Raw genomic sequence first — 251,890 nt, forward strand, 5'->3', positions numbered from 1 at the left:
TCATCATGCCCTTGTACTTCTCAGTCTCCCAAATCATGAGCTAGCTAGATTTCTTTATAAATCAATCCATTCATGGTATTCTGTCAGAGCAATAGACAATGGACAAATGCAAACATAAATGCACACAAAAAGTAAGAAAAATTTGGTGTCAATGTAAGAAAATGAAGAGAAAGAGAATTACGAAGTTGTCTATAGGTCAAAGAAGAGAGGAGAAAAGATAAGCTTTAACTTTCTATAAAATGAAGTCAGGGTCACAGCCATTTGCAACACCCACATCCCATATCCATTGATGAGGACTGCCCATTCATATCCCCTGTCTTCCAGTTCAGATCTGGCTTCCTGTTAATCCATCCTGGGAAAGTGGCAGAAGATAGCTCAATTACTTCAGTTCCTGCCACCCACATGGAAGACAGGAATTCCCAGCTCCTGGCTTTAGCACGGCCCAGCCCATGTGTTTGGGGAATAAACCAGCAGATGGAGGATCTCAGGGCTGGCATTGTGGCATAGCAGATAAAGGCGCCTGAGACACCAGCATCCCATATGGGCCCTGGTTCAAATTCCGGCTGCTCCACTTCTGATCCAGCACCCTGCTAATACACCTGGAAAAGCAGCAGAAGATAGACCAGGTGGTTGGACCCCTGAACCTATGTTGGAGACTCGGAAGTAGCTCATATTTCCTGGCTTCAGCCTTGTCCAGCCCTAGCTGTTGCAGCCATTTAGGAAGTGAACCAGCAGATCAAAGATTCATTCTCTCTCTCTCTCTCTCTCTCTCTCTCTCTCTCCCCCACCCCCTCCCTCTCCCCCTTTCTCTCTCTGTAAGTATGCCTTTCAAATAAATAAATAAATCTTTATATTTTAAAAAAACAGGAAGTCAAAAAATAATATGTAAATTAAGGTGGAAAAACTCAAACAGCAACTTAGGTATGTTGTTTAGAAATAAAGGAAAATAACAAAAAATTTAAAAAACAGGCTAATCCTCCACCTTGCGGCACCGGCACACTGGGTTCTAGTCCGGGCGGGGGTGCCGGATTCTGTCCTGGTTGCCTCTCTTCCTGTCCAACTCTCTGCTGTGGCCCAGGAGTGCAGTGGAGGATGGTCCAAGTGCTAGGGCCCTGCACCCACATGGGAGATCAGGAGAAGCACCTGGCTCCTGGCTTTGGATCAGCGTGGTATGCCAGCCGCAGCGCGCCGGTCGCGGTGGCCATTGGAGGGTGAACCAACAGCAAAGGGAGACCTTTCTCTCTGTCTCTCTCTCTCTCTCACTGTCCACTCTGCCTGTCAAAAAAAAAATTTTTTTTTAAATATATATAAGGAGTATGAACTTGGGATGTGGAAAAACACCTACAGGTAATTACTATTTTTGTCCTATAAGCCTAGTAAAAACATTGACATTTCAAGTCTTGTATATGTGTGTAGAATTAATAAAAATAAGTGGAAATTCAATTTTAAAATAACAAAATAAAGCCCAGAAGTAACTGAGCAGGCCAAAATATAAATCTAGTTGATTTTCCTTCCACTAACTTGGACAGAATTCCTAATAAGTGTGAAGTATGTTTCTGGAAATAAGGGGAAATATTTACATTTGCATTTTTTTAACATTTAGTACTATATTAGGATTTAGTTGAAGACACAGAATCACGCCAGCTTATCTATCAGAAAGATAGATGCTACAGGGATACAGGCACTTACAGAGCAGTGGGTGGGCCGGAGGAGCAAGACACAGTCTCAGCTTCCAAAAATGATTCTCAGATACAACAACGGACGTCTGTGGGAGCTGCTACTTCTGTCACCATCAGCCATCTGAAGAACAGGGAAAACCGAATTTATTGTTCACTCAGGAGCACACTAACCTAGCCAAAATCCACACCTGCAAAATGACGCTGTACGTGCCACCCCTCAACACCTAAGATGTTCACAATGGTCAGGCTCACTGCAGAAAGTCAAATGCTCTGATCAAACATGCCCATAGTAACAGCAGAAGCACAGCCTCCACCTCTGGTTTGAACTCCAGATCTTGCACACAGGCACATCAGTGAACCCTGGCTGCAAGGGAGCCTGGGCAACGTCAGCTTTGACCTTTCAGCCTCTTTTCTTCATAAGGAATGGCCTAAAGGTTGGAACCAAGTTAGGTGAGCCAAAGGGCAGTATTTTTACAAGGAGTATATAATGCCACAGCTGCTCATTAACTAACAGGCCCCAGATGGTGTTGGCCACCCATTGGGTCTGGACCAAGGCTGGTGCAGTTATTAATTCCTTAATGTGGAATTGTTGAGAAGATTCCTAAAACTGATCCTCTGAGAAGAGTCAGAATTTGATGATCAGTAATAGTTAATAATAGATATTTATGTGAGTATAAATACAAGTCACACTGTGACTATTATTCTGGAGACTAAAGGACAGAATAATTAGGGGTTTAGGGATGAAAGATCATCAAACAGGGACCAGACTGTGGCATAGCAAGTTAAGCCACCGCCTGCAATGCCGGCATCCCTTATGTGCACCAGTTCATGTCCCACCTGCTCCACCTCCTATCCAACTCCCTGTTGATGTGCCTGAGAAAGCAGTGGAAGATGACTGAAGCGCATAGGGATCTTCCACCCACATGGGAAACCTAGAAGAAGCTTAGGGCTCCTGGCTTCAGCCTGGCCCAACCCTGGCAGTTGTGGCCATTTGGGGAGTAAATCCATGGATGGAAGATCTGTGTGTGTGTGTCTCCTTCTAAGTCTTTCAAAAAAAATTAAAAATTTTTAAACAAAAAATAAATAAATAAAAGAGGGGCCAGTGTTGTGGCATTGCAAGTAAAGCTGCCATCTGCAATGTGGGATCCCATATGAGTGTCAGCTCATATCCCAGCTGCTCCACTTCTCAACCAGCTCCCTGCTAATGGTCTAGAAAAAGCGGAGAAGATGACTGAAGTACTTGGGACACTGCTACCCCCAGGGGAGATCTGGAAGAAGCTCCTGGCTCCTAGCTTCAGCCTGGCCCAACCCTGGTCATTGTGGACATCTGGGGAGTGAACCAGTGGAGGGAAGATCTCCTTCTGTCTCTCCCTTTCTCTTTCAAATAAATACATAAATCTTTAAAAAGAAAAAAAGATCACCAGATGATTAACCTGGACAGGAAATATCCCAAGAGATGAGGTTATGGATATGAGGCAGAAAGGTAAATTATATTGAAAATCTAAGCCTCTATACCATTCAAATGATGGATTCAAGCCAACTCAGAATGGTTTCACTCAGGAAGTTCAAAAGGAATTCAAGAAATTTCCTTGAATTGGATCTTAGCACACTTGAGTCTTACACAATGTCAAAGTCTAAGAAATCAAAAGTGAAGTAAGGGGGCTAGTGCTGTGGCACAGTGGGTTAACGCCCTGGCCTGAAGCACTAGCATCCCATATGGGCGACTGTTTGAGTCCCAGCTGCTCCACTTTCTATCCAGCTCTCTGCTATGGCCTGGGAAAGCAGTGGAAGGTGTCCCAAGTCCTTGGGCCCCTGCACCTGTGTGGGAGACCCAGAGGATCCTAGCTCCTAGCTTTGGATCGGCGCAGCTCCTGCCATTGTGGCCAATTGAGGAGTGAACCATTGGATGGAGGACCTCTCTCTCTCTCTCTCTCTCTCTCTCTCTGCTTCTCCTCTCTCTGTATGACTCTGACTTTCAAATAAATAAATAAAAATCTTTTAAAAAGAAAAAAGTGAAGTAAGAGTCCTATTTGTTCAAGTTTGAAGGTTAAGCCTTGGCAGGAAGGGAAACATATGATATAAACATGTATTTACAAATATCAAACAACTACCACCTATGACCTTACAGCCACGGTAGGGATCACCCCAATCCTAAACAAGACTTACTTTTCAAAAAAAAGGCTAGAATGTTAGAAAAACTGGTGCTCCGAGGCAGGCATTTGGTGCAATAGTTCCCACTCCTTGGGCAGCCTGCAGCCCACCTCAGAGTGCCTGAATTTGAATCATTGTTGCGGGGTTCGAGAATTGGAGGTGAAATTAGGAGTCTATTAGCCAGCTGGCTACTGCCTTTCTCACAGAGCAAGTCCAGAGAAGACAGCAGTGAGTTGCAGTAGCGGGCCCTTGTCTGGCCCAAACTCTGGGGTTCCTTTCTAGTTCTTCAAAGCGTCCCGCCATACTCTTGGCCATCTTTTTTGTCTGGGTGGTTAACAGGGTCATCTCTTATTATAGACGCGTTGAGCCACCTCTACCGATTGAGAAAGAAGCTTTCCTCCCAACCCTTCCAATCTTTGTAACTTAACGTCTAATATCTGGAGCCAACTGGGATACAAACGTCACATGAATGGCGCTGCTATTCTCGGGGGCTTCTGAGTCTATGGGGGTGTACACGCGGTCGGCCTCAAAGAGGCGCTCAGGAAAAGCTGCCGGGGACTCATCCAGCTTTGGACGGTCTCGCATGCTTTAGATAAATTAGATGGCTTCTTGGCTGCCACATGCACCTCCCTTATGAGAATCTGGTGATACCAATCGAGAGCCTCCTTACCACTGTCGTCATTTGGGTCCCAGTCGGGGTGGCTAAGAGGAAATATTCTCTCCAGTCTGCTTGGCCCTCTCGCCGGTGAGGCCAAAGCAACTTCAGCTGGCTGACAAGGGCACAGCAGAAGGTCTGTCTCAGCAAGGCGTGAGAAGGACAGCTGTGGTCCTCTTGTGCTTTTAGGTTTGTTGGGAACTACACTCTGCATAAGAAAGCCGGAGCTTCCTGGTGGCCCCACTAATGACTGCTGATAGTCTCATGATCCCCAAAATGTCCATTGCTTTGTAAAATTTTAATCAAGCAGAATGTTAGTGTAGGAGAAAGGGTTAATGCTATACGCCAGGTTAAGCTGTTTGTGGAAGAGTTAAAAGGCAACAGGCTCCCTGGTATATCCGTCCCACTAAACAAAGATAAATGTTATTAAAGCTTTAATTCAATATATGCTAGAAACACAACAATGGTTAGGATATCAAAACGGTAGAGTAGATCTAAGTGAACCTTTAAATAAGTACAATAAAAAAAAATTAAAGAGTTTCAGAAAGAACTGCAGAAGAAGGGGTACATTTAAAAAAGGGCCTGCTTTGAACACCGGGGCTTCTAGTAAAGATTAGATTAGGAAGGTGCTATTCTAGCTTTGTGTAGCCAATTTCTGCATAGCTCAGCAGCACTCTAGGCCTTGGCTTGTGTGGGCAACCGTTATCTCACACCTGTCTATGATTGTAACCCATGCTCTGCATATGCCCTTGAAAGTCAAAGAAATTGTAACTAGATGTAGACATAGAGTCTAGAGGCAACATAAAATACAAGGTCAGTGGTTCTGAGAAAATGGACAACAGACTAATGAGCTAATGCTAATGCTAATGAGCCGGTCTTCTCCTGACCCTGATCAGTCACTGGGGATGCTCTGAGGGTCTCAGAGTTACAGGTGCTGCAGGGGTGTTAGAGTGCAAGAGTCAGGGGCAGCCAGGGCCCTGGGCGCAATCCTATACAGTGGAGAGTCTGGGATATATAAATCCTCTGGCAGATGTGGAATAACTGGAGGGGGTGGATTATCCTTTCCTTGGGCCACCAAAATACTCTCCTTTTGATGATTTTACCTGTTTCTCTAGGCTGGCTTTCAGCCACGTTGCGGGGTTGAAGAGAAAGTCCATCCAGATCTCAGGGCCGGCGCCGCGGCTCAATAGGCTAATCCTCCGCCCACGGCACCGGCACCCTGGGTTCTAGTCCCTGTCAGGGAGCCAGATTCTGTCCCGGCTGCTCCTCTTCCAGTCCAGCTCTCTGCTGTGGCCCGGGAAGCCAGTGGAAGATGGCCCAAGTCCTTGGGCCCTGCACCTACATGGGAGACCAGGAGAAGCACCTGGCTCCTGGCTTCGGATCAGCATGGTGCGCCGGCCGCAGCGTGCCAGCCGCAGCGTGCCAGCCCAGCCGCAGCGGCCATTGGGGGGTGAAACAACAGAAAAGGAAGACCTTTCTCTCTGTCTCTCCCTCTCTCACTGTCCACTCTGCCTGTCCAAAAAAAAAAAAAAAAAAAAGTCCATCCAGATCTCAATATACAGGGCCTGGTCAGGATAACCTGGTTTCCCAAAAATCACCGTTTGAGCCTGTAAGGCTATAGATTAGTAGTTCCTTCCAGTAGCCACCAAACATTAAATGTTGGCCACTCCCACTCACAAAAAAAATTGGAAATCAAGAGCATTTATATCATATCCAAAAGATCCAAAAGCACACTTTTTTTTTTTTAAGATTGATCTATTTATTTGAAAGTCAGAGTTACACAGAGAGAGAAAGAGAGGCAGAGAGAGAGAGGTCTTCCATCCACTGGTTCACTCCCCAGTTAGCCGCAACTGCCGCAGCTGAGCTGATCCGGAGCCAGGAGCTTCTTCCGGGTCTCCCATGTGACTGCAGGGGCCCAAGGACTTGGGCCGTCTTCTACTGCTTTCCCAGGCCATAGCAGAGAGCTGGACTGGAAGTGGAGCAGCTGGAACTTGAACCCACACCCATATGGGATGCCAGCGCTGCAGGCTGTGGCTTTAACCCTCTGCACCACAGTGCCGGCCCCTCAAATAAATTTTTTAAAGCTAAAATGAAAAAGAGAAAGGAAGAGAATAAGGAGAGGGAGTGAAATTCCTACATCAGATACTAGGAAATTTCTTTTGAAGTTTTACTTTAAAAAGGTCATTGTGGTGTTCGGACTAGGTTGTAAGTTGGCCAAACTACAGATATCCAACAAGCATACATGTCACATGCACACACATTTTTTACGTTTAGACTAAAATTCCAATACAATTAGCTAGAGAGCCTAAATGTTGTTAAGAGTAACGTGCATGCATGGATGGTCATTCTCTGATTTCACTGAAAAAGAGACCGAATGGTGTCAGAAATAGGAATAGTGTGCTGGTTCTTGGCGTGGACATTCTCAGATTCGTTGTCACCTTTCTTCTCTTCTGCTCTGTTCTGTGTGCCAGAGGGGCTATCTTTCAGCTCTTGCATGGGCTCCTGTGTCAGCCGCTGTTCCGGTGGCGTTAGCGGATTAGAAGTGCTGATTGGAAACACAGACGGAAGAGAGAGGCTTTGGAGACAATCCCTGGCAGGAGCTGTAGCTCCTCCTCCTTGGCTCCAGCTACCCCTGGAAAAGTCGGTCCTGGTGCCAGCTTCCTTCAGGTAACCCAGGCCCCTGTGCCCTGATAACATCACCTCCTCTTTCCATCCCTCGGGCACTTGTTAATCCCCTTCATAACCCATGGAAGTAATTCCCCTCATTAAACTATTGCTGTTTTGCTGGTTGGACCCTGACGGATAAGCCCTCACAGAGATTCTTTTGAATTGATCGATACTTCCTCTTGGGGCGGGAGATAGTTGGTAGTTGGCCTTGCTCTATGATTCTCCTGAGAAATAACTTCAGTCTTTTCCTTTTTTAAATGTAAGTTTTATTGATCTTTCTAATGAAACAGAGTGTGTGGGTCAAGGTGTTCCTTTGAAATGTAAGAGCGAGTTTTCTGGAGTTTTGTTTGTTTGGGTTTATTTTTATTTTTATTTATTTGTTTGTTTCTTTGTTTATGTATTTTGAGATCATAAAAAGTCTTCCATAAGAACTCAGCAGGAAATAAAAGCCAGCCATGCGCCTCTGTTTAGGACAATATTTCTCAGCCTGGCTCTCTAGCACAATTGCCTGGGAAGCTTTAAAAATGATCCCAGCCCAGAAGATTCTGATTTATGTAATCAAGGATGGCTATATTTGTAAAGCAGTTGTCTCTAGGCTAGCAACATCAGTACCACCTGGAACAAGTTAGAAACGCAACATTTGGGGCCCCATCCTAGAACTACTGAACCAGAAACTTGAGGCTGGCCTAGAAATCTTTTAACAAGCCCACTCTGCTTTAAGAACTATCATGTTAAAACTACCCAGGTGATTCTAATGTGCAGCCAAATTAGAAAATGACTCTTTTAAGATCCCTAAAATCAAAACCTCATCCCAACATAATTTATTAAATATCTAGTATGTTTTACAATTTCCTGTTGCCCCCCTCAATGAGATCATTAATAGAATTTGAAACTATGCAGAAAGATGATACATTGAATGAAAAATAAAAATGTAGAAAGCACAAAGATTAAGTATCACAGGAGATGAAAAGAAAAATAATCAAACAATTTCCTCTTAATTAAAATAGCTAACAAGATGGAAAATGTACTTCAACAAGAAGAATAATTGCAGAATGTATGTGCAATCATGCATTTCTCCAACTTATCTGCAGTTTCACCCTCTTATCAGATTAATCTCAGAAAATATTTATTGTTAGAGATAACTTTCAATATCATGGACTCCAGCATTTTGCAACTAGTAATTCATGAACTCTAAGGTTCATAAAGCTTTTATGCAGTGTAGCGTTTAGAAGGCTTCAGCAAAAATAACAGTCACCCCAATTTAAACTAGCATAACTGATCAAATACATTTTGGCTCATTTAAGGTTCTGAAATTGTTATGGCTTTGAGTATAGTTTGAGCCAGTGGTCTCTGATCCCATTTCAGTTCTGTTTGACTTACTCTCCTCCTTGTATCAACTTTGACTTCAAGCTTGACATTTCTCACTTTAACAAAATGGCTACAGCAGTATCAGCCATCACATCTCTATCCTCTACTATGCAGAGAAATAAAAAAAAAGTCTCTCCAGAAAAATTCTGAGGAAAAATAATTATTCTTTCCCAGAAGTCCCAAAAAAGAGAACTGATCTTTCTCAGATGCAGTTTGTTCTCTGGGACTTAATCCTCATGCTCAGGAGAATAAACTATGCTTTAGACAAACATCAGGGCCCAACAGTAGAGCTAGGGATAAAGTTGTTTTTTCCTGAGGTAAATGGAAAATTGGCCTACTGCTGTGATGGGAAAGTGCAATAAATACCAAAAAGCCTCTGTCTACTGGAGCAAGGGAAGAGAGCATGTTAAGTTGATAGGTAAAATAACTGCTATTCTTTAATTAGAAGCATCTTAGAGTCTGCAATAGCTTATCAAGTGAACATTCATGGCAGCCAATATGGCAATCAGATGAACATTCTTGTGATTCATTCAATTTATTAACCAGTTAATACTACAGTGGAATGTTTTACTGTTTCTTTAGTTTTAAATAAATTTTATTCTTAATTATGCGTTGTATAACTTAACCTATAATGAACGATTGGAGACAGAAGACACAGCTGTTAACACATATCGTTCACATTCACCCAGAACCTTCTGATGAAAGCACATTAGTTTCCCTATTGGACAGTACGTCTTCCCTAGTGAGTGCGGTTTAAGTGAGGTTGTCAATCACAGCGTTCCTCTCTTCCACAATCAGGCAGTTAGCATGTGACTCAGAATAGGTCACTGTATTTCCCTTTCCTAGGACTTTGAATCTTAATGAAGTGGCCAAAAATAGGAAAAAAAAATTATAGAATCTGACTGATCTCTGTGATGACACTCTCAAAGCTATGAATTAGCTATGAAAGTAGCTATGAATTAGCTCCTGCTCACAAGATCCCGAGAGTTTCCACATTCTTGTTCTGTCCCATGCTTCCTTTGGTGTTGTGAATCACCCCAGAGCCTTCCATTCAGTTCTCTTCTTGCTTCAGTTTTTAAGAATGGCTTTCTATTGTTTGCAACACATAATCTTGATAAGAAGCATAAAAATGGTAATTATGAAAATTATTCATGATGATCAACAGTGAATTTATATATTACATGCATCTGATCAAAAACATTAGCTGGAATATAAATGCACCTCAAGTCAAAGAGAAAATATAATAACCTTTTATCCAATTTTACTTACATTTGTTAAGAATAAAGACTTTCTAAGCCCTCAATATGTTATTTGTGGATAAGTACTTGGAAATAGCAGCTTAAAACCTTCTCTGTTACCCTACCATTTAGAATCAAAGGGCAAAAATCATAAAAATAAGCTAGCTTTTAAAAGTAAAATATAAGAATACTAAATATAGGAATCAAAGCAATTTTGTGTCAAGGTTTGATGCACAATAATTGGTAGTTAAATTTTAGTTTATTTTTAAAGATCTATTTGATCTCAAGTGAAACATGATGTCATATTATTTTTAGTTGATTCATCAACAAATGCTGCATTTTCTCATGAAATTCAGGAAAATTAAGTACTTTTCCAAGGCCAGAACTGTGTATTTAAATATACAATGACTAGTGCACAATACATATCAAAACAATATTAAGAAAAGGAATAGAAATGTCTATAGTAACCTTTACCAGACATACTGATGTGAAAATATTGCTTGTCTTTGAAATCATTTATTTATCATATATAATATAAATAACTTTTTTTTAAAGAGACTTCGATAGATTACATGTTTCATTGAAAGGTATTTGAGTCAAAAAGAAAAAAAAAATCTGGGAAACACTGATCCACCTCCTTGCTTGGCAAGAACCAAGGAGGTTATACAGATAACTCTTGAGGTGAAATGCAGAAGAGTTCCTTTAACTCAACACCCAGCAGACATTCTTGTTTCCTGGTACCACAATGTACTTCTGTCTAGACCATGTTGCTTATTGTGCCTCCAGATGAGGCACTTATTTTGGGGCTAAAATCCTGAGCAGTCAATTGAGAACTACTACCCTTAGATTGATTTTAGACATCCTCACTATTGACTGATATCATTTAATTAATCTTGCATAGATCTGAGTTTATAGAAGTTAAAATTCTAATTTGCGGCTGGCGCTGTGGCTTAACAGGCTAATCCTCCACCTTGCGGCGCTTGCACACCGGGTTCTAGTCCCGGTCGGGGCGCCGGATTCTGTCCCGGTGGCCCCTCTTCCAGGCCAGCTCTCTGCTATGGCCCGGGAGTGCAGTGGAGGATGGCCCAAGTGCTTGGGCCCTGCACCCGCATGGGAGACCAGGAGGAAGCACCTGGCTCCTGGCTTCGGATCAGCGAGATGCACCGGCCACAGCGGCCATTGGAAGGCGAACCAACGGCAAAAAGGAAGACCTTTCTCTCTGTCTCTCTCTCACTATCCCCTCTGCCTGTCAACAACAACAAAAAAAAATTTTTTTTTAAAATTCTAATATGCAAAACAAGTGGAGAACTGATTCCCTTCCACCATTTTTCTGCTGGGAGTTTGGTAACACCAAGACAGAGAGCCAGGAATGGCCAGATAGTGACTTTCACTGGGCCCCTTTGATTGGCTGCTTGTTGCCCTGATTAATTACTTTTGAACATTTCTGCTCTCTCCAGCTGACACTGACAAGAGTGATATGTAAACTTCAGATGATAAATCAAGAAGAGTTCAAAGTCTGTGGACAAGATTCTCTGTGCTTAAATGGGCTTCCCAGATAACTGGGAGAGGAATAGAATTAGAAGGATAAAGAACATTGTAAAATTAGAATTTTAAAATTCTTTGTCAGACTTTATGATAGATTGAAGTAGGGCTTTATCTTCTTTCAATGACATGATTTAGTTAAGAAAAAGTTTCCATATCTTTTTTAAGTAACCCTAGAATCTTAAGACCAGCAGCTACAAAAATTAAATAAACAAGCAAATAAATGGGGGGAAAATTTTGATCACCATAATATCTGCCAGTGTGCCTCACTCAATTGATTGGAATTCCTGATGTGTGCTATTTCTGAAATTATGACCAAAAGAAACATATTTCTTAGACACTCTGCTGCAGAGTCTAGAATATGAGTGAGTTTCTCCAGCCTTTGTCTCACTGTGAAATTTGGGATTCAGGCCTAGTAACGTTCACATCTTCCCCTTTGCCCTCTGATCAATGGGTCTTCTGTTTAAATTCTAGAGGACTGCATGATAGCTTTTCATTCCCTAAGGGGCTTAGTCTTTGGGCTTCTGTCAGTATACAGGCCATAAGAAAACTGCCTACATTCTCCTTTTGTAACCTATTGGTGTTTTACCTGACAGTTAAGTCCTTGCAGCATCCTATAAAAATCTACTTAACTGATAATATCCCTGAACACTCCAACTAATACCACATCTTAACATACAGTATTCTTCCTGGAAGTGCCAATCGTACATCTTCTTTTGCTACATAGGAAGCATAAACTCAAAATCTTGGTAAACATCTGCCTTATGATCAGGCTCAATTTAGGTTATTGTCTGACTTTGTATCAAACACCAAGTGATAAGTAAAATTTTCCAAGATTCTTCCTATTATCTGTGCTTCTTTGTTAACCAAGAACCCCGAAGAGCCATACCCAGTAAAAAATGTGTGTGTGTGTGTGTGTGTAGGATGAGTACCTGTCACTATAACAATTTGCCATCCTTAGAGTAACTATTCTGCAAAATCCATATGTTGGTGACTTGGGCATGAAAGTGTATTAACTGACCCACCTTAATCTTATTTTTTATTAAAGATTTCTTTATTTTACTTGAAAGAGTTACACAGAGAGAGGAGAGGCAGAGAGAGAGAGAGAGAGAGAGAGAGAGAGAGAAAGGTCTTCCATCTGCTGGTTCACTCCCCAATTGGCTGCAATGGCTGGAGCTGCACCGATCTGAAGCCAGGAGCCAGGAGCCAGGAGCTTCTTCCAGTTCTCCCATGTGGATGAGGGGCCCAAGGACTTGGGCCATCTTTCACTGCTTTCCCAGGCTATAGCAGAGAGCTGGATTGGAAGTGGAGCAGCCAGGTCTCGAACCAGCACCCATATGGGATGTTGGTGCTGCAGGCAGTGGCTTTACCTGCTATGCCACAGCACAGGCCCCTTACTTTTTGAATTCTAAAACTCAACTCTCTAATCTTTGAAATTAGAGTCTTTGTCAGAGGAAGCAATAGGATACAGTTTAAACTATTCATACACATTGTGGCACATCTGGTATGCTGAGTAGAGCATAGGTAATACAAATGCAATGACAGATGTGAAACTACAATTAAATGAAGGAAGGGGAATGTTTTCGGAGAGCAAAAACTCACCAAAATGCAGAAAAACAGAGCTTTAATATGGCCGTGATAGCAAAGTTAATGTCTTCATATTAGCAGATATGTGAAATTACGAAATAAGCACATAACACAACTCTTGATTTTTTACTTCCATGGTTTGTCCAGTTTTCATTTCCTTCCTTCCTTTTTTCTCCTCTTCTATTAATAACATAGGATTGATTAGATAATACTTTAATTGTTCTAGATATGTTCAGGTTTCCCTTTGACTCTATGGATACCAAAATACATTGCCTTTCTCATCACCAAATGGAATTTCTTATATAAATGCAGAAATATTGACCATACAACACTCAGTATGTATGTTGATACTCATGGGTTTTTCAGAGTCCACTGTAAATGTGTTACTTCATTCATCCAGAATCAATTAAAATAATAACACAGGAGCGGGCATTTGGCCTCACAGTTGAGATACTGGTTAGGACATCTGCTTCCCACACCAGAGTACCTGGTTTCAGTCCCCAGTTCCAGCTCCTAATTCTAGCTTCCTGGTAATGTGGGCCCTGGTGAGGGGCACTGTTGATGGCTCAAGTAGTTGAGTTGCTACTACCCACATGGAAAACCTGGATTGAGTTCACAGCTGCTGGCTTTGGCACCCTGGAGACTGCAGGCATTTGGGCAGTGAACCAGCAGATGGGAAATCTCTCTGTGTCTCTGTCTGTCTGTCTGTCTCTCTCTCTCTCTTAAATTAGTAAATACAATAAGCTAACGAAAATCCTAACAAAGATTTTTAAATTATAATAAACCTCTACCTCATATGGAATGCAATTTTTTACTAAAAATTTTCAGGATAAGTTGTTTGTGCACTTGCTGTATCTCATACCAGTTAATCAACATGATTACTAAACAAATAAAGTCATTTGCTTAGTCATTTTAGACTTACAAAGAGAAGAACAATATATACCTTGGCTACAATACCAGCACCTTGCTCTAGATAACCTGTGTGTACAACCCAAGGAGCTGACAGGTTGGCTGGCTGCTGATGTCAGGTCTGTGTCAGCCAGCGGAGCACTGCATTAGAAACCAGGCGATCTGATATCAGCCCTCTAAGTCACCCTGGGAAAACCCCTCAGCTTTTGTAACTCTCAGTTTTTCATCTTTTGTAAAATAGGACAAGCATTTCTTCTGGCTTGCCCTATTGAATTATCAGGGGGATCAGTGGAGATAATTCATACAAACGTATTTTATAAATGCAAGGCATTAGTAGTATAATTTTACTTGAATAAATAGTTTACTATTATATACTATAATAGTATATTATATAATATATATTATAATAATATATATTATATACTACTAATAGTTTACTTGAATAATAGTTGGTATTGTGTTGCTTTTTAAAAATTCATTTAAGAGCCAGAAAGAGAGAGATACAAACAGAGAGCTCCCATCTCCTGGTTCATTCCCCCAAATGCCTGCAACAGCTGGGGCTGGGCTGGGCCAAAGCTGGGAGTCAAAAAGTCAGTCCATGACTCCCTATGTAGGTGGCAGGAACCCAGTTACTTGGGCAATCACCTCTACTCCCCAGGTTCTGCATTAATGGGAATGCTGGAGCTAGGTATCAAACCCAGATCTCTGATGAGGGACACAGACACCTTAACCATGAGGCTATACACCCACACCAATATTCTCCTGCTTTAAAGCCACATTTTTTCAGAAATGAAAGCAATTAGTTATGGCAGTTCACATATACCCAAAAGCTAAATTTGACATAAAAACATCAAGTTCAAAGGCTTAAACCATGTGTCTTGTCCTTAGGCCTGAAAATTATTCAATGTTTTCTAAAGCCAGGGTCAGTCAGTTGGTGCCTCAGGGTGGTAGCAGCAGCATGCTAATGATATTCAGCTCTAGCCCTGGACCAGTTTTTGTCTGACCTCAATATTACAGTGTTTCAGCTGTCACACAGTAAAAGCTTGGGAGGCTGGTTGATAAGAAAAATGAAGCAAGGTACAAACACCTGGGGCTCAACTGCTTTCGTTGGGTTAAGTTGCTGTTAGGAGTTTGGAGAAAATTTTAGCTGTGGCTCTTGCTATATTTATTTAAATTACTTCATCCCTAAAAGTAAGCTATAAACTTAAGGGTGTCAATGTGGTCTCTCAATTCAGCTGTCAAATGCCCATACCATGCATCTAGTCTGTGAATGCATATATTCTTTTTACTCTGTTACCTAGGTGTTCATTCCGGGGAGAAGTTATTCTTGAGAAGTCCATAGCCTAATCTTATAGCGGTTCCGTTTCTGATGGCAAAGGGGCACGGCTCTACTAGAACATGACCAATACAAAGAAACGTGTTTGAATGTTAGCACCACAACAGCACTCTCATTGTCAGTAATCAAAATTTTAGCTTTCAACTTTCAGGTACCAGAGTGGCAAGCCAGTTTTCTACAAATGACCTGATACTGTTTCCTGTCCCTTCCCCCTCTCAGCCACATTATATCTGGAAGCTAAGATATGGGAACAGGACCTTGAGTGTTTCCACTAACAAGTTGGCTTGTGCAACTAGATAAAGATGTGTGGGAGAGTGCAAATCTCATTTACCATGAGGCTCCTTTGTATTTTTCCACTTGCCTTCTATATTGTATAACATGGAAAACTTAAATAGCATAGACCAGCAACAAACTAGACAAAGTTTACAATATATCAAACAGTGGAGAGACAGAAAATTTTAATAAAGTTCAGGAAACAGACATAAGAAATCTTACAATTTAATTTGTTTTACCTCTTTCAGGTTCCTGTTATCTTGTAAAGTTATGCTCTACTTTGTTATCATAAGTTTGGTCAAGTAAAACAATAGCTAGTGAAATATTTGTCCCTCCTAGCAACCAAAAAAAAAAAAAATCTGCAAGCAGTATTGTTTAATCAAAGCCATTTTTTCAACAAATAAAATAATGTATATCAGCAAATTGAAGCCTGTTGGAGCTATGACTTTTCTAATAAAAGTCATTTTTTAATCCATAAACCAGAGTTGAACCAGTCAGTTATAGAGTTCCTCCAAGCCCTGATATTCTGTTTCCCTTTCAAATGCAGATAGCTTCTGAATTTACTGCGATGAGATTAGTATATCTAACATCATGTAACTGATGATACCAAAACCTAATTTTAACAATTTATTTTGAGCTGTTCCTGTCCTAAACATTTCCTCTTGTTCTTACTTATTCTTTGGCAACTACACTAACAGCAAATAAGAGTGAAATAGATGGTTGTGATGAAAGAATAGCAAAGTATCAAAGCATTGTCTATAATCAGGAATCCACATGATTGCTTGTGAAATCTCTTAAAAATTCCTCCAATGTCTATCCAACTAAACAGGTTGAGTCTCAGAACATTCTAAGTGAGGTCTTGGATGTTTCTAGTCTCTGTAAAAGAATTTATTTACATCTCTAACTAAATAGGTTGAAAATCCCTGCAATATACAGGACGGGGGTGGGGAGGGAAGCATTTAGTGATAATTCTTTTCTCCTACATGGTGTTACTACCTGGCCTCAATCCTGACCTAGAAGGAACATCTTCAAAGCTGGGAATTAATTTAGAGCCTATTCCAGGTCAATTCTTGGCATCTTTGTTTAGAAGACCTATTAATGCCAACTTCAACAGAAAGAAATACAAGCTCATTAAGAATTGGACAAGGACCATCAATCATTTATTTTCCCTTTTTAAAATTTTATTTAATTTATACAAGTTTCATGTATTTCATATATATAGATTTAGAAACATAGTGATACTTCTCTCCTACTCTCCCTCCCCCTCAAGCTCGAACCTTCTTCCTTCATCTGACAGTCACACTTAATTTTTACAAAGATCTATTTTCAGCTTACTAAATGATTGTATAGTTAACCCTACACTAAATAAAAGAGTTCAACAAATAGTATGAAGGAAAAAAGCACTCAATGGAAGAGTTAAGGGCTATAAGCAATCATAGAATCTCAAAATGTCCTTTTCACTCCTAAACATTACAGTTCAGCTACTCTATTAGTTACCTTGGATCAGGGAAAACATGTGATATCTGTCTTTTGGGGACTGGCTTATTTCACTAAGTAGAATGGTTTCCAGTTGCATCCATCTTGTTGCAAAAGACAGGATTTCATTTTTCTTTACAGCTAATATACATTTCTTTATTCAGTCAACAGTTGATGGACATCAGGGTTGATTCTATCTCTTAGCTATTGTGAATTGTGCTGAAATGAATATGGGGGTACAGATAACTCTTTCAGATGCTGATTTCTTTTGGTTTGGATAAATTCCCAGGAGTGGGAAGGTTGGATCACATGGTAGATCTATATTCATATTTCTGGGGTAACTCCCTACTGCCTTCCACGGTGGTTGCACCAGTTTACATTCCCACCAACAGTAGATTAAGGTACCTTTTCCCCCCACATACTTGCCAGCATTTGTTGTTCATTGATTTCTGTATGTGAGCCATTCAAACTGGGGTAAGGTGAAATCTCATTGTAGTTTTGATTTGTGTTTCCCTAATGGCTAGTAATCCTGAGCATTTTTCCAAGTGCTGTTATCCATATGAATTTCCTCTCTTGAAAAATACCTGTTCAAGTCCTTTGCCCATTTCTTAACTGGGTTATTTGTTTTGTTGTTGTTGAGTTTCTCGAGCTCTTCATAGATTCTGAATGTTAACCCATTATGAGTTGCAGAATTTGCAAACATTTTCTCCCATTCTGTTGGTTGCCTCTTCACTTTGCTGAGTGTTTCTTTTGCAGTACAGACACTTCTCTGCTTGATGTAATCCCATTTGTCAATTTTGGCTTTGACTGCCTGTGCTTCTGGGTCTTTTCCAAGGAGCCTTTGTCTATGCCAATATCTTGGAGAGTTTCCCCAATGTTCTCTGGTAAATTGATTGTATCAGGTCATAGATTTAGGTCTTTGATCCATTTAGAGTGGATTTTTGTGTGAGGTGTAAGGTAGGGGTCTAGTTTCATACTTCTGCATGTGCATGTCCAGCTTTCCCAGCACCATTTGTTGAAGAGGATGTCCTCACTCCAGGGATTGCTTTTAGCTACTTTGTCAAAGATAAGTTGGCTTTGGGTGTGTAGATTGATTTCTGAAATTTCTATTCTGTTCCATTGGTCTATGTGTCTGGTTTTTTGTTTGTTTTTTGCCAGTACCAGGTTGTTTTGATTATAACTGCCCTATAGTATTTCTCGAAATCAGGTATTGTGATGCCTCTGGATTTGTTTTGTTGTATAAGATTGCTTTAGCTATTTGAGGTCTCTTGTGTTTCCATATGAATTTTAGCATCATCTTTTCTAGATCTGAGAAGAATGTCAATGGTATTTTGATTGGGATTGCATTGAATCTGTAAATTGCTTTTGATAGTATAGACATTTTGATGATGTTGATTCTCCCAATCCATGAACATGAAGGATTTTTCCTTTTGTGTATGTGTGTATGTCTTCTAATCCTCTCTTTAGTGTTTTGTAATTTTCATTGTAGACATCTTTGACATCCTTGGTTAAATTTATTCCAAGGTATTTGAATCTTTTGGGAGTTGTTGTGAATGGAACTGATCTTAAAAGTTCTTTCTCAGCCATGGCATTGTCTGTGTATAAAAAGGCTATTGATTTTTCTGTGTTGATTTATATCCTGTCACTTTACCAAACTCTTTTATGAGTTCTGTTAGTTTCTTAGTGGAGCCTTTTGGATGCCCTATGTATAGAATCATGTCATCTGCAAATGGGGTAGTTTTATTTCCTCCTTTCCAATTTGTATCCCTTTGATTTCTTTTCTTGCTTATTGGCTCTGGCTAAAACTTCCAGGACTATAGTTAAAGAGCAATGGTGAGAGTGGGCATCCTTCTCTGGTTCTGGATCTTAGGGGGAATGCTTCCAGCTTTTCTGCATTCAACAGGATGCTGGCCATGGGTTTGTCATAAATTGCCTTGATTCTGTTGAGGGATGCTCTTTTTATACCCAATTTTCTTAAGATTTTCATCATGAAAAGTGTTGTATTTTATCAAATGCTTCCTCTGCATCTATTGAGATAACCATATGGTTTCTGTTCTTCAGCTTATTAATGTGATGTATCACATTGATTGATTTGTGAATGTTGAACTATCCCTGCATACCATGAATAAATCCCACCTGATCCATGTGAATCATCTTTCTGATGTGTTGTTGGGTTCAATAAGCTAATATTTTGTTAAGGATTTTTTTGCATGTATATTCACCAGGGATATTGGCCTATAATTCTTTCTGTGTTGTATCTTTTTCTGGCTTAGGAATTAAGGTAATACATGCTTAATAGAAGGAGTTTGGGAGGATTTCCTCCCTTTAAATTGTTTTCAATTCAATAGAGAAGAATTGAAATTAATCCTTTAAATGCCTGGTAGAATTTGGTAGTAAAGGTTTCCAGTCCTGAGCTTTTATTTGTTGGGAGGGTCTTTATTACTGATTCAATTTCCACTGTGGTTATTGGTTTGTTTAGATTCTCTATGTCTTCATGATTCAGTTTTGGTAGATTGTATATGTCTAGTAATCTATCCATTTCTTCAAGGTTTCCCATTTTGTTGGCATACAGCTCTTTGTAGTAATTCCTGATGATTCTTTTTATTTCTGTGGTATCTGTTGTTACATTTCCTTTTAATGGTGTATCAATTTTCTTCACTTTTTCAAAAAATCAACTCTTCATTTCACTGATCTTTTGTATTGTTTTTATGGTTTCAATTTTGCTTATTCTTTAATTTTAATTATTTCTTTCCTCATACTAATTTTATGTTTGATTTGTTGTTGTTTTTCTGGGTCCTTAAGATGCAATGATAGCTCATTTATTTGGTACCTTTCCAATTTCTTCATGTATATACCATGTGCTATAAACTTCCCTCTTAACACTGCTATTGCTGTATCCCAAAAGTTTTGATATGATGACTGTTGATTCCCAGCTTCATTCTACCGTGGTCAGAGAAGATGCATAGTATGATTTCTATTTTTTTTTTATTTGTTGAGACTTGCTCTATGGCCTAACATATGGTGGTCTAGCCTAGAGAAAGTTCTACATGCTGGTGAGAAGAATGTGTATTTTGCAACTGTGGGGTAAAATGTTCTGTAGATATCAGTTAGGTGTATTTGGTCTTTAGTGTTGATTACGTAAGTCTGTTATTTCTTTGCTAATTTTCTGTCTAGTTGATCTGTCCATTGATGAAAGTAGGGTGTTAAATTCCCCCATTATTCTTCTTTGGATTTTATATCTCTCTTTAGATCCACTAACATTTCTTTAAAATAACCAGGCACCTTGTAATTGGGTGCATATACATTTATTATAGTCATATATTCCTGTTGAATTGATCCCTTAATCATTACATAGTGCCCTTCTTCATCTCTTTTAATGATTTTTGTGTTAAAGTCAATTTTGGGTCGGCACTGCAGCTCACTAGGCTAATCTTCCACCTGCAGCGCTGGTACTCTGGGTTCTAGTCCCGGTTGAGGTGCCGGACTCTGCCCCGGTTGCTCCTCTTCCAGTCCAGCTCGCTGCTGTGGCCTGGGAGGGCAGTGGAGGATGGCCCAAGTGCTTGGGCCCTGCACCCGCATGGCAGACCAGGAGGGGGCACCTGGCTCCTGGCTTCAGATTGGCGCAGCGCACTGGCCGTGGCAGCCATTTGGGGAGTGAACCAACAGAAGGATGACCTTTCTCTCTGTCTCTCACTGTCTAACTCTGCCTGTCCAAAAAAAAAAAGTCAATTTTGTCTGATATTAGGATGGCAACAACTTCCCTTTTTTTTCTTTCTGTTACCATGGAATATATTTTTCCATCCTTTCATTTTCTATCTGTGTGTATCTTTGTTGGTAAGATATGTTTCTTGTATGCAGCAAATAGATGGTTCTTGTATTTTAATCCATCTTTTAACTTTTATCTTTTAACTGGACTATTGAGGCTATTTTCATTCAAGGTGACTATTGAGGACTAGGCCCTGACATTCTTCCATACATATTCCTGTTGTTTACTTTGGATTTCTTTTGTACTTTTACTGCAGGACTTTCTGCCTTCACATTCATTTTTAATGATGATCATCTTTCTGTGTTTCTGTGTGTAGCATATCATTAAGCATCTTAAGGCTGAGTGAGTGGTGACAAATTCTTTCAATTTCTGTTTTTTATAGAAGGTCTTTATTTCACTTTCATTCATAAATGAGAACTTTACAGGGTATAGTATTCTGCGTTGACATTTTTTTCTCTTAAGACTTGCAGTACATCTCATCATTCTCTTCTAGCCTGTGGGGTTTCTGATGAGAAATCAACTGTGAGTCTAATTGGTGATCCTCTGAAAGTAATCTGGCATTTTCTTGTGCATATTTTAGAATCTTTCCTTTATGTCTTATTGTGGAAAGTTTGACTACAGTGTGTTGTGGTAAAAATCTTTTCTGGTCATGTCTGCTAGGAGTTCTATGTGCTTCCTCTACTTAGATGTCCCTTTCTTTCTCCAAATTGGGAAAGTATTCTGTAATTATTTCACTAAATAGGCCTTTTAGTCCATTCTCTAATTCCATGCCTTCAGGAACTCCTAAGATGCATATGTTGGGTTGTTTGATAGTATCCCTTAAATCTCCAACACTGTTTTTAAATTTTCTTTCTTTTTTTTTTTTTTTTTTTTTTTTTTGTCTAACTGAAAGATTTCCAAAGATTTGTCTTCTAGCTTAGATATTCTTTTTTCCACCTCACCAAGTCTGCTATTAAGGCTTCACACCACATTTTTTATTTGATCTATTGAATTCTTCATTTCTAATATTTCATTTTGATTTCTCTTTAAAATCTCAATTTTATGGGAAAAATTTTCACTTGTGTCATGGTTTTATTTTCTTTAAATTTATTTATTTATTCAAAAGTCAGAGTTACCCAGATAGAGGAGAGGCAGAGAGCAAGAGTGAGAGAGAGAGAGAGAGAGAGAGAGAGAAAGAGGTCTTCCATTTTCTGATTCACCCCCCAATTGGCCGCAACAGCCAGAGCTGCACCAATCCAAAGCCTGGAGCCAGGACTATCCTTTGGGTCTCCCACGTGGGTGCAGGGCCCAAGGGCTTGAGCCATCTTCCACTGCTTTTCCAGGTCATAGCAGAAAGCTGCATCAGAAGTGGAGCAGCCAGGACTCGAACTGGTGCCCACATGGGATGCCAGCACCTCAGGCGGCAACTTTATCTGCTACGCCACAGCTCTGGCCTCATGGTTTTCTTTAGTTCATGGATTTGCTTATGAGTGATCCTGTGATTCATTTTTAAAATTCCATTTCTGACATTTCCTCAATCTCTTCAACTTCAAATTCTAATATTGAAATGTTATATTCTTTTTGGGGGGATGGGGTGGGGTCATAATGTCTTCCTGATTCTTTGTTCTTAAATTTCTACATTTGTTTTTAGATATTTGTGGAGTTGATTTTTGCTTTTTATTTTTTCTTCTCTGATGGCTTTTATCTTTGAGTTATTCCTCTGTGGCTTAGTGGAATGTCTGTACTTTCAGTGAATACCGAGATGTGTGTGGTGGGTGTTGCCAAGGAGCACTGGTCAGTGCTCCGGGGTGGGGCGAGTATCCAAGGTAACTCCCAAGTTGGGCATGGTAGGTATCATCTTGTTTACAGAAGTGGGGGGATGATCACCTCTGTTGGTGTGATCACCCCCTCACCTCTTTTCCAAGCTGAGTAATGCCTAGGTGTTAGCTTGCAGTGTGTTCTACCATCATCCACACTACTCTATGATCTGCACAATCAGTGTGAGTACAGTTCCACTGCAATTACCTGCCCTAAGCAACCAAATAGAGCTCCAAGTGTGATTGCCCAGGGACCCAGCTACACCTGCGCCTTCTCATGTAACCACCAAATCCCCATGGTCTCAGCACATGAGGCGCCCAGAGTGTCTGGGTGCAGAGATTTGTTTCTACCCTGCCAGTCAACAGAGAGGCAGAGATTCCCCAAGCCAGCTTCACCCAGGCATCTTGATCTTAGGAGGCTGGGGGCATCTTACTGTTCTACACGTGTGCCCATCTAGGCTCAAAGTCAGTGAGGACTGCAGGTTTTTCCCTCCACTACAATCTCTGGGTCACATGTGTACACAAGAGCTACTGGCTGAATGTTGCCCTCTCCCCACCACAGTCATCAGTACTGCTAAGAAGGCATCCTGTCTCAGGCAGTTGCTGTGCATGCACACAAAGGATTCTGAAGCTGCTACCCAAACCCCTTTCTCAGCTGGGCAGCAGGTGCCGTCAGGGTGAAGTTGGGGCAAGATAACCGTACCCCCTCTACTTTCACTTGGTTCACAGGAAACTGCTAGCAACTGCTAGCCCCTAGGGCTCCAGTCCGGACACATGCCACGCTCTCCCTCTGGCTATTTCACCATGAGTTGCTGTAGTCTGGTCTCACCTCTGTCTCCACTGTGCTACCAAACCGCCTCCTGCTCCAGCTCTTGGCTGCTGCAGTTGTTTTTCATGCTGCGTATCAGCACCCTCCACACAGGCCCACAGCGTTCCTCTTTATCTTGTAGGATTTCCAGCGTAGTTTTCTCTCCAATTCTCTGCCTGAGAGTGTACTTCCTACACTTTTTTTTTTCCCTTTCTTCACTACCCTAGTGTAGTATGTCATTCCCTAATCTGCCATCTTGGAATCAATACCCCATCAATCATTTAACATAGGACAAATTATAGCAAATCCTGTCAAATCATGAACCTACCAACTCAAAACTAAGCATAAATAGCAACCACAAAATGGCACAATAGATATTATCCCACCAAAAATATAGAATTAAACATTACCAATATACTTATGATATTACTAAAATAGTCTAGAAAACTCCAAATGTAATTATATTGCAGGCCAAATCAACCATGCTCAAAGTAAACAATTGCAGTTAGGACTGTTTCTATGAATTATACCTGTGCCTGGCACAATTTAAGAAGTTCACAAAGATACGTTTCTAAGTTCTATCAAAATGTTATTGTCCTGGGGGCTGCCATTGTAGTGTAGCAAGTCAAGCTGCTGTTGCAACACTGGCATCCCATATGGGTACCTGTTCATGTCCCAACTCTTCCACTTCCAATCCAGCTACCTGCTAATGTACCTGGGAAAGCAGCAGAAGATGACCCAAGTATTTGAGTCCTTGCCAACCTTGTAGGAGACCCAGATAAAGCTCCTGGCTACGGGCTTTGGCCTGGCCCAACCCCAGCCTTTGCAGCAATTTGGGGGGTGAATGAAATATTGGATAGAAGATCTCTCTCTCTCTTTCTCTTTCTATCTCTCTCTCTCTCTCTCTCTCTCTCTATCCCTGTGCCTCTCTCTGTAACTCTGCCTTTCAAACAAAATAAATAAATCTTTTTTGAAGAATTTATTATCCTAAAAACAACAGTAAGTTGAAAATATTTTAACATGAATAGTAATCTACTAACTCAATTTTAAAACACTTTCAAATCTCTCCATATATGGTGAGATTTAAGATTACCAAGTAGACACAGAATATTCTTGACAGTAAAACCTCACCCAATGAAATACATTTATACTTATTTTTCAATATCTAAAATAGTCATAAATTTAAATTTGCAAATCATATATCATATTCAAAAACATGTTCTTGGTGGTTTATGTGTGAATATATTGGACATATCTTTGCATCCATAGTGGAAGTGAATTCGAAGACTTTCTGGAATCTAACATCATAAGGGATAGGTCCAAACTGGCAGTCAGTTTCATATATCTTACAGACAGAGAGACAACTTGTGTTTTCATTTGGCCAAGTGTTACTTTTGCTACAAGGCATGCTGATACTGAATAGTGTAAGTGATAAGGGGAAGGAGGCCAGCACTGGACAGGAACAAAGCATGGAGAAATTGACCCAACTGTAAGACTGATGCCAAAGCAAGTAGTTTATAATCCCAAACCAGTCCAAATGAGCACTGTGATCCTCAGTGGTAGCTGTAGCAGTCATCTGTATCTGAGATCCAGGAGTCTGGCAAAATGTTGCTGTAGGCACTAGATCATCCATCAGGACAGAACAGGCTGTACACAGAACCTGTATTAGTCAGGCTCCCAGACTCTATCACATTCAGATTGGGATAATACAAGGGGTGTTGATAAAGGAACTAATTCTAAAAGTGCAGACTAGAGCTCAAGGGAGAATGAAATACCACTACCCAATGTTATGGGTTGAACAGGACTTGGCTCCAAACACTCAGGCAGACATTTAAACTCCAAAGTCTGAAGATATCAGTTAATGGGTTAATATGAATGGTTGATGGATGATGTGGAGACTTGATGGAATGATGGTGGCTGGGAGGTGCTGCCCATGGGAGGTCTTTAGATCGCTGGGGGCTTGCCCTCAGGAGGTCGTTCTCCTGAGAGGGATGACCATTAAAGCCACTTCAGCTCTTCTCTGCTGCCTGGCTTACCATGTGATCCTCCTCTGCACTCAAGCCTCCACAGACACCAGTCTAATGGGGCTGACTGATCCAGAACAATGAGCTTCCAAAACATAAGCCAAAATAAACCTTTTCCTTTCCCAAGAAGCTCCTCTCAGGTATTGTCGTTAAGGTTATGAGAAACTAATACACCCAGCTAAGCTGTAATCAACCCTAAGGCAGAAGCAGTGAAAAGTGGGAATGGTTCCTAGAATCTAGAAACAGGAGACTGCCCAGAGAGAAGCTCTGATTTTCAGTGGAAGGAGGTGGTCAGTGCAAGAGAACTCCAAAGGGAAGAGGCTGAGGGTGCAAATACCTGTATCTCAGTCACTCTGTTGAATCTCCTACCAGGATTCCCATTGGCCAAGCCTAACTGGAAGCCAGAAGCCAAGAACTGATAAGTCCACATGGATTAGCATGGAGGGGGGAAAGTGAAACAGGACAGAGAGGATACTGGAAGGGCAAGCAAAATAATCATAGCACATCTAGGAGAATATCCTATTCCAAACATGATCCCAGGAAAAAAGTAGGAATCTGAGCCCAGCATCTTGGAGAAAGGGGCTATCAAAGTAAAGCAAGATATTAGAGCCCTATTCAAAAAAAAAAAAAAATACTAGGTCAGAAGAGGACTCCGCCCCCATTGGAAGTCAGAATGCTAAGCAGAAAACCAAGGCAGCTGGCAGAAGTTGTGCCAGCAATGTGGGAGTAAGGGAAAGTCCCCAGGCATGCTGGAGGACTGGTTGCAGAGTAGAACAGCTCATCCTAGATCCAATTCCCTGATGCCTTTGGCATAGAATGTACTTTCTGCCTGGGTCAGGACTGACAGAAGAGCAAGTCAGGGATGAGACTGTTCTGAAGATCAGCTGTAATTGCAACTGAGAGAAAACAGGAAAGAAGGGAACTAGCAAAGCACTCGCAGACTATATCATCAGGACCCTAGCAGGATGACACATTCCAACTAGGAAATGTGAGGAGAGTGCGTAAGATACCAGAAGAATGTAGGGAAACTGCTAGAGATGTATGCTCTACCTCTAAGCCTGAAGCAACAGGAGAAGGGGATATTTTCAAAATCCAGAGCTTCAGCCTGAGAGAGGGCCTGCCTGATTTCCAGGAAGAACAGAGCACGTCCAAGGGGAAGAAACCTATGCAAAGGAAACTAAGGGAATAGATCCATGGGCTTTGCTCTCCACCCTCTTCTGATCACTTGCAGGAATCCCCATTGTCCATCCCAACCAGAAAGCATCAGAGCAAGTCAATTCATAGGCCCAAAGCAGAACCGAGAAGGGTAGGTAAAGGAAGTGGCAGGGTAGCAAAAGTATCCAGCAAAGGCTATCATGTAATCCTGATGAACAATGAAGATTCTCCCACAATACTTACAGGTTACAAAAGGAAAAACAGCAAATCCGCTTTATGAAACCTTGCTGACTCTGTCTTGGCTAGTGATGGGAGTTAACATTCCCAGTAATGGAGCAAATTGACATCATGTGCCTGTCTATACAATCCACTGCGAAGAAGACATCACGTTCTGAGTATTCCTGCCAAAAATGCACACCTCAATCTAAATCAAAAAGAATCACCAAGCAAACCCACATGCAGAAAATCTACAAAATAATTAGCCTACCTAGTGTCATAAAAGAATGCCAACCTCATATGTCAATGTCAATGTCATAAAATGCAAAAACTGGTGGAAGAAAGTAAAGAGACATGACTGAATGCAAGGCATGGTGTGGGATTTTCTTCTGCTTCAAGGACATTACAGGATACACTGGTAATGTGTGGATAAAGCCTGTAAATTAGATAATAGTATTATGTAAGTGTCAACTTCACGATGATTTTGCTTTTTGTGTTATGGTTATGAAATTGAAATTTTTTGTTTTAAAAGTACAAAAATACACCATGAAATATTTGGGAGGGAAGTGACATGATGCCTACTCTCAAACAATCTAGGAAAAAAAATACCAAGGAAAAGAAAATGGGAAAATAAATATCATGTTACCATTTGGGGAACTTGGGTTTTTACAACTTTTGCAACTTTCTCTGAGTCTGAAATTATGACAAAAGTAAAAATGAAAAGGAGAGAGCTAAATATAGCCATGAGGACAGAAAAAAAAAAGTAGATATATATCAAAAATATGTGAGAGGTCAAATGGATAAGACTTAAATGATGAAAATCTACAATAACCATAAGACTTATCACTTAGGCCATCATGTAGTACAGATGTCATTGGTATGCTCACACTTAGCATGAATTACTGTTTGGATTTTTTTTTTTAATTTGTTGTATTTATTTGAAAGGTAGAGTTACAGAGAGAAGGAGAGACAAGGAGAGAAAGGTCTTCTGGTTCACTCTCCAAATGGCTGCTATTGCTGGGCCAGGCCAAGCCAGAAGCCAGGGTCTCCCATGTGGATGACAGGGGCCCAAGCACTTGGGCCATCTCTGCTGCTTTCCCAGGCACATTAGCAGAGAGCTGGATCAGAAGAGAGCTGGAACAACCTGGATTCAAACCAGCGCCCATAAGGAATGCCAGTGCTACAGGCGGTGGCTTAACCTGCTACACCACAATGCCGACCCCAAGACATAATATTTTTAAAGTACCCTTGCTAGAGAATCCAAACATTAGGGCCAGCATTGTGGCATAGTAAGTAAAATCATCGCCTGTGATGCCAGCATCCCATATGGGACGGGTTCATGTCCAGCTGCTCAACTGTCAATGCAGCTCCCTGCTAATGGCCTGAGAAAAGCAGCAGCAGATGGCCCAAGTGTTTAAGTTCCTGCCACCTGCATGGGAGACCCTCATAAAGTTCCTGGTTCCTGACTTCAGTCTGGCCCAGTTCTGGCCATTGCAGCCATTTGGGGAATGAACCAGCAGATGGAAGGTTTTTCTCTTTCTCTCTTTCTCTTCCTTCTTCCCTCTCTCTCTCTGTAACTCTTTCAAATAAATAAATCTTAAAATCCAGATATCTATCTCTAAGAATTTCCTTGACTTATTTATTACATTTCTATTGAATTGACATTAGAATGACACAGTTGGTGAAATATTAGTTTATTCAAAACAGAATTCTAAATTTCAATTCATCAATAGTAATGGGAATTTAATTCTTCCCCGATGAAAAAGCAGGCAATTGTGAATTTACCCAGTATGGAAAGAAAGAATGTCCCTGGCAGATCAATCCCTCCTCTCCAGTCTTCCCTGAGGTGCTGACTTAGTTAGAGATCTTTGAAAGCAGCATGAGAACATCTAGGATACAAAAGTAACTCAGACCTAAGAGACCGTGATCTGGAACTGATGGGGGAATAGAGAACATTCTAAGCTCTTCTACCCTTGCATAAAACACTTTTTCTAACAGAGTTGAAAAATAAAATTATATGTCTCATTATATGTCTCATAGGCTTCTATCAATTGCTAATAGCTCTTGATATGAGAAATTAGTATTGTTTCCTGGATCCTCCCATTTGCCTTATCCCAGGGTACAGAACTAATGCATAACCTATTCAATGAACATATACTGAACACTAACCATTAGTACCAGCTTTATAATTAGTGTCAGGTTGATGGGTGGGTATAGTCCATACTTTGTAAGAAATAATAGCTTACAAGCCCTAGGACAGCATTTCTGCCATATTTCTTATAATAGTATCAGTTTTGTGGGTGTAATTTTGAATATGGATTCAGATGTTTAGCAAGTATGAGTTATATCTGTTTTCATCATTCACAGCCATAGCAAGATGTTGGTTATAACTGGAATGTTATAATGTTATAATGTTGGCGGATCCTACTGAACAATTAACAACTGGTGCCCAGGAAATTTTAGCTGTACTCAGACTCAGCTCCTTAACTGAGAGGAAGAGCATGAAGGTGCAGTAGGCAACCTTTGAGAGGCTCCAAGAATTTATAAATTTATAAATTCTGTGGTGTAGCCACTGGAAATCACTTCCTTTGAAATAACCATGCTGAGAGAATTCTCCATTAAAACACAAAAAGATCCTCAGATAATGTTGAGATTACAGAATGACCAATCAGTTCACTAAATATTGTGGAAGACAAGAGTAATATTAGAGGATTCTGTGTTTAGGGGTAGAGGAGTCTGAGATGGAGGAAGGGGCAGAGAATAGGGAAGTGCAAAGGCATAGAAAGCAAGAAAATCTGCCTACTGCACAGATTTGGCCGGGGCAGGTTCTGGAACTAAGATCAAGAGGGGTATGGTTGTGTTTTCTGTAGCTTTGCCTAGTCAAGTTTTCTTCCAAGGCATCCACCTTCATCCCCAATCTCAGATGAACTCGTTGTATTACAGAGAAGTAGAGACACAGGAGTGCAAGTGTATCAAAATTTTGGAGAATATAGCCCGTTGCCTTGGGTCTTTAAATGTGAAAAGTAGCATCAAAATCATTAAGTAATTCAGGATGGTTGTTGATTCCCTGTTTGCTTACCTTCCTGCAACCAGCCATAGCTAACATTCTGTCCCTGTCAAACACAAAGCGTGTTCTGATTATAGAGGTCAGCAGTTGTTTGGAAGAGTATCTCCAAGAGTGGAGCTGAACATCTTGTATTCATTTTCAAAGAACATTTTCATCTATGGATATATGTTTGGGATTTCAGGACTCAAAGCCTTATACCTGACGCCTCCTTTTCAAACTGAGCATTCTTCTTTAATTTCTCTTATCACACAGAATGTGCACACAGCAGACAGCTCACTGGGGCCCCTGTCAGATCACAGCTCACGGTTCAGCAGGAGGGATCTTCCAAGCCGAGATCTGAAGGTAAACTGTGCATATTTCCGTGAGCATCACTCTGGATAATAGCCTATATTTAATCACTTCAAATGCTGCATCTCTTTCTCTGATAACTTCTATTTTAGTTTTCTTCTGTTGTGATCAGGAAAGAGCAAAGAAAACACACTTATGTCAACTTTCTCCTACTACTTTGTCAATGGAACAACATTTCAAGATTTTTCCCATCCTGACTGTTTTTTCTGAAGGCAGATTACACCCTTGGAAATATAAATCTTATAAAATGCAGGAGCATCAAATCTCTTCTTAGGTTTCACATATGTAAACTGCCTTCATGCTTTCTATCTCATCTCATGCAGATGAAATTACATAGCACATGCTCAATATCTTGCACATAGTAGCTGAACAGTAAATAGCAACTATTCTTTTCTAATACTGGTGTGTTAAAAGGTGTCAATTCAAAAGCAGGGAAGAGCACAATGATTCTAAGGGCATCAACCATAGCAATTAGCTTGTGTATGGGTTTTTACAATTTGCAGTGCCTTTTTTTTTATTATTATTATTTGACAGGTAGAGTTATAGACAGTGAGAGAGAGAGACAGAGAGAAAGGTCTTCCTTCCATTGGTCCACTCCCCAAATGACCGCTGCGCCAATCCGAAGCCAGGAGACAGGTGCTTCTTCCTGGTCTCCCATGCGGGTGCAGCGACCCAAGCACTTGGGCCATCTTCCACTGCCCTCCTGGGCCACAGCAGAGAGCTGGACTGGAAGAGGAGCAACGGGGACTAGAACCCAGCGCCTATATGGGATGCCGGCACCGCAGGAGGAGGATTAACCAAGTGAGCCAGGGCACTGGCCCCCTACAGTGCCTTTTAATACACATTATCACACAACTCTGGCAAGTAAATGGAGTAGTATTGTTACATTCATTTTATATTGCTTCCAAAACAAGTGACCACTTATTACCTTAGTTTTGTAGGTCAGAAATCCAATAAGAATCCCATCAAGCTGAAGTCAAGGTGGCAAAGAGCTGTGTACCTTTCAGAGCTGTAGAGAATAGGTTTCCTTGCTCATTCAGTTTATTGGCAGCATGTAGTTTCTTGCAGTTTGGGGATCCAGGTGCATCTCCTAGCTGGCCATCAACCAAGAGTCCCTCCAGCTTCTGGAAGTTGTTGCGTCCTTAGGTTTCTGGCCTCCTCCCTCCATCAAAGCCAGGGACGAGGAATGAATCCTTCTCATGCCTCAAATCTCAGCTATTTCATCTGTCACTGAATTTTTCTGATTTCAGCTAAGAAAAGTACCCCATTTTTGAGTAGTCAGACAATGAGATTGGGCCCATTTGAAAACTCAAGAGAATCTCTCTGTCCCAAAAGTACGAATCTTTAATTGTGTTTTCAAAATTCCTTTCATCAGAGAACAAAACAAATTCCCAAATTCCAGGGAATATGGGGTAGAGATGCCTTGCTTTGCCTGACAGCTACCATTATCAGCATTTTACAAATGAGAAAAATAAAGGTCAAAGAAGATAAAAGGCTATGTAGAGGGCACACAGCAAGTAGCACAGAATGGACTCAAATCCCAAAATCCTTTCACACCAAGCCCAAGTCAACAGACCTTTCTTTTTTTTTCTGAAAGACAGCTTAGTATTTAGTCCCCTGAATCTTTATCTCTGTTTACTACCTGCATGTAAACCCATACTCCCATTAGACATGTTTGAGTCTGACATTTCTAGGGAGTTAATACATTTTCCAGAGCTTCTATGGAGAAGCCAAATTTAGCTGTATTTCCACTGATTTCTTATAATTTTTTCCAAGGTTTACCATGTTGAGAGTAAAATTATTTGCCTACAACTGAACATTTTCAGCTAGAACTATAAAGAAAATACATTACCTGATGAATTGAGTGCTAGCAAGTTTATACCATGGCACACATAAGTTGCTGCACTAAATGATTTTTCTCTAGAGATGTAGCTCCAAGTTCGATGTGGTATGATTAATATTCATTTGTGGAAAGACTGGTCACTTTGTATTTCCTAGAAAATACAATTTCTAGCCTCCTTTTGTGCCAGTAGAATTTAAAAGCAGAATTTAAATCTATTTTAGTGTGATTTTAGGAAACCAGTAGGTGTTTGGTAAGCCCATTACTAAATACAAAATGTCAGTTGGCAATTCAAGAGAATATGTTATTAAATGACAAATTGTGAAGTTCTGGCTGTACTCTGAAAATAATCACCTCCTAAAATGTAAGGAGACTGCTCTGATTAGAAGTAAAGGATTCTCCGGAGAGAAAGGTGGACAAGAAGTTCATGTTCAGAGTTCGGGTAGGACTGAAATCTCAGTCATGGTCAATCATATATATGAATAATAATAAATGTTTTTATAAAAGAAAATCCCAAAACATAAATGTTATTTATACATTTTAGAATCAATGGCAGACTTTTATGAGTTACCAAAAAAAGCAAAAAAAAAACTCCCTTTTAAAAATTCAGGAAGTTTTGTGTAGAAGCAAAATAAAATATAGATATTAAAATTTTTGAAGAGGAAAGTGAAAATAAAGGAAAATTAATCTGACAACAGTGCCCCATCTGAACTAAATATTGAAAAAATAATGATAGAAAAACAGCCAGATGTTTTCCAACCATCTAAGTATATAAAGGTGAAGGTAGTATAATCTTACAGTTAGCTGGCTCTGAGCTCAGAAAAATAAGGGTTTAAATCCTGGCATTGCCAGCGACCTACCTGCTGTTTGCTTTGGGCAACTCACTTGATTGTGCTAAGCCTCAATCTTTTCATTAATAAAATGGGGATGGTATCATTAATCACCCCATGGAATTGAGAGAAGTAAGATGATATATATGAAGCACATAGCATCTGGTACATAGAACACTCAGTTTTTTAAAAATTTTATTTTATTTATATAAAAGGAGCAAATTTCATGTACTTCATATATACAGGTTTAAGAACATAATGATCCTTCTCACACCACCCCCTCTCACGCCCTTCTTCCTCCTTCCTTTCTTATTTTACTTCTTTTTTTCTTTAAAGACTTATTTTTATTTATTTGAAAGACAGAGTTACAGAGAGAGGTAGAGACAGAGAGAGGTCTTTCATCCACTAGTTCACTCTCCAATTGGCCACAGTGGCAGGAGCTGTGCCCATCCGAAGCCAGGAGCCAGGAGCTTCCTCCAGGTTTCTCACGTGGGTGCAGGGACCCAAAGACTTGGGCCATCTTCTACTGCTTTCCCAGGCCATAACAGAGAGCTGGATTGGAAGTAGAGCAGCAGGGACTCGAATCAGCACCCATATGGGATGCCGGCACTGCAGGTGGAGGCTTTAACCCTCTCTGCCACAGCACCGGCCCCTTGATTTTACTTCTAATTTTTGCGATGACATGCTTTCTGGTTTCTTTATAATCACAAGCTTAACCCTCCACTAAATAAAGAATTCAATACATATTAAGTATAAAAATCACTGTTCCTTGAGAGTATAGATAAGGGCTATAAAAATAATCAAATTTCAAAATGTTAATTTCACTTATTCATTACGTTTTTTTTCCCTCTATATATAAGTTATCACAAATCAGAAAAAACATAATGTTTGTCTTTTGGGTACTGGCTTATTTCACTAAGCATAATGGTCTCCAGTTGCATCCATTTTGTTGTGAAAGATAGGATTTCATCCTTTTTTACAGCTGAGTAGTATTCCATAGTGTATATATACCACAATTTCTTTATCCAGTCATCAGTTGATGGACATCTGGGTTGATTCCATATCTTAGCTCTCATGAGTTGAAGTGCTATAAACACGGGAGCAGGGATAATTCTTTCATATGCCGGTTTCATTTCCTTGAGGTAAATTCCCAGGAGTAGAATGGCTGGGTCATACGATAGATCTATTTTCATATTTCTGAGAAATTTCCATACTGTCGTCAATAATGGTTGTACTAGTTCACATTCTACCAACAATGTATTAAAGTACCTTTTTCCCCACATCCTTGCCAGCATTTGTTATTTTTTGATTTTCGGATAATAGCCATTCTAAGTGGGATGAATGATACCTCATTGTGGTAAAAACCTCATTGTGGTTTTTACTTGCATTTCTCTAATGGCAAGTGAGCATCTTTTTATGTGTCTGTTGGCCATTTTTATTTAATCCTTTGAAAAATGCCTGTTCATGTACTTATCCCATTTCTTAGCTGGATTGCTTATTTTGTTGTTGTTGAGTGACTTGAGCTTCTTATAAATCACAAATATTAATCCTCATCAGATGTATAATTTACAAACATCTTCTCTCATTCTGTTGGTTGCTTGTTTACTATGTTGAGTGTTTCATTTGCTGTGCTGGACCTTCTTAATTTTATATAATCACATTTTTCTGTTTTTGTCTTTATTGCCTGTGTTTCTGGGGTCTTCTTCAAGAAGTCTTTGCCTATGCCAAAGTCTTACAGTGTTTCCCTTATGTTTTCCTCTAGTAATTGGATGGTTTCAGGTCTTAAGCTTAGATCCCTGATACACTGAGTTGATTTTTTGTATAGGATGTAATGTAGGGTTCTTATTTCATACTTCTGCACACATAGATCCAATTTTCCCAACACCATTTGTTGAAGAGACTGCCCTTTCTCCAGAAAGTGATTTTAGCTAATTTGTCAAAAATAAGTTGATTGTAGATGTGTGGTTTAGTTTCTGGGGTCTCTAGTCTATTCCATTGGTTGACATGTCTATTCATGTAGAACACTCAACTTTTAACTGTCATGATTATTATTATTAAGAACCGAGGCAACGGAACTAGAAAGAGAAGGGGCAGAGATGATTTTTGAATACAAAATGATGAGGACATTGTAAATAACTCCAGACTCTCTGATCATTGAAGCTGAATTATTTAGGAAGTTGATGGAGCCTAAAAGCTGGCTTGATCTATATCTTTGCTCCAAGTGTGTCACTCAAGTGTGTCCACATAGATTACAATTTCATCAAGCCAGTGCTCTGAAGACTTCAGATTTAACAGCATTGTCCAAAAAGAACTTTTTGCAGTGAAGGAAATGTTCTCTACTTAAGCTCTTGAATATGCTGGACACTACCCACATGTTGCTGTTGAGCATGTAAAGTATGGATAGTACAACAGGAGAAAAAAAATGTAATGTTACTTAAGTAATTTTTATTGATTTAATTAATTTAGATTTAATTGTGAGCAGGCTCAAATGGTAACATGTGGCTGGCTGGTGGTTAGCTCCCGGGAAAGCACAGCTGCTATTAAATCCAAGACAGTCAGGGTTCAGGATGTAGGAAACTCTGCAATGTATACACACTGGGTATTGCTGGTGACTGTTGGGGCAGAGATTCTGTCCAAAGCTGAGATCATGATCAACATAGAGCTGGAAGTCTGACTGTTTTATGATTCAAAGCTAATATTGAGCGTGCTCACGATGTCCGATAGCTTAGATAAATTTGGAGGGTGAGTAAAGGCAGTAAGTCAGGAAGTAAAAAAACATGGGAGACACTGCAACAAAAGGTCATCTCCCTTAGGAAGAAGTTTCAGCCCATCTACTCTTGTCAGTCTCTGTGTGCAGGTGAAACTTAAGATAAAGAAAAAGGAAGTAGTTTGACTTCACTTCCATTTTTGCCTGCTTCATCTATTTGCTTCTAGTTTTAACCCATTGACTAATTGCTTCCCTCCCCTAATCTTCTTGCACACTACAGAGGAGGGAAAGAAATGTGGGCATTCTGGAAACCTCTCTTTCTCTTTCTTTCCTAATCTGGTGTATGACTACTTTCTAGTCTTAATTTCTTGCCAAATTTCTCAGGCTGCCCTAAGCTCTGTTGAGAACATACACTTGCAGTTCCCCAAGAACTCTGTTTATATTGTTGTGTTCTCTGTAATGCCCTCAAATCTGACTCTGTCAGCCTATATGTTGTTAAGTCAGATGGTAGATAAGCTCTGGAGTTTCCTTTACATAAACTATTCATTGTGTAATTCTTTGTCTGGTAAACTAAACTATATATGTTTATTATACCATTAATGATTTTAGGTTACTAAATAATAAAAATGAAATACAATAAAATAATCAATTATTGCTTTATGGCATGTAACTCAACCCTCTAAAAATAAGAGATAATTTACTGATAGAAAAAATAAACTGGGGCCAACATTGTAGCACAGGGCTACCTCCTGTGACATCAGCATCCCAAATGGGCACTTTCAGCTGCTCTGTTTCTGATCCTGTTCCCTACTAGCATGCTTGGAAGGGCAGCAAGAGATGACCCAGGACTTTGGATCCCTGCCACCCACATGGGAGGATCAGATGGAGATGCAGCCATTTGGGAAGTGACACAGACATAGACATAAAGAGAGGGAGGGAGGGAGGGAGGGAGAGAGAGAGAGAGAGAGAGAGAGAGAGAGAGAGAGAGAGAGAATCTTCTGTCTGCTGCTTTACTCCCCAAATAACATAATGACCTTGGCTAGCACGGGCAGAAGCCAGAAGCCTGGAACTCCATCATGATTTCTCATGTGGTTGGCAGTGACCCAAGTACTTGAGCCATCTTACATTACTTTTCCAGGCACATTAGCAGGAAGCTGGATCAGAGCGGAGCATCTGGGACTCAAACTAGTGTTCAGATACAGGATGCTGGTATTGCAAGTAGCAGTTTAACCTGCTGTGAAACGTCAGCCCTAACTCAGGAGTTTTCAGCTTTATAACAGAGTGAAAGTGAGCCACATTCAGTAGAAACTATACTTCAAATTTTGAATTTTGGATTTTTTAAGACTAGGGATATATAGTATAATTCTCTTGCATTGCTGGGCAGTAGCAGCAGAAGGTACAGCTCCCAATCAGCCAGACTATCATGACAATGAACTACCAACATACTCTACAGCACACTGTTGCTAAGCTAGGATGTTTGGTGGGTTAGTTGTAATAAATGCATTTCATTACAATGCATTTCAACTTACAATGGGTTTATCAGGACATAACCCCTCATTCATAGAGGAACAGCTACATGAATAATTGGACCCCAATAAAGCATAGTTGAAGCATCAATACTCAACTTACTACCTACCAATGTTGAGATCCTCACTACCAGCTACCTAATGAAAGTTCCAAAACCCCATTGAGTCTTCTTCCTCAATCTACTTCTGAAACTGACTACCTTAAGTCCAGCTCCCTGTGAAACATATTCAGATGTAGACTGCATGCAAGAATTTTTTGGGGGGCCAGCATTGTGGCGCAGCAGGTTAACGCCCTGGCCTGAAGCGCCGGCATCACATATGGACACCGGTTCTAGTCCTGCTCCTCTTCTGATCCAGCTCTCTGCTATGGCCTGAGATAGCAGTAGAGGACGGCCCAAGTCCTTGGGCCCCTGCACCCGCGAGGGAGACCTGGAGGAGGCTCCTGGCTCCTGGCTTCGGATCAGCACAGCTCCGGCCATTGCGGCCATCTGGTGAGTGAACCAGCCAATGGAAGACCTTTCTCTCTGTCTCTACCTCTCTCTCTGTAACTCTGTCTTTCAAATAAATAAAATAAATCTAAAAAAAAAAAAAAAAAGAAAAGAATTTTTTGGAAAGTACTCACAGAACTAACATCTGCTGGTGAGAAAGTTAGGGAAACTAGACCGTGGACTGCAATGCAATTGAGACAAAGGTTTCAACTGATCCCCGGGAATCTCTGAAGCTGGAATGGCTATTCAGGGTTATCCTAAAAATAAAGGCAAACACACTGGATCTTTGAAATTTCCCCAGCCCAAACATCACTAAGTCACTGATGCAGAAATGCAGGCTAACCCTAGGGGGAATGCACAGACTTAGGCAGAATAATTCCTTTTGGCAGAGGATATGTCCTGGAAGAGGAAAATTCCTGGAGAGGTAATTGGCTGTTTGTCTCAGCAACCAACAGTCCCAGCTGTCGACAGATGGGATGAGTGTCTCAGGCACAGCAGTGCATCTCAGCAGCCACTACAGGTGCTGTTCCTTATCTGGATGCAAGGGCAGTGAAAAAGCTAAGCTCTTACTGATACACTTTGCACTCTGACTTCTGATTTTATATCATGTTTATTCAGAAATGTACAGTGTTTGAAATGCTATTTTTTAAGGTAGGGCAAAAGGAAGCGGATTTTTATCTGATTTTCACAAAAAACGATCATTCTACCAATGCAGTGCTTCCCCTACCCTCAAGATCAGTACTTAGTCTCCATAAACTAAGGATACTTCGCTTTCTTTTCCTATTCCACATCTTCACAACACGTTCAACTTTTACCATACCCCCCAGCTTTGTCAATGTGCTGTGGAAATCCATTGCTTTATTTTGTTATAATGAGTCACACTTTCTCAACTTGAAACACAAGTACAGAGACCAAATTTCACTGATAAATATTAAAAAGAGAGACTTCAGAATACAGTCTTATTAATGTCACTGTGATTGGGTACAATTGCTTTTAAACCATCTCTTGGGAAAAGTTTCTATTCTGTTTTTAAATATCTCTAAAGAGCTCTTTAAAAACTGATCAACAACCCTCACCTTTAGGAAGTTCTCTCTGATATCTAACCTAAATCTCTTCTACTGCAATTTCAAACCACTTCCTTTCCCATCCTTAATGAATTAGGAAAAGAACTGATAATCACTGTTACCTGTCTCTTATAGTCATTCATATATCTAACTATTAAAATTTATTCTAACATTCTTTCCTCCATTATAGTTTACCTCATTTATTATTGCTTGGTTTTTAACTCTTTAGTAATATTATTTAGTCTTATTAATGCACTTTCTGGCTTCTGTATATAATCCAGAAACTATGGAGATCAAATTTAATGTGTTTTTAAAACACAGGAAACATTTAAGTCTTTGTTATTTGGGGGTTGAGGGGTTGACATGTGACAACCTAACATGGGTTAACATTCAAACTGCATTAGATTATCCCTACATTAAAAATGTATATCAAATTGTTTAACCTCAAGGAAGAAACAATTTTCCCACAAGACTTATTTATAAAGTAGGATAGAATCTTCCCTTATGTGTCAAGCCAATGTAAACTATCAATGACATGTATCAGATGTGAAATGTTCTTAATGGTAACCACAAATAATTTTTAAAATAATGACACATTCTATTCATTAAAATTTGGTTTTGAAAGACAAACATTTTAAGTATTGTTACTTCAGTAATCAACACTTGTGTAGTTACTGTCTTCTGTAATTCTAGTCTCATGATATCATTGGCAATTGTGAATTTCTTAATATTGTTCCTTGAATGTGACAGTCTGTAATATGTAACATCTTTCCTGTGGTTTACAAAATTAGAAAGAAAAATGAATGTAGCTACTTAACAGATTTTACTTTTGGCATGTGAAGTTAAAAAGAATTACCTACACAAAGACAAATCAAGGCTCAAATTTTTACATCTTGAGAAACATATGAAGGAAGCATAACAAAATTATAATTTACTTTCTATCTGATAATGTCAAATATAAAGATAATTTGAAACATTTGCAATGAATTCTATCTTCTAGTTAAGCATAAACTTTACATAAAAATAAGTATGTCATGTAGACAGTACTTCCTTCTTTAATAAACTTTTGCTTAATAATGTTATCACCTCTTGAAAGTTGGCTACCAATAAATGGCTATCTACATGAGGGTCTCATGTACACTGTGTTTCAGGTATTCTCTAGTTTGTAGGCTGGTAACTGCCATCTCTGCCTCTTGGATTCATACTGCCATTCACCTTCTCCCAATTCTGACTGATGACACTGGGCTGACCTGTCTGGTGGGCTGTTACCAATGTTCCGTGTTGGCCTATCCTATTCTCAGGCTGAGACATGCAGCTGTGGAAAATCCCTTTGCACAGAAGTATCTTCCGCATTTCTACCCACTGATACATTCAAACATGTAAAGAATGCTTTATACTTTGAGGCTAGATATTTCATATGCATTTGTGTCTATACAATAAGCTTTTAAATCTAAGTAGTGTTGTCACTATTCTATATCTTAGAAAGTGAATTTCAGAGAAACTAAGTATCTTGCCCAAACCACATAGCCAATAAGGGCGGAGACAGCAAATGAATAGATATTTATGACTCCAATGCATCCCATTATACACTGTATATCCTCCATCCCCTGAATTAGACAGTGTAGCTTAGAGTAGGGACTCTGGAGTACTGTCTTGTTTCAAATCCCTGGTTCTTCTACTTCTTAGTTTATGACATACTTAGTATCTCTGTGTTTCAATACCATGTCCTATAAAATATATACAACATTAGCATATAACTCATAGAACTGATATCATGCTTAAATGTGTAACATACATAAAGTACTTAGAACAATGTCTGCTGTGTATGAAATGGCATTAAATTAAATATTATTAGTATTATTATTTTACTCTTATCATGCCATAAAATAAATCCCACCAAAAAGCAAATGATATGAAAGAAAGAGGAAGGACAGTAACATACTCATTCAGTAGCCCACTTTAGAGTTTGAAATTTGGTAACTGGTTACCTGTTGGACACCCCAGAGAAGTGGAGACACCGAGCAAGTCTGTTGGATAAAGAAGAAGTGCCTCAGTGGCAAGCGTTGGGTAGAAAGGGACTGAAAGCCTAGAAAGAGTTGGAATCAACAAGAGGAAAGTACACAGCTTCTGCTTTAAAAGTTTATATACATTCAACCCAGACTTCATTTTATACTGTGTTATTGTTACTGCTGGCCTTACAGCAGCATCTCGCTTCATCCTATTTTGGATGTAATAACTGTCTTCATGTGGACCCTTAACTCTTCCAGAATTCTTCTCCAATAAAACAAAATCTCTCTTTACCTCATTGATATTAATGAAATTTTGAAACATCATTATTCATTTTCTATTTAACATTAAGAATTCTAGGTGGGGAAGTAATTATAAAGCAACTTGCAGTTACAGATAGGACCTCTATGAAATCTAGGCTTTAAATTTTTCACTATTTCCTAATTTGGGTCAAGATCTGATGCCTAATAAAGTCGACAATATTTGACAGTGTTCCAAATGCGCCTTATTCCCCTTGATTTGAATTTCAACTTCTTTACCTAACATTCTACTTCTTTGTTGATCAGTGCCTCAAAGGATGGCTTTCTGGCTCAGTAGCAGAATTTCATGGCAGCTTTCAACTTTGTATTGTTGCCTAGTACCAAGATCTTAAAATGCTCTAATCATCTTGTCATACTTCTAAAATGAAAGCCTTGGTGGCATGATCAAAGACCGAGGTTCCATTGAGAGCTTCACCTAGGATTTAATCGGATCCAGTACTAATGCCAGTTGGAAAAATAAAGTTGATTGATCTACAGTGATCAGTTATAAAGAATTGGGTCATTCAGAGGAAAGAGGTGAGGGTAAGAAAAGTTAGAATCATCAGAGTGAAGATCAATCTATTTTTTACTTTCACTCTTGCCATTGTTGCCCAGGTAGACAGGGGAATTCAGATTTCCGACTACCAGTCCAAACAAGCAACTACTCTATTAGAGTAGCAAGAACCTAAGTGCCTACTATGCTATACAGAACAAGTAGATGTATACCATATTATTATGAATGCTTCAGTGAAATTTTAATAATGTCAAATAGTGATTCCTTTGTGTCCCTCCAATAAAGTATACCATAATACCGAGTGCTATCATTTCACATATGTTTATTAGTGTATCAATTTCTTGAATTCAATTATATGAGTTTACACTAAGTCTTCTTCAGTTAGCATTGTGCTATCACTATTTACAAGGGATTTTCAGTAATGGAGTTTCATCTGTCACACATAACAATCCTATGTGGTAGTCTGGATAGGGAGAATATGATCATCCTCATTTTAGAGATTAAAAATCAAAGCAAAGGCAGGCATTTGACCTAAAACACTAGTTGAGCCTCCTGCATCCCTTGTCAGAGCACCTGAATTCAGTTCCCACCTCTGGCTCCCAATTTCAGTTTCCTGCCAAAGCAGACCCCAGGAGGCACCAAGCGGTGGCTCAACAAGTTGGGTCCCTGCCACTCATGTGGGAGACCTGAATTATGTTCCCAGCTTCCGGCTTCAGCCCTGCTCAGCCCCAGCCAAGCCTCAGTCATTTGAGGGCATCTGGGGGGTGAGTCATTACATGGACTCTCACTCACTCTCTCTTTGTTTCTCTGTCTCTTCCTCCCCCACCCCATTTCCCTTCTGCTTCTTGAATAAATAAATTTTTAAAAATCAAAACAAACAAAAATATTTAAGTACCTTGCTAAAGGTCATAGCTAGTAAATTACAGATCTGAGACTCACCATATTTTCTACTCTGAAATAGCCTACAAATTCATTGCTGTAGCAAAAGTTTCCCAGAAATGTTATCTGAAAACCTCACAAAATAGAGAAAATAATTAATAACATACAACAGAATAGTAGTCCAAATGGAGGTATTCATCAAGTTACAAAGCAAGAAAACCCTTGGTGGCCTTTTTTGTTGAAGAGGAAAATCTTCCGAGAAGAATTAGAAATTAAACTGGACTGCCATGTGTTTCTAAAACCTGTTGCGGCAATGGAAAAGGTCTAGATTCCACATGTGACAAGAACAGATGTATAGTAGAGTCAGGCCTCTGCCTGGGGATAGTGAGATACTAAATAATCCAGTGTGGGGTGGGGTAGCCATTTTTCTCACACTGCACAGTTGCAGGTGATGGTGGTAGACAAAGCAGAAGAGATGAAATGCTAAAAGGGCTTTGTCAGGCAAGAAATTTGGCCTGGTTCAGCAGAGTTGAAGTCAAGAAAAAGAACCTCACAGAGTTGAAGTGAAAGAAAAGAACTAGATGGTAGGGGCCATCAACATAAGGTAGACATGGCGAACGCCTACTGCAATATTAGGGATGGTACTAAGACATTAAGAAAGAAACCAAGAGAACAGGCATTTAGTGTAGTGGTTAAGTCCCATACCAGAGTGCCAGATTCTTGTCCCAGCTACTCTGCTTCCCTAATCCAACTACTGCTAAAGCACTCCCTAGGAGGCAACAGATGATACTTTAAGTACTTGGATTCCTGCCACCCAGGGTGCAGATTCAGGTTGGATTCCAGGGTCCTATCTTTGGCCTAGTCCAGCCCTGGCTTTTGATAGCATTTGGGGAGTAGAATGGATGGAAGATATCTCTCTCTCTACCATATCTCTAGGTTACCAACCTGGGGCATATTCTGAGTGTTTTAAATGACAGTGGGTTGGAAGCTAGAGTAGAAATACCAATGCTCCAGTTTCCATAGAAAGAACTGCATTTCTATGGATGCATTGCAAGAAAAGAAGCAATAAAACTCATAGATATCAAAGATTCATTATGCTTCAGCCATTACAAATGTGGGGCCTCTGCAGTTCTGGTCAGCCCTTATTATAATCACCATCAGTGGGGATTGTGTGTAGAAATGGAGGCTCAAAGAGGCTGAGTAAGGCCACAGGTAGACGGTTCAAACTTCTGCTATACATTTAGCCACCTGCAAACAGGTATGATTCTTCTCTAAATGCACAAGGAAAAAGACAAAGCACCTGCTATAAATATTCCTTCCAAGAAATAGAAGAAGAAAAAGAACAAGATAAGAAAGGATCCTACTATCTTTAAAGAGTAAAAACAGATATAGAAAATAGAAATAATTTTTAAGATTTTTTAAATTTTAAAATATAGTTTGTAGATACAATTCTAAGACTATAATGATATTCCCTTCCTCCATCCCTCCCCATAGGAATAATTTTATGGTAACATACAGTTGTATATTGTTTAACAACAGGTATATATTCTGAAAAATATAGCTGATCTAATTGTAGGAACGTCATACTTATACAAACTAAGACAATAATGTTGTTACAGGTGAAATAGTGGTGGAGAAAATAGTATTACCTCAGTTCTTTGCTCACATGGAAGAATTTCCAAGAACAAGGCAAAGAGAAAAGGGAGATTTAAAGGTTTAAAAGCAAGAATTATTAGTCAGAGACCTCCAGCCAGAGTAGCATGGAGAGAGGCTCCAAGAGAGGCAAAACCTGAAGCGGCTGGTGGTGGTGGGTTTTGTTTTTTGTTTTTTTTTTAATTTTTGACAGGCAGAGTGGACAGTGAGAGAGAGAGAGACAGAGAGAAAGGTCTTCCTTTTTTGCCGTTGGTTCACCCTCCAATGGCCGCCGCGGTAGGCGCGCTGCGGCCGGCGCACCACGCTGATCCGATGGCAGGAGCCAGGTGCTTCTCCTGGTCTCCCATGGGGTGCAGGGCCCAAGCACTTGGGCCATCCTCCACTGCACTCCCTGGCCATAGCAGAGAGCTGGCCTGGAAGAGGGGCAACCGGGACAGGATCAGTGCCCCGCCCGGGACTAGAACCCGGTGTGCCGGTGCCGCAAGGCGGAGGATTAGCCTAGTGAGCCGCAGCGCCGGCTGGTGGTGGGGTTTTTAAGCACAATTTCGGGGAAGAATAACACTTGACTTTGAGTTACAAGGCGGAGACAAAACCCATCAAAAGACCTGATTTGCAGTCTTTTATCCTGTCTGACTTGCTCAGGATAAAACAAGAGCCATCACAAGGTGGGATACCTAATTTGTTTTACAGTAAACTGAGAGGTCAGAAGTGTGGAGTGACCCCTCCCTTGCTACTCTCATAAGATTGGAAACTTTCAAGGAGTGGGCAGGCAGTTTTGATCTTCCTGTAGATAGCTTTGGGAAGAAAAGCAAGCACTCTAAGCTCCAAATTTTCACTGGGGTGACCCTGACTGCCTATTAACCCATCTGACTCCTCACAAAGTCACCAGGCAACATAAACTTATAGGACTGGGACTGGCTCTGTGGAGTGGTGGGTAAAGCCAGTGCCGGCATCCCACATGGACGCCAGTTTGAGTCCTGGTTGCTCCACTTCCTCTCCAGCTCTCAGCTATGGTCTGGGAAAGCAGAAGATGGCCCAAGTCCGTGGGCCCCTGTACCTACCTGGGATACCCGGAAGAAGCTCCAGGTTCTTGGCCTTCGATTGGCACAGCTCCAGCCATTGTGGCCATCTGGGGAGTGAACTAGCAGATGGAAGACCTCTCTCTCTCTCTCTGCCTTTGCCTCTGTAACTCTGCCTTTCAAATAAAATAAATCTTAAAAAAAAATCTTATAGGACCAATATCATATGTGCAGTCTGTCTGCCATTGACCAATGCATGACAGTGTATGATTGTAATAAGTGTAACCTTGAGAAAAAAAATTTTATAAAAATATGAAGGAGACATACTCAGTGTTGCATTATCTTTTTATCTATTATCTAATTTATTTTTATCTATTCCTAATCCATTTTTTAATCTATTAACACAGAACCCAAATATCATCTTATATTCTCTTATAACCTTAGGAGTACTTGCTTAGTCTAAAAAGAGTTAAATAAATGCTAAAATGTTTTAATCTGAAAATTTAATAATTTCTGTTATTTAGACATTGGGTATTTTTTTCATGTAAGATTGTTAAATGCTGTGTTTTGCCTCTATCTCAGGAAGCATGCTATTCTTGAGCATTTACCTCAGGGCAAGGCCATCACTATCTCACAGCTTAGTCACGAAGTTCAAGAAATGAAACCCAGAGAATTGTCCATATGGATGAATGTTTAACCTGTACAACACCAGAACAAACAAAATGTTTCCATTTATTGGATGAATCATGCACCATAATGGGGACCTTCCTATAGGGCACTGAAGATTCCAGTGCTTTGGATTTTGGAGAATAAATAATTCACAGTAAAGAACTTCACTGGAATAAACAAGGGTAACTCTTTCAGTGGTCCTCATCCTCGGCTATGCATTCGAATTAACTGCAAAGCCTATAAAAGCACCTGCTGAATTAAAACCTCTGAAGGAACAGGCAAACTTCTCTGAAAATGCTCCACAAATGATTCTAGCACAGAAGCAAGATTAAGAATTCTGATATGACCGGCGCCGTGGCTTAACAGGCTAATCCTCCGCCTTGCGGCGCTGGCACACCGGGATCTAGTCCTGGTTGGGGCGCCGGATTCTATCCCGGTTGCCCCTCTTCCAGGCTAGCTCTCTGCTGTGGCCCGGGAGTACAGTGGAGGATGGCCCAAGTCCTTGGGCCCTGCACCTGCATGGGAGACCAGGAAAAGAACCTGGCTCCTGGCTTCGGATCAGCGAGATGCGCCGGCCGCAGCGGCCATTGGAGGGTGAACCAACGGCAAAAAGGAAGACCTTTCTCTCTGTCTCTCTCTCTCTCTCACTATCCACTCTGCCTGTCAAAAAAAAAGAGAAAAAAAAATTCTGATATAAGCAATACATAAGTAGTTCTTTGATGAACTTTCTCTAAGCAGAATTAGGATATGGCCACACAAACTTGAAGGAAAAGAAAATGTGCCATGATAAGGAGAACTTGACTACTAAGAAGAGCTACCCCAATTTCATTGCTCCACAAACCAGCTGTCGTTCCACAATGCAGACACCTCCAGGCTATCCCACTTGCAGCAGCTGTGATAAATTCCAAGCATATTTCCAATGCAAACTGACCCAACCTTTGCATCTAAATCTCCTCAACTCCCTCCTAAAGTTTAACTGTAAATGTTCACTCTGGTTCAACTTTCCATTTGCCTTTTATTAGTTAGCTGGTATGCTCAAAACATTTTTAGATAAAAAAAGCTCAGATATGATTAGGTTTTATTATAATCAAATGTTCACTGGGTTGCTCATCTACTAAGTTTTGATTACTACAAACTTTTGAAAATAATCATTGTTAATGAAGCTTGGCCTTTTTTTGGAACTTTTTCAATGATATTTACTGGGACCTTACCATTGTTGGACACTTTTCTATATACTGGGGATACAATCTTGTTCTTGATTTGCTCACATTCTAATAGGAGAGCACTTGTCACTTGACAGATGTGTATTGAATGGATGCAAAGATATGTAATGTGTTTTCTGGGACATTACAGTCTATGTAAAGAGGCTGATTTAGGAACAAAACATCCTCTGCAATTTGATGAGTCCCATGACAAGTAATTTTGAAGTACTGTAAGAAGCACAAAGGGCAAGCAGCCAACTTGGGCAAAGTCAATATAGGCCTTACAGAGAAAAGTGATGTCTAAACTGAAAGAATGAATGGGAAGAGAATTCCAACAGAAACAGTATGTGCGAATCTCAGGGAGGAAGAAATTCACAGCTCATTCAGGGGAACTCAGTGATGATTCCATGGCATATTAATCACCATGCTCACCAACTCTCTCTTTGTAGGATACCCTTGTTATCACTCTTCATAGTTTCAACAGACCTGCATATATACTCCTTTTTTAAAAAATATTTATTTATTTGAAAGTCAGAGTTACACAGAGAAGGAGAGGCAGAGAGAGAGAGAGAGAGAGAGAGAGAGAGAGAGAGAGGTCTCCCATCCGCTGGTGCACTCCCCAATTGGCTGCAATGGCCGGAACTAAGCCAATCCAAAGCCAGGAGCCAGGAGCTTCTTCCAGGTCTTTCATGTGGGTTCAGGGGCCCAAGGACTTGGGCCATCTTCCACTGCTTTCCCGGGCCACAGCAGAGAGCTGGATCGGAAGTGGTGCAGCTAGGACTCACACCAGCACCTGTATGGGATGCCAGCACTGCAGGCAGCAGCTTTACCTGCTACGCCTCAGCGCCGGCCCCCAGGTATACTCCTAATTGGTGGCCTCCAGGTTCTTCATTTCCCACATCTCTTTGTCATTATTCCAACTGCGTGCAGCTTTAAATCTAAAGTTTAAGATTTCAAGCATTCTGTTCTTTGGACACTATCTCATAGCATTCCAGTACAGTTGAATTGAAGTGGGATGACTTCTCCTACCTTTGGACTTAGGCAGATATTGAAACTTACATCACTGGTCTTCAGCTTGCCAACTAAAATCTTAGAACTTCATCTTCATAACCACATGATCAAATAATAATAAAGTTAGATGATAGATAGAATGAGGAATCTTCAAATGATTCATGGAAACAGTGTATTACCTTTTAATTCCATTTATCCATGAACTTTTTGAAGTACCTTCTCATACTCATGGGGGAGGGAGGGGAAGAGTTCTGTTCCTATTAACAATCCAGATTTTGATAATGAAAATGGTTCTAGAGGAAGAAAATTTCAAGGGTGAGCTCTGTGAATCAGTTCTGGGATTTCTAGAATGGTTGCCTAACCTGATTACACATAAAGATGCTAATAATGCTATTTCCAGTAATAAGAGAGTAGACTGATATATGAGGGCATGATCATGGCACAGGATACTTTCAAATATTTTTAGAAAACAAGTATAAAGAGGTTGACTGGTTGCTCCTGATGTCGATAGAGAAAATGGTGAGGGGAAAAAAAAAATTAGCTTAGAGATTTGAATTCCCAGCACAAACAATGCAGATATTTTCTGAAAAATTCTTAGTAGTGCCCCCTTATCTGATACATTCCAAGACCCAACCTCAGTAGATGCCTGAAACCATGCATAAAACCAAACTCTTGGGGTCAGTGCTGTGGCTTAGCAAATAAAGCCATTGCCTGTGATGCTGGTATCCCACATAGGTGCCAGTTGGAGTCCCAGCTACTCCTCTTCTGATCCAGCTCCCTGCTAATGTGCCTGGGAAAGCCACAGAAGATGGCTCAAGTTCTTGGGCTCCTGCACCCACATGGAGACCTAGAAGAAGCTCCTGGCTCCTGGCTTCAGCCTGGCCCAGCCTTGGCTGTTGGAACCAATGGGGGAGTGAACCAGTGCGTGGAAGATCTCTCTGTCTCTCCCTTTATCTCTCTGTAATTGTGCCTTTCAAATAAATAGATAAATTTTTCCAAAAAATTGCTTATTTATTTGGATGTCACAGTTAGAGACGAAGAGACATAGAGAGAGATCTTCCACCCACTGGTTCACTCCCCAGTTGTCTACAACAGCCAAGGCTGAGACAGGCTGAAGCCAGGAGCCAGGATTTTCTTCCATGGCTCCCATGTGTGTGGTAGGGAACCAAGGACTTGAGCCATCTTCTGCTGCTTTCTCAGATGCATTAGCAGGGATCTGGGTTGGAAGTGGGGCAGCCAGGACTCAACCAGCACACATGGTATGCCAGTGTAGCAGGTGGCAGCTTAGCCTGCTTTGCTGCAATGCCAGCCCCAGCATTTGGCTGCCATTGACTTTCTGACAATAGAAGAACCATGGTCTGCTTTGTGTGATTCTGCATCAGGGTTTAATGTCAGGAGCAGACAGTGTCAGTGGTTGGGAATCCTCAATAACTGCAGCGTTTTGTTTTTGCCAAAACTTTTGGGAAGAACATTGTAATCAGAAATGGTTGTTAAAAAAAAAAAAAAAAGAAACAAAGAAATGGTTGTGTCTTTCTTTTACCTCATCAAAGTGTTGCTGCAGACGTTATAATACTTGTTGTATACATGTGATACAACACTACATTATACCTGAGGATCATATTCCATAAATTTGTACTCTAATGTATATACAATTCAAAACACTTTGGAAAAATTTTGTAATGTTTAGATTGCTGGTTCTGCTTTAATTTCTTTTTTTTTCTTTTTTTTTTTTTCTTTTTTTGACAGGCAGAGTGGACAGTGAGACAGAGAGAAAGGTCTTCCTTTGCCATTGGTTCACCCTCCAATGGCCGCCGCAGCCGGCGTACCGTGCTGATCCAATGGCAAGAGCCAGGTGCTTCTCCTGGTCTCCCATGGGGTGCAGGGCCCAAGGACTTGGGCCATCCTCCACTGCACTCCCGGGCCACAGCAGAGAGCTGTCCTGGAAGAGGGGTAACCGGATCAGAATCTGGCGCCCCGACTGGGACTAGAACCTGGTGTGCCGGCGCCGCTAGGCGGAGGATTAGCCTAGTGAGCCGCGGCGCCAGCCTTAATTTCTTCATCTTTATCTTCCTCTTCCTCTGTGGATGACTCAACACATTCTTCCAATTCCTCATTTGTTAATATTTCTTTATGGCCTTCAATATGTTTTTCTGCTCCTTCATCAAACATGTCAACCAATCTTCTACCAACTTGTCTTGCTGGGCAAATGATTTCCCTAACTGTTCCATTCATCCCCAGAAAGCCTTTAAAATCATTCAGAATTTCACTCCATAAGTTCTTCCAGCAGGCACTTACAGTTTCTGTTTTTAATTCATCCACTGCAACTTTGATGAATGTTATTGTGTCAGTAATAGTGAATGATTTCCAGCACTGTATTTCCAGCCCAGCTTAAGCTTTTGCACCAACTGCTGATCAAATACCAGGTGGATGTTTGTGGCCTTGACAAATTGAGTAATGCTTTGGTTAAGAAGCTGAAAAATGAAGTTGTATTTGGAGGTAAAATTTCAGAGTGTCCAGGTGCATCGTCTATAAATAGGATTTAAATTCTATTTGTTCCTCTTCTAAATATTATTCCATTTTTGATAGGAAGCGTTAGTGGGACCATAAGCAAGATGGCTGCCACCCACACTTTCTGAGTAGGTAGCCAGAATTTGGGAAGAGAGTTTGTTTTTGTTTTTGAAAGGGCACATTCTTTTTTTTCCTTCTCTTTAGAATTATTTATTTATTTGAAATGCAGAGTTACAGAGAGCGAAGAAAAGACAGAGAGAGATCTTCCAGCCACTAGTTCACTCCCCCAAATGGCCCCATTTGAGCAGGGCTGGGCCAGGCTGAAGCCAGGAACCAAGAGCTTCATCTGGGTCTCCCATGTGAATATTTGGACCATCCTCCCCTGCTTTCCCAAGTGCATTAGCAGAGAGCTGGATCAGAAGTAGAGCATCTAGGATGTGAACTGGTACCAATATAGGGTGCCAGCATTACAGGAGGCAGCTTAACCCCTACACAAGAACACCAGCCCAACAGGGCACATTCTTTGTTCTGTACACTGTCTGGTGTCATATGCCCAGTAGCATTGACACATAGTACCAGAGGTATCTATCCTTCCATGTTTTGTGCCCTGGTGACACTTTAGCACTTAGAAGAATGTGGACTCTATTTGGAATCTTACTCCAGAAAAGCTTACAATTTAATCACAGTTTTAGACTTGCTTTGGATCATATCTTCTATGGTTTGGATGTTGAATCTCTCCCAAAATCACATGTGTTAAAGCTCTAATCACCAAAATCTTATGTTAATGGTATGGAAAATTTGGGAAATTAATGCAATTGTGGTGTTTTGTGGTAGAGTCTTCAGGGCATGATTGGATTGGATTGAATTGTTACAATAGAGATCCCATGATTAAATCTCAGTGGTTTTATAAGAAACCACACAGGAATAGACAGTTACATGCATTCCCTCCTGCCATGTGATGATGCTCTGCACAACCTTGGGACTCTGCCATAAACAATGCCAGCACCAAAAACTGACCCAGTGGAGTCCATGCATTCTTGGGTGGTGAACCTTCAAATTCATGAGCCGAAATCAATTTCTTTCATTTACAAGTAGTTTGTTTCAGGTATTTATTTTATTTTATTTATTTATAGTAAGCTTTTATTTAATAAATGTAAATTTCATTAGGTATAGCTTTTGGAATATAGCAATTCAGGTATTTTATTATAGAGACAAAAGATGACTAATAGAGTATCCTTTCTTCTTAGTCAACTTCTTCAACTGCTAGAAATGTAGTGGCAACTTTTTCTTTTTTTTAAGATTTATTTTTATTTATTTGAAAGTCAGAGTTACAGAGAGAGGTAGAGACAGAAAGAGAGGTCTTCCATCCACTGGTTCACTCCCCAATCGGCCGCAATGGCCGGAACTGCACCGATCTGAAGCCAGGAGCTTCTTCTGGGTCTCTGATATGGTTACAGGGGCCCAAGGACTTGGGCCATCTTCTACTGCTTTCCCAGGCCATAGCAGAGAGCAGGATCTGATGAAGAGCAGCTGGAACTCAAACCGGCGCCCATATGGGATGCTATCACTGCAGGCCAGGGCTTTAACCCACTGCACCACAGTGCCAGCCCCAGCAACTTTTTCATTAGTAGATGCAGCCTCTCCAGTAATTTTCATATTTTTCTGTGTAACCATCACTTCCTTGCAATAAGTGTCTTGGTGTCACATTTCAGGGGATCCCTTCCTAAAAATTTCATACAGACTCAATGCATTCTGGTATAGTATATTGCTGTCGACTGAAGCACATTTTCTATTGTTGTCTCCCACAAATGTAATGCTGTTTCCATCTTAACTGTGTAATTATGACCATGACTTTTGCAATTTGAGGTATGATAGCAAAGCCAGCTTGAGTTTCTTTTTCATTCTTCACAGTTTCATATAAGATTTGTTCTTACCATAGATCTTAGCAACCTCAGCATATTTTTCTTTTCTTTCTTTATTAAGTTAAGAATTTTTGCCTTTTCACTGAACAGAAGCATTTTATGGCTTCTTTTCCGAATGCCCAAATTGCCAGCATTACTGATATTGCACTTCGGGGTCACTATTAAGTCAATTAGGATCACTTGAACTTAAGTCATGCAAGATTCAATCTGGTAACTGAGACAACCACTAAATGACCAGGGTGTGGGTAACGTATGTAGTAGTATGGATATGCTGGACAAAGGAATGATTCACGTCCTGGCCAGGACACAGCAGAAGACATAAGATTTTATCATATTACTCAAAATGGCATGACATTTAAAACTTGTGGGTCTTTTATTTCTGGAATTTTCCATTTTGTCCTTTGAGTTGACTGCAGGTAACTGAAACCACAAAAAGGGAAATCATAGATAAAGTGGGACTATTGTATTTGTATCATGAAGGAGACCCTTATCTCCAGAAGTTGTAGAGCTGAGACTGCGGAAAATCAAACACAGAATCTCCTGGTATACCTGGCTGAATTACAGTGCAAGTTGAACTCCTGGCCTTGCGGGGTGTGTACTTTGGGGAGATAAAAGGCAATCCCTCACACTATAATGGCTACATGGGAGGAAACCCTGAGGAAGCAGTATACAGAGACATTGAGCCTCTACATTCTGATGAATCAGTAGAAGGGAAGAGGTCCCTTTACTTTTCATCTGGTGGAATTAACCCTGAATTCCCTGGGGAAACTCTGACCTCTATTGAGGCAGTTACCATCCAAGACACCTGCTGGTTTTCCTTTGCCCCCTACCCCTTCCATCTCTCTTTGCTTGTAGACCTATAACTAGACTCGAGCCACAGAAGGCCTTAAAGGTGAAGTATGAAGTGTGACCTATGGTGAGTTACCCTACACTGTAACAAACTGTTTGGCTGAGGTCAAGTGTTTACACTCAAAAGGCAACATGGTTACTATAATGGAGAACAGAGTCCAAACAGTTGTCAGAATAGTCTTGTAAGCTGTCAGGATAGTCTTGTAAGGCCGCCACAAAACACACCAAACACCATAGTAAGAGAGAGAAAACCCAGCAGACTGGAGGGAAGGAGCAAAGAAGGAAAAGAAGAAGGAGAGCATGAGAGACAGAGACAGAGGCCAGGAGATGGAGAGGAAGTGGCGGGGGGGGGGGGGGGGGAGAGCGGAGGAGCGAGAGAGGAGCAACACCTGTTCTGGAGCAAGTCCTTTAAAACATTGCCGGAGGGCGGGCAGGGAAGCAGGAGCAGCCAATCCCATTAGGATGAGGGTGAAGCTTGACACCAGTGTTGGGCCATGTGGCCATCTGGCTTCCAGCAATGGCAGTGGGGGCTAGAGCCAAGCATGGGGTCAGGGTGTAGATCACGCCATAGATAAAACTGTGCCATTTTCCTAACAAGTCTGACTCACATAGACCTATGGCATTGGTTAACGGGTCATGGTTTACCTGCAAGTGAAATAGATAGAAAACCTACTAAATTCTTGATCAGTTTAGACAGTTCAATGCAAAGCAAGTGGATTGCCAGATTTGAGCTAGTTTTCAGACCCAGAACTTTTGAAAGAAAGGATCACAAAACATTGTATAAAATTTATACTATTACTTCTCTCCCAGTTTTCCCCAAAGGAACCTTTTACCTTTTACCAAGGTAACTGTACACTGGAGAGAAAGAAAAAAAAGACCTATGACAGACTACTTAACATTGACTCTGAACTGACACTAATTCCAGGAGATCTAAAACATCACTGTGGTTCACTAATCTGGTATAAGGGTCAGGTGACCAATGCAATTTAGCTCAGGACCATAACACAATAAACTCAATGAGTCCTGAACCCATTTGTGGTTATTTCTCTGGTTCTAGAATTTATACTTGGAATAGATGTACTCGGCAGCCAGCAGAACCCCCACATGTTTTCCCTGAGCTGTGGAGTAAAGGATGTTATGGTGTGCAAGGCCAAGGAAAAGCCACTAGAAAATAGTATATCAAAACAATACCACGTTCCTGGAAGAATCACAGAGATTTGTGCCGTTATCAAGGTTGTACCATCATTCAAAAACGCCAGTGTGATAATTCCCCCACGTCCCCATTCAACTTTCCTATTTGGCCTGTGCATAAGACAGTTGGATCTTGGAAAATGACAGTATATTATTGTAAACTTAGCCAGATGGTGACTTCACTTTCAGCTGTTGTACCAGATGTGGTTTCATTGCTTGAGCAAATTAACACATCCCCTGGTACCTGCTATGCAGTTATTGATCTGGCAAATGCTTTGTTCTGGATACCTGATAGTAAAGACCACCAGAAGCAGTTTTACTCTCAGCTGTTAAAGCCAGCAATACACATCCCCTGTCCTAACTCACAGGTATATTAACTCTCCAGCACTGTGTCATAATTCATTTCACAAGGATCTTGACTGCCTTTCCCCTCTACAAACTTAATCAGTCCATTACCCTAATTGGCCCTAGTGAACAAGAAGTCACAACTGTTCTTGACATACCAGCAAGACATTTGTGTATCAGAGTAACAAATAATTTTTTTTAATTCAGAGACCTTCTAGCTCAATGAAATTTGTAGGGATCAGGGGTGAAGGGCACATCAAGATACCCTTTCTAAGGTAAAGGAAAGCTTATCTGGTTCTTTCTACTATCAGCAAAGAGGCACAACCCCTAGGGAACCTACATATTTCTCATTTAGGTGTGTTCTCAAAAAGTTCTAGTTTGGAACGTGAACCAGAGGAAGACAAGGTTCTACAACAGGATCACACTGTTGTGCAAGCTTCTCTGCCACGTGAGCCCCTTGATCCAGCAAATCTAATGGTGCCTGAGGTGTCCGTAGCAGAGAGGGATCTCTTTGGAACATTTGGCAGGTCTCTGCAGGTGAATTTCGATGCAGGCCCATAGAATTCTTAGCAAAGCCCTGTCATCCTCTTCAGGTAACTATTCTCTATTTGAAACCGTCCCTGGCCTGATGCTGAGCCTTTGTAGAGTCTAAGCAATCACGGGCCACCAAGCTCCCAAGTGATCTGAGCTGCCCACCATGGACCCACTAGGCCATAAAGTTAGGTGAGCACATCAGCATGTGGTCACCAAATGGAAGTGGTAAATATTGATATAGGTTAGGAAAAGAGGTTATTACAGAATAGAGAGGAGGCAGTGTACAAATTTATAGCCAGACCAAATTTAATCAGAGAAAATAAATTCGCAGAGGTGGGTGACCAACTGCTGGCGAGCACATGACGGAACACATGGCAGAAGGCCCCAAGCTCCAGAGGCCAGGCCTTTGTATATTTTAGGAAGGCTAGGGGTGGGTGTGGGGGTACGGGGTAGCAGGCAGAGGGGAATTCCTGGAACTGGGTGAGGCCTTGGGAAGCTGGAAAAGAATGCAGGGTAGGGTAGGAAGGCTATTGGATGTGAGACCCAATTGAGCTTCAAGGGCAAGGAATACATTCCAATGCTTATCTATCTTTTGGGCAAGGAGGGAGAATGGCTGAGGCTCATGTCCTTGTCCCATCCATATATGCCTGAGCAAGCCCTGAAAGCACAGGTAAGTCACATGGAGTGACTCATATGTCCTTGGTCCCTGCTCCTGCTATAGCACCTCCCCTCTCCCAGTTTGCACCTATGGCTTTGTGGAAAGTTCCCTGCAATCAACTGATACAAGGAAGGAACTCTTGAGTCTTCTGAAGCCTCAGTTACAGTATAGCTGGGTGGCAATACCTTACAGGGCCGGGACAGGTTCTCCAGAAGGATGTGTATGTTAAATTGTCATCTAATAATTCAAGGGCAGAAATAGGAATGGCACCATCTGCTACTATCCCAGTTGGTCCACTAGCAAAATGGTTGCTTCCCATTACCACAAACTTACGCTTTGCTGGCCTACAGGGCTTGGCTTCAAATGGACGAATATTTCCACAATTCGATTAAAGTGGAAGTTAAGACTGCTACACAGCCACTTTGGAGTCCTCATGGCTCTGAATCAGCAGTCAAAGAAGGAAGTGACTATGCTGGCTGGCTTGATTGATCCAAGGGGAGACTGGATCGTTATTTTACACCAGGGATAAAGGAAAGCATGTCTGGGAAACAGAAGACCCCTTAGAGTATCTCTTAGTATTACCATGCCTTGTAATTGAGTCAATGGAAAACTCTAACAATCAAATGCAGGCAGGACTACTCACGGCGCCAGGCCCTTCAGGAATGCAGGTTTGTGTCACTTTGTGACCTGACAATTACTCAGGCCCTTGCTGCTCCTTGCTGTTCACAGCTTGGGTAGCCAATTTACCAGAGATGAGTGTTGATCAAGAAGCTGGCAGTCTTGGGGAAAGAGAGATCTCTGGATTCAAAATGTGCTCTTTCAGCCCAACAAGCCAGTAAGAGAGGTTTTTAAAGGGTAAGGGTAGGGGCCAGCGCTGTGGCATAGCGGGTAAAGCAGCTGCCTGCAGTACCAACATCTCTTATGGGTGCCGGTTCAAGTCCTGGTTGCTCCACTTCCCATCCTGCTCTCTGCTATGGCCTGGGAAAGCAGTAGAAGATGGCCCAAATCCTTGAGGCCCTGCGCCTGCACCTGCACCTGTGTGGGAGACCCAGAAGAAGCTCTTGGCTTTGGATCAATGTAGCTCCAGCCATTGTGGCCATTTGGGGAATGAACCAGTGGATGGAAGACTTTCTTTCTCTCTTTCTCTGCCTCTGCTTCTCTGTAACTCTGTCTTTCAAATAAATAAATAAATCTAATAAAAAAGGGCAGGGTAGCTTCCAGGGGAGGTTAGAAAAGAACAATAAGTATTTTTTTTTTTTTTTGACAGGCAGAGTGGACAGTCAGAGAGAGGGAGAGACAGAGAGAAAGGTCTTCCTTTTCCGTTGGTTCACCCTCCAATGGCCGCTGCGGCCGGCACACCGCACTGATCCGAAGCCAGGAGCCAGGTGCCTCTCCTGGTCTCCCATGGGGTGCAGAGCCCAAACACTTGAGCCATCCTCCACTGCCCTCCTGGGCCACAGCAGAGAGCTGGACTGGAAGAGGAGCTACAGGGACAGAATCCGGTGCCCCAACCGGGACTAGAACCCGGGGTGCCATGCCAGCGCGGGAGGATTAGCCTAATGAGCCGCGGCAACGGCCTAGAACAATAAGTATTTAATTGAAGATTATGCAGATCTGATTTCAGGCTTTGTTCCACTGAGGCCCATGGAGGCCTCTAGACAAGGGGCTCAGCATCAGCTGGGTGGAGGCTCCTTTGTCAGCTGAGTCTAGGCTTCCATTCCATTCTGTAGGTTCCTGGAAGTCCCATGCAGATGTAACTGTGCCCTAGACCAGTCACAGGTAGTTCACATTGTCAGTAGTTGGGCTTTGTTATGTAAAATATAGAAAGAGGGGAAAGGAAGTTGGTTTATTGTGGTTACAACCTCACTGGGTCAAGAACTCTAGCCAGCTGTGTTTGCCAAAGGCAAAGGCAGTAGAAAATGGATCGTGGAAGACAGTAGTTATAAATACCAGCCACAACCATGTGACCAGACAAAAATGAGAACTGAAATTGTGGTGAATATTTCCTCCTTGTTTTTTCATATTTGTGTGTGCATGTTTATTTATGTTTATTAAGAAATACCTTTTTTCCCTCATTAATTTATGTAGGATACAATATATTGACTGTACATCATGGCATTTAAAAATTATTTAGTTTACATCATAGTATCTATGTTACAGGACACCAAGGAGAAGAGTAAATATCACCTCTTCTGGGAGAGGTTAGCCCATTTCCTATTGTAGGCAGGATAATTTTATTATGTTAGATGTAATTATTACCCTGGTATTGTTTTTATTGGGAGAGCAACTATGGCTTAAGGATGTATATGGATGTCAAGTTGACAAGGTGCAGACTTGGGATTAATTTTATGCATTAACTTAAGTAGGTTACGTGGTGCCTAGGTACTTGGTTAAACGTTATTCTGTGTGTGTCTATGAGGATCCTTTGGGATGAGATTAGGACTTGAACAAGCAGTCTGAGTAAAACCTCCCCAGTGTAGATGGGCGTCACTGAATCCATTAAAGGTTTGAATAGAACAATAAGGCAGGGTGAAGAAAGATTCATTCTTTCTGTGTACCTATTTTGAGCTGGGACATCTGTCTTCTCCTTCCTCAGAATTGAACTTGAACCTCAACTGCTCTTGTTCTCTGGACTCTGGACTTGGACTGGAAATTAGATTATCAGCTCTTCTGGTTCTGTTACCAGAGAGGGCTTCTCAGAGTTTCTTGTTTCATGCAAGAAAGCAATCAGACATGAGACACAGAGTAGCAGTAAGCTTGCTAGCCACCTTCAATGAAGAGACGCAATGAAGGGAGGATACCTGACAGACAGAGTGGGCATCTCAGTAAAGAATTGAGAGCCAGTCTGCATTCAGGCCGCAGTTCTTATGGATTTGTGTATTGTTAGAACCTTCTAGGCCACGGAAGCCTAAATCCACAAACCTGATGAAACTAGTCACAGACAGATAATCTAAAGGCTAGTGGAATGAGGAAGCCAATCACTTGGGACATTCAAACTGCTAAGACAATGCACTGTAAAGTTTACTAAGGAGACTTTCTAAACACTCCCCACCCACCTTGGCTCTCTGCACATCCCTCTGCACCTCAGGTCCACTTGGCTCTCTGCACATCCCTCTGCACCTCAGGTCCACTTGGCTCTCTGCACATCCCCCAGCAAGCTGCTTCAGAAGGGACTCTGCTGCATGAATGGAATGAAACCTTGCTTCAAACCCCCACTCTCTTCACCCTCCCCCTCTGTCCCAGCCTAAAATAAAGCCTTTCCTGCTTTAACCAGCCACCTCCTCGCCTTCTTCAAACCCTAAAATCCTAAAACCTATCAGATATGGACCATCTGTTTCTCCTCGCCTCAAACCCTGCCTGGAATGTCACGGGGTAGAGGACTTCCAGGGTGTAGAATTCCTAAAATTCCTCCCAGAACTTAAAAATGGACCTAAAAGCCCTTCCTGTAGGGTGGGGAAGAGTCCCCTAAGCTACACCCTGGGTAGGGGTGAGGAGCTGCCCGCCAAGGTTATCGAAGGAGAGCAATACTTTAGATAGGTGATGCTGGTCTGCTCCCAAGGCTTGCTTCTGTCCACACAAAAATTCCCATTTCCTTTGGCCCCCCTTACATATAAAGAGCCTAATGTCTACCTAGCTACCTTGGCAGTTCTCAGGCTTCTAAACCTGGACTGGAACTATATCATCTGGTTTACTGGTCTACAGGTTACTGTTACTGCCTTCAGGTCTTGGAACTTCTCAGTCTCCAGATAATCCTTTATAATAAATCTGTACAAACAAATGAAAAAAATATCCTATGAAGTCTTTTCTCTAGAATAGTTACCAACACATTGAGCAATCTACAAACATTTACTGAATAAATAGATGAATTAGTGTCCTGTATAGCTAAAATATAACAGGGGAATTAGGATATGAAGCTGAAGAAATAGCAATAATAATATCAAGGAATGAATGTATTCTGCTTTCATTATATGCAAGATACCCAATAAACACTTTAAATGGACCATCTCATTTAATCATCAGAGCTCCATACAGCAAGTGCTTTTATTATCTCTGTTTTACAGAGAAAGTCACTGCAACCCACAGAGATTAGGTAATGTTCTTTTTTCTTTTTTTTTTTTAAGATTTATTTTATTTATTTGAAAGACAGAGTTACAGAGAGAGAGAGAGACAGAGAAAGAGGTAGGTCTTCCATCCGCTGGTTCACTCCCCAGGTGGCCACAACAGCCAGAGTTGCGCCAATCCAAAGTCAGGAGCCAGGAGCTTCCTCCTGGTCTCCCACATGGGTGCAGGCGCCCAAGGACTTGAGCCATCTTCTACTATATTCCCAGGCCATAGCAGAGAGCTGGATCAGAAGAGGAGCAGCCAGGACTAGAACTGGCACCCATATGAGATGCCTGCACTTAAGGCCAGGGTGTTAACCTGCTTTGCCACAGCACAGGCCCCTCTTTTTTTTTTTTTTTAATTTCTTTATTTATATGAAAGTCAGAGTTACACAGAGAGAGAGGGAGAGGCAGAGAGAGAGAGGTCTTCTATCCGTTGGTTCACTCCCCAATTGACCTCAATGGCTGGAGCTATGACTATCCAAAGCCAGGAGCCAGGCACTTCTTCCCGGTCTCCCACATGGTTGCAGGGGCCCAAGGACTCTAACCATCCTCCACCTCTTTCCTAGGCCATAGCAGAGAGCTGGATTGGAAGTGGAGCAGCAGCGACTGGAACCAGCACCCATATGGGATACCGGCACCAGAGGTGGCGACTTTACCCACTATGCCACAGCGCCAGCCCCAAGATTAAGTAATATTCTAAAGTCACAGTGCTATATATATATATATACACATATATATATACTTTATTTACTTTAAAGGCAGAGTTACAGAGAGAGGGGGAGAGACAGAGAAGTCTACGTCCACTGGTTCACTCCCCAAATAGTTGTGATGGCCAGGACTATGACAATCCAAAGCCAGGAGCCTGGAGCTTCTTCACAGTCTCCCATGTGGATGTAAGGACCCAGGCACTCGGGCTATCCTCTATTGCATTCCCAGGTACATTAGCAGGAAGCTGGATCAAAGTGGAGTACCCAGGACTCAAACCGGTGCCCATATAGTATGCTGGCACTGTAGGTGGTGACTTAACCTGCTAAGCCACTACCCCTATAAGTGGTTTTTAAAAATTCATTCTTCAAATAAAAATATCTTCATTAATTCTGTTCTTTTTAAAAAAAAAAATATTTATTCATTTGAAAGTCAGAGAGGGGAGAGGCAGAGAGAGAGAGGTCTTCCATCCGATGATTCATTCCCCAATTGGCCACAATGGCCAGAGCTGTGCCGATCTGAAGCCAGGAGCCAGGAGCTTCTTCCCCATCTCCCACGCAGGTGCATGGGCCCAAGGATGTAGGCCATCTTCTACTGCTTTCCCAGGCCATAGCAGAGAGCTAGACTGTAAGTGGAGCAGCCGGGCCTCGAACCGTTGTCCATACGGGTTGCCGGCGCTTCAGGCCAGGGCATTAACCTGCTGTGCCACAGTGCTGGCCCCCATTTCTGTTCTTTCAAATCAATGAAGCAATAAGAATATATTGAACTTGTTAGCATTTGGCCCAGGTGATTTCCTTTAAGGAAATGAAGCCACTGATGATGAACATAAACATCTTCCTGACTTTAAGCAGCATGAGTGCAAAAACCCTAAAAACTACATGATGCCTTTTGACAGCCCTTGCATCTTAAAGTCTTGCAACTAGTTATTTGCGATAGAAAAAAGAATTGAAATAATTGAAGGAAGTAATTGCTAATTACAACTATAAGAAAAAATGAGCTCAAGAAAGCATTTTAAACCATTTAGTCCATTTCAAGGATGTGGAATCCATATTATTAATAACTTGGCTGTTACATTTTACTCTAAAAACCAAAATGACTGTCCTTAGTAGACTTAACTGAAACACACACACACACACACACACTTTTGCTTCCCCTTCACACAGTTATCTTGTTCAGGGGTTGGCAGACTTCCTGTAAAACTCCAAGTAGTACATATTTTAGGGTTTGTGGGCCTTATAGTCTCTGTCACAACTTCTCTACTCTGCTCTTGTAGCATAAAATGAGCCACGGTCAATAGAAATGAATGGACATGGCTGTGTTCCAACAAAACTGTATTTTGTTTTTTCTTTTTTAAAGATTTATTTTATTTATTTGAAAGACAGAGTTACAGAGAGAGGTAGAGACAGAAAGAGAGGTCTTCCATCCACTGGTTCACTCCCCAGATGGCCGCAACGACCGGAGCTGCGCCGATCCGAAGCCAGGAGCCAATAGCCAGGAGCCTCCTCTGGGTCTCCCACACAGGTGCAGGGGTCCAAGAACTTGGGCCATCTTCTACTGCTTTCCCAGGCCATAGCAGAGAGCTGGATCAGAAGATGAGCAGCTGAGACTCGAACCGTTGTCCATATGGGATGCCGGCACTTCAGGCCAGGGCATTACCCTGCTGCACCACAGCGTCGGCCCCCAAAACTATATTTCTAAAAACAGATGGCATGCTGAATGTGGTCTTGAGGTTGCAGTTGCCTAATCCCTAATTTACAGTCTTCCATACCATATTCCCAGATTAGAAAACACAGTAGAAAAAGGCAGTCTGTACTCTTTCTGATGCAATGACTTATTGATGCAGTCTAACCTGAATACTTATACTTACAAGGAATGACAAGTTGAGATAGACTATAAGTTAGCAATAGATACAAGATGGTGTCTCAAGTGGAGCCTATCATAAATAACCACTACAACAGAACTCAAGTCATTAAATAATCAGAGACATTACTATTTCAATACAGGAATCCAACATATTAATCAACATAATCTTTTATCAGCGGATTCTTAAATATTATTGGTTCCCTTGCACAAATTATATTTTTCTAAGGTATCAACCTACCATTGAGCAAACCAGACTTTTTACTTTTCCCATAATTATGGTATGCCAATTAAATTCTCTCTGAAAATTACTAATTTATTCCTAATTATCTACCCAATTCCTAGCCAAACTAATTCAGTCCCACAAAATATTTTTTAGTAAGATTTATTTATTTATTTATTTATTTGAAAGGCAGAGTTAGAGAGAAAGAAGAGACAGAGAGAGAGAGAGAGAGAGATTTTTTTTTTTTTATTTTTAATTTTTTTTTATTTTTGACAGGCAGAGTGGACAGTGAGAGAGAGAGACAGAGACAAAGGTCTTCCTTTTGCCGTTGGTTCACCCTCCAATGGCCGCCGCGGTAGCGCGCTGCGGCCGGCGCACCGCGCTGTTCCGATGGCAGGAGCCAGGGGCTTATCCTGGTCTCCCATGGGGTGCAGAGCCCAAACACTTGGGCTATCCTCCACTGCACTCCCTGGCCACAGCAGAGAGCTGGCCTGGAAGAGGGGCAACCGGGACAGGATCGGTGCCCCGACCGGGACTAGAACCCGGTGTGCCGGCGCCGCAAGGCGGAGGATTAGCCTGTTGAGCCACGGCGCCGGCCGAGAGAGAGAGAGAGATCTTTCATTCATTATTTCACTCCCCAAATGGCTGCAATGGCTGGGGCTGGGTCAGGCTGAAGCCAGGAGCCAGGATTTTCTTCCAGGTCTTCCACATAGGTGGCAGGGGCCCAAGGACCTGGGCCATCTTCCACTGCTTTCCCAGGCACATTACAGGGAACCAGATTGGAAGTGGGACTGCAGGTGGCAGATTAACCTACTGCATTATAGCGCCAGCCCTCTACAAAATATTTTCACAGCCTAACTTTTCAAGCTTATTGATTTGAATTGAATTTCAAATCATAATAAATTGCACTGGGAAATCAGTAGTGAAATCTATAACATTGTCTTCCTAGTACCAATTTTTGAGAAACAGCTTCCACCCCAACCCTTTTTAGGGTTCTCTTGGTATACATAAGCTCATCCATAAGCCATTATGGTCCTGTGTTTTTGTTTTCTAGGACAACTGTAGCAACATATCACAAACTGGATGGTTTAAACAATAGAAACGTACTGTCTCACAGTTCTAGAGGCTAGAAGTATGAGATACACATGTCAGCAAGGTTGATTCCTTCTGAGAGCTGTGAGGAAGAATCAGGTTCTACTGCTTTGATGGCAATCTTTGGCATTCCTTGGCTGTGGATGCATCACCACGTGTCTGCTTTCATGCTCACATGGTGTTCTTCCTGTGTACCTATCTGTCTCTGGGTCCAAATGTCCCTTTTTATAAAGACACTGGTGCTATTGGCTTAGGATCCACTGAAGTTGATAATCTGCAAAGATTCTATTTCCAAGTAAAATCACATCCATAGCTACTTGAGGTTAGGATTTTGACATCTTTCAGAGAAACACAATTCAGATATAAGGTCTTCCAGGTTAAGCCAATAAGGATCTTTCCAGGAAGTTTTAGAAATAGAACTGAGAGAGTCCAGGTAACTGATGTGTCATATGTAAAACTCAGGAACTATTGGCAAATGCAATTTCTAGTACACAAATAAATCCCAGAACAAGAGATGAAAAATGTGGAGTCACAGTAGCCTTTGAGCCCCAGGTCCAGATGTGTCTGTGGCCCTGCCTCAATCCCCCCTGTCCTCTCCAAGGATTCCTTCCATATCACATGCCTCAGTAAGTTTCAAATAAGAACGTAAGCCTCTTTCAACATTTCTTACAATGAACAACATGTTTTAACATTTCTTACAATGAACATCTGTTCTCTACTGTACTCACTAAGAGATGCTAAAGCAAGAGTGGATTGCAAAGAACTTTGCATAATGCTAAAATTATTGAAAATATATATTCCACCAAATGCAAATATAAGACACCCAACATATTGACTAAGTATTCTAGTCACCAGAAATGAAAGGTCATTAAGAGATTTTAGAAGAGCTGGCACTGTAGCGAGTAAGGCTGCTGCCTGCAGTGCCGGCATCCCATATGGGTGCCAGTTCGAGTCCTGGCTGCTCCACTTCCAATCCAGCTCTCTGCTATGGCCTGGGAAAGCAGTGGAAGATGGCCGAGTCCTTGGGCCCCTGCACCTGCGTGAGAGACCTGGAGGAAGCTCCTGACTCCTGACTTCAGATTGGCACATCTCTGGCTGTTGAGGCCAATTGGAGAGTGAACCAGCAGATGGAAGACATCTTCTCTCTCTGCCTCTGCCTCTCTATAACTCTCCCTTTCAAATAAATAAATAAATCTTTAGGAGCCGGCACCGTGGCTCACTTGGTTAATCCTCCGTCTGCGGCGCCAGCATCCCATATGGGCACCGGGTTCTAGTCCCGGTTGCTCCTCTTCCAGTCCAGCTCTCTGCTGTGGCCCAGGAAGGCAGTGGAGTATGGCCCAAGTGCTTGGGTGCCTGCACCTGCGTGGGAGACGAGAAAGAAGCACCTGGCTCCTGGCTTCGGATCAGCGCAGCTCTGGCCGTAGCGGCCATTTGGGGGGTGAACCAATGGAAGGAAGACCTTTCTCTCTGTCTCTCTCTCTCTCTCTCTCTCTCTCACTCTCACTGTCTTAACTCTATCAAAATATAAATAAATAAATAAATAATCTTTAAAAATTTTTTCAAAGGCAGATTTTTACTTTTTCTTGTCTTTTAATTTCAAAAAACTACAGCAAGAGAATGCTTTTAAAAATTGTAATAAAAAACATCTGAGTCTTAAACCTAATACATATTTAGATTATAATAAAATTTTGTTTTCAATTTAAAATGATGTCATTTGAGAAAATCTTTTATGTATTTTTATTTTATTTCAAAGGCAGAGACAGAAAAAGAGAAGTCTTCCATACCTGATTTAGTCTCCAAATGCCTCCAACAGCCAGGGCTGGGCCAGACCAAAACCAGGATGTGGGAACTCAGTTTGGGTCTCCCACATGGGTGGCAGGAAACCAAATACTTGTGTCATCATCTACTGCCTCCAATTTGTGATGATGTCATTTTTTAACCATTCAATTAAATGTCATGTAACTAAAATTCATTTTAATTTCCCTTATAGTTGCACTTGTGTTAATAAAATACATTTTTTTATCTTACAGCAGATATGTACCTGTAGTGTTTTACAATACTTAATGTTGAAACAAGATCTCACTAACACCTTGCCAGAATTTTACTGTTACAAGGATTAAAGGAGCCTTCAAAAGTTTTGTGACTTAGGCCTTAATTTCAAATATACAGTCATTAAATTTTAATTTTCAAAGGGAGTCCTACAGAACACAATTGTCACTGGTTTTCTTTTAAAATGTCTTTGATATCATTTTGCCTTATTCAGCCAGAAGTATAATTGCCAAGGCTAACTAAGTTTAGGATACTGTTGGCTAATATTAAACAGACTTCAAAGCTGATCTTCTTCAGGTAATGTTTCCTGAAATGTCATTTATCCTAGGTAAGTTCCCCAGATGTCTAGCCTCAGAAGGTTTACAGAGGGATTGAATTAGCATTTGGAGGGACTTGTCTAGAAAAATAGCATGGCAATAAAGGGTTAAAAATGTCCATAGGGAACTGGCATGTAGCCTAGCAGGTAAAGCCACAGCCTGCAGTGCCAGCATCCCATATGGGCACCGGTTCTAGTCCCGGCTGCTCCACTTCCAATCCAGCTCTCTGCTGTGGCCTGGAAAAGCAATAGAAGATGGCCCAAGTCCTTGGGAGGCTCCTGGTCTCGGATCATTTGTGGCCAAACTGGGGAGTGAACAAGTGAATGGAAGACCTCTCTCTATCTCTGCCTCTCCTACTCTCTCTGTGTAACTCTGACTTTCAAATAAATAAATAAATCTTAAAAATAAAAAAAAAAAAAAGGATTTCATAGGATGGAGCAAAAGTCTCCTTCAGCTCTTTGCTTCCAAACCCCTGCGACATTGATCAGCAGTCTCAGGTGTTGCGGATACCGAAGGCCTTCTCCAACCCTTGTGCATGAGCCTCACCCCTACCTGTAGTTCCGAGAATTGAATTTAAAGCTGTATCAGTTAGCAAGACTGCATCTTTCAGTTTATTTATTTATTTTTATTTTTATTTATTTATTTATTTTGACAGGCAGAGTGGATAGTGAGAGAGAGAGACAGAGAGAAAGGTCTTCCTTTTTGCCATTGGTTCACCCTCCAATGGCCGCTGCAGCCAGCGCATCTCGCTGATCCGAAGCCAGGAGCCAGGTGCTTCTCCTGGTCTCCCATGTGGGTGCAGGGCCCAAGGACTTGGGCCATCCTCCACTGCACTCCCGGGCCATAGCAGAGAGCTGGCCTGGAAGAGGGGCAACCGGGATAGAATCCGGCGCCCCAACCGGGACTAGAACCTGCTGTGCCGGCGCCACAAGGTGGAGGATTAACCTGTTAAGCCACGGCGCCGGCATCATCTTTCAGTTTAGAATTATGTCACAAGCTATAACATTGCCACTATTATTTTGAGGTATAAATTATTCAGGAGAGAATTGCTAGAGACTTGAGGGTTTTTTTTTTTTTAATAAATAAATTACATCGCGACCGAAGAAATTTTGAATCTTCATCTTTATTTTATTATATGATGAATTATTTTATTATATGATGATTTAGAATTAGCCAGCTGGTCTCAGTTTAGATGATTCCAATTTTGCTGGCAACATCCAAAGAATCGTAATCAGGAACCAGTCGAGCATATGCCTTCTTCTCTCCATCAGGGCTGATCAGTGTGTTGACCTTGGCTGCATCAAAGTCACAGTTTCTTCATAACCAGTTTGATCTGGTGCTTGTTGGCCTCGACATCCACAGTGAACAGAGATGTGTTGCTGTCTTCCATTTTCCTCCTGGCAGACTCAGAGGTCTGGGGAACTTGATGATGGCATGGTGGTCAAGCTTGTTTCTCCCAGGGGACTTGTTCTGGAGGTATTTCAGTTGTCTAGAGTCACAATGTCTTGGGCTATTGGAGGGTGAGTAGCCTGCAGGTCCATTTTATTCCCAGCTGTGCACACCTTCCAGCACTGTGTTCTTGGCCTTCAAAGTCTTTGACTTGACTTCAGCTTTGGGAGGGGCAGGAGCTCCCTTCTTCACCCTTGGGACCATCTTGGTGAAAAGGCTGCCCTGTTTTAAATTACAGAGTAGATCATGACAATAATCTTTGAGCAACCGAGGGGCTGTTTCTAGGACAGGTGAGAAAACTAGAGAAACTCTATTTGTTTTTGTTACCATAAGAACTTGATGGTTGCGAAGTTAAATGTACATTCTTTTCACTCATTTCTGTAGCTCACATGCATGCTTTCTGTACATAACAACAGTTATCAGTAGATTATCAACAACTGCTTATGTGAAACCACAGTGCAAAAATGTGGTTAGGAACTGCCAAGAAAAAAAATAGCTTCCTATTTTTCAGCTTTGTAGAAAAACAAAGGGTGTGGTTAACAAAATAATGTGGTTTAAAATAGACAGCGTACTGCTGAGACATCTAAATCCATCAGTGGTTGTTCAAGAGTATATTGTAATATCTTCTACAGTGAGTATTTTCTAAAACCGGGTATTTTATTATATTCACGGTCAAACCTAGGGCATCATATATTATAACTGAAAGTTGCCTTAACATTTCTGATGTCCTCATTCTACCTAGATGAGCAGGAGGGACAGACCAACCATAAGAAAGCAGTAAACTGGTGAATTAGAAGCGGTAAGTTGAGAAAACAGAAAATTCAGGTTTAGAAACATTTTGAGTAGATTTTTTAAATGCCTATTTGGGGCTGTGCATTTGACCTAGCAAGTAATATGTCAGGACAACCACAGGCCATTTGGGGAAGCTGGAGGTTAAGTTCCAGCTGCCTCCTGAGTCCAGCTTTCTGCTTCTCTATACCCTGAGATGCAGTGGTGATAACTCAAGTAGCTGGGGTCCTGTCACCCATGTAGGAGACCTGGATTGAGTTCTGAGCTCTGGCTTCAGCCTGACGCAGCCCTGCCTATTGTGAACATTTGGAAAGTAAACCAGTGGATACAAGTTTTCCATCTGTGTCTGTCTGTGTCAAGTCTCTCTTTGTCTCTGCCTCTCAAAGACAAAATAAAAAGAAAATTTCTAGATAGAGGAGAAAAAAAAATAAAGCAGAAAAAGCAGACCGAGGTAACAGAAAACAGTAGTCAAGGGATTAAAAATAGATTTACATCAAATATATGTTGCTTTAATTTTTTCCATTCAAAAATATCTTGAAGGAAATTTTAGCTATGTTATGGAAAACACAAATTGGGACCATTCAAAAATTGTAGAATTGAAACTTTGCTGTCACCATAGCAGCCCTTCTGTATCACAATAACATGTGCTGCCTAGCGTTTCTGAAACTCAGATCAGCTGATCTGCTACTTCGTTTGCTATGTGATCCCATGGCTCACATCTTGCTCCATCACCACTCCAGGACTGGTGTCCACAGGGGGATACACTAGACATAATGGTCTCTGAACACTCAAGTATAACTTTCGGAGGAGACAGTGCCTGGTCTATAGGCAGCCTACAGAAATAACGGGAATTTTGCAACCCCTAATGGAATAACTAATTCAGGCAAGGATCATCAATGGATGTTGAAATCTTGGTCTCAAAGTATTATTCCACAGGTATTTTATTAATTACAGTAAGGAAAGTTTAACCTTGTAATGGAGCAATCGGGCAGTCACTATCTCAATCAAGTGATCAGATTTAGTCCAACCATAGCTGCAGCAACCTGGCATTGATCTTGGTACTTTAACCTGAATCTAATTGTGAGGAAACAATCAAGCAAATATAGAATTTGGGTCACTCTTCATGGCAAGTGACCTGAACTTTTCTAAAAAGATAATGGCATGAAGAACAAAAAGTGGACAACTGGTTAAAAGGTATGAAAGATATCATACTCAAATGCTATATAGGATCCCCAGTTGGTTCCTACAAAGAAAAAAGCCACAGCAATAAAACACATTGCGAGACAGGCAAACCTAAATATAGATGCACTATTAGATATTATTGAATTAATAGTTTTATTAGGCTTAAAAAGACTTCTTCTGTAGGAAAATGTCCTTATTCTTAAGAGATGCATGTTAAATATACTTGGATGTGATAAGATACAGGAAACTTCTTTTTTTTTTTTTTTAAGAATTTATTCATTTGAAAGAGTTACACAGAGAGAAGGAGAGGCAGAGGCAGAGAGAGAGAGAGAGGTCATCCATTCGCTGGTTCACTCCCCAACTGGCCACAACAGCCGGAGCTGCACTGATCTAAAACTAGGAGCCAGGAGCTTCTTTTGGGTCTCCCATGTGAGTGCAGGGGCCCAAGGACTTGGGCCATCTTCTACTGCTTTCCCAGGCCATAGCAGAGAGCTGGATCAGAAGTGGAGCAGCTAGAACTCAAACTGGTACCCATATGGGATGCTGGCACTGCAGGCAGTGGCTTTAACCACTATGCCAGAGTGCCAGCCCCATAATAAATTTGTTTTTAAAGTGTTCTAAATAAAAATTTGGATGGCAGGGAAGTATCAGGCAATTGTTGGCCCTGAAGCCAGAGAATCTAGTGTTTTTATCTTGGACAATGAACTCCAGCCCTCTAAGCATCAAAAATTTAACCCTGGGACCAAAGCAGTGGAGTAGTGAGCTAAGCCTCCACTTGCGATGCTGGCATTCCACATGGAGACAAGTTCCAGACCCAGCTGCTCCTCTTCTGATCCAGCTGCTCCTCTTCTGATCCTGGCTGTGTGTTGCAGTGGTTTAACGCCCTGGCCTGCAGCACCAGCATTCAATACGGGCGCCAGTTGTTCCACTTCCAATCTAGCTCATTGCCATTGCACCTGGGAAAGCAGCAGAGGATAGCCCAAGTGCTTGGGCCTCTGCACCAATGTGGGAGACCCTTAAAAAGCCCCTGGTTCCTGGCTTTGGATCGGCCCAGCTCCAGTCATTGCAACCATTTGGGAGTGAACCAGGCCTCTCTCTTTCTCTTTGTCTCTACCTTCTGTATAACTCTTTCAAATAAATAAATCTTTTTTAAAAATTTCTTTTTAAAAAGATTTATTTTATTTATTTGAAAGGCAGAGTGATAGAGAGGGAGGGAGAGATCTTTCATCAGCTGGTTTACTCCCCACAATAATTACAACAGCCCAGGCTGGTCCAGGCTGGTCCAAGCTGAAGCCAGGAGCCAGAGCTTCATCCAGTCTCCCACTTGGTGGGCAGAAGATCAAGTACTTGAGTCATCATCTGCTACTTTACAGGTGCAGTAACAGGGACCTGGATCAGAAGCAGAGCAACCAGGACTCGAACCAGGACTTTGATATGGGATGTCAGCATCACAGCCTTCAGATTAACCCATTGTGCCACAATATCAACACCTAAAAACCAAATCTTTTTTTTAATTAATTTATTTGAAAGGCAGTGTTATGGAGACAGACAGATATCTCTGTCTGCTGATTTACTCCCCAGATGGTCTGAACAGCAGGGGCTGGGCCTCATCCAAACCAGGAGCCAGGAGTTTCATCTGGGTCTCCCACATGGGTGGAGGTGTAGGGGCCCAAGCACTTGGGCCATCCTCCCCTGCTTTCCCAGGCACAGCAGCAGGGAGCTGGATTAGAACTGGAGCAGCCAGGACTCAAACTGGAGCCCTTACAGGATGCTGTGTCACAACCCTGGCACCTGAAAACCAGATATCAACATGACACGTTCATGGTTTTATTTCAAGTGTGTTGAGGACCAGTGGATGAGAATTGAATGGGAAGAATGGAATAATCTAATCACCATACTCGCACTGGAAATCTGGGGGGAAATGACAGGCCTCCAGAGCTTCTAGCTGCCCAAGAACCTGCTTGTGCAATTGAAATACTGAGATGCAACGCCTGGAGAACACCAACGACGTCCTCCCATCCAGAAAGAGAAAGAAAAACGCACCGCCTCATCTGGTGTAGCAGAAGGTCAAGCTGTCCAGATCGCATGCTGAGGCACCCATTGCTAGCAGTGAGGAAGAAAACTTTTTAGGAAGACACGAGATTGTGTCACTCAAACTCATTTCCTCCCAAGCCCTAGGAAATGCTCCAGATATTTGGCAGAAGTGCCTACACACTAAGAGGCAGGCTGACACTGGGATCCGAAAACAGAGCTGTGAGTGTGGTGAGAAGGAAACGCTTCCACTCCCCTGTGAGAGCAGACAGGATGGCAGCTGCAGCAAGAGAGGTGGATGGCCCAGAGCCAACGGGACCGGGCTAGGGAGTGCAGAGCGACAGCTGCCACAGGAGCGGGTCTTCACCATCCCTATGGAGAGGGCAGGAACACGGGGATGTGGGAGGACTGAGAGGTCCAGGGGGCTTAAACAGGCAAATTTTGAAGTCAAATCCTGCAAGTTCCTTTTTCTCCACCCTCCTGCCCCACAGGGCTATTATGCTCAGGAAAGAGGAGGCACAATTAGATCAACTGAATTGCATTCTCTTTTTTGAATCGAAATTGCAGCCACAAAACAGGTCATAGAAGATCTGTCTGTCCTAGCTCATAGATCTCCTATATTCCAAAATTGCACACTGGCTGAATTTTTAAACAAATCGTGGGTTAGATCTCCCAATGAAGCTTAGATCTGAAGATGTTGAAACTAGCTTCTGATGGCTGATGAACAAATTGAGACATTCTCCTTCATGTCTCAGACCCTGCTTCTTCATGCAGTGCCTCTATTTTTAAACCCTTCTGTTGTGACACCTAGATAAAAAGCTGTACGATTTGGGGCAGGAAAAGAGTAGGAGATTTATGGTGATTGAAAAAAACCATGCCTACCCTCATAGATTCCTTCAACTGGCCGCAACCCAAACTCACAAAAGCAGCACCTCTAAGTTACAGAAATTGAACTCAGTGAACTCGGAAAATTCCTCCAGTATCTCTTTTCATTTGTTTCAAATTTTCTGAAAGATTGGCACACCTTGTTGACTAGCATTTGGTGGTACCAATTTCTCTGTGGGATAACATAGTTTTTTTCTCAAAGTTCTTCAGCTCTCAGGAATCAAGGGAAAAATCTAGCCAGGTCCACAGCACCTTGCCAAGAAAGAAAATCAGGAACCAGGGTAATGTGAAGCAAGGAGCCATCCTTATCATGTGTTTCAGGATGAAAAAATTTAAATTTAGTTTTACACAATAATGGAATCCCAAACTATATTTTCTGTAAAACTTTGGACCCCGAAGAACTCCTCTTATATCCCCAAGGGCTAAAAGGAGGTATTGAGAGAGAAGAGCCAAGTGATTAGGTGTTTTTTTGGGTTTTTGTTTTTGTTTTTGTTTTTTAGTAGACCAGAGGGAAGGGGCAAAGAGGGAAAAAGAGAGAAAGAGAGGAGACTGTAAGAGAGAGAGAGAGACAGAGAGGAGAGAGAAGAGAGACGAGAGGAGGAGAGGAGCCAAGAGAGAGGAGCCAAGAGAGAAGAACCAAGAGGTAGGGTTATTATTAAGGATGATGTAAATAGAAAAAAAAAAAAAACAAAAAAAAAAAACAAGAGAAAGAGAGGGGACAGCATTGTGGTGCACCCATTTAAGCCACAGTCTCTGATGCCAGCATCCCATATCACAGTGCCCATTCAAGTACCAGCTACTCTGCTTCCCAGCCAGCTTCCAGCTAATGCTCCTGGAAAGGCAGTGGATAATGGCCCAGATGGTTGGGCCTTTACCACCAATCTGCAAGAGCAGGATGGAGTTTGTGGCTCCTGGCTTCAACCTAGTCAAACCCTGACTGTTGTGGCCATTTGTGGAGTGAATAAGCAGATAGAAGATTCTTTCTCTCTGTGTCTCTCTTCCCCTTCTCCCCTTTCTCTCCCTATCTCAATGTTGCTCTGCCTTTCAAATAAATAAATCTTAAAAAAAAAAAAGATAAGAAACAAGAGGTCAAGTGTCTAAACTCAGAATTTGGAAGAGTTTTAAAAAGTGTATCTGTTGGCCACTTAGTGGAATTTGAATTAGCTTACTGATAAATGATGTTGTAAGTGAAGGTGGTGGTCTCACTATTAGTTGCTTTCCAAAGAGCCATTTCTTCTTCCTGTATAAAGAATCCTGATTTTATGGCCAGTCTTAGAGGATGAACCATAGTCTAAGCCAGAGGACAGCAAACTTTCATTATAAAGCTCAGGTAATAAATATGTTAGATTTTGCAGAGCAGACAATCAGTGTCACAGCTGGTCAACTTTGCTGTTGTAGTGTGAAGGCAGTCATAAATGGAGGATATAAACATGCATGGGAATGACTGCATTCCAATAAAACTTTATTTACAAAAACAGGCCCAGGTTGAATTTGTTCTACAAACTTCTGGTCTAAGGCAGTCATAGGAAACCACTCCCCTTTGCCAATGACTGATCTAAGCAGATGTCAGGGACCCAGTGCAGTAAGGGGAAATCTGTTAGCAGATTTCTCATGAATATTTTGCTTCACATTAAAACACAGAGAATGTAAGAAGGTCTCTTCATCCTTTCTGTTCCGCTGTGAATACTTGTGTTGGGACACGATGCTTGAAGCCGTGGTAGGCATCTTTTCCTCATCTTGTCTGTATGTTGGTAAATAGAGCTAACAAGCTGAGTGGTGCAATGGCAGAATGAAAAGATGGCCCAATCTTCACTTAGTCACTGAACTGCCACCTACCTCCAGAATTCCTGTTAGCGATAAGCATCTTGATAATTAAGTCTCTGCTTTTCTGTTACTTGTAGCTGTAAGAGTCCTTACCTGATAAATCAGCAGAATTTCAAAATGTGAATGAAGCAATTTTAATATTACCCTTAAAGTCTTCTGAAAAGGTTGGGTTATTTTCCACCATAGGATCAGGAGCTCCTATAAAAGGCAAGCAAGAATTGAAAGAAAAAAAGCACTTGATTTCTGCACTAGAAGCTATAGAAGTGGATGGAGACTGCATCCATGCCGTCTATAGCCACCAAAGAGGAAATGCCGTGCTTATAAAAAGAGGTCATTTTGACACATGAGATGACTTCACATTGTATAAGCCATCCCAGAGTGTGCATTAGCAGGAAACTGAAAGTGGATGTTGGACTTGAACACACACACTTCAATATGGGATTCTGGCATCTGAAGTGGCACCTTACTGCTATGCCAAATGTCTTCCCCTTCACTCCACTGTCATGTGTAAATAAAATTGTATTTGAAAACAGCAAAACCTGCTTTCAGCAGTTTCAGTTACTTATGGTCAAGCATGGTCCAAAAATATTACATAGAAAATTCCAGAAAAAAAAATCGTAGGTTTTAAATTAAATTACACAGAATACTCAGTAGTATGATGAAAACAAGCTGTCCTACTCTGTCTCACCAAACACATATGTAAATGAACCTTTTGTAAAGAGTACCCTCACTATAAATGTTACCCACTTAGTTGTCAGTTATCAGATTGGCTATCATGGGATCACAAAACTTGTGTTCAAATAATCCTTATTTTATTATTAGTTATGGTTGCTAATCTCTTACTGTTCCTATTTTTTTGAAGATTAATTTGTTTATTTGAAAGGCAAAGCTACAGAGAGGAGGAGGAGAGATCTTCTATCTGTGGGTTCACTGCCTACAATGGCCACAATGGCCAGGGCTTAGCCAAGCCAAATTCAGGAGTCTGGAACTCCACCCAGGTCTCCCACATTCTACAGGACCTCAAGTGCTTGGGCCATCTTCTACAGCTTTCCCAGGTGCTTTAACAGGGAGTTGGATTGGAAGTGCAGCATCTAGGACTTGAACCAGTGCCCACATGGGATGCCAGCACTGCAGGCAGCAGGATCACCCCTACACCACAACACCAACCCCAACTGTTCCTAATTTATGAATTGAACTTTATCATAGGTATGTATGTGTAGGAAAAACTATGATTCGGTATAATCACAATTTGGCAAGTTCACTGGAAGTCTTAGAATATATCCACCATTGATGAGGAGGAACTATCATATTGACTATGGCTGTTTTAAACCACAAATGCACAGCTGAGACATTGCAACAGGGAACATGCAGTTGGTCAAATCTAAAATATTTGCTCTGGCCCTTCACAGAAAGTTTGTGGACACTTGGTTTAGAAAATAATTATCGGGCCGGCGCCGCAGCTCACTAGGCTAATCTTCTGCCTTGCGGCGCCAGCACACCGGGTTCTAGTCCCGGTCAGGGCACTGATCCTGTCCCGGTTGCCCCTCTTCCAGGCCAGCTCTCTGCTGTGGCCAGGGAGTGCAGTGGAGGATGGCCCAAGTGCTTGGGCCCTGCACCCCATGGGAGACCAGGAGAAGCACCTGGCTCCTGCCATCAGATCAGCGCAGTGCGCCGGCCGCAGCACGCCTACCGCGGCGGCCATTGGAGGGTGAACCAATGGCAAAAGGAAGACCTTTCTCTCTGTCTCTCTCTCACTGTCCCCTCTGCCTGTCAAAAAAAAAAAAAAAAAAAAAAAAAAGAAAAGAAAATAATTATCATCACTGCTAGTCTGGTCTGCAAATTTAGCAATTATTCAGCCAATGTCTTCATGTGATAGATGAAGAAAAAAGGTTCTGAAAGTTTAAGTCATGTGAATAGACAGTGCACAACTGAGACTCATTACATACCTACCATGAACAATAATCATTAGGTACTAACAAATGAATATTCTTGATTGAATATGGCCATGTTTGCATGTTTCTTAAAATATGTTTTAATTTTGAGGATTTCAGAATTTTCCATAGCTTATATTTCTTGACAAAGGCTCATTCTGTACCAATAACTGGTGATCTACACATAAAATTTTATTTTAATTAGCAACTGCTTATTCTTTGAAACAGAGGTAAAAATACTTTATGCTACAGGTAGTCAGTGAATTCAGTCCTTATCATTTCAATTTTTATTCTCTACATTATTTTTTTAATTTATTTTTATTTGAAAGAGTTACACAGAGAGAAGAGAGGCAGAGAGAGAGAAACAGAGAGAGAGGTCTTCCATCCACTGGTTCACTCCCCAATTGGCCGCACATCCAAAGCTGTGCTGATCCAAAGCCAGGAGCCAGGAGCTTCTTCCAGGTCTCCCACGTGGGTGCAGGGGCTCAAAGACTTGGGCCATCTTCTATTGCTTTTCCAGGCCATAGCAAAGAGCTGGACTGGAAGTGGAGCAGCCGGGCCTCAAACCGTCATCCATATGGGATGCTGGTGCTTCAGGCCAGGGTGTTAACCTGCTGCGCCACAGCACCAGCCCCAACTCTACATTATTTTTTTAATAAAATATACTCTAACTGGAGCTCAGAGTCCAACTTATCTCTATAGAGCAGAGCCAGTATCTTGGAAAGAATGGGGAACAATGACTTCTAAGTATCATAAAATTGACATATTTGAATTCAATATTTTAATCAGAAGAGAATACCTAAAACCCTTAATAAGAGTCTACTTACTAATATTTTGGGCAAAGATATTTGGCTATAATTCAACAGAAGAGAAGCATGAAACTAGAGGGCAAGAAGGGAAAGGCTATAGAAAAGTCCACAGACACAAGTGAAAGCTTGATTCAGTGGAAATGATATTGCTCAAAAGGACAGAAACCAGGATCCAGAATGCAATCATATGGCTAAACAGCTTTTAGGTGGGACAAGTAAGGAAGCTTTTTGAAATTCAACATAGTGTCCGGCATCCCGGCTCAATAGGCTAATCCTCTGCCTGTGGCGCCGGCACCCCGGGTTCTAGTCCCAGTCAGGGCGCCGGATTCTGTCGCGGTTGCCCCTTTTCCAGGTCAGCTCTCTGCTGTGGCCCAGGAGGGCAGTGGAGGATGGCCCAAGTGCTTGGGCCCTGCACCCTATGAGAGACCAGGAGAAGCACCTTGCTCCTGCCTTCGGATCAATGCGGTGATCAGATCAGCGGCAGCCATTGGAGGGTGAACCAACGGCAAAAAGGAAGACCTTTCTCTGTCTCTCTCTCTCACTGTCCACTCTGCCTGTAAAAAAAAAAAAAAAAAAGAAATTCAACATAGTAATTTGTTAAGTGAGGAAGCTACACTGGGTCAATGGGTGCCGTATTTCGTTCTAGTGAAATGGTGATTTTATATGATGACTGACAGAGGTGTCTACAAATAAGATTTTAAAATTTATATTTATTAAATAAAAGTTGAAAAAAAAAAAAAAAAGAAAATCGGCCAGCGCCGTGGCTTAACAGACTGATCCTCCGCCTTGCGGCACCGGCACACCGGGTTCTAGTCCCGGTTGGGGCGCCAGATTCTATCCCGGTTGCCCCTCTTCCAGGCCAGCTCTCTGCTAGGGCCCGGGAGTGCAGTGGAGGATGACCCAAGTGCTTGGGCCCTGCACCCCATGGGAGACCAGGAGAAGCACCTGGCTCCTGGCTTCGGATCAGCGAGATGCGCCGGCCGCAGCGGCCATTGGAGGGTGAACCAACGGCAAAAAAGAAGACCTTTCTGTCTCTCTCTCACACTATCCACTCTGCCTGTCAAAAAAAAAAAAAAAAAAAAAAAAAAAGAAAGAAAGAAAATTACAGAAAAAAAAAGATTTTAAAATAACTGAAATACAAATATACTGCATAGTTGTACATACTGTTCTCAAATTAGAAATTTATAATCTAGTATAATAAAAGTTTAGAGAACTCAAAAGTTAAGTGTTTTTAAACCAATTTATTTCCCAAAGTTATTAAATGACAAGACTCACACCTTTGTATTTTTAGAACTACTTACTAAGATATGAAAAAAAAAAAAAACTGGCTTCATAGCACACAATTTGAGACCCACACACACAACTCTAGATGATTCCTGGAGAGTGTTAGCACTTTGAACATACATAAGGCATGACAGGACAATAGAGTATGAAAAGGGTGCGTGGTTATCTGTTAGAGTGTTCAAGGAAAGCTACCGTGAAGAAGTAACATTTGAACAGAGACAAGAATGTTGTGAGTTACTAAATCATGGGAAGATCTGGGGAAGAGCTTGGTAGACAGAGAATACCAACAGAAAAGCTTGGTATATTAATGGATAGCAAAAAGGCCAGGGTGCCTAGAACAAAGTGAGAGGGAGAATTGTAGCAATTGAGATCAAACAGGTAGGCTGGCCCATGAGTAGGAGGCCAGCTTCTGTGGGGTCTTGTTAGTCATAGAAAATAATTTGAATTCTGCTCTGAATAAGGTGGCACTCCATTTGAACAGAGAGTTTGAAAGCAAGGCCTGACTAAATGTGATTTTCATTACAAAACATCGCTCCAAACATTCAATGCTGACTACGATGGAAAAAATGGGTAGTGGTTTTATGCTCCAGTCATTAGCAACTATAAAACTGGATAAAATGTCATGCATTACTAACAATGTGGATACAATCTGAGAATTGCATCACTAGGTGACTTTGTCACTGTGCCAACATCATAGAGTGTACTCAATAGAACTAAGATAACTACAATGTTACTAGGCAATGCAACTTTATAGGATCACAGTAGTGTATGGTCCATCATTAACCTAACAACCTTATGTGCACATGTCTGTGTATGAAGCAAGAATTTTCAAGCATGCGACAACCAGGCCAGCAAGTCCATGATACTTTAACGTAAGAAAACACATAGTGAACCCCCATTTACCCCTTGTTTTCTCTTCAAGAGCACTTTCCCAATCTAGTAAAGGAAATGGGAGCCCAAACATTGAGCTTTTGCCAAATGCAGGAAAAAGAGATCAAACTTTGGTGCTACTAAAGCGACTGAAACTTATGAACTCATGAATTCTTTTTAACATTTATGGAAGAAATAATTTTGATTTTACACAAACTCTTTCAGAAAATAAAGAAGAAAAGAACACTTCTCAATACATTGTATGAAGCCAGAATAACCCTGACTTCAAAATCCAGACAAAGGCTTTACCAGAAAAGTACACATAATATCCTTCATGAATAAAGATAAAAACAGTTCTGTAAAAATATTAACAAACCAAATCTCACAATATGTCATGAAATATAAATCCAGCAACATGAACTTTCACCATACTTAATAAAAAAAAAAAAGATTGAAAACTTCCCTCTAGAAATGGAAATAAGACAATGATGTCTATTCTTGCCGCTCTATCCACTGTGAATTTTCATTAGTGTGATAAGTCAAGAAAAAAATAAGGGGCCGACGCCATGGCTCACTTGGTTAATCCTCCGCCTGCACCGCCAGCATCCCATATGGGCGCTGGGTTCTAGTCCCAGTTGCTCCTCTTCCAGTACAGCTCTCTGCTGTGGCCCAGGAAGGCAGTGGAGGATGGCCCAAGTGCCTGGGCCCTGCACCAGCATGGGAGACCATGAAGAAGCACCTGGCTCCTGGCTTCAGATCAGCGAGATGCGCTGGCCGTGATGGCCGTTTGGGGGGGTGAACCAATGGAAGGAAGACCTTTCACTGTCTAACTCTGCCTGTCAAAAAAAAAAAAAAAAAAAAAAGAACAGAGAAAATAAAATTGTATGCTTGACGTGCAATCACTACAAGTATAGATCACTACAAATCATAGTAAAAAATTTTTTAAATTAGTAAAAAAGTCACCTTAGCTGGTATTGGGGGAACACAGTGGAGGAGGTGAGAGTTAGGATCAGGGAAACTTGTTAAGCATCAATTCAGGCAGTCTCCAGGGCTGATGGTGGCTTAGCCCAGGTAGTACTGGCCTTAAATGTTGAGCTGGGATATATTTTTAAAGTTGGAATTACAGAAGAGCTAAATTGACTTCTAGTGAGGTGTGAAAGAAGAGAAACAAGGATTGTTCTGTTCTGTTAAAGTCAACACACCATTTCAAAGGAAGGGAGATAATAGAAAACTTACAAAAAGCAACAAATTACATTTTACTATTTACATATCAGTTATTTATTTTTTATGTATTTAGTTTTATATTTAAAAATATATGAAGTACCATAGATTAGGTTTGCTCTCTCACTGGAAACTACTCAAAAACCAGTCAAAATATGAGAGACAGGTTGGCACTATGGCGTAGCAGGTAAGGCCGCTGCCTGCAGTGCCAACATCCCATATGGGCGCCAGTTCGAGTTCAAGTTCAAGTCCCGGCTGCTCCAGTTCTGATCCAGCTCTCTGCTATGGCCTGGGAAAGCAGTAGAAGATGGCCCAGCTCCTTGGGCCTCTATACCCACATGGGAGACCCAGAAGAAGCTCCTGGCTCCTGGCTTCAGATCAGTTCAGCTCTGGCTGTTGTGGTCATTTGGGGAGTGAGCCAGTAGATGGAGGACCTCTCTCTCTCTCTTTCTGCCTCTCCTTCTCTCTGTGTGTAACTCTGACTTTCAAATAAAGAAATAAATGAATAAAATATGAGACACAATGGTTTTTCAATACAATGGACTTAAGCAATGCAGGGCAGTGATTTCTGAGTCAATAGATAAATGAAGAGAACCCTATTATCACCCTAGTATACTGGCTAGAGAAAATTTCTAGGTTGTAGCAAGGAGAGAGAAACAAGGAAAGTCTAATGGTCATACTAAATTGAAGAGATATAATCAACAAAAATGTTCAATTCATGAAATAATATTTAATATAAAAGAAAACAAAAAGAGCAAAAACAGATGAAGTAAATAGAAAACAGTAAATTTATAGACTTAAACTCAATCCTATTAATGATCCTGTTAAATGTTAATGCCCTAAACACCTCAAATTAACAAGCAAAATTGTCAAATTGAATAAGACAGTAAAACCCAAACACTTGTTGCTTATAAGAAACCCATTTTAAATATTAAGATAAAAATAGGTTAAAAATAAAATGATCTAGGAAACTATACATGTGAACATTAATAAAAAGAAAGTTGGAGTGGTTACATTAATATCAGACAAAGCAGATTTATAGAACAAAAACATTATCATAGATAAAGATCATTTCATAAAGGGTATTATTTAATCAGGAATTCATAATTATTCCAAATATTAATGTACTTAATAATAGAGTTTCAAATAACATAAAGCCAAAAACTAATAGACTTACAAGGAGAAACAGTTAAATCATGATCCTAGTTGGAGATTTCAACATCCCTCTCTCAATAGTTGATTAAAAACTGGGGAAAGTAGCAGAGTGGCTATGGAAGACTTGAACAGCACTGTTAATACTTTGATCTAACTGACATTTACAGAACACTTTACCCAACAATTTTTCCAATTACTTCTTTTTTTCTGGTTTTTATTTATTTATTTGAAAGGTAGAGTTGCAGAGGGTGACAGGCAGAGGCAGAAAGAAAGGGAGAGATCTTCCATCTACTGATTCACTCCCCAAATGGCCACAACAGCAAAGGCTGGGCCAGATATGAGACAGAAACCAGACTTTCATTCACATCTCCCATGTGGGTACAGAAGCCAAAGTACTTGGGCCATCTTCCACTGCTTTCCCACATGTAGTAGCAGAGAGCTAGATTGAAAGTGGAGTAGGCAAGACTCTAACTGGCACCCATATGGGATGCCAACCCTGCAGATGGCAGCTTTACCTGCTAAGCCACAGCTCCATCCCCCTCAATTACTTCTTAAAAAGTAGACATGAATAGTAAAAAGAAAAAAAGCAAACCTAAGTACATAGTAGTCAGAAGGTGCTAAGAACAGGTATAATTCATTCACCTGAAGGACAGCACTAGACACAATCATATCAGTTAATAATTCATCTGACTATAAGGAACAGCATCTGGAAACAGCAGTAATTTAAATGTATAAGATGGCATTTTCTTATACAGCACCAATGGATCAATGTTTTCAACAACAAAAATCTCTGATTCTGTTGACCTTTCTCTCACAAATATTGAGCCATTAAAAAAAGCAGTTTAAAAACATTTTAAATGACTACATTGTCTACAATTCAATGGAGAATAAGCTGGAAAGAAAAAGGGCAGTGAAGTTTCAGTCCTTTCTTACCACAAGTTAAAAAAAAAATCCCAGAAAACTCTTGGCAGAATTATGCTCAAATATTGCTGGCCAGAACTAGATTCCATGGTGATCTTTACCTTTAGAAGAGACTGGAAAAGAGAAAAGCAGAATGGTTATGATTCACCTTGATCAGTGCTTTCCAGTAGATGTAATGCAAGTATCATACATAATTTTCCAGTAGTCATTTTTAAGTAAAAAGGAACAAGTGAATTAATTTTAATGTTTACCCAATATATCCAAAATATTATTCCAACATGCAATCATAATTTAAATTATTGAATTATTTTACCTTTTTTGTACTTCTTCAAATCTGTCAGATAGGGGGAATTCCAAGATGGCTGACTAGGGAAAAGATGTGTTGATTATTTTTTTAGGTTTATTTTATTTATTTGAAAGACAGAGTTAGAGAAAGAGGTCTTCCATCTGCTGGTTCACTCCCCAGATGGCCACAATGGCTGGAGCTGAAGCCAGGAGCCAGGAGCTTCTTCTAGGTCCCCCACATGGGTGCAGGAGCCCAGGGGCTTGGGCCATCTTCTACTGCTTTCCCAGGCCATAGCAGAGAGCTGGATCAGAAATGGAGCAGCTGGGACTCAAACTGGCACCCATATGGGATGCTAGCACTTTAGGTGACAGCTTTACCCACTATGCCACAGCTCTAGCACCACAGGATATAATATTAACACACAAAAATCAGTAGACTTTGTATACACAAACAAGGCCATGGCTGAGAAAGAACTTGTAAGATCAGGCCCATTCACCAAACCTAAAAAAAAAAAAAATTTAAATACCTTGGGATAAATATAAACAAGGATGTGAGAGCTCTCTACAATGAAACTTCTAAAACATTAAAGAAAGAAATAGAATAAGACACACGGAGAATGAAAAAGGAAAAATCTTACATGTTCATGGATTGGAAGAATTAATATCAAAATGTCCATACTACTGAAAGCAATTTGCAGATTAAATGTGATTCCAATCAAAATACCAATGACATTCTTCTCAGATCTACAAAAAAATAAAAGAAGAAGAGGGGGAGGGAAGGGGGAGGAGGAGGGATAGAAAGAGGAGGAGGGGGAGGAAGAAAAAAGAAGCTAAGATTCATATGGAAACACAAAAGACCCAAATAGTTAAAGCAATCTAAAACAACAAAAACAAAGCTGGAGGCATCACAAAACCAGACTTCAAGACATACTACAGGCAGTTATAATCAAAATAGCACAAAAATAGACAGGTAGACCAATGGAACAGAATAGAAACCCCAGAAATGAATCCACACATCTACAACCAACTAATCTCTGACAAATGAGTTAAAATCAATCCCAAGAGAAAGGACAGTCTCTTCAACAAGTGGGGCTTGGAAAATTGGATCTCCATGTGCAGAAGCATGAAACAAGAACCCTACCTTATACCTTATACAAAACTCAACTCAAAATGGATCAAGGATCTAAATCTGTGACCTGGTACCAACAAATTACTAAAGGAAAACATTGGGAAAACTCTGCAAGATGTTGGCATTGGCAAAAACTGCTTGGAAAAATCCCCAGAAGCACAAGCAATCTAAAGATAAAAATAAATAAATGGGATTACATCAAGATAAGAGACTTCTACACTGCAAATGAAACATTCAACAAAGTGAAGAGGCAACCAACAGAATGGGAGAAAATATTCACAAACTATGCAACTGATAAAGGATTAATATCCAGGATCTATAAAGAGCTCAAGAAACTCAACAGGGGCCAGCACTCTGATGTGGCGGGTTAAAGCCCCAACCTGCAGCGTTGGCATCCCATTCGGGTGCCGGTTCGAGTCCCAGCTGTGCCTCTTCTGATCCAGCTCTCTGCTATGGCCTAGGAAAGCAGTAGAAGATGGCTCAACTCCTTGGACCCCTGCATGAGAGACCCAGAAGAAGCTCCTGGCTCCTGGCTTCATATCAGTTCAGCTCTAGCTGTTGTGGTCATTTGGGGAGTGAACCATTGGAATGGAAGAACTCTCTCTCTCTCTCTCTCTCTCTGGCTCTACCTCTCTCTGTAACTCTGTCTTTCAAATAAATAAAATAATTATTTTTTTAAAAAAAGAAAGAAACTCAACAACAATAAAACAAACAATCCAGTTGAGAACTAGGCATGGGGTCGGCATTATGGCTTTGCTAAGGTGAAGCCGTCACTTGTGACACTGGCATCCCATACAGATGCTGGTTTGTGTCCTGGCTGCTCTACTTCCTATCCAGCTCCCTGCTTATGTGCCTGGGAAAGCAGTGGAAAATGGATTCCTGCACCCATGTGGAATACCCAGAAGAAACTCCTTGTTCCTGGCTTCAGGCCGGCCCAACTTCAGCCATTGTGGCCATTTGGGGAGTGAACCAGCAGATGGAAGATCTTTCTCTGTGTCTTTCCCTCTCTCTTTCTGTAACTCTGCCTTTCAAATAAATAAAATAATTTTTTTAAAAAAAGAAAAATGGGCAAAAGACATAAACCAGCAATTTTCAATTTTCAAATCAGGATGAAATACAAATGGCCAACAGACATATGAAAAAATGTTCAGGATCCCCAGCCATCAGGGCAATGCAAATAAAAACCATAAATGATGTTTCACCTCACCACAATTAAAATGGCCATCATTCAAAAATCAAAAAACAAAAATGTTGGAGAATGTAAGGAAAAAGTTTCCCTAATCCACTGTTTGTAGGATTTTTTTTTTTTTTGACAGGCAGAGTGGACAGTGAGAGAGAGACAGAGAGAAAGGTCTTCCTTTGCTGTTGGTTCACCCTCCAATGGCCGCCGTGGCCTGCGCGCTGCGGCCGGCACACCACGCTGATCTGAAGCCAGGAGCCAGGTGCTTCTCCTGGTCTCCCATGGGGTGCAGGGTCCAAGGACTTGGGCCATCCTTCACTGCACTCCTGGGCCACAGCAGAGAGCTGGCCTGGAAAAGGAGAAACAGGGACAGAATCCGGCGCCCCGACTGGGACTAGAACCTGGTGTGCCGGCGCCGCAAGGTGGAGGATTAGCCTATTGAGTCGCAGCGCCGGCCTGTTTGTAGGAATTTAAACTAGTATAGCCATTATGGAAGACAGCATGGAGGTTCCTCAGTGATCTGAAAATAGATCTACCATGTGACCCAGCCATCCCACTCCTGGAAATTTACCCCAAAGAAATTAAATCAGCAAATGAAAGAGTTATCAGTAGTAGCCTAACATACAATAGCTAAGATATGGAACCAACCCAGATGTCCATGATCTGATGACTGGATAAAGAAAATGTGGTATATGTACACTATGGAATACTACTCAGCCATAAAAAAAGAATGAAATCCTGTCTTTCACAACAAAATGAATACAACTGGAAACCATTATACTTAACAAAATAAGCCAGTCCCCAAAAGACAAGTATATGTTTTCTCTGATTTGTAGAATTAATGTAAGGAGCACCAAAAAATGTGAAATTGACATTTTAAGATTTGACTATTGTTGACAGCCCTTGTCTAGACTCTTGAGGATCAGTGGTTTTCTTTTAGTTATTACTTGGTGAATTCCTTATTTGTTGTAGGGTTAAGCTTGTGATTCTAAAATAAACTGAAAGTATGTTATCATAAAAATTTAAGGAAAAAAATTTAAGGAAAATTTAAGAAAGGAAGGAGGACAGAGGGTGAGAGTGTGGGCGGAAGGGAGAATAGGGTGGGAAGAATCATTATGCTTTCCAATCTTTCTATAGTAAATACATGAAATCTATTCACCTTATATAAGTAAAAAATTTTAAAGAAATTCATTGTATATTTTATATTTATAGTATTGCCAATTCAGACTAGTCTTATTTCTTGTTTTTCTGTTTTTTTTTTTAAAGATTTATTTCACTTGAAAGGCAAAGTTACAGAGACAGAGAAGAGACAAGAGAAAGAGAGATCTTCTATGTGCTGATCCGCACCCTAAATGGCCACTGTAGCCAAGGCGGGGCCAGGCCAAAGTCAGGAGTCAGGAGTCAGGAGCTTCTTCTGAGTCTCTTATGTGGGTAGCAGGGACCCAAGGACTTAAGCCATCCTCCACTGCCATCCCAGGTGCATTAGCAGGGACCTGGATTGGAAGTAGGGCAGTGGAGATTTGAACGAGTGCCCATATGGGATGCCAGTGCTACATAAGCTATAGCATCACAGTGCCAGCCCCCTAGACTAGTCTCACTTCACGTGTTCAGTAGCCGCATGTGGTTAGTGGTTACAATATAGGATATTGGATCTCTAAAGCAGTCATAATTCATTGCCTGGAACAGAGCATTTGCAACTGCAATAAAATCAGGTTTTGTTAACAAGAGAGACATAAAATTGAAGTAGGTATGAATACAGGTGACTAACAATGACTATCACATCAATGCAATTGCGGAAATTAACATCAAATAGCTTGAATTGTCAAAAGTGAAAATAAATGGCTTTTCTTTAAATGTTCAAGGAAGTCTATGAACTATTTTAAAACTTTGTTTTAGTTTGACCAAAAATTCTTTTATGTTGTTCAGAAGACAGCAGTACATATAGACTCATTTTTTCCATACCTTATGCATTTAATAAGTCATTATTGATAGGCTGACAGTATTTTTTTTAATCTCTTCAATGGTTTCAGTCACTTCTCTGTGAACTTTGGGTCTTTGCACATTATAGTTCCTTCAAAAGGAATATTTTCCCTCCTCATTCACCTTCCCATTTCTTAATCTGGCTGACACTAACTCATCTTTTATGTCTCAGATCAAATGTTGCCACCTCAGGAAAACCATTTTCTAATCTCATATAATTACATTACACATTTTCATGCCTCCTGTCATCCACCTATCATTATGCTCACCACACTTTACTGTAATTATTTTATTATCCATTTCTCCACTATATTGTATGCCCAGGAGGTCTGAGATCTTGTCTATTTCCTACAGCAAAATCAGAGTGCCTGCCTGTGTTTAATATATATGTATTTGATGACTGAATAAATGAACAGGATGTCATGTACCATACCGACCTTTATTTTAAAAAGTTGAAGGAAGACCTCAACCTAATTGCATGTTTCTGCAATATGGTTAAGGCTATGATAGAAGAATGAACATGCTGCTAAGGAATACAAAAGGGCAGAGCTTAAACAGAGTTGTTTTTTGTTGTTGTTGTTTTTTTTTTTTTTTCAGAATTACTTTATTTATTTGAAAGATCAAGTTACAGAGACAGAGAGAGATGTCTTCCATCTACTGGTTCACTCCCCAAATGGCTGCAATGGCCAGAGCTGAGCCCATCTGAAGCCAGGAGCCAGGAACCAGGAGCTTCTTCTGGGTCTCCCATGTGGGTAGCAGGTACCCAAGCTCTTGGGCCATATTCTACAGCTTTCCCAGGTCATAGTAGAGAGCTGGATCAAAAGTGAAGCTAGCATGACAAGAGCCTCAGGTGATCACTGACATCATAAATAAGAGTGTCAATCAACAATAGGAGTCACTGTGCACTTGCTCCCCATGTAGGACCTCTGTCCTTAATGTGCTGTACTATGAGAATTAACAGTAAAGCTAGTCTTCAAACAGTACTTTATACTTTGTGTGTCTGTGTGGATGCAAACTATTGAAATATTTACTTAGTATAGAGTTGATCTTCTGTATATAAACATAATTTAAAAATGAATCTTAATGAAGAATAGGGGAGGAGAGGGATTAGAAGGTGGGATGGTTTGGGGGTGGGAAGGCAGGTAAGGGGAGAAGAACCGCTATAATCCAGAAGCTGTATTTATGAAAGTTATATTTATTAAATAAAAGCTTTCTACTAAAATAAAAAATAAAGAAGTGGAGCAACCAGGACTTGAACTGGCACCCATATGGGACGCTCACACTGCAGGCCAGGGCTTTAACCTGCTGCACCACAGTGCCAGCCTGTTAACTGAGTCTTGAAAATGTGTTCACCATGAAGTCATAGTGGAGAAAAGCATTCCAGGGACAATAGTCTAGCAATGACGTAGAATCCTGTATCAAAGTAATTATAACAGGGGAGGATGTTGGGAAATGCAAGACATAATTTGAAAGTCTAATGAACAAGATTTGATGAGAGGTTAATTGTGAGTGCTAAGGAAGTAGAAGGTGTCCAAGATCATTTCCACATTTTTACCATAGGCAACACACTGGTGGTAATGCTGATTGTTAGGTAGAGATTAAAGGAGAAGTAAATGGTTGGGAAGGGGAGAAAATTAGCAAATCTTAGAATAGACAGAATTTTAGGGGTTGGAGACACTTTCAGGTACAGATAATAAGGAAATAGAAATAGAACCATATGTGAAGGAATCACTGGAGACAGAAGAAAACCAAACACAGGTGCACCAACAAGCTCGAGCTCACTTCAGTGAGCACCTCAGAAACATGGCACGATTATAAAGTAATGTATTTTTTCTTCAAAAAAAAAAAAAAAGCACCACTTACGCATCCAAATAAGTGTCGCTTCTTTCAAACGAGTCACCTCAGGGGGCTCTGCACTCAGGCTGGCTCTGCTGCTACTACTGCTAAAAATATTTTAACACTCTTTTTTTAGGCCATTCTTTAAAGTGAATGAGTTTTTTTTTTTTAATATCTTCAATAATGTAAAGTCTTCATTGTTGAGGATGAATCTGATGGGGGGAATAGAAAAAAGTTGAGGGGCAAGTTCAATGAATAAAAAGAGTAAATGACCACATCATTTAAGATGAGTTTGACTTGAAAGAGAGGATCAGCAAGCAGAAAGATTTTATTTAACTTATAAATGCAATTTTTTTCAAGAAACATTTATTTATTTATTTGAAAAGCGGAGTTACAGAGAAAGAGGGAGACACAGAGAGAGAGAGAGAGAGAGAGAGAGAGAGAGAGATTTTCCATCTGCAGGTTCACTCCCCAAATAGCTACAATGGCCAGGGCTGGGCCAGGCAGAGGCCAGGAGTCAGGAACTTCATCTGGGTCTCCCATGTGGGTGGCAGGGGCCGAAACACTTGGGCCATCTTCCACTGCTTTTCCAAGGTGCATTAGCAGGGAATTCAAACAGAAGTGGAGCGGCTGAGACTAGAACCAGTGCCCATATGGGATGACAGCATTGCAAGCAGCACCTAACCTTATGCCAAAACACTAGCCCCAGAGCCGGCACTGTAGATTAATCCTCAACCTGCGGTGCCAGCATCCTATATGGTTCTAGTCCTGGCTGTTGCTCCTCTTCCAATCCAGTTTTCTGCTATGGCCTGGGAAAGCAGTGCAAGATGGCCCAAGTCTTTGGGCCCCTGCACCCAAGTGGGAGACCAGGAAGAAGCTCCTGGCTCCTGGTTTCAGATGGGCCCAGCTCCAGCCATTGCAGCCATTTGGGGAGTGAACCAGTGGATGACTTTTCTCTCTGTCTCTCCCTCTCTTTCTCTGTGACTCTACCTCTCAAATAAATCTAAAAAACAAACAAACAAACAAACAAACAAACAAAAACCTAGCTCCATAAATAGAATCTCAAAGCAATATTAATCCAACAAATATTCATGCAGTGTTTTGAGGCAGGTGCCATGTTCAGATGTGCATAATAGCAAAAAACAAAAAACAAAACTTCTGATATGTTTTCAGCTATTGCAGTATCCTTTTGAATAATTATTCAGTTTCCCAAGTTGGCCCCTTGGAAAACATATGACTTACAGAAGTTATGAACTCTTCCTGGTTTCCACATGGCTGGGCTAATACTGATTAAAGAGCTATAAAGCTATAGGTGCATATCTTTTTGATAGCATATTCATAGATGGTGTTATTATCCCTATATGACTGATTGCCTCACGGGACATGATTATCTTATTCCATGCTTAGTGCAGTGCCTCACACAGAGTAGTGGCGAATAAACGGTTGAATGAATGGGTGCACGGATTAATAAGGAGTGAATGACTGAGTAAATGTGTAGTTCTAAAATGTTCAGATTTGTTCTCAAATGAGCAATCCTCTCAAAGGACTTTCCTAACCAGACAATCCAAGTAGCCCTACATACTTATTCCTGTCGATCTCTTTATACATTGCTTCATTTTTCTACATGATATTTAGGAATATGTGAAACTAGTGGTATGTATGTATCTGTCTGTGTGTCTGTCTCTGTCAGAAGACTATAATGGTGATGGTTAATTTTATGTGTCAGCTTGAATGGACTGAGGACTGCCCAGATAGCTGGTAAGACTTTATTTCTGAGAACGTCTGTGCCGCTGTTCTGTAAGAGATTAGCATTTGAATTGGTGAACTGAGTAAAGCAGATGTCTCTCCTCAACATGGGTGGGCATCACCCAATTGATAGAGTGTCTGAACAGAACAAGAAAGACAAAGGAAAGGTAAATTTGCTGTCTCCACTTGAGCTGAACTATCCATTTTCTCCTACCCTTGGACACTGGAGTTTGTGGTCCTGGGACTTTGAGACATAGGCTAGGACTTAAACCATCAGTACACCCCACCCCGCGGTTCTCAGGCCTCAGGACTTGAATTGAATTATACCACTGACATTCTTGGTTCTCCAGCTGGCACACAGCAGACTGTGGAACTTCTTGGACTCCAGTACTGTGTGAGTCAGTTCCTATAATAAATCTCTTCATATATTTACACACCACACCCCACACACCACTCTCTCTCTCTCTCTCTTTCTCACACACACACACACACACACATGCACTCATCCTATTGGTTTTGTTTCTCTGGAGAATGCTGACGCATATGAGCAGTGGCCTTGCTTAGATTGCTTAGATGGGTTTATGGACCCATCCCTCAGTGCCTAGAACTGTTGCTGGCAGAAGAGTGTCTTTTAAAATAAATAAATGCACACTTCAGTTATCCATTGCTGTACAATAAACTGGCCCAAAACTTAGTGGCTTAAAATACCAACCATTTTATTATACCTTATGATTTTGTGGGTCAGGAAATAGGGCAGGACTCACTGAGAAAATTATTCTGTCAACGGAGGAATTCTGGTGATATTAAGCTGGTAGATGGGCTGGTCTGGATGGCCTAAGATAGCTTTATTTAAATTTCTGAACCTTAGCCAGAATAACAGAAGACTAGGCTTAACTGGCTCTGGTGACTGGAGCGCCTACACATGTACTCTGCAGCATGGAGGTCTCAAGGTAAGTAGACTGTGGCATGGCCTTTGAGAGCTCCCAGAGTGAGCATTCAAAGAGATATGAGCAGAAGATGCAAGACTGCTTATTACTTGGCCTCAAAAGCCCCATTTTGTCATCTACTATTCATCAAGTAAGTCACTAAGTCTGGCCTAAATCAAGGGAAGGAGAATCCTCTCAATGGGAGAATTAGCAAAGCATTTATGGGCATTTTCTAATCTTCTACATGCATGAATGGAAAACATGAATATGTAAAATTGGGCAAGGATGTAAAACAGAATACTAATTGCCAAATGAACCAGACATAAGTAGCCAAGAATAAAAGAATTTACAACCATACATTTTTTTCTCTACTCACAAAAACAGCATATTTTACAGGGAGATCAAAATCTTGGAGAAATGTCTATGAAATACTTACTAGGTATCAGGCATTCTATTGAGCACTCTATATGCATTCTTTCATTGAGTGCTTACAACCAAACTACTGAATTTGTATATAATCATCCCCTTTTTCCAGATGATGAAACTGAGACACAGAGGCATCAAGTAACTTTCAAAATTTCATAATTAGTGAGTGATAGAAATGAGCTCTGTCCCCAAGTAGTTCAATCGCAGAGCCCACACTGTGATCCACCAAACCACAGGGCTCTCAAAGCACACATTATAATATATGAGGGGACTTCAAGAAGTTTGTGAAAAAATGGAATTAAAATAAAAGTTTATTTTGGTCACAATTTTTTTAAATCCATGTGTAAATTTTTCATAACATGCACTTCCAGAAGCCTTTTTAATTCCCTTCGGATTGCAAGGCTGATTTTCTCCCTGAGAATGAACAGGGCAAGCCTTTTTTTTTTTTTTTTTTTTTTTTTTTTTTTTGGACAGGCAGAGTGGATAGTGAGAGAGAGAGAGACAGAGAGAAAGGTCTTCCTTTGCCATTGGTTCACCCTCCAATGGCCGCCGCGGCTGGCGCACCACATTGATCCGAAGCCAGGAGCCAGGTGCTTCTCCTGGTCTCCCATGGGGTGCAGGGCCCAAGCACTTGGGCCATCCTCCACTGCACTCCCGGGCCACAGCAGAGAGCTAGCCTGGAAGAGGGGCAACGGGGACAGAATCCCCAGGAGTGCTGGCGCCGCAGGCGGAGGATTAGCTTGTTGAGCCACAGCGCTGGCCAGAACAAGCCTATTTTAAAAGATGAGAAAAACAGGAGCTTTACAATCAGCCGTGTCATAATTCTAGTACTAATTGTGCAACCATACCCAAGTTGTTTAACTTATTTTTAAGATTTATTTATTTATATATTGGAAAGGCAGAGTGACAGAGAAAAAAGGAGAAAGACAGAGAAACAGAGATCTTCCTGGCCCAAGGCCTTGGGCCCCTGCACCCACATGGGAGGCCAGGAAGAGGCACCTGACTCCTGGCTTCGGATCGGCGCAACTCCCCCGGCCGTTGCGGCTACCTGGGGAGTGACCCAATGGATGGAAGACCCTCTTCTCTGTCTCTCCCTCACACTGTCTGTAACTCTCTCAAATAAATAAATAAAATATTTTTAAAAAGAAAAGAAACAGAGATCTTCCATCTGCTGGTTCACTCCCAAATGACCACAACAGTAACAGCTGGGGCAGGCTGAACCCAGGAGCCAGGAACTCCATCTGGATCTTCCACACAGGTGGGGGGGCAAAGTATTTGCATCATTTTCTGCTGCCTTCCCAGGTGCATTCGCAAGGAAGCTGGATTGACAGGGGAGCAGCTGGGACTCAAACTGGTGCTCTACTATGGGGTGCCAGCATCACAGGTGGTGACTTAACCCACTGCACACAAATCGGCCCCTATTTAAACTTGATTACTCATTATAAAATGGGGATGATAACACACAGTGTGTAAGGCACAGTGAAGATTAAAGAGAATATTTTAAAGCGTCGAGAATAGAGCCATCACCTAGAAAGACTTAAAAAGTGTCAGTTCCTTCCTCAGATACATAACTAGTGCCCTACTTTCAGGGAGAATCAATCCTATGGTGTGTCACAATTTTTCAGAAGAATTTCTCATGACATAATTAAATATTTATATTGAGAGGGGAAAAAAAGTGCTCCAGCAATTCAGATTTAGCTATCTCTTTCCTTACCCTATTCAGTTCCTGCCCTACCTAGTGTGAACAATGGAATCGGTTCTCTTAACAAAAGCAAGTTTACCATGGACAAATTAGTAGTACTGAGCTGTTAACACAATTTTTCATTGGTAATAGATATAGTTCTATGCAATGCTTACGTTTTACTTAGAATTAGATTGACCCACAAAATAATAATAGTAAGAAAATGCTCTAATTCATGTCCTACTAGATATCATAGGGGAAGAAATGGTGATATTATGATATCAGCATTTCTAACTCTCAGAATCTTCCCAACATGATTAGCATGAATATTTTATTACTATATCACCATTTCATATGAAAATTATTTCTTTTTCTACAGCTAAAAGAATAAGATTGGCATTAAGACACTTATAACTTATGTATTATAATTTATACTACTATTTTAAGTCTCAAATTACCTTCTTGCCTACCAAGTAACAAAGAATATCGATTGCATTTACCTTCCTCAAGTTTTGTACTTTGTGAAAAAGGATGAGAAATAAACCTGAAATCAAGCAGAAGCAGGACAGTTTGCAGCAACCCAAAGAAAAAGGAGAAAAAGGTAGCTGAAAGTTAAATGCAAAATAGTTGAATATAAAAGCCTAGTAGATGAACACGTGAAAACCACAAAACGTGGAAACATTCCTGACTTCTAATAATGCTGTACGTGTAAGTACCACATTTAAAGACCAGAATTGCTTACTAGTATTATTTTTTTTTTAAGATTTCTTTTTATTTATTTGAAAGACAGTTACAGAGAGAGGTAGAGACAGAGGTCTTCTATCTGCTGGTTCACTCCCCAGATGGCTGCAACGGCCAGAGCTGAGTTGAGATTTTTCTGGGTCTCCCACAAGGGTGCAGGGGCCCAAAGGTTTGGGGCCATCTTCTACTGCTTTCCCAGGCCATAGAAGAGAGCTGCATAAGAAGTGGAGCAGCCAGGACTAGAACCGGCACCCGTATGGGATGCCAGCGCTTCAAGCCAGGGCTTTAACCCGCTGCACCACAGCGCCGGCCCCATTATTATAGATTTTATAATGCTCTAAGTTACAAAATAAGGGTTTTGAATCTTAGAGAAGGAGGAGTCCTCTAAAGCAATAGGATATGAGAACTGCAGATGTTAAGAAAGAAATGGATGGGAGAATAAAGTCTAGTGATTCTAATGCTCTTGAAAATTATGAAGTTATGCTTTAATTTTACAATTGAGGAGAGCAGCAGAGACATGTGGGTCTTGAAGGGAAAAGATTTAAGAAGAATTTAAGCATGGAGGATCAAGGAGATTGCTTAGACTTTGAGAAGCAATCTCCCAGGGTGACACTGTACTGTTGCGACAGAGCAGTAGCAGAGGTAACAGCAATTATTAAACAAAGCCTTTTATGGCCAATGATTTAAAAGGAGTCACAAATCTCTGTTAATTATATAATAAGTGCATTTCTAAAAGCCTCCTATGAATTAACCAGTGGAGACCAATTACAGGGATAATAGTTTACTCTTTGCTCATTAAGTTACTATCAGAAAGTTTGGCAGCCAAACAAGGAAACAAAAACAAAAGAAAATGGACTTTTGTCCATGGAGGGCATAAAAACTCTTTACAGTCATGGAAAATTTTACAAATTATTGTGCTTGAGACTTTTGTGATTAGCACATACACTAAATGACGTACAGTGGAAAAGTGACATAGGGCAAAGTCTAAAAGTCACATGTCTATCAAGGCCCTGAGTCATTGTCCTTGAAATAATGTGAATGGTCGGTTGCTACATATCTTCTCTTTTTGTTTTTAAAGGCCAAGTATAGAGATAAACGTTTGCACAATGGAAAATAATTGCATGGTAACTCAGTATAATATTATACAGGGCCATTTTATAAGGAAGGTGTTATCATCGTAGGCAGCTCTTTTTATGTTCTATGACTTGAGACTCACCCAAAGGAATATCTGCTTTAGAATTTTAAAAAATGTCTTCCACTGATTGAAGTGTCTGAAATGCAGATGAACACTCATCACTTTAGGTTTGCACAGCATAGATAGAAGACCCCAGCAGTGTTGTGAAGGGAGAAAAGGAGCCCAGGGTGGGGCACCCGAACGAGGGAGCCTAGGCAGCAAGAAGGTGCTTGGTATTCACAAGATGACATACGAAAGGCAGCAAAGGGCAAATGAAAAGGCAAAAAATAGCCTTTCCTAATATTGTCCAAGATTTGGACCAAAGGGAAGGAGAGTTTGATATTGTGTGTCTTTTTATCATACTCACTGAATTGGCCATCTTTGGACTCAGTTATTTTTGCTTCTTACTAAGTAGTATTTTGTGTATTTATTAAGAAGTCTAGGCCGGCGCTGTGGCTTAACAGGCTAATCCTCCACCTTGCGGCGCCGGCACACCAGGTTCTAGTCCCGGTCGGGGCACCGGATTCTGTCCCAGTTGCTCCTCTTCCAGGCCAGCTCTCTGCTGTGGCCCGGGAGTGCAGTGGAGGATGACCCAAGTCCTTGGGCCCTGCACCCCATGGGAGACCAGGAGAAGCACCTGGCTCCTGCCTTCGGATCAGCGCGGTGCGCCAGCCACAGCACACCAGCCGTGGCGGCCATTGGAGGGTGAACCAACAGCAAAGGAAGACCTTTCTCTCTGTCTCTCTCACTGTCCACTCTGCCTGTTAAAAATAAAATTTAAAAAAAGTCTGTTGTTTTTATAGAAAGTGATTATTTTTCATTTTGCTCCTTCCAACTCAATTCCTTCCCAATCACAACTAATGGCTATTGATTGAATGTGACAATTTTTAGTTTCAAATGGAATAAATGACTTAATAGAAGTTTATATCAGGTCCAAGATATATTTTTACCTAAATATTTAGTTTGATTCAGATAGAGTGATTATAGGAACAATATGTATATACTAAAGAAATTTTGGGGGGCCGGTGCAGTGGTGCAATGGGTTAATCCTCCGCTTGTGACGCCAGCATCCCATATGGGCTCCAGTTCTAGTCCCAGATGCTCCACTTCCAGTCCAGCTCTCTGCTGTGGCCTGGGAAAGCAGTAGAGGATGGCCCAAGTGTTTGGGCCCCTGCACCCATGTGGGAGACCAGGAAGAAGCTTCTGGCTCCTGGCTTCGGATCGGTGCAGCTCCGGGCATTGCGGCCATTTGGGGAGTGAACCAATGGAAGGAAGACCTTTCTCTCTGTCTCTCCCTCTCACTGTCTATAACTCTACCTCTCAAATAAATAAATAAATAAAACTTTTAAAAAAAAGAAATTTTTGTATATACAGAACATTCACACACATGATATATGTGTGTGTGTGTGTGTATTGTATTATCCACATACAGGATGTGGACCAAAGAGAAGGAGAGTTATTTTTATCTTATTCACTGACTTGGTTTTTTATTACCTCAATTATTTTGTTGCTTGAATGCAGGCTACATATGTAACATATATGCAAATACATATCATTCCTGTCTCTACACATACATACGTGTCTATGTCCCAGCCTATATATATATATATATATATAAAATGGATGTATAAATATATATGTGTATATATTATATAAATGTGTATTTGTAGGTACTTAGGAGTTGTATGAGATATACATGTACTTTAAACTTTAACATTTTTTTTTTTTTGACAGGCAGAGTGGACAGTGAGAAAGAGAGACAGAGAGAAAAGTCTTCCTTTTGCCGTTGGTTCACCCTCCAATGGCCGCCGCGGCTGGCGCGCTGTGGCCAGCGCACCGCGCTGATCCGATGGCAGGAGCCAGGTGCTTCTCCTGGTCTCCCATGGGGTGCAGGGCCCAAGCACTTGGGCCATCCTCCACTGCACTCCCGGGCCACAGCAGAGAGCTGGCCTGGAAGAGGGGCAACTGGGACAGAATCCGGTGCCCCAACCGGGACTAGAACCTGGTGTGCCGGTGCCGCAGGCGGAGGATTAGCCTATTGAGCTGTGGTGCAGGCCAACTTTAACATCTTAAGATGTTATTATCTTTCTGGATGATTACTCATATCTGGATGATTTAATTTATATCAGAATCCTCTGAAGTCTTCCTCCTTCCTACATCACTTCCCTGGTCTATTTCTTCCTCTTGAGTTACTGAAATGGTCAGCCTTCCCAGACAGTTGTCCCTCTCCCCTGCCACCATTAATTCATAATGCTGTCAGAATAATTTTCTCATACAAATTGGATCCCATCCCCTAGTGCTTAAAACCCCGTAATGGCTTCACATTGCCCTTCAGGACAAAACTGAGACTTCTTGCCAGCCTGTTCAAAACACTGGTCCCAGCCATTCTCTCCAACTTCACTCTCATTTCCAACTTTCAGTTGTGTTCTGTATTCAACCATTGTGAATCATCTGTAATTTGTAAAGAGCTCGCTCTTTCCTCACACCCTCCCTATTGTTTTGTACGTGTTGTTTTTTTTCTACCTGTAAAGCCTTCTACTCCTAGTATTCCCAATGCCAAGCCGATTTTTCAAAAATTCACCAGGGGCGTCTTTTCCTCTGTAAAGCTCTCATTGTACCTATGCATACCTGGCACTTATTACACTGAAACATAAGGGCCTTCCTTGTATTTTTCTACTAGATTGTGAGCTTCTTACTCTTAGAACCCATCATACTACTATGGAGCCTGAACTAGGTACTCAATGTTGTATGCACATGAAAGATCACTTCTATTAGGCAAAAAATTATCTATTCATGGCTCTACTACCCTGTCCATATAATAGTCCTAATATTTGAAGGTGGTTATTGTGTCTAAATTTATTTTCTTGTACTTAACGTCTCTAATAACTCAACATTTTGATCAACTTCCTTGTGGTGATCACAAACTCCTTTTGAACAGATTTCCTACCTAATCTCATCTTGCTTTCTGAACCTCTACTTCCAAAACTCTTGAACATACTACCTAAAATGTATCCAATTTATTTTCCAAGAGTAACATTAGACTTCCAAATAACTCATTTCCTCTTTTATCTCTTACTCGTAATGCTGTCTGCTCTGAGAAAGGAACTGATGATAGCTCATTTTATGAAGTCATCTAATCTTGGCCTCAGAGCCTTCTTCCAGGCAATACCCTAAGTGTGGCCAGACAATCACTGATCAAGCAGTTACAACAATCATTGGGGCCAAGGGCAGCAGCTTTCCATAGCATCTTATTAAGGGAATGTCTGGCTTGAATGAGCTAGAGAGCATATTTGTAAAATTCTCATGTCCTGGTTCATAGTGTTAAGGCTGCTGGGAAAATCGACCAAGCTAATGAAGTTTCTTTGTTTTCATTTAATTAGCTTTAAAAGCCCAATCTTGAGAAAGTCTCTCATTTCTACTTAGAATAATTTTTTTAAAAGATATTTGGAGATTCCAGCAAGGAATAAATAATTTGGCTGGCCGGCGCCATGGCTCACTAGGTTAATCCTCCGTCTGCGGCGCCGGCACCCCAGGTTCTAGTACTGGTTGGAGTCCCAGGTACTAGTCCCGGTTGCTCTTCTTCAAGTCCAGCTCTCTGCAGTGGAGGATGGCCCAAGTGCTTGGGCCCTGCACCCGCATGGGAGACTAGGAGGAAGCACCTGGCTCCTGGCTTCGGATCGGCACAGCACCGGCCGTAGCAGCCATTTGGTTGGTGAACCAACAGAAGGAAGACCTTTCTCTCTGTCTCTCTTTCTCACTGTCTATAACTCTCTCTGTCTCCCTTTCTCACTGTCTGACTCTGCCTGTCAATAATAATAATTTGACCAAAGTATGGCATTCCTGTATTGGAAAAGGACTACACCATACATCTAAAGGCTAATCTAGGACCGGCATTGTGGCATGGTGGGTTAAACAAATGCTGTGACACCAGCACCCAAGATGGATGCCAGTTCAAGTCCAGCTTCTTCACTTCAATACAACTCCCTGCTAACACACTTGGGAAAGCAGTGGAAGATGGCCCAAGCACTAGAGGCCCTATCACCCATGCAGGAAACCCAGAGTAAGCTCCTGGATCCTGGCTTCAGCCTGGCCCAGCCCTGCTCATTATGGCCATTGGAGAATGAACCAGTGGGTGGAAGATTTGTGTGTGTGTGTGTGTGTCTCCCTCTCTCTCTCTCTCTTTAACTCCGCCTTTCAAATAAATAAGTAAGTAAACCTTTACTCTTCTAGTAGAACCTGTGTGTAATGATGAGAACATTTATGCAAATCTGCTTAAAAAAAGTTGGCTGAGTTAGTCCTGTTAAGTTCACCAGCAGATTTTCTTTGTCTCTCTCATTCAAAGTATGGTATATGTAATACGAATTTCTATATTTCTATATTTACGTTTTTCATATGTCAAAATGATAGCTAAGTATAGTGTATAAGAGACATGTAGGAAACTCCCCTCACATTACTCCATGACTTGACTTAATTCCTTTTACGTCAGTTAAATTTGTAAGCCGAAGCATATGTCATACGTGGTTTATTCATTTGTCTACAGGAAGTGTCTCTCTAGGCTCCCATTGGCTGTTCAAAATATTTTTTACCTGCAATGTTAAAATTTTTTAACTATTAAACTGTTCAAAACTGCTGCCTTCCTTTGTTACAGCACTGGAAGGAATGTAAAAACAAGTGCTGTCCTCATTTTAGAACTAAGTGAATAGGACTGATAGGAATTCACTGACTTGAGGGCAGCCGATCGGCGCAGTGGTTAAGTCACCACTTAGGAACTCCACATTCCATATCTCAGAGAGCCTGCTTTAGAGTCCCAGGCCTGCTTTCTATTCCAGCTTCCACTAACGCACACTCTGGAAGGCAGCAGGTGATGGCTGAAGTACTTGGACCCCTGCCACCTACATAAGAAACCTAGATTGAGTTCCCAGTTCCTGGCTTCAATTGGACCAACTCTGGCTCATGTGAGCATTCAAAGAGTGAACTAGCCCATGGGATATGTCTCTTTCTGTCTCTCTGGCTCTCAGATGATTTCGTTTACCACATTCTCTCTCTCTCTTTCTCTCTCTCTCTCTCTCTCTCTCTCTCACACACACACACACACACACACACCACATACATACTCTCTTTTAAATAAATAAATAAAAATTTTTAAAAGAATTCATTAATTTGGGGCTGGTGCTGTGGCGCAGTAGGTTAATCCTCCACCTGCGACGCCAGCATGCTATATGGGTGCTAGTTCTAGTCCTGGCTGTTCCTCTTCCCAAACAACTGTCTGCTATGGCCTGGGAAAGCAATAGAAGATGGCCCAAGTCCTTGGGCCCCTGCACCCACCTGAGAGACCTGGAAGAAGCTCCTGGCTCCTGACTTCAAATCGGTGCAGCTCTGGCCGTTGCGGCCATCAGGGGAGTGAACTAGCAGCTGGAAGACTTTTCTCTCTGTCTCTCCCTCTCACTGTCCATAACTCTGCCTCTTAAATAAATAAATAAATAAATAAATATCTTTCGGGGGCTGGCACCCGGTTGGTTGATCCTCCTGCAGCACCAGCATCCCATACGGGCACCGGTTCTAGTTCCGGTTGTTCCTCTTCCAGGCCAGCTCTCTGCTGTGTCCCCGGGGAGGGCAGTGGAGGATGGCCTAAGTGCTTTGTCCCCTGCACCCGCATGGGAGACCAGGAGGAGGCACCTGGCTCCTGGCTTCGGATCAGCGCAGCTCTGGCTGTTGTGGCCATTTGGGGAGTGAACCAATGGAAGGAAGACCTTTCTCTCTCTCTCTCTCTCTCACTGTCTATAACTCTACCTGTCCAAAAAAAAAAAAAAAAAAAAGGATGTACTAAAAAAAAAATTCATTAATTTACTCCTTGTCTTCTTGAATCCACTACATTAAGTTGCCTGAAAGAATGCAACCTACTCTATGGCCTTTAAAAAGTTTCCAGTCACTCTATGTCTCTATATCTTAATTCTATCCTACTACCCATATGTAATAACTTAAATGATGATAGCTGTCAGCATTCACTGCTAAAGTATGGTTTTTGTTTATTATTTAGGTTTCCAGATATAAATTTTGAAGCCCATTTATTAAGGTTAATTAAGAGAGGAAAATATTTATTTCACAATAGTTTAAAATAGTCTTGCCTTACATGTTCCAATTATTACTGATTTATTTATGTTAATTAAGTGTAGAACTGCCACATAATTCAGATATATATCTGAAATATTATATATAATATCAGTGATCATCAATATGTCATTTAGAATCTTCAAACTAAGCATTTAGAGCAAAAATTTATTTATAAAAATGCTCTCAAAATATCTAAAGTACTATTTTAGGAATGCAATAGCCTCATTATTTTGCTTAGAAATTCACTGCTGAGTTTTTGCATCTATATGAAGGATCTCAGAGGCTCCACCTATAGTAAGGAGCTTATCCAGTATGTTAATTTTTTGAATGTTTCTCAAAAAAAAAAAAAAACACACTGTCGCCTTCTGATAAACTGCAGACTTTAATAACACGTCCTCCAAATTAATCTGTGAATGTAGTACTCAGGTTCAGCACAGCAATCCAGGCTGTTTAATTAGCTCGCAGCTGCAAGGCTGGGATAGCATTTCTTGTCAAGGAGGTAGCTTCGTCTTCATTATTTGGGCTCCAGGTCAGAGTTCAGTGGTCATCTCAAGCTTTCATAAAGAACGGTTTGTCTTTGTTTTCAGCAAAGTACATACACTCTGTTCCTTAATCATTATTCAGAAACATGTGCTAATTTCTTGCTTTGTCTGTAAAGCCATGGAGCTGACCTTAACAAAACATTCATGAGAATCTTCTAGAAATAGAAGGCAACTAGATGGTACAAAAAATAATCTAAGTTACTAGTTTAACTAATATATCTCACACAGAGAGAGCCTATATCTCAACTTGTTTACTGTTTCAAAATGTTTTAAACTTATAAAATCTTTTTAATGATGAATATGCATAGTGAATTTTTAAATCCCTTTGGAGCTGTATAGATTTAACTGTACTTCCAGTTAATTATATTATTTTATATGCACTAGAGAATATGAATACAATATAAAATGTGGCAGATTATGTGGGAAAATGATGAATTTAAATATCAATTCATTGAGTACCACTGGAAAGTACATTAGCTAATATCAACCTCATCAGAACTCTAGAAAATTGTCCATATTTTACATAGGAGGAAACTAAAGTATCAGAGGAGCTAAGAAACTTGCCCAAGATCACACAGCTGGTAAATTTCAAAACTGGATAGGCATCCAGGCCTGCTTTACATCAAAGCTCAGGCTCTTTCTAAATGTCATCTTGCCTCCTCCTCAAAGCCAACTTTAAGACTCATCTTTCCCATAATAATCTTTCCTGTTATTTTGAATTTCCTCAGCATGAATGTTTACAGTATATACACATATACTGTAATATGTATAAATTACATAATATATGTATACACACACATATATATATAAAATACTGCCACATATTTATATCTTTCCTTATAATAGTTTTTCTTGCTGTTTCATGCCAATGCTGCTAGATGTATATACTCCCTAAGTTCAAATATTGTACTTTCCACTTCCTCTAACATCCCCACAACAAGAACCATTCTGGACAAATTGCAACAACTTTTTACCCTAATAATATCAATGTTAAAGGGACCTTTCACTTTTTACACTATACTTATATGCATTTTTTAACTAGAAAATATACCCATACATAAAACTATATAATGAAAAATATCTAATGTGGAAGATATCAGAAAAAATGCAAAATGTGTGTGTGTATGTGTGTTTTACAGTTTAAATTCTTGCAGATAAAAAAAGGAGTTAAGGGGGATATATCATAATTATAGTATTTTTAGAATTTGTAATAGTAATGGATACACTTTTAAAACTCTAAGGGAAAATGTCTAAGGCACAGAAATAAGAAGAATATGAGGCTAAGTACTCAATACTTAGTTTTTTCATTAAAGTATTTTATTAACAATAATTATACACATTTATGGGGTATAATGTGACATTTCTTTTTTTTTCTTTGTGCTCCTAGAAGCATTTTTAAAATTTTTTTAAGATTTGGGATGAGAAATTCAATGCTTAATTTTTAGAGATGTGAAGAGGAATTATAAATAGTGAGAATTAATATCACAGTCAGAGAGGGATGGCAGAATGTATACAAAACAAGCATTAAAATGATATCAGGAAAGAAAGATACACCATATTCAAGAAAATGGGGGCCGGCGCCACGGCTCACTAGGCTAATCCTCCGCCTGCGGCGCCAGCACCCCGGGTTCTAGTCCCGGTTGTGGTGCCGGATTCTGTCCCGGTTGCTCCTCTTCCAGGCCAGCTCTCTGCTGTGGCCCGGGGAGTACAATGGAGGATGGCCCAAGTGCTTGGGCCCTGCACCCCATGGGAGACCAGGAGAAGCATCTGGCTCCGGGCTTTGATCAGTGCCGTGCGCCGGCCGCGGTGGCCATTGGGGGGTGAACCAACGGAAAAGGAAGACCTTTCTTTCTGTCTCTCTCTCTCTCTCACTGTCCACTCTGCCTGTCAAAAAAGAAAAAGAAAAAGAAAATGGAAGGAAATAAATGGATGTCCCTTAGTTAGACTGCAACTATCCTCCCTCTTCAAAAAAATAAAAACATTTAACACAAATCCACAAGGTCATTTATGTATCAGTAGAATAATGGTAGCCCAAAGAGAATTTAACTTGAGCAAATCAAAATGACCAAATTTTCATTCTTTTTTTAACATATTATTAATGTAGCAGTGGTCTTGTATTAAAAACAAGGCACTATTACTTGGAAAATCCATTTTTCTTGGTGAACTTTGTGCTTGATAGTAGAGTGACTACATATAACATATCCAAAGAAAACATTTAAGGAACATATGTTTTTTTAAAAATTAGGTGTATAAAATAAGAAAATGAAATTAATGCGCAAACATTTAACTCTTAATGCTGGGATTGTGATTGATGATAGCAAAGCATTAAAACAGGCAAGAATCTGGAACTGGAAAGATAGAAGTACAAAGAAATATAGAATTTTGACAAGGCGAGAGAGTCAACCATCAGGACTTTTTTTTTCCAGAAACAGGCATAATTACAATTTAAGATGTGCCCTTGAGGTCGGAAACTAAACAATACACAAGCAAAGGGAATATAAATAGATGTGAGAAGTCAACCTATTCAGTGGGTCAGAAACTGGGCAGGTGTAAGGCAAACAGTGAGAACCTGGAGGACTCAGGTTCTAAAAGCGAAAAAGGAAGCAGAACTTGGCAGCTCTTCTGGAACCGGAAGATGCACAATGGCCAGGTGAGTAGAGTAAAACAATCTGCTTCTGTGGCAAGCTGACCCCAGAAGTTTCTCCATCACTACTACAGAAAAATCATCAAGAAATCAGCATTCCTAGATCTGGAGAGAAGAAATAAGAATATGTGCCTGGCCAGATACACCTACTGCCAGATTTTCAACATGAGAAGCATTCAGCAGTCTTATCTACAAAATGTCAAGGTCTGGGCACCCTGCCTGTCTCTACTACCAAGTAACTCCTTGCCTATCACCTCAGCACCCCCCTAGAAAACTGCCTAAGCCATTTTTATGTAATGATGATTTCCATTACTTTGTCTCTTCCAGGTCCTCATAGCAATTATTCTTATTATAATGTTTGCCTACCCATTAGTCTATGATCTCTAGCTCAACTCAGTGAGGTTCTTTTTCATAAACAACTGATTTCAAACATGATCTAATGAATGTCTCATACCTGCTCCTGAACAATATTTGAAACAGATCCTTGAACTTTCTGGGACTTTTCAATTTTGGAAATTTAATCCACTGTTGTTAAAAACTTGAATCTCCACTGAGTCAAGATTTTCTCTCCCTCACTGTCTGTGTACATTCGGGGAAGGCAATGCTCAGTCATTGTAGTTTTATTCCCCACTCCCTCCCTCTCTTCTGGTAGCGGTGGCCTTTCCAGTGTTGAGGACAGGGAAAATGGAGGAGAAAAGGGCAGTCTTTTTTCTTGGTTAGACTCCATTGTAATCCTGGCTGGCTGTAATGCCTTCAGTGTGGCAGGCATCCAAACACTTTTGTGGGTGCCTGTGGGAGTTTTCAGAAGAGCCCAGCAAGGCTTTCTACTGCAATTTCCAAATATGAGAAATAGGTTGCCTCAACTCCCTCGTCTGGAGCTGCAACCTTGTAGTCCCTGGACAGGTGTTCTCCTCTGATCAGTAGCTACCTTCCAAACTGCCCCCACGGTGATAGACATCTATGCTGAGCCACGCAATGGGCAAACAGACAAGGCCATTGGTACTCCTACCCTTACCCTGGCATCCTTCTCCATTTCTCTCTATTCTGCTAAGGTATCGGGTATTGATCAACACATCTGTGCCTAAGCAGACATCCAATTAGGGTATGCAGTATGCAGAAATCCCCAATGTTTAAGTGTATGAGTGAAATCCTGATGTAACCTTAGTGAAGTGATCTTCTCTCCCCTTCTTTTAACATTTTAAATAACAAAAACCATTTGCTAATATTGTGAGTTACCTGTGACTAGTCTTGTGAATACTAATGTTTGCATAAGAATTTCAGGAACCTACTGAAATAAGATGACTGGGATGGCAGATTTTACATCCAGTTAAGCTCCAAATCAACTGATTTCCTGGACGATCATCAGAATAAATCTTGAAAATCTGCTTAATTATCAATCGACTGGACTCATTTTTGATTTTTTTAACCTTCCCCTGCAGCCAACAGTTAATATTGAAAACTCCTTTTTACTGGCTTAGCAGTTGAAAGAGCACATTTTGGATCCAGAGAATGCTCTTTGCCCAATACTTCCAGCTTCTTGAAATAAACCCTTTCCTCTTACCACCTCTCATCTCTGGAGGAATGACTGTCCAGAACTGAATATCAAGGACCTGATTAAGTGTCTGGTAGCAAGAAGTATATTCTCTTAGTGTTATTCTGAAGGAAATTAAAAAAAAAAAAGATTTTATTTATTTGAAAGGCAGAGTTACAGAGAGAGGGAAAGACAGAGAGATCCTCCCATTTGCTAGTTCACTTCCCAAATGGCCGCAATAATGAACTGGACCAGGCCAAAGCCAGGAGCCTGGAACTCCACCAGGGTCTCCCACATAGGTGGCAAGGGCCCAAGCACTCAGGCCATCTTGCGCTGCTTTCTCAAACACATTAGCAGGGAGCTGGATTGAAGTGGGGGATCCAGGACATGAAGAACCGGTATTCACCTGGGATGTAGGTGTTGCAAGTGGTGGATAAATCTCCTGTGCCATGACACCACCCCCATGAAAATGTTAAATTCACCTTCACTCTCATGTCATATTTTGGAATTCTAGGCAAGTAGTTTTCCATAAGAACTTTGAAGATTCTTTCTTTACCCTTGGTCTGTGTTATTGCTAATACATTGTTAACTGTCGTGATACTTTTCCCCCTGTTTTATCCTCTCTGGTTACTGCTAGGATTTCTTCTTGTCTTTGTAGTCATGCGGTTTCTAAGTGATGTATCTTTGGTAGATTTCTTTTATGTATTTTATCATTGGTTCCTCTTTCTCAAAGTCCTGGGTGGAAGATAAGGCTGTCTGATGTTTTTACTGTTTCTGGGCAGGGTAAGTTGATAGGAACTATACCAATATACTATTAGCTAGAAAGCAGGGTTTTGGATTCACATGGTATCTTACTTACATTCTGGCTGCTATAACAAAATACTATAGACTGGATAGCTTGAAAACAATATAAACTTATTTTTCACAGTTCTGCAGGCTGGGAAATCCAAGCTCAAGGTGAAAGCAGTTTTGGTGCTTGGTGAGGGCCCATTTCCTGGTTCATAAATGGTGTGTCCTGACATGGCAGGAACATCAGAAAAGTTCCATTTGGCCTATTTTATAAGAACACCAATCTCATTTATGTGTGCTCTGCTCCCAAGACCCAGTCATTTCCTAAAATGCTGTACCTCCTAATATCATCATCTTGGGGGGTGGGATTTCAACATACAAATTTTGAAGGGGACATGAACATTCAGGATTCAATCTCATGAGGGTTCAATTTTAGCTCTCCACTTTCACTCAGATCCAGCTACATCTTCTATCACTGAGAGTCCATGCTGTAACAGTTGTTTAGCTGAGCAGTTAAGATGCCTGGGTCCTATATCCAAGTGTTTAGGTTCAATTCCAAACTCTTGCTCCTGACTCCAGTGTCCTGCTAATACAGACCCTGTGAGGCAGTGATGATGGCTTAAGTAACTGAGTTAATGCCACCCATGTGGATTCTGTTCCCAGTTTCCAGCCCCAGCAATTGTGGGCATTTGGGGACCAACTCAGTGGATGAGAGCTTTCTGTCTCTGTTTTAAACTCCATGCTCACATATTTCTGATTTCCATCTTCAATGATTTTCTGGGCTAATATTTGCTTACTGCATACTTGTTGCTCTACCTTTGAGTTCCCTATTTCAAGAATTACAGATTTCTTGTTTCTGCACTCAGTTGTATATTAACGTTGTTTCTTATATTTTTCCCAAGTATTTATATGCACCACATGCAAATATTTGAGGAGTGGCATTGCATAATGCAGGAAATCTATTCCAGCAGATCTAAAGAAGGACTCTCATATGTGAGTTCTGAAAAAATACTTCCAAATGAGTCTGTTTTGATCTAAATTGTGTCTCCTCAAAATTCGTATGATGAAGCCCTAACCTCCAATGTGACTGTGTTTGGATAAAAAGCATTTAGGGAGGTAATTAAGATTGAAGGAGGTTATGAGGCTTTGGTGTCTAGTTCAACAGGACTGGTGTCCTTATAAGAAGATGAAGAAGAAGAGAGAGAGATCTCTGGCTCTAAACATTCACACTGACAAAAGGGCATGTGAGGATACGGTAGGAAGGTAGCTGTCTACAAGCCAGATACAGAGACCTCCCCAGAAACCAACCCTGATGGCACCAGCCACAATCTTGTACTCCCAGCCCCTCAAATTGTGAAGAAGTAAGTATCTGTTGTTTTTGCCACCCAGTCTATGGTATTTTGTTACAGCAGTTTGAACAGACTAACAGGGTCTGATTATCAGTATCATGTCCATTCCTGCTGGGAAGCTCTGCACCACACTCTTTTGAACTCTTAACAACTATTATCATGATGGGAAAACCCAACTCTGAGCCATGAAACAAAACTGTGCAAGCCTGTATTGTTATAAAAATTGTATTCTAAGTTTACTGGAGTCTAGGGTAACTTTCTATATCCTTTGTTCATCCTTCAGTTTCTTCTTTCTTTTTTCTTAAAGATTTTCATTTATTTATTTGAAAGGCAGAGTTACAGAGAGAGAAGAGAGGGAGAAGGGGAGAGACAGAGATCTTTCATCTGCTGCTTCACTTCTCAGATGGCTGTAATGGCCAAGGCTGGGGCAGACTGAAGCCAGGAGCCAGGAGCTTTATCTAGGTCTCCTGTGTGGATGCAGGGGCCCAAGGACTTGGGCCATTTTCTACTGCTTTCCCAGGCACATTAGCAGGGAGCTGGATGGGAAGTGGAATAGCTGGGCTTTGAACAGGTGCCCATATTGGATACCAGTATTGCAGGCGGTGGGTTAACCCATTATGACACAACGTTGGCCCCATCCTTCAGTTTCTTTATTCTGCCCATTTCCAGTCTTTACTCAATTCTGGGTCTCTACAAGCACCTATTATATAAGTGATATTAAGACTGATATTTGTATGGGGTTGGCGCTGTGGCTTAGTGGGTAAAGTGGCTGCCTGCAGTGCCAGCATTCCATATAGGTGCCAGTTCGAGTCCCCGCTGCTCCACTCCTGATCCAGCTCTCTACTGTGGCTTGGAAAAGCAGTAGAAGATGGCCCAGGTCCTTGGGCCCCTGTACCCGCGTGGGAGACCCAGAGGAAGCTCCTGGCTCCTGACTTCGGGTAGGCGGCCACCTGGGGAGTGAACCAGCGGATGGAAGATCTCTCTCTTTGCCTCTGCCTCCGCCTCTCTGTGACTCTGCCTTTCAAATAAATAAATAAATCTTCAGAAAAAAAAGATTGACATTTGTATGCCTGTTTCATTCTTCCTCTAAATTTAAATTTATGCTCTTCCTTTTCCTTCACATTCCTTTTTTTTGAAACAATACTTTTTCTTCTACCTCAGATAAAGAGATACTAATTTTCATTTTCAGGTGAATCCACTCTATGAGTTCTAGATCCCACCTTCCTCTTGCTTCTCTACCCACTCCCCAATATTTTTCAGCTTTCCTTCCTGACCCCTTTTCCACTGTTATCAAAAATGCGTGGGTCAACAAATTGCCTTTCAGTGACTTGCTTTTGATGACTGGTGAATTGGCTTCTCTCCATCATTTGTTTTTGGAAGAAAAAAAAAAGACTGACTCTGAAAGAAGTTCCCTTGAATCATTAGCATACAAAAAGACTGTGGATATAAATTTAGAATTAATCATTGGAGAGGTGATAGTTCACTGGCTTGTTCATTCATTTGAGCCAAATTTTTATTTTAAACATCTATTATGTGCCAAATTCTGTTAGGCCTGGCATGTACTAAAAGTCCTTAATAAAAGTTTCTTTGTATAAATGAATAGATGAGCCATTATAGTCATCTTCCTCATTTTTGTACCTTAGTAACCTGAGAAGACATTTGTCAGATCAACAAATTCTTGACGAATAAACAAGTGAGTAACATTATCCTTGTCTTCAAGAGGCTAACATCATGAAACTGGTAAACACTGTAGACGTCAGGATAGAAAAATGCCCAAGTACAAGAGCCTATTACAGGAGACAGCCAAAGGAAGAAAAAGAACTAGTAAAGAACACAAGCAGAGAATGTTGTGACAGAGGAGGGAAACACACAGTGTTTGGAGATAAGACCTTTAGGGAGGTAATTAAGGTCAAATGAAATCTTAAAGATGGGTCCCTAATTCAATAGGACAGGTGCTATACGAGGAGAAAGAGATCTCTCTCCAACCTCTTGCACCAAAATACTGTTTAAAAAAAAAAATTTAAAGCAGATCTGCTGGCTCTACTCCAAAAACCCCAATTAAAAGCTCTGGAGCCCAGGATTCTGCATTGCAAAGTTCATTACAAAAGTTCTGTGTAAAAGAAAAGGTGGGTAACAATGAAAAAAAAAAGATAAAAATACAAGCGGCAACAATCTGAAAAATGTAGGATTCACTACAAATGTGAGAAAATCCTAATTTTCTTATTGATCACATATGCTACATATACTGAAAGCTTTGAGCCTGGATTATTTTCTCTCTCTTTTTAAAAGAGATTTTTAAAAAAATTTTATTTACGAGAGAGCACAAAAGAGAGAGATTGATTTAGATCTCCAATCTTGACTTCTGAACTAAACTGGAAACTGGGAATGCAATCTAGGTCTCCCATGTGGTGGCAGGAACCCAGTCATTTGAGCCATCACCACTGCCTCCCAGGGATAGTATTAGCAGGGAGCTGCAATCAGAAACTGGAGCTGGGAATGGAAGCAGGCACTCAGTTATGAGACACAGGCATGTTACCTGTGCTGTCTTTGACTACTAGGTCAAATGCACTTCCTGAGCCTGAATTTTTGATCGTTGTGTTTAGCTGCTCAGTTAAGCATATCATCACCTACTCTGAACTTCTGAGGTGAGTATAATAAATCCCAATTTATTAAAGCCACCATTAGTTCAGTTTTTAGTTACTTGCAGCCAAAAGTACATCTCACTGATTCAGTAAATTTAAGATTTTATTTGCTGGGAGGAGGTTTGAAAGATCTTAGTCAAATTGAACAACAATTAGTGATTAAACTTGGTGTAATTTTAACAGGATCACAGGTAGTGTCTATCTCACAGGAAATAATTCTGCTCTAATAATCTATTTGACTAGACAAGTAAAACTAGTCTTTGTAGTACATTTATGTGGTGATAAGGGGTAAGGAAAGTTTATGAATAAAAATGACAACATTTATTGAGCATTTGTTATACATCAAGCACTATGTTAAGAACTTTATATAGATATCTAACCCAAGCCTCATAATAGTCTCATGATACATCATAACTCACCACTGGTAATGGGAAAATTAATGAGCTTCCTCATGGGGGTGAAGGATATCAAAGGTGGAAATATATATTTCTTGGAAAATGAAAGGCTAGGAAAATAAGGGTGGCAAACTTATTAACTCTCAGGTAGTTTTCCTGACATTTCTATTTTGTATTTTCTTTTGCATTAACTTAAATCCCATATACCTTTGGTGGCACACGTCAAGTCAAATCTTCCTTAGGAAGCCCTCCTCAATGACACTTCCGTAGCAACTTTGCCTTTTTTGATCGTCTGGAGTTTGGATTTAGGACTACACTAAATGACCTAGATTATACAGTACCTGGGATAGGAAAAAAAAAAAAAAAGAGCCTACACCTAGAGGAGCACAAGACATTCAGGCAATAAATAATACCTGTCAGATGATGATATCTAGCCATTTTGCATTTTTCACATTCAAACACTTTTCATTACGTGACTTAAAAATTTTTATTTTAGGGTTATCTGCAATTATACTCCATTTAATTCACCAAATATAACGAATTTGTTACTAATAGATAACAGTTCTTTGTGGTTTTCAGCTAAATAATGTTTTTCTTGACATTTCTCTGTGGTGATCCAGGTGAACTGAAATTTGAGAAAATTTCAACTATGTGTTATGAAGTTCCTTCCTCCCCTGCCTCCCTACACCTGTCAGTCCTCTTTAGCATTCTGCAAGGATAAGGACTGACAGATTCACATATGTATAACTGTGTATTTGAGGAAAGGATAGGGTTTTAAAAATACACTACTGTTATGTCTTTGTCGTATTGCTAGATGCATGTGGCAGAATTGAAGGAATAAAGAACTTAATTGTAATTAATTGCACTGAAGATTTTAGAAAACTATCTGCTTTAGTTATACATCTTTAATTATCGGCTTACAGCAAAGACGTCAATAGTTCAATTTATGACACTAAAAGGAACATAAAAGTCTGCCAATTATTTTGGAAATACAGCTTATCTTCAAACAATGTTAACATTCCAAATAGTAACTTTTTATAAGGTTTAAATATTTTTAAAAATTTTTATGGGGTAACTGAAAATTGTATTAACCTTGTAAGATTATTTCAACAATAAATCATATTATTGTATTATTCCTTATTATGTAATTAGGTAGCTCTAGATCAATTAAATCTATGGGATAATTTGTGTCTAAAATTCAGAGGATATGGTCATATAGAGTGGCACCATTGAATTGAGGATAGTTCATTTTTTTAAGGCAACACCAATTGAGTCACCCTATAGTTTCTTTTTTTTTTTTTTTTACATTGTGAAGTATGCCATTAAGGGAGGTTTCACTACTAAGCTTCTAGGAGAAAAGAGCTGAATATCTTAATGAGATGTGCATGGTTATTTCTATACTGCTTGTAGCCTTTATTTTCCATTTGAAGAATGAAAATATAAAAAGAAAACTATACAGTACAATTATCTTGACTATGACAGTAAAGCTTTATCATTGTATGTGACTCATTTTTCATTAAAATGCATACAAATATGTTCAGAGATATATCTGTCTATATAGATCTATAAATTTTCATTCATGGACCTATACATAGATCCATGAATAAAAATTTTTTTGAAATCATTTTCTAAAAGGATACTCAGTAATTTTTTATGACCAGAACACTTTAAGAGCATATATTGTGTAATTTATAATTGTGACAAACGCACAAAATGAACAGATGCTAGTTTATTCTATTACCCATTTTGCTAGCGTACTATTGCAGTGATTCATATATTACTTTCACGTCAAATTCTTCATTAAGCAGAATGTATAAATCAATTTTCCACTGTGACTTCCTTGGAGGAAAAGTTGGAATAAAGCCAATGATTCTTAAATAACTCTCAGCCCTTTTGAGATGTATTTCAGGAGGAGAGGATACTGGATACTGGAATTTACCTAGGTGAAATTTAGTTAATTTGCTCTTCTGTTAAGCAGATTTGCGATAGTGTCAGCAAGAGCTATTTATTGCACCATACCAACAGATTCTCTAGCAATGATGAACTAGAAGAAAAATGTTATCACCCTTCCCAGGGTTATTTTTCTCGTGAAGGGCACAGCTCAGAACGTTGGTAATGTCTAACCTGGTGAGCACATAAACCGATGAAAAAATTATTTTCAATGGTAGTCCCTTGGAATTTTTTGTTTTTAAACTTCTTTTACGTATTTTGATTCTAAGCCTTTCTAAAGGTTTCAACATAGATGCAGTCAGGTAGTGAACATACATAGCACAGCACTTCCACTCGCTATGTACTCTTCAGAAGGCTACACAAATTTAAATGTGTCCAGCTTGGGAGTTAAGAACTGGAAAACTGCAGAATTTCTCTTTTGGTTCTGATTTAGTGATAGCGAAAATAACACCGGCCAGGTCTCGGAGCGAGAGGGGATATTTAGTTCAAACAGGCGATTAGATGAAAATGGAGCGCGCAGGAATTTAGGTGAGGTGCACATCTTTAGATACGTGTGAGCTCGGGAAGGAAAACCGTTTTATTTTAAAGTAAATGTCACGACGGGTGGTTTTCTTTTTCCTTTTGCCTTGCAAACATCTTGAAGGTGGGGACCGGGCGGGTTACCTTTTGGCACCTACACGGTGCAGGTTCTCCGAGTTTTTTTCATTTCCTCTTGCCCCTCCGGAAAGAAGGGTGCTGGATAAGATGCCACACGTGAAGTCAGAGAGCCACCAGCTCGGCCAGGGCTGGAAAAGCAACCCCACCCCCCCACCCCCAAACGAGACCCGGGGGATCTGAAGCGGCGATCCTGCGAGGCCTGTCCGCAGCGGCCGGACGCCGCGGTAACCCTTCGCGTGCCGCAGCGCCGATGCCCAGCCTCCGCGGACCCTGTCCGCAGGAGCGCGGCCTCCCCGAGCCCGCAGCGGGCACCACGCCGGCAGGCACCGTGGTCGCCCGGGGCGTGTGCCACGGCCCGGGACAGGCATCGAGTCCGGTGTGGAGCCAGGGCACAGACGCGGAGAGGAGAAGTCCGCCGGTGAGGGGGGGCTTCGTCTCAACCTGTCCTCGCCAGGCGCGCTCGCCCTAGCTCGCCCAGGTCCTGCGACCTGGAGGGACGCACGTCTGGGGACCCCAGGTGAAGGACGTGTCCGCACGCCTGCGGCACTCAGCGCTCGCCTGCCTCCACACGTCAGGCGCGGCCGGGCCGCGCGCCGAAACGGCAGCTGTGACTGACGGAGTCGCCGCCCCGAGAGCCCGAGCCTCCCCCTCCTCCCCCGCCGCCCCCTCGCTGCCCCCCCCCGCCCCGCACACTGACACGTCATGGAAACACGGACGTCAGAGCCTGCCAGCCAATCGCAGGCGTCGGCAGGAGGGAAAGGGCGAACTGGAGGGGGCGGAGGCAGCGGCGAGCCGAGGCGCTCGGGGAAGGAAGAGAGGGAGGGGCGCGGAGGCGCGAGTTCCCCCGCCCCTCACTCCCGCCACCCTTTCCCGACCGCGCGGCAAGTTCTAATCGCCGGGCGCGCGCGGGGCCGCCGGGGCCGCGCCCGCCGGGTCCTCCCCTTAAACGCCCTCTCGGTGCCGCTGGGCTCTCAGTCCCGGTCCCAGCCGCGCTTCCTCCGCGCGCGCGCGCGCGCTTGCCCGCCCCCAGGCTCCCCGCGGGCCGCGTCACGTGACCGCGCCCAGCCAAGGCGGCAGCGGCGGCGGCGAGAGCTTCGGCGGCGGCGGCGGCGGCGGCACTGGCAGCGGGAGCAGCTGGGCCGCCAGCGTGGAGCGGGAGGCGTGTGGGTGTGAAGAGAAGGGAGCGCCAGACCGGAACGGGTGAGCGTTCTCCTCTCCTCGCCTATCCCGGCGATTTTGCGGGTCACCCCGGTGCAGACGGGGGGCCCTGCCCGGCGCTGCGCGCAGCCCTCGCGTGCTCGGCCGTCTGCTCTCCGGTGCCTGGTGGGGGGCCCGCGCCCCGATCGGGCCGGGGCTGCGGTGCTCACTGAGGGGGTTGCACCCCGCCCGCAGCTGCCGTTGCGGACGGCGGCGTGGGGCTGGCGGAGCTGCCCGTGCCGAGCGCGGCGCACCCTGTGTGCGGCTCTGCGGAGCCCAGGAGGCGGGTCCTGCGGGGACGCGGGCGGCCACTCGGCGGCTGCCGGGCTCTGGGCGGGGGCCGGCCGGGCGCCGCCTCCTCCTCCTTCGCCGCTGCCGCCGCCTCCTCGAGGTGCAGCGTGAGTAGGGAGCCCCGGGTGGTGGACGCCGAGCCTCTCGGCTCCGAAGCCGCCTCCTCCCCGAGGTGCAGCCGCACCTCCGCGTGGTGCCCCGAGCCCTGCGAGCGGCTGCGGGCTGCGGACGCGGCGAGGACGAGCCCCCGTTCTCCGCGCTTCCCGTTTTCCCTCGCTGCTCCCTCCCCCGACCCTCCTGCAGCCTGCCTTTCCTTCCCCCCTCGGAAAATGGTTCCCGCTGCCGGGCGAGGTGAGTGGCGGCCGCCGCCCGCCCGCGGCGGGGGCGGTCACCTGCAGGGGAGGCCGGGCGGCCGCCAGAGGTCTGGGGGCGTCGCGGCGGGGGTCCCGACGGCCGGCCGCGGAGTGGGTTTGGGAGGAGTTGGCGGGGGGCGGGCGGGTGGCCCCTCGCAGGTTGTCCCCAGCCGGCAGCTTGTAAAGGTGAGCGGGCTCCTCGCCGTGCGCCTCAGCGCCGGGTCTGGCGGCGGAGTCGCTGCCCCGGGCCTGAGGTCGGGCTCCGCGGGGCTTCTCTGCTAACACCCACAGCCCCTGGACGACTTCTCGGAGTCGCCTGGCCCCCGCCACAGCCCATCCCGCCACCGGCGGCCCCCGCCCCGGCGCGTGGTGACCTTGAGGGCAGCAGTGGCCGTCACTCCCTTTTGGCGCCCCGGGAGGGTCACCCCTCTAATCCCCGGCTTTGGCCCCCCAAGACGCGCTGCGGGCGGGGAGCGGGGGGTCCCCTGGCTCGGGGTAGCGGATGGATGCGTGTCTGGCAGGACGGTGATTCCCTCAGAGTTGGAGAGCCGCCTCGCCCGCTCTCCCCACGCCTCCCGTGTGGCCCCCACAAGATGTTCACAGCTGCTTCCGATTCGTGTTTGTGGACTTAGTTGAAAAGGGGAAAAGGAGACAGAAAAAAAAAAAAAACCCACCCTGGCGCCCCCTCCCCGTTTTATGGACGGGTCGGGGTGGGGGAGGACGGTGTTCCAGGCGCGGGCGTGGGGGCGTACTCGGTGCCGGCGGGAAGGCGGTGGTGGCGTGAGCCAGTTGGCGACCCCTGGTTCGGCGCCGCGGCCGCCGGCCGGTGCGGTGTCTGTGCGCATCTTCATTCACCAGTTTTCTGCGGGACTCGCGGCGCGGGCGGTGCTCGCGCTCTGCGTGCTGAGGCCGCGCTGGGCGGGCAGGGTGGGCTGGCAGGGGGGTGGGGGGGATCTGCAAAGGCGCAGCGGGCTCGACCCTCCTCGGCAGGCTGCTTTTCCTCCTACCTTTCCCCTTGGGTTCGAGCGCTGCAGACAGCCACGTTCGGCTGCTGTGCGCGCTGCTTCTCTGGGTTATTAATAATCTAATGACTCCTGTTGGTATCGATTGCTGTTCTTGATAAATTAATTCTATGGATTTTTTTTTTCCTCCCATACGTGTGTAGGTATATGCGTTTCTCTGGACCGTCTGCCTTTCAACATGGAAGCCTTTGCTTTTGTGTTTAACCTCCCCCACCTGAGGACAGTCTTGTTTTAAAATAAGGCTCTTGTGCGGCGTGGGTGGTGTGTATTTTATAAGAAGTACTTGCAAGGGCCTGGTTTGTAGGAGGCTCTGACCAGGCAGCCCCCTTGGACGGTGGCCCACGTGAGGGAAGGGCCTTCACCACTTGCCCTGCTACCAGTCTTCGCCGTCCTTGTGTGTGGCACGGGCGGGCGGATTGGGGGAATTAAGAGGGATTGGAAGAGACTCTGCATTTTGTACTTGTGCCTTTCCTTTGGGTCCCCCGCCTCCTCCTCCTCTTCCTCCTCCTCCTCGTGAATTGAAATTTGAAGTAAATAGGAACATGTTTCCTATCGGAGCCTGTGAAAGCTGGTGTATGGTAGCGGCTTATTTAGCCCTGATTTCGGGGGGAGGGGGGGAGCAGTTTAGTTCCCACCTTCCTTTGCATACGACAGTTAAATTGCTGTAATTAAGGGTGGATCTATGTCCTGATTTTGGCTTGGGTGTAACTGCAAAGATCTTTGAAAAGTAACTGTTATTTCCTACCATATAGTCTGCAAAAGTGAGTCACTTTCGGGTGAGTTGAGGACAGAGCGCCACCTTTTAATTTAAAATTTAGTGATTTTTCTTGTATTAAAATGGTGAAAATTCAAAGGATGCCTTCTTGATTTTTCTATCATAGTGGTCATTACTGGCATCCCTGTTTTGACATATTAGGGAGGATTGTCTTCATTTTTCTGTAATTTTTCATTCTTCGGGAGGAATTTCTGTTAGACAAATAATTTTTTTTAAACGAGGCTTGGGATATAATATTCTGAGATGATAAACTAGTTTTTATTCCTGCTTATGATAAAATAGTAAGGATGGTCTGGATCAAGTTAGGAAAAGAAGGGAAGTCATAGCAGCATTGTAAATAGATGTTTTAAGTTAGCCCTTGCTTCCAGATAAGGTACCAACCAGCATAATAGTAGTTTTACAGGTTTTTGTTTTGTTTTGTTTTGTTTTTTTAGGTTACTAGGCTATTAACACTCAAAATTGGTAAAATTTTTAGCCTCACTTGAATAAGGTATAGTAACTTTGTCATCTTCGACAACTTGCCTTTTGTGGTTTTACTGAGGATTTTACAATTACTTGTTTTAAATAATACAAATGAGCACTTCCAGCAGGAGCACTTAACATTCAAAGTTTAATAAAGGCTCTGTTGGAAAAAGTGGTTTCTATATATGGCAAAAAGTGTCTCCTACAGAAATGGAGTTTTTAATGCTTAGAAGACAAACGCTGTAGGGACAGATGAATTGCTGAGATTTCCTTCTTCGCTCTCTTACTCTCTCGCTCCCTCTTTTCTCCCTCCTATATCAAAAAGTTAAGGTACACTGTCTCTTTAGGCACAGGGTATTTTTTTATCATTATACTACAGATGTAACAAGAAAAAGAAAAGATTTAGCTCTCAAGTGATGAATAAATTAACATATGAATGTCACTAAGCCTAGTTTTAATTGCAAAGTACAAGATACTGCCCTTGTATCTGCATTTAAGTTTTAATTGAACACTTGCCATTTCTACATAGACTTCTTTAGAGCATTAGCTATTGGGCTGTAGGTAAGTCTTTATTTAACTAAAGTTAAACAAAAAATCTGTTTGAGATGGAAGATGGTTTATGGCTGTGGATTACAGCCCCAGGTTAAAGGATAGTATTTGAGTTACTAGATTGTTGCATGCAGAATAATTTTACATTGTTAGGTATGCTTTGATAAGAGCCTTGATTTGGGGGGTAAATTTACTAATTTCTTTTGTTTGACAGAAATATCAGTCCTTAGCATGTGAAATAAGTTTTAGAAGGAATGGCCACTTAGATTAACTATTGGTGGTCTTCTGCTAACCTGAACAGAAAAAGAATATTTGCCTTTTTTCCCCCATTTTACGCATACATAATTTTAAAACTGATGTTTTCACTTTTAAATTCTGGAATCTTGTCATTAATGAGCAAAATACAAAAAAAAAAAAAAAGATTAAGAGGCAGAAACTTAAGATTTAAATTTTTGCACCTTGGGTAAGAGTATTTACTTCGCTAGTTGGAAAGAAATAGTAGTTTTCTGGTAGGTGTCAAAATTTATAGAAAGGTACTATTATTATTTGAGAATATATAGAATCTGATGTAACATAAGGAGAATTATAATAGTTATGGAAAATTTTAAGATTTATTTTTTAGCTTTTAGAAATGTTACCTGTACACATCAAATACCTTGTTTTGTTAAAAAAAATTAACTATAGAAATTGTCTATATGTGGAAGTAAGAGGAGGATACATTTACTCACCATTTTTGACAATTATCAAAACTTGTGGCTCATCTAATTTCATTTATGTCTTCACACAAGAAATGGATCAGTTGCAAATGGCTACAAAGGACAAGTAATTGAATAGAATTCTTGGGTTTTGTATTTAGCTTACAGAATATATTCAGTAGTGTCCAATATCTAACTGATTCTGAAAGGTTAGTTTTTATGTTATTCATTGTTTTATGGGATATACATTTTGATTTTTCAGCTGGTGTCGAAAGATAGCGTCTGTATCACAGCAGATACCTAAACTATCTCAAATTTTGCTACCTTTGATTTATGAAGTTCTTTGCAGCCTCCCAGGGTGTATTTTCGTACTGTCACATTTGATTCTCATAATAAATAATCCTATGTATTGAGTAAAGTAGACACAGTTGTATCCCTTTCTTTGGTAGGTAAAATGATTTCTAGGCCCTAAGGTCAGTTAGATAGAATGGCAAGAACTGGAGTCAGGGGAGCTTCTAGTTTTGTTCCTTGCTCATCCCATTATACATGTTTATGTGAATGTAGGAAAACTAAGGTCATGATCAGAATAAATTTAATAGTGGGATATAAATAGATTTCTTTGGGTTTACCTTTGTAAATTCAATCATTGCTTATATTTGGTATAGTGTGAACAGTTTGTACCCTGATTTATTTAAATGCTGAGTAAGTTAATTTGAACATATATCACATACTGTATTTTTAATATTGTGGATTTTTTTTTAAGTTAGGAATTTGTTTTCAAACCTGTTGGTCTTTGAAATGACTAGGAGTGTCTTAAATCTTGATTTAAGAATAAAATGTGCTATACTAAGTTTCTTTTAATTCCTTCTGTAATTTCTATGCACTTGTTTTTCTGCCACAACGCATTTATTCCATAAGTCTTTTTGAAATAATCAATTTATGTACTGAAATGTAAACATCTAAAATGGTCCTCGATGAGATTTTAGTTCCTGAAATGCAAAGTGTTATTGTAAATCTCACAAGGAGGTAGTGATTCTTAAACACGGTATGCAGTGTGCGTGGAGATCACTTGGGGGTGTTACTGGAAGTGCAGATTTCTTGGCTTTGCCCCTACAATTCTGATTCAGCACGTTTGGGGTAGGGCCCGGTAGTCTGCATTTTGAGATACACTGGCATTGGATTTATAAGTGAGTTAAAATTATGTGGTAGAGATAAGCAGGAGACCATCATTGATTTGATTCTGAACATAATTAAATTACTGTTTTTCAGTAGTTTGAATATTATAGGAAAGTTTGCATTGTGGACAGTGTTGTTTTGTTAGAAGTTTTAAAAATTTCTATAATCTACATGTGCACAGTCAGAAGATCCATTTTAGGTCACTTTTTTTTTTTTTTTAAAGACTTACTTATTGGAAAGTCAGACAGGGAAAAACATACATATATTTATATAGACAAAGAGATCTTTCATCTGCTGGTTCACTCCACAGTTGGCTGCAGTAGTCAGGGATGGGCCAGGCCAAAGCCAGGAGCTTCATCTGGGTCTCCCATGTGGAAGGCAGGTCCCTCAAACGTATGGGCCATTTTCTGCTGCTTTTCCCAGGTCGTTAGCAGGAAGCTGGATCAGAAGTGGAAGAGCCAGGACACGCCCATTTTGGATACTGATATTGGCCCCTATGGTGACTTAAGTTACTTACAAGCACTGTTCATTCTTAGAGAATGCTGTTTTTACTTTCAAGTCTTAATGTCTGCCATTTCCAAATGACTTGAACATGGGGGCTTATTCTGATAAAAATAACACATGCTGTGTCATTATAATATATAGGCTTTAGCCTAGTTCTTTTTGTTAGAAGGACTTTGTATACTCCTTCAAACTAAACCGATATAAATTGGTAGGTAATATTTTTCCTTACTAATTTCAGTTAACAAGCAGCTACTCCTGCAGGTTAATGCTGAATGGTCTTCCAAGCATGAATGAATGAATGAATGGTTTACCATTCTGTGCTATGTATGCAATAAAAAGTTACTGTGGTTTCACTTAAATGTTAAATAGTTTGTGCAGTTCTGTAATGTACCTCATGGTCCATTTGATCTGACTTTTGGAACTGCTTTATCTTAATACTGTATTTACCTGCATTTAATAATTTTCGTATTTACGATCAGTTTTTAAATGCAGTTGTTTTTGTTTCATTTATAACAGTATAGTGAATAGTATGTACTTGCATTTAAAATACATTTTATAATGAAATTGATTTTTAAGCAGGTCTATTTCAAGACTTGTGCTGACCATGTTTTTGCTTTGTTCCAAAAGCTTAGGCTTGTTGGCTACACCTAAGAGTGAATTTAGGAGTGACAGGTTATGATTTACTAATGATGTGGAAATCGAAATTAATAAAGATTTCTGGCAGAGAGGTTCAGATACACTATGGGCAAACTTTTCACCTTATTCTTTAAAAGCCACTTTCAATTACATTTTCAACTATTCTAATAATGTGATGTTTTTATTTACTACTTCGGTAGGAATATTATTTGGCAGTTTTAAACATAGTAACCTCCAACTATATAGTTCCTGAAAATCTGGGATACCTGCATTTGTGTTAATATTATTGTCACCTGGGCCTCTTTGGGGACGACCTAGGATAGGTTTGAATGGACCAGATGCTTGCTTACACTGTGAAATCTGAGACTACACTGCTTAACTGTAAACTGGTATGACTGCTGTACAGGCCTGATGGATTTAAGAGTGAAATTTATGTTTTCTGAAAACTAGATCTTTAAAAAAAAAACCAAACCTGGTTAATTTAAAAGATGCTTTTAAAATAATTTTATTAATAGTGATGTGGACCCATTGTTCATTTTCTCAACCTCATTGATTTCTCCCCAGGAGAATTTTTTAAAATAATCCTGTACTCTCAAGAGTAAAGTCTGCTACTTTTTTTTTTTTATGATTTATTTTATTATTTGTTTGAAAGGCAATGAAAGCGAGGGAGAGACAGAGAAAATTCTTCCATCTGTTGGGTCCCTTTTCAAATGGACACCACAGGGGCTCCTGCCTGGCTGAAGCCTGGAGCCAGGAACTCCATCCAGAGTCTCAGGTGGGTGGTAGGGTGGTAGGGTGGTAGGGACTCTCCTGCTTGGCTACCTTGTGCAGCCTTCCAGGCACTTGAGCAGGGAGGTGGATTGAAAGAGGAGCAGCTGCGACTGGAACCAGAGCTTTGCTAGGAGATGCTGGCAATACTGGCAGCTGTGTTTTTACCCACTGTGTCACAATGCCAGTCCCATTTATTATTTTTTTAAAAATGTACTTGAGAGGCAGAGAGAGAACAAAAGAAGGGAGACCAGAGAAGTCCCATCTGCTGATGTACTCCCTAAATGGCCTGATGTACTCCCTGTTATGGCCTGATCAGGGCCAGGAGCTGGGAACCAGGAACAGCATCCAAGGCAGGAACTCAATTACTTGAGGAGTCACTGCTGCCTCTGAGGGTCTGCACTAGCAGGAAGCTGGAGTCAGAAGCTGCAGCTGGAAATAACCCAGTGTGGAACATGGATGTTGTAACCATTAGGCTAAACTACTTGTTCTTGTGATCTGTTTCTTTAATCTACCATTTATTATTTTTGACACTTTTGTTTTTAAATCGTGTACCTGCTGTCATTTTTTCACTAGAACTTTCAGTGGTTCCTCATTTTTCTATTTTTCAAGAAGTAACCTGACTCTAAAGGCCTTTTATAAAGTTAGCTTCCTAAATAGTGTCCTAGAACACTGGTTCTAAGAAATATTGAGGCCGGCGCCGTGGCTCAACAGGCTAATCCTCCGCCTTGCGGCGCCGGCACACCGGGTTCTAGTCCCGGTCGGGGCACCGATCCTGTCCCGGTTGCCCCTCTTCCAGGCCAGCTCTCTGCTGTGGCCAGGGAGTGCAGTGGAGGATAGCCCATGTGTTTGGGCTCTGCACCCCATGGGAGACCAGGAGAAGCACCTGGCTCCTGCCATCGGATCAGCGCGGTGCGCCGGCCGCAGCGCGCTACCGCGGCGGCCATTGGAGGGTGAACCAACGGCAAAAGGAAGACCTTTCTCTCTGTCTCTCTCTCACTGTCCACTCTGCCTGTCAAAAAAAATAAATAAATAAAAAAATAAAAATAAAAAAAAGAAATATTGAGAGGACTTTTGGTCCAGGGGTGGGAGGGAAGGGGCAAAACTAAAATCCAGACTATACTGGTTTATGTAGTTTTCCCGTTTGAGACTTTCTATCTAAATGTATTTAGTATTTTGTCCCCCTTATTATACATACCACCCTTTAGTGAAGCATCTCACCCATTACTTTTCTATACCACCTAACCAGTGTTAGTGCTTTGCATACCTCCAGAGGTGGTATTCACATAGCACCCGGAATGAGTCACATTTCCAAGAGTCAGGAGCTGTAGAACTGTAGATTATACCCACAGTGTGACAGGTGCATGGTGTAGCAGTCTCCTCTTTCCCATTGCTGTGAGTTCATTTGTGTTTTTCTCCTGGTTAATAAACTCCTCCATCTTCTAGTGTGTTTAAATATGCCCACCCTTCAAAAACCTTCCTCCACCTTTTCCTGTCGTCCCTCATAATGTTCTTATTTGAATGCCTCTACATTTGTAGCCTGGGTGTTATGCTTCTCATCTATTATTACATGTCCGTTTTGTCTTGGTGGTTTCATTTGGTGATAATGTAAAGGCGATAAGACAGGGCTTCTTGAGGATATAAATAATTTTATCCATCCAGTATTATATATATAGCTGGAATTCAATGAGTATATTCTTGCATATTTAGAAGTTAGACATTGGGTAGGTTGGTGAATGTGTCAAGCCTTTTTAGCTTTGAAATGTTTAGTTTGTTCAGGATTCATTGGATAGTCTTTTACTTCTGGAGGATGATCACATTTCATAGACTATTATTAGTATAGAATTGCTTTTGAATAGGAAGCAACCTTTCCACTTCAGAATTTTTTGTTTTTTTAAGATTTATATATTTGAGAGGCAAAGTTACAGAGAGAGATCTTCCATCTACTGGTTCACTTCCCAGATTGCCCCAGCAGCTGGAGCTGGGGCTGATCCAAAGCCAGGAGCCAGGAGCTTCTTCCGTGTCTTCCATGTGGGTGCAGGGGCCCAGGGGTCCACTTGGGCCATCCTTCCCCACTTTCCCAGGCCATCAGCAGGGAGCTGGATCAGAAGTGGAGCAGCAGGAACTTGAACCAGCACCCATATGGGAAGCTGGTGCCGTAGGCAGAGGCTTAACCTACTATGATACAGCGCTGGCCTCCATTTCTAAATTTTAAATTGATAATTAATTTGGCCTCATGTTAGGATTTATTCTAACGGTAATATTAAAATTGTTAACATTTTTTTGGGAAGTTTTATTGATTTATTTATTTGAAAGGCAGAGTGGTTTAGGGGCAAGTAGAGAGATCTTCCATCCCCTGATCTTTCCCCCGAAATGGTCTCAGTAGCCAAACTGAAGCCAGGAACCAGGAGCTTCTTCCAGATCTCCCACATGGGTGCAGAGCCCCAAGGATTTGGGCCATCTTCTACTGCTTTCCCAGGCCATAGCAGAGAGCTGGATCAAAAGTGGAGTAGCCAGGACTCGAACCGGCAGCCACATGGGATGCCGGCACTACAGGTGGTGGCCTTACCCACTACGCCACAGCACGGGCCCCTCGTTTTTCATTTGCTTGTACCATCTTCCTTTCATCAGGATTGTTAAGATTTGCTGTTGAATCAGTAATTTGGTAGTATATTACATGATACAAAATGCCATAATTTGAAGCATATATATATTATGATTTAAAATACTATGTTCTGTAGTTACTGTTTCTTTTTTTTTTTTTTTTTTTTTGATAGGCAGAGTGGATAGTGAGAGAGAGAGACAGAGAGAAGGGTCTTCCTTTTTGCCGTTGGTTCACCCTCCAATGGCCACTGCGGCTGGCGCATCTTGCTGATCCGAAGCCAGGAGCCAGGTGCTTCTCCTGGTCTCCCATGCGGGTGCAGGGCCCAAGCACTTGGGCCATCCTCCACTGCCTTCCCGGGCCATAGCAGAGAGCTGGCCTGAAAGGGGCAACTGGGATAGAATCCGGCGCCCCAACCGAGACTAGAACCCAGTGTGCCGGTGCCACAAGGCGGAGGATTAGCCTGTTAAGCCACGGCGCCGGCGTTACTGTTTCTTCTAGCTAAGTCTTGAAAAATATATTTGCTACAAGCTCTATTTTTTTTTTTTCTCCTCATGAACTAAGAATGAACTGTTAGAAACATTGGTAGATAGACATCAGGGAGAAGTATAGGTATATGGTCTCCGTTAAAATTTAAAGCATAGTAATTTGGTTTGTCTTGCAACTTGCCTTCCCTAGCTCAAGATGAAAAGCCTGTACTTGACTTTATTATTTCTATTGAATGCCTGTGTGATACATAGAATAGCAATTTCAAACATTAGGTACTTAATGATTTATATACATTTAATGTGTAAACTGTTACATTAAAAAATTCTTAAAAATAAAAGCTGCTCTCCAGAAGTTACTCCTTTTCCAGTGAAGAGCACAGCTGACACTATACAGGTGCTTTGCTGTTGAGTATTATTTCAACCCTTTTTGATTTTGTAGATTTAATTGTTGGTAAGTTATTACCGAAGGAATTGTAGGGCTCACTCCTTCTTTAGCATTCTATTAATAATCATAGTAAAATTGTTGGTCAAAGGGAAGCATAGACGTGGTCTTGGTAGTGAAAATCTGAAGGCAGCAGTCAGTGGAACTTGGCAAAAGTAAAATGAGTTAGAGCAGTATGTCTTATCTTTAATACTGATGCTGATGTATATACTCCACATTGCTGTTCTGATACCTAAAGTTATGTTAGATTTTCAGTTCTTATCCTGAATCCTGGCCTCTACTTATCATCGGAATCAAGTGAGTGATGCTGTAATTGCTCAGTGAATTCAGGTATGCACATTTTCTGACAACTAATACCATGGTGTGGAGAACTATTGAGTTAGAAGGCACTGATGTAAATAGAGTGCTGAAAAGAAGGATAGCTGGTCGGCTAAATGGTACCAAGACTGCATAGCCCAGGAAAAGGATCTCCTTCGGCCATTGAATCCCCTATGCATGTCAGTTTTCAGAAAAACAAATATCAGTCAGCCAGGCTCTCTGTGCACAAGTAGTAGATTTAGGGTGAGATTCAAATTGACTTGCCTTTGAGCTTAAACACCACCACTGTTTTTCTGTGTGTAATTGAAATCTGGAGTCTCATTGCTGGCCTTTTTGCAGAAGCATATGCTACCTTTCTTAGAGCCTGTGTATCTATTCTTGAGCGTGACTGGACCTAAAACTTTTGAGTTTGGTATTTATCCTGTGGTGTCTTAAGGACTTTCCAGATTTAAATTTGAGTTTTGTTTGTGCTACTAAAAAGCCTAGTGGCCTAGAGCAAATCACTTTTGTTTCTTTGTTACCTGCCCGCAAAATATATATAATAAAGTCAGGAAGTTTTATTAATTTTCTCTCTTGAAATTTTTATTTTCAAAAAAATTTGAATACTGCCACAGCAGTATCCTCACCAGTTATTTTTTTAACCATTTAGTTTTTTATTCTGCTAGGTTTGCCTTTTGATTAGGTCTTTTAACTGCCTTGCCATCATTTAGTATTTCATTTGTAACATGCTATGTTTCATTTGTGAAAATCAATACTTACTGAAAAGGTAAATTCTCTAAGGTTTCCAGTTAAAGAAGTGGTTTATAACTGGCTTGCAACTCTGCTGCATGCTAAATGTACGCTGAAATGAGAGTAAGAGAATTCTTCACAGAGCTGAAAATACACAAGGGACGAGAGAAACCCACACCAAAATTTTGGAAGGAGATGACTTAGTAGACCCAAAAAGCTGAATTCTAAGCCAGTAATGGAAAAGTCCAGAAGCCACTCAGTTTACATTACAGATTTCCCCAAAGGCTCAGAGTTAGGAGAATGAGATTCTTCTGGGGGAGAGGTGACTGGACCACTGGCTGAAAATTTTAAGAATTTGATACCCAAGTATCTTTCTCTACTCTGTAGTGGGAGATTTCCCTTTCCCCTTTTCGAAGGCTAGAAGCTTGTCTGGGGAAGGATCAGTACTCAGGAATATAGTTGAAAACTAGGGTACCACACTCAGAACCAAGTAAGGATGTACATATTTATATTAAGATTCCCAGCCACCTTTTATCACTTAGCTCTCAGAATGCTGGCCAGAACAGAAGTATCTTTTTTTTTTTTTTTTTTTGACAGGCAGAGTGGACAGTGAGAGAGAGAGACAGAGAGAAAGGTCTTCCTTTGCCGTTGGTTCACCCTCCAATGGCTGCCACGGCTGGTGCACTGCGGCCAGCACACCGCACTGATCCGATGGCAGGAGCCAGGTGCTTCTCCTGGTCTCCCATGGGGTGCAGGGCCCAAGGACCTAGGCCATCTCCACTGCACTCCCGGGCCACAGCAGAGAGCTGGCCTGGAAGAGGGACAACCGGGACAGAATCCAGTGCCCCGACCAGGACTAGAACCTGGTGTGCTGGCGCTGCAAGGTGGAGGGTTAGCCTATTGAGCCATGGCGCCGGCCAGAAGTATCTTTAAGTAAATGATCAACTAGGGATAAAAGACCTAAAAATTTTGACTGTGTTTGTGCATGTGCGTGTGTGTGTGTCCCTTCATTGAAAATGTCCCCATCAGATCACCCTACCGTGATTTAGTTAGCCACATATTTGGGTCCAGAACTTCTGTTTCGCTTATTTGTGTCATGTTCTTTTATGTAATAATTTAAAAGTTTTGTTACAGCTGTGTCAAGGTACAATTGACACACAGTAAATTTTATGTATTTAAAGGGAAAAGCTGGCCGGCGCCGCGGCTCACTAGGCTAATCCTCCGCCTTGCGGCGCTGGCACACCGGGTTCTAGTCCCGGTCGGGGCACCGATCCTGTCCCAGTTGCCCCTCTTCCAGGCCAGCTCTCTGCTGTGGCCAGGGAGTGCAGTGGAGGATGGCCCAAGTGCTTGGGCCCTGCACCCCATGGGAGACCAGGAGAAGCACCTGGCTCCTGCCTTCGGATCAGCGCGGTGTGCCGGCCATAGCACGCCGGCCGCGGCGGCCATTGGAGGGTGAACCAACGGCAAAAGGAAGACCTTTCTCTCTGTCTCTCTCACTGTCCACTCTGCCTGTCAAAAATTAAAAAAAAAAAAAAAAAAAAAAAGGGGAAAAGCTTGAATTTGGACATGTCTATTCCAATGAAAAGGTGCCATTCGAGTTTGTAGGCACAATTATCCTTTAAAAATTTCCTGTGCTTTATTTTTTTCCTTCCCACTTCCTCACTGATCTGCTTTTTCTCATCATGGATTGATGTTTACAAAACTCTTACAAATATGGAATCAGTATGTGTTCATTTTTGGTGTAGTTTGATTCAGTATAATTATTTTGAGACTCATCCATGTTTCACGTATTAAGAAAGAGTCATTAGAAATTCACTCAGATATCAAGTTCTGCTGGTAATAATTTCACTGACCACAGTTTGTTTATTCATTCTCCCATTAATGGGCATTTTTGTTCCAAAAAGGTATACTCTCATTATTGTGTTGTAGAAGTACCTGGGAAAGCAGTTTTGTTTGTGCTGAGGATGGGAGGCAATAAATGATATCTGTGCAGCCTAAACTGAAAAAGCAAGACTGGAGCACTGTAAGCATTATTTGTAGAGATGGAATTAGGCACTAAAATGAATAGCAATTCAGTGATTTTTAAGTCCTATTCCTGGTTTTCTCTAGCTGGAAAATGGGGTAGGGTGGCTAAGAGGACTGTTATACAAACATATATGCATATATACATATATGTATATATATATATATACACATAAGTATGTAAAAAACCTTGTGATTCTGTAAGCAAACAATGTGTTTAAAAGTTTATCAAAACTAAAAATGAATACATGTATGGATAAGGAGTTTATGTGTGTAAATAATACAGGTATCATTCAGTTCCTGTCTGTATGAAGTCTTGTATGACTTAAACACTTCAGTATTACAGTATTAATTTGGATAAAACAGTTCATTTTTATAGAAGTAATGTAGCCTTGACTAAACTTTTTTTTTTTGGACGTGAAGATAGTCCTTGGACAATTTAAGGTCTCCTTTCCCTTGATTTCTTTAAGTCTTTTCCCACTTAAGAAATTCAGCTTCCTTGTTTATTATGTGGATTAGCTCCATTTGGAGTCTTGCAGGGATTTCCCTTTCTACCCCACTATTGCACTCACACTCCAAGTGGCTCATAAAGACATAAAACCATTCTTTTTCCAAATAATTACATATAGCTCTTCCTGATTAGAGTCTACTGTATAGGGGCCAGCGCTGTGGTGCAGCGGGTTAAAGCCCTGGCCTGAAGCACCGGCATCCCATATGACCAGTTCTAGTCCCTGCTGCTCCTTTTCTGATCCAACTCTCTGCTGTGGCCTGGGAAAGCAGTAGAAGATGGCCCAGGCCCTTGGGCCCCTGCACCCACGTGGGAGACCCGGAAGAAGTTCCTGGCTTTGGATCAGCGCGGCTCCAGCCATCTGGGGAGTGAACCAGCAGATGGAAGACCTCTGTCTGTCTCTACCTCTCTCTGTAACTCTGTCTTTCAAATAAAATAAATCTTTTTTTTTTTTTTTTAAAGAGTCTACTGTATGATTTCTCCATGTCCTCATCTGGTTAAGTATACACATGTAAATGTTATCTTTAGTGGGTAGAGTTTTCCCCAGTGAAATGTTGATGTTGACTGAGAGAGTTGTTAATAAATGATCAAGGAGTATGCTTTTAATAATTGATTATGTTTTTTTAAAAGATTTATTTATTTGAATGGCAGAGTTATGGAGGGTTGGTGGGGGGAGCGGAGAGACAAAGAGACCCAGCAATTGATCTTCCTTCTGGTTCACTCCCCAAATAACTGCAACGGCCAGGCCGAAGCCAGGAGCCTGGAAATCTGTCTGGCTCTCCCTCGTGGGTGTAGGGGCCCAAGGACTTTGGTCATCTTCCCCTGCTTTCCCAGGCACATTAGCAGGGAGCTGGACTGGAAGTGAAGCAGCTGGGACTCTACTGACACCCATAGGATATAGGATGCAGGCATTGCACACTGCATCTTAACCTGCTGCGCCAGAACGTGGCCCCAAGTTGATTTTTTTTTTTTTTAAGATTTGTTTTTATTTATTTGAAAAATAGAGTTACAGAGAGGGGGAAATCTATCTGCTGGTTCACTCACTCTCCAGATGGTCACAACAGCCTGGGCTGGGCCAGGCTGAAGCCAAGAGCCAGGAGCTTCTTCTGGATTCTCCTACATGGGTGCAGGGGCCCAAAGACTTGGGCCATTTTCTGCTGCTTTGCCAGGTGCATTTGCAGAAAGCAGAGCAATTAGCATTGCAGGCAGCTGCTTAATCTGCTGCTCCCTATGTTGACCCCCCCCCCCCCATTGATCTTATATTAAACTTCCATCCCCCCATTCTTGTCTTCTTTGAGGAACTAGATATTTGAATGAATTTCTACTGGCTCTTTCTTTAGAGGAAATAGAATCTCAGAGGGAGGAAGCAGTTACCTCTGTAGTGGTACCTCTGTTAGAATTCAGAAGGGGGGGAAAAACACTAATGTTCGTTTCTCCTGGAGCCATGGAAAATAGCCCAGCTTTAAAACACTCTAGTTAACTTTGACTAGCCAGAAGGAATTTAAAATTATTGAAACAATGGATACCTGTGCAGCTGCTTTCTGCCTGTTAGGTACAGTTCTAAAAAATTTACAAATATTAACGCCTTTAAATAAGTTTCTGTAGAATTTGTGGATGAGATATTATATATAGAAAAAGATGAAAGGTATTATTAATGATTTTAAAGGAATATCCTGTAATACAGTGGCTTATATAACTATTTTAACAATTAAAAATGTAACAATATTGTCTTATGTTTAGAAAATATAGAACATTGTATGTAAAACAAAATTACGCATAAACTTGGGAAATAGGTAGCTGTAACATTTTAATTTTTTATTTAAAAATTTATGCCTATTAATATGCTTGAGATAATGTAGGTATGATTATGTACTTTTAGTAAACTGTACCATTTTCTTGTTATTAAAGTTTTTCATTAGCATTGTAATGAGTATAGTATTCTATCCCAATGCTACTTCCTTGTTATTGGATGTTTTGGCTTTGAGTTTTTCCTCTGTTAAATAGTCCTCCAGTGAGCATCTTTATTCATAGATGTTTGTCTTCATTGATGATTACTTCTTTTGAAATTACTGTGTTTAAAGGATTTGGCTAGTTGTGATCTTTTGTTTATCATTTTTTCCACCACTCCTTCTTCCCTCACTTCTTTGGGTCTGGTCAGGGTGGTGGGATTCTTTGTCTTTTTTGGCCGTGTGTACAGTGTGTCACACTCACTCTTAGGTCTGTTCTCTGCTTTTTCAAATTCCCATAGCACTTCCAAAACCATGTACTGTGTGTGGTGTTTACACGTTTGACACCTCCATGAAATACTTGATTAGAAAACAATGCCCTATTTTTACCTGTGATCTCTTTAATGACTTTTGAATGAGCATCCTGTGTTCAAAACTTGAGCCCAGAGTGATGTGTCAGCTGAATGACATAATTGCTTTTTAGGACTGGGACAGACTACTAAGTAGAATAGAACACTAAAAAGAGGCCCATAGAAGTGAAAGCTGTTCTTTCAAGATGTTAATGAATAGATTAGGAGTTTTTCTAAAATACTTCTTACCAGAATAATGTACTGATCTTTTTTTTTTTTTCTTAAAAGCATCAAAACTTTCAAGTGTAATTCTGTGTTAAGAGTTCATCAAAAAAAGTTACCGTTTTTGGTTATTGTTAAAGTCAGACTTAAGGAAGTTCAGGGTATCCTGTCACACTTTTTCTGTGAGCTTTGAACTTTTGTTTAATGCTCAGATTTTCAGTGGAAAATGTAGGTTTTGAAAGAGTCCTTTAGAAATTATTCACATCACTATGCTGGACCGTAACTAATGTGATCTGCTGAGAAGAGAGGCCGGTGTGGCTTGCTCAGTGTGTCCAGCCGCTGCTCCTTGCCTTTCTTTTTTTGTGTCGTGATTCATCAGATGCTGTATGCTTCCAGGAACCAGAGTAGGTTTATGTACAAGTCCCCTTCCTGTTCTGGATTCCTTCCTATAACAAATGAGGATGTACTGTTTTCATCTATTACACACATACAGAAGAAAAGCATTCTGGAATTTGCTGTCAAACCTACAAACCTCAGTAGTTTTCTAACATTGTATCCTCTTCTTCCAGTTCTTTGTATGTATCTCTGTTCTCTACCTCTGTTATTTTTGAGAGATTTTCTGAGCTGTGTTGAACTCTGCTTATATCCACACACATCTAAAGTAGTGCAGCTAGGCTGTCAGTTTTGAGTTGCATCATGATATTGGACTACTGTCTCTCTGTATACCAGTAACACTGCATTCAAATTGAATGTTTCCTCAATATAACTGTTATCAATATCTTTGTCCTGAAAGGAGGGAAGAATTCCTCCTTTGAAGAGTTTTTTTGCCTATGCCCTTTCAATCTGTTTGTAGCCCCACTGACAGATGCTCCAGGCAGTTGAAGAAATTTTGATTGGTTTGGGGTCTTAGGAGTTCGTAGTTTAGACTTGCAAATGTACACAAGGAATTGAGATCATCGTTGAATGTTACAGGTTACAGTAGCATTGGGGGCTTTTAAATTAAGATGATAGCTGCAGAAGTGGGATGTAATTAATGGAGGAGAGGGAGTGGGATAGGTAATGTAGTTGACTGATAACTTTTACACTTAAAAGATACACATTTGTGGGGCCTCCACTGTGGCCTAGCGGGTAAACCCGCCACCTGCGGTGCTGGCATCCCGTATGGGCGGCTGTTCTAGTCCCGGCTGCTCCTCTTCCAATCTGGCTCTCTGCTGTGGCCTGGGAAGGCAATAGAGGATGGCTCGGGTCCTTGGGTCCCTGCACCCGCATGGGAGACCTGGATCGACGTAGCTCCAGCCGTTGCGGCCATTTGGGGAGTGAACTAATGGAGGGAAGACAGTTCTCTCTGTCTCACCCTCTCACTGTCTGTAACTCTACCTCTCAAATAAATAAATAAAAATCTTTTAAAAAATAGATACACATTTGTGTATGCATATTTGAATATTCAGAGCAGGTTTTTTTTCTCCTCAAGTAATGCCTCTTAATTACTTAGAAAAATTATAGGTGTAAAAAGGATCTATAGTAAATTAGCTGTACAGTTCATCTAATATTGAGATCCAGGAAAACCAATTTTCTTGTCCTTGAATGCAACTTTAGTGGACTAATTGCTATCTGCAATGCCTTTAGAATGGGAAAGAATCAAAGAAGGAGCATAAATAGAAAAAGAATGGGGAGAGATGTGGGGTAATTGTTCTCCTAGCCAGAGGCTATTATTTACCCAGCTTCCTGAAGCATGTAAAACAAAGTAGAGAACAAGGAAATTGGCAGAAAAGGCTTCTGAGAAACCAGAAGTCCGTAAATCAGAATCACTTACTACCTCACTCTGTCTTAGGTGTGTGCTTGTATGTTTACTCATAAATTTTGATTGTTTGTTTCCCAGCATACTAGAAATGAGAGATTAGAGAAACTGCGGATGTTTAGAGTCAAACACAGAGTACCACAAAAAAGAATTGGAAATTGACATTTTGACAGACTATAAGGAGTTCTAAATTTTTATTTTCTGGTGGTTGGCATTCTGATGCAGCAGGTTAAGCACTGGCTGCAGTGTAGGCACCCCATTTTGGCACTGCTCTGCTTCTGATTCAGCTCCCTGCTAGTGTGCCTGGGAAAGCGGCAGAAGATGGTGCCAGTGCTTGGGCCTCTGCACATACTTGGGAACAGATAGGGTTCCTGGCTTCTGGGCTTTAGCTTGACCTAGTCCCTGCCATTGCAGCCATTTGGAAAGTGTACCAGGAGATGGATAATAGCACGCGGAGCGCTCGTGTGCTCTTTCTCTTTCTCTAAATGCCTTTCAAATAAATAAATACATCTAAAAAAGTAAGAATTAATAACATGTAGTATTCATGGACAGTTTGGACATTAAAAACAGTGGCTGTGTCATTGTACCTGGAGTATCTTTGTCTGTACTGGCGTGTTTTAGGATTCATGAAACTCCTTCATGAGGCCCTCCTGTCCTCTTTAGAAGATAGGTACTTCTCAGATGGTCCTTACTGAATTGATGTGTGTCTTGTTAGAGACTGTGAGCCTATACTGACTCATCCCTACTATTACACAGTGATAAACTCCGTCATAAGAAGAATTAGCTGCCTGTATTACGGACATGGCACAGTCTGTTCGTTTGTATATCGTATTCTCCTTGCCTAAGTTCCTCAGGTTACAAAATACTGCTCTACATTTGAGATCCGCTTTAAAGGTCATTTCTTTGACGAGGCAGGCATGCCCCCAAGTCACCCTTAGCAGATTCATTTCCGTGTTTGTGTTCCAGATGCTTGATGTTGACAGTGTTTCTCTGATTTGTGAAACATCAGTTAAAAAATAAATTGCTGATTTGATAGTTGGGTAAAATGAAAATTAAATACACATACACGAGCAGATTCACTAATTGACAGAAGCATGTTCTACTTCAATGTAAGTTCCAATTCAAGTGTTTGTGAAAAATTTTTTTTTAATTTATTACTTATTTGAGGGGCCAGTGCCTTGGCTCACTTGGTTAATCCTCCACCTGTGGCGCCAGCATCCCATATGGGCGCCGAGTTCTAGTCCCGGTTGCTCCTCGTCCAGTCCAGCTCTCTGCTGTGGCCCAGGAAGGCAGTGGAGGATGGCCCAAGTGATTGGGCCCCTGTGCCCGCATGGGAGACTAGGAAGAGGTACCTGGCTCCTGGCTTCGGATTGTCGTAGCTCCAGCTGTAGTGGCCATTTGGGGAAGGAAGGAAGACCTTTCTCTGTCTCTCTCTCACTGCTATAACTCTACCTGTCAAAATTTTAAAAAAATTATTACTTATTTGAAAGGCAGAGTTAAAGAGGCAGAAGAAGGCAGCGCGGAGGGTAGAGAGGTTCATTTCCCAAATGGCCGAAACAGCTAGAGCTGGCCCAATTTGAAGCCAGGAGCTTTTTCCGGGTCTCCTATACAGGTGCAGTGTTTTCTCAGGCCTTAACAGAGAACTGGATTGGAAGTGGAGCAGCCAGGACTTGAACCGGCACCCATATGGGCTGCAGACACAGCAGGTGGTGGTTTTACCTGCTGTGCCAGAGCACCAGCACCTGTTCGTCAGTTTTTAAGTCAGCTAAATCATTTTTCTTTTTGAAGAATAATGTTGTAATGACATGTGCTTTTTTATAAGCTATGTTCTGTGATCTTAACTTCCTCTACAATTTACCAATAACTTTGAGACTTTACCAAGGGTTACAAATTATCTTTAGATTTCCTATTAGTTAATCTCAGTATTTGATATTGTCTTTGTGTTTTTGTTTCTGGCTATGTCCTTAATGTAATAGTGACTCTGAGTGCTAATGCGTAAAAAAGCTACACTGACATGTCTTACTTTGAAATTCTGAGAATTGGTAAATTCTTTTCTTTTTAATTGCTTTTCTTAACTTCTGACCATCTGGGTATAAACTTGCTTTTGGTTTCAGCATTACTTCTTAATTATAGACTTAAGAAAGTATTTTAAACAAAAATAAGGGATTCCAGGGACTCAACATGGAAAAAAAGGTGGAATTTCCTGTTTTATGGACTAAGAATGCTGGGAAGTGGAAACAATGATTGCTAAAGTCAGGGAAATACGGTATTTCTGAATATCTTTTTCTTTTGTAGTTGTCTGCTTGCGAGTCTGTCTCCCTAGATTGAATTCTTTAAAGGCTGATTGGTGATAGTTGTACTTAAGGAAATAGCACAGTACTTGGTGTATTAGGTCTTAAAGAAATGAGTCATTTTCTTGAATGATCATGTGTTGGTTTAACTATGCCTGATTTTTTTTTTTTTTTTTTTTTTTTTTTTTTTGACAGGCAGAGTGGACAGTGAGAGAGAGAGCAGAGAAAGGTCTTCCTTTTGTCGTTGGTTCACCCTCCAATGGCCGCCACGGCCGGTGCGCTGCAGCCGGCGCACCGCGCTGATCTGAAGCCAGGAGCCAGGTGCTTCTCCTGGTCTCCCATGGAGGTGCAGGGCCCAAGGACTTGGGCCATCCTCCACTGCCTTCCCGGGCCATAGCAGAGAGCTGGCCTGGAAGAGGGGCAACCGGGACAGAATCTGGCGCCCCGACCGGGACTAGAACCCCGTGTACCGGCGCTGCAAGGTGGAGGATTAGCCTATTGAGCCACAGCGCCGGCCACTATGCCTGATTTTTTAAAAATGCCTGATAATTTTGTGATATGATGTCAGAAGATTTTAATATGAAACATTAAAACAAGGTTTTTCTATCTTTTGAAGTTTTAGCTTATAGCAAAGATCTTATAACTAAATTTTACATAATGAATAAAGACTTTCAATATGGAGAAGAGTTTGAATATTGTAATAATAAAAAACACAGACCCAGATCATTGCTTTAGTGTAAGAAAATGGATTTGGCTTACCAGCTTTAATATTTGAGGTCATGAAGATAAAAGACTCTGATTCTTTTTTACAATTAAAGAAGAAGACTAGTTGGGTCAGAAGCATACTGCATCTAATGCTTGTTATTTAATTTGTATAACAGTCCCATAAATAAGATGATGGTTCCTTTCACTAATGACAGAGAAGTGAGTCAGGTTGCCTTCCCCGGGTGCAGATTGGTGGAAAAGCCACTTGGGCCCAGCGCTCTGTCTGTAGTCTACTGTTCTGCCTTCTGCACTTGTCCCTTTGGCTTGTTACTAGAAGTTTAAAGTCATATCAAGAGCCAGATTATTTTCCTCCTACTTTCTTTTTTTTTAAAGATTTATTTTATTGGGCCAGCGCCATGGCTCAATAGGCTAATCCTCCGCCTAGTGGTGCCGGCACACCAGGTTCTAGTCCCGGTCGGGGTGCCGGATTCTGTCCCGGTTGCCCCTCTTCCAGGCCAGCTCTCTGCTATGGCCAGGGAGTGCAGTGGAGGATGACCCAAGTGCTTGGGCCCTGCACCCCATGGGAGACCAGGAGAAGCACCTGGCTCCTGGCTTCGGATCAATGCAGTGCGGCGGCCATTGGAGGGTGAACCAACGGCAAAAAGGAAGACCTTTCTCTCTGTCTCTCTCTCTCACTGTCCACTCTGCCGGTTAAAAAAAAAAAAAAAAAAAGATTTATTTATTTGATAGAGTTACAGAGAGAGAGGTCTTCCATCCGCTGGTTCACTCCCCAGATGGCCGCAACAGCTGGGGCTGCGCTGATCCGAAGCCAGGAGCCAGGAGCTTCCTCTGGGTCTCCCACGTGGGTGCAGGGGCCCAAGGATTTGGGCTATCTTCTGCTTTCCCAGGCCATAGCAGAGAGCTGGATTGGAAGAGGAGCAGCCGGGACTAGAACCTGCATCCATATGGGATGCCAGTGCTTCAGGCCAGGGCATTAACCCACTGTACCACAGCGCTGGCCCCTACTACTTTCTTTTCTTGGAATGAAAATGTTCTTAGATAATTTTTGTAATGCTTGCCTAATTTCCCAAGTATTGAAGAGAAAGGTACCAGAGACTAGAGATTTGGTTTATTCATATTTACCCTAAATATTGGCTGCAAAAAGGCAGATTTAAATCTAGTTCAACTTTATTATGGGAAGAGTGTTCTGTACATTTGAAGTGACAAGCAATGAACACTTGATATCCTGATCTTAACTATCAGGGTTTAAGGGAAAAATTGTAATTGTTGTTGAAATGTAGCATTTCTGATAATACCAGGGGAAAAATTTAAGGTCCTTAGTAGAAAAACACTTGAGATTCTGGTAAGCAATCATGTCAGAATTAAGTGTAAGTAATAAATGGTAAAACACATGTGTATTCATTTTTTTTTTAAGTGCATAATTCTGTTGAATTCATCCCACAAGAAGGAACAACTCATTTGGGCTTAGGGCTTTGACATTCTGAGTTGATTCAGGAGGTTCTTTATTGCAAAATAATTGCCTTTCATAGGGACTTTATGTGATAAACACTGTTTCTATGATATAATTTTTCTACCAACCTCTCTAGTAATGGAATTTATTAGCAAAGTTACTCTTGATAATACATCTTTTGAAAAATAGAGATTTGCTATCATTTAAGATATTTTCTTTAAAAAGAATACCAGGCTCTACAGGAAATTTTAAAATAGTACAACTGTTTTGTTTCCTTTTCTTTTCTTTTCTTTTCTTGTTCTTTTTCTTATTTCTTTATTTGAAATGCAGAGCTAGAGGATGGAAGACATAGAGACATTTTCTGTCCAGGGGTTTACTCCTCAAATGTCCGTAAGGACTGAGGCTGGAACAGGCTGGAGCCAGGAGGAGCTGGGAACATCTCCCACATGGGGGACCAGGACCTGAGCACTTGCACAATGTTCTGCTGCTTTCACAGGCCATTAGCAGCGAGCCGGAACAGAAGTGGAGTAGCTGGGACTCAAACCAGCTCCCATGAGGGATGCCAGCATCGCAGGTGGTGGCTTAACCCACTGTGCCAAAACGCCAGGGCCAGTGCAGCTGTTTTAAGTAATGGCACACTTATTAGCATGATTTCAGGTTAATTCTTCATACAAAAATAACCATTTTTAGGCTATGTTATTTACTTATCCTGCATAGTAAGCATCTAGAACAGTCTTGGATATATTCTAGGTTCAGTAAATTCTTACTTGAAAGAATCTTAGAATCCGGAATGTTCACACTATAGAAAAGTAGAGTAGTTGATGTGAGATTTTTTTAATTTTTAAAATTTTTAAATATTTTTTTATTTTTATTTGAAAGGCAGAGTTAGAGAACAGAGCAGGAGATCTTCAAGTCACTGGTTGACTCCCCAAATGGCTGCAACAGCAAGGGCTGGGCCAGGATGAAGCCAGGAGCTTGGAGTTTCTTCTTGGTCCCACTCGGGTGTAGGGGCAGAAGCCCTTGGCCATCTTCCGCTGTTTTCCTAGGTGCATTAGCAGGGATTGGATTGGAAGTTAAGCATCTGGATCCCAAACCGGTGCACTTGTGGGATGGCAGTGTCACTGGTATTTGCCTCTGAGGTTAGGATGCCTTTCAGGATGTCTGCGTTACATATTGGAATGCCTGGTTTGAGACCCAGCTCCACTTCCAATTTTAGCTACCTGCTAATGTGCATCCTGGGAAGCAGCAAATGATTGCTTAAGTACTTGGTTCCCTGCTATCCATATGGGAGATCCAGGCTCTTGGCTTTGGCCTGGTCTGGCTTACCACCTGCTTTTGCAGGCATTTGGAGAGTGACCCAGCAGATAGAAGTTTTTCCTCTGTCCTTATGCCTTTCTTTCTTTTTTTTTTTTTTTAAAGATTTATTTATTTGAAAATCAGAGTTGCACAGAGAGTGGAGAGGTTGAGAGGTAGAGAGGTAGAGATAGAGAGAGAGAGAGGTCTTCCATCTGATGGTTCACTCCCCAGTTGGCCACAACAGCCAGAGCTGCACTGATCAGGAGCCAGGAGCCAGGAGCTTCCTCTGGGTCTCCCACATGGGTGCAGGGGCCCAAGGACTTGGGCCATCTTCTTCTGCTTTCCCAGGCCACAGCAGAGAACTGGAGTGGAAGTGGAGCAGCTGGGTCTCCAACTGGCGCCCATATGGGATGCCGGCACCTCAGGCCAGGGCGTTAACTCGCTGCGCCAGCACCAGCCCCCCTTCTGCCTTTCAAATGGAATGAAAATAAATACATAATTTTTAAAAATTAATTTCTTGTTTGTCATTGGGTCAGTGTAACTTCTGTGTCAGTACTGTTCTACATTGACATTTAGTATTTAGAAAGAATTAGGGAAAGAATGCACATTGGTGCTTCCTCACATGGGGCACCAAAAATGTTAGGAAAAGAGGCACAGAACAGAGGAGACAGAATACAGACTTGCAGCCAGACCGAATTCAGAGGAAATGAATCCGCAGAGGTTGATCAACTGCCATTTCACTCACAGACCAAACACATGGCAGAGGCCTTTACCCCAGCAAGCTGAGCCCTTTTATATCTTAGGTGGGCTAGGTGTGGGAGTGGGGGTGGTAGGCAGAGATGAGCTTCCCCATACTGGTTCTTCAGGTTTGGCCTACCGGCTTCCAGGGAGTAGGGTAGGGATCAGCACAGGGTGTCAGACTGGACTGATCTCTTGAAAGAAGTCAGGGGTAACAAGAAACCTAAAATAGCTAGGCTTGTGTCCTTGCTCCATCAGTCCAGACTCTGAGTATAGATAAGGACTTGGGGCACTTGTTTCTTTCTGGCTACTTCCTGCAGATACGGGGAGTTGACGTGTGGTGGGGTATCTATACTCTGGATTGGACTGATTGAAGAAGAGCAGTCTTGTGTTTGCTAAATTCTGATATAAACAAAAGTTTAGGGGAAAGTATAGGGATGAAGGTGATATGAGAGTTTCTTCTCTATCTAGTTTATGATACCTTAAGCGAGATACACACATGGAAATGCTAGTATAGCAAATTAAAGAATAGGGAATTATTAAATCATATTGAATTAGAGCTGCAAATTGGGAATTGGATGTTTTTAAGTTCCCTCTAGAGGTATGATGGTTATTATAATGTTTCTAGCCTGGGGCCAACAAGCCCACTGTAAAGGGCTGTTTTACAATTCATTTCCAATGTCTTCTATATGTGGTAGATTGAGACGAGAGTAAGATGAAGTTTGGCTACTGGAAGAATCAGTTTCCTTCTGAATAATAGAAAGGTTAAATTACATTTGGTGTCCAGCTCATTTTTTAAGAACTAATTCTTTGAGGTGTAATTTATAAAATAGAAAGTTAGAGCCAATTAGAAGCAAGTTGCTAGTAAATATATATTTTTTTTAGTATAAATGTCCCAAATGTTGCCTGTGATATAGCTGTTTGATTGTCTGAAATTTAAGGGGGTGTTCTGTATTTTGTTTGGCAGTCCCATTAGAATGTGACAAGATAGGTGTTATCAGGGAGTCTTTTGTCTAAGTTCTAAAACAAGAGCCTAAACAGACCATGCATATGCCAATATCGAAAATAGTTTGAAGAGGATTTATTCATTGCCAATCATGAAAGACAGGAGGTGTTTAAATTCAGATTGGAAACAACTGATATCAATACAGCGACCCAAAGTTCTGAACCCTTAAAGTGAACTTGATAATGAGTAAATTGTGACTGCTTGTGACTTCTTCACGTGTATTTTCTGGTGGAGAAGACTGTAAGCAAAAGATAGCTCCAACACCATGGTGGAAACACTAATGTTTTTGATGTAATGAAGGACAACATTTAAAAGGACACAGATTTTAAAACTAGAACCTGGTCCAGCCTCTCTCCTGTAGATCAGAAACTGAAACTCAGACACACTGCAACTTGCCCAAAATTGTACCGTGAGGATGAAAACCTAGATGTGATTCCTACCTTAGTGTCCATTCTACCATTCTGTGTTACGCTTTCCTGAACCTTGACAGAAATGGTATTCATTCAGTAAAATATATTTTCCAGCTGTAAATTGTGCCATCTTAGTTTCCGGTCCTATGTTGGATGCTGGGAATAATAATGGTTAAAGCAGGTAGTCTGTGTCTTATTTAAATGAAAATTCCTTTCTTTTTATCATAAATAGTTGATGCTTAAGCAAGAAAGGATAAAATAGTTTCATTAAAGTATGTACTCCAGAAGCCAGCATTGTGACATAGTAGGCCAAGCCTAGGCCTGCGGCTCTGACATCCCATATGGGGCACTGTTTGTGTTCTGGCTGTTCCTCTTCTGATCCAGCTCTCTGCTCATGGCCCAAGTGCTTGGGCCCCTGAACCCACATGGGAGACCTGGAGGAGGATCCTGGCTTCAGATCAGCCTAGCTCTGGCCATTGCAGCCATTTGGAGAGTGAACCAGCGTCTGTAACTCTGCATCTCAAATAAAAAAAAGTATTTAAAATCTTCTAAAAAATGTATTTCAAGCTAGAATTCTTGGCTGTTGATCCCTGGAGCTCTGTTGCACATTTTATAATAGTTGTGCAAAACTTTATGTGGGTCTCCAGATATAAGTTAAAACATTTGTGCAGTGATAGGTTTGAACTGCTCCTATACAGCTTTATTAGTTACCCTCTATGGTGGAGAGGAGCATTGATGAGCTGTTAGCAGTTACATGAAAGAAAGTGCTGTAAATTTATCACCTGGACAGACAAAAATCTCACTTTGCCTAAAGACCTCAAATTCTCCTTTGGTTAGATTCTTGCAAAGAGTCTTGATAGGGGAATATCTAATTTATAAAAAGGTGAGTGCGTTTGGGTACTTACACAGGAGCTCTGGATTGGTCAGCACTGCTCCTGGTTTTCTTCTCACATTGAAAATAAGTGTTCTATGTATCCTTGAGTTTTGTTTTATTTTGTTTTTATAACCACCTGCTTTAGCATTCCACATACAACTGAATCAAAGGGAAAGATGATACTATACATGCTTTTGAATGTTACTTCCTTATTTTGACAATCTAATGAATTCTAAGATATCTTTTAGTGATTCCGAAATAAATATATGTATGTATTTGCTTTAACACTGGAAAAGCAAACATTAATTTGTTAGTTGTAAAGTGATAACTAAAACTTGCTGTGTAAATAACATTTATTTTAATCCCATGTTGAACTTATTTCCAAAATATTAGTATTTTTCTATCTAAGCAAATATAGTGGAAGGAATAAAATCTAGTATTTATTTTATTCCAGTGCCCTAGTTTTTTAATTTTCAATAGCAGCTCTTTGGAAGAATGAACTAAGTTTGTATGTTTCCAGTAATTCAGGTTTAGAATTTTTTTTTTTTTTTTTTGGACAGGCAGAGTGGACAGTGAGAGAGAGAGACAGAGAGAAAGGTCTTCCTTTGCCGTTGGTTCACCCTCCAATGGCCGCCGCGGTTGGCGCGCTGCGACCGGCGCACCGCGCTGATCCAAAGCCAGGAGCCAGGTGCTTCTCCTGGTCTCCCATGGGGTGCAGGGCCCAAGCACTTGGGCCATCCTCCACTGCCTTCCCGGGCCACAGCAGAGAGCTGGCCTGGAAGAGGGGCAACTGAGACAGAATCCGGTGCCCTGACCGGGACTAGAACCCAGTGTGCCGGCACCGCAAGGCGGAGGATTAGCCTAGTGAGCCGCGGCGCCGGCTTAGAATATGTTTTTAAAACATCTTTTTAATAAATAGGCTACCTTTAAAATAGAGCAAAATTTTCTACTTGAAAATTAGAAGTTTTATACCATTTTTAAAAGCATTTTGTGTGGTAATAACTTTCTGAAAATGAAAGGGCCTTGATGATTAGATTGACCACTTTGTTGTCCTTACAGTTTAATAATTAGGAAGACAGTAATCATTTCTATTTATAGAAAATGAGCAAGCCCAGAATATCTTACATTAAATTAATTATGGGTATGTGGTAGAGACATGAGCATATATCTATCTGCAGTTATTTTCTCTTAGTGTAAATAAGCTACTGTATTAGCACTTATTGTCATTTTAATGTAATGTTATGTACATCTGTACATGCACCCACACCACGTAGATGAAACGGGAAATCCTTCCCAAATTATGTAACTTAACATTGAAATTGAGGGTAAATGTATCATGCACTGAAATAGGCATAGTAAAATATATGGAAGTGGCCTCTGTCCAGAAGTGCTCTGAGACCAATTAGGTTATGATTATGTCTGGTTGGCTAACATTCATTTTTTATACTGTATTCCTTAAAGAAAGAGTGTTATCAGTGTTAGCAATATTTTTGTCAACATTTCCTTGTTCTGTAATGTGTTCTGTTGCATTAGATAAAAGGAGAAATACAGTGTGGTTTAAAATCCTAATGACAAAGTAAGATAAAAGTTTGCTCAAAAATATATCAGTTATCTGGCATTCTTATAGGAAGGAAAAAAACAGGATAGGAATTCAAGAAAGGAGTCTAGTCTTTGCTTAGGGTAAAAGATAGTTCTAAATCAAATTAGCGTGGGTTGTAGCTATTGGAAGCAACACTGTATTGTCCTTGGAAATAGATTCCTAACAGCTTAAGCTGGATTTACTGGTTTATCTTCTCTGGGTAATAGATATAAAAGAATCCTTCTTTTAAAAAGAGTAAAAGATGAACTCGAAGAACAGATGCTGAAGGGAATTTCAGAATTTTTTTCTTTTTTAAAAATTTTTTATTTAGGGGTTGTGGCGTGGTGGGTAAAGCTGCCACCTGTAGTGCTGGCATCCCATATGGGCACCAGCTCAAGTCCTGGCTGCTCTACTTCCAATCCAGCTCTCTGCTATGGCTGGGAAAACAGTAGAAGATGGCCCAGCTCCTTGGGCCCCTGCATCCATGTGGGAGACCCAGAAGAGGCTCCTGGTTCCTGGCTTTGGATCGGCACAACTCCAGTTGTTGCGGCTAGGCCATCTGGGGAGTGAACCATTGGATGGAAGACCTTTCTCTCCCTCTCTCCCTCTCCCTCCCTCCCTCCCTCCCCCTCCTCCCCTGCCCCCTGTGTAACTCTGACTTTCAAATAAATAAATCCAGTCTGGGCTGGACCAGGCTGAAGACAGGAGCCTGGAACTCAATCTGGTCTCTGGCAGGGATCTGAATACTTGAGTCATCATCTGCTGCCTCCCAGGATGTGCATTAACAGGAAGCTAGATTAGAAGTAGATCAGGGATACAGACTAGCATCTGCATTATGTGATGCAGGTGTCCGAAGCAGTGTCTTTTTTTTTTTTTGACAGGCAGAGTGGACAGTGAGAGAGAGACAGGTCTTCCTTTGCCGTTGGTTCGTCCTCCAATGGCTGCCGCGGCAGGCGCGCTGAGCTGGTTGCTGATCTGAAGGCAGGAGCCAGGTGCTTCTCCTGGTCTCCCATGCGGGTGCAGGACCCAAGCACTTGGGCCATCCTCCACTGCACTCCCGGGCCACAGCGGAGAGCTAGCCTGGAAGAGGGGCAACCGGGACAGAATCCAGTGCCCCGAGCGGGGCTAGAACCTGGTGTGCCGGTGCCGCAGGCAGAGGATTAGCCTAGTGAGCCGCGGCATCGACCACAAGCGGTGTCTTAACTGCTAACTGCTGTGCCTAAGGCCTGCTCCAGAAAATTTTCTTCTAACAGTGTTGGGTGTTTTCATTCCACACACAGATAGAGAAGGTTATTAAAATTGTTGATGCACATAACAGAGGTTATAATAGTGTGCCAGGGTTGACTGTAAACATCAGAAATGTATATTCTCACAGTTCTCTAGGTTAGAAGTGCAAAATCAAGGTATCAGCAAGGGCTGGTTTTCTCCTTGGCCTTATTGCTGTGTGAACACACCACAAGTGTCTCTTGCTCTTAGAAAGGATACCAGTTCTACTGGATAGGGTCCTATGATTAAGGCCTTATTTAGTACTTTTTTTTTTTCATTTGAAGTCAACTAGAACGTGATTCTCAGACTTCTACAGGCATCAGAATCACCTGTAAGACATGATGAGTCCTCACCTGTGGAGTTTCTGATTTAATAGTTCTAGAATGAGTCTAAGCCTTTGCCTTTCTTACAAGTCCCAGGGTGATACTGATATTGCCAGTCGTAATGTGGGGGTCGTAATGTGGTAATCCCTGTTGGCAGATTGGTGGGGTGGATTAGGAAGGGTTCCTGGAGGCTCTAGCTAGTAAGGGAAACTCCTGAGGGGTGGGAGTGATGATGGACTGCAAGAGATATAGAAGACACAGCGCTGATGTTGAGCAGACATTGTTGCTTCAGTTCAACAGCTATGTCTGCTCTCGGTTCCCCAAGTATGAGATTTTGATTGGAGGTTGTAAGCAAGCACTTCTGTTATTTGCTATAGGAAAAAATGGACTCTCGACTTTGTTATTAAGGATCCTAATTACTGGAATTTATCACCTCATTGGAATCTTTGGTCAGGTCTGCCCTGTCTGTGAGGCGTTCACTGATAATCATATTAAGTTGCTTCTATGAATTTGGAGACCTATTTCCAGTAAAACTGGGCAAAGGCAGAGGCTACGGTGAAAAATATAAACTAGGAGGAGTAGTGCCTGAAGGCTCAGAATTTAGTTTACTTAAACAGTCCTTTTGGTTTTAAAGTATAGTCAGTGGGTGAAACTTTAATAGGCTCCAGAAGTTCTTTTTTGTTGATTTAGATCTTGAAAGATTTAGTTCCCTTAGAACTGCATCAGTAGGAAAGCTGCCACCTGGGATGGTTAAAGTCCCAGGTGCTCTGCTTCCCATCCAGCTCTCTGCTTGATGCGCCTGGGAAAGCAACTGAAGATGGCCCAAAGTGCCTGGGCTCCTGCACCTTCGTGGTGACCTGGAAGAAGCTCTTAGCTTCTACCTGGCCCACTGCAGGCCCAGCCCCAGCCATTATGGCCATTTGGGGAATGAACCAGTAGATTGAAGATCTATTTCTTGTCTCTCTCTCTCTCTCTCTCTCTCTCTGTAACTCTGCCTTTCCAATTAAAAAAAAAGTCAACAAAATCAAAAGGAAGACAAATCACTATAACTACTAGAAGGAGTTCTGGGAGTCCTGATCAGATTAATATAGATAATATAAATCTCAAATGGAGCTAAAGAGAAGAGTAATTTTTATAGAGTAAATGTAAAGCTATGCATCACATGCTCTAAAATGCTTTTTTCTTCTAAAAATTCCTCTTGGTGTGGCTAATTTTAGCTGAGGGTTGAAACATTCCTAATACATTTTATAGTCATATTTGAATGGCCAAATATTTCCCTAATCCTTAAAGGTTCTTGTATTTTAGTAAGTGTATAGACACGTACAATATATTTGCATATGTATGTAATCATTTACAAGTATATAGGAAATCAGGAATTCATACTGATCCCCCTAGTTCCATCTAGGTCCACAAGGTTTTTTCTTCTTTCCATTCTGTATCTCTGTTCTTCCACAGTGAAACCTATAGTTCAGAGCATTATTGCTTTCAATTCTTCACTTCAGGGTATATTGGTACACATGATATAGCTTGACAGCTTCTACAAGTGTGTCACCTGGAAAAACAAAGCTCTGACATAAGTTTAACATTTGTTTACACTGCTTCCCTTTCCATACTCCGGACCCCCTCTCCCCCAGCAAATAGTTAAAATTAGAGTCAAAAAGTTTCTTGTATTAAGGTTCTCTCCCTGGGGCTGGTGCTGTGGCATAGCAGGTAAAGCTGCTGCCTGCAGCACTGGCATCGCATGTGGGTTCGAGTCCTGGCTGCTCCACTTCTAATCCAGCTCTCTGCTATGGCCAAGGAAAGCAGTGGAAGATGGCTCAGGTCCTTGGGCTCCTGCACTCACCTGGGAGACCTGGAGGAAGCTCCTGGCTCCTAGCTTCGGATTGGTGCAGCTCTGGCTGTTTTGGCTAATTCAGGAATGAACCAGTGGATGGAAGACCTCTCTCTTTCCCCTCTCTCTGTAATTCTGACTTTCAAATAAATAATAAATCTCTCCTCTCTCTGTAATTCTGACTTTCAAGTAAATAAAAAAAAAAATTTATTAAGTCTCTCCTCTACCTCTCTTTCATTGTGTTCTTTTGTACACTTGAAATTATAGTTGATCATTTATTTATGCATTCAGTTTTTGTCTCCCCCCCACCAGCCCTTTTTGTTTAGTTTTATATTTTGAACATATAGAATAATAATGTGCTTTGGAAAGTGCACACAGAAAGTGTGCACTGAGAATTCTTTCCTTTTTACTTTCCCTTTCCTGTTGTTGGTTTTGGAGGTTCATGGTCTAGGAGTCTCATCTGGCACTGGCCTTGCTGGGAGAGTCCCTCCATACTATAGGACATCACATGGCAAGAGGTGGCGAGCCTTGGCTGTGTATCACTGTGTGGTCTCTCTGGCCCTGCTTACAAAGCCATCAGGATTGAATCACGAGAGTGCCACCTTAGTGACATAATTGCTTCCCAAAGACCCTACCTCTGTAAGTTCCCCTGCCCTTAGTACTATTAATTTATGTTTATGCAGTTTAAACTCCTGCCTTAGTTCAGGAAACAAATCATATTCAGACTACAACCATGATCTTTTATGATCTAACTTGAAGGCCTTCTGTGATACTCTTATTAGGTGAAGAAGTCGGAAGTCTGCCTAGATTCAAAATTAAGGATATATAGACTCCACCTCTGTATGCATGTAAAAAATTTGTAGTGGAGTTTTAAAATTGCCATATGACACTCTTACATATTTTGCTAGTCAATTGCCACTCCCAAAGTTGTGACAAATAGTTCATTTCTGAGCTCTTGATTTAACTTTAATATGCTTGTTGAGAGACGATATTTCAGCATAGTTTGGATTTGCATTTCTCTTATGATTGAAGTTGAACATTCTTCCCTATTTTTAAGTTCTCACTTTATATTTTCATTTATTATATGGGACTTTTGATAATTTTTCTTCAGGGTATTTCCCTTTTTTAGGAAAATTGAATTTTTCTGTGATATTACTAATAGTTTCTCCAAATTTATTCTTGTGCCTTGATTTTGCTTATGTTGGGTTTTGTTATGGAGAAGTTTAATTTTTGTGGCCAAATTTATGAATCTTAATGTGTCCGAATTTTTAAAAAATATTCTCTTTATCTTTTTCATTTTTTAAGCTTTTTATTTGTTTGAGAGTCAGAGTTACAGAGAGAAAGATCTTTCATCACTGGTTCACTTCCTCAGATGGCAGCAAAGGCCGGAGCTAGGCCCATCCTAAGCCAGGAGCTTCTTGCAGGTCTCCCAGGCGGCTTCAGGGGCCCAACCTTGACCATCTTCTACTGCTTTCCCAGGCCATAATAGAGAGCTTAATCAGAAGTGGAGTAGCAGGGACTCCAATGGGTGCTGAATGCAGCAGCTTAACCCATTGCACTACAGCGCCAGCCCCAGTGAGGAAACCTTTTTCTCTTCTCAGAAGGATTAGCCATGCTTTCTTCTAGCTCTATAGTTTTTGCTTTTAGTATTGTTCCATTTGGAATTTATTCTTATGGCATAAGAATTGTATAGATCGAATTGTCTGTTTGTTCTCTAGTCCCAGTAAAATTTATGGAAAAGTCCATCATCTTCTTCCTGATTTAAGTTGCTACCATCATAATACACTAATTTCTGTATGTTGTTTGGTCTGCTGTAGGCATTCTGTTTTATTCATTTAGTCTTCTCATGTATCTGTATCATTTTATTTTTAGGGGTTTTATAGTTTGTTTCAGTAGTTAGTGCTAATCCTTTAAGAAATTTATTTATTTGTTTATTTGAAAGAGTTACAGAGAGGCAGAGAGAGAGAGAGAGAGAGATCATCCATCCACTGGTTCACTTCCCAATTGGCTGCAACAGCTGGTGCTGGGCTGATCCAAAGCCAGGAGCCAAGAACTTCTTCCAGGTCGCCCACATAGGTGCAGGGGCCCAAGGACTTGGGCTTTGGGCTATCTTCTGCTTTCCCAGGCCATAGCAGAGAGCTGGATCAGAAGTAGAACAGCCTGGACTCAAACTGGTACCCATATAGGATGCCAGCACTGCAGGTGGCAGCTTTACCCACTATGCCACAGTGCTGACCCCAGAGCTAATCTTACAAATTGTTTCTTTGCTGTGGTTTTCTGGCTTTTCTTGTGTGTTTCTTTTTCCATATAAAAAGCTGTAGCATCAGTTTGTCTAATTTCAGGGAAAACCTTGTTCTCATTAAATTTAGAATTCTGACATATATTGGTAATGTTGAAGTCCTAATCATTAACAGACAGTGTTTCTGTATTCAAGTCTGTTGTTGTTGTTCTGCAGGTATGTTTCACTGTTTATATAGATTTCAAACATTTCTAAAGTTTGTCCCTGAGTATTTTTAATTTTATCTAGTTGTTGTGATGGAGTTCTCTACCCTTTCTACTCTTTGGTAATTGGTTTTATATATAAAGGATGATGATTATGCATATTAATTTAATCCTTATGTATTCCTCAATTGTTTTATTGTTGAGTTAGTTTTCATTGTCCCAGAGTCTATGGTTTTCCAGTTATAGTCTTATTATGCTATCTTTAGAGACAGTTTTATTTTTCTGTCCTAATTCTTAATGTCTGTAATTGTTTTCTTTTGTCTAATTCATTGGTTAATACATTCAGAATGATGTTAAACAGGAACTAGAGGGCATCCTTTGCTTTTGATTTTATATTGAATACCTCAATGATTGTCCATTTATTAAGATACTTTAGGATTGACGTTTATATAATTCATTATGTTAAGTATCCATTCTTTCCTATCCTCTAATAGATTTTCTAATATTGGACTATTCTTACATTCCTGACATAAAAGTATTTTTTTCTTTAATGTGATGTTAGAATGTATAAGACCTTTCTCCCTGTCTCTCTGACTTTCCACTCCGCCTGTAAAAAAAAGAATGTATTTGCAGAAATTCTAACTAAAACATTAGCATGATTTTTTTTTTTTTATTTGACAGAGTTAGACAGTGAGAGAGACAGACAGAAAGGTCTTCCTTCCGTTGGTTCACTCCCCAAATGGCTGCTACGGCCAGAACTACACCCATCCGAAGCCAGGAGCCAGAAGCTTCTTCCTGGTCTCCCATGTGGGTGCAGGGGCCCAAACAGCAGAGACCTGGAGTGGAAGAGGAGCAACCAGGACTAGAACCCAGCGCCCATATGGGATGCTGGCGCCACAGGCGGAGGATTAACCAAGTGAGCCACGGCACCACGCTAGCCCTGTTAGCATCGATTTTAATAGGTGATATTGGTCTATACTTTTCTTTCATTCTGTCTTGCTTGATTTAGATGCCATTGTTTTACTTGCTTCATGAGAAACTTGAAAGTTGTCCCTTTTTTTGTATTCCTTGAAAAAATTTTTTAAAAAGATTTATTTATTTTACTTGAAAGGTGGAGTTACAGAGAGGGAGAGGCAGAGAGAGAGAGAGATCTTCCATTCTCTGGTTGGAGAGAGATCTTTAATCCACTGGTTCACTCTCCAAATGGCTGTAAAAGCTGGAGCTGGGCCAGTCCAGAGCCAGGAGCCAGGACCTTTTTCCAGGCCTCTTACGCAGGTGCAGGGGTCCAGGGACTTGGGCCATCTTCCACTGCTTCCCCAGGCACATTAGCAGGAAGCTGGATTGGAAGTGGAGCAGCCAGGACTTAAACCGGTGTCCATATGGTATGCAGGTACTGCAATCATTGGTTTAACCTACTATACCACAGCACCCAGCCCCTCCTTGAAACAATTTATTTGGCATTAGGACTCTAAATTTCCAGAGATTTGGTAGAATTTCTTCCATGCAATTTTCCTGTGTGCTGTTACTTGCTTTTATCATTTTATTTATTGTACATGTGTTAATTTTTTCTACTTTGTCAGCATGTATAACGTGCACATTCTTTTCTTGTAAGGATGTTCCCACCTTTGATTCTGCTATTGAATGTTCACCATTAGTGCCCATTTAGTCTTCCCATTTAGTTCTTGGATGAGTGAAGTTCATTCTCTAGTAAGTTCTTCATGCAGAGCACATAGATGCATTCATTCTGAGTTCTTGTATGTTCAAACCTTTTTTCCTTCTGTAGACTTAATATTGGAAGGAAAGCTTGGCTCCCACATTCTTAAGATTCTTGGAAAATGCTGCTCCACAGTTGCCTTTGTTGTTTTTAAAGTCAAATTTTTGTACTTTTTAAAGTAATTGACTTATGCCTTGAGGAGGTTTTTTTCTATGTCTTAGCTCTAGTAGTTTCACAAGAATATATCTTGAATAGATTGGTGTAGGTCCCCCCTGTTTTGCCGGAATATAGCAGTGCTAGTTTAGATTATCTTTCTGGGAAGATATATTGAATTATACTTTTAAATATTCTGTTCCATTTTTTTTTTTTCTTAAAGGGCTTCAGTTATGTGTTAGATATCTTGCATGTCGTCTTCTATTTCAGCTGGTTCCTTATAGCTTTTTTTTTTCTTCTTTGTCTCATTTTCATTCTCTTGCCTTCCTTTCCCACATGTCCCATATTAGATTTTCACTCAAATCCATTCTTCCTCGGATAGTTTGCATTTCAGCTTTAAAAAAAAAAAAGTTATTTATTTGAAAGTCAGAGTTACAGAGAGGGAAAGACAGATCTTCTTTCTGCTGGTTCATTCCCCAAAAGGGGACCCAGGAGCCAGGAGCTTCTTCCACGTCTTCCATGTGGGTGCAGGGACCCAAGCACTGGACCATTTTCTGCTGCTTTGCCAGGGCATTAGCAGGGAACTGGATTGGAAGTGCAGCAGCTGGGATTGGAAACCGGCGCCATATGGAATGTCAGTGTTGCAGACAGCAGCCTTATGTGCTGTATCACAATGCTGTCCTCTTACCTATTAATGCATGTAAACATGTAAATGAGAAACCCTTGGAGAATAAGTAAGTTGCGGATATACCTCCAAATATTTTTTAAATTTTAAGAATTTATGCCTAATGATTTTGACTTCTGCATGGCTGAAGTTGAAATTGTTTTTGGCAGTATACAGGTTCACTTACTTCTGAGGGCAACTCTTGATGTGTTTTAATGAGACAGACGTAAAACATGTCCCTATTTTCCAAAGGAAGGGCACGTCCTTAGTCTTAAAGCTGTATGGTGTTGTCTAAATGTGTTGGAGGGTGTGCCTGAAATCTGTATGCATGGATGACTGTCTTTCTCACTTCTGGTTTTCCCCAGCAATAATGGTAAATGGGAGTCTTTTCATGCATGAGACTCACTTAAGGAGCAAAGCAGTCATTTGGGAGAGGGATAAATAACATGTGTTACAGTAGAGAGATGAGAACAAATGGAGCTTTAGTTAACATGTTCATTAATCATGGGGCATCACTGAATGTCTGTCATCTATTAGAAGAAAACGTGAAGTGTAGGCCAAATGACCACTTTTTAAAAACATAATTTAAGGTGCCAGTGTTGCGGGTTAAGCAACTGTATGTTTTGCCAGCATCCTATATGGGCGCCTGTCTGTGTTGTGGCTTCCATTCCAGCTCCCTGCTCCTGAGAAACAGTGGAAGATGGCCCAAGTGCTTGGGCCCCTGGACCCATGTGACCATTAGCAGGTTGGCGATTTCATTTTATGCAGTGTTCTTGAATCTTCTTCTTTGTTTTAGAGATTTTTTATTTTAATTTTCCTACCAAGCAGGAAAAATGGACAAAAGTAGCTACAGCGTCATTCTTTCAGTTCTTCCCCCACCTTCAAACACCTTGCTGTGGCTACAAGTTCCTCAATATCTGGCTATTTGCCCAAGTTGTTGCTTACTGGTCTCTACCTGTACACTGTTCAGAAGCTGCATTGGCCTTCTTTCTATCCCTTTTTGGATATTTGGATATTTGAAGCTTATTCCCACCTTGGGATCTGCTAGTGCCCTCCACCCAGGGTGCTTTCCTCACTTATTTTCTTGAGGCTGCTTTCTTGTCATAGTTTTTTTTTTTTTTTTTTTTTGGACAGGCAGAGTGGACAGAGAGAGAGAGACAGAGAGAAAGGTCTTCCTTTACTGTTGGTTCACTCTCTAATGGCCGCTGTGGCTGGTGCACTGAAGCCAGGAGCCAGGTGCTTCTCCTGGTCTCCCATGGGGGTGTAGGACCCAAGGATCTGGGCCATCCTCCACCGCACTCCCGGTCCACAGTAGAGAGCTGGACTGGAAGAGGAGCAACCAGGACAGAATCTGACACCTGGACCGGGACTAGAACCCGGTGTGCCGGCGCCGCAAGTGGAGGATTAGCCTAGTGAGCCGTGGCGCTGGCCCTTGTCAAAGTTTTAAGAAGACTCTCAAATACTTCTCTTCATGCTTAGTAAACTAGAGCTACTACCTTTCATACTATCCTTTCAGGTTTTGTCCCTCTTAAAACATAGATGTGAGCCGGCGCCACGGCTCAATAGGATAATCCTCCGCCTTGCGGCGCCGGCACAACCAGGTTCTAGTCCCGGTCGGGGCACCGATCCTGTCCCAGTTGCCCCTCTTCCAGGCCAGCTCTCTGCTGTGGCCAGGGAGTGCAGTGGAGGATGGCCCAAGTGCTTGGGCCCTGCACCCCATGGGAGACCAGGAGAAGCACCTGGCTCCTGCCATCGGATCAGCGCGGTGCGCCGGCCGCAGCGTTCCTACCGTGGCGGCCATTGGAGGGTGAACCAACGGCAAAAAGGAAGACCTTTCTCTCTCTCTCTCTCTCTCTCTCTCTCTCTCTCTCACTGTCCACTCTGCCTGTCAAAAACAAAAAAACAAAAAACAAAAAAAAACAAAACATAGATGTGGAAGACAGATAAATTAATTGAATTTAAGGTTCATTAGGGTAGAAACACAGCCGTATTTGCTGAGTTGTAGGGTCCTAAAATATTGCCTGGTACACAATAGACACTCATGTTGGGGAATGAATGGAGGTTTTGCCAGTCTGTATGATTTTTTTAAAATTTCAATTATAATCTTTTTCATTACTGATAAAATATGAACATCCCCCCTGCTCCTGCATTTCTCTGAGTGGAGGTTAAGGGTTAGTTTGGCTGAGCTTGGAAAGGGACCTGGTGATAACTCTTTGAATTCTTTGACTATCCCTGACTGTGGGAGTAAAGTGTTTGTTTTGTTTTAAAGGTGAAGGATTTCAAGTGTTTCGTGAAAATACGTAACAGTATATCAGAAACTGCTACTAGAAATGTTGTCATTAGTTGTCGTTTGGGGACTGAACCAGAGAACTGAAGTGTGCACTTGTTCTCTCTCCTTTCAATTAATTTTTTAAAAAGATAAGTTCAGTAGAAACATATAATTCTTAGTTCCATGAATTAGTGAACAAAGAGTTGAATTGACCTGTCATTCTGTTTTATTGCCAGGAACCATGAAGGTTGCTTTTTGTTTCTAAATAGGAGGATGGTTTGTGTGCTTTCCCTAGAAGCATCTGAATTTAGCTTTCTGTTGAAGTGACTTCCCCTGAAGTTGCCTTACACATTGATTCACAGTAAAATGGAAATCATCTTTTAGTGCATTCAAGTCTTAACATTTTTTAGAAAGATTTATTTATTTATTTGAAAGGCAGAATTTACAGAGAAGCAGAGTGGAGAGGTCTTCTATCCACTGGTTCACTCCCCAAATGGCCCCAACAGCCAGAGGTGGGCCAATCGAAAGCCAGGAGCCTCTTCAGGTCTTCCATGTGGGTGCAGGGGCCCAAGGACTTAGGCCATCTTTTACTACCGTCTCAGGCCATAAGAGAGCTGGCTAGGAAGTGGAGCAGCTGTGACTAGAACCGGCACCCATATGTATTGGGATGCCTGTAGTGCAGGCCACTGCTTTACCCACTATGCCATGGCACAAGGCCCAGAAATCTTGACATTTTAACCTCTTTCAAAACTGGTTGGGTTTTCTCAGTGTCAATTACTTACTTATTCAGGCAAATAATAGTTTCCTTAACTGTTTTCTTCAAAACTTTGAATATCTGTTGCCTTCCCTAATACTTAATGCTGTGGTGTGCAGACAGGCTTAGATTGAATTTATAGTAAACTAAAACCTATAGATACTTTTGAAGATTTCTCCATTGTATACATTCTGTGTATGCTTTACCTCCTTATTAGTATTTGTAGAATATCATCTTGTCCTTTTTGAACATGGTTTGCCGCCTGGTTGTGGTATTTCAAAATTCTCTGCCACCTGATTGTATTGGAAAATTGTCTTACATCTTCATTTGTGTTTTTGATTCAAATCAACGAAAAGGATGAGCATATTATTTAGTTAGTATTCTGTCGTTGGTGGAATTCTGATTTTCTAGTATTGTAGAGAAGACATGAACAGTGATGTGAGATTTGGTACCAAGAGAAATAAAACAAGAAAAAACTTGGAGGAACCAGTTCATGTATTTTCAAGGAAGTAAGTGTAGTATTACTTCCAGTAGAGCTTCTCTTTATAGATACAGGAGGATGCAGAGAGGGTGCGTTTGTTCTGTGCCATTTTCAGTCTTGAAATGAGCAAACCAAAAGTTTCAGTGTAAGCTTCTTGGTCTTGTGTTCTATTTAAAGTGTTGTGAATCAGATATTGCCATTAGTGAGTTAACAGGAGAATGTTTGAAGGACAAATTAATCTCAGTTGGAGACTATTCCTTAAAATATTCATTAATGTGCTAGAAAGATTTAGGGGAATGTATAATCACTACTTCCCACTTGCGGCACACAATTGAAATTAAACTCCTGTGGATAAATCACTCAAAACAGCTGGGCTCTGCATTGGACTATCTCAAAAGCTGGGTGCTCGGTCTGTATAAAATGCAAGGTGTTTAATATCCTTTAAGGGCTGTGTTCAATATCATTTGGCAGTGATAAAGGAAGCGTCTATCTGGTGATCCTTCTGTTACTCCACTATGTATTCTATTGGATATACAAAGTAATTAATCTTCAAAACAAATATTTTTCAGAGTAACACTTATTTTGTGTGTGGAGGGGTTGGTTTTGCTTTTAAGAGAGAATGAGCTGTGATTTTTTTTTTTTTTTGATCCATACTGAGTACTTGTTCTGCAGTTTCATTCTGAAAGAGTATGAATGTGATTTGCCACTTTTTTTAAGAGGCTCACTTTTTCTTATGTTTGTGTTCTGTAATAATTTTTTTGAAAGTCTGCATTGTAAATCTGGGAATTCTGTTTTTAAAATGAAAATTTAGAAGGATAATTAGGTTTTAGAAATGGTGGAGCCAGAAAGTGGCAATATCTATAAAATAAATAAGCTGCATCTGTTTGAGACTTTTATACCTTAGTTTAAATTAAAGCAGTATGAAGAGTTTTCAATAAATTTATGGAAAATGTGTATTATGAAAAAGCTGTGCGTAGATTCAGAAATCTTTTTGCACCAAAATAAATACGTAATTTCATTTTTCAAAAATTTTCTGAAGTATGCCTGTCTCCTCACATAGGGAAGACGATATCCCCAAATTTTGCTCACCAGTTTATTCTTGTTACTTTAAGGAGTGTCTGCGTAACCATCAATGATAGAAGTATTCTTTTTCATTTAGAAATTGAAACATAGTACATTCTTATTTCTCAGACCTTTTCTAAGAGGATTGTGATTTTTTGGAACATTATATTTTTAAAGTAAGTGTGATAGTTATGGCTCATATGACCACACAAACTCTAACAAAATTTATATCAACTAGTAATTCTAGCAACCATCCCTCCTATGTATTTTCTTTTGCAGTGCCTTAAATAATTGTGTGTATCCAAGATGAATCCAGGAACTGTTTATTGTTGAGTAAATAGAAAAATTTTGGTCTTAAATCATTTAATCCACACTTCCTAAGATCTCTCAGTAGCTCCTAAAATGGGAGATAACTTGTGAGGTTTCTTCCATTGAGTTACTTCTTACCTTTATGTATTAGATACAATTAGCTCCTTCCCCACAGAGAGGAAATTTTTTTTTTTTTTTTTTTAGAATTATCTTATTTATTTGAAAGACAATTACAGAGAGTGGTAGAGCCAGAGAGAAAGGTCTTCCTTTCTCTGGTTCACTCCCCCAAATGACCTCAACAGCTGGAGCTGAGCTGATCTGATCTGAAACCAGTAGCCAGGAGCTTCTTCAAGGTCTCCCATGCAGGCGCAGGGGCCCAAGGACTTGGGCCATCTTCTACTGCTTTCCCAGGCCACAGCAGAGAGCTGGATCAGAAGAGGAGCAGCCAGGACTTGAAACGGCATCCATGTTGGATGCCAGCACTGCAGGCTGGAGCTTTAACCCGCTGTGCCACAGCTCCGGCCCCAAGAGAAAACATTATGATGGCAGTAAAGTTCTGAGGTTGTTAAAAAAAAAAAAAAAAGAAAGAATTCTTTAATATTATTTTCCAAGAAACTTCTAACATTTTTAAAAAAATTTTTGACAGGCAGAGTGGACAGTGAGAGAGAGAAAGGTCTACCTTTTTCCATTGGTTCACCCCGCAATGGCCGCTGTAGCTGGCACACTGCGGCCAGTGCACCGTGCTGATGATCCGAAGCCAGGAGCCAGGTGCTTCTGGTCTCCCATACGGGTGCAGGGCTCAAGGACTTGGGCCATCCTCCACTGCACTCCTGGGCCATAGCAGAGAGCTGGACTGGAAGAGGGGCAACCGGGACAGAATCCGGCGCCCCGACCGGGACTTGAACCTGGGATGCTGGCGCCGCAGGCGGAGGATTAGCCTAGTGAGCCGCGGCGCCGGCTTATCATTTGTTTTTGAAATGATACCTAAAAATAAATGCTTCCTTAAAGTAAAAGCAGCATCTTCTCCCAGAAAGGAAATAGCATACCCATTGTTGGGATTGTAGTGGTGGCTAGGGTAGCCTGGAAAGGACTCCTTCCTTACCTGGTTTTATCATAGAGGTAACTAGTGATTGAATTATATGAAATGTTTTGATGGTTCTGTGATTGAGTTGTGGTGGCCACTTTTCTGGAACGTAGAAAAAACACTTCATAGCTTTTTATATATGTTATATATTGAGAAGGGTGTAAATTTTATATTTGCATGTTTTTTATTATACTAAAATCAAACTGTATTGTTTGTTCATATACTTAAGTGTTTGCTATATGAACCTGCCAGATGATATGTTCTACTGTGGGGATAAAAGATGAACGTATTGAGCTCGAAGTTGAAAAGAATGTTAAAAGAATGAAAAGTGGCCCCTGAAAATACTCCAGTTAGCTTTTTGAATATTTTGACTATGAAAGAGAAAAATTGACATGTAACAAGATTTCCTACATATGGTTACAAACTGTATGTCCTCACTGTGAAAAGCATGATCGTAACTTTATTGCTAGAACAAGCTGTGGTTTTCTAGTCCATTTTTAATGAAGAATTATCTTCTCAGTTTGTAATCTGAGCAAGACCTTTTCCATTTTTCAGCTTCATATTTCCCATAATGTAATACAGTGCTTTTCGCATGAGCTTCAGTAAATATAAATGATAATGAAAACCCCTGATCTCTAAAACATAGGGTACTTCAGTGTTAAAATTCCCAAGAATTTTAAAGACACAGCTTACTCAGTATAACGACCCTTCCCTTTTCCCAGAGTTTCTGGGATACCTTTAAGAATGTTTCAGATTTTGACTTATCTTAACAGCATGTGACAATCTTAAGTGTTCAGATATCTGATTCAAGTAAGTACACCTTGTATAATGGCCAGTGTTTCCAATAATGTGGAATGGTATTTCACATTTACTCAGTAGGATGTATTTTGTTTAATCATCTTTTAAATTGTATATGCTGGCCGGCGCCGTGGCTCAACAGGCTAATCCTCCGCCTTGCGGCGCCGGCACACCGGGTTCTAGTCCCGGTCGGGGCACCGATCCTGTCCTGGTTGCCCCTCTTCCAGGCCAGCTCTCTGCTGTGGCCAGGGAGTGCAGTGGAGGATGGCCCAAGTGCTTGGGCCCTGCACCCCATGGGAGACCAGGAGAAGCACCTGGCTCCTGCCATCGGAACAGCGCGGTGCGCCGGCCGCAGCGCGCTACCGCGGCGGCCATTGGAGGGTGAACCAACGGCAAAAGGAAGACCTTTCTCTCTGTCTCTCACTGTCCACTCTGCCTGTCAAAAATTAAAAAAAAAAAAAATTGTATATGCTGTCATATAGAGTTATGCACATATATATACATGTCATCTCAGAGACATAGGTGTTATGCTTCCGTGTGCATATGTGCAAAGGCAGGCAGAGCAGGCTGATGACATTGAATGTAGATCTGTCCTACCCCTTGATAGCTGTGTGACCTTGGATAAATTACTTAATCTGCCTTGCGTTAGTTTCCCTCTACTGTAAAATGGAAAGGAGTACATCTCATAGGACCATAGTAAACATTATATAAAGTTAGCTATCATCTTTATCATTCACATTGTAAAAAACTGACGATATAGTGCTCTCTATATAGTGAGCACTGAAAGTTGGATGGTTTTCCATTTACATTTGGTAACAAGCCAGAGGTCGTATTCTGAAGGTGTGTTTACCATCACGGGCACAATTTCAGAGAATTTGCTTCCAGTACTACTTTATGCCAAAGGTTACCTGTCTTCTTCCAAATCCTTTCCATTTTCTAGCCAGTGTCAAAAGATTTTCAAGCCTATATAAGCTTCATGCTCACTTTTTCTTTTTACTGAACTATGATAACTAAGATAAAGATTTTATCAACCAGTGTATTCTTAATTTCAGTTAAGTAATTGTATTAATTAGTAGCATATTTGCATTTAGATATCTTGTAGGTACCTAACTCTATATATTTAACTCCTCCAAAAGGTTGTAATTCTGTGGAAACAGGGATTATTCTGTTTTGATTCAGACTATATTCCCTCATCTGGAACTCACCTATGCCTTGGATGAGGAAATAGTATTTGAATACTTGCTTTTTTTATGCTAATGTAAATAAAGAATTAAAATAATATATATGAATGACAGTTTTCACCTCTTTAAAAACATAGAGGCTAGTTGAGGTACACAATACACAGGTATAAAAGTTAGAAAAACCCAACTTTCAATGCTTGAATAAATGAAAAATTTTCTATAGATTGTTACGCAGTCCATACTTCCCAGTTATATTTTCGAGAGAATGGTAACTAGTGCTAACTGTGACTGCCCCTGTACTGCTGTTGTTACTCATACCATATTTATGTTATCTTCATTTCCTTCTTTCTTCATTTAAAAGTTCCTAGTCATGCCTGAAATGTAGAGTCCCTCTGTTACCCTCATCAAGGAAATGGAAATCCTTAAACTTTGAGTGAAAGTTTGGTATAATAACAATTTCCAACTACCAGGAAGAAATGTTGGGTGCTTATGAAAGAGTGTATAAGATGTCATGTTCTTTTAGTCCTCATGACAGTCTCATGGTGTTGGTAACATATCTAATATTTATTTTAGAGGCAGAATCTGTAGTTTTTATGAATGATAGGATTTTCAACTCAGGTTTTAGGGGGAATATAAAGGATGAATGTAATAAGGTTGGGAAGAAGAAAGATTTTAGCTATTGGTTGGATATTTGGGGGAGGATGAGAAATTAGGGTGCTTTTTCATTTAAGTGTAGATACTTTGACTGAAATAGGAAAGACTAGAGCAGTATTTCCTAAAGTATTCTGTGAACACTGGTGCCAGGAGATATTTATAGGTGCCCCATGGAAAAAAGAGTAGTTAAAAATAAGTTCAGGAAATGCTACATATACTATTTCCCTCTTGTAGATGCACAGTTCTACAAGGTTATATTATAAAAAGTCTGCCTTACGACACCTGTTTAATTCAGCTGAACGAAAACACCTTTCTCAGAGCAAAGCTATTAACATTCTGTTAATTAACCTTCTCTAGGAAGCCAGTTTGGAAAAATCTGGTCTAGTGGAAATAGGGAATTGGTAATAGGAATTGAATTTGCAGATTTAAGGTTGAAGTTAGGACTGAAAATTAAGTTGCTGAAAAGGGTTTTGGAGTTTTTAGAGATGAGAAAGAAATGAGGCTTGGAAATACAGTTATGTCATTGACTAAGTGGAAACAAGAGGCAAATTTGAAAATAGTAATACCCAGTTGTAGTTCTGACTTTAAGGTTATTGAACTACATGTGGGTCTTTCAGTAAAGGCACAGGTTTTCAGTACCTCAGAAGAGTACAAATTTATACTGGACTCTGTGATTCACGGCAAGCAGGGACGTAATGGAGAGCCAGTCAGAGCAGCAAAGGATGAATGCTCAGATAAATATAAAATAGAAATTCTACTTGGAAGGTGAGAGAAGAATGTTTTCATGGACTAGGCAGTCACAGGTGTTAAGAAAGGCATATAAGATCATTTGGCCAAGACCTGGCCTGGTAGCGCAGTACATTAATATATACCATGTATTATTCCATAATATATACCATAATTACTGCCCATATACCATATCGGAGTGCTGGTTTGAGTCCCAACTCCTCCCTTCCAATCTAGCTCCCTGCTAATGCACTTGGGGAAGCAGTGGAAGATGGCTCACGTACATGGGCCCTGCAACTCACATGGGAAACCAGGATGGAGTTCCAGGCTCCTGGCTTCCATCTGGCCCAGCCCCAGCGATTGTGCTTGGGTCCCTGCACCCACGTGGGAGACCCAGAAAAAGCTCCTGGCCTCAGGTTGGCCCAGGTCTGGCCATTGCAGCCCTTTGGGGAATGAACCAGCAGATGGAAGATCTCTTTCTCTTTCTGTCTCTACCACTCTGTGTTTCAAATAAATAATAATAAAGAATTAACAACAAAAAGATCATTGGGCCCAGTCCCGATTCTTGTAAATTTTATATGTGGAGAAAGATGAGACCAAGTCAGGTAGTGATTTGCTTAGAATTAGGGGCTAGCACAGCAGAGTCAGAATCAGTTTTTTTCCCTGTGTTGTTGCTTTTGTGTACTCCAGAGGTTTTGAAAAGGAAGAGATTGCTTTGTTGAGGTATCTCCTGTCTTGGGAGAAAGGGGGGTGACTATCCCTAAAGGGACTTCACAGGATAGGGATTCTATCTCTTGGTAGATTTACCATGGCAAAGAATCAGATTTGCAAACACTGAAATCTAGTTTATCTATACTTACAGATATTTTGGTTTTGGCTACATTAGAAAAGTTCATGAGATTGATGTGAAAATCAGAATGTCAGATTATTAATTTACATCCAAAAAAATAAAACCATCTTGGGAAACAGACGCTCAAGTTCTGGCTAGCACATTCTCTTCCCCATAGATTTGCCACATGGGAAACCACGTTATAATTAGAAGGTTGCTTGGTGAGTATGTAGGCAGAACAAGTGGTATGTTTGGAATGTATAATGAAATCAAGCTTTTCTCAACCTTTCCAAGACCTCATCTGGCAGTTGGTGATAATAATATTACTTTGTTCTTAGTGTGTTAGGAGGATTAGGTAGAATAGTATGTGTATAGTATATTGTGAATTGCTTAGTATGGTACCTAGCACAGGTGTTCTCCTTTTACACAGAGAGGAGAGGCAGAGAAAGAGAGGTCTTCCATCTGATGGTTTCCTCCCCAGTTGGCTGCAACAGTCGGAGCTGCACCGATCTGAAGCCAGGAGCTTCTTCTGGGTCTCCCATGTGGGTGCAGGGGCCCAAGGACCTGTGCCATCTTCCACTGCTTTCCCATGCCATAGCAGAGAGCTGGATCGGAAGCAGAGTAGCCAGGTCTCGAACCGGCACCCATATGGGATGCCGGTGCTTCAGGCCAGGGCATTAACCCACTGCACCACAGCGCCGGCATCCTCCTTTTAACTCTTGACAACTCTGTCAATGTTCTAATTCTTCAAAGCTAGGATACAATTACAACTGGAACCTCATTTAAGCTTAGAGTTGTCTTCCAAACATTGCTTGAATGAGAAAGGCCTGACTGTTCTTGGCTTGGGCTTTCATGGTTGACTACCCCTCCTCCCCCCAACACACACCTTTGTTTGTCTTTAAAAAAAAGACAAAGTTCTCATATATATCATGGAGCCAACTCACTAGTCACAGCCCCAAACATTGTGTCCAACTGTCCAGATGATGGTGACATCCTCAGCTTGATATGGTTAAGGAGATAGTGACGTTGATACAGCATAAATGTGTGTGCTATCCATCTCAAGTACAGTTACTTATAGACTCAGCTTGGATCTTATATCTAATTGGAGTTATATCTGATTTTATTACCAGTTTAAATTCAAATGCATTCGGGAATGGGGCAGTTTTGTTTTTTGGCTAGGGATCTCTTGATTCTGAAGGTCTTGTGAAAAGACATGGCAAGGAAGAATCAGGTGCACTCAACCATGCTGCCTTAGTAAAGGCAAAAAAGCATCAGTCTATTTTGATTTAATTTTTTAGCATTGAATTAAATTGGCTTATTCTGTATACCTGATGTCAGATATCAAGTCCTAAGCTTTATTTTGTCCTTTTTAGGAGCTTATGTTGAATGATCTGCTTATTTCATTCATTATTTTAGGGTGAATTATACAAGATTGCTGATATTCTACAGATTTCACGTACAAAAATGGCAGTGTTGTTTTGCTTAATCTAATATAATTTCCAATTCTAATTCCTACCAGATGATTCCAAAAGTTTCTATTAAGAGAGACTGAGTCAGTTAATGAGGCAACACCCCCCACCACCTCCCCTTTTTTAAATGCAAAGACCAATACCATGGTGTGATCAGGTTCTAAGAAGACTCTGTTGTGTGTGTCTTCTGTATAGTTTATCACTTTTTTACTTCACATTTAGTCTCTTATTTGCCCATGTCAACTTAACATATGAATTATACTTTTAAAAAAAAATGATTTTAAGGAGTTACAGAGAGAGATCTGTTGGTTCACTCACCAGATGGCTGCAGTGGCTAGGGCTTGGCCAGGCCAGGAGCTTCATCTGGGTCTCCCATGTGGGTAGCAGGGGCCCAAACACTTGAGCCATCTTCTGCTTTTCCTATGCCATTAGCAGGGAGCTGTCCTTATGAGATGCTGACATTGCAGTGGCAGCTTTACCCGCTGTCTTTCCTGAATTATACTTCCTTAATGTATTTACACTGTGCAGTTAATAACAGTCCGTGCTACTCCAAATACGTTTTGTGTATGACATCTTGGATTTTGAGTATTAACTTTAAAATGTTTGTTTTGGTAAAGAGATTGAGGAATCAGTACTAGTGTAAGCAGATTGTTCCATTGCACTAGCAGTATACTGCTAATATACCAAACTCAGAATGCCTAAAAAGTGAATATCCTTTTAGTTTTATTTTACACATATAACATCCAGAGCATTTAGCAAATACTCTCTATTTGTTATTTTTTAGAAAATAGCGTTGCTACTCGGACAATTTACCTTATTTCCTTTCTCATTATGTTTTGGCTTTTAACTATTTTCAGTATGTAAATAGTACATGATTATAATATACAAGTATTCCTGTGTTTTCTGCACCACAGAGACTTTTCCAGATTGATACTTAATTTTCTAATCATTAAGTCTAACATAATCTTTAACCATCTAACTTTAATTGTGGAAAGAAAATTTTTTCTCCCTTTGAGGTGTCACCTGTGCTTTTTAAAGTTATACCAATGTAGTTTGGAGATCAGTTACACAATTCTAGATGTATGAGACAACCCTTGTGCTTTAATTCTTAAATACTGTTTAGTGTCATTTTATGTAAGGACAGCACATTGAAATACTGATTAAGTAAATGTCTTTGTCTATTGAACAAGTATGTATGAGTATTATATGCTTCCTATGAGTGTCATCAGGCCAACATAAGCCTTGTATAATGTATGCTAAATATGACAGTTTATTGGAAACTAATTAAAAAATGTGTTGCTGTTAGTTGTAATAGAATAGCTACAGTTTATTGAGTGCTTAGTAGTAAGTGCCAGGCACTGGTTCTAAAATGTCAGGATGAGTCTGAGGTATTTCATATATTCATTTAATCCTTTCAAAAAAGTAATAAGTATATGGTGCTATCACTTAACAAATGAGGAAGCTGAAACACTGGGCTAATTGCCCAAAGTCACTCAGGTAGTATGGGAAAATGCTGGGATTAAATCTGAAGTTTTGGACCTGCTGTCATTCAAGTTATCGTTTAGTGGTGGACCAGGTTCTGAATTCTTGGATCCTGAAATCATTTTTTGCTTCTTTTGGATTTACCTTCTCTTTTGCCGACACCTGAAATGGGACTACTATTTCTCTTCAGAGGCATTGCCACATCATCTGCAGTTCATTTCAGTTACCCTTTGTTTGAGCAATTGCTGTGGGCAAGGGCCGTTGGTGTGGTCACTAAGAGATAGAAAAATTAACAAGACTATCCTGCTCTAGATCTTACAGCTTGGTCAGGAAGAAAGCTGTGTACACAGATATTATAGTACATATTGAATGTTTTATTTAAGGCAGTGTGAAATGGATTTATTCCATGATGTGAGATCAGAGTAGAAGGGGCATTTTAATTGTTCCATGAAAGAGAATTTGATAGGCAAAAGGAATGGGCCAGTTTCGGGGTGGGGGTGGGGGGGGTGAGACTTAGTACTACAGTAAGAGACTGTTAATTAAAACTTTGCCAAAAAATTTTTTAAGGGAGTTAGGGAGTCCTAAGAGTGATGCTGGAACAAATGGAAAGAAGGAAATTATCTTGGTATTTAGCACACAAGTGGAAGCTGTTAGTCTCCACAGTGCCTCTGTTGATCTATTGTATGGGTGATGGGTGATTTGTTGAAGACTTCTGAAATGGTTAATGCTGACAAGCTAAACACTGCCTAGTTAGGATTACCTAGTTAGGATTACTCAAAAAGTTCATGGAAAAATGAATCAAAATATGTGCTTATTTTGGTGCAAAAAAACTGAAATTCATGCATTTTTTAAAATGTGTTTTCTGTGAACCTTTTTGAAGATCTTTGTATTCCTTCTTGTCATTGTGTGGTTCATTCATTTTATTTTTTGTAGTTGCTGAGAAAGCAAATTAAACGTGTTCTGATCTCAAAAGATGATGTAGATCTTAGTTTTAGAAAATGATAGCAAACAGGGACAGACATTATGGTGCAATGGTTAAGCCACAAATTGGGATGCCTGAATTCCATGTTGGAGTGTGTGGAATAAAGTTCCAGCTCTGCTTCCCATCTGGCTTCCTGCTGATGTGCACCCTGGAAAGCAGCAGATGACAGCTCAAATAGTTGAGTTCCTGACACCCACATCAGAGCTTTGGTTGGAGTTCCAGGCCTGGTATGAGTTTCCAAGTGAGGACATTGTAGAGAAGAGAGGCCTGTGGATGAATTCCTATGTGGTGATACCTTCATTTGGGATATGATCAAGATTTTAAAAGCCAGTGAATGTGGGCAGAGGAGGATTGATTAGACATGTGAGAACTAAGTAAGCTGTACAGTGAGTAGGAGGGAAGAATACTGTCAAGTGTCACAGAAGTATAGAGGAAAATGAGGGCTGAGAAAAAAAAAAACAGCTCTTTAATCACCATGGAGAGCCATCTCAGTAGTGTATGAACAGAAGGATGGATCCAGTTTGTCAGGGTTAGGGTGACTGTGGGTGATCAGGAAGAAACATTGAGCATAGGCCTTTTTATCCACACTTCGAGGTACAATGATAATTTTGAACAGCCTTGTCTCTATTGCTGAGGAACACTCTTCATACTATTTGTTGAACTCTTAGTACAGATAGGGTCAATCTTATGTGTATGAAGTTATAGTTGAAAATAATTTTAGTAAAAAACAAGAATGGGAATAGGAGAGAAGGAAGAAGGATGGAAGGTAGAGTACAGTGGGAAAAATCACTATGTTGCTGAATTTGTGTTTATGAAATGCATTGTTAACCTAAGACAAGGTTTCTGGGGAAAAATTAAAAATAAGAGAATAAAAATAACATTCAGTTAATTCAATTATGGGAAGAAACAGCAATAAAGATCTTTTTGGATTACTTTTAAAAAAAAAAGAGCTGGGATAAAAGGAAAGGAGGAGAAGATAAGTTGACAGGTTGATAAAAATCCAAAGAGGCACACATTGTTTTATGTGGTAAAGTGCATCTGAATATTGGCTAGGCTAACTGGGGGAACTGGTAAAAAGGCAATTGAAATTGAAATGGAAGTAATGGCTGTGGCTTGCAGTAGTAGTCCAAGAAGTAAGGTCTTGTAGCAGACTTAAGCAGCCTGGGTAGTGACAAGCACTAGAGTGATTTAACAAAGACTTGGAAATTGAAAGAGGAACATGCTATAAATTAGACATGTGTTAGTGGATCACATATGACTGAGAAAAATATGTTTTTAGTGGAACTAAGAACTCAGTTTTAACATTTTTATCAACATTGCTCAAGCAGATGGTATGTCTGTTCAAGGGTAGCTAATTACCAGATGGGTGTAGTAGGAGGATAAAGAGCAAGTAAGACTTAGAGTAAAATGGAAGCTGCTCACCTTTGGTAAGTTAGGGGGCAGATGCTGATTAGAAAGGATCTTGACTGACTTTGAAACTCACGCTCAGAATGTACACTCAAGATTCAGCAGATGTTGAGGAACAGATTTTTTTTTTTTTTCCCCGTGCAAATTGTTGAACTCTTTACCAACTAAGTAGAGAGTTGGTTCTGTGTATAAAGTTAATTGAAAATGGATCTTAGTGGAGAATTGAACTGGGAATGGGATGGGGAGGAGGAAAAGGGGTGGGAAGAATCACTGTACCTAAAATTGTACTTAGGAAATGCATGAAGTTTGTATTCCTTAAATAAAAGGTTTCTTTGGGAAACAGAAAAAAGAAAAGACAAAGACAAAAAGATTCAGTAGAAATAAAAGGAAATTGTTGTTTTGGAGAGGATATCTTGAAAATAGAACAATGCCAAGTGATGAAGAATCCAGTATGCAGCCCTACCTTGAGTAGCAGCTTGTAGAGTTCAAAGCAAAGTCTTGGAATGAAGGTCAAGGATGTATGAAACCAGAGAATTTGAAGGATTCTCGGTATGTTGTGATACAGTGGATTATGGTTCAGCATATCCCAAATACCTGTTTCAGTTTGTTGAATTAGCTGTAAATCAAGTTATTGGCTTTTTTTAATTTTTATTTTTTTAAGATTTACATTTATTTGAAAGAGTTATACGCAGAGAGAAGGAGAGACAGAAAGAGCGGTCTTCTATCTGCTGGTGATATGCTACAGCACCAGCCCCTGAAATCCTCTTAAAATATAGCTTACCTTATTTTCAGCCGAATTATTTGAATGTGTTGCAAAAGTGAGTATTGATTTACTGAGTTCTTTCATAACCACAGCTGGAAATTGCAAATGACCATCAGCTCTCAGACTACAAATATAAAGGTGATCAAGAAATGATAAGTGTCTTCTGCCCTTACATCTATTCAGTTTGTTCAAATACAGAAATAAATCATCCTTGAAGTCTAGAGTTCTTAATTAAGAAAATAGAAGGCTCGTGTTAAAATTTATAGATAAGAGTTATGCCTTTCTCAATATTGCCAACTTTATTTTTGTGAGCTTCTTCAGTGACATAATGAGCATCCTGTTTCCTTAAGCATTTAAGTGTAGGTTCTTGTGAATTGACAGGATAGAAGCTCTGAAGAACTGAGTAGGCCGGCAGAGCAGCTGGTGTGACATTCAAGTGTTCATATTGCCATCTAGCTACTGAACAGAAGGAAAAAAAAACAGTTTTAATTTAGAAATCTCTTCTTTGACTATAGCTGGAAATTTCAACACCATTGGGACTAGAAAATGAGGCTAGAACATTTGGTTCTCATATTTAACTGGAGATATAGTATATTCTTAAATGTGGTAAGATGCACAGGATTATATAAAAAATTAACTTTCCTTATTTTTGAGCTTTTTAAAAGCTTATCTTTTTTCTAAACTAGAAAATTGACTGTAAAGATCAAAGTTTCCTAAAATGCCTAAGTAGAACAGAATCAGAGAAAACAAAACATAGCTAGTTTGGGGCAATATTAAGCAAAGGTAAATATGTAAATTACAGTTCTTTGTTAAATTTGTTAAGGATTAATACTTTTAAATGTTTAAAATAATTGAACATAAGTTCACAATATAGCAGTATGAGTCTACATTTTTACTTTGAATGAAGGAAATTGTTTGCATTCTTTTTGTTGTATAATGTTTAAATAGAAAAGTATCAATATCTTTGTTATTAAATCAAAATAGAGTATCAGCTCCCAGAATAGTTTTGAAAAGCGGTGCACTTTCAGCATCCTTGCAAATTAAGAATAGCATAATAAAGAATGATGACTAATTTGGGTATATTTTTGTCAAGAAATCTTTAGATCAAGATGACAATCCAACGGTTTTTTCCTTTAGTCGTATTTCAAAGGCACACTTAACCTACTACAGTCGTGGCTCTCTCCAGACCACCATAACCATTGCCTGAAAAGTTGTTAGAAATGTAAATTCTCACACTGTGCTCCAGATCTACTGAATTGAAGCCATCTTCTGCTGCTTTCCCAGGCAAAATAGCAGGGAGCTGGATTGTAAATGGAGCAGCCTTTATGGGAAGCCAGGGCTTATACCTGCTGAGCCCAAAGTCTGTGTTTTAAGGCCCCCTTTTTGTGATTCTGATGCATGCTAAAGATTTTGAACCACTAATATGCATTATATAGAATTAGCATCTTTAAATTTAATTCCGTTGGTGTATTTTCTTTTTGGTTGAATATAACCTTGCAAAATTAGGCCAGCTTCCCAAAGGGATATAGTTATCATTAATGTTTGGGATAGGATGATACCAGTTGACTTGACCAGAAAGCAAAATTGTCTGTAGTTAACTTCAAGATATTTGTGTTTGAGATCATTTACATTTAAATATTATCATATACTCTGCTTAATTATTTTGGCATAACCAAATAAACTCTGGAAATGACAGTTGTCAAAAGCCAGAAAAATAGTCTTACAGCCCAGGGGTGAATCACTAGTTTATAGAACCTCATCTGCTTTGGATGGGCATATTTCTTTATCAATTAAAGACTCTAAGGAGTAGGAACTACTTTTGAGGTCCAGGATAGGAAAATTGGATTTTTTTTTTTACACACTTTGACTGAGCCAGGTTGCTGTAGTATGGTTTCATAATTGTAATTAAATTGTGAAATTCTGGGCCGGCACCATGGCTTAACAGGCTAATCCTCCGCCTTGCGGCGCCGGCACACCGGGTTCTAGTCCCGGTTGGGGTGCCGGATTCTATCCTGGTTGCCCCTCTTCCAGGCCAGCTCTCTGTTATGGCCCAAGTCCTTGGGCCCTGCACCCCATGGGAGACCAGAAGAAGCACCTGGCTCCTGGCTTCGGATCAGAGAGATGCGCCGGCCGCAGCGGCTATTGGAGGGTGAACCAAAGGCAAAAAGGAAGGCCTTTCTCTCTCTCTCACTATCTACTCTGCATGTCAAAAAAAAAAAAAAAAAAAGTGAAATTCGGAAATATGAGAGAAAAAAAAATTATAAGTATGCCTTGTAAATATGGGCAAATAAATTTTTACTATTATTTATAAACCAATATAATTTGGTTAACTATAACTATAACTATAACTATAACTATAACTATAACTATCTGTGGCACCTAATCCGTCTCCGCTGACTTCCTTGACAGTATTTGAGAAGTGGACCTAGTAATGGAAAGTGGTAACATGCAGCCAGAGCTGACAGTGGTGAGAGCCAGAGTGAAACAGTGGAGGAATTATGGTAGCAGAACATTTCTGGAGTGAGGGAGTAGGTAGCTTAGCAGCAACGAAGATTGCCGGTAGGTTCGGTAAGGCAGAGTAAATGTTTAGTCCATTAGATTGAAGAACAGGCGGAGTTAGTAGTCAACCAATAAGAGTAGTTTCAATGCAGCATTAGAGAAGTAGCTGGATTGTAATGAAATGATCTGTCAGTGGGAGGCAAGGTAAAGTAGAAGCAGCAATTAGAGAATGATGTAGGGCGGAGGGTAATTTCTCAGATGACCTTTGCTCGGTAAGATTTGTTTATTATTTAGACCTACTTGCTGACCTTATTTGCATATTGATTTTGCATATATTTTTAAGCATGAATAATCATAACTGATTATTTCTCATATCATTTCCTCCATGGTTTATGAAAAACTGAAATTCAGTTTTATTTTTATATACCCCAAGGGTTTAAGATTTAAAAAATCACTGCCATGGAGCAGTCATATAATAATTGTGAAAATCTGAAATACATTTTTACTTCTGTTGTTAAAAGGACTTAAGGGAAGTTAAATTGATATATCCTGCCTACCCAGGTGATTTGAAAACTCTTTAGTACTATGGTATCTCTCTCTCTCTCTCTCTTTTTTTTTTTTAAGATTTATTTTATTTATTTGAAAGAGTTACAGAGAGAGGTAGAGACAAGAGAAAGAGGTCTTCCATCCGCTGGTTCACCCTCTAGATGGCCGCAATGGCCAGGAGCCTCCTCCAGGTCTCCCACGTGAGTGCAGGGGCCCAAGGACTTGGGCTATTTTCTGCTTTCCCAGGCCATAGCAGAGAGCTGGATTGGAAGAGGAGCAGCCAGGACTAGAACTGACGCCATATGGGATGCTGGCGCATCAGGCCAGGGCTTTAACCTGCTATGCCAGAGCACTGATGCCAGTGCTATGGTATCTCTTAACTCCTGTAACAAACTTAGTATATTATTTTAAATATAATGTTATAAGGTTTTGTTTTTCTGCTGTTTGAATTGTCCTTGCTTAAGGACAAAGCCTGTTTTTCAAATTGATTTTAGCTTAATATTCCAACAATAGTATTTCTGTTTTGTAAACATTGAGCTCCTACTTTGTTACTGACAGTATTGAGGGTTAAAAACATGGCACAAATCCTACCTTGAATTTTAGTTCATTGGGGAAGCAAATCATCGCAACTCTGTGATAAAAGCTATCATATAATAGTGAATTAATGCCTCCTCCATTCTAATCTTTTTGTTTCCCATCGTGAGAGATTTGCTCAGGCAGTCATGCCAGATTTATAACTGACAACCACTGTAACTTGCCCCAAAAGGTACTGTATTTACTCTCTGCTTCTGGAATGGTTTACCAGATGATAAGTTACTTAGGGAAGTAGGACTAAGTTTAGTCAGCATAGCTGGTATTTGTGATTTTGTTGTGACTAATAGCTCAGGCATTATAGGCTGCTTATTTTCTGCTATATCAGTTCTATAAAACTGAAATATTGGCCGGCACTGTGGCTCACTAGGCTAATCCTCCGCCTGGTTGCGGCGCTGGATTCTGTCCCAGTTGCTCCTCTTTCAGGCCAGCTCTCTGCTGTGGCACTGGAAGGCAGTGGAGGATGGCCCAAGTGCTTGGGCCTTGAACCCGCATGGGAGACTAGGAGGAAGCACTTGGCTCCTGGCTTCAGATCCTCACAGTGCCAGCCATATTGGCCATTTGGGGAGCGAACCAACGGAAGGAAGACCTTTCTCTCTGTCTCTCTCTCTCTCTAACTCTGCCTGTCAAAAAAAAAAAAAAAAAAAAACCTGAAATATTGTTTGGTGAACTTATTCTTGCTTATAGGAATCATTCCTTACCTGTCTGATATAAACTGCATTTCTAATTAGACTGAATAAGCTTTATCCTCTTTTATATGAATTTTTCTTTAAGCCTCTTTAAAAAATAAGAAGTGTGGGTTCAGAGCGGTTTTTGAGTCAGTCCTTTGGTGTTTTTTGAGTGTTTCAGTGAAGTAATTTGAATATACCAAAACCTGGCTTAAAATAAAAATTCCCCACCACTTGAGATATTGAAGTATCTATGGTTTGATATGTGTAATACATCATTGGCTGTTTCTGCTGTTAGAGTGTGATGTTACATGCAAGTACTTACATATAGTAATTTACAATGAATTTTTATCATTTATGAGAAATAAATTACTGGAAGATTTCAAGTTTTTAGGATCTGAATGATTAAAAGGTTATATTTTTTTCTTTAAATACATAAGAAAGCTGGAAAATCATAGTACCTCTTGCTGAGAATAGGAAATTAAAGATGCAAAGATAGGGTTTTTGCCTTGAATAATTTTTTTCATTGTAACGGGCCTAGAGTTGAAACTGTCACATGATGTTTATACTGTCCAGTCCCTCGTGATGTTTATACTGTCCAATCCCTCGAAGGGCACATTTAGGGTGGTGAGCTTCAGGCTGTCCCATAATGAGAGTTGGGTGGAGTAGAGCCAGATTGCTTAATTTATTAGGTAGCTTTCACTGTCAGTAAAATGTCAGTAGCAATCACAGTGATTAACTGCAAAGACTAGTTATCCCTCTTCCCATAAACTACCTGTCTACGTGTAAAGGAAGTGGAATTAATTTTATGTTTAAAAAAATACTAAGAAAATGGAGATCACTTGCGTGTTCTTTTTTGAAGGACTGTAAACAAACTATTTTTGTACTGTTGTTGATCAAATGGTGCATCTAATGGCTAGGGAGCCAATACCTATTTTTTAGTACAGTGCCAATTATTTCCCTGATAGGAGTAGCCTCTTTAAAACTACATAATGTTGTGAGTTATCCTGTGACTTAAATTTTGGTCACTTAGTGTTTTTAATAATTTTGTGTTGAATGCTTTCTTTTATTAGACGCACGCACCTTCGTATGTTTTGGAAGAAGACCATTTTGAGTGGTGTCAGTGGCTGTAGAATTGTATTTGATCTCCAAGGTCTCTTTCAGTTGTTAAATTCTAGGATTCTTCCCTTTGCAGTCAGGCAGGTCATTTCACTTGGGTGGTAATTGCAGGTTAGCAGGCCAGGAGTTGTTAAGGAAAATTCCTCTTTATGGAAATCACAGGACAGACCACACACACACACACAGACACAAATCTTAATTATTTTACCTGTAAAATAACAATCTGTGTTAGGGTTAGTATTATTTTCAGGCCAAAAAATCTGGGGTATAGAAACTTGGGAAGGTTATCAAATAAATGCCCTCTCCAGTTTTTCAAGTTAGATTATCATAATAACTGATGTGTGAGTAGGAGGGAACCTACTTTGCTTAGGAGATGAGCAAAATTGTTGATAATTGGGCAAGCATGAATATCTGTGAAGTGGGAGGAAAGAAGCAATGAAAGAAAATGTCTTACCAGAATCCACAACTATCCTTGCAAATTAAGCTTGAAACAAGCAGACTTTAATCAACCAGTCATGTTCGATTTGCTGTTATTAAATTCAAGTTTTTAGCCCACTCTCAAGTTCATGATTCTCACCGTGTGCTCCTTGGACCACAGCATCAGCATCACCTAGAAACTTGTTAAAAATGCATATGGTGGAGCCCCACCTTCATCTTACTGAATCTAAAACTGTTGATTTGGGGCCCAGTGATCCATATTTTTACCAATCCTCCTGGTGATTTTGAATCATGTTGAGCTATAAAGACAACACACCATGATTTGCAAGCAGATTCATAACAATTTCATAAGAAAGGTTAGTTGTAATTGGCAGTATATTTTCTGGTTCTTCATCAGTAAACATTTTACTTAGTAAATATTCGGGCGGTCTAGTGAATTTCTTGGGAAGAGAGAGAAATTGAATCAGTGAAATGGAGCTTAGCTTCTGCCAAACAAGCATGATGAGCAGGAGGACTGAATTTCATCTTGTAGGCTTAGCTATAGTGGCATGCTGCCTATGTTTAACACCAATTGTAGCAGCACAATGCATAAGAGGTTAGCTGTGGGAGACACTAGAGGAAGAATCCAGGGGGTGGTGATTATTATAATTTGTGTAGAGGGAAGAGTTATATAGAGGAGACTATTCAAAGGAAGAAGTAACTTAATCCAGTTAACTGAGGCTGGAGAGGATGGATTCAAAGATGCTATACGGTTTTTTCTTTGTGTTGTTTTGTTTAAATCCATCCGTTTTTTGAAGTTACAGAGAGAAGTAAAGATAGATCTTCCATTTGCTAGTTTACCCTCCAAGTGGCTGTAGCACCTGTGGCTAGGCCAGGCTGAAGCTAGAAGCCAGAAGCCTCAAGCTTCCTTCAGATCTCCCACGTGAACAGTAGGGCCCTAAGCACCTGAGCCATCTTCTACTGCTTTTCCCAGGCCATTAGCAGGGAGCTGGATCAGAAGTGAGGCAGTCCTTTGGGGCTGGGAGTCTGTGGGCCCCTCAAACATAGGTAAAATGTCCTTCACAATCAGCCTACCAGCTGTGGCTGGAAAACTTGTGTCCAGACTGACTGGCATCTCCCCCACTCATAGCTTCTTGTGCTGCATGTATGACCTTGCGGCTTTAAATCACACCTTTCCCCTTGAACTGGCAAGGGAAGGGGCTGAGCCCTAGGGGAGGCTTCAGGAGATCCTGGCTATCTTGTGTGACCTTGTGGTTTTAAATCATGCCTTCAAGTTAGTTTCAGTCTTCCACCCAGGGCTAACAGAGGAGGGGACTGAGTCCCTAAGGAGACAAGCACTATGTAGACTCCCACTATATCCATGAGCCCTAAGCCAATCAACATATAGTATGTGAAACCTCCATCCAGTGGGCGGCACCCCACAGAATGACCCAATGAAAGAAAACAGTGATGCGGCTCAGGCATTCTGCCTGTTCTTCTCTCGGACCAGACAAGTTTTCTGATGTTTGCCAATCAAATAAAAGTTTCCTTTCTATCTAATAAAAGTTTCTCCCTCTTTGCAAATTGTTTCCGGATTTTTATTTCTTTTTTTTGAGATTTATTTATTCATATTTATTCATTTGAAAGTTAAAGTTACACAGAGAAAAGGAGAGGCAGAGAGAGAGAGAGAGAGAGGTCTTCCACCCGCTGGTTCATTCCCCAAATGGCTGAAATGGTCGGAATCAGGAGCTTTCTCTGGGTCATCCCACATGGGTGCAGGGGCCCAAGGTCTTGGGCCATCTTCCACTGCTTTCCCAGGCCATACCAGAGAGCTGGATCAGAAGTGGAGCAGCCAGGACTCGAACCGGTGCCAGATGGAATGACAGCACTGCAAGTGGTAGCTTTACCCGATATGCCTCGGCACCAGTCCCAGCTTTTCATTTCTATACTAAGCTGAGGAAAAGAACCCATGAGATTTGCTCCAGCCACCACCCTCCCCCGGGTGACCAATAACAAGAAGTGGAGCAGCTGGGACATGAACCTGCACTCATGGCAAGTTGATGTTGCAGATAGTGGCTTTATCCGCACACCAAAATGCTGGCCCTGTTTTAAGGTTTTAGACCAGTATGATTATTATAATGGTGATAGCTCTTTGGGGAGTAAGATGAATCCCATTTGGGATTTGCTGTGATTGTGTAAAGGATTTATATGGAGAAAGAAGAGCTGAGAGCTCATCTTTAGGGAGGTTAGGATAATAGGAGGACTTGAACATACGGTGAAGGAATTAAAGTAGTTCCTGATATAATTTACACTGAGTAACCACCATGGATCTGCACAATTCTAGGTTCTCAGGATATGGTAATAAACATTGTCCTTAGAACAATTATTCCAAATTGAAGGAGACAAAGTGGCAACATATAATTTCTGATACTATTAAGGGTCAGCAAAAGAAAAAGAATGACAGAAAAGACTAAGGTGTGGTAACATGACAGCAGTCATAATGGTAGGTAGTTTTAGGAAGCAAAGAAGATGGTAGATTGACCAAGGAGAATTGCAGGAAACCCCATTAAAGGGTTTGTCGTCCTCTTTTTCCTTTCAGGGGCTGTTCTGTACACAGGCTTGGAGATAGTCCAGTTCAGACTTTTTAGAAAACATGTTCAGAAGGCACAATTTCTCTGAGCTTTAACTCTTCTCAGTAGAGTAAGAAGTAGTAACACTCTATAGGGTTAAATTGTTTTGATTAAATAAGAGAATGAATTTAAAGCAGCTATCATAGTTGTAATGAGCACTCAAATAGTAACCATTAATGGTCATATTGAATGGAACATAACATTCAGTCCTGTTAAATGTGATTTCGTTTAATAAGATCTAATGTGTTTTGATACACAATTTTATTTAAAAGTTATAGTTGGATCATTTATCATGTAAAAAATTTTAAAGGCATAAGTATTTTTATAACTACATGGTATACATGGGTTAGCTACCTGATATAACTTTTAAAAACTATGCTTATAGCAGATAAAGCTGTCTGTAACGCCAGCATAAAATATAAGTGCCAGTTTGTTTCCTGGCCACTCCACCTCCAACCAACTCGCTGTAAATGGCCTGGGAAAAGCAGTGGAAGATGGCCTAAGTGCAAAATCTCCACGAGAGACCTGAATGAAGTTCCTCATTGTAGCCTTTTCTCTCTCTGTAACTCTGACTTTCGAATAAATAAATCTTTTTAAAAATATGTGTTTATGTCCATAATACTTGGATCTTGCTGACTTTTAAATATTTCTTCTTGCAGATGTGGACATCTCATGATTGAAATGAAGAAACAAGTTATGGGCCAAAGGTCAAGATACTTCTCTGGGAAATGTTGCTGATGCTGCTTTACAAAGTCATACAATGAGTGTTTGGATCAAGAAAGATTGTTGTATTTAAAAGATTTTCATCTTGGAAATATATCAAGTGAAAATTAGATTCTTTTGGGAAACATTTTCCTCTTGATAAATTATACCTGTAATGGGCGACATGGCAAACAACTCAGTTGTATATGGTGGTGTGAAAAACTCTTTGAAGGAAGCTAATCATGATGGAGACTTTGGAATTACGCTCGCAGAGCTGCGTGCTCTCATGGAGCTCAGGTCCACAGATGCATTACGGAAAATACAGGAAAGCTATGGAGACGTCTATGGAATTTGCACCAAGTTGAAAACGTCTCCCAATGAAGGTAAATTTTATTATGTGCATTATAGTCCTTTGTGCAGAGAGTGCTTTACATTTGGCTCATAAACATGCTTATATTGTCTTGGCTATTATGTATGATTGTGCCATAATCATGGTGATATTAAAAATGGATTAGTTATTAGATCAGTGCATATAAAGTATATTTATATCAGGAAATAATGTTATAAATTTATGTATATGTTTTAGAGTAGGAATTTGAATTTAGTGTTGGAATATTTTGTCCTAGATACGTATTATTACTGCTGTGTGTTTATGATCCTATGTTTGCTCTCAAGCTGCGGAGGATGGGATTCAGTGGCAATAAACCTTGCTCACTATGCTTCATTTTGTCATAGCAGACTTGGTTGTTTTTAGCTTATGGGGTTTAACCTAAACCTTCATACTTAGTTTGCAGAGTCCTTAAAGCAAAGGGAGTAGATTGGATAGCAGTTAAATTTTCCCCTCACAGATATTTTCTTTGATTGAAATGTTCAGTCTTTGAATTATCTAATTATCTGTCAATCTTTTGCATATCCCCATGTTTATAGAAGGAAAATTCATTGTAACTTTATCGTATTATGACCTTTGAAATGACTTAATAAAGATGACCTTTTAAGCATTGATGTTGAACATAAGGTTAGGAAGTTTCAGGAAAATCTTTCCAAATTGCAAAGGCAGGAGTAGTTTAAGGATACGTATTTGGTGATTACAACTTGTTTTAGTAAGGATGGCATGTTATTATTGTAAAATCTTAAATCTTACATATTATTAGATATTCCAAAACTGTTTCAAGAGAAACAATGCAAATTTTTTTCTAACTTTTTTCCTGAAATATGCCATACTACTGCTTTATAATATCATTTAAAGTAATAGCAAAAAGTCATTTCCAGTGATTAAATCACACCTAAATTATTTGAGATCTTTATGTGATTCTGTGTGAATTGCTAACTTAATCATAGTTACTTTGATTTCTCTGAGGTAGGCAGTCTTGAGGAAACCAGTGTCAATATTCATATTTATTCTAAAAGGGCTTATTTAGACTACTTTGAGATTTTTTTTGAGATGTTGTAAAGACTGAAGCAACCCACTGTAAGAATTATTTGTGTTTATAGTTGTCAGAAATAAAAGTGAAAACAGCAACAGCTTTCATAAAATACTATTTCCAAAGGAATTTTGTGAGTTCTAGTATTATTAATTCACTAATCATCTAGGCGAGTGATAGATGTAGCATGATCAGGAAATAAATAGGTAGATAGGAATTTTTATGCCCATGGAAATGATCAAGACAGTGAACACTCGTTTGTTTAAATTATCTGCTTACAGTCAGGGAAAGAGAATTAAAATGATTATTCAAAATACATGATGTTTGATTAGGCAAAACAGTTTTTTTCCTGTCTCTTTAGGTCTTTAATTTATTAATTCATTCTCTGACACAGTCTTTCATCAGTCCTAGGATTTGATTGTGATGTATTTTACAGACTCTCACTCTTCAAAAAGAAAAACAAAGTGTTGGTAATTACTAGAGGACAATTCTAAGTGTGTAATTAAACTACACCCCAAGTTCAGAGATTTTAATAAATTGTAAGAATATATACAGCCGGCGCCGTGGCTCAACAGGCTAATCCTCCACCTTGCGGCGCCGGCACACCGGGTTCTAGTCCCGGTCGGGGCGCCAGATTCTGTCCCGGTTGCCCCTCTTCCAGGCCAGCTCTCTGCTGTGGTCCGGGAAGGCAGTGGAGGATGGCCCAAGTGCTTGGGCCCTGCACCTGCATGGGAGACCAGGAGAAGCACCTGGCTCCTGGCTTCAGATCAGCGCGATGCGCCAGCCGCAGTACACCGGCCGCGGCGGCCATTGGAGGGTGAACCAACGGCAAAAAGGAAGACCTTTCTCTCTGTCTCTCTCTCTCACTATCCACTCTGCCTGTCCAAAAAAAAAAAAAAAAAATATATATATATATATATATACACACAAGCTAGAGTTGCTGGATCTATTTGGTGTTTGCTGTGTGACCAGGTACTTTTCTAGACCCTGGGCATACAGGGGTGAATAAAACAAACAAAAACATTCCTGCTTTATTTTCACATAAGGAAGAAAGTGATAGGACAACTAAATGAAATGTATAGCTATGTGTTAATAATATATGCTTAAGACAAAAATGGATGGAAAAGAAAATCAGAAATATCAGGGGTGGTGATATTAAATTGCTGTAAAGTCTGGAAACAACCAAAACATTTTGTAAGAATGGCAACAGCAGGGGCCGGCGCTGTGGCTCATTTGGTTAATCCTCTGCCTGCGGCGCTGGCATCCTATATGGGCGCCGGGTTCTAATCCCGGTTGTTCCTCTTCCAGTCCAGCTCTCTGCTGTGGCCCGGGAAGGCAGTGGAGGATGGCCCAAGTGTTTTGGCCCCTGCACCTGCATGGGAGACCAGGAGGAATCACCTGGCTCCTGGCTTCGGATCGGCATAGCTCCGACCATACTGGCCATTTGGGGGACGAACCAACGGAAGGAAGACCTTTCTCTGTTTATCACTGTGTAACTCTGTCAAAAAAAAAAAAGAAAGAGAAAGAATGGCAACAATGAAATGACAGATAATACTTTCTGAGTCCAGCTGACTGTTAGTACATGTATATTAACACATTATTCCAACAGTTTTATTCTGTTTTTTGGCATTCTTTATAGTAGCTTATAAATAAAAAATTATTATCCTGGGTTTGGGCTGATTTCATTTAAAGATATAAAAACGTAGTTTCATATGTGAATACTATGTTTTATTCTTTGATATCATTAAGACATGGTCAAAGTATACCAGTAGTAAGAGCTTTGCTTGCCTTGAATGAAAATATAAATTGCTGTCTGAAACAGCATGGAAGCCTGAATCAGCCAGAGACAGTCGCTGTTGACTTCACCCTGCTTCTGGCCACATACATTTTTTTTTTCCCTTTTACCACTGTCTTACTGTTTTGCTTTTTTCTCTTCTACCTCATTTTAGCCACCACAACTTATAAGCCTCAGCGTTTCATTTACTTTCTTGCCCTTTGCAAGTCCATGAAGCTATGCCTCTTAGAGAATACCACCTGGCACCTGCCTTTAATTTTTATGAATTTATTTTTATGCTTCGTTAATGTAGTACTATCAAATAAATAGTTGTAGGCCTGCATTCCAGAAATTGTAGCATAACAGAGTCTGCCATCCAATATAACATATAATACAGATAACAGAAGAACATGTTATAAAGTCTAGTGTAAAAATAAAAAGATCAAGAAATATGATTTAGATGTCATTAAGAAGGTCAGTATAGGAAAACAACAGATACCAGCGGTACCTCCAGAGTTTGTGGGGAAGTAGAAGAGATATTTATTTCTGTGCAAAACAACTACCTCATGAATTATTCTTTTCATAATTTGCATTTTTCATTAACTTTTTTTGTAGCAAAGAGAAAATTATAAAGGTAATTTTATGAAGTTAGGGTGTTATAATTAGGTTATTTTGATATAAAAGTACATTCTTAGATTATGAGTCCTACAAGACAGGTGCTCTAGCAGAGCAAAAATGTTGTTACAGGTCTGTTGGAGTTGACTTTGAAACTTACAGACCCAGTTCCTTTAAAAATGAAGTAGTTGGGGCCAGCGCTGTGACATGGTGGGTTAAGCATCCACCTGCAGTGCCAGCATCACATGGGTGCCACTTCTAGTCTCTAGCTGTTCCACTTCCAATATAGCTCCCCGTTGATGGCCTGGGAAAGCAGTAGAGGATGGCCCAAGTGCTTGGGTCCCTGAACCTATGTGGGAGACTTGGAAGAAGCTCCTGCCTCCTGGCTTTAGATTGGCCTAGCTCCGGCTGTTGCAGCCATTTAGGGAGTGAACCAGCAGATGGAAGACCTCTCCATTTGTCTCCCTCTCTCTGTCTGTAAGTCAGCCTCTAAAGTAAATAAATATATCTTTATTTTAAAAAAGTAATCAGAACCACTGGGAAGTTTTTTTATGTATGGCAGGGTAAATCTTATCACATTTTCTTTGTTTATTTTGATGCTTTCAATCAAATTATAAATCTTAATTTTATTTAAAAGATTTTATTTACTTGAAAGGCACAGTTGTAGAGAGAGAGGAAGAGACAGAGAGAGAGATCTTCCATTCGCTTATTCACTCCCCAAATGGTCCAAACAGTTAGGGCTGGGCCAGACTGAAGCCAGGAACTTCTGGGTCTCCCACAGGATGCAGGGGCCAAGGACTTGGGCCATCTTCCACTGCCTTTCCAGGTGCATTAGCAGGGAGCTGGATCAGAAGTGGAGCAGCTGGGACTCAAATCAGCGCCCATATGAGATGTTGTCACAGGCAGTGGCTTTACCTGCTACACCAAACATAGGTCCCTAAACATCTTAATTTTAATCTATTTGAATACAAAATGGATTTTTATCCAATTGAAAACACCAGCTCTATCAAGATTCTTGCCATAAGTTGAGGTATTCCTAAGAGGTACAAATTTCACATTTCGGTGTTTTATGTTTAAGCACTCATCATAGAATACATACTTTTTGATTTGTTAGTGATAATTTTCAATTTCTTCCTCTTTGTAGCCTCTGTTTCCATTAATTACAATACCTGAAAACTGTAAAGTTCATATACCTTAATTTTGCAGTTTCAGTGATTTTTTGTTTTTAAATGAAATGTTAAGACAGTTTGGAGGTCTCAGTTTTAGTCCTCTGATCTACCTAATATAGGTCACTCAGCTTTATTTACAAAGTAATACCAGAAGGAATTATCACTGGCAGTCATTCAGATTATGCCACAAATGTAAAGAACTCTGTTTACTGGACAAAAACATTCAGCTTACTGCTACATGCTCTCCTACAGGGACACTCAGTCTTTACAAGTATTGTGAGTCACATTTAATTTTCCACATTAACTACTAATTTTTAGAATTAGCAACCTGGTGGGTTCATGGCTGTGAACGGCAGTAGCCACAGACCAGGGCATATTGGACAAGCACACTGAGTGTCAAGCAGGATCAACGACTTTGAAAGTTTCTCTGATTACTACCTACCAGGCTCAGGAGTTGGTGTGTATGTGTACATGTTGTAGCCATTTGTGTTAAGCTGCATTTTATTTTTTTCAGCTAGCACCCTAAATGTTCTTGAAAGAACTAATTATTTTGAATCTAGAAAGATTGGGATATAGCTGATAGCCTTTCCAATTTGCTCACAAATTAAATCAGTTCATTTATATCTCATATATTATTAAACATGGCAGAAGTTAGAAATAAACAATGAAGGTCTACCAAATCCATCCCAGATTATTTTATTTATTTTTATTTATTTTAAATCTATTAATAACAGTACTGTTGACACAAGGATATAATAGCATGTTAGTTATGTTAATTGGACTTTATGGAGACCTAGACTATAGAAAGACTTTGATTGACATGGTAAGCATTATGATAGGAATGTTCAGCTGTGGCTGACCTCTCAGACACCCTTTTCAAATAACACTTTAAGCCTTTGATTTTAAAAGTACTTTTTACCAGCTGTATCCTTTCCTGTTCTTTAAGACAGCCTAAAATAGTTTGGCTTATAAAATGTGTAAGATATAAGCCTTTCCTGCAAAGAATTAAACAAATCCCCAAAATAAAATGTATTTTTATGGAATTGTCAGCCAAAGGGAAAGAAAACTCACTTGCTTTGGTTCTTAAGTAGCTCGTTATAATAGTTCACCTTATCCTACAGGTTCTTTAAATAGAGCCCAAACTCAGTAGATCCTAAAACTGTATCTACAGTACAGAAGATAGCATGAATCTGAAATTCATAGTCTTTTCCACCACTGCAAGAAATTTAAAGAAACAAATTAGTACTCTCTAACATATGAAGATACTTCAAAAATTTCATGGAAAAATGCAGCTAATTATAAGTTTGGGGGCAGGCATTTAACTTAGTCCACTGGGAAGTTTTAATATGAAAATCACACCTGATGCAAAATGCATACTGATTGGTATACTTGTTAACACTCTTCAAAACAAGCCAAAAAACGCTTCTCTTTTACAAAACAAGTGGTAATTGGTAAGCCATGAGGCACACAAATACTTTTTTTTTTTTAATTTATTTATTTGAAAGGCAGGGCTAGAAAGGAAGAGACAGACAGAGGTCTTCCATCTGCTGGTTCACTCCCCAGATGTCTGCAGCAGCTGGGTCTGTCCCAGGCCCACACCAGGAACCAGGAGCTTCATCTGGGTCTCCCACGCGGGTGTAGGGGCCCAAACACTTAGGCCATCCTCTACTGCTTTCTCAGGCACATTAGCAGGGAGCTGGATCAGAATTGGAGCAGCCAGAGTCTGAACCTGAACCCATTTGGGTTGCTAGCACTGCTGTAGGCAGCAGTTTAACTCACTACACCACAACGCCGGCCCCACAAATACATTTTGATATTATGATTGTTGATCTAACCATTTATGAGATCTCAAGGTTGGGATATACGAATTCTCTTATCTACTGCAATCCCCTACGTTTGAATTCCAGTTTCCTGTAATAATTCTACACAGTGGGTTGTGTTTAATTTGTTGCTTCTCATTCTCCCTCACCAAACTGTGAGTTCCTAGAGGCAAGTCCCAAGGAAAGGCATGCTGTCTCATTTCTGATTGCATAGTTAGTGCCAATCACAGTGTCTGGCACCTGGTAGGCATGTGGAAATCAATGCATAAATTTGATTTTTGCTCAGTTGTTCTTAAAGTTGAGGCCAGCTGAGGGATGACTTAACTCTTTTGAAAATCAGAATACAGTGAGGGATTGGCACTATGGGGAAACTGGTTAAGCCACCATCTGGCAATGGTGGCATCTCATATGGGCACCGATTTAAGTCCCTATTGCTTTGCTTCTGACTCACCTCCTTGCTAATGCGCCTGGGAAGGCATTGGAGGATGGCCCAAATACTTGAACCCCTTCATCCATGTGGGAGACCCAAATGGAATTCCAGGCTCCTGGTTTCTGACCAGCCCACCTCCGGCCATTACAGCCATTTGAGGAGTGAACCAACGGGTGGATGATCTTTCTCTCTGTCTCGAATTGTGTCTCTCAAATAAATAAATAAATAATTTTTTTTAAAAGAATATGATATGGGCCAGTGCTGTGGTACAGTGTGTTAAAGCCCTGGCCCAAAGGGCTGGCATCCCATACGGGCACTGGTTCTAGTCCCAGCCTCTCCTCTTCCGACCCAACTCTCTGCTATGGCCTGGGAAAGCAGCAGAAGATGGCCCCAAGTCCCTGGGCGCCTGCACCCATGTGGGAGACCTGGGAGAAGCTCCTGGCTATGTGCTGCATATTAGCTATAATTTTCAGTTAAATCCTCAGGCCTCCAGCATTCTAATGAACCCAGTGTCCCTGTTGATTTTGTAAATTAGTCCCAGAAGTTGAGTTACTACCTTCTGTTGAAAAACATCAAGCAAGGTCTTGATATAATATGCATTTTATTCAAAGAATGAATCTATACTACTACCCACAGTGGAAGAGCCAGACCCCAAAAGCATGTAATTCTGAGACTGCTTTTGATGGTTTTGGATATATAGGAGTGTGTGTGTGTGTGTGTGTGTCTTAACTACTTCATAAGGCGATGAATCTCATGCATGACCTTGGCATCCTTGCCACTGTGTTACGGTCAACTGAGCTGACAGGAGTAGGCAGAAGATTCCTTATTGTAGTTTTTCAAGCTTACTTCTGACAATTTGATATCATACTGGCTGTGCTTATAAAACTAGCTGCAGGCAGTTTCATTATCCTTCCACCGGCTTAGCCGAGCCTTTTCTCCATAAACCCTGTTTTCTCCCTCCATAGAACAGAAGCCGCTTTTGTCTTCTATTATCCTTTCCTTTCCTGTATCATCAGTAGCCTCTTTTACTTACTCATATCCATTGGTAAGTAACTTGCCTTAATATCTGTCACCCATCTTTAAGAACAAAATGCGAACAAATCCCATTTTTAGCTCACCTTTGCTGGTTTATTTTCCCCCACTACATCATACTCCTGGAAAAACTCATTACACTGACTCTTTCCGCTTACTCATTCCCCTTGTGTTTAACTCTTTCTAGGCAGACTTTCTTCCACACCACTCCACTGAAAGATTCCTTTTCTAGATCATCAGCTTCCGCCCAGCAACAGAACATGGTCCATTTTCTGTCTTCCACTTATACTACCTGTCACACTGTAGTCAGCTCCATCATTCTTTTACAAACATTTATATCTAGACTCCTGCGGTACTGCATGGACATGTTTTCTTTCCCTGTCTTTTCCTTCTCAGGTGTTTTGGCTTCCATCAAATGTTGGAGTTCTCTAAGGTTTTAGTCTCAGTAGTGTTGTCTTGTCTGCTTACTCTAACTTTCCTGAAGCTCCTATTGAATCCATGGCTCTAGAATCATCTCTATATTAGTGACCACACTGCTCCCTGATTTCTGAGTATGTGGATGAGGACTAGACATCTCTGCTTCTTTTGTTTAACTTGTTTCTAGCTTTCCTCACAATTCTGCAGTTCCCAAAGCCTGCCCTATCTATTATGGTAAATGACTATCATCCACCCACTCAAATGCTTCAAACCAAAAGAAAATAAAGTCTAGATATCATTCTCTCTTCTCCCTGCCTTTCATCCAGCATCCAGTTCTAAAGCAGGTTGTCTGATCTCCTTCCAAGATACCTGGCAAATCCAGTTACTCCTCTCTCTGCCTTTACTTCTAAAATCCAGAATCAAGCAACAGCCTCTCAGCAGGTCTTTTTTCCTCTCTTGCACTCACTTTATCCTTTACATAGCAATTTAGGTAATCTTTCTAGAAATGCAGGTTAGTTAGCACTGCCCTGCTTTAAAACTTCCTAGTGGTTTCTTTCACACTAAAAGTGGATGCCAGTCTCAAGGTCCCCCATGATCTGGCCTCTAGCTGCTTTTCCCATTTCAATCCTGTCTGCTTTTCTCCCGGGTCACTGGGCTCTACGTACAGTGACTCTGTTTCTGGCTTTTGAATTTTACAACCTTATTTTTGTCTTTGGGCTTTGTATTTGCTTTTGTACTGTTGGGAATGTTTCCATCTGAAATCGTCTCATGATTAACTCCTCATTGTTCAGATTAAATCAAACAGTAGCTCTCTGGAAAAACTAATGTAATCCACTAAGAGAATCTTCATTGCCCTGTATGTCTATAATTATTTTAATTGCCTATTTGTCTCTCTCCTGTGTAATGTAAGATTGTTGAGTGTAGGTTTTGTCTTGTTCACAGTAAGTTATCAGCACATAGAACAGTCCCTAGAAGTAGTAGATGTGCAGTACGTATTTGTTGGGGGGAACAAATTATTGTTAAAAAATTCTTAGCATTGTTATATTTAGTTTATGTAAATTTACTATTAGAACTTACCTCCCAAATGGAGTTCAATTCTCAGTTTGTAACTTTCCTTCCCTCTTGAGTATCTTGGTAACAGTTACTTACCCTTTAATTTGTGATTTGCACACTGTATAGTTTGTCTTAAGTGCCTTCAAAAACAGTATTGCAAATGACACCAATAAATATTAGTTCTCCCTTCAGCCCCCAAAATGTTAGGTAACTTGCACGATTTTTCGTTACTAGTCCAGGCAATTTTATTGTTGTACAGTCCTAAGTGTGTGCTTGTGTGTGTGGTGGGAGAAATATAATCTCTAGAACCTTTTTTTAATTTCCTCAAGTCTCTCCAAGGTAATACTTTTATGTTAATATCAAAAAACAGTTAATGATAGCTTAAACTATTGACCCCTGCTAAAACCATTACAAATTAAGATCTGACCAATCATTTTTGTACTTAGAATGATGATATTTAAAACTGCCAGGTTTTATATGGATGCAATTAATGGTAGTTTTTATTCGTTGTGAGTTAATTTCTTAGGAAAAAATTGGAGACCAATCAGGGAGAGGTAACAAAGCCTCTGTTTTGTTTGTTTTTGGCTAGTAAAGGCATTCAGTATGAGACAAGACAGGCTTACCTATTATCTAGTACTATTATTACTATAGTCCTTTTCTGCCTTTCCTTACATTCTACTCTGTCTCAGAAACCTAGAACTCTGTGGGAGCTCTTGTTTGTGACATCTGTCATCATAACCTAAATTGCTTTCTGAGCCACCCAATATGGACCTTGTTGTAGTTACTAGTGAGAACCATCTTGGGAAACTTTTTGGTACATTCATCAAAGTCATCACTTTGTATGTTTTTTTCTCATTAATTATTCTAATAATGTACTTGGTTGTCTCTTTTCACTTACACTCTGCCTGCCTCAGCATTGAGCTTAACAGCTAAAGCACTTAAAGCCAGCAGCCTTCCAGTAATCTCCTGTTATCCTGTCTTCTTCCTCTGATGTTCTCTTGGAGTAAGCTGTTGCCAAAAAGTTGAAGTTAAGTTTCATATGACAAATTAAAGGTAGTATTACAATGATATATCTGCCCCTCTGAACATTCTTAAACTGAGGAAAAATGTCATTTGTCACTGCTATCTCTGTTGTTATGCCCCACAGTAATATACACAAGTACACATTGCGTTAACTAATTGGGATATACCTGGGTTTGACAGGAGCAGCAGTGTAAATTAGAGGGGAGTTGGCTTGATAGGATGGAGTGAAGACAAGGAAGGTACAGAACCCAAGTTTGTTTACCTCCTCCCTTGTATTGTTCCAGTTCCACACTACAGGCAGTAAATGTTCTGCACCTTTTCCCTTAGCATGGCAGTAGCTGCAGTCAGTCAGCATTGCCTGTTTCTTGGGCGGGGGACACGACAGCCTGTTTAAAAAAAAAAAAAAAAAAAAGGATCATCCTAAGTTTTCTGTTTTGTGACTTGCAGTATCTTTAACAGTCTTGAATATGACAATCATTTTATTATGGAAGTTTCTAAGAACTTGTGATTAACTTTTTATTGTTCCTAAATAAACGTGAAAATCAACTAAATCAAATCTACACAAACTTACCCATATTAAGATGGAAAACATAAGTAAAGGTCAAGGATGTAAAAGCAGTTGATCAACTATATCAGTTCTGTTTTCCAGCAGTCTCCAAGATGCTATAAGCTAGTGTGTTCAAAAATTAGTAGCTGGGAAAGTGAAAGTTCTTAATCTAGTCCTGAGTCATCCACATAAAAATGTTCTGTTAGAGTGCTGCATATGTTTTTCAGTGATTTAAATTCTATACACTTAGTCTAAAGGAGAAAAGTAAACATTTTGATAGGGTCTTTTTTTTTTTTTTATAGAGTTGTTATCTAAGTGACATGTTTCAAATAAAATAGCTATTTTCATTTGTTAAGTAGTAAAGCTGTTCACTGAAATTTGTTTCTTTTTATTAGGCTTAAGTGGAAACCCTGCAGATTTAGAAAGAAGAGAAGCAGTGTTTGGAAAGAACTTTATACCTCCTAAAAAGCCAAAAACCTTTCTTCAATTAGTATGGGAAGCATTACAAGATGTCACTTTAATTATATTAGAAATTGCAGCCATAGTATCATTGGGCCTTTCTTTTTATCAACCTCCAGAAGGGGATAATGCACGTAAGTAAATGGGAAAAAAATACTTGTGCATGTGTTCAGCTCATTCATTCACTTAGACATAATAGTAGCCAGCCAACGTTTTTTGACTGTTTGCCATGTGCTAGGATAGATAATTTTTATAGCTTATATAGCTTAGATAATTTTTTACAATATCCCTATGAGTTAGATAATAAGTCCATTTTACAGTGAGGCACAAAGGTTAAGTCACCTGTCCATATCTGCATACTATGCATATGGCACAGACATGAGCAATGTATATCACATGGTCTGTTTTATGACAATTTTTCAGGTTTTTTTTTTTTTAGAACATTATACTGTAACATAATTCCAGTTTCTAATTTTGTATTTCTTCTGGAAAATATCATTATGAAAGCAAGTTCTCCTCCCAAATGTAGTACTTTTTAAATTCTCAAAATGTTTTCTTACATGCACCATTTAGGTAATTTGCATTTACCAAAATGCATAGAACTTTGAAGTACTTCAGAGTTTAGAGTTGGTTTTTTTTTTTTCCCCCCAGATTTTAGGATTTTTTTTTTTTTTTAAACAGGCAGAGTACACAGTGAAAGAGAGAGAGAAAGGTCTTCCTTTGCCGTTGGTTCACCCCCTAATGGCCGCCACAGCTGGCGCACCGCGCTGATCCGAAGCCAGGAGCCAGGTGCTTCTCCTGGTCTCCCGTGCGGGTGCAGGACCCAAGAACTTGGGCCATCCTCCACTTTACTCCCGGGCCACAGCAGAGAGCTGGCCTGGAAGAGGGGCAACCGGGGCAGAATCCGGCGCCCCGACCAGGACTAGAGCCCGGTGTGCCAGCGCCACAGGTGGAGGATTAGCCTAGTGAGCCGCGGATTTTAGGATTATTTACATATATAATGAGGTATCTTGGGGATGAGACACAGATGGAAACATGAAATTCATTTATTTCATATATACTTTGTAATACACCATTGACACAGTGTTGAAGGTAATTTTATACAATATATTTTTAAAGGTTTATTTTATGTATTTGAAAAACAGTAACAGAGAAAAGAGAGCGTCTTCCATCCACTGGTTCACTCTCTAAATGGCTGCAACAGCCAGAGCTGAGCCTCCGAAACCAGGAGCCAGGAGCTTCATTTGAGTCTCCCACAATAGGTTCAGGAGCCCAAGAACTTGGGGCATTTTCTGCTGCTTTCCCAGGTGCATTAGTAGGGAGCTGGATCAGAAGTGAAGCAGCAGGTACTCGAACCAATGCCTATATGGGATGCAGGAGCTGCAGACCAGGGCTTTAACACACTGTGCCACAACAGTGGTCCCTGTACAATATTTTTAATTTGTTCAACTACATGTAAGTTAGTTTTAGAGAAAAGAATAACCTCAGATCATTTAATTTTCAAAGTAAAACCGAGTACTATTCCTACGATTCTGGTTTACACTAGGTAGCAATATTTTTAGTGTAAAGGAATATAAAATAAATTATATTATCTGAAAATAAAAATCGTCATATAAAGATATCTTTTGTTCCATATGAAAATCATGAGATTTAGTTTCAGTCAGCAGCAGGTATGAGGAATGCAGAAAGATGGCTCAAATTACCACTAGGAAGATTAAGTACCCAAATTCATGTCTGTTTCTTTCCTTTGTGGCTCCTTTAAAACTTTTTTATTTTTTTATTTTTATTTTTATTTTTTTTGACAGGCAGAGTGGACAGTGAGAGAGAGAGAAAGGTCTTCCTTTTTGCCTTTGGTTCACCCTCCAATGGCTGCCGCGGGTGGCGCGCTGCGGCCGGCGCACCGCGCTGATCTGATGGCAGGAGCCAGGGGCTTCTCCTGGTCTCCCATGGGGTGCAGGACCCAAGCACTTGGGCCATCCTCCACTGCACTCCCTGGACACAGCAGAGAGCTGGCCTGGAAGAGGGGCAACCAGGACAGAATCCGGTGCCCGGACCGGGACTAGAACCCGGTGTGCCGGCGCCGCAAGGCAGAGGATTAGCCTAGTGAGCCGCGGCGCCGGCCTTCCTTTAAAACTTTGTAATGGTTATCAGTAGGGGAAGGATTCAGATTCTAGATTATATATCTATGTCTATATATAAAATTTCTTTTCTTTATTTGGAAGGTAGAATTAGAAGGAGAGACCGAGAGAGAGATCTTCTGGTTGCAGGTTCACTCCACAAATGGCCACAGCTGCTGGGGCTGGGCCAGGCCGAAGTCAGGAGCTTCTTTCAGGCCTCCCGCATTGGTGCAGGGGCCCAAGGATTTGGGCCATCTTCCACTGCTTTCCCAGGCATGCAGTGCTGGCCCCTCTAGAAGTGTTTTACTGGTGTCTATTTTAAGATCATTCTGTTCCTATTTATATAATATAGAATAGAAATTTATTAATGTGTCCTTGGTGTTTTTAAAGTTCTCTTGAAGTATTTAGTAGATTAATGGTAAATATGCATGAGGGTTTTAAGTCTTATTTTATGTATTTGAAAGTCAGAGTTACAAAGACAGAGTCAGAGAGTGAGATCTTCATCTGAGAGAGATCTTCCATCCACTGGTTCACTCCCCAAATGGCCATAATGGCCAGACCTGGGCCAGACTGAGCCAGGAGGCCAGAGCTTTTTCCAGGTCTTCCACATGGGTGGTAGGGGCCCAAGCTCTTGGGCCATCATCTCCTGTTTTCCCATGTGCATTAGCTGGGAGTATGATCAGAAGTGGAGCAGCTAGGACTTGAACCTTTGCCCCTTTGGGATGCCAGCATCACAAACAGCAGCTTATCTCACTACACCATGACACTGTCCCCTAATTACATATGTTTTTAACTGTGTCTACATAAAATGAATGTTTTTAAACATATTCAAAAATAGAAACTGGGGGCTGGCACTGTGGCACAGTAGGCTAACACTCTGCCTGTAGTATCAGCATCCCATATGGGTACCAGTTCATGTCCTAGCATTTCCAATCCAGTGCTCTTCTATGGCCTGGGAAAACAGTAGAAGATGGCCCAAGTGCTTGGGCACCTGTATCCACGTGGGAAACCCAAAGGAAGCTCCCTGCTCCTGGCTTCTGATCAACCCAGCTCCAGTTGTTACAGCCATTTGGGGAGTGAACCATGGCGTGAATGGAAGACCTTTCTCTATCTCTCCCTGTCTCTGTTTGTAACTCTGCCTCTCAAAGAAATAAATCTTTTTTTTTTTTTAATGGAAACTGAATAAAAAGGTGAAGCTTAAAATTTTCATTTTTTTAAGTAGCCATAAAACTTTACTGTTAACCTAATTTAGGTCTAGTTATGATTTATCTCATAACTTCGCTTCAGTGTCTGTACCAGCTGAAAAGCATGCAATATTATATAAACAGTTGTACTCAAATCAAAACTAATTTTCAGTTCCATTCATCAGTTAGGCAGAGGTTCTGTTGAAATATTTAGTGGTGTATTCCTTCTGATGGAAATCTATGTTTTTTAATGAATGACCTAAGAATCTAGCTGTGGTCTTCATGATATTTCAGCTTCATCTGTTCTTGAGTCCAGACTTGCTCTGATAAAGAGCTTAAGCTTTATTTTATGGGTAGGAGTACATTTAATTGATTAGTGTACACAATGATACATGATAAGCTTTATTTTATGGGTAGGAGTACATTTGATTACTGTACACAATGATACATGATCATTTCTTTAGCTTGAAAATAACTGAGTCTCCAAAATAAGTAAAATGCCTAAGGGCTGAGATTTGATCTCTCTCTTTACTCTGTCTTTACTCTCTTAATCAGTATCCTAGACTGCCTTCCTGTTCCTAGGTTCAGATTCTCAAAGGCAGGGAACTTGACATAGTAAGCATTCTTGTTGTGGAATGCAGTGAGTTCAGTAGAGTATTTAATCTGTAAGTAAAACTGATGAAGTAAAATCATAATTAATGAAAACATATAGTTTGGACTTAGTGTTTGATGTCATAAATACAGAAATTTTTTTTAATAACCATCTTCTTTCTTTCCAAATAGTTTGTGGAGAAGTTTCTGTTGGGGAGGAAGAAGGTGAAGGTGAAACTGGATGGATTGAAGGCGCTGCAATCCTCTTGTCAGTAGTGTGTGTGGTGTTAGTAACAGCTTTCAATGACTGGAGTAAGGAAAAGCAGTTCAGAGGCTTGCAGAGTCGAATTGAACAAGAACAGAAGTTCACTGTCATCAGGGGTGGTCAGGTCATTCAGATACCTGTAGCTGACATTACTGTTGGAGATATTGCTCAAGTGAAATATGGTAAGTAAAAAATAATAAATCTGAAACTAAATATGTGATTATTATAATCTTGTTTACAGGTTAGCATATCATTTCTTTTTTGTCTTAGGTGATCTTCTTCCTGCTGATGGTATACTTATTCAAGGCAATGATCTTAAAATTGATGAAAGCTCATTGACTGGTGAATCTGATCATGTTAAGAAGTCTTTAGATAAGGATCCTTTACTTCTATCAGGTAGGAATTTCTTTTGTAACTTTGAATTTTTCCTCTGCCACACCTATTTACCATTGTCAATAAACACAGTTTCCCTGAGAGCTGATAATGTGAAAAAGGATCAGATTTTATGCTACCTTCCACCCTCGTGATTTTTAGAAACTTTTTTTTTGGAAGCTGACATATATATCAAAGATCTTTGAATCCAGAGCTGTACTCATATATTTTTCCCATGAAGAACTTGAGTCTAAAAAAATCGAGAGATTGGAAAGTCTACATTAGTTCACATTAGTAGAATAATGAAGCTAAACTATAGGCCTACTGATACTATTTTTTTTTTTTAATCTTTTTTTTTCTGTTTGTTTTTACCATCTGGTAGGGTTTTTTCATATTAATGTGGTCTGTTTTTCTGTATTATGTTTATTTTTTTGTTAATTTATTTATTTGCATGTCAGAGTTACACAGAGAGAAGCAGCAGAGAGAGAGAGAGAGGTCTTCCATCTGCTGGTTCGCTCCCCAGTTGGCTGCAATGGCCAGAGCTGTGCTGATCCGGAGCCAGGAGCCAGGAGCTTCTTCTAGGTCTCTGACATGGTTACAGGGGCCCAAGGACTTGGGCCTTCTTTTGCTGATTCCCCAGGCCATAGCAGAGAGCTGGATTGGAAGTGGAGCAGCCGGGTCTTGAACCGGTGCCCATATTGGATGCCGGCGCTTCAGGCCAGGGCTTTAACCCACTGCGCCACAGTGCTGGCCCCTATGTTTATTCTTAAGACCAGCAGAAGTATGAAATTAAAGAATGTTTTTATGTTTAAAATAAGTTAATGAGTTATCCGTGATGGTCTACAAACTACAGATTTTGAAAAAATCATAAAATTCTTAAAATTTATCCAACTTCCTGATTTAAATTGCTGGATAACAAATGTGCGATATGCATAGGAGTAACCAATAAGTGCAAGAGTAGCTCCCACATGAACTATTCAGGATTGAATTTGTACATGGTTAAGGATGTTCTAGGAATGGAAAAAGGAAAGATAGTAGGTGAGAACACTATTTGAAAGGGAAAAGTTGGTGTCTACTTGCAGGGCTTACTGTGATAATTTGAGTTAAAGGTGATTGGAAACAAAGTACCAAGGATGATATGAAAAATTACAAGCTGCTTTTTAAACGCTGAACAGGACTATAAGAACTATATTGTTAGACTGAATTTATGCTAGTTTTAAGGAAACCAAATGTTATTTGTCTTCTGTCATTATCAGATAGTAGTGGAATGTTAAAGTTATATACGGTGCACAGGATTGCTGCCGATCTTAACTGCCAGCTGTAGTTTTCCAGAGCTCTGCGAGGTTCACATTTTAATTCAGAAGGCTTTTTCTGAAACTGAAGTCATACTTACTTTATCAACACATGTGAGTTAGATTTGAATCACAACTTCAAGGCAGAACCTGTGTTTAGTCAGTACCTCTTTGAAATGTAAATGTGCCCCCCAAAAGTATCAGAGTGATTGTTTATATGTACACATCTATCCAAACATTGTACTGTTAAAAGGATTACACGTTTGCATTTATATTATGTATATATATAAATTATAGAGATAGCTTAAGTTCTAATTATAACATAGATGGGTTTTGTCAAAAAAATCTTAATATTTCTTTACCTCTAGTAGCTGCTTAGAACACTTATATCCTATTTGGGTTTTTGTATTGATGTTCCTGTAATTTATATCAAATAGAAATATCTTAGACATATAAAAATATAATGTATTTAAGTAATGTGTACTCATTCTGCTTATTCATTGCCATGCTCCCAAGAAACTAGTTTACCAAGTAAAATCTTTAACCTTTCCAAAAGGAAGAGACCATAGCTAATTATCCCTCAGTACCACAGACTAACTGGGCCATGTTAGTTGGCTAACTGCCTTTTGCTATCTATACTTTGTGGACCTTTATGTACATCTGGCTTATTTACATAGTGCTTAGCTCTCCTCAGGTTGATTTCCTTTAACTGAACTTTGGTCTTTTTCTGTTTTAACAGAGATTACTGGTAAGCTTTGTGAGGACTTAGGCTCCTAATGCACCAAGTATATTGAGAAATCTATAAATTTTCCATGTTTAAGAAAAGACTGAAATAACTTTGTAGAGTTCCTTATCGCAGCATGGGTGGGAAAGTTTTTCTGCATTTATTTCCCTGTTCCAAAAATGTACTAAAAAACATGACATGCATTTATTTTTAAATTTACTCTCATGATGCCATCTCTCTCTGCTGTTCCTGGCTTCTTAAATTTAGATTTTCAAAAGCAGTTTTCAGTTAGCAGTAGGGATATGACCAGAACAAAAACCCTTTACTTAGCCTGAGCACATTAACTGCCAACAACTAATCAGACCTGTGGTAAGAAAAAACAGAACATAAAAAATTAAAGTCTTCAGAAAGCCTGAATTGTTAAAAGAAACAAATTGTCTTTTATATGTAGTACTTAGATAGTATTTCCTTTGCATTTTCACTTGCGAAGAGGCTAATAACTAGTGAAATATTCAGAATATAGATTTTATAAAAGCAAGAAAAGCAAAGACATAAAAGATTTATGTTGGCTAAGTTACTTGATAATTAATAGATATAAATTCTTAAATCCTGTAGTGAGTACATGATACTTTATGATCTTATTCAGCAAATAACTTTGAGCATTGGTTTATTACGTAGGATGGTGCTAATTGTTACAGACCCCAGCCTGGAAATAGGTTGTGAACTAGGAGATAAAATACAAATAAATGACAACATTAATAAAGAAGGCCTTATTGAAAATAAAAAGAAAATAGAGAGTGGGCTAAGTTTTGAAGGCTACTTAAAATTTCCAAAACAATTGGAATGGAGGGATGGGAAGCTTTTTAATAAGTAAAGGCTATTAGAGGTGTGGGTATGTAAGTTAGAGAACTGTAGGTAAACATCAGTATAAGAATACACCCTTTGTCCTCTGAAAGATGTGGAATAATTCTTTGCCTTGCACCTTAATACTTACTTAACTAAGGCAAGTTTATTGAAAATAAGAATAATAAAATCTGCCAGCTTGCAAGACTGTTGAGGGACAGAGTAAAAATGCAGTGTTCCTGTCTCTACTTGCTGGCTTTCTTTAGTGGCTCTTAACTTCCTGTGAATGCACTCCTTGATGGGTACCTCCCACCCTCATGGGAGACATGGATTGCATTCCTGGCTTCTTGCTTTGGTTGGCCCTGCCCTGGCTGGTGAGGGCATTTGGGAAGTAAGCTATGAGTGGAAGGTGTGTGTGTGTGTGTGTGTGTGTGTCTGTTTGTCTCAGTCTTTCAAGTAGAATGAAGAATTAAATAATTTAAGATAACCTGAAAAGCCTGAAACATTGGTCTCAAGCTAAGGATTTTGGATTTAATGCAGTAGTCAGTGTTGTCAGAAATTTTGTGCCATGGAAATCATGTTTTAGGAATATTAGAACAGATTTCAGGATAAACTGGAAAGGCAGAAAGACCAGGTAGGGAGATATTGTGGTAATCTAGGCAGTGAGACTGGTCGAGTGTGGGAAAATGTGACATTCGTTGATGAGAAATTTTTTGGGTTCTAAGTACAGCACTTTATAAAAATAATATACTTTTCAGATAAATGTTACTCATAGTTTAGATTGTAATTAATACTAATGAGCATTCATTGATCCTTTGCAAATTCCAGAAAGTCTGAATTCTTTACAGTTATAGATATGAGAAGTATAAATCACCTTACGTTTCTGTAAAGTGTAGGTTACTGCTGTTTCCATTTTACAAAGGATGAATTGAGATGCTATAATTTGTCTAATGTCACATGGCAGATTAGTGGTAGAGTGATCTTTGAACTCAAATATGACTGATTACAGAGTTAAAACCTTATACAGAAGAATTTAGGTTTTATTTAATGTCTTATTAAATGTATTTTATTAAGTATTAAGAATATTAAACACAGTAATACTGAAATTTGATGGTAGGAGTGAAATCTGTTATAATTTATGAGAAAAGTTTTCTGTTGTTGTAGGTACTCATGTAATGGAAGGCTCTGGAAGAATGGTAGTTACAGCTGTAGGTGTAAATTCTCAAACTGGAATTATCTTTACCTTACTTGGAGCTGGAGGTGAAGAGGAAGAGAAGAAAGATGAAAAGAAAAAGGAAAAGAAAAGTAAGAATAGCAAATTGCTTTAAAAACTGCTGTTTGAAGACATATCAAGTAGATTATAAGAACTGGTACAAAAAACAGACTTCTGTCATGAAATTTGAATATAAAAAATTCTGCCACAAGTGAATTAACCAGTATTGTATTTTCAAGTGGTGAAACTAAAGAAGAGAATCTTTTTTTTTTTTTTTTTTTTTAGATTTAATAGTCCATTAAAGGGCCTTCATTGATGTCATCAATACCGTTACCCCAGCCAAATACATCATCTACTTGTACACTTCCATTGGCTTTACTCTGTTCTTGAGTTTTAGAGTCTCACTTGTCACTTAATGAGTAAAAAGAACTTGAACATTCCCTATTTGGTTTGTTTGTTTGTTTTTCCTTCTGTTACTTCAATTGTAACCTTCTTTGTCAACCGTATCATATTTTGGTCTCATTGAGCTTTTTTACCCTTTTCAGATTTCTATTCACACTTCCAATTCTAATACTTGGACAGTTAATTTCTGATGCAAGCCCATGGCTTTATTTTAACACCTTATGTTTGCTGCGTTTTATGTATTCGGCCCATTATTTGATAGCAAGACCTTTCAAATTTTGATTCGTTGTATCTGCTATCCCTTTGAGTGTTCCTTCCTCTGCAAACTTGATAACCACAGCAGCAAGGATCTTACGTGGAGCGCTGTCAAGTGTGGGGCAGGAATGCCAGTTTTAAAAGCTCTCTTCACCCTCAGAATCTGCTGTACCTTTCTCTCACTCCCAGGATCATTCCTCTGAATCACTTCCCTTTAGGTTGATAGCAGTTTACTGTGGTTTGGCCAGTTAGATTTGTTTAATTTTACTCAGGATAGTAAACTCATATTTCTCTTTCTTATATGGATATTTTGAGATCTTCTAAATAAATGCCTTTCTAAATAGAATTTTGGCTTGCCCTAACTACAGCAGTGTCTTAATATTTAAGTGGTTTGTTCTTTGAGTTTTATCTTTAACTATGAAATCCATTTCAAGTGAAAATGTAGTTGGAAAGTGGTGGCTAAAGCTGAAGGTAGCAAGTTCGACATTCTAGGTTTTCCTCTCTCAGCTCTTGATGTTCCTCTATAGCTTTCTTCAGTAAGTAAGTAATGATTCTACTTATTGAGTGCTTTGCAAGAATTGTCCCATTAGTCCTCATAACCATACAAGGTAAAGACTTATTCTTTTTACTGATCAATAAACCAAGGCTTGTGGAGGTTCTGTAACTTGTTACAGGTCAAAGTATTTTTTTTTTAACTTTTATTTAATGAATATAAATTTCCAGTGTACACCTTAGGGATTACAGTGGCTTCCCCCTCCCATAACTTCCCTCCCACCTGCAACCCTCCCCTCTCCCGCTCCCTCTCCCCTTCCATTTGCATCAAGATTCATTTTCAATTCTCTTTATATACAGAAGATCAATTTAGTATAAAGATTTCAACAGTTTGCACCCACATAGAAACACCAAGTGAAACATACTGTTTGAGTACTAGTTATAGCATTAAATCAAAATGTATAGCACATTAAGGACAGAGATCCCACATGAGGAGCAAGTGCACAGTGGCTCTTGTTGTTGACCCAACAAATTGACACTCTAGTTTATGGCGCCAGTAACCACCCTAGGCTCTCGTCATGAGTTGCCAAGGCTATGGAAGCCTTCCAAGTTTGCTGATTCTGATCATATTTAGACAAGGTCAAAGTATTAATAAGTGGCAAATCAAACCCTCTTCTCTGGCTCAAGAATCTAAATGCCCCACCCTAATAATGGGAATTGAAAGTTAGCATCCTCCACTGATAAAGAAAGTTGTATCATGACTTTATTCTTCTTATTGACCAAAAAGTATATTTTTCTTTTTTAAGAATTTTTTTTTTTTGACAGGCAGAGTGGATAGTGAGAGAGAGAGAGACAGAGAGGAAGGTCTTCCTTTTTGCCGTTGGTTCACCCTCCAATGGCCACTGCGGCCAGCGCATCTCGCTGATCCGAAGCCAGGAGCCAGGTGCTTCTCCTGGTCTCCCATGAGGGTACAGGGCCCAAGGACTTGGGCCATCCTCCACTGCCTTCCCGGGCCATAGCAGAGAGCTGGCCTGGAAGAGGGGCAACTAGGATAGAGTCCGGCGCCCCAACCCGGACTAGAACCCGGTGTGCTGGCGCCGCAAGGTGGAGGATTAGCCTGTTAAGCCTTGGCGCCGGCCAAAAAGTATATTTTTCTAATAAGCGCCTTTTCTCCCCCATTTCTTTTTCTTAACACACACACACACAAACCTAAGGAATTAACATTAACTCATTGTCTACCTTTTTTTTTAAAATCTCTTAGACAACATCTTTTCATCTGTGGACTGCTGACCCTTTTCCCATTCCCTTTATTATGTTGGCAATTACTCAGCAGTCCAGGGCAATCTGTCTTAGTTCCTTTAGTAGCTTGTAATGTGGCTGATTGGTCTCTCCAAACTTGAGCTTATTGAAAATACCTAAGTATTTTCTTACTATCTCCTTGACTATCTTGAGCTTCTGTTTCTTCTTGACCAAGCTTTATTACCTTGCCTTTCCTGTCTTTTATCCATACCATTTTTGTTCTTATTCTCATCAAAGCTCTCCTGTGTGCCTGTTTTTCTTTTATTATATTATTCTCTCCCTCCCACCCTCCCTCTCTCTCTCCCTCTCCCTCTCCATCCTGCCTTTTTCTGCTTTCTTAGGGTTGAATCTATCTATATTTGGTTTTGAAAGCTTCTTATGCCATATTTTGGTTTATTACAGCTTATAAGAGTAAAGTTTTTTGGAAAAAGAAAGCAAGTAGAGATACCCTAAATTATTTTGGATTAAACAGGCCACATGGTACAGGCCACATGTTTGATAATCTCTAGAGACAAACTAAAACATACCCCCATTGTGTAACAATTCTATTACAGAAATGTGAACTACCTCTACATAATTTAGCATGACTGTTCAATTCTTTTGGAAACCCTTAATTCCTGTTTTGTTCCTACAGATAAGAAACAAGATGGAGCTATTGAGAATCGCAACAAAGGTAACTTCAGGAGGATAACAGTACCATTAGCTTGTTTTTATTATATCCAAAAGCAGTTCTATTGTATGTTACATTCATCTGAACATAGGATACATATAGCAGGGAAAATCAACAGTAAATGTTAACTGGGTTGATCTTGTCCTGCTACTACCTTAGTCATGTTTTCTCTGCAATGTTAATAAGATTTTTATGTGATTTCTGGTAAGCTCATGTAGGTAATTTTCAACCTAAGTGTTTCAAGTATTTTAATACTGATTATTATATAGTTAGCAAAAGTGATAAAGGAACAAAAATAGAACATAAATATCTTTGCATTTATTTGAGTGCACATATACGTGCATATTTATGCATGTACATATGCATATTTCTCTGGACATATGTGGTCATGTGTAATGTTCTATTTGTGGTGGTAAGTTGTATGGGAGGGATTTATGATGTTGAGGTACTACCTAACAATACCGAAGAAGAAAATAATTTAGTATTCTTTAGTTCTTAGTTTAAGGACCCTGTGTTTCTTCTTATACCTCATCCCCTTACCTAGCACAACATTCTCAAATCTGTTAGAAAGTTTCATGACCTAATGTTACTATTGTCTTATTTTCTCTGTAGACACTCCCCTACCCTCTCTGCATATATTCCAGAATACCTGTGTGTTTTCTAGTTTCTATAAAAAGCTGATTTGTTTTTACTTGTCTTCAAAATGTTAATAGTGATATGTGCCTTTAAAATGTAGTGAAGTTACGTTTGCTGTTGATATAGCAAAAGCTCAAGATGGTGCAGCCATGGAGATGCAGCCTTTGAAGAGTGAAGAAGGTGGAGATGGTGATGAAAAAGATAAGAAGAAAGCAAATTTGCCAAAAAAGGAAAAATCTGTTTTACAAGGGAAACTTACAAAGCTAGCTGTCCAGATTGGCAAAGCAGGTATAAAATATAGAAAAACATAAGGTGCTTTGTTTTAAAGTACACCAGTTTCCTGCTTAAGAATTGTCTTTTGATATAAGGCCAGAAATTACTTTTTTGTTAGTGGTAGGGTAATTAAGAAAGTATTTTCATTTTTATCTACAATCTGCCAGGCCCTTGGAGTTATTACGTTGAGTAAATTGTCTTCTGTCAACTTGCTTTTCCAGATGATAATTTAGGACTAGCAGCCATGTCTGTACATTTTATAAGCCTACACATTCATATCTGAATTTCTCTAAATTTCTGGAGATGGTAGAAGAAGGGCAAGCAATGAGGTCATTTTTCAGTACAGATTATCCAACTATATCATAGTAAAACAAATTATCACATATTGTGCTCCTCCTTTCACTATGAAAAAATTATTTTTAAAACATTATAGTTTAGTTCCGCTAAATGGAATTTTCATATCGAGTTTCAAGTTATTAAATAATTACCATCTCTAGAAAATTCTTATTAATAGAACCATTCTTTAGGATAAAACCAGAGCTGGTAGATAAAAAAGAGCATGCCTTACAACATTATCATCTTTTTGGTTAATCAGCATACATTATTAAAATTACTTAATTCTTAATCTACTTCCTTAGAAGTATGTTGGAAAAAGCAAAGTTTTTGTTTATGTCTGCAGAAAACTTACCTATTAGCAAACATCTGCTTTATTTATGAATCTAAATATCCCAGAAATTAGATAACTGTTTTCTAATACATGATTAACTCTTGATTTTATAAGAACATATCAGAAATAAGAAATAATAATTCACATAATTACGTAATATTTGTAAACATGGGGTTGAATATTTAATTCTAGCACTCTCCATTGCTCAGATTCTTACCAGCTTCTCTTTTGTCATTAGGCACGTTTCCTCTTGACAATGTAAATCACCGGCTTTTGATATTTTCTTTTCTTTTTTTTTTTTTTTAAGATTTATTTTATTTATTTGAAAGAGTTACAGAGAGAGGTAGAGAGAGAGGTCTTCCATCTGCTGATTCACTCCCCAAGATGGCCGTGATGGCCGGAGCTATGCCTATCTGAAGCCAGGAGCCAGGAGCTTCTTCCGGGTCTCCCACATGGGTGCAGGGGCCCAAGGACTTGGGCCATCTTCTACTGCTATCCCTGGCCATAGTAAAGAGCTGGATCCAAAGAGGAGCAGCAGGGGCTAGAACCAGCACCCATATGGGATGCCGGCACTTCAGTCCAGGGCTTTAACCTGCTGTGCCACAGTGCCGGCCCTTTAATAATTTTCTTATCAATGCCTGTTATCATTTTGTCTAAGCTTTAGTAGCAGACAGAAGATACAATTGATTCTAAGAAAATATTGTAAATGCTACTCTCCTAATTAGTTCTCTGGGGGACAGGGCTATATGCTGAAGCAAAAATTAAATCTGATAGTGTTCAGTGATGAGTTGGGACCAACATGTAACTGGCAGTGGTTACTGTCTGGAATGTTTAATTTGTTTCTTTCTTTACTTTTGAAAGGTCTATTGATGTCTGCCATCACAGTTATCATTCTTGTATTATATTTTGTAATTGATACCTTCTGGGTTCAGAAGAGACCATGGCTTGCTGAGTGCACACCAATTTACATTCAATATTTTGTGAAGTTCTTCATTATTGGAGTTACAGTTCTAGTGGTTGCAGTGCCAGAAGGTCTTCCACTTGCAGTCACTATCTCACTGGCTTATTCAGTCAAGGTAAGTGGATAACAGTAGTAGATGTGTTCTATATTCCACTCTTGTAGAAAAATATGTATCCTTTTCTGGTCCTGAAAGTGGAGAATTTCCATAAATGTACACTGTTTTCTTTAGAAATGTCATTGATAGTTCCATGCACCTCTCCCTTTGAATGTCTCAGTATATAAAGACGTGTGTTCCCTGGAGGGCAGCCATGACATCATGCTGGACACAACTCTGCTAGGCAGAGCTCTAGCCTGATTTTATTAAGTGGCAGTCATAAAGGCACATCTCTTCCTCCTTTCCATCTGTAAAGTATTAGACGTTTAGCTTTAGTATAAGAGTTTCCCTCAAATCTGACCTCCCAAGGCCTGCCTTTTTTCTATTTAGCCATCCCCACAGTTGACCCACAACCTGATTGTCACACTTGTAGGCAGACTCTATTTCCAAAATATGTAATTCAAATAATGTTATTTCCTCACAAAAAATCCTTCACTGCCTTCTCATCATCCCTGGAATGAAGTCCAAACACCTTACCATGGCCTGCAACGTGCTGCCCAGTCTGGCCCTTGCTTACATGCCTCTCACTTCTCACCGTTTGCCCTGTTATCCTCAGGCCTGGCCTTGCCAACCCGCCTGCTGGTTTTCAAAAATCCCAACTGTGTTCTCACTTAAGGACGCACTTGTTTCTTCTTTAAATAACCCACTCTCTTACTTTATTCAAGTCCTTTCAAATGTCATGTTCTCTGGCCACTGAACTTAAACTGGCTCAGTCTTTATTTTCCAAGTAGAATGCTAACAAATGAGCTTTGATGACTTCTGTAAACCTAAAGTAATAATCTGTTTGAAGGTTATTCACTTGTTTATTAAGTTTATAACTTATATGGAAAAGGTTTATTGGAGCTTTTAAAGGTTTCGCTTGGTCGGTGTTTACCTTTCTTTCAAAATGGTTTTTGAGGTAAAAAAGAGTACACTTAATGGAAGACTGCTGCTCTAGCAAATGTTCAAATGTTAATTAGCAGTTCTCCTTAAGCAATATTGCTGATTGTGAGCAATATAAAGTAATTATTCATAGTTTCTGCTCTCCCCTTTTATCTTCAGTATTCTAAAATGTTTTACAATGGACCTGTCATGATAAGCATGTTTTTTGCTTACTGCTGCAGTTTATTTTCTTTTCAGAGATTTTACACTTCTTCCCAGAAATAAAGCGATGAATGTATCAAATGATGAAATACAGTATGATCAGCTATTTGTCCTTTTTGGATGTTTTAAAAAAATTAAAACTAATTGGGGTAAATAAAATTGATCAGTCGTTTTACCAATCCTACCACTTCTTCAATTTTTTTTTTTTTTTTAAGAGATTTACTTTATTTATTTGAAAGACAGTTACAGAGAGAGGTAGAGACAGAGAGGTCTTCCATAAGACCTCACATAATCTGAAAGATATAGACAGGATTGATTTGAGTTCCTTAAATGAGAAATGAATAAGAGCATGTTAATTACTGTTCTTTAAGTATTTTATTAAATGCTCATTTGCCCATTATGATCTCAGTTACTGTTCTCTTCACTCAGGTGTAGTTTCTTGGATCCTCTGTGAGTGTTACACAAAATTAAACACATTTGCTTTACTACAGAACTTCATTCTTTTAATCTTTAATACACACATTACTAGTAATTTGGGTTGTTACATATCTCTCAAGTTGATTTCTTCAAGGAATCTTGTATATTCGTTACAGAAAACATCTTGTAAAGTAACAAACCTTTGTAGTTTTTAACTCATTTTACATGTATATTTTAAATGCCCTTTGGAACTACTTAAAAAAAACTCCAGTAATTTTTTTAAGAAATTATTTTTTCAGTTGCTCTAAATGAGAGACCTAAATGTAAGACACTTTTAAATCCTATGAGTGAAAATACCAAGCCTACCAGCATATGAGTAGATAAAAATGTTTCATTCTGATTTGAATGTATTGAATTATCAGAGTTTAAAAAATCAAGTAGCTGAATGCCCTTAAGCTCTTTACTGATAAGCTTAGAAATTCAGTTCATTGTAAAGCAGTTTATAATCATTTTTCTGTAATAAGGTGGTTGAATTTATATGTAGCTTAAGTAGATTTTATTTGTTGTCACTGTAGAAAATGATGAAAGATAATAATTTGGTAAGGCATCTGGATGCCTGTGAAACCATGGGAAATGCTACGGCTATTTGTTCAGACAAAACAGGAACATTGACAATGAACAGAATGACAGTTGTTCAAGCTTACATAAATGAGAAACATTATAAAAAGGTTCCTGAACCAGAAGCTATTCCACCAAATATTTTGTCATACCTTGTAACAGGAATTTCTGTGAATTGTGCTTATACATCAAAAATACTGGTAAGATTTCTTTAATAATTCACTTATATACATAACAAGTAGTATTTTCATATATAATTATTAGATCATGTGTAATTGTTAAAGCCTACCATTATATTAAATTGAATTGTCTTTCTATTTTAAAGGCATTTTTCTGTATAATATATATTCATTTCTTTTGATATGATTTGTAGTATGAGTAATGACTTGATCAGCATTAGAATTATTTGTTTTAATTTTTCTCTTGTGTTTTGAATTTAAGTTTAGAAATTCACAAGTCTTGTAATTGGAACATGTTCATAATCTAAAATTCTAATTAAGCTTATTTTGTGAAAGACCCAACCTTTTTTTATTTTTTTTTTGAAATTTTATACTTCTTAATGCTCTCTTTTTTGTAAGATTTTATTTATTTATTTGAAAGGCAAAGTTAGAGAGAAAGAAAACTTCCATCTGGTGGTTCATTCCCCAAATGACTGCAGCAGCAGGATCTGGGCAAATCCAAAGCCAGGAGGCTGGAGCTTCTTACAGATCTCTCACACGGCTGCAGGGGTCCAAGGACACTGGCCATCTTGTACTGTTTTCCCAGGCCATAGCAGGGAGCTGGATTGGAAGTAGAACAGTCAGGACTCATACCAGGGCCTATATGGGATGCGGCACTGCAGCCAGTAGCTTTACCTGTTACACCACAGCGACGGCTCCAAGACCCAGTCTTTCTTAACTGTAGACAGTCAGTTCATAACTTTGTTGGGAAAAATACAAAGCCAAATTTAAGCTTACAATATTTTAAATATGTTTACTTCTTCAGTCCATTTATGATTAATGCAATAATAAATTCTGGACTTATATCATCTTACAATAAAACATTTTCGGCTTGGCAAGGTTTAAAAATCTTAATTATAGCAGCATGCATGAAATCTTTGTTTGACTTGATAACTAGTGACTTATGAATTAAAATCATGAACAAAAATAATATTAAGTAGTTACTTAGTGCAAATATATATGAATTGAATGATTCGACTGGAAAGTTATGGGATCTTGGTTCTAGATCTGAGTTTGCTTTTTATTAGCTGAAAATCTGAGCTTTACTTTATTTAGTTGTTCAGTAAATATGGTCACTTCTGACCTAAACAGATCTTTGTGATGATTATATAAAGTAGTATTTGTGAAGAGACCATCAAGGAAGTAAAGCTTTTCAATATATTTAAAACAATAAAATTGGTAGATTTAATTTTGAATTACTAATATAAAAATATTCTATAAAATCAGGAAGAGAAAAGGGAAATTAGTTAAAATGTTAAGTCTCTCAGTATGTCAGGAAACACCAGTATGTTTTATATCATTTAATTCTTGGGTCATACAAGCTACTGTTTTGCTGATGCTGAAGCAAGGACCGCAGCAGTTGGGTAACTTGACAGATGTTCATATAACTAATATCTGGCAGGGCTGACATTGGAATCCATGTCATTCTCACCTCAAGCTCCTTTCTACCTGAATTTTCTTTGTCCTCCTTTGAAATGTTGATATCAGTAGATGTTTCCTATATAATTTTGTTTTATTGTGTCACATTCTGTTTTACATTACAAGTTAACTTTTTCCTGACAAAACAAGATGATTCTAGATTCTAAACTTTTTCTCTTATAGCCACCAGAAAAAGAGGGTGGATTACCGCGTCATGTTGGTAATAAAACTGAATGTGCCTTGCTGGGATTTCTTTTGGATTTAAAACGAGATTATCAGGATGTTAGAAATGAAATACCAGAAGAAGCACTGTACAAAGTCTACACCTTCAATTCTGTTAGGAAGTCCATGAGTACCGTCCTGAAAAATTCAGATGGAAGTTTTCGAATATTCAGCAAGGGAGCATCTGAGATAATTCTGAAAAAGTAAGAGTAAATTGCTTCTATGAATAAATTGCTGACTATAGTTGCTTTATGGAATACCTACCTTGTGGTTGATGTTGTTTTCTTTTTGTGAACATCAGATATTTGATAGGACCTCAGCTTTTTTGCATAATTTGTGGTATTCAGATTTCTGCCCATAGTATTCTGCCATTTTCACACTTGAATTTTTCTTGTTTCTTAGCATTTTGCTATAGGGAAAATAAGTCCATTACATTCAATCTGATAAATTCAATGAAGTAAGCTTTGTCGTTTTTTCTAGACATATTTATTTCATTGTTACATAGGATCATGAAGAATAAAAGCCTTCTGTGAAGAAAAATTGAGATTTATATCATCAACAATGCAGTGTAATTTGTAGACCCTGAATATGATCATTTTAGAATAGCAAAGCATTAAAGTTCTTAAAAATTCATCTTTTATATGACAATCAGTTTATCATGTTTATGCAGTTGCATTGTGATATTTAATATCTCCTGTCATTTTGAATAATATTTTTACTGTCCTTTTACAGATTATAGCTTTAATTTTGACATTAAATATCTACATATAATTTCCCTAGTATTTCTCTGTCATTACAGGTGTTAAAATTATTTTGGTTTCTTTAATTCCACTTAAGAAGTAGAAAAAAGTAGTTTTAGAAAAATTTTAATTATAATTTTAGAAATTGGAACTCATTTGAAATGTTAATGTTTAAAATATTTCTACTTTTTTACTTATGTTTAGAGTATAATTCATTGTTATCTTAATGGACACTTGATTGCTTGAATGCAGTGTTACAGGTTTAAGATACAATAAATGAAAAGACAGCATATGATAAACAGGTGGAGAATTTTAAGGAGAGATTGCACTATGGGAATGTGGCATTTAAGACAGTTTTTACTGCAAGGTGAGAACCTTAAGGTGAAGGAAGACGCAACAGAAGAAGGGAAATGGGATATGCAGGTTCTATTGGGATTATTCAGTTGTGAGTATCCATCAACTCAATAGTGATGGGCTTTTGTGGCACATGGGCCATTTAGAGCTTTCTTTGCTTCCTACTTCACTTGATTATTTGGTTAGAAATGTTTCAACCCTCGCTTGCTGGGTAGTAGATACATGCTATAGGAGAGATTCAAAATCGGAGCCATTCAAACTTTATCCCTGCAACTACCAAGCTTTGGAATCTGGGACAGAATTTCCCTATAGATTCCATTTTCTTTCACTGGGAAATAGGTGGTAGCCACTAACTCTGAGAAGGAAATAAAATAATGTATGTAAAGTGTCTAGTATAGATACTGATACATAGTAGTATAAATTATATATATAAATATATTATACTTTACCCTAATATAATATTCATATTTTATAATGAATATAAAAAATATAAACTACTAAGCAGTTAGAGCTTACATTGGCCAGATGGTGTAGCTGGAATGATTTTTATCATCAGGTAGTGCAGCCATACATATGATGACAAGATAATTCTTGCATCAGGGAATAAAGTAAGTTGGGGAAAGAAGGGATGAATTAGAGACAATTTCATTAAAAAGCTATTACTATTACAACAGTTTATCTTGAAGTGAGTGCCAAAAGAAGATAATAGCAAGGGGAATAGAAAGGAGCAGACATATTGAGGAGACTGATCAGAGAATTATGTAGGACTTAAGACCTCATATTATATAGGTGATAAGTGAAATTTCTTGTGATTATCACATAATTCAGATACAGGGGTTGCCAATAGATAGGCAGTAAGGAGGCCACTACCAGACTTTGAGGCAATAAAGTTAAGGTATGGGCTCAGCATTTGGATGGAATTTCTCAGCAGTGATGGAAAAATAGTCAAAACAGATTTGGATATGGGCGTCATCTCCATTAAAGCAGGAGGTAGTATCACCTAGAGATAGAAGTATAGAATTATTGTGAAAAACAAACTTTATGTAGGGAACTGTACAGCATGACTTTTATTTACTACATAATTTTTAAAAAGTTTGTTTTTTAGTTTCTCTGTAAATAGTGCTATCTTGGCATTATTTCTCTTTGATAGAAAGCTTTTTTAACAGTAAGGTTTTTTTGGTTTTCATTTTGTTTTTTTGTTTTTGTTTTCATGGTAAAAACAGTGATGAAATAACCTCTCAGGTAAGGAATTGATGGAAGTTGATTTTTTGTATTAATTAAAATCAATGTCTAATTCTGTACTAAAATGGCCAGGTGATAGTTTATTCTCATTTGACACTAGGGGTTCTTTGTGTAAGTTTTAAACATTGTGTTTCCAAAATGGGAGGTTTAGAGAGTGTCTAGAGTAACTGGAGTGGGAGAGAACTAGAACCCACAGGTCAGAACTGGAGAGTGAAAAGTGAATATGCATAATTCTTGAAATTTCCAGATTATCAGATCCCATGATTTCTAGCCCTTCCAGTTCACTTAATTGGCATTAACCATTATTTTTGTTATTTATTGATGTTTGGATTCAACATTTCCTTTTAGGTGTTTCAAAATCTTGAGTGCTAATGGTGAGGCAAAAGTATTCAGACCAAGGGACCGTGATGATATTGTAAAAACTGTGATTGAACCGATGGCATCAGAAGGCTTGAGAACCATATGTCTTGCATTCAGAGATTTTCCAGCAGGAGAACCAGAACCAGAGTGGGATAATGAAAATGATATTGTCACCGGCCTTACATGCATTGCTGTTGTGGGGATTGAAGATCCTGTGAGACCTGAGGTGGTGAAACATTCTGTGTTCTGCATGTGCAGAATCTCTTCATATAGAGGATCTAGGCATTAACTGTAACCAGTTTTCTAGTAAAATTCTTGGTGTTTGTGATTCTTATGTTGCATATGGTACCTTTTTGTGGGTTGTAATTAGCTTCTTTTTGAGATTTTTTGTGTGTGTGTTTCAAGCACTAAAACCCTTATAGAACAATGCCCTGAATTTGTTATGTTTTTCAATTTATATTTATCTTAAATTAAGTCATACATGATAGGAATTGAATTGTTTTCATAGTCTTGAGTGTAATACTGTCCAGCAGAGCTTTCTGTGATGATAGAAAGGTTCTACTTATTGTTTAGTATAGTAGCCACCAGCTATGCAAGTCTACAGTGTTCTTTATATGGCAAGTGAAATGCAAGACTGATCTGTTTTATTTAAACATCTGGCTAGTGGCTACCACATTAGACTTTATTTTTTGTCCTTTTAAGATTTTTCTTGGTTTGTTTGCTATGAACTTACTCATTTATTAAGGTTTTTTGAATAGTCTCTGTGTTCTAAATAGTATCCTAAGTACCAGGGATATTAATAGCTTTGAAAATCTGGTCCCTGGCCTTGAGGAAGTCATTGATTTGGGTGGATATGGGCAAACACCTAGGATGTTAGTGCATTGCTGGATAAGTATATGAAACATGGTATTATGAACAGAGAACACAAGCTTTCAATCTAAAGTAATAACATTTTTCTGTTGAATTCTCACTGTTTGCCAGATATTATGCCAAGTGTTTTACATGTATTAGATCATTTAATGTTCACCTCTATGATTAATGTTCTTACTGGATAGTTTAAAAACATACAGAAGGATAGAGCTCTGAACCATAGACCTAGTGTGTTCAAACTGTTTCAAACACACGTGTTTAAAGGCCCATTATGTTATATTAACCACAGGAGGAGGGATCAGGTTAGACTTCTTAGAGGTTAATTACCTTCTCTGAGTCCTAAAGGATGAAGGTGTTAGGTAGACAGAGAGAGGTAAGTACATTCTGAGCAAAGATGGAATATAAACAAAAAGAAAAGTTGCTTTTATTCTATAAATTTATCAATTGATTGAACACTTAATGTGCCAAGTATTTCTTCTAGAAATACTACAAGAAACAGAATATAGTTTAAAAATGTATATTCTAGAAGGCAAACAAGCAAGTAAAATGATACACCTAAAAGTGGTGTGCCAAGTGAAAATAAGACCTCTGAGGGATATAGCTTGGTTCAGATTCTGGATGGCATGGAGGGAGAGGGGACTGACTGGGAGGATGATACTAAATAAGACAGTTATTAGTGAGGTAGAGGCTATAATGGATCTACATGGGGTGATGAAGTCAGGTAACTGAATGGGAGCTCTTTTGATCTCAGCTCACAGCGATATAAACAGCGGCAAGAACTGCAGTCTGGGCCAGCACCAAAAAATGTAGAGGCCTAAAGGTACGCAATGTATTTAGCTGTTTTAAAGCCAGAGAGGAAACCAGTGTGGCTGTTAGGTGAATGGAAGAAAGGTGAGATGAGATGAGGTTTGGCCTTGCAAAGTTTACAGCCTGCAAATTTTATTCTAAAATTCAGGTTGGGAAAGTTGTGTGATTTATGTTTTAAAGTACTATTTTAGGTACTCTGTAAAAAAAATGGATTAGAGAGATTGATGCATAGAAGAGGGAAACCAGTTGTATTACTGCAGTAATCAGTTGCTGGCAAGAAATGTTGACAGCTTGCACAACACTTGTCAGGGAACATGGAAAGAAAGGAGCAATTTTAAAGTAAATGGAGATGGACCCTTAGAAATAATTGTGTTTAGTTTAAATATACTGGTTTTATTTTTGTTTTAAAGATTGATTTATTTGCTTGAAATTCAGAGTTACGGCCCCTCCCCCAATGGCTGCAACAGCTAGATCCTCGTCTCCCACGTGGGTTCCTGGGACCCAAGTACTTGCGCCATCTTCTGCTGCTTTCCCAGGCACATTAGCCGGGAGCTGTATCAGAAGTGGAGCACCAAGGACAAGAATTGGCACTCATATGGGATACTGGCCTAGTAAGTAGAGGCTTAACCTGCTGCACCACAATGCCAGCCCCAAGGTACACTAACTGTTTTTACATTATTGAAGTATCTAGCCATCCAAATGAGTGCCAGGTGGGCCTTAGGTCTCATGTTCTCAAAGTGACTAAAAGGTCTGGGGAAATTGTGAGATAGCATCACAGTTAAGTCTCTCACTTGGATATTTAATGGGTGTTAAGGGATATTGTCAGTGTATTAAGACAGTCAGAAGGAACAGCTTGTCAACAGACCAGGATAAATTCGTTTTTTGGGTTTTGGAGTTTCAGATGCTTATGAAATAACAGCCAGATGTTAGCCTATCTTTCATGATAGGAAAACCATTCAAAGTTTTATGCATTGATTTATATGTTGCCTAAAATCTAATCTGGATGTCTACAACCTATGTTTTCTGGAAAACAGTATTATGTTTTTGGCATTGAGGTTAATGGAGAGTTTTACCTCTTTAAAAAATTTGACTTTTTTTTTTTTAATATCACAAAATGAGTCAGGTACCTTCATACTAAAATATATATAATACACTATATATAAATGTATATACTGTACTAAAGTGTATATGAAAATACCCTAAGGGGTATTTGGAACAGTGCAGTTTTGAGGTGGGGAATGTTGATTTATGTATTTGAAAGGCAGAGTTACAGAGAGAGACAATCTTCTGTCCTTTGAGGGTTCACTTTCCCGATGGCCATAATGGCCAGGGCTGGGAAGCACTTGAACCATCTTTCTCCACTTTCCCAGGTAGTTAGTAGGAAGCTTAATTGCAAGTGGAACCGTCCATACGGGATGCAGGCATCGCAGGTGGCAGGTTAACCCACTGGCCCTGGTTAGTGATTTTTTTAAAATTAATTAATTAATTTGAAAAACACAGTTACAGAAAGAGAGAGAGGCAGAAGCAGAGAGAGAGAGAAAGATGTTCCATTCTTTGTTTCACTCCCCAAATGGCTCCAACAGCCAGAGCTCAGCTAGGCCAGATCCAGGAGCTTCATCCCGGTCTCTCATGTGGGTACAGGAGCCCAAGCACTTGGGCCATTCTCCACTGCTTTCTCAGGCACATTAGCAGGGAATTGGATCACAAGTGGAACAGCAAAGACTTGAACCAATGCCTATATGGCATACCAGCACTGCAGGCGATGGCTTTACCTGCTAGGTCAAGGCAGTACCACCCCCAGTTAGTGAATTTTTAGTTCAAATAAGTAGGCAGTAAATATTAGTTTGCCTTTGTTAAACATTGTTTGCAACATAGTTTTAACCCAGATCAGTTTCCCCCTCCTCATTGTTTCCTTATCCTAATAATCAGTATCAGGAGATGCACTGCATTTATGCCCCAGACTAATGTTTTCAAGTTGAACTGTAGATGTTTTTTCAGAATTTGAACTTGCTCAGTCATTGCTGGGACCTAGCACATTTAAGGAATGCCAGTTGAATGAATGCATGTGATGATCCCCTGTGATGATTTGAATGACTAAGAGTTGACTAGATAGAAACTAATCTTAAAATTTACAGATATGTGTTTATTTAATTTAACACACAGTATCCATGGTACCATGTCTGGAACATATCTCTCTTGAAAAACGTCCCTTGAGCTGGTGTAGTGGGTTGGGCTGCTGCCTGCAACACCAACATCCCATATGGGTGCTGGGTTGAAGGCTTGACTGACCCACTTACAGTCCAGCTCCCTGCCTGTGCTCTGGGGAAAGCAGCAGAAGTTAGCACAAGGACTTGGGCTCCTGTACCCACATGGGATTCTTGGATGAAGCTCCTGGCATTAGCCTGACCCAGCCCTAGCCGTTGTGACCATTGAGTAGTGAACCAGCAAATGGGAGATATTCTCTCTCTCTCTCTCTCTCTCTCTCTCTCTCCCTCTCCCTCTCCCTCTCCCTCTCCCTCTCCCTCTCCCTCTCCCTCTCCCTCTCCCTCTCTCCCCCTCCCTCCCTCCCTCCCTCCCTCCCTTCCTGTCTCTCTGCCCCCTACACCCCAAAGTCTTGTCTCTGTAACTCTGCCTTTCAAATAAATAATTTTTTTTTAAAAGAAAAATGTCCCTTGGTAACTCTTTCCCAAAGATACTTAATTCAGTACTTTAATAGTCCTTTCATAACACTGAACTCCCATTATATGCTGAGAACCTATTTGTTTAATGAAAGGAAGTATACTAGACATTGATGTTTCAATAATAAGTTAAGATTCTTACCTTGAAGAAGCTCATTGGGTTGCTCAGGACTCAGGTAAACCAATAGTGGTAATACCTCTCTGTTCTATAGGTATAATGTATAGTTTTTCAAGGGAGGTAGGCCAAGAAAGCTCCAGAGAAGTTAAATTTAAACTGGATTTACAATAGAAGTTACAGACGGCTTGCAGGCTGCCTTGAGACTTCAGTCAAGTTATCCTTGGCCGTGTGTGTGTGTGTGTGTGTAACACTGAGACTGTACACAAATCTGGTTTTCTGCTTTCTCTTGAAGTCATAGGTCTGTTAACAGTGAGCTCTCATTCCACCATGACAAAAATAGACTAGAGCTGAATATCTTTCATAGACATTTATCCTGGATTTGTCATTTTCTGTATGCTTTTTTCATTTTATGCTTCCTGCCATGGCCCTTTAGGCATTTGAATTTGCAACTTCTGCTACAATAAGATCAGTATGGATTTTCTGATTATAGAGAAGAGCAGGAAAGGAAAGGATCTTCTAAGCAAAGGAAACTGAGGTAGCAGAAGTACAGAGATAATATTTAGACTATTCACTGTCATCAGTGTGTGTAATAGAAAAAATTTAGCCTGAATTGTGAGAATATGTTATACTGAGAATTTTATCATATATTTTAAGAAAGTATATTGATATGTTAATAAAACATCTACCATTAAGTGGGTCTGATGTTTTAAAGGAGGAAGAACATAAAAACAGGGATGCCAATTAGAAAGCCCTTACGATAGCTTGGACAACAAGCATTGAAGACATGATGCTGGGAAACTTTGAGATGGAGTCCACAGGACTCATTCATTGGCCCTTAGGGTTTATAAAGAGAAGGGAGATGGTAAGGAGGTGCAGGTGCTCCTTAGGTTTTTCTAGATAAATTTAGAAAATATGTTCTTCCTTTTAGTAATATAAATCCTGATGATCCCTCTTTGAACTAGAATTGTGAATCCAGCTCTCAGTGACTTGTCGGGGAAGGATATAGATTTTAAAAGTCAGTAGCACATGGATGGTGTGGGAGTAGATGAGGTAACCCTTTGGGGGAAATAAGAGCCACCTATAGCCCTAATGAACTAACATTTTGCTATAGTGTAGTCTGGGCAATAAAGCCGGAGGCCATCCAGAAAAGACTTAGCTAACGGTTCTCAGGGAGCAAAGGCTTTTGAAAAGCTTTTGGTAAATAAGTAGTACAAAGAAAGTAGGATGACAACTAAAAATGAAGCCTAAACTAGTAAGACTGAATGCGGACTAGGAAAGAAGAGATTATTGGCAGTTATTCAAGAAATATTGAGTATTTTGAGATGAAATTAAAATGACCATTTTTTGGTGGGGCTGTGAAGTAATGCATATTTGTTCAGTGAGACTTCCTCGCCTTCCCCCTCTGGAAATTCTAATTTTCTTCCATCATATGATTTTTTTTCTTCATTGTAAATCAGGTGCCAGATGCAATAAAGAAATGTCAGCGGGCTGGAATTACTGTGCGGATGGTCACTGGTGATAATATTAATACTGCTCGGGCTATTGCTACAAAATGTGGTATTTTACATCCTGGGGAAGATTTCCTATGCCTAGAAGGTAAAGATTTTAACAGAAGAATACGAAATGAAAAAGGAGAGGTAAGGAATTTGTAAGAAGAAAAAAGAGTCGTATGTTTTTAGCTAATAGGATTTTAGTGTAATAGTCATTTTATTTAACAAATATATTTTGAGTATGCACTAAGCTCATATAGGCACTGTACATGAATAAATGTCATCTATTCCTTAAGAAGCAAAAAACTAGCATTCTAGGAGATAACAAAGGACACGTAAGTGATAAAGAAACTAGCCCTGAAGGAGTGAGCATTTCTTTCTTGCTGTGAGTCTAGGGCTAATTTCAGAAGAATAATTAATTGTTTTGTTTTGTGTTTTTTTTTTTTTAATTTTTGACAGACAGAGTGGATAGTGAGAGAGAGACAGAGAGAAAGGTCTTCCTTTTGCCGTTGGTTCACCCTCCAATGGCCGCCGCGGTAGGCGCGCGGCAGCCGGCGCACCACGCTGATCCGATGGCAGGAGCCAGGTGCTTCTCCTGGTCTCCCATGGGGTGCAGGGCCCAAGCACTTGGGCCACCCTCCACTGCACTCCCTGGCCACAGGAGAGAGCTGGCCTGGAAGAGGGGCAAGCGGGACAGGATTGGTGCCCGGACCGGGACTAGAACCTGGTGTGCCTGCGCCGCAAGGCGGAGGATTAGCCTGTTAAGCCACGCACCGGCCCGAATAATTAATATTTTAAAGGAGTAATTGTAGATGAGTTTGGAAAGGTAGATATATAGAGAGAATATTTTAAGGGATACTCAACTCTCTGAACTTTGTTAGGCTAAGTTAAAGTTCTATTTTTAGAGGAAATGGAGGGATTTCTAAAAACTGGTCTTATATGTAGTATGGTTCTCAAATGTGTGTGTATATCAGAATCACCTGAGGAGCTTGTTACAATACACATTTGCTGAGTCCCACCCCCATGGTATTTGATAAGATAGTCCTGGGTTCATGCCCACCAGTTTGCATTTCCAGGTTCCCAGGAGTTTCTCGTGAGTTGGTCTGTTTACCACACTTTGAGAACCACTGATGAGTAAAGTAGATAGGTAATTTGGAATTATGACACTATATTTGGGCACCTGTTAACTTTGATAAAAATTTGTAGATTGAGCAAGAGCGGATAGACAAGATTTGGCCAAAGCTGCGAGTACTTGCAAGATCATCCCCTACTGACAAACATACACTAGTTAAAGGTGAGTAGATACTACAGTTAGTTCAAGTTCACAATTTCTTGATAAAACAAGTATGTTTTGTCTCCTAGTAGATACTGAATTATTAGATTAAGTAATGGATACCATCTTTTCCAATAAAATCAAAACACACTTCCTTTTGATACCTTAGGTAAACTGTTTTTCTTGAGTGACTAAAACAGGATATTGCTCTAATGTAACCTTCGTTTCTGGAGTTTGTTCTTGGTCAACATATAAGCAGTTTCTATTTCTGTTTAACTGTTTATTTTTAACCTTGAGTCTATAAAACTAAGAAGGGTATTCTGTAAAGTCACCTTATTAATGAAAGAAAATGAGTTTTATGGCACAAATATTTACTTTTATTTAAGGTATAATTGACAGCACAGTCTCAGAACAGCGCCAGGTAGTAGCTGTCACTGGTGATGGTACAAATGATGGCCCAGCACTAAAGAAAGCGGATGTTGGATTTGCAATGGTAAGATCTTACTTATTTAGGTATTCAGATGTAATTTACTGGCTGGGTTGTGTATTTATTGAATAAGTTACTACTGATCTTAAACACTGTCCTTCAAGATTATTTTGAAGGATAATCAATACACCTATATTGTCTTATAAGTCTAATTTATGCAGTCTTAAGCAGCACATGGGTTTAGAATAGTTACATATTTTTAAATAATTTAGAATCTAGCACTCAACTGCAAATGTTTTCTAAAGGAGTAATTGAATGTCATCATTTTATATAGGTGTAACTTAAATATTTTATTTTCTTTTAATCTCATTCTACTTTTGGAAAATGCCAGGTCCACATTCAAAATTCTCAAATCCAAAATTATCAAAAAACTGAAGTTTCAAAATTGAATTTGTAGTAGATTTGTTTAGCTGCGGTACTTGTTATGAACTGATGTTTGGCTCTTTGTCCCCTTAAGTGTGAATGTTAACAGCCTTTAAAGAGCTATTAATGTATTTTTATGGTGTGCTAACTAGCCCCTTGGGGGAGAATTTGTGATATAAGGGATATCATTATCATTTTAAAATGGGAGAATTCTGACTTCTGAAGCACCATCTGGCCCTGAGGACTGCAGATGAAAGCTTATGTACCCACGGCTATTTGCATAAATTATCTGCACCATGATGTTTTGCTGTTGAAATCTGGATTTAGAAGAACCACCATTGTGGCAGACTTTAAACAAAAATGAGAGAGGAAGAGAAAATCATGTGGGTAAATTTCCCTCAGCCAAAAGCAGTGAGTTCAAAGATACCCTACCCCATCCCAGATTTTTTTGTTTGGCAGCTGCAACGGTATGAACTTTTAAGATTTGTGAAGGGTAGCCAGAGAGGGATGAGGAATAATTAAAAGCTTTTCCCATGGTCATTCACTGGGGACACAGGAACATTCATTGCTCCTTCTCTTGAACTTTTAGTGTGATTCTTTTGGTAAAGATTTATTTATTTATTTGAAAGTCAGTTACACAGAAGCAGAGGCAGAGAGAGAGAGAGACATCTTCTATCCAGTGGTTCACTCCCCAACGGGCTGCAATGGTCAGAGCTGCGCCAACCCAAAGCTAGGAGCTAGAAGCTCCTTCCAGGTCTCCCACGTGGATGCAGAGGCCCAAGGACTTGGGCCATCTTCTACTGCTTTCCTAGGCCACAGCAGAGAGCTGGATTGGAAGTGGAGCAGCTGAGACTTGAACTGGCACATAAGGGATGCTGGCGCTGCAGGCGGCAGCCTTGCCCACTACGCCACAGCGCCGGCTAGTTCGATTTTTATTGCTATTTTCATCTGGACAGCTAACCAGGAGGGCATTTATGTAGACTGCATTTTAAAATAAGCTTTCTTCCCCAAATTTGAGTTTAAGATGGATACTTTGGGTTTTAAATAAATGTGGTAAATATAGCAATGCAAAAAAAAAAAAAAAAGCTGCAGTAGGATGACTAGTTTGTGTATTTCTAAGCTCTGAAGGTTTTAGGCACAGTTATACCACTTTTTAAAAATGGTAACATCAAGAAATCTAAATTTATTTCAAAAACAGGAAATACACTTAGTAGCTTTGACTTGAAATCACTATTGCTCAAGCTTGAATTTTACTTTGGTTTGTGCATTTGTTCAGTTAAAACTTAAAAACAAAATTATTTATCTTAGGGATGTTTTTAGGTACCCAGGAAAAATTGCTTTGCTTTAGTGCTTTCTAAATATGTCAATTAGTTTTCAGGCAGAAGTAGTATTTTTGAGCATAATTTCAAGAGGAAGAGAGAAGAGTATATTCTTTTTTTTTTTAAAAGGTCCACTAAAACTTTATTATTTATTACCCATAAACATATATGTTATCTAACATAATGAAATGGCAATGTTGAAATGCATCAGGTTAGTAACATATTTCAACAGTTGACCCCTAAATATGTCTTGTAATAAAATGACTCCAGAAACCAAGTCTCTGCAGGCTGAAAGTCAGAGAAGGGTGGAGAAAAGGAATTGAAAAGAAAGTAGCATGGATGCAGAATTTCAGAAACATTAGGCCAGCTCCATGGCTTAACAGGCTAATCCTCCACCTTGCGGCGCCAGCACACCGGGTTCTAGTCCCTGTTGGGGCGCCAGATTCTGTCCCGGTGGCCCCTGTTCCAGGCCAGCTCTCTGCTATGGCCCAGGAAGGCAGTGGAGGATGGCCCAAGTCCTTGGGCCCTGCACCCGCATGGGAGACTAGGAGAAGCACCTGGCTCGTGGCTTCGGATCAGCGAGATGGCGCCGGCCACAGCGGCCATTGGAGGGTGAACCAACGGCAAAAAGGAAGACCTTTCTGTCTCTCTCTTTTACTATCCACTCTGCCTGCCCAAAAAAAAGAAAAAAAAAAAAAGTTTCAGAAACATTGTTGTGACCTTCACAGCCCATCAATTCTCCTTTAGAGAAGAGTTACTGTAGATGGATGGATCCATCTACATCCATCTGATCCAGCTTCCTGCTAATGTGCCTGGGAGGCAGCAGGTGAATGGCCCAAGTTATTTGGGTTCCTACCACCCATGTGGGAGACCTGGGTGGAGTACTGGCTTCCTAGCTTTGGTTTGGACCAAGTCTGCTGGTTGTGAATGTTTGAGGGGTGAACCAGTCTCTCTTTCTCTGTCATTCTGCCTTTCAAGTAAATAAAAGTTTATAACAGCAAAGTAAAACCTACAGAGGACTCTTTAAGTAAAATGCTTACAACATGGATCTGTAGTGTTTTCCATTTAATCATTTCTCATAGAATTACTTTAGATTTCAAACCTTCATGGTACATTTAAAGTTTTTTTTATTATATTCATTATTATAATTCATTTTTTATTATATCCATTAATGAAAATACCATATGTTAAAGATAGCAAGACAGGATATTCAGCAGGTGAAGGGATACATAATAGTAGGCGTAGAGATCTCTATATAAGTAGTCTTTGCAATGGGGAAGAGAGTTTGGGTTCTACTCCAACAAAGTCCTATCAGGATTTATAACCAAGAAGCAGGGGTGTGGGTCAGTGAGTAGAAAATTACTAAGAGGAAACAGCAAGAAAACAGGGCTCCAGGCTAAGTTAACTTGATAGAACCATTATGGATGGTGATAAGCTAAGATAGGAGTTCTTAGATGTGTTAAATATAATGTGTATTATAAGTAAAATACTCAGATTAAGAGCTGGAGAATAAAAGTGTAAGTTAGGATTGTTAATTGAATAAGAGAATTTTCATTTGAACTTTTTGTGTTTATCAAAACAATCTTTGCAAAGCATTTAAAGTAAAGTCGTTCTATAAAACCTAATACTAAAACCTCCTACCACATTGTTCCACCCCATTTTTGTCTCTTCAAAGGAAACCAGCTCTGTTAGCTCATTCTTTCCCTTAGTTGTATAATTCTTTACTTCTAAATTACATTATTTTAGTGCTCTTTTGTTTTTGCTTTTTTAATATACAGCATTAGCTATTTTTCATTAAAGATGACAACTTGATATTTTGGTTTTCAGAGGCACATTTGCTGCCTTCATTCCACGTACATAGTCATGCTCACTGCTTGGCCCATTATTCTACCAGTAGGGTGATATCATGGTTATATGATTCTGGTTACATCAATATTCAGTCCTTATTATGACTGTAAATGCCTAGCCATGTGTTCTATTGTAGTTTTCTCTCTTTACACAACTTTGTGTATCCCATGTAAATTGTCATTTTTTACTTGCTGCCTTTGTGTTACTTTTCTCTTGCTATTTTACTTTTTAAATTTTGTAGGTACTTAGTATTAATTCATTTCCCAAATTGTGAGTGAACACACTTGCATTATCATAAAACTTCAGAAATGCCAATCATAGTCCCTTCTAATTACTACCCCATCTCTCTACAAATATAACCAGTATCCTGAAGATACTACTTTTCTCATTTTTGAACTTTTGTAAAAGAATTATATGTTGAGTCCATCTTCTTTTATTTAGTATTTTGTTTATGAAATTCATATGTTGCATTTAGATGCCATTCAATGTTTCCATTAATCCATCCCAGTCTTCTGTTGGGACAAAGAACTTCATTGTTAGCTTCTGAGTGCTTCTTCTGTGCCTTTGGTAGGCTTTCAAGAGATCCTCCTCTTTTTATTCCCACCTCCTCACCCTTTCCAGTGCTTCCTGGTACTGCCAAGACCTGAACCTTCTGACAGTTCTGTAGGGCAACAAAGACTACTTTTCTGTTTCCCCTCCCAGTCCTTGACTTAGTATGAGCTTTCTTGGGTCTACTGAGTTACTCCCAGCCTCTAAGTTTTTCTTGCAGAATCTCGTTTCCCTTTGTGAGTAGCTAGTGCTAAATATATCTTCTTCTGTGACTTTTGGAAGGAACTCAGTACCTTTGTTCATTCCTCTTTTTTTTTTTTTTTAACCCAACATGAAGTTTATTTTCAATGTTTCATTCTTTGTATTTGATATCTATTGCCTCAGAATGTCCATGAGATCTTAAAATAACTATATTACTTTCTTTTAATATAAATTTGAGTCAATATTTATAAAATATAATGGGAAAGATTGTGTTTTGTGCATTTTCCTTTTGAAAAAATTTTTAAGCATGTAGTCTGATTCATGGAATTTCTTTTAACAGGGTATTGCTGGAACTGATGTAGCTAAAGAAGCATCTGATATTATTCTCACAGATGACAACTTTACAAGCATTGTGAAAGCAGTTATGTGGGGACGAAATGTCTATGACAGCATCTCAAAATTCCTTCAGTTCCAGCTTACTGTTAACGTAGTAGCAGTGATTGTTGCTTTCACAGGCGCTTGTATTACTCAAGTAGGTGACAATTTGCTTATTAAAAACTTGTTTATTTTATAGCAGAAATGTGTATATACTGCCCTGTAAATGAACTTAAATAAGCTGAAGTTTAATATTTTCAGTTAATTAGTGTAAAACTGTGGTCCTGTTCTGTTCCTTAAGTTTTTAAACCCTAAAGGCTTCCTGAGAATTGCTGAGTCCCTGAATAGCTGTGAATGTCTATTAGGAAACATATCTTTTCTAGGATTCACCACTTAAGGCTGTACAGATGCTCTGGGTAAATCTCATAATGGATACGCTCGCTTCCCTGGCTCTGGCAACGGAACCGCCCACCGAATCCCTCTTGCTTCGGAAACCTTATGGTAGAAATAAGCCTCTCATCTCACGCACGATGATGAAGAATATCTTGGGTCATGCATTCTATCAACTTGTAGTAGTCTTTACACTCTTGTTTGCTGGTAAGAATTCAGTGTCTAATAAAGCTTCAGTTATATGTTCTGAGCTATTATTATCCAAGGTGTGTTAATGTTAGCAAAACTTAAAGAACCTAAGTTCTGGTCCTGATTTTCATTTATCTTAACTTTCTCCTCTTTTTCAGTGGGTGATTAGTGAAGTTTGGGAGGCAGTATGACAGATTGTGGGGAGAAAATGAAAGAGTTGATTTCTTATACAGTCTCTGCCACTTAGATATGTAATCTTGTGCAAGCGCCATAGTTTGGGGGAGGGCTTTGTTTGCTCTTCTGTTAAGGAAGAGATTTATAATAGATAATCTCAAGTCCCTTCTACCTTTTTTATGCTGTCATTCCAGATCAAATGGAGAGTCTGGCCAAGTTTTATTATTAAATACTTCCTTGAAATGTTTTTTCTTAGTATGATAATTACAAAATAGTAATATTTTATTTTTTCAGGAGAAAAGTTTTTTGATATTGATAGTGGAAGAAATGCTCCTTTGCATGCTCCTCCTTCAGAACATTATACCATTGTTTTTAATACCTTTGTGCTGATGCAACTTTTCAATGAAATAAATGCCCGGAAAATTCATGGTGAAAGGAATGTGTTTGAAGGAATCTTTAATAATGCCATCTTCTGCACTATTGTTTTAGGCACTTTTGTGGTACAGGTGGGTAACTGGAAAAGGTAGTTTCAAATTTATTATATGGGAGATAGTACATGAAAAGGTAGACTTTTGAGAAATTACTTGATAGCTGGTGGCTGTGGCGGGGAGGAGGAGGCAGCTGGTTGGCTTCTCTGTATTGCTTTGATATCCCACAGTAGCATGTTCATCTAAGGTGCTGTTTAAAGAATATGGGAACTTTGGCTCTCTTGTTCTTAGATGCTAATGCCACATCTAAATAAATTTTTTTCTTTCAACTCTAAAAGTAAAGATTATTTCTTATGAAGCTAAATCAGGATATGATAATGCTGGGGAAATAAATTGATTGGTGATTGATATGACAGTTAAGTAGCCACCAAATATTGAAATTTTAAAAACTAAACATCCCTCACAATACCAAAAATGGATAAAATGTAAATTATAGAAAAAAATGTATAGATATTGAAGTTTTCATACTTTTCTTTTCTTGGTTTGCATACACAAGAACATTACTGCAGTTTTGTTTTTTTTTTTTTTTTTTGACAGGCAGAGTGGACAGTGAGAGACAGAGACAGAGAGAAAGGTCTTCCTTTTGCCGTTGGTTCACCCTCCAATGGCCGCCGCGGTAGTGCGCTGCGGCCGGCGCACCGCGCTGATCCGATGGCAGGAGCCAGGTGTTTATCCTGGTCTCCCATGGGGTGCAGGGCCCAAGGGCTTGGGCCATCCTCCACTGCACTCCCTGGCCACAGCAGAGAGCTGGCCTGGAAGAGGGGCAACCGGGACAGGATCGGTGCCCCGACCGGGACTAGAACCCGGTGTGCCGGCGCCGCTAGGCGGAGGATTAGCCTATTGAGCCGCGGCGCCGGCCATTACTGCAGTTTTATATCTGTTAAGTTCATACTTGGTTGTCAAATCAGTTTTTCTCTGATTGCATGTAGTATCGACAAACCAGTTAGCAATTTATATACAAGTGTACAATCAAGGGGCCAGCATTCTGGCACAGCAAGTTAAGCTATCTCTTGCAATCCTGCATCCCATATTGGAATGCTAGTTCAAGTATAGTTAGAGTGAAGAAATCTGGTATTCTGTTGCACAATGGGGTAAATATAAATAGCAATAATCTTAAATATTAAATATATAAAATAAATAATATATAAATAGCAGTATTTCAAAAAACATTAGAAACAGGGTTTTTAGCACAAAGAAACGATAAATGTTTAAGGAGATAAGATAGGGACAATATACAGTGGATATATGTATCAAATCACTTGGTATCCCCTAAGTATATATAGTTTTCAATGTGTCAGTTAAAAAAAAATACAGTGGGACTGACAAATACATGTTACTTGAACTGGAGTAAAGAATAAACTACAGGGCTTGTGCTGTGTCACAGCAGGTTCATCCTCCACCTGCCATGCCAGCTTCCCTTATGGGCGCTAGTTCTAGTCCCAGCTGCTCCTCTTCCAATCCAGCTCTTTGCTATGACCTGGGCAAGCAGTGGAAGATGGCCCAAGAGATTGGGCCCTTGCTTCCTGCATGGGAAGCCCAAAGAGGCTCCTCGCTCCTGGCTTCAAATCGGCTCAACTCCAGCCATTGAGGCCATTTGGGGAGTGAATCAGCAGACCTTTCTCTCTGTCTCTTCCTCTTTCTGTCCATAATTCTACCTCTCAAATAAGTAAACAAAAAATCTTTTTTAAAGAAATAGGGGAATAAACTACAAAGAATATAATTTGCAACTTTTTTTATAAAAAGTTTGAAAATGGTAACTAAAATTGGTTGAGTACTTTTTTTACAGAATTAATATTTGGCAACTACTTAACTGTCATATCAAAGAAAAGCTTGTCATACTCAGAACAGGGTGGTTATTGTTACTTAATTAATAGTTCAGTTTAAGGTCTTTTAGAATAAGGGAAGCATAAGCTGTATGTAATGGATGTTATTTATGCACATCATTGGACTTCATTCCTTACAAAGGAAAGTGAATTTCTGAGATCACACACCTGAGTTAGCCCATATATAGAACTTCGCAGGTTCCTTTCTTGCCTTTCAGTGTGCATTCGTAGCTATTGGCTAGGAGTAAACAGCTGTGTGGAAAGAAAATATTTTTGTTCACTTTTCTATAACCTATGTTCTTTTTGCAAAAATATACTATCTTTTGTGAAAGGCCTAAATGATTCAAGGAATTACACTAAATGCTAAATATGGAATGAAGTTACTTGGTATTATATTAGAAACAATATACAGATACTCTTTATTACAAGATTTTTAAAAATAATTTTTAGTAAGCATTATTGAGACATGAAGCGCATCATTTAAAATTGGGAGCAGATATTTCAGTTTATTTCTTATTTCAGTTATTTTCAGCTGTGTCTATTGTAGTTCATTGGAATGGTATTTACTCAACTTGAGTTTAAGGGACATAAATTTGGGTATTTTTTAAAGTGTATGAACTTTAAGGTTTTAAAGATTTAAATAAATGTACTCTTGATTATTCCTCTAGATAATAATTGTGCAGTTTGGTGGAAAACCTTTCAGTTGTTCAGAACTTTCAGTAGAACAGTGGCTATGGTCAATATTCCTAGGAATGGGAACGTTACTCTGGGGCCAGGTAAAACATCTCAGTTTTTGTTAAAACCTAAAGTGACTTTAAAAAAAATCTAGTGCGTGTTTTTTAAAATTAGTTCTTTAAATAGTTACCATTTAGATCAAGAAACAATCTGGGATATGTATTTATAATGTGTTAGGAAGTTAATGCCTGTATCTTTTATTCTGTGATATATTTTTACATTTTCAGGATAAAATCTTTACAGTAGTATAAAAATAACATTTCATCATTTTGCTATGTAATTTAATCCAAGATACAAGTATAACCAGACAAATCTTGCACTTCATTTAGCAAATGTTTGCATAAAAGTATTGGTATCTGGAAAAACAATCACATTTTAGATTAATTAATCTGAGTAGCTTTAATGGTGTATACCAAAATGCAATGCCTGAAAAATGAGATATACCTCTTTGCTATAGTCAGCTTATTTGCCAATATATGTCATTATTTTTTAAAGGTAAGTGGTAATAATGGCATGTGCATTGGAAGCCTGTTACCATTGCTTATAAAGCTACCTGATAATATATACTAACATTTTCATAAAGGAATGTTAACATGTTATGAAATAGAACCTGTGTGAACCAGTTTATTGTTTTTTGCAAAGCAATCAAACAAACCTTCCGTTTTACTTACATTTAGCTCAATCTTGTGCTTTTTCTCTCTCTTTTTTCTGAATTGTGTTTCTAGGTTGCGGGTTTCTCTTCCCACTCATTTGAAGACCTCATTAATAGAGATCTTTTTTTTTTTTTTTTTTTTTTTTTTTTTTGAGATCTTCTTTTAAATAGGATTCTACATTTGGTCCACATCCCTTTTTTGATTATCCTTCTACTTACAATGTCCCTGATAGAATACAACCTCCAAAAAAAATCTGGCTCATTTCAGGAAGAGGAAATGCAACACAGCACACAGATCCAATGTTGTGTGTTGATTGTAGGAAGAACACTGGCTTTGGTGGCCAGTACACCTACTTTTAGTCGCTCCATATGTCTGAGCTTACTTTGCCTCTATAAAATGAGGTGGTTGAACTAGAAGTTCTATATCAGTTCGATATCAGACTACATGCTTGTTTTCCCCTAATAAACCCAGTTTCCTTAGGGAACAGCTGCTAACACTAACATACAATTTATAGATTTTGCTTTGCACCCTTTACATTTTCTGGGACATGTGGTTGCTATTGGGTGTCATTATCAGTCAATGTTCATTCAGTTTTAAATAGTTATTTTTTATATTTTATTTTTAAAATATACTTTCTAAAACCATTCTCAGTGTAACCTTGATAATTTAATTTGCATGTTTTTCTCGTTGAATTCTTAATAGCACTAACAAAATATACACTTGTTTTGTGTTCCAGTAATACCACTTGCCATTTTCATTTTCTTTGAAATAGAGTTCAAGTAGATACATTTATAAGAGTATCGTTTACAATTTATTGTCTTGAGTGTTCTAATTAAAATGTGAAAATATAATCATATTAATTTCCATTTAGGAAAACTTTTTACCCTTCCGACTTGAATCTTGTAGCTCAGAGAAGAATTTTTTTTGTTGTTCTGGGAGAGAAAGATTGGTAAACATAGTTGGATGCCTTTTGTATAAAGTTGATCAGTTTAACTTCTTGATAGGATTCGTTTCTAAGTTCTTTCCCCTGTGTTGTAGCTTATTTCAACAATTCCTACTAGCCGTTTAAAATTCCTAAAAGAAGCTGGTCATGGAACACAGAAGGAAGAAATACCTGAGGAAGAATTAGCAGAGGATGTTGAAGAAATTGATCACGCTGAAAGGGAGTTGCGGCGTGGCCAGATCTTGTGGTTTAGAGGTCTGAACAGAATCCAAACACAGGTATGGGCCTGGTAGAGAGGTAGGAGAAACCATGGGAGCTTTTAAACCTGGGGAGGAGGTTTGTGTGTGCTCCTTAACTTCCTTTCTTGCCTTCCCAACCCTCAAAATTTATTGTTTTTAGAAAATAGTACTGGTGTCTGGAATGAGTGAAACTTTTAACTGATTATGAAAGAATGTGTCTATATGCCCCTAAGCTCTTTTTTTTCCTAGCTCCCACCCACCCCCAACCCCTTCATCTCAAAATGCTACCTTTGCCTATTTATCTGCTCTATTAAAAAGTGCCTTTTTCTTTACTTTTTATATGTTGATAGATGGAATGGTCCTTTCTCTTGTTCTCTCTCTCTCTTGCTGAGCAAGCTGTCACAATCTCTGATTCCTTGCAGATGGATGTAGTGAATGCTTTCCAGAGTGGAAGTTCCATTCAGGGGGCTCTAAGGCGGCAACCCTCCATCGCCAGCCAGCATCATGATGTAACAAATATTTCTACCCCTACACATGTAGTGTTTTCCTCTTCTACTGCTTCTACTACTGTGGGGTGTGAGTGTGTGTTCCTAAGTGCATGAAATTAACATTTCCTACTTCACACACCTAACGTTTCTCATTTTCTCCTTAATGTTTGAATTCATTGTTCAGGCTTTTCATAAAGCTTTCTTTTCGTAAAGTGGATTGAGACCTCAAAGTGTTGTCTTTGTTGTTTTATTTCTTAGAGGGCTAAATAACAGGTGGAGCAATTGCAACCAAAGATTAGATAGGAAATCTGTGAGCTTGTCTCTGTTAATTCTTAGTTATAATTTATATGGGGAATAAAATTGTAGCTTAGAATTTCTGAAACTACTATAAATTTTTGAGTATATGCCTTTAAACATGTTAATATTGCATGGTCCCAGAAGCATGTGATTTGAAACTGAGCTAACAGAATAAGGAAATTGCATTTTTAAAGCTAAAAATAAATTTAGCATTTTGACTCTTTATCCAGTTTGGAAAGCAAGTTGGTAACTTCAGGTACTCAGTACGGGTAGCCATTTTAACCTGAACTTTATTGACTTTATTTTCCTTCCTTTGGTTGGTTGGTTGGTTTTTGCTTTTGGTTGGTTGATTTCAGTGTAGGGAGGATTTCCATATAAACTTATATAATGTGGTATTTATGAAACTTTTTCAAAACATTTGTGTATAATTTAGTTTAAAATTGCATCATTTGTAAGAAATACTCTTAGTTTTAAAACAGGGAAAATCTAAAATGTACTATTGATTAACTATTCAACTGTACATATTGTAGTTTCCATTAATTAACTAGATTAAATTTTTTGTTTTGTTTTGTTTTGTTTTTAGGTTTTCAGTAAATGGCAAACTCCCTTAACTCCTTACCAAGAATTAGGGTCTTCTTATTTCATGGTACACTCTCAGAATGTCAGATGTCTAACCTATCCCCCAAATCTGCAGAAATACCTAAGGTTACCCTTGTGTTGGGCAGATACCTGTCTTTTCCAGCCATTTAAGATCCTTGTGAAAGCTGGGAAGAAGGCGAATTAAGGGAGAAAACTGCATTCTATTTTTTTCAGTGCCTGTTTGTTCACTGTTCGTTTAATTCATTTTTATTCATAAACAGGCATAACAGAAACTCTATCCTCATTTGATAGGCATGAAACTGGCTTGGAATCTGAAAGACTTGCCCATGGCTGATAAACAGAGGCAGCATGATATAAAATGAAGAGCAGACAAGTGCTCTAAGGACAGACTGATCCTGCAACATTAGGATACTAAATTTACATGCATGCACAGATAAGAATCTTCCTTTTAAAAATTACCTACCTGAGTGAAATGGTATATGTTAAATCATGTAGCCTTATGGTACAAAATATCCAATCCATCCATTACCATGGTGTGTATGTATGCCTGGCTCTCTAAAGCTTACCATCCACCGATGGGCAATAAATATTCCACAAACATTTATAGAAAGCAAGCAATATGTAGGGCAGTGCTAGAGCCTTCAGAACCTGAAAGCTACTAAGGGAAACAAACAAGTAATGGGAAATTTCTACATTGTAATAAAGCACAAAATATTGTAACACAGTCCTTATTCACCCTTGGGAAGTCAGGACAAATCACCTGAAGCAAATTATTCCCAAGCTGATCCTTAGAATTGACCAGTTGGGAGAGCTAGCATCTGAGATCATAGTTTGGTACTAAGTATGGTAAAGTATAAGAAGCTGAGGTAGCTGGAATGCAAACTCAGCATCTGTTCAGTACCCCACAAGGATCCAGACTAAGAAAAAGTCCTTCCTCTTAAGATTTTTAGTTTGAAAATTTTCAAACCTACAGACAAGTTGGAAGGTTAATAACATGAATACCTTGATTTACCACTTCTTAATATTTTATGACAGCTGCTTTTTTATATTATCTGCATTTTCCTGAGCTATTTGAAGTTGGCAAATGGACATTTTATCCCTAAATAATTTAGCATATATTCCCAAGAACAAGAAATCTCATATAATCACACTATATTATTATTATTTTTAAAGATTTGTTTATTTGAGATGTAGTGTTACAGAGAGAGGAGAGAAAGAGAGAGGTCTTCCATCTTCCGGTTCACTCCCCAAATGGCTGCAATGACTGGGGCTAGTCCAGGCCAAAGCCAGGAGCTTCATCCAGGTCTCCCATATGGTTGCTGGGGCTCAAGGATCTTCTGCTTTCCCAGGCACATTAGCAGGGGGCTGGATTGAAAGTGGAGTAGATAGGACTCAAACTGGTGCCCATATAGGTTGCCAGCACTGAATGTCACGTAACCTTAGGGATACTTTATTTACTTTATTTCTCAGTCTAATTTTCCAGGTTTTATATCACAGAGTCTGTTTTAAGGCATACTCTTGTCCCAAGCAAAGCTACATATGAAACCTCTTGAGTTACTGGGCTCATGTGGGCAGAGAACTAGTTTAAACTTCAGAGGTAAATAATACTTCAGAGAGTGGCAAAGCCACGTGTGTGGTTATTGCTTTATCAAGGTTTGAGATGTTTACTGTAAATATATTTCTGTTACTTTAAGTTTCATTCAACCTTGCTGATAGAGAATTGTCTTGGATAGGACAAGACCTCAGCCAGTACACAGAATTAAGAGTGTTAATGTGTTCAATGAAAGGTTTAATTTTCTTGTATCATTTCTGACCTAATATAGGCTTAGAAATATCTGTGAATATTCAGTTTCTTTTACTCAGAATCTTTGCTTTGCTAAATAAAAGAAACAATAACCCAGCTCAACTTTGTCAAACACTAAACTGGAAATATCTCTGAAGAGAATATCTTTTTCCTTAGTCAGCTCTTTACTCCTTCTTAAGATCACTAGGGAAAACATTCTGTAGTTTTTCCTTCTTATAAATTATACTATTCTAATATGTCTTCACTATTAGTAGATTATCTTACTAAGTAAGTAGCTAAGCCTTCCTAAAAAGCAGAAAGAGAAAATTTGCTGTTCTAGGCAAACTATAGCTTATGCTCCAAATCTGTCCTTTTGCCTAATTTTTATTAGAATACAGCTGTGTTCATTCACAGTTTTTGCACTGTAAAGGTAGAGTTGAGTTATGGTAGAAATTGTGTGATCCTTTATAGAAAAAGTTTGTCAAACTCTGTTCCAAATAATGAAAATGTTGCACATTAAAATGGGTGAGAATTTGAAAAAATTTAATATGTAAGCACCCGACTTTGGAAAAAAGCCATCAATTTTCTTTAGTGTTGCAGAGTATCTTTCACCTTACCATTGTAGTTAATCAAACTAAACACATAGTAGAAGTAATAATGAATATAAATTTCAAAAATAGGCAATCCTTTGTAGACACTTATGAGCTAATAATTAATTATCTTACACTTTTAGAGCTACCAACTTGTATACCATGTTTTGGGCAATAATCTTGTTAATTCTTCGTTGTCAAAAAAGATGGTACAGTGTTTAGGAAAATGTGTGGTTTTGAAGGACTTATGCTCTTGAAGTCATTTGGTACCTTAGTGTATTTTTCTGAAACCATATTTCCTCTATTCTCAACCTACAACAATTAACACAGAAGACTTCTGTGATCCCTATATGAAGAATTCTCATCACCAAGAATCTAGCAATAAATTCTACAGTGAACACCAACTGGATGTCCTTGAATTCAACTTGCTTCTGACACTACCTGGAAATAGTGTCAGGTCCCACTGACTGAGGGCTCCGTCCCTAAGCCTGTCCCCATTCCCACATCAGTTACTTGTCACAAGGCCTAGGTAACTGTGCTTCTGACTGGTTATAAACTGAGCTTCTCACAGTCTCCTCCTCAAGCTCAATCCATTGCTCCAGTGATTCACACAACTCACTGTTCCCTTCTGTACCTGGGCTGACGGGTTTTTTGTTATTGTTTTTAAAGTTTATTTAAGGTATACAAATTTCATGTATTTACTATATACAGATTAAAGAACACAATGATACTTCCCACCTACCCTCAGCCCATACTCCCACCCTTCTTCCTTCTCCCTCCTCTATTCCCATTCTTCTTTTTTTTATAAAGATCTGTTTTCAATTAGCTTTATCCTCGTAAGATAAATTCTGCACTAAATAGTATGAAAATAAAAATGCTATTCCTCAACAGTTGAGACAGGGCTGTTAAAAATCATTGAATCTCAAAGTGTCAACTTCACCTCTATAAATTATCTTTTATGTACTTTTTTTTTTTTTTTTAAAGATTTGTTTGTTTATTTGAAAGTCAGAGTTACACAGAGAAAGGAGAGGCAGAGGGAGTCTTCACCCTCTGGTTCACTCCTCAATTGGCTGCAACAGCCAGAGCTGCACAGATCCAAAGCCAGGAGCCAGGAGCATCTTCTGGGTCTCCCTCTTGGGTGTAGGGGCTCAAGGACTTGAGCCATCTTCTACTTTCTCATGCCATAGCAGAGAGCTGGATAGGAAGTGAAGCAGCTGGGACTCTAACTGGTGCCCATTTGGGATGCCAGCACTGCAGGCAGCAGCTTTACCCACTACGCCACAGCTCCAGTCCCTAGGTAGTCTACTAATTACCACAGATCAGGGAAAACATTCGATGTTTGTCTTTTTGGGGCTGGCTTATTTCACTAAGTATAATGGTTTCCAGTTGGATCCATTTTATTGCAAGCAACAGGATTTTATATTTTTTTAACCACCATAGTTTTATATATACCATAATTTCTTTATTCAGTCTTTAGTTGATGGACATCTGGGTTGATTCCATATCTTAGCTGTTGTGAATTGAGCTGTAATAAACATGGGTGTACATATAACTCTTTCAATGCTGATTTCTTTTCCTTTTGGTGAATTCCCAGGAGTGGGATGGCTGAGTCATATGATAGGTCAATATTCAGATTTTGAAAGTATTGTCTTCCACATTGGCTATACCAGTTTACATTCCCACCAATAGCGGTTAGAGTACCTTTTTCCCCACATCCTCCCAGCATTTGTTGATTTCTATATGAGAGCCTTTCTGACTGGAGTAAGGTAAAACCTCATTGTGGTTTTGATTTACATTTCCCTGATGGCTAGTGATCCTGAGCATTTTATTTCAAGTGTCTGCCATTTGAATTTCCTCTTAAAAAATGCCTGTTAAAGTACTTTACCCAGGACTGGATTGTTTGTTTTGTTGTTGTTGAATTTCTTGAGCTGTTTACAGGTTCCAGATATTAACCCTATATCAGTTGCATAGTTTACAAGTAGTTTCTCCCATTCTGTCAGTTGTCTCTTCACTTTCCTGAGTAATTTTGCAGTGCAGAAGCTTCTCAGTTTGATATAATCCCAATTGTCAATTTTGGCTTTGCTTGCCTGTGCTTCTGGGGTCCTTTCCAAAGTTTTTGCCTATGCTAATATCTTTCAGAGATTCCCCAGTGTTCTGTAGTAATTTGATGGTATCAGGCCATAGATTTAGGTTTTTCATCCATTTTGAGTGGATTTTTGTGTGAAGTGTACCGTAGGTATCTGGTTTCATACTTCTGCATGCAAAGATCAAGTTTTCCCAGTACCATTTGTTGAAGAGACTGTCCTTGCTCCAGGGATTGATTTTAGCCCCTTTGTCAATGATAAGTTGGTTGTTGAAAATATATTTGCTGCTCTTTGTCAAATTAAGGAACAAAGGTCCAAACATATGGAGAACATAGAATAATAAAATATTGTGTAAAGGTGTCAAGACAAAATGAATAGATGCTGCTGTTCCTAGTACGCGTTGTGGACCATCAGCATCCACTTAGAGTTTGTTAGAAATGCAGTGTCCAGGGACAGGTGTTTGGCACCCCTGCCCATATTGACATGCCTGGGTCTATGATCTAATTACCAATTTGTTTGCCTTCAGTGTAACCTCTCGTTGGCAGTAGGAAATGGCTGAAGTATTTGGATTCTTGGCACCACACAGGGAACCAGAATTGAATTTCCAGCACCTGGCATCAGCCTAGCATAGGCCTGGCTGTTGCATGCATTTTGGGAGAGTCAACCAGTGGGTGGACTTTGTCTATCCATCTATCTATATATCTGCCTCTCATTAATTTAATAAAAAAAAGTTGGCCTTTGGGCCCCTGGTGAATTAAAATCTGCATTTTCACAACATCTCAATTTAACTTATTTGCTCATTAAAGTTTGGGAAGCATTAGTTATTGATCTGATCGCCCAAAACAACACAATAAGGGAGATAATATTGTTTCCCATTTTATATTGAGAACATTTTTTTTGTTTGACCAGGATTCCTCAGTTTGTAAGGGGCAGAGCCAGAGTTCACTCCGGTATTTTGCCTCTCTCACACTGTGACACTGCTGTGCTTTCACACTTTATGCATAGGGCTTAGTAAATCAGAGCTGATACCTTTGAGGAGGAGAGGTAAGGTTATAAGCAAAAGTCAGCACATAGCCCTATACTCTACATTATGTTTGAGAAATATGCTTTCAGATATCCATTTGAATAAATCCCACTGATTTATTCAGTATTGTCTTATGTGGTGATTTTAGTTAACACACCGTTTTTTCTAGAATGTGAAAATGGCAGTTACTTCCCTAAACATGAGTAAATGATGTCTTTATTATTAAACAGGATTCATTAGAATCAAAGCAAAAGCAAATACCATGTTTGAGTTGACACGAAGTAAATGATCACCTATGTTGATCCTTTTTTTTTGAGAATCTGAGTGTCACTGGGTTAGTGAAACTTAATGCCTGTTGGCAGCTATGTGTTCAAGTCTGACTACTCATTATCCTTTCATTCTTGTAGCAGATTTCCAAGAAGGTGGATTGTTAGGCGATATCTATCTTTAAGAGTAAAAATACAAGAAATCTTTAGAGGCTGGCACTGTGGCATTGTAGGTTAATCCTCCATCTGTAGTGCTGACACCAGTTCTAGTCCTGGCTGCTCCTCTTATGACTCAGCTCTCAGCTATGGCCTGGGAAAGCAGTAGAAGATGGCCCAACTCCTTGGACCCCTACACCCACGTGGGGCACCCTAAAGAAGCTCCTGGCTCCCGGCTTCACATCAGCTCAGCTCCAGCTGTTTTGGGACCATTTGGGGAGTGAACTAGTGGATGTAAAATCTTTCTCTCAGCCTCTCACTCTCTCTGTCTGTAGCTCTAACTCTCAAATAAATAAATAAAATCTTAAAAAAAAGAAAGCAATCTTTAAAACATTCTTCTCTTGGAGAAATTTTTCACAAAAGAATCCTCAAGGAGTTGTTTGATATTGTTTTTATCTGATCTTCCCTCAAGAACTATAGTAACTAATTTGTTTTAATTTATTATAGAGAAAAAACACTAACACTTCATAGATAAATGGCATATACTCAAATATTTATAGCTGTTTAATGGCACCTAATAGATATTTATTTGGGTTTTGTCTTTATTTTTTAATTAAGGGAATGGGGGTAGATGTGAGTTCATTGTGGCATTCAGCTTATATTTGCTTGGCTTTTTCATAGTCGGTGACACCCTAATTCCTAGCATGATAAATAGTAACCCTTTGTGCTTGGTTTTGTTTACCTTATTTGAAGTGTTTTCAAAAATACATTTTGTTTTTAATTTTTAAAAAAATCAGCTAAGCTTGTGTATGGTTAAGTTTTTATTTTGTTTGCTTTTGTTTTGTCGTGTTTTCTTAGGGAAAAAAATCCTATAAAATGGCTATTAAATATTTAGCCAGTGATGCTAAATGAGATGCTCTAGTATTACTTTGAATTCTGTACCTCTTAATTCATGGAGTATGTGATTTTGTTGTTCTGTAGTGTCCTACTAAAATATTCATTTTTTTTACAGTGTATTGCAAGTTCCACTGCATTACATGCAAATATGATTCACTCATACCTAGCTGTTTGTGGATTCAGACTCATAAATGAACCATTTTTATGTTAAGTGAATGGTGTACTGACATCCTTCTGTGTTTTCTGATATTACAGATTCGAGTGGTGAATGCATTTCGTAGTTCTTTATATGAAGGGTTAGAAAAACCAGAATCAAGAAGTTCGATTCACAACTTTATGACACATCCTGAGTTTAGGATAGAAGATTCAGAGCCTCATATCCCCCTTATTGATGACACTGATGCTGAAGATGATGCTCCTACAAAACGTAACTCCAGTCCTCCACCCTCTCCCAACAAAAATAACAATGCTGTTGACAGCGGAATTCACCTTACAATAGAAATGAACAAGTCTGCTACCTCTTCATCCCCAGGAAGCCCACTACATAGTTTGGAAACATCACTCTGATTGTAAGCTGAATGTTAACACACTAGCTGCATTGTAAAGAATCAAATTGAAACTGGGTCTTTTCACATATTGTGACAGACAAGATGATATTCTTGTCTTTGGACTTCAACAGAAGACACACTTGTACGAATGTAGATTTATTTTTTTAAAAAAATAAGCAAAGCTTTCTGCCAGACTGAGGGTGCTTTTTGGGGGGTGGGAGAAACGAACTGACAGATAAACAGTAACTCAGTGTAAGTGACCCGTGGATCACCAGTAGTACCCAAGAATGGTCCTGAACAGTGTATTAGCAGAGCTTTAGTTTATCTCAGTCCTTGATGGGAGAGAGGGAGGAGTAAAGGTGGGCAAGACAAAGAGCCCTGGATCATTGAATTGATATTTTAATTTCTGCTGTTGGCTGTTAATAATTTGGATTATTTATGTTTATAAATGATACAGATCTGTTTACAAGGTTTGTAGATACTTTTTTTTGTTCCTGTTCATAGATGGGAAGCTTCCTTATAACTGATGCAGAGAAAAATTAGTCCTTCAAATACTGCTGTATTTTCAGGAAAAGGGGGGGGGGGGGGTGTTTCTATTGAAACTGTACTAAATTTTTGCCTACAATTTACCTTGTTAAATATTGTAGATAAATTGCTAATACTAATAGCCAAATAGATAACACTAATGCTTTGTTTAAAAAAACAAACAAAAAAACAAAACAAAACAAAAAAAAAAAACATGAGCAGTGGTGTTCTAATGAAGTTATGGCATCTGTCCTAATTAGTTTCTTAAATACATTTACTACTTAATGGTTTTGAAACAACTGTTTAATTTTTAAAATTTTTGAAAACTTGCTAATAACCTTTTGTTCAGAATTTAGTAGATTGTTTAATGCAGGACATCAACTACATAATGAAAGATGCTTGAAATGCTTTTGTTATTTCAGGCAAATCAAATTAAATCAAACTATCAAACTACAAGAGAACCTTAGTCCTTTTTGTTTTTGTCTAAACTTGTGTTAGTTCAGTGATGTCTTGGTGAACTGTGAGTGAACTGTATTGATTTTTCTAATAAATCCTTAGAGACCTTCACACAGCATGAGGGCTGTTGGCATTTTGAAAAAGGTTAATAAATGGAAGCATACATGTTTTCCTTTTGTTTTTGAAACTTGTTTGTAAGCATAAATAAATATGCCCTTTTATTAAATAAATTCATGGCAATCTTTTTTTAAAAGATATTTCAGCTTCTTTATTCAGTTCTGCATTTATAGTGCATCTGTCTGTTCTGTCTAACCACAATTGAAATAAATTTCAAGATGGTAACAGCCCCATGACATAACACTTTAATTCTTTGGTGGAAATCTGATAGAATCAAATTAAGAAAATTATCCCAATTTTGCCATTGACATATTCTTCATAGAATTTTGTTTATCTAAAATAGCCTCAGTTTCAAAAATTAATGATCATCAATGTCTTTGAAGCATTTGTTTGATTCTTAAGTGGCCAAATTACAGATTAGATAAAATGAGATTTTATTTTAAAAAAAGGTGAAAAAGCTTCTACAAACATGCATTCAGTGGTAGTAATTAACCATATGCTGCAATGCCCATTACTAAGCCAATTGGATTCTTTAGCTCTCCATTTCTTTCATTTGTCTACCTTCTTCTCTTTTTTGCCTCTTGTCTTTACCCTTCAGAAAGTGGCATTGTGTTAGGGTCCAGATTCCACCACATACACAATCCTCAGGCTGACATAAAGTTTACAAGGACTGCTACATCTGAGATTGCTGACCCAGCAAAGAAACATTTAGATGATGGTGCTTGATATTTTTGGTGGGTGGGGGAAGTCTTTTCTCCATCAATTCTTTGCAGTAATCCTCTGCAAGTCTTAGAAACACATTGGCTCTGTCAGCGTTTGTAACTGTACATTATTAATTCATCAGGTATTTATAGCAAATCATACTGTAAAAAGAGGTAGCATGATATGCTGGAAAGCAAATTAGACTAAGAGTCTAGACCTGCTTTCTAGTCTTAAAGGTTTTGCCATTACGTGCTGCATGATCTTGGGGAAAATCATTTACCCTGAATAAGGGTGGTGGACTAGACTCTATTTTGAAGAACCTTTCAACTCTAAAAATTGACCCTATCAACTGGAGAGCCTACAAGGCATAGGGAATAGAGAAAAGGGAAATGTTTAAACAATTTTTTTTTAATTTTGGTTATGCTTAAATATGAATGTAATTACCAAAAGATTTAGAAGTGCATGTGCTTTGGAGGATTTGTATTAAGCTTTTACAGTATTCATTTTTCAACTCAAGGCAATGGCTTTTTACACCAACTCTAATCCATAAACAGGTCTTAGGACATCCATGAAAGTTAGTAGCAAGACATGCTTAGTGTGTATTCCTCTCTTTGAGACACTGTAATTTCTACCAGAAATTTCCAGAGCATTATGTAAGTAGGAAAAAAAAAATGCAAGCAAGCTGTTAAAGATCTTGGATCCCATTATATAGTATGTACAGCTGAAATCAGCATCTGTAATTCAATCACTTTTTCTCTTTTATCCTCTAACCAAAAAAATTGTTTAATTTTGCATCCCAAATGTTTTTAATCTTTGTATATTTTTTAAAAATCCTTTTCTCCTCATCATTGCCTTTTTTGTGGTTGTAAATAGACTTACTTGCACTTTGAAGATGAGTTATTCCTTGTCATCTTACAAATATGTGATATGGTAATTTTCATAACAGATGTCAGTTTTGAACCAAGAAATGGTGATTTGTTTATAAGAAAAAAAACTGGCTTCATTTCTGTGAAATTGCTCTTTGAAAATTTCTTTTTACACATGTAAGCCAACTGAGATAACCGTGATGGTGTTGATTTCTTTCAATGATGCTTACCATCTATTTTAGCCACTGAGCCTTTTATTATTTGTCTATTTGTAAAGTTTATTTGTCTTAACTCATTTAATAAATATACTGTTTATCTGTTTCTGAATGGGGACTGAACTTTTTGAATAATGAAATTGATTTGAACATATTTTGGAATTTTTTCTACTTGAAATTTTTAAAAGCTAATTGATGAAAATCCTATAATGTACTTGAAATGTTATGGTTGTATTGCAGTGAATCCGTGTTCTGATATGCATGATCTTGCCTCTAAAATGAAAGTGGGTACATTGTCCCTACTCTCCTACCCACATCTTCAATCCTTGTAGCATAATAGATCATTTCTGCAATCCATGGGAGTGTACTGTTTTTGTGTTAAAACAGACTAGCTTAACTGTTAGCGCTTATTTTTTAAGTAAATAATTCAAATTTGTCAATAGCAATTATCTGAATTCTATGGAACAAAATAAACTTACCCTTAGTTGGGTTTTATAATAAGTTACTAACATAAATTAGCCATTTTTTTGAAATACTGTGTAAACTTTAGCTATGAATACCATAGTTTTGATTGGTATAAATTTTTGGTAAATTATTGAGTATATATAAGTATCATATTTATGACATGAAAAATATTTTCCACTTTATCAAATTGGGTTCTATCTATGTATTATGTATTAGAATTGAATTTTGAATTAACTTCTTTCCAAAATGAGAATGAGAAAAGGGAGTTTCTTGGAGCCTTTCCGTGTTGATGATTTCCTTACCCTGCCGTTGGAGAACTCATGTCTTGTCTTATTGAAACTGCCTTCTTTCTTTCTGGGTTTTTTTTTTGTTTGTTTGTTTGTTTTTTTTGTTTTTGTTTTTGTTTTTTTTTTTTGATATATGTTTACTTTCATCTACTTGAAAGGCAGAGCAAGAGAAAGAGAGAGATCTTCCATCCGCTGGTTCACTTCCCCAAATGTCAGCAATAGCTAGTGCTGGGCCAGGCCAAAAAGCCAGGAGCCTGAAACTTCATCTGGGTCTCCCACAAGGGTGGCAGAGGCCCAAGCATTTGTGCCGCCATCTTTTCCCTTCCAGAATCCATAAACAGGAAACTGGATGGGAGGCAAAGTTAGCCAGGACTCGGTCCAGTACTCCCACGACGTGGGCATCGGGCTTAACCAGATGTACCACCATACCCTTCCTTCTTTTTGTACTTCAATGAGACCCTTCTGTCCAAATCCCATATTAGTCCTTATCTTTTTAAATTACTATATTATACTCCTGTAGATACCCTCCCCAAAAGAAGGGATTCTTTTATTAGCATGGTTATGCTGCCTTGCTGCAAATAATTTTAAACTTTTCAAATAATTGTTCATGGTGTTTCCTGTGATAAAGAAGCCAGTCGTGTTTCGGTACTTTTGTCATCAGTATGTGTCGAGAAGGAAATTGTTTCTCCAAATGATTTTCTTTTCAACAGATTAATGATTTTGTCCCCTTAAACTCTCAAATGCTTTTATACTTTATGTCTTAAAACTATTTTTTGACATTTTGCCTATTTGCTTATAAAAAGTTTCCATTTATACATGGATATACTAAATGTAGGCATATGTAATCTGTTTTCTGATTTTAAGATGTCATTATTTAACACATAATGTTACTGACTCAAAAATAGTAAAGGTTAAAAAAAAAAAAAAAGCAGGCATATGTGCTTACACAGTCTCATCTCTGGCCCAACTTTCAAAGCTTATACCATATCCCACAAAAACAGTTCCCAAGTCAGTAACACACATTCGGGTTTGGGTTCAATGCCTTGCTAGGGTTCTCTTAGTTTTAATCAGGGTTTCAAGAACCACATTTTTTCCTAGTCACTTTTAGACCACTAGCTATTAAAGGGAAAATTGTCAAACATAAATTTGTATGTGATGTATGCTGAGCTCTTTACATAGATTATGTAAGCAGTAACAACCCTGTGACCTACTTTATATATTGGAGAAACTGAGGCTTAGGTCATTAAAGTCACTTCCTGTTGGTTACAGGCCTTGATAACAGAGCCTTGCAAGACCCCAGGCTGGTGGCCAGTGCTGTCCTAGCATCCTGTTAACCCAGGTCACAGCTTAGTGCACAAAGTTCTGTGTGAAACTTAGTGCTCTCTTTAGGTTGCTTCTCTATTTGTAATAGCAAGTGTTTCAGAGACACTCTTAAGAATCTTCATACCCTTCCCAGAAGAGGATTCGAAAGGCAGTCACCAGTTCATAGGTATAATCCACCTTTCCCCCTCTAGCTGCAAAGTCAAAGATAAATCCGTAAAATGGTTTTTAATAGCAAGTCTCATAAGAGGATTTTGTGGTTCAGTACTTTGAAGATGAGCATGTGTGCTCAAAGTTTCGTGACTAACCTATTTAACAGGGCATTGTTTTGTTTCCTACATAATTTGGAGCGAAAAACCTACTGTATTAATGAAATCATCTGTACCTTTCTCTGTTTTTGCAATTGGTGAAATTTGCTTTGAAATTTTTTAAGTATCTTGACAAGGAACACCTAAAGAATAGAATGTTTTGCTTTCAAACTTTTTTTTTTTTCAATGAAGAATTTTGTTCTTCCTGCAGTGTTTTCCTTGATGAAGTTTCTTAATGCTGTAATATTAGTCCAAGGGGGTGATTCTGATGCACATTGGACTTTAAGTAGTCAGTGTTTTAAAATGAGAAAAATTGCAGCCATTTTTTCACTACCATGTTTATGGTTTGTGAACAGTGAATTGGTTCCCCTTGGTCTGTAAAAATTATGCTGATTTTTAAACATTGTTCGAATCTCTTAGTGGTGATAAAGGTGTTTAGAACTTTTTCAGTAAGAGTGCTTTTGCAATCATACGTATTTAATGCATATTTTAATGAATAGCCTGAGCATGAAAGTAGAGAAAAGAAAAGCTCAGGAAGGGAGACCTGCGGTGTCTGAAGTTAGGATACTTTTTATTTTTCATCAAGCTTTTCTTTTGATTAGCTTCTGTTTAGAAGGGTAAGTTTGTAGTGTATCCTTAGCCTTATTTTCTACTATAGATTTGTGATAAGTAGTAGGTCGCAACCTCTGAAAAGAGGTCAGGTAGAAGCATGATTGTAACATGATTATAACAGCGAGGCCAGACCAGATCCTGGAGCCCCTGATCCTTTCAACATCTAATGCCAGTGTCCATCGCCGTTTTTCCTGTGCCCCAATTTTGATCTAATTACCGGTTACTTCTATGTCTTTCATCCTTAACTTCTCTCCATTCATTTGTTCAACAAATACTTGTACCTGTCAGAGGTATTCATACTATTCTGGACTCCAAGAAGACGAAACAAGGTTTGATTCCATCCTCTTCGGGAGTTTATGTTCTGTTGGGTGACAGAGACCTTTGTCAGGTAGTAGGGGATGAATTTTTAATGTAGTGTGGTTAGAGAAGCCCTCACAGGTAAGGTGAGGTTTTAGCAGAAACCACAAGAAAGTGAGAGTCAGCTGTGTGGCTGTCTGGAAAAGCCTCTAGGCAGAAGTTTCAATGGGTGGTACTAGGCAGGATTGAGGAACAGCAAGGAGGCCAGGGTAGCTGCAGTTGGGGGAGCCAGCCGGAGTGACAAGAGACACATTTAGGGGGACTGCAGTAACAACCATGGCAAGAACTTCAGCTCTCAATGCTGACTGCGATGGGAAGCCAACGGATGATTTTGAGCAGATGCGCCAGCAGCATCACCGGCTGCTTGGTCAAGAGGGTAGACTGGAAGGTAGGAAACCAGTTAGCAACAGCCGCCTTTTTCAGACACTCCATCCTGGCTGAGCTGTTTCTGCTTTGTAGCCTCCTAACGAATCTTCTGGACTTAATGTGTTGAATGTCATTTGTCCTCACCCAAATGACACAGGCTGGCACCTTTTTGTAGTCACCTCATAAGAAGCTATATGTTTTTCTCATATGTTTTAACCTCTTTGCAGTTTTCCACATAATTCAAAATACCTTTGATTTTTCCGGTTATTCAGCAATATGTTCACAAATAGAAAATGGCCATTTCTCAGCTGTTCACGATAGGGTATCTTCCACCCTGCTTCTTAAAAGTTATATACACCTGCTCATCTTCCCTTTTCACGGAGCATGACAGCCACCTCTTGGTTTGCCCATTCTTACTGACCTGCACTGACTCCATCCTGACCAGGACATTGAATTGGTGACCTTTTTCTGCTCTGTCATTGAACCAGATGGCTTTGCCTCCTTGATGTTCTACCATGCTGGTGCCTACACCTGAGCCACCATTGGCTTCATTCCTGTCCTCAATATTAGAGTAGGCTCACATTCTTCCCAGTGACCAAAATTCATTCTGTCCTGGTTTTCCTCACCGATGCTCAGCCACCTTTTACGTGCCTTTTATTCTCTTCAAGGCCATTCCTCGTTGGATTTATTCCAAATCTTCACAACTCCCCTCAGCACCAAATTCATGACCTGGTGGCTCCGCCTCTAAAATACGCCTCGTCCATTCTGCTGTTAACCAGACTTAGAGATTTTTGTTTGTTTCAAGTTTTGGCAGGCATTTGTCTCTCCTTATTTTGTTTCTGGTCTTGGATTCCCAAAAAGCAGAATTTCCTATCTGTTAAACTATTGTTGCAACTTACCTTGACGCCCGATCTTGACACGTAGTTTGTCCTCAACCCTTCTCAGCTTAGCACTGTCTGTGACAGCTTTTCTTCTACTTTGTTGGAACAACTTGTTCATGGCAAACCTTGAAAGACAAGACAGATCTGCCAACAACCCTTTGCCTCACTTTTCAGAAGCAGTACCAGGATAATATTTAATGCAATCATTCAACCAATTATAGGTCATCTAATTAAGTGTTCCATCACTCCCCACATAAATACCTATCAAGTCGAAAGTAGATGATGCCTTGTTGAAATGCTGTCAACTATGTTTTCTGTTTGCTGCGATATTTCTCCCTTGGTTTCAAGTACTCTTGTCTCTTATTTTCACTTACTGCTATGGTCTGTTTCCTCTTTATCTCGGGCCTGTATACTTAGCTTTCTTTAGTCTTCCACTTCCCTACCCCCTCATCCATCCATCCAACTCATTCGAAATCTTCCTAAATCACATTCTATCCATATCATCACTCCTTTCTTCAAAAATTAGGTAAGCAAATACCCACGGAAAAGCGTTGAGTGGCTTTCTATCGTCTCCTTGACTCTTTAACCTCACCTGGTTAACATTTGCCCCTTTCTCCACTGCTGGGAGCACCTTGTATGCTCCTGTGTTCTTCCTTCCTGCAAGGCCCTCCTTGACTCTCCGTGTTCCCACCCCTTTTGTGCTTTGCAGCACACTACCCCTGCTCTGCAGAACACACCTGTAAGGGAAACAGTGAGAGTGCTTTTTCCCCCAGAGGAAAGTCATCTTCTGGGAGAGTGCTGAGGCACAAGGAGTGGATCTTAGAGATCTAGGAAGAGCAGCATTCTCTAAGAAGAGCATTTACCTAGTCGTCAGCAGACCTGAGTTCTAATCCCAGTTCTACCCGGAACTGACTTGTAACACCTTGAACTCTCAGTTTCTTTCTAGCAATTTTTTCAATTCCTGCTCTGCTTTAGGTCTTCAGGTGAACTTGGAAGAGCAAAAGCACTTCATTGATTAGAGGACAGTGCAAGATGGCACTGTTGACTCAAATACTTCTACCTCTGATGGATTTGGTATAAATAGCTGCAGTTTTGAAAGGAGACCTTGAGTCATCTCATTAGAAATAATAGTGTTTCCAATTTTTTCTGTTTTTAAGCCAATAATAGAAATGTCACTTTTCCCCTTTTAAAAGAAGCAGCTTTCTGAACCTCTTGCACATCTGAAGGTGGAGATCAGATGAATGGGCTAGTGACCCAGTCATCCTGGTTTTCACTACTTAAAATTTAACTGAATGCCACTAAGATGCTTTGATGGTTTGGGACTATTACCCAGTTATAATTGCTCTCATTGTTCCTGGTCTTGTCTTTATGCCCACAATGAGCAATGGGATTCATCAGTGTTTCCCAAACTCCTCTGCACACTCTATCACTCAGGGGACCTTTGAAGCGTATGGATGCCAGGCCGCCATCCCCAGGCATTGTGGTCTGTGGACTGAGTATTGGCATTTTTGAAAAGTTCCCAGATTCTAATAGGCGGCAAAGTTTGGAGACTACTGAATTTAGCAGAAGCATTGAAAACCACAATGCTGAAATGCAAGACATTACTGAAGAACATAAAATAATGATTCAGTAAAATTTCCCCTCACAATCTTGCATTCCAGGAATTCTATTTACTTGATCAAAGTGCTGTTTGAAAACCAGGTTGTGTCTGGTCCTACAGAAATGAGTGTTGGCAGGCATTTGCCCTAGTGGTTAAGCTGATGCTGGGGACATCTGCACCCCATGTTGGAGTGCTTTGGTTCTAGTCCTAGCTCCGTTCTTGATTCCAGCTTCCTACTTGGGGAAGTAACAGGTGATGATCAGTTGAGTTCCTGGTTCCCAGCTTCAACTCCCCACTGAGCGTTGTTGGCATTTGGAGAATTAACCACCACCTGGGAGCTCTGTCTTGTCCCTCTGTCTCTCTGCCTCTTTAGTAAAATAAGATAATCAGTGTTAAGAAAGTATGTGCAAAAGCACTTCAAAAAGGTTTTGGAAAAATGGAATTAAATGTTTATTTTGGCACAAAAAATTGAAATCCATGCGTAGTTTTCTCATAATACATGTTTCTCATGAATTTTTTAATGAAAATGCATAATTTCACATTTTTTGCATCAAAGTAAACTTTTTAATTCCATTTTTCTGTGAGCTTTATGAAGTACTCTTGTAGATCATTGTATTAAATCCAATGGTTTTTTTTTTTCAATTTACTGTCACTTAAAACCTGAAATGTATATTTTTGTGGAAATTTACCTACTTGATTATAAAACCTATCTCATTTGTTTAGAAAATGAGCAATTTTAAAAATTATTGGTTTTGTGGGGGAAAAATGAAAGGATTTCAAAAATTGGGTCATGAAAGCTTACTTGTTTTTAAAATTATAGTCTATATAGAAATGCAATCTCAAAATGCTATTTTTAAATGTATTTCTATCATATTATGCTTTTTGCATGGTTGGAAATAGATAGCATGTATGCCTTGACAGGAAAATGTCAGATTTTATCATGAATATTAAAAATGTTAAAATATTCCTAATACTTAAGAGTATACTTATTTAAAATAAAAGTTTTACATAAAATCACCTGTTCTCATACCCAGATGAAGTAGTAACTGATAATTGTTGTTGTTGTTGTTTCTAAGGGCCATTTTTAAATCAAGTTAGTACCAAAAAAAAAAAAAAAAAAAAAAAAGATGTTGGCTACGGTTATCTGTTTGGTTATCCCTAAAATATCCCATAGCTCACCTGATGATGTGTTCCTATTGTTTAGGTCTTTCCAGGCAGAGTTAACAGTGCACACATCAAATTTATTAAGCCCTTACTTTGGGTCACTGGCTTTCCTAACTTACATGGTAAGTCATTACTTAGAGTGAAGAACAAAGTTGTGGCCATACAACTAGTTAACAGCATCTGGAATTTGAATCCAAATTGTTCACCAACCAAAATCAAGACTTACAGCCTTGGCGTGGTCCACTCTGAGTGTCAGGTCAAATCAGTTCTTCATGGAGTTTTTCAGATACAGAAAGGTGGCTTGCACGTCCCCAGCTCCCAGACTCCATCCACATCTTTTCTCCTTGCTCAGTGTCTCTCCAGTTTCTAGAACTCTCAGTGGTGTCCCCATATGGCCTAGTGTAGGGATAGTCTTGGTGTGCAGGCCTGCCATCCCAGTGTGTTTCAGAGTAACCCACCTTTCACTTGCAAAAGGGTTGACGTGAATGGCCAAAGTTACGCATTTTCAAGTTGCAGCTGCACCTTGGTCCCTTTCCTCCACGTGTCTGTGTGCCTCTGTGCCTGCAGCCTGGCAGCTGTTATTTGAAATTATGGAATTTGGGGTTCCAGTGCTATGACAGCTGGGAAATGAAGGTTTTAAAGATTAAGAGCCCCTTTTTGTCATTTAGGGCTTCCAAGTATTTCGAAAGAGTTCTTTTTCCTTCATTTTAAAGTTTATTTCTGTTATATTTGAAAGCCAAAGAAAGATCTTCCATCTGCTCATTCACTCCCCAAATGCCCACCCACAGCTCTCTGCTAATGTGTACCCTAAAAGGCAGCAGGTGATGGTTCAGGTTTATGGGTTGTTGCCACCAGTGTGGCGGACTTGCATTAACTCTCTGGTCCTGGCTTGTGGAGTGAAGCAGTGTGGATGGGAGTTCTCAAATAAATGAGAGAAAAAAAATGCTTTCCTGCATGAATTTAAAAGTAAGTCAAGTGCTTAATAACAGCAGCTTGTTTATTTTATAGCAGATCTTCATTATGGAATAATAGGCAGTCATTAAAAATCTTTAAAACTTTAAAAATCATACATACTTTTTAGTCTACTTTTTTCACTCTGCGTGATATTACAGATATTTTCGTAGTGATAGTCTAGACTCAATTCTGCAAAAATGAGTGGTGTTAGGACATACTCAGTCTTTGTGAGCTTTAGTTCATCTTCCATCTATAAAATGAGAACTGCCTACCTACCTGTGTTCAGTGTTCCTGTGCTGATCAAATGAGATGAGTTAGAAAGTCGGAGCACAGAGCACTCAGCCTATGAAAGGAATTTGCAAATACACTGTGTTACAATAGTGACAACTTTCATTGATGGGATATTACTAGCAAATTACTTACTATGTGCTGGCTCTAGTACACTGGAGGGCACAGTGTAGAGCAGGTGTTTTAAACTGGTAACCTGTGAGCCTTTTTCAATCCAAAAATGTATTTTGTTTGACCAGAATGATCATTTTTTAAAATGTTTTCTAGGGGTGGGTGCTGTGGTGCCGCAGACTAATTTGCTGTTTAGGACCAGGGCCAAGGCCAAGCTAGGCTACCATGGGGCTGGCAGCAACCCTATTCCCTGAGCCATCACCACTGCCTCGCAGGATCTTCATTAGCAAGAAGCTAATGGAGTCGGGAGCCGGTGCCGGGTTTTGAACCCAGGCACTCCATTGTGGGGAATGGGCATCTTAACTGGGGTCTTAACTGCTAGAAAGCACTGTCCTGGAAACAGTTTTATATGGAAAATTTTGTGTCATATTTGTTTTGAAACAATCCCCCAATATAAGTAGTTTGGTTTTTATTTCTGATTATAAGAGTAATCATGTTCATTATTAGCACAGTATATTTTACAGGAAAAGCTGTGCTTAACCCCATTTCCCAGACTTAAAATTGTGGTATATTTATTTATTTTTAAAGATTTTGTTTACCTTGGAAGAGTGACAGAAAGAGGGAGAGACAGGGAGCTTCAATCTACTGGTTCACCCCCAAGATGGCCTCAATGCTGGGCTGGGCCAGGCCAAGGCCAAGAGCCTGGAGCCCCATCCTGGTCTCCCACAAGGGTGGCAGGTGCCCAAGTACTTGAGACATCCTCTGCTGCTTTTTCAGGCACATTAGTAGGGAGCTGGATCAAAAGCTGAGCAGCCAGGACTTGAACTGGTGCTCCCGTGTAGGATGTTGGGCTCCCCGGCAGTGGCTTAACCCACTGCGCCACAACGCCGGCCCCAAATTTGGGTATATTTATTTAGAAGCTTTTTTTCTCTGTTAATACCTCCTCATTCCAAACCTTTGGAACTAGACAGAGTTGAGGTTTCAGACATACTAAAACAAGCTTGATGGGTACAGTAATGGCTCGCTGCACTCCAAATTGTAAGAAGGGACAAGAAGAACCTCAAAAAAGAGAAAATAACTCGGCACTTAGGAGGGGATCTTCAAAACGTTTGTGGAAAATGTGTATTATGAAAAAACTGTGCATAGATTTGAAAATGCGTTGTGACTGTTTGGAAGGGTGCTTGTAATGGAGGGATAAGGAACGGCCTATCAGTCCTAGTGATCAGACCAGCTTAGGCGGAGAGAGCAGAGAATCGTGGCTCACCATGAGGATGTTCCTGAGAAGAGAGAGTGAAAAGAGTTGAAAAACAATTCCCAGGAGCTACACAGTAAGGCCTGCCTCCCTCCCTCGAGGACCTTAAACAGTGACACCAGCAGCCCAAGCCACTCTTCTCTGAGGCCCTGTAATAGTTGACAGGACAGAAACAGACGAGAGAGGGGGACAGGAAACAGGCCCTAGGAAGGGCCTCAGATGGCCGGAGTTCTGAGGGGCAAGTGTTTAAACAGCAAGCCGAGCGATGGTGGGGCAGGAGACTGGAGCAAGGAAGCGTGATAGTAACAAGCAGTCTTGTTACCCTGAGGACCCAAACTGATGCTTAGTTCTGTTCCAGAAACCTCCACCACCATGTATCTGCCCTACGCAGGCGGTGTGCCAGTTAGGGCACCAAGGTGAAAGAGACACAAGCTCCAGTATCTGAGACTGACAGAAGGGCAGCGATAGCACCGTACGTGTGCTACCACCACCAGACAGGGACACTTGGAGGATGAACTCCAACAAGCAGGAGAATCCAAGGGTAAAGAGCACCGAGCGGAGAAACACCCCCAGCTGGAAGCGGAGACGTGGACGAGGAATGGAGAGGAGGCAGTCCAGAGAAAAGAACGGCTGCAGAGGAGCGAGGGAGACAGTGACATTTTCTCCGTGGTCGACAAGCTGGTCAGGTAAGCACGAATGCTGAATTGACCATACTGTTAGGTTTATTAAATGATAGGTGTTTTAAAAAAAAAAACACACACAGGAAAGGTTGAGATTCTTGGAGACTTGGCATTGTGTTGCTTTTAGGTGAAAAGTAAGGGCCTTCAGATTTGTATAGTTGTGTTAGGTGGTAAGGCTTTTGGAAACTAATAATGAAACACTGGCTTATGAATGTGTGCTGCTCATGTGTTGCCTCCTAGCATTTAACCCTTTTGTCTTATAACTGGACTATGATATGAATTTGTTAAGTTCACTTTCCTAAGGGGAAATGAATCGTGAGTCTGAGAGTATGTTAATAAAAATAGTGTACTTTAAAAAATTATTTATTCGAAAGGCAGAATTAGAAAGAAAGAGAGAAGAGACACAGAGAAAGAGATATTCCACCCACTGATTCACTCCTCAAATGCCCACAACCATCAGTGCTGAGCCAGGCCAAAGCCAGAAGCCTGGATTTCCATCTTGATCTCCCACGAGGGTGGCAGGGACCTAAGTACTTGGGCTATGTTCC

General features: G+C 40.0%; 1 protein-coding gene across 2 annotated transcripts; it reads left to right on the plus strand.

Annotated features, from left to right (window-relative positions):
- Nucleotides 1-115,282: 115,282 nt before the first annotated feature.
- ATP2B1 (ATPase plasma membrane Ca2+ transporting 1) lies at nt 115,283-240,803 on the plus strand. Of its 2 annotated transcripts, none has more exons than XM_062203137.1 (21): nt 115,283-115,390; nt 178,186-178,611; nt 189,925-190,122; nt 194,073-194,327; nt 194,416-194,541; nt 198,541-198,681; nt 201,672-201,710; nt 202,470-202,631; nt 204,145-204,359; nt 206,474-206,716; nt 208,337-208,578; nt 211,060-211,297; nt 217,002-217,181; nt 218,241-218,328; nt 218,694-218,800; nt 223,415-223,606; nt 223,833-224,046; nt 224,497-224,708; nt 227,182-227,289; nt 228,940-229,122; nt 237,524-240,803. In XM_062203137.1, exons 2-21 carry the CDS (start codon nt 178,404-178,406, stop codon nt 237,833-237,835), a joined length of 3,663 nt encoding a protein of 1,220 aa, XP_062059121.1. In that variant the 5' UTR covers nt 115,283-115,390; nt 178,186-178,403; the 3' UTR covers nt 237,836-240,803. The 2 variants fall into 2 exon arrangements, with proteins under 2 accessions (XP_062059121.1, XP_062059122.1); XM_062203138.1 differs by lacking the exon at nt 115,283-115,390 and adding an exon at nt 115,898-116,029.
- The last annotated feature ends 11,087 nt before the right edge of the window (nt 240,804-251,890 follow it).

Source organism: Lepus europaeus, chromosome 10 (genome assembly GCF_033115175.1).
Source record: "Lepus europaeus isolate LE1 chromosome 10, mLepTim1.pri, whole genome shotgun sequence".
Taxonomy (NCBI): Eukaryota; Metazoa; Chordata; class Mammalia; order Lagomorpha; family Leporidae; genus Lepus; species Lepus europaeus.

Bases quoted from the DNA above. Each gene is read 5' to 3' on its own strand.
- ATP2B1 (XM_062203137.1), top strand. From the start codon at position 178,404: ATGGGCGACATGGCAAACAACTCAGTTGTATATGGTGGTGTGAAAAAC. The intron at 218,329-218,693 runs GTGAGTAGATAC...CTTTTATTTAAG, and splicing joins CAAACATACACTAGTTAAAG to GTATAATTGACAGCACAGTC. The intron at 218,801-223,414 runs GTAAGATCTTAC...TTCTTTTAACAG, and splicing joins CGGATGTTGGATTTGCAATG to GGTATTGCTGGAACTGATGT.